General features: G+C 41.5%; 1 protein-coding gene across 1 annotated transcript; it reads left to right on the forward strand.

The window, feature by feature from the left end:
* Window positions 1-53,398: 53,398 nt before the first annotated feature.
* On the forward strand, window positions 53,399-189,325 carry SCARA5 (scavenger receptor class A member 5). The gene is made up of 9 exons (XM_063300374.1): window positions 53,399-53,804; window positions 64,719-64,831; window positions 88,663-88,791; window positions 134,197-134,874; window positions 140,999-141,079; window positions 144,988-145,086; window positions 160,649-160,705; window positions 178,861-179,058; window positions 188,659-189,325. The coding sequence occupies exons 2-9, from the start codon at window positions 64,720-64,722 to the stop codon at window positions 188,793-188,795; spliced, it is 1,491 nt and encodes a 496-aa protein (XP_063156444.1). The 5' UTR covers window positions 53,399-53,804; window position 64,719; the 3' UTR covers window positions 188,796-189,325.
* The last annotated feature ends 25,479 nt before the right edge of the window (window positions 189,326-214,804 follow it).

Raw genomic sequence — 214,804 nt, forward strand, 5'->3', positions numbered from 1 at the left:
TATTTATTTATTTATTAATCAAATTTATCACCGCCCATCTCCCAAAAGGGACTCTGGGTGGTTTACAATAATTATTATTGTTGATTATTATACTGATAATCATTTTTTTTTCCTACTCACATGTTTTTCTTGGTAAAAGACAGGAGTATATTTTACTACTGCCTTCTCCTGTGCAGTTTTGAAATGGTGCTTTTTTGTTGTCACTAAAGTGATAATCTGTCTCCAGCACCTTCCTATATCGCTACTGTTCAATATAGGTACCTACTTACTTTAGCTAGGTAGCTGGGATGACCTTCACACATTGTATACCCTCCTGGGATTTACAATCTTGGCATATACTCCCAAAGTGCTTAATTCATTCCTCCCTGGAACACCCCCCCACCTCCATGATGAAGCAGGCTATCAGCAGTGTGTCTATGTGTGTGTTTGTGTGTGTTCTCCTCATTTAAATATTTTATAAGGTGGTTGTGAGATTGAAATGAATGAGAGAGAAAAGTGCCATTTTGTAAAACTGTTGTGAGACTGAAGTGAATAAGAGAGAAAAGACCTATTTTATAAGGTTGTTACGAGATTGAACAGCAGTGCAAATTAATGGGATGGAACTCCTGAAATATTTTCATTCAGCGTTGACCCAAGCAATAAGCATTGTTTTTTATGAGGTGAATGAAGTGGCTGTGCAAAGAGCTGATAAAAAGTTGCATTCAAGATTATGCCACTGATGAGTGAAGAGCTCATTAGAAAGAAAATCAAATATAAGGAAATAGTGCTGCAGCAATTGTAGGAAGTTGTCTACACCAGGGATACCTAACCTGGGAGTGTCCCCTCCTGGTGAGGATATAAAGAAATTCCAAGGGGGAGAAAAGATGTGAAATGTTTAGGAAAATTATCAGTCTAAAGCAGGATTTTCAAATGAAGATTTAATGGACTGGGAAGATCAAACATGTGGCAGGTAAGTTGAGAATGGATGAGTGAGCTGATCAGAAGATCAGGGCAGATTCAACTTCTGGGGGAGGCATGGTGAACTGAAGACAGCTTTGCGAAAGTGGAGTCGATGACCACGGAAAAGACCAAGGAACCAGTGAGTAGACCGGTTCTTTGGAACCTCTCCAGATAAGGAGAGGTTGGGAGATCACCCACATGTGCTCCGGAAGCTGCCCTTTTCTTTTGAAATCATTTTTGGGAGGTGACAACCATCTATACTGGCTGGCTTCATACAATGTTCTTAAGCTGATTTAACACGTTTTCTGGGATTGCAAAAAATAGCACAGTAAGGACTGCTCAGGGCATATTGTATAGTGACTGGCTGTCAGCCCCATAAGGTATACCAGACTAAGAAACAGATGCCATGTAGACCTAAAGCTACTTTTATTAGAACAGCTATAGTAACAGAATCTTGGAAGTCTAAATGCGCTTCCCTTCCTCCCTCTTTTATCTTCCTGTGAATTGGGGGGTGGGGTGTTTGAGGTGTTTTCATAAACTACTTTTTTGGTCTGGGCTCAGGCCTCATTTGTTTGATCATTGTCTTGGTAACAGATCTTCCCTCTGTCCTTCAAGGCCATCCTCCATACTCATTACACTGTCAGAGAAAACTGGTGGAAGAGAAGCAGGACATCTTAAAAATGAATGGCTATTATCTTAAATAAGAAAACTGCACTGTACTAGAATATTTTGCTGCACATTCCATTTGTGGATTAATACAGCAGCATCGCTTCTAACCCTTCCAAGTTAACAGATGCATTTCCCAAGCTGGCAAAATCCCTCTTGTTGCAGCAAATAGGCCACTAAGTCTTATTTGCTCATGTTTCATCTGAGATAACAATTTCATCATTCTACCACCTAAAGCTTTATATGACTAGCAGGAATAGGATTTATTGTGCTCTTGTGACTAAAGAGACTATTCATCTCAGAGGTAGGAGTGATGCAGTGCACTCCCAAAATTACAAACTCAGTCCCTCATGCTGACACCATAACTGCAGATAGATGTAATGGACATAACTATGAATGTGAGAATGTCATCTTGTAGCCAAGCAAAAAGATGAGAGGAGTTATGGCAGAGTGGTGGAGCACTGCCTTGCATGTACAAGTCCTGGTTCATTACCTGGCTTACTTAGCTAAAGGGATCACAGGAGCAAGGCTGCTGAGAAAAGAACATCCATTATGACCTACCCAAGGTTAGTGTTGTTACAGCTGTCATGGCTGGGAATGATGGTAGTTGACAAGCATATCTACAAAGTGTTTATACTGTGTCCATGTGTTTCATACTAGAACTACTATATCAGATCTACCAAAGTATGGGCTGCAAAACTCCAGGTGGCCACTAGGTGACAGCAAAGAATTTAGATATCCTGTTCCTTTAGTGGTCATAGGAATGTTTGCAGTGCAGACATGGTAACCTAATTTTTATGGGCATTAGCAGGGGGTAGTATAAATTTAAGGGCTACATAGAAATGAGAAGGAAGATGAAAGATCTAACTTAATGGTATTAATATCTGAGAGTAAATCGTACTCTTAATTAAATATACAATCATATTTAATTTTAATTTGCTTGGGAGTAAACAGCCTAAATAATGTAACTAATTCATATTTAATTAATTCAGTGGAATTTATTTATTTAATTTTTATCCCGTTATTATTTCTATAAATAACTCAAGGCAGCAAACATACCTAATACTCCCTCCTTCCTCCTATTTTCCCCACAACAGCAGCCCTGTGAGGTGAGTTGGGCTGAGAGAGAGTGACTGGCCCAAGGTCACCCAGCCGGCTTTCACGCCTAAGGCGGGATTAGAACTCTCAGTCTCCTGGTTTCTAGCCTAGCACCTTAACCACTAGACCAAACTGGCTCTCCAGTTTTAATTTAATTAATTAATTAATTAAATGTATTTAGGTAAAGCAGTTTTCTCTGTTCCTAGCTGTTTGGTAAATCAGTTTTACATATGTAAGGTCACAGGTGAAATCCCTGGCATCTCAGAACAGGTTAAAAAGATAAACATGGGATTCAGTGCCAGCCAAAACAGAGGATTGAGGATGACTTCTGGTGGGGACATGGCGAACTGAACAGCTGTGCCTGCTGGTTTAGTGGGCGGAGCTGAAAATGTGGCAATTTTTTTTGGGCTCGGGCAGGTTTTCCTGAAGCCCAGGAGTGTTCCCTGGATAAATGAAAATACCTGGAATCACCCCATCTGTCCTCCAGATGTCTGCTTGCAGCCAGAAGATCGCAAACAGCATTTTGTGTTCAACTGGTAAGAGCTAGCAGGGAGGCAGGGACGCCATCATTTTCCAAGCTGCCCTGTAGCCTTAAAGGGACATTAAGACTGGCCACCCCATTTCTAAATCACCAAATTTGTATATATATTTTAAGTATGCGTACCCTAAGAGAGGCTTTCTACAGTGAGGAGAATCTGGCTCTCTTGGTGCTTATTGTTATTTTTGGGATACTTTTTAAAAATTCTCCTTTAAGTTTTGGATTTTGTTCTCCTTCCAAATATTAAGGAGGATTGGGAGTAAACAATTGTCTTTCTGTTATTTTTGTACTAAATTTGAAGATACTAGCATTTTCCTACACATTGAATTGGCTGATTTGAACTTTCAGCTTTCTGCTTCTCCTTTGCCTTGGGAACTGTCTGCTTATCTCACTTTCATTTTGTCTAAACACACTCTGGAACTTTTCTGTATCTTCCACTTTCTCTGATTAAGCTCCTAGGGGTGCCATGATCTACTCCTTGAGACATGGAAGATCTTAAACAGATTTTTTCTGACTTCCACCAAGATTTTAAACAGATTCTTTTTGACTCCTGTCAAGCTTTTATGCAAGACATTCAGGACATAATTCTGAATGTCTTGAATTATTCAGGGAATAATTAAATATGTGCTGTCTTTTGAGGGGGGAGTTGTTTAGGAGGTTCATATGAATTTTTTTTCTTTATTTCAATGTAAGGGGAGGGAATAACCATACTTAATGATTCTTATAATGTGCCAAAGTGGAATGATTTATAGAAATAATGTGGTTTTGGTTTAATATAGAGTAAGAGATTGATAATGGAAAATTTTTGTATATCCTTGCTGTTAAAAGTTGGAAGTCACATCTTTCTGTAACTTTGAAAAAAAAATTCCCTTGTTTTTTCACATCTTTTTAGTTTTTCTTCTTTTTTTGTAGTTTTTTTGTTTTTTCGTAGCTTTTATCTTTGTCTTCAAACTCAATAAAATTCTTATAAAAACAACAACAGAGGATTGAGCTAGACCAGGAGTATAAAGAGTTTGGGAGAATAGGGCTATATGCTGTTTGCCAGAATCCCCTTTGAAACCTACAGAGCACCCTCCAGTGGTGTAGGGCCAAAGACTTCAGAATTTATTTATTGTATTTATTATTCAAATTTTATTACCACCCATCTCCCCCAAAAGAGGGACTCTGGGCAAGTCCCAGAGAAGAATGCTTTCTTCTCATTAAATTCCACCCCTCCCATGGACTGGCCTGTTGAATTTGTGGGAAAAGGGATGCATTTTACTGGAAGGTTAGTAAAAACAGAGAAGGTGTTTGGTCTAATCTGAAGGACTATTCCTCAGTATAAACATTTCACCCTTTACTCCCCCCCCATCACAAATACCAAGAGACTTCGTCAGTAGCAGTAACAACAGCAGCAGCAGTTTCTTTGGATGGGCTGCAGCGAAGAGATCCAGATCATTTCCGTGGGCCAAGGACATCTTTAGGAGAAGAAGGCTGTTAGAACTTGGCATCCTTAAATCCTTCAGTAATTATCAAGATGCCTGGTTGGGCTGTTCCAAGACAGAGAACAGTGCCAGAAGCCTTCCAAGGGGAGGGTAAGACAGCATGGAACAGCCTGAGGCAGGCAGGGAAAAACAAGTACAGAGAGCAATAAATAAAATGCTGTCAGATGGGAAAATTTGGGGGGCAGTTGTCAAATGGAGTACAGGGCTTTTATTCTTAACTACATCTGTGGGTGTGGATGTATGTGTGTGAGCATAGTGTCTTCATCTGGCTGACTTGGAGCCAACAAGACCGAAGCATAGTCTGGAGAAGACAACCTTGAATTGGGGCTGTCCAGCAGCAAGCAGCAGAGCATAAGCCAAGCCAAGGGGCTGAGCAAGGTTCTGCAGGACCTTGGAGAGCTTCCATAGAAAGCAGATGTTGCTTTAGCCATCTGCACAACTAAATACTATAAGGGACTATGTAACTTATAGTAAATCTACCTGCCCTGTGAAAACCTCTAGAGAAAGTCTGCTCAAGAAATCATCATGATGTGATCTTAGGGGTGTATGGAGTAGAAAATAAGCTGTCTCTGTTTCAGTACCCGCTTTGTAGACTATTCTGCCCTCAGAGTTATACCTGGACTCCTTTCTTTTTATTATTTTATTTAAAGGGGCTTTTTATGTCTAAGCTACATTGGTGGGCCTTCATGTATTTTTATTGTAACTAGCTTAAATGTCTTTTTAGATTGTTTTCATTGTTGTACACAATGTATCTTAGGATAGGAATACACACACACACACACACAAAGACACACATTATACATAATAATACCCATGCTAACATATGGTGCAGAATTGTGGGGCCTATCAAAGGCCTCCTTACTTGAACAATATCAAGCACGCTTCTTAAGAACTATTCTGGGGACCGACAGGAGTACACCTGCAGCAGCAGTAAGAGCTGAAACAGGCACCCATTCCATTTACAGTCTATCAGTAACCAAAGTCTTCAACTACTGGTGGAGGATTCTCCCAATGGAACATGATAGATGTAATGGTTGCCTAATCCCAAATACTCAATCTCACAAGCTCGGGCTTAAGGATAACTGATTTATTAAAGGAATAGTATGCAAATACAGAGAAAGCTGAGAATGAGCAAAAGCGCGCCAAATACAAACTTAAAAGCATTGCCTGTGAGCAAGTTCCGCCCCCATCCCTCGTCAGTGCGCACCCCCTCCCAGGTGCTAGGAACCGTTAGACGCGCCTGGGAAAGTAACCTTGAGCAGGAGCGCAAACCCAAACATACATTCCAAGCCCTCAAAACAACGGGCGGAGGAATGGAAAAACCCGGGATGGGTGAAGAAACACGGAACAGAAGATGACATGTGAAACGTTACAATGTTAACAGCACATTGAAATGGGTAACATGACATATTGCCCCCTCCCCAAATGAATGTTATGGAGCAGGTTTGTCAGGATAGGCAGAGTGAAATTGGGCTACAAGACGAGGGGAGAGTACGTCGGCAGCAGCGACCCATTCAGGATGAGGGAAATGTCTCCAGCGAACGAGGTACTGCAAAGTGGAGCGCTGGCGGCGAGAGTCCAGGATGGATGTCACCTCGAAATGCTGCTGGTTGTCGATCATGAGCGGAGGTGGTGGAACGGGTTGGGGATGCCAGCGGTCCGACGGTAGGTAGGGCTTGAGTAAACTACAATGGAAAACAGGATGTAAACGTTTGAGGTTGTGAGGCAGAGCAAGTTTAAAAGTAACAGGGTTGATTTGTGCGATAATTGGAAAAGGTCCCACGAACTTAGGGCCAAGTTTTTTGGAGGGTTGTGGGGATTTGAGAAATTTAGTTGATAAGTAGACTCTATCTCCGACAGTAAAAGATGGTTCTGGGGAACGCTTTGCATCGGCATGGCGTTTGTAAGTAGCTTGGGCATGGAGGAGAGCTTGTTGAATGTTAAGCCATGAGTGTTTGAGAGAGTCAGCCCAGTCAGTAAGGGAAGCTGGCAGCGGTTGTGGATGAGGAAGTTCAGGGATAGGAACGAAATCGCATCCAAAAACTGTTTTAAAAGGAACTTGACCAGTGCTTTGATGAACGGCATTGTTATAGGCGACCTCTGCAAACGGGAGTAGGTCGACCCAATTGTCCTGTTGGTAATTAACAAAAGCCCTGAGATACTGTTCCAGTGTAGAGTTAACCGCCTCTGTAGATCCGTCCGTTTCCGGATGCCACGCGGTGGAGAGTGACTGTTTGATGCCCAGAAGTTTTAAAAATGCCCGCCAGAATTGTGACGTAAATTGTGTGCCTCTGTCACTCACCAAACGGGCGGGGATACCGTGGAGGCGGTACACGTGGATGAGGAAGAGGCGGGCCAGCTGTTGTGCGGTGGGGATAGAAGCGCATGGGATGAAGTGAGCTTGCTTCGAGAAAAAATCTTTGACAACCCAAATGACTGTTTTGCGTTGACTAGGGGTAGATCAACGATAAAGTCCATGGATATGTCTTGCCAGGGGACAGATGGGGTGGCGACGGGTTGAAGGAGACCTTGGGGTTTGCCCGTTTTGCGCTTTGTTGCTGCACAAACAGGGCAAGCAGTGACATACGCTTTAAGGTCTTTAAGCAAGGTTGGCCACCAGAATTGCTGGCGAACAAGGTGAAGAGTTTTTAAATAGCCAAAATGTCCAGCCAGCTTGTCATCGTGGCAGCGCTGGAGTATGGTTTTTCGCATAGCATCTGGTACATAGAGACGATCGTTGTGCCAGGCAAGATAGTCAGTGAAAGTTAGACTGTTTCTATTGGTTTGTAACCAAGTATCTGTTTTAAGGTGGAGAAGCAACTGTTGTTGCAAATCGGATGGAATTGACAAGTGTGGCGAGTGGCTGGGAGGCGGAGCGGCTGGAGGTTGCGTTGACTGCGCTCGGGTCTGGCTGCGAGTCACCGCTGCCAAACTTAATTGTTTGTCGGTCCAGACGGTGCCTTGGACCGTTGGCCCTGGGCCAGCATCTTGGGGTCGGCGGGAGAGTGCATCAGCCAAAAAGTTTTTCTTGCCTGGTATGAATTTAAGGGTGAAGTCAAAGCGGCTGAAAAACTCAGCCCAGCGCAGCTGTTTGGGACTGAGTTTGCGACTGGTGCTTAGAGCCTCCAGGTTTTTATGGTCAGTCCAGACTTCAAAAGGGTTGGAAGTGCCTTCCAATAGGTGTCGCCACGTTTCTAAAGCCGTTTTTACAGCAAAAGCCTCTTTTTCCCAAACGTGCCATCTCCTCTCAGTGTCAGTGAATTTGCGAGAGAGGTAAGCACAGGGTTTTAAGGCGCCAGAGTGGTCAGATTGTAGCAAGAGTGCTCCTATGGAAAAATCAGAAGCATCTACTTGTACAACGAATGGTTTAGAGGGGTCTGGGTGCTGTAAAATTGGCTCTGTGGTAAAGATTTGTTTGAGCGCTTCGAACGCCTGCTGACAGGTTGGAGTCCATTTAAGGAGCGCTCCTGGGTTTTTTGAACGTCGTGTATCCCCCTGTCCTTTGGTTTTTAACAGTTCAGTAAGGGGGAGGGCGATTTCAGCAAAATTTTGGGCGAATGCCCGATAAAAATTAGCGAATCCAAGGAAACTTTGTAATTGTCTCCTGGTACGGGGAGGCTCCCATGCCACAATAGCTTCTACTTTTGCAGGGTCCATTTCAATGCCCTTAGCTGAAATTCGATAGCCTAGGTAATCAATTTGTGACTGATGAAAGGCACATTTTGACAGTTTAGCGTACAACTCTGCTTTCTTCAATTTAGCCAGTACCTGACGCACCAAGTGGATATGTTCTGACATGGTTTCAGTATAAATCAATACATCATCCAAATATACCAGTACCCCCTTAAATAGGTGGTCATGCAAGACCTCATTGATTAGTTGCATAAAAACCCCAGGTGCTCCGGACAAACCAAAGGGTAAGACTTTGTATTGGAAAGCCCCGAGAGGACAGTTAAATGCTGTTTTCCACTCATCCCCTTCCCTTATGCGAATACGAAAATAGGCTTCTCTCAAATCCAGTTTAGAGAAGATTTTGCCTCTGGCCAGATGTGATAACATATCTTTGATCAGGGGCAAAGGATATTTATTTAATATTGAGACCGCATTGAGCCCGCGGAAATCGGTACAAAGCCTTAATGACCCATCCTTTTTTGGCCTGAATAGGACAGGGGCTCCTACCGGGGAATTAGCAGGCTCAATGAAAACCCTAGCCAGGTTTTTGTCAATGAACTCCCTTAGCGTAGTAAGCTCTTTGGGAGACATGGGGTATATTTTTGGGTGAGGCAATTTTACGTTTGGTCAGAATTCAATGGCACAGTCCGTTTTTCGGTGGGGTGGCAAGCCATCTGCTTCCTTTTCCCCAAATACCTCAGCAAGATCCTGATACTGATTGGGTAGTCCCTCAAGAGGTTGAAGCGTTTGTACAGTAGTATAGGCTACCCCTCCACCCTCCATGTCTTCCAGTAGGTCTTTTTTGGGTACTTTGTAAAATCCATCAGCAAAAGTCACAGTTCTATGTAGCCAGTTGATAAAAGGATTTTGTTGCACAAACCAGGGCATCCCCAAGATAACCAGAGGACCCCCCACTGGAGCTACAACAAATGGCAGCTTTTCCTGATGGGAGCCCATCTGCAAGGTGACCAGTCCCGTGGAATGATTGACTGCTTTCCCTCCCGCCATAGTTCCATCCAATTGGGTGAAGATCATAGGTCTTGGCAAAGGAAACGTGGGCAGTTCCAGAGCCGCTACGACATCAGGGTGCATAAGGGAACGGGAGCAGCCTGAGTCTAGCATGGCCCAAACTTCCACAGTTTTGGTTTTTGAGCCGAGTTTAACTTTAACAGTCAGTGTAGGGAAGTTTCCACTCACCGAATCGTGGTTACGCCCGGTCTCTTCCACCTGCCCTAGGGCGCCCTTCAGGGCAGGTGGTAGGCTTTTCCCGCCGTCTGCTCAAATTGCAACTCTTCTTCCTCTTCTCCGAAGGGTAGTTCTGGGGGGTCCAGTTCTGCGACGGCAGCTTTCAGTTTCCGCGGTAGAGCAGGAGCAGGCGACTTTACTGCAGGTTTCGTCTGTCGTTCTTCTGGACGGCGTCTGGGGCACGACGTGGCTCGATGCCCTTCTTTCCCACATCTCAGGCACTGACCTTTGGAGAACCGTCGTTCCCTTTCTTCTTCCCAGGTTTTCAGTTTGGGGCGGCTGACAAGTCCAGTTGTGCGCGCTCCTCTAGCCAGTCGGGATTGTCTAAGCTCTTTGGTATGGGCATAGGTTTGCAGGGCATTTTCTGCGCTGCCCGCCAACTGAATCCACCCGTATAGCGTTTTAGGATCGTCTCTTCCTAGTGCCCAACGAAGGATTTCTGGTTCTAGACCCTGCTTAAACATTTCAATTAAAGTTGGCTCAGACCAGTCTTCTACTTTCCCTGATAAAGCTTTAAATTCCAGCGCATAATTAGCAACTGAGAGGGACCCTTGGTAGAGCTTCCTCAGGGTGTTTTTAGCTGTTTCTTGGGCTAGAGGGTCTTCGAAATGCTGTTCAAGTGCCCACAAAAAGTCATCGAAGTCCTCTAACTCAGTTGCCTCGGTCTGGCACAGTTGCACATACCAATCAGCTGCCCTTCCTCTCAGTTTGTTGGCAATGAAATTGATTTTGCCATGTTCTGACCGAAAGTTCTGGCCCCAATCCTCCATATAATGCTTAGCATTAGTGATAAAGAAGGAGAGCGTAGTGGGATCCCCATCAAACTTCACTCCAAATGGTGGGAAGTTTCTTGCCGGCTCAGCTGGCTGTGGCGGTTCCGCGAATGTCAGCGTACGCCGAGCCCCCATGGGTGGCCGATCCCTAGGAGGTCTTGCCTCTCGCCCCCCCACCTGACGGGCTGATCGGGTCTTGCTTCTCCCCCTGGGTGGCAGGGTGCTATGCCTTGGGTACTGTGACGGCTCTTCCTCCCAATCTTCTGGGGTGGGTTCTGCACCTCTGGGGAGATCCTTAAGGATTGTCACTATTAGGTCCATTTTGTCCTCTAATGCTCTCATATGAGCAGGAGTGACCGGCTCTTCCAGGAGTTGGTTGGTTACCACCACCCTCGGCGACAGGGGAATTTCGGGCTCCCAGGATAGTTGTGGAGACCCCCTCCCAGGTGCTCTTTCCATTACAGTTTTGTGTTCACTCCTGAGGCTCTCCTGCATGGATATCAGCAACTCATCTAATTGGACATCCCGCATCTCCCGACGTGCCGCTCTTTGCGCTCTCGAGGTTAGAGCTGGCCGGATCCTTGCCGCCTCCTGCTCTTCCTCGCTCCCTTCACTTGCGCGAAGCTGATGTTCGGTCATCGCTAGCGTTCCCTCTTATCCAACGATTGGATGGGGCTAGCGGAAGATGGTTGAAATGATTCTCAGCTTTATGTAATGGTTGCCTAATCCCAAATACTCAGTCTCACAAGCTCGGGCTTAAGGATAACTGATTTATTAAAGGAATAGTATGCAAATACAGAGAAAGCTGAGAATGAGCAAAAGCGCGCCAAATACAAACTTAAAAGCATTGCCTGTGAGCAAGTTCCGCCCCCATCCCTCGTCAGTGCGCACCCCCTCCCAGGTGCTAGGAACCGTTAGACGCGCCTGGGAAAGTAACCTTGAGCAGGAGCGCAAACCCAAACATACATTCCAAGCCCTCAAAACAACGGGGGGCGGAGGAATGGAAAAACCCGGGATGGGTGAAGAAACACGGAACAGAAGATGACATGTGAAACGTTACAATGTTAACAGCACATTGAAATGGGTAACATGACAATAGACTACCAAAAATGTGCCTTGAAGAACAGATGGGCACACCTCAATCCTCCACATGGATCAACCAACTCCTCCAAACTATCACATTCCTTGGCTTGTCATCACAATACTTACTTTCAGCCGGAGACCAGGCCAAGGCAATATTCAAACAAAGAGTCTTGGATGTTAATGCCCAAAGAGACATTGAGTCACTTGCACCGAATAGGTCATCAAAATGGCTGGCCAAGCATAAACTGTCCTTTCAAATAGAAAAATACCTGACAATGGGTCTAACTCAATACCATAGGATAGCTCTTACTAGAAAAGATTTGAGCAACTAGATTCTATGGTCAAATACGGACGATTCCACCAAGTGCCTTACCTTGAGAGGACATGTGTTTGTGGAGCACCCGAAGTAGAAGACATTGCACATGTCCTACCTAACTGCCAACTATATGCCCCAGCAAGGGCTCAGTACCTTCAGACATTAATTGACAGAACCACATACTGGGACTGTAACAAAAGACTATGTTACTTCCTCCAGGGCACAAATACATATGTGGTCAATAGAACTGTTAAGTTTATGGTTAGGGCCGTACAACTGAGAACACAATTTATAGAATGCATTGGGGTGGCATGTAAAGGTGATGAATTCATTTAAACTCACATTGTTTCTGTATTTTATTACTTGTTTTATTACATCTTGCATTTTTATCTTACAATTTTATCTCTATTTTACCCTACTGTATTTTATCGTATTTTATCTCACCATAGTATATTTTAGTTAATTTTACTGTATTTTAGCTGTTTTATGGTATCATATTTTATATCTTATAGTGGCTGATGCCCAACTTTCTGATATGGTCATTTGACTAATCAATAAAGTTATTCACTTATACATAATAAATAAATGGCCAAAGAGACCTTCCTGATGGGTTCACACAACATGCTAAATGTCAGATTTCTTAATTATGTGTTCACATAAGATCTTGTGTAAATCATATTATGGGTTAAGAGGATGGCCTGGTTCATGCAACATGCTAAGACAATGGCTGAATTCCCACAAAGCTACCCACTTTAACCAAACCTGGGTTGAACTGCTCATCTGTATAAATTCCATTCTCTTCTGATCCTGGGCTAATGTTGTTAGCCCTTCAGACAGACAGGGATTCCAGGAATGCTTCTTTATTGTCAATATAATAACAGAACCTTGAAAGCCTATCCAAGTTTGCCCCATCTTATACTAAATAAAATCAAGGTGGAGTTATTTTGAAATTCTTTCTCATGCTTCTTTCTATCTGTGGACTGTCCAATCTCTTTAATGACTTGCTCCCTCCCTCCCCGCTTTGATGGTTCTCTCATACTTTCCCCAAGGTCAGCTATGAATTCCTTTACACATATTAAGGATCTGACTCATGTAGAAGGCTACACACTTGATCTGGTTTTTTGTCACCAGACAGATGCAATGGGATCTGAGTGGATGAGGCATTAACATCTATTCCTTGTCACAGTCAGATCACTCTCTGATTGCTTTGGAGTCGAACGAGGCCATCAACTTCCATAGGGAGGAGACAACTATGCCACCAGTCTGCCCTAGGCATCTAATAAAACTACTCAGTTTCCAGAGAGCACTTGGGTAATTTCCCAAGGCTCTGGTGGACAGTTCTTCGGAGGTTCTAGTCACCTCTTGGAATGACAGGGTGGCTATAGCCTTGCAGGGAATTGCACCTGAGCAGCTTCTCCCTGCTGGCTAATTCAAGGAAAGCTCCTTAGTTGACTGAAGAGCTCCAGGAAGTGAAGTGGCAGATGAGAACTGTGGAGCACTGCTGGTGGAAAAGGAGGAATGAATCTGACTGAACATGGGTTAGAAGATAGGTTTGAACTCCATGTTCCTGGAAGACTATTTATTTATTTTTTATCCCACCTTTATTATTTTTATAAATAACTCAAGGCGGCAAGCATACCTAATACTCCTTCCTCCTCCTCCTTTCCCCACAGCAACAACCCTGTGAGGTGAGTTGGGCTGAGAGAGAGTGACTGGCCCAAGGTCACCCAGCTGGCTTTTATGCCTAAGGCAGGACTAGAACTCACAGCCTCCTGGTTTCTAGCCCAGCACCTTAACCACTAGGCTAAACTGGCTCTCCCTGCTCAGCACTGCTCCACTTTGTTTGCTTGCTAACAAACATGGAATGGTAAAGTACCTGCTTTGCATGCAGAAGGGCTCATATTTGTCTTAAAGTATCTAAGAAAGCAGGACTGCCCTTGAGTTGGGTAGTTTTCTATGTTCATTTTTCTTTTCCTTCCTATAATCATGAAGGCTAGAACTTGAATCTTTATATTAAAACAAACGTTTCCTACACATTATCTCGTGGTTGTAATTTATTTGATTTTTTCTCATAAGATTTATATGGCCACCCACCTCACATAAGTGACTCTAGGTACAGTAGTATGCAAGGATTAAACACACACACACAAAACCTCCCATGATATATAGCCCCTATCAAATATTACCTGGGGAGGGTAATGGCAACCCACCCCAGTATTCTTGCCGTGAAAACTCAATGGATCAGTACAACCAGAGATATGTCGGTATACCATCAGAAGATGAGACCCCCAGGTCGGAAGATGATCAAAATGCTACTGGGGAGGAACAGAGGATGAGTTCAACTAGCCCCAGACGTGATGACGCAGCTAGCTCAAAGCCGAAAGGACGGCTAGCGGCCAACGGTGCTGGTGGTGAACGGCGAATCCGATGTTCTAAGGATCAACACACCATTGCCACCTGGAATGTAAGATCTATGAGCCAGGGCAAATGGGATGTGGTTATTGGTGAGATGTCAAGATTAAAGATAGACATTTTGGGTGTCAGTGAACTGAAATGGACTGGAATGGGCCACTTCACATCAAATGACCACCAGATCTACTACTGTGGACAAGAGGACCACAGAAGAAATGGAGTAGCCTTCATAATTAATGGTACAGTGGCTAAAGCAGTGCTTGGATACAATCCAAAAAACGATAGAATGATCTCAATTTGAATTCAGGGCAAGCCATCTAACATCACAGTGATCCAAATATACGCCCCAACCACAGATGCTGAAGAAGCTGAAGTAGAGCAGTTCTATGAGGATCTGCAGCACCTACTGGACAACACGCCTAAAAGAGATGTTATTTTCATCATGGGAGACTGGAATGCTAAGGTGGGCAGTCAGATGACACCTGGAATTACAGGTAAGCATGGCCTGGGAGAACAAAATGAAGCAAGACATAGGTTGATAGAATTTTGCCAAGACAACCCAATGTGCATAACAAACACTCTCTTCCAGCAACCTAAGAGATGGCTTTATACATGGACTTCCCCAGATGGACAACACCGAAATCAGATTGACTACATCCTTTGCAGACAAAGGTGGCGGACATCTATACAGTTGGTAAAAACAAGACCTGGAGCTGACTCTAGTTCAGATCACAAACTTCTTATTGCACAATTTAGGATCAGACTAAAGAGATTAGGGAAGACCCACAGATCAGCTAGATATGAGCTCACTAATATTCCTAAGGAATATGCAGTGGAGGTGAAGAATCGATTTAAGGGACTGGACTTAGTAGATAGGGTCCCGGAAGAACTATGGACAGAAGTCCGCAACATTGTTCAGGAGGCGGCAACAAAATACATCCCAAAGAAAGAGAAAACCAAGAAGACAAAATGGCTGTCTGCTGAGACACTAGAAGTAGCCCAAGAAAGAAGGAAAGCAAAAGGCAACAGTGATAGGGGGAGATATGCCCAATTAAATGCAAAATTCCAGAGGTTAGCCAGAAGAGATAAGGAATTATTTTTAAACAAGCAATGCACAGAAGTGGAAGAAGACAATAGAATAGGAAGGACAAGAGACCTCTTCCAGAAAATTAGAAACATTGGAGGTAAATTCCAGGCCAAAATGGGTATGATCAAAAACAAAGATGGCAAGGACCTAACAGAAGAAGAAGAGATCAAGAAAAGGTGGCAAGAATATACAGAAGACCTGTATAGGAAGGATAACAATATCGGGGATAGCTTTGACAGTGTGGTCGGTGAGCTAGAGCCAGACATCCTGAAGAGTGAGGTTGAATGGGCCTTAAGAAGCATTGCTAATAACAAGGCAGCAGGAGGTGACGGCATCCCAGCTGAACTGTTCAAAATCTTGCAAGATGATGCTGTCAAGGTAATGCATGCTATATGCCAGCAAATTTGGAAAATACAAGAATGGCCATCAGATTGGAAAAAATCAACTTATATCCCCATACCAAAAAAGGGAAACACTAAAGGATGTTCAAACTATCGAACAGTGGCACTCATTTCACATGCCAGTAAGGTAATACTCAAGATCCTGCAAGGTAGACTTCAGCAATTCATGGAGCGAGAATTGCCAGATGTACAAGCTGAGTTTAGAAAAGGCAGAGGAACTAGAGACCAAATTGCCAATATCCGCTGGATAATGGAAAAAACCAGGGAGTTTCAGAAAAACATCTATGTCTGTTTTATTGACTATTCTAAAGCCTTTGACTGTGTGGACCATAACAAATTGTGGCAAGTTCTTAATGATATGGGGATACCAAGTCATCTTGTCTGCCTCCTGAAGAATCTGTATAACGACCAAGTAGCAACAGTAAGGGGACGCGGTGGCGCTGCGGGTTAAACCGCTGAGCTGTCGATCGGAAGGTCGGCGGTTCGAAACCGCGCGGCGGGGTGAGCTCCCGTTGCTCGTCCCAGCTCCTGCACACCAAGCAGTTCGAAAACATGCAAATGTGAGTAGATTAATTGGTACCGCTTCGGCGGGAAGGTAACGGCGTTCCGTGAGTCATGCTGGCCACATGACCCGGAAGTGTCCTATGGACAACGCCGGCTCCAAGGCTTTGAAACGGAGATGAGCACCGCCCCCTAGAGTCGGACACGACTGGACTTTACGTCAAGGGAAACCTTTACCTTTACCTAGCAACAGTAAGAACAGACCACGGAACAACGGACTGGTTTAAGATTGGGAAAGGAGTACGGCAGGGCTGTATACTCTCACCCTACCTATTCAACTTGTACGCAGAACACATCATGCGACATGCTGGGCTTGAGGAATCCAAGGCTGGAGTTAAAATCGCTGGAAGAAACATTAACAATCTCAGATATGCAGATGATACCACTTTGATGGCTGAAAGCGAAGAGGAGCTGAGGAGCCTTATGATGAAGGTGAAAGAAGAAAGTGCAAAAGCTGGCTTGCAGCTCAAAAAAACCAGGATTATGGCAACCAGCTTGATTGATAACTGGCAAATAGAGGGAGAAAATGTAGAAGCAGTGAAAGACTTTGTATTTCTAGATGCGAAGGTTACTGCAGATGCTGACTGCAGTCAGGAAATCAGAAGACACTTAATCCTTGGGAGAAGAGCAATGACCAATCTCGATAAAATAGTTAAGAGCAGAGACATCACACTGACAACAAAGGTCCGCATAGTTAAAGCAATGGTGTTCCACGTAGTAACATATGGCTGTGAGAGCTGGACCATAAGGAAGGCTGAGAGAAGGAAGATCAATGCTTTCGAACTGTGGTGTTGGAGGAAAATTCTGAGAGTGCCTTGGACTGCAAGAAGATCAAACCAGTCCATCCTCCAGGAAATCAAGCCAGACTGCTCACTTGAGGGAATGATATTCAAGGCAAAACTGAAATACTTTGGCCACCTAATGAGAAGACAGGACACCCTGGAGAAGATGCTGATGCTAGGGAGAGTGGAAGGCAAAAGGAAGAGGGGCCGACCAAGGGCAAGATGGATGGATGATATTCTAGAGGTGATGGACTCATCCCTGGGGGAGCTGGGGGTGTTGACGACCGACAGGAAGCTCTGGCGTGGGCTGGTCCATGAAGTCATGAAGAGTCGGAAGCAACTAAATGAATAAGCAACAAAATCAAATATGAACACCTGCAGCTCCTTATACCAACTTCAGCTGGCCAAGTGGTGTCTGAATGGCAGAAATACAGTAGATAGGAGTCTTTTCCAATCATCTTACCTGAGAATCTGAATGTCAAAATTCCAGGGCTCTTGAGCAAGCAAAAGACACGCTGAAGCAGAGAATTATGGTCTTGAGCAAGCAAAACACACACAAAACCTCCAAAGAAGAAGGACTAGCTTCACCAGGATGAGCCTGAAGCCTACATCCGGGGCCATTTTTAGTAATATAATGTGCCAATTTTAATTAATTAAATGTTACAGGAGAAACCATATTCACAAATTGGGCTCATTTCCTCTGCCTACCAAATTTCCTATCCCTACCGAAAAGGAAGTAAACTGTAGAAGTATAAGTGCTCTATTTATTTTCTTAATAAACACAGCAGCACCTAGCCCTGCTCAAAACTTTGTGGAGATTCATAAGTGGCAGTGAAGGCTATCTGTTTTAATATGTTACAATTTGGATCTGAAAGTCCTGAATGGACTAGAGCAGTGTTTCTCAACCTTAGCCATGCTGGCTGGGGAATTCTGGGAGTTGAAGTCCAGACATCTTAAAGCTGCTAAGGTTGAGAAATACTGGACTAAAGAGTATTGTATTTAAGAAAAATTAAAAGCTGCAGAAATAAAGATGCACACCATCAGACAGGGGCCGTTTTTTTGTTGTTTTCTCCCAAATAAAGGATGCTAATTCATGCTATAGCATCCTTCCCCAACCTTGTATCCTACAGGTGTTCTTGACTACAACTTCTATCATCTTCTGCCCACATGAGGATGATGATAGCAGAGCAGATGATCTTTTTTAGGGATAGAGGATGCAGTTTCTTTTCTTTTCTATTTTCTTTCTTATTTCCTGGGATCTCCACCTAAGGTTGAAAAAGACTGATGCTGGCCAATGTAATGAAGGTAGCACTAAAGAAGAAAATAGAGTCTTTTGTTGCCTAAGCTGAAAATAGCTAGAATAGGTTTTCTCCATGTTTGTGTTTAGGAAAGAGACTGTATGCTTACCCAAAATGTGGCAAAGGTACCAAGCATCCATGGCCAAAATGGAAATCTAGGCCTAATGGCTGATCTGAGAATGATCTGAACTAGATCAGGAACAGTTTTTGACTGCCAACAATGAACACAACCTAAAAATATTTCCTTCATAATAAGTCTTTTGAAATGGGGAAGACAAAACCTGGAATGATTTTTTTGGTGGAAGGGGTATCTGCTCTATTCCAGTGCCCAAAAGACCTTTCTGGACTGAGCATAAATCCAGGAGAAGCCTGTCTCTTAATGTAAGCCCACATTCATCACACTGAGGTCCTGTCTTGTAGCTGACTCCAGCTGGTAGACCAAGAGGTTCTAGTAACAAAGCAGATGCTACAAATGCTGAACTTTACCCCCCACCCCCCGAAAGGGCTCACCACTCAGATGTGTTTGGTTGCAACCTTGGTTTCCCTCTAGCCATTGTATAACCCAGAATATGCCTGTAGCACAATCTCTTCAGAATTACAGAAAGAGCATGTAATTGAGACCTTGCTCACCTAGGTTAATGGAGCTCCCAAGGCAGGCAGGTCATGTGGAGGGAACTGTGCTAGAGAGATGTCAAAAGTGGCACTTGTGAACAGATGCTCTTGTCGGTTGCCCTGCATGACTGCACTGAGAAGGATGTTCATGTATTATTAGGCAGCAATGAATGATGATTCATACATCTGCCTTTCAGGGCTATCAGTCTATAATTAAAACCAGACTCGTGATAAAATCTTTTATCTGATTTCCCTTGAAACTGAGGGAATGTGGAGCTAATGAAATAAATTCAAATACGTAAATATCTACCCCAAAGCCGTGGTCTTTGTCTCCCTTCTAGTTCAAGATGTGTTGGGGAAATATTCAAAATGGGGGTACAAACATCTATGAGACCTTAAGAGCAAAACAACTGCCCCGAGGAACTTACAGTCAAATTTGATACAGGATGGAATGAAAGAAGAGTGTGGAAGATGAGAAGAGCAATAATTGTGATCAAGTGTGCCAGAATTTAGATACTTGGAGAATTCAACAGAAGAGAAAAAGTGAATGCCATATATCTCAGTAGAACTCTGCCTTCTTTGCTTGTGATCGTTGATGTGGATTGTCACTGGAGTGATCTGCATGTGAATCTCTATTCAGCCTTAGGGGTTGCTCGGAGGACCCTGTCTCTCAGATGAACATAAAAATTAATTAGCAGGATTTTATAATGCCCCAAGCAACTTTGCTCTGGCAATATAAAATCTCACACTGTTGTTGGGCAGATAAAATAATCCAATTCTTAATGAATCCAATAAAATAGCTTCTCAGACCAGTAGCCACCCATCACTGAGAGCTTGTGCTTATGCCTATGGACCCTCCCTGATTTTTTTAAACAATATTTTTATGCATACTTGTGTCACCAAGTATTTAAAAAATACCTCTTCTTTCTGGATAGTTCTGTTTCACCGTAATACTGGGTAGCATTGAGCCATCCATGACAGGGGATAATTTTCTAGCAAGACTATTAATGGTAACGTTTATACATACCATATATATCCAAAAGGAGGTGACCCTGAGTTTAAGACGATCCTCCCCTAGAGGAGGATTAGGCAGAAAAACCACATTTGCCTCCATTACCATCCTCCCCAGCAAATCTAAAAAGATCCTCCCGTTTTGAAATTAAATTATTTATGAAAAGCCCTTATCTTCCTTTCCAAGAGATAGATTCTTCCCATATGGGAATACTGCACTGTATTTATCTTGCTAAGAGGACATAACGCCAAAATAGTATTATCATGGATTTTAAGAAAATCATGTGTACAGTTTTATTACTGTCCTGACAAGCAGGAACCACACCAAGTCAAGGAATAGGTCTCTAGTGTTTTATTACTGCTATAGTAGACAGAAAATCCTAACAAACTGAAGAAGTGTGAGAAAACCCAGACAGATGAACCCCAAAAGTCAAGGCGGGTCTGTTCTGTGGCTCTTTGAATGACAGCTCAAATTCTCACTATTATGCATGTGTTTTCCCCCCTGGATAGGGGCCCCCTCCTGCTCACCATCCGTGCTCATGACAATTACACTTGCTAGGAAAGCTACTGAGAAGTTTTTAAATTGGAACTGTTTTGGCAATATAAGCAAAAAGCAAAGAAACCAAGAAACTGATGAAGAAAGAAATTCTAAATGTTTGAGGCATTTCCAATTCTTAGTATAGTAGCAGATTTTCAGAGAATCTGATCTCTAGCTTGATTAATATATTTGTACCTCCAACTCTCAGCCTGGACAAATGACTTCACTCTCTCAGATGAAGGGTGAGTTCTGGAGGATCACAAAGGTGAATAGTATCAGCTAAAAATATTTGCTGACTGAAGCCAAGTCCCAAAATGCCTCTCTCACTCCTACAGACAGCAGTTCAAAACAGTATAGCCTGAACATCCTGAGTCATTTTCATGTCCCTTACTTCCTGCATCTTGGCTGTAGTCCATACTGAATCCCCAAAAGTTGGAGGACAAAATTATTAAATGAATGGAGACCAGTCATAATAACTGTGTTCCTTTTATTCTTGATTGATTGATTATGTGCCATAAAGTCAGTGTTGACTCTTAACAGCCACACCGATAGATTTTCTCTAGGACACTCTGTCTTCAATCTGGCCTTTCAGATCTTCCAAAGATGTACTCACTGCTGTAACCTGCTGCTGGTAATCTTTTTCTCTTTCCTTCCGTTGTTTTGTTTTATCTCCCTCATAGATGCTAAATCAAATTTAATTTTTATCCTGGGCTCACCTACTTTTTTGTCCTGATTCTGATCGCAGTTGTTTGTGTGTGTGTGTGGTGTCTGTCACCTACCAGCATGCCACACAAAGGCTGTGTGACTCTTCCCCCCACCACATTGCACTGAAACTAATTTAATAGACAAGAAGGAATCCAAGAACCTTTGATAAGCAAACCATACAGCAGAAAAGCTAAAAAGCCATTAGGAAATAATTCCTTCAATGGCAGTGTATCGAAAATATTAGAAGTGATTCTCTGGGCAATGCTGCATTGACGTGGGAGGTGCTTGTTTCTTAAGCCATTTTCAGAAATTCCAGTCAAAATTGCAGTGGGTGGCAATGGAGCTTGGCTGGCTCTCAGTCTAGACTATGGCCACTGCAAGACCTGAGGGGTTCCCCTGCTTCTTGCCCTTCCCATCCATTCAGGAAAGGCAGCCTCACTGGCTGGCTCCACATCTCCAAGTGCCTGCCTTTTCCTTTAGGGATTGTCCCCCTCTCATTCTATGTCTTTCCTTTGTTTTCCTAGACTTTTGTACATATGGATGCCTTCACCACCACCCGCTTTCCTTTGACACTAGAGCAGAAACTTTCTGTTTTTCTATCCCCCCCATCCTCTGAAATCATAGTTGCTCTGCCACTGTAATCAGAGGAATAGGGAACATGTTGTTGTTCCTATGCTCCTCTGAAGATCTATGGAAATTTTTTGCAATGCACTATGAGAGAGAAGAAGATGTTGTGGGTTCCTGTGCTCGGCAGGCCGTGAGTGGTACTGGAGATGGGCTAAGCAGACAGTCCAAATCTGCCCTCTTTGGGGTGGGAAACAGTTTCCATTTTGTTCCTTGTTTTAGTGACAGCCTGATACAGCATTAGGTAATTTACTTTGGACTGTGCGAGAACTAACTTTCACAAGCCTGAGGCCTCTGCTTGGGTGTCTCCTATGCGGAGGGAGAGATGAATAGAAGTGAACAATTGGGGTCACTGGATTTTTATAGTTTACTTTTGATGAGAAATGATTTTGCAGCTAAGAGTACAATGTGTGGCATTTTATGAAATGTACTTTTATTTATTCTGAATGGCAAATGTAGTGTAATCTTTTATGAAAGCTGCCTTCAGGGGACATTTAAACTTTTAGCTAGTTTAAATGAATAAAACAAACATTTTAAACTCTTACTTGTGTCCTGAGCTCACCTCTACCTAGCTTTCTATATGTACTTTGGACCACAGCTCCCATCAAGTCCAGCTACCAAGGCATGCTGGCTTGGGGATTTGGGGAGTGCAGTCCAATGCATTTTGAGGACATTAGGATGGGCCAGGCTGGCCTAGTTGCAGTGAGCTCTAGATTTCAAAGCAGCAGCATCTGGGATCAAAATCTGCAAGTCACTGAGTGCAGTATCACAATTGAAGCCCTACATTTTTGTATGAGCACTGCAGCTACACCATACCCACTAAGTTGCACATTTTGACCCCATTCCCAGCAGATGCTCATGAAATCCAAGGCATTTTTATTATCTGGATGAAATATATCTTAAAAGAAAGCTTAAAAAACAAATGCAATTCTGGGTCATGAAGTGGGGCTCAGTAGCTATTCACCTGTTGCCCACTGCATTCAAATGTTTATCAGGCTGGATGGACTTCATGGGGCTTGCAGTCTCTGCATTTGGAGTGTGCCAGCATTCACAGGGCTATGGAGGTTGCTAAGTCATAAAGAGGAATGATGCTAGAAATCTCCCAGTGCCCACAAACTGAAAACTCTATTTAAAAATAGAGGCAGAACTGGTCAAGTGCAAGTGATCAGAAAATTGGGACAGTTGGAGCTTCTGGAAGACTCATGCTGTCTTCTTTACACAGTGATGTAATGAGCAATAACACATGTGTCAGGCATTCAGTTTGCACCTTTTAAAGCTGGCAATTCACACCAATGTACTTAATGACTCCGCAATCATTTCTAGGTAAATGTGCCTGGTACTGGGTAAAGATCATCATGCAAAAGCATAGTGTTATGATATAATCAAAAGGGCATCTCTTCTGATCTGCCCACCCAAGGCAGAATCAACCATTCTTTACCCACTCCCCTTGCCCACAGCTTCCAGAGGGTGGTGAAAATACATCAGTAATTTTAAAATGGTGCTTTCATTATTCCTTGGCAGCAAAAAAACCCCAGTCAGCATGCTCTTTTTTTTAATAAGAATTTTATTAAGTTTCAAAACAAAGATAAAAGCTACAAAAAAACAAAAAGCTACAAAAAAGAAAAAAGAACTAAAAAGATGTGAAAACCCAAGAGAATTTTTTTTTCAATATTACAGAAAGATTCTTTTAACAGCAACGATATACAAAAATTTTCCATAATCAATCTCTTACTCTATATTAAACCAAAACCACATTATTTCTATAAATCATTCTACTTTGACACATTATAAAAATCATTAAGTACAGTTACTCCCTCCCCTTATATTAAAATAAAGGAAAAAAATCATATATACCTCCTAAATAACTATTCCCCCCCCAAAAGATAACAGTTACTTAATTATTCCCTCCTACTACTATTCTATATATTTCTATCTACTATAATAAAAATCAAATTAAAAAGTCCATAAATTATCTGTCATAGTACTTAACAGTACAACAATTTTAATAATCTTAATCTTAATAAACCCAAAACCAAAGCATTTTTTACCCTAACAATCTTAATCCAAATCCTTAAAGACAAATAACATCAGCCAAACCCTAAAAGTCATCCAGGTAAACATTCTTTAACCCTTATCCCACTTCAAAATAAACCAAAGCATTTACATATCCCCACAATATGCAGAGCTTTTTTCTTTAAAAAAAAATGAACAGCCTTACTGCCCCCCTCAAAAATTCCAACTCTCTTCAGAAAACTTCCCACACGTAATGACCCCTTCTTTTTGATGGTATTCCACCATCAAAAAGAAAATCAATTTCACTTGTTGCTTGCAGATCTTTCTCTCTCCCTTAAATTTCTCCAACTCCATTATCCAATCTTCATCCAGCATCTCAATAGGAATCCTGATCTCACTCTTAGAAAAAACATTTCTATCACTATTAAGTTCCTCAATTTCATCTGCTACATCCCCAACCAGATTAAACATTTTAGACCTCATATTTTCCACAATGTCCTGAATGTCTTGCATAAAAGCTTGATAGGAGTCAGAAATAATCTGTTTGAAATCTTGGTGGAAGTCAGAAAAAAATCTGTCTATGATTTTCCATGTCTCACACAGTAGTATGGCACCCCCTAGGAGCTTAATCAGTGAAAGTGGAAGATATAGAAAAGTTCCGGAGTATGTTTACATAAAGTGAAAATGAGATATGCAGATAGTTCCCAAGGGAAAGTAGAAGCAGAAAGCTGAAAGTTCAATCAGCTGATTCAATGTGTTGGTGAGTCGTTAAGTCATGTCTGACCCTTCATGACCTCATGGACCATAGCGTGCCAGGCCTTCCTGTCCTCCACTGTCTCCTGGAGTTTACTCAAATTCATGTTCATTTCATCGGTAGTTCCATGTTTCAAGATGTAGGAAAGTTCCATGATTCTATGTGTAGGAAAATGCTAATATCTTCAAATTTAGTACAAAAACAGTAACAGGAAGACAATTATTTACTCTCAATCCTCCTTACTATTTGGAAGGAAAATGAAGTCCAAAAGTTAAAAAAAATTTTTTTTAAGTAATTCCAAAAATGATAAGCACCAAGAGAGCCAGTTTCTCCTTGCTGTAGAAAGCCTCTCTTAAGGTATGCATACTTTTAAAAAACCCCATAAATTTGGTGATTTAGAAATGGGGTGGCTGGTCTTAATGTCCCTTTAAGGGTACAGGCTTAAGGCTTGGAAGGCTTGGAAAATGATGGCATCCCTGCCTCCCTGCTAGCTCTTACCAGTCAAATGCGAAATGCTGTTTGTGATCTCCTGGCTGCAGGCAGCTGTCTGGAGGGCAGATGGGGTGATTCCAGGTATTTTCCTTTATCCAGAGAACACTCCTGGGCTTCAGGAAAACCTGCCTGAGCCCGAAAAAATTGCTGTGTTGTCAGCTCTGCCTGCTAAGCCCATGGGCATAGCTGTTCAGTCTCCCATGTCCCTACCGGAAGTTCATTAAAAAAAAAAAAAACAGCCAGCATGCTCTTGACTGGCAATTGGCGATTGCTAGCAGAAAACAAGCCAGCTGGCCTTGCCACCCTGTTTTTGTCCAGCAAGCAAGTAAGATGCATTTGAGGCATCTGAACATGTGCAGTGGCATCACTGCACAAGCCCTTCCCACAGCAGCATCACAGTGCAGGAATATAAGGAAGGAGCTTGCACAGTAACATTGCCAAGAGGTGGGGCTTCCTATAATTTGTTCCAGTTTGCTACAGACACTCCACTTTGTTACGCATGGAACAGAGGTTACTTCCACCGAGAGTGCAACTAAGGAAGATTACTTGGTGCCAGCTTTGAGATTTACAAATGCCACTCCAAACAAAGCAAAAGCAACATTAAAACACACCTCTAGTCAGTTTTAGTCACAAATAATGACTGCAATTGAATGAACTGCAAATGGCAAATATGCCACTAGCATGGCAAAATCAATAGGTCCCCTGTTCAGCAAACCCAGCTATGATGGAGTCGTCTGCTGAGACACACAGAAGCTTGTAGCAAAGAACCAACCACAACCATCCCCAAACTTCACCAGCTGCAGATCCAAATGGCTTCTAAAATGAGAAGTTACTTGACGTTTATTTCCTCTCCCCAAAAGGAGAAAATATCATCTTATATATCTGAGTGATGCTGCTGTAGAACCAAAACAGAAAAATACCTTTAAAAACATAGACTACTACAGCATCTAAAGAACTTGCATCATTTCTGGCATGACCATAGGTCTGGGAAATCTAGGAGAAATAGGTTGATTGCATCTAGAAAGCTCCATATTGCAAAAGGCTGATGGAAGCATTTCTATGGGTTAGCACTAGTAAAGAGCAATAGCTAAGGGTACCCCCACCCCCAGTTAGAGGAGAGGGACTAGCCAAAGCAGTAAAACCAGAGGCAGCACCCAAAACTCTTGTCTGAGGCCGCAAAGTCCCTTCCTAGCCCAATTACCAACTGGTGATACCGTTTCCTGCCATTGTGAGGCAGCAAACACCCATTAACTCTAGTATAATCTCTAAAATAGGGAGCGTTCCCAAAATGGAAAAAGGGACACGGTGGTGCTGCGGGTTAAACTGCTGAGCTGCTGGGCTTGCCGATCAGAAGGTCGGCAGTTCGAATCTGCGTGACGGGGCGAGCTCCTGTTACTAGTCCCAGCTCCTGCCAACCTAGCAGTTCGAAAACATGCAAATGTGAGTAGATTAATAGGTACTGCTTTGGCGGGCAGGTAATGGTGTTCCGTGTAGTCATGCCGGCCACATGACCACAGAAGGGTCTACAGACAAACGCCGGCTCTTCGGCTTTGAAACGGAGATGAGCACCGCCCCCAAGAGTCGGACATGACTGGACTTAATGTCAAGGGAAACCTTACTTCCCAAAATGGAAGGAAATCAAAATCCTGCCCATGAGCATGACATGGCCTCATCCACTCTGAATTACTGACCCAGTGCCTCTTGAGCCCACCCCTCCTGCTCCCCCACAGAAAGGCAGTGTGGCTCCTAGTTACATTTCCCAACTCCAGCAACATTGCGGTTATAGATTACAGTGATCAGAAGTATTGTTGTCATACCATGGTCTTTTGAAGACTACATTGTGGAAGTCTGATTTTCATCATGCCTCTGAAAATCACTGAATCCAGATTTCAGACAAACAGTTCACTCATAATTTTACAGGTAAACCTCATGTGTATGGATGGAAGCATGGAACTGCCCCCCACTGCATCCCTGCATTCTGCAGAACATCAGGAAATTCCACACAAGCTCCACATGGCAAAGTGGGGAGATTGGAGGGGGATACTGCCAGCTGGGCTCTCTGCATTGGATTTTACTGATTTGAGTTAACATGTAGAGCAAACCTGAGCTATCGCAAACTACATTTGACTTGGTGCTTAGGAGATTTGCCCTTCCTTGGGGTTTTTAGGGGGAGGAGCAAAACTTCAGGAAGAATGAATTGAATCAAGTGCGTAGGAAACTTTGAGGAACTCTTGGGAATCTCTTCTATTACTCTGCTTTTCATAGGGACAGTATCTAGACAACTTGAACTGGGCTGAGAAGCTAGACACAATTGAATCGGGTTAGTACTTGGATGGAAGTTCATGGATCTGTCATGAAGTCCTGACATTTGAACTTGACTCAAAGGAAAATACTTTTGGTTTTAAGTGGAGTTGTGTGGCAAATGTCACCCCCCACCCCCGTCAAGGGGTGTAGTACCCAAGGGTGATTACATTATTTTGGCTGCCCTGACAGAATACGCCACAGACTCCTTCTCTCTAGTTGGTTTCCCTTTTACAGAGTTCAAAATCAGCTCTCTGAGAGACTCCCTTATTTAGCTTACTGATAAAGGCTGCTCTGTCCTCCCCATCTTACCCATCCTGCCATGCTGAGGCTCAATCCTGAGGCATAAGACAGCAGACCACTTCCGTACTGGGTATACTAGGCTCCACCCACATCCCACTTAGCCCTGCCCAGGAAATCTGCCTATATGGCTCCTTATTTCTAAGGCCCCACTGGTGGACCCCTAACCATCAGAAGATCCATGTTTTTGCTATGAATCCAAGTATTCGAAACAGTATTAGGAAATTTATTATATTTTTCCACAAAAATCCCTTCCCATCAAATGCTCTTTTTTAAAAAAACAACAGCAACAAAAACTGTATTCTTGAAAATCAGCAAAATACAAGACTATTTGTCATCAAGTGAGACTTGCACACTCAGGAAAGTGAGTCTTCAAATTAGACATATGGATTAACAAAGTTCAAGAATTTTCTGAAACAACATAAAGCAGCTTACCCCACCCTGATACTTTCCAGTTATACTGCACTGCAACTCCCATCACTCAGCCCATGGTCCATGTTGAATGGGTGTGATGGGAATAGTAGTTAAACACATCTGGAGGATGCCAAATTGGAAAGTGTTACACAATCTCTTCTCCTCCTCTTCTACTATCTTCTTTTCCTCCCTTCAACTCTTGTCTGATGCCATTTTATCTGCCAGGCAGATAAAATCATGGAGCTGTGGACCATTTAGGCTGTTCAATTCAAACCCCTGTTCAGTGCAGGGATGTAAATTAAAGCATTTCTGACAGATACCTCTCTAGGCTTCTGCTTAACCACATTCAGTGAAGGGCAGCCCATCACCTAACTGGTTCCATTATCTAATTGCTATTACTATTAAGAAGGGTTTTTTTCCCCTCTCACATTCAATTGGAATCTGTTGTCCTGCAAATTATTCTACATCTTACACTCAGAAATAGAAAAGAACAGGTCTGGATCTTCTTCTGAGACATTTGTAGAAGCTCATGAGATCTTGACTCCCTCTATTTTTGGGCAATGCTGCTATGTGTTTCCTGCCATCACACTCATTTTCCTCTTAATTTATGGGCCTCCCATCACCTTCTTGATCCAACTAATGGTTCACTTCCCTCCCAAGAAATAGTGAACAAAATGCACATTGTAACACAGGTGGATGAAGATCTCCTAAGTCCATAGTTACTATCCTAACATTCTCTGCATCCCTTCTTATGCATAATGAACATATTATAATCCTTACAGATCCTGAAAATATGGCCTGATGATGATGAGGAGGAGGAGGAGGAGGAGATGGGAGGGCTTTGATAGCAGCTTTATAACTGCAGTATCTTCACTGAATAGATGAACATCAAAGGAATGGAGGTGCACTGAACTCTGTGGGATTTAGTTCTGAGCCAGACATGCATAGGATTGTTTTATCATGCTCTTAGCTACTGTGGCATTCTCATTATTATTTTAAGGGTTGCAATTTTTGTGAAATCTCAGAGTACTGGGCAAATAATAAACAATAGGTATCATGTAACAGATTCATAATATCTAGCCTAATAGGAGAATTACTAACTCTTCAAATTAAAAACATATTTTCCATTGCCTTTAGAACTTTGCAGAGAAACATAAGCTGCTCCACCCCCAAGATTTTTTTTAAATCAAAGCCTTGCCCTCTACAGAATGTACAGTCTAAATTGAACATGTACTTCATAAGGCTCTCTAAAGTTAATATGAACACAGAATATTACTAAGAAATCTCAAATAGCAATTCATAAGGATATAAGCAGAAATAATGACTGAACATATTTCAGCTCTGTTTTGGCCTGCAGCAGTCCACCCTCCTTCCCTTTCTCTTCTGCTTACCTGCCATTCTGGAATCTGAGTATCTCTTTTTCCCTGTTGAACTTCAGTCTGACTAGCAGACTTCTGGGGGTCTTGTCAATGCTGAGAGGGCTTTCTGGGAACAAAACCAGGCAAGGGGATGATGTGTCTCTCAGGAAGATCACGGACAGTAAGGACCTGGATTTCTGACTTAGAAGATAGCAGAACTGATGAATACTCCTTCTTCAGGAACACGTTTCAAGATTCACAGCCAGTCTCTCATAAGCAGTTCACACCCATCTGCCACTGAATGTGCTCACATCTTCCAGATCACGTTGCCTGCTCCTGTGTAGCTCCTGCTCTGCTTTCAATAAGGGGTGCTCTCCCAATTTCACCTTATTTGGTGGGTGGATCAGAGGGACATCTCTGGTCTAATTTCCTACACGTTGTCTCTAACATTATCATGATGCCCAAAGTGCTGAAGTCCCTGTGACTCACTCATATCCTGGGTCTGAATGACTGCTAGCCAGCATGCTACGGCTCCAGAGTCTGCAGGAGTGTGATCCTTTGTCAGTCAGATTCCTCCCTCGACTGTCTGCTCCTACCTTCCTTCTGGGCTGCCCAGAACTGTTTCCATGGACACGGGTAGCAGCTGTCCGTGGCAGCAGGGTCTTGAGGACTCAAGGAATCCAGCCATCCAAACAGCAAATCCTCCTCCCAGGGCAGTGACTGGGTGATGCTGAGCCTGCTCCAGAATGGAAACTTTCAGTGGTGATCTCTTGCTTTGTTTAAAGGAAGTGAAGAAAGGAGAGAAATTTGTACATAAACACAGAGTCACTAGAAATGAGAGCAAAATCTTAACATCTCTTGTGGGATAAGCACCCTAAGAAAGTCTAAATTCACCTGAACCTTGATAGTCTCCTCCTTGAAGATAGGCCATAACAGAAATGGACAAGGCAGGCAGAGCTTCCAAGGAGATTGACTGCAGATTTATTATTAGAACAAGGGACATCTAAGAAATGCTGTCAGCTAATGCTGTCCAGTTGTCCCTGGACACTGCAGATGCAGACATTTGAAAGCTGGCAGCAAGGGCAGGAAGTAAATGACAGAGGGACATGTTTTCCTTTCCTCAAAAGGCAACCTCTGAGGCAAACCAATTCACAATGTTAACTTCAGAAAGCTACTCTTATGCTGGATTGGTGGGACCAACAAAGGTAGGGAAGATACCACCTGCTTAATTTGTTCACTGGATTAGTTCATTTCTGAGCAGGGCAGAATTCAAGCTGAGACCATGATCTGGAGATAACAGTAGCATTCCTACACTTGGGCAGACAGGTGAAATCGGGGGTCCAGACCTATAGGGCCTCCAAATTCAGTGTTGCACAATGTTAAGTAGAATTTTCAGCTGAGATCTTGTCCAGCTTCCTCACCACCTCTTCTACCTCCTAGAAGCTACCTGGAGAAATGAAGGCTTGCTCGAGGACCACTAGTGAATTTGTGATTAGGGACTTCTTCATAGCTACTATTGTACAGTTGTAAAGCTGTTCTCATTACTGTTATTTTGCCATGACAATGTTGGATGACCCTAGAAGACATCTAGGTGTAGCCATACTTTCAGTTTACCCCAAGTGTTACCATGAGCCAACTGCTGTTTCTAAAGGGTAAGAATACATGAAATTGTCCTCAATCCACCCCTATCCAGAAGCTAACACTACTGGTGTTTTCTGGCTCTACATCAAAAATGTATTGGTAGAACTGGAGATGAAACAGTGCAAGGATGGACCTGTGTTTGTTTTTGTGTTTTGAACAGGTGAAATTGGCAAGAATTCTGTCATTCCCCTTCTAGCCAAGTGCCAGGGGAAAAAAATGTTAACAGTGCCTCCCTCCCTCCTTCCCTCTTCAGGCAGGGTAAAGAAGAAGTGGAATCCACCTGTCAGGGCTTGTGCTAAATATGACCCAAACAAAACATCAAGCCTGAATCACTGTGGCCAAAGAGAAGAAATGGGTTGAAATCTGGAGAGGGCTTTCTTAAGCTGGCTTCATTTCCTGATGATTTGTGCACAGAAGACAAGCTGCTGAAGGCTGCAGTGTGGAAAAACACTATAAGTCACTCGGGGGAAAATGACATAAATCCTGCCCACTTTTAAAAGTAAAAGTAAAAAAGAAAGAAAGACAGAAAAAGGAAAGTCACAGTGCTGTAGCAATTACTACAAATGTTAAAACATTCCATAAACTGAACAAGCATACTGAGTCATCACATCGTAAAAATAAAGGCTTCCTCAAACTGAGCTTGGCTCCTTGTGACTGCATGGATATCTCCATATAGTATTCTTGGTAGCAATGCAGAATCTGTTTGCCATTGCCTTCTTCCAAGAGGCATTTTCAGCTTCCTAGTCCAGCTTTTAGCTTTGGGGTTTCCTGGTGATCTCCCAACTGAGAACTAATCAGGTCTGACCCTGCTTAGCTTTTTGAGATCAGCTAGGGAATTTTAACAAATGTTTAATTCTTTTTGGAACTGTTACAGTTTAAGCTATTTGAAATAATATAATTTAAATTATTTTAAACTGTCCCAGGAGCCCAATAAACTATTTTAGTGCAGGAGCAGTAGTAACTGAAAACCAGGTAATATTTCAATAAAGGCTTAGAATTAGAAAGAAGAAGAAATAGCTTCAATAAAGCAGGAGCATATCAACTTGCTGAATTAAAAGCCCGGGAAAACAAGAAGATGCTTGATGCCAGAAACATATATTTTATTTCCTGACCCTCACTGACAGTATGCAGCCACCATAGAGAAAGCCTGTTTTCTGCCCTCCCAACTCTCAGCTGGAGGCTGAAAATGCCAGAGGACCTCATTGGATGATCTAGAGTTCTTCTTCAGAGACACTTTAATAAGATCTCCTCCCATCCATCTGACAGCACAAAGGTGCCAGACACTCTGAGCTGCCTTCATTGTGAGTCTTCTTGTGCCTCAGCAACAAGGCTAGTGCCTGGTGCTGTCCCCACAAATTTAATGTGAGACAATTTAAGGAAAGTGATTGGTGGAGTCCTCTGGAGTCACATGCTATTAGGAAAAACTGTTGGTATTTGTTTCTACTTGGAGTAAGACTCAAAGATGCCCTGGTTACCATGGTAACAAATCATTTCTTAAGTGTCAGCAGGGTGAACAGGTCAGGCTTAATTGTTCCCAGGTTGGGGTGTGGACAACGTTAAGTGTTGAATGACCAAATAAGGAAAAAGCTGCCTGCATGCTTAGGGAACTTGCCTGGACTTGTGCCAGTGGGTTTCTGTTTCTGTTTCAGCTCAGCAGCAGCTCTTTCTGCTCAGCACACTTGGATGTGTGCATGTACTTGTAAATATGCTCTTTTGTATTTAAGAAGCTTTTGAGCCCATCCAGGCTCTGGATGAGGAAACTGTTTATGTTCTATGCTTTGTTTGAACACAATTATTTTTGTTGAAATGCCTGGTGTCTTCTTTCTGATCTCTCGGGCCAAACACTTTCCAGTACTCTGCACAAACTCCAACAAAAACCACCACCAATCATTCTTCCTGAGGGAAGAGGTGACAAATGGCTAGATCTTCTGTTAAAACCTGCTCCTGACCTAGCTGATATCTATATGTGTGCATTTATGCATCTCTGTATTTGTATTTCTAACAGGTTGAACTTACCAACCAGAAACTACCACTCCTGTCCACATGGAAGGAGGCTGGTTTACCAAACAAAGCACCCCCATCTCTCCCATAGCAAAGTTACCTGCCTCCTGCAGATCAGGCTCTGGAATGCCTGGCCCTGCAGGTGTATGTGGGGAGGGGGCAGGGAGGATTCATTCTGCCTAGTAAAGCAGGAGATTGCCTACTTTACTAGAAAGAATGCACCCATGCAGTAAAACTACCCACCCATCTCTCTGCATATCAGGTGCTATGGTGGGGAAGTGGGGATGGTTGGTATCTTGATAAAGCAACTTGCTTTATTGGGCAGAATTTATTTATTTATTTATTTATTGATTGATTGATTGATTTGATTTCTATAAGAATGCACTCTTCTCCCCTGTGGATCAGGCACCATGGAGGTGATGGGTGGGTGTGCTTTTTGACATATAGTATATCTAGTGGTCTTCAAGAAATTGCTGGTCATATGTAAAAAAAAGCTGCAAGACAAGAAGGGAGAAGCAGCTTTTCGCTGTCAGTTCTTTAACTCTCCTCACTTTTCCTGCCAGACTAAACAAGAGGTGATTAGGGGGTTACCTTGCTACTCTCTGCTTGTCACCCATTTTTCAGGCCAGCAGGAAAAGTGGGGAGAACAAGATCCACCCTTAAAAATAGCACTTTTCATATCTGCTCCTGGCCTGGAAAATGGGTGACAGGGAGGGTGGAAGAGGGGTTAAATCATGGGTAGGGACCAATTTAACCCCATTGCCCCAGCCTGTTGCCCATTTGGTGGGCTGGCACAAGCAAGGAGTGACCATATCCACCATTTGTGCTGAGAACTCACCAGAACCAGTTTCTTCATGTGGGAATATCATGTTATATAAACACTATTGTTAACGGGTTGAGCAGATATTGCAAACCCAGTCATTGCTCTGATCAGATCAGATTAGCCTTTCCTTAGATTCTGAAATTCATCTGGGCCACCCAGACCAATCTCTCAATAGAAGACTATATGTAGCTCAATGTTTCATTACCCAACTAGGTGGGTAACAATTGATGATGAAACCTAGTTAGGTAATGAAATGTCTGTAAGCAAACAACCAAGCTCAGAGAGCACCAAGGACTCCACAGACCAATTTCTTTCTGAGTTTTTGACTGGCTCATTCATTATAATGATTCATATGTTTGCCATCAATTCTTCTCTGGCAATTTCACTCAAGTTATCTACCTGTACAGAATTCCATACAAGTAATCTCTTCCACTGTTGGAGGAAAATTCTGAGAGTGCCTTGGACTGCCAGAAGATCAAACCAGTCCATCCTCCAGGAAATAAAGCCAGACTGTTCACTTGAGGGAATGATATTCAAGGCAAAACTGAAATACTTTGGCCACATAATGAGAAGACAGGACACCCTGGAGAAGATGCTGATGCTAGGGAGAGTGGAGGGCAAAAGGAAGAGGGGCCGACCAAGGGCGAGGTGGATAGATGATATTCTAGAGGTGACGGACTCATCCCTGGGGGAGCTGGGGGTGTTGACGACTGACAGGAAGCTCTGGCGTGGGCTGGTTCATGAAGTCATGAAGAGTTGGAAGCGACTGAACGAATAAACAACAACAATCTCTTCCACATAAATCATATAGTTTTTGGGGGGTCAGTTATGGCCTTCAGAATAGTTACTAAAAGTACCATGGATTGCAAGAAGAACCAATCCATGAATCCTCGACCAAATGAAGATTGAATGCTGCCTTGAGATGATGATCAGCAAGCAGAACTCATATATTTTGAGCATGTGATTCAAGCAGAGGATGGACTAGAAAAAAAAATACTATGCTCGGCCAGGTTAAGGGAAGTAGAAGGAGACAACAACTGATAAACTGGGTGGATGGAAATCAAGGAGATAATTTGAATGTCCTTTGAAGAACTACTTATAAGATTGAAATTGCAAGCATTTTTCCATATTTCATCAGGGCTTGAGCCTGACTCAGTGACATTTAACATCTCATTCTCACAGCCTGAGTTCTTAACTACAATTTGTTGGGTAAGTCACAATGGCTAAGTAGATCTTTCTCTGGTGCAAGTCAAACCAGTAGGCAGCTGTCTCAACACAGCATGAATCTCTCAGTAGCTGAGCTCTGGAAACTGGCAAAGAATGTTATGCCAGGGTTACAACCTATCCAGGCAGTCTTCATGTCATTAAGCAGGATGTGATTAGAATCCTATGAACCACCAATAGGCAACAAGATTGACTAGGGTATGTTCTACTCTATGAATCCTGCACTGATATAAGTTAAATTCTGCAGATGCTTAGTCTAAGTCTGGGAAAAACAGCTGGCCTTGGAGTGCCACCTCCTGGATATTTTGAGTTCTTGCTCTCCCTCATGACTGCTGGAAAAGAAAAATGCAAGATAGATATGGGTGAATCTGTCAGTTTGGGTTCCTTTATTTTTGCAAATATGTCAAATTCATTTAATCACCCATTATTTTAAGTGCACTGTTTATCATATTCCTGTCTGTCTGTCTGTCTGTCTTTCTTTCTTTCTTGGAGGAGAAAGAATTGCATTTTTTTTGCAATTTTCCCTGAAATATAGCTGTTCTATACATTATTTCCATGAATATATGCAGTTTTGTTCAAACTTTTCATGTATGCCCATTTTTAAATGGACAGTGAGCTGCATTGCAAAATTCAGAAAACACAGAGTTCTGAATGATAATTAAATTGGGTTTGTGTTTTGGTTAGAAAGGGGAAAATGATATTACATTTAAATGCAAATTAAATTAATTTCTCTGCAGTCTCTAATCCATGGGTCTGTGATAACTGATTCTGCTTTCCACTTCCATCTGTTTATCCCAAAAGAGCGTGGCTCATTTGGATGAATTTGTAAACAGTTTATGGTCTTGTGTTCTCCTATATATGTGTTCATTCTGAATAGCTGCTTTCCCTACTGGTGCCTTTCAATATATTAGACAAATAGCAACAAGGAAGTATTGGCTTTCCCTTTTCCTTGGAGTGATCCATAGATGATCTACTGGCTAGAAGGGAAAGTGACAAGGCTAAAAGATTCAGATGTATGTTCTCAATCTTTCCTCTATCTTAACTCCTCTCTTTTTAATTCATTTTTCCCTTATGGGGTAGTTTACGTTCTCCTCCCATCATTAGTCTCTTTAGTTCACAAGACCACGCTATTCTCATTATACAATGCAAATCCAGGAGCTCTAGGATTGTACTAGGCTTTGTGTAGCATTTCTAGGATCATGGTCCCAAAACAGACAGGGCCAGGATCCATTCTGCAGGGCTTCAGGGAGACTAAAGGGTGAACATTTGCCCCTTAGCACTCCCAATTTCCCTAAAGATGCAAAAAAAGTGGAGCTGAAATATTTACACATTCTGGGGGCTGCAAAAGAGATGCTGGTGGGCCATGTGTGTAGCACTGTTGAACCTGCTAACCATAAGCAGTTTGGGATCTTTGTCCCCAATGGGCACACCGATCACAGGTAGTAACAGGATGCATTTCAGTAATGACTGCATGGGTTTATTGGTTCAACATTCCAAAACCATTGCTCCTTAGTTCACTTCTCAGTTCCAGCACAACTATCCAGAGTGTTCCACTATCTTCTCAGGGTAAGCAAGGAGGAATCGAGTCCTAATTAGGTTTACAGAACTGTGTCCTATTATTATTCTCCTGTTCTAGACAGGTTGCATGTTCAGGTTAGTATTAGATAGCAGAGGAGAAGCTAAACATAGAAAGTCAACTCGGAATAACAGGTGAAAAGGTTTATTTAATTGCACTCACCAGTCTTCATCCATTCATTTCCTCCACATAGTGTTCATACTCGCATGATGCTTGGATAAATGTAATTTGCCTTGGAACAATGGGCCACAAGACCACATCTGCCTTTGGATTATTTACTATAGAACCTGGATGGCCAAGCCACCACTGATAATCTGAGCAGGACTGTTAGAGAATTATTTTAAATGAAAAATGGAATGAATGAATGAAATGGAATGGAATGGAATGGAATGAACTAGCCCCTCTTCTTCTCTCTAATTCTTAAAGTACTGAACAGAATGGAGTATTTAACTTAATTTCAGATTCCAACCTTCTGCAAAATGTCCATGCATCAAATTGAGTGGTTTGGCTACTGATTGCTGGGTCACATTTGCCCATCTTTGATACAATAGTGCTGGACTGGAATGGAATGTCTTCATGTTCATTCTGCCATGACTTCTTTCATTAGGCATGTTTTCAAATGAACAGGTCATTCTGACATGACTTTTCCTTAAGCTGATCATTAGCCATGTACTGAGTAAATTCACATAGATTACTTTTTGCTTGAACAAGATGCTCCTAGGTTTAGCCAAAGTATATATGCTTCTGTATTTTGACTCACAGTAGACCAAGTACCATTCCAACACCCCTCGGATTCACACTTTGCACCCATGATCTAATCCTTTAGCATTAGGGCCACCCAAGACAGGAAGGTCATGACAGAGAGGTCAGACTAAATGTGATCCCGGGGGAAGGTAATGGCAACCCACCCTAGTATTCTTGCCATGAAAACTAAATGGATCAGTACAACCAGAGATGAGTCGGTATACCATCGGAAGATGAGACTCCCAGGTCGGAAGATGGTCAAAATGCTACTGGGGAGGAACAGAGGATGAGTTCAACTAGCCCCAGATGTGATGACACAGCTAGCTCAAAGCCGAAAGGATGACTAGCGGCCGATGGTGCTAGTGGTGAACGGCGAATCCAATGTTCTAAGGATCAACACACCACTGGAACCTGGAAGGTAAGATCTATGAGCCAGGGCAAATTGGATGTGGTTATTGGTGAGCTGTCAAGATTAAAGATAGACATTTTGGGCATCAGTGAACTGAAATGGACTGGAATGGGCCACTTCACATCAAATGACCACCAGATCTACTACTGTGGACAAGAGCACCACAGAAGAAATGGAGTAGCCTTCATAATTAATAGTACAGTGGCTAAAGCAGTGCTTGGATGCAATCCAAAAAATGACAGAATGATCTCAATTCGAATTCAGGGCAAGCCATCTAACATCACAATGATCCAAATATGTGTCCCAACCACAGATGCTGAAGAAGCTGAAGTAGAGCAGTTCTATGAGGATCTGCAGCACCTACTGGATGATACACCTAAAAGAGATGTTGTTCTCATCCCTGGAATGCTAAGGTGGGCAGTCAGATGACACCTGGAATTACAGGTAAGCATGGCCTGGGAGAACAAAACGAAGCAGGACATAGGCTGATAGAATTTTGCCAAGACAACTCACTCTGCATAACAAACACTCTCTTCCAACAACCTAAGAGACAGCTTTATACATGGACTTCCCCAGATGGACAACACCGAAATCAGATTGACTACATCCTTTGCAGCCAAAGGTGGCGGACATCTGTACAGTCGGTAAAAACAAGGCCTGGAGCTGACTGTAGTTCAGATCACGAACTACTTCTTGCACAATTTAGGATCAGACTAAAGAGATTAGGGAAGTCCCACAGATCAGCTAGATATGAGCTCACTAATATTCCTAAGGAATATGCAGTGGAGGTGAAGAATCGATTTAAGGGACTGGACTTAGTAGATAGGGTCCCGGAAGAACTACGGACAGAAGTTTGCAACATTGTTCAGGAGGCGGCAACAAAATACATCCCAAAGAAAGAGAAAATCAAGAAGGCAAAATGGCTGTCTGCTGAGACACTAGAAGTAGTCCTCCTGGACTCTGCTCCTGCTGGAAGAGCAGGTGGCAGCTGGGGCCAGGGGCCCTTTGCACACATTCCTCTTGTTTGCCAATTGCGTCTATTTTGTTGGGATTATCAGGGGTCATCTCAGCATTGTCTCATAAGCATAAGGGGGTCTTTCTAGTAAACACATCTCTATTGTGCTTGTGGGATGTCACATGGGTCACCTGATTTCCACTTCCTTCTTCTTCTTGGGTTTGGGGATTAACGATCTCCATTACCTTCTGGCACACCTGCATGCAGGGGGTGCTGCAGAATGCAGCTGTTGTCCTTCCATCTTGCTTGCACGCAGACATTTCTATTTCCAAGGAAATGTCTACAAAGAACCAGTGATGAATAAGTGCTTTCTACTATGAAGCTACTTGTATCCAGATCTACTGAATAAATGTAAGCTACCTTTTTTTTTCCTCTTCATCTAACTACTGTGTGAAGACTGAATTATTTTCTAAACGTAATTAAGCTTAATGTGCAAGTTTTTGGTTCACACTTCTACTTTGCAAGATTGTTGTTAGCTGCTTGGAGTTCTTTTATTAACCTTTAAAAACTCCATCATATTTCTGGACCAGGAGGTCATTCATGCCTTAGTTGCTTCTTGTTTGGATTACTGTAACATGGTCTATGTAGGGCTGCCCTTGAAGACCATCCAGAAGCTGCAAATGGTCCAGAATGCAGTGGCACATGCAGTTTTGGATGCCCCGTGATCCACCTGAGTTACACCACTGCTGCATGAGCTGCACTGGCTCCCAGTTGCTTTCTTGGTGCAATTCAAGGTGCTGGTTATTACCTTTAAAGCTCTACATGGCATAGGGCCAGGTCATTTGTGGGACCACCTCTCCCTGAAGGTATCTGCTCATTCTACTAGGTTAGATAAGGTGGGTGTGCTCCAGGTCCTCTCCCTTAAATGTCACCTGATGTGTCATGAGCACTGATGGTGAGCAGGAGGGGGCCCCTATCCAGGGGGGAAAACACATGCGTAGTAGTGAGGAGTTGAGCAGTCATTCAAAGAGACACAGAACAGACCCGCCTTGACTTTTGGGGTTTATCTGTATGGGTTTTCTCAAGCTTCTTCAGTTTGTTAGGATTTTATGTCTAACGTAGCAGTAATAAAACACTAGAGACCTATTCCTCATCCCAGCATGGTTCCTGACTGTTAGGACATGATGGGACCTTGGAGGCATGCCTTCTCGGTAGCTACCCCAGCCCACTGGAGTAGCCTCCCACCTGAGATCTGACAGATCCCTACCCTGGAAGGCTGTGAAGACCTGGCTCTTCTCCCAAGCATTGGGCTAGGATGGGGGTTGACCTGGGGGGCTGTTTGGTCTGGTGGTAAGGGTATTTTTATTTTTAACTTTGTTTTTATGGATTGTTGTGAGCCTCCTGGAATCATTGTATTATATTAAATAGGTGGCCATATAAGTTCTGTAAGTAAGTAAGGAAGTAAGTAAAACATCTTAATAGCTATTCTTGAGGAACAGATCCTTATTGCATCCATCTCAGTCACAGCCCACTGCAGAGGCAGCCTAGTACTGTTAATTGTTCCTGTGTGAAAGTGGTGTTTTCCCTCTCCATGCAGAGAAGCTAGGACACCTCAGTGATAATGCTGGCAATGGCATAGTCAAGAGCCAGGATCACTACAGTAGATCACTTGAAGCTGCTGCAAGCATGCCCCATTCCATTTGGTTGTTGGGTACTGCCCTCCATGGCCATTTTGGCTTGGGTTGCAAAAGATCCTGGATACCTGGTCTCTCTTTCTTTCTGTCTCTCTTTCTTTTATACACTGGAATATTAGTCTCCAGAGAACAATAGTCCTGTCAGCCAGGAACTTTTTGTTTGTTTGCTTTTTTGACATGGGGATATTGATAATTCAGTGGAGCTTGCTGGACTCTTTTGTACTGCTTTTCGGTGTATGTTATGCATGAGCTAGGAAAGCAGGACACACACACACAATTGTGGAATGTGGAGTGGGAAAGAGAAGAGGCTCTTTGCTTGACCAAAAATGATTCACAGATGACATGGACTTCAGGAGTGAGAAAGGAAAGAAAGTTTCAGAGGCAAAACAGCATTGAGAAAAACCTGGTTTGGGTTTCTTTGCTTTGTACGTCAAGTCAGTTCTTCCATTCATGCAGCTTTGTTTGATATAAATGTGTTGATCTTTTTTGCCAACAGGACAGTCCATCTCCTAGGATACCAATAATCTTGTGGGGACAGGGGAGGCATAGATGGTGCTATCTAGAAGTCATCTGATTGCAGCCCAGACCTTTACTTATGTGAGGGGAAGTCATTTCCGCTCAGAATGGGGGAAAGTATAGAGGACAACCTAAGGAATTAGCATTCAGTAAATGGTGGGGGAAAGGTCATCCTTTTTGGGGAAAGACAGGAAAGAGATTGGCGATGTTCTTTGCAAAAATGCTGGAATGCAACTGCATCTTATGCCTGGCTTCAGGCTATTTTCCACAACTCTCTCTTCCCTACCTCCTCCTATATTTTTCTCCATCTTTCCCTCACGCACAAATACCCACCTCCCTCCTTTCCCTCTACCCTCTTCTCACCCCACTCCCAATCTGCAGCTCAGAAAGTACAAAATAGATGAACGAGAAGGTGGGTTTTCTTGCTAGCTTCCCAGCAAAAAGCAGATGCACAAGCTGGCTTGATTCAAGCAGCAGGGATGGTGGAGATCAATAGTCTTATCAGTGTTTCTCAACCTTGGCAACTTTAAGATGTGTGAACACATCTTAAAGTTGCCAAGGTTGAGAAACACTGGTCTTATAAAAATATCTTTCCTGTCGGATCAGTTGGTGGGTTGTTTGAGATGAGTGGGAGTGAGATGGATTGGGGGCATGTACTTGTGGGTTTGCTTCTTTTCTTCCCCATGGGGACTGCAGAAACAAAACCCAGTAGAAGGAGAAATATCTGGCTGCTCCAGGAGGCCACAGAGGATCCCGTAACCTGTTCCCCACATGTTCTGAAGAGTGACTGGTGAATTCTATTGGTTGGTGATAATGGATGGCAGGGAAAAAGAAGTTGGAGAATCCACCAATCATTGCCGTGAAATTGTCTTTCATTAAAAAAAAATCTGACAAGGGCAACAACATTGCCCAGCCTCATTGCTGAGAAGCAGTAAAACTCTACTGTGAGGGTTGCAGGCATTGGAGTTTCTGTCAATGGGATGAAATACACAGGAATGGCAATGAGGAACAGCCCCTAAGTCAGATCCTTAGTCCATTCTCCTGGGATTGTCTACATCAGCCTTTCTCAACTTTTTGTCCCTGGAGGAACCCTTGAAATATTTTTCAGGCCTCAGGGAACCCCTGCACATTCAGGTTCAAATATAGGCCAGAAGTTACAAAATTGTTATATTCATTTCATGTGTAGGCCTGTATATATGCATTAACAATGTATACGTGCATTAACAAAGTTCTTAAACTAAAAATGAAGAATGAAACTTACCTCTTGCCCAAATTTGAAATAATTTGAAATAAATTGTGATCCCCTAGTGACCCCTCATTGAACCCTAGTGTTCCACAGGACCCTGGTTGAGAACCCCTGGTCTACATTGACTGCCTGTGGGTATCCAAAAAATCAGATATCCTTTGCATCACCACCACTTGATTTCATTTTAACTAGAGATGCCATGGATTGAACCTAGAATCTTCCACACACAAAGCAGATGCCGGTAAGGTACAGCCTCTCCCCTCATGGATTCACATCTTTTGTTAGGACATGGTTTGTTTAAACTTGGTTTATTGAATACACTACAATTGGTTGGCTTTGCACTACCTGCTAAGTCATGAATTATGGTCTTTTAAACATTGTGGCTAGAATTGCATCAAATAAACCACAAACTGGCTGTGTTTGCATAATGCACTGTGTTTCTGAATTTTCCAGATTTACACAATATACTGAACTGAACCATTAGCTAGCCAAATGGGTTGAGGTTACAGAATACACTATACCACAAAAATGTAACCTAGGGTAACAATATCCAAGCTAAACATGTTGTATAAATGAAGCTGCTAGGTCTTTATTTGATTGGGTTGTGTGAATCAGAATAATATATACAAATAGGAATATAAAGCTCTGTCACTGACTGATTTCATCATTTTCTTGGCCTGGCAACAGTTCCAAACTCTTTTTTCCCAGCCCTTCAATCTGACATTTCTTTTCATTGGTCATTCTAAGAATCTGGTCCACTCATCCCAAAAATGAGTCCCACTCATCCCAGCTCTAAGTTGTTTGGGAGACACCATGATGGTCAATTGTGCAATCAGGCTGAGAGAAATTTTGACCTGCAGTTGTTTGTCTCCCATACTGTCCTTGGCCTTTTCTTAAGCCAACTTCAGAAATTCCAGTCCAGATTGTGGTGGGTTGGCAATGCGATAGGAGTGGTGGTAAGTCACTGTATCAACTACATTTAATTTTAATATTAGAAGTCAAAGAAATCACTCTAGTTTTTGGAATGTAGCTCTTGGCGGGCTCCTCAAAGCCCAAGAGAAGCCTTTGAACCAAAACAAAATTGGCATCTCTGTTATAAGGGATACATTGTGTAAAACTAAGTCTAGGTTGTTCATATGCCCAATTTTGCCACTTTTTCTTCTTATTCCTCTGCCTTACAAGAGATCTGTCTTGATAAATAATAAAGCTGCCTTTTTTTAAACCTGGGGCTCTGCCAAGCAGTGCAACACAAATCTTCCAGAAGTATGGTTTAGATGTAGTGAGGAGGCATTGTAACCCAGCTTGCCAAGTCCCATATGCATTTTCATAGTCCTGGCTCACAGCCTAGAAAATACAGTGTTGCCCACCCCCAATGTGCCATCCTGGTTCAAAAGCTCCAAATTTTCTTTGGCTGGGTTCACATTTAGTTCAGTTTAAGGCCTTGTGGCTATTTTTCCACAATATGCTGATTAATTTTAACCTTGATAATTTTTTTTTTTTTTTGGTAATTTAGAGTATGGTAAGAATCCAGCCCATAGGGGGAGGTTATGATTCAGGGTACTGTGCAAACCCAGAGCATGGGTTAATTAGGAACCAAACTATGTTATGCAAACATGATCTTTATGCTCTCTTCCCATCCTTCTTTTTCTGCTCCTAGATCTCACCCAAGCTAAAAAGGAGAGAGGTGGATGTAAAGCAAAGGGAAGAACCTGCAAGAAATATGGTGGAAGTGGCCAAAGCGTCACTGGGCAGTGTGGTCAGAGAAAGGTTTACTGACAAAAATAAGATGGGTTATGGGTTCCTTCAGCCAGGGACTTGCACTTAGGGGGCCCCAGGAGGCAAGCCTTCTCTGCCGTGGCTCCCTCCCTGTGGCACATTCTCCCCCCTGACATTAGGCTTGTGTTATGTTCGCTGTTCCAATGTTGCTGGTACATTGTAACGTTTCGCATGTCATTTCGCTGATACGTGTTTCATCTGGGAAGGGAGGAGGATTCCATCTCATGGGGTTGTTATCTGTTGGCTGCTGGTTTGGAATGTGTTTGGGTTATCTCATGTGTTCAAGGTTACTTTCCCAGGACATCAGTAGAAACGGTTACCAGCACCTGGGGGGGCGGGGAGTTTGCAACGGCAGGGCGAGGGGAGGGATTATGTTTTGAGCCGAGGGTTTTTAGTTTGTATTTGGCGCGCTTTTATTCATTCTCAGCTTTCTCTGTATTTGCATACTATTCTTCTAATAAATCAGATATCATTAAGTACCTGCTTGTGAGTCTGAGTCTATTGGGATAGGCAATCATTACATAAAGCTGAGAATCCAAAAATTTTTTCCATTAGCCCCTTTCCAGATTTATTTTGTGAGGGGAAGTGCTAGCGATGAGCAAACCAAATCCACAAACCATGGAAAGCGAGGAATTGAGCGAGGGGGAACCCGACTCTACAGTAATAAGAACGGAGAGAGTCCCTCCTCGAGAGACTTCCGAAGTTTGGGAGGGGTCAAGCTTCAGCCTAGGAGACGAGGAGGTTGGAGGTAAAAGAGCCCCTGAACCGACTGGTGAGTCACCAGGTGAGTTGCTCACCTGGGATGAAACACAAGGAACCCTACCAGGGATGTCAAGAACTTCTTGGAAGCAGCAATACCTGTTGTCCCCAACCGTGGTGAGGCAGGAGGGAAAGGAGGATTCCCAAACCCCTGATCATATAAAACTGGTGGAGGCTAAATTGGAGTCCTTAGAATTTATGTTTCGGAAAATGTCCATGGACTGGGGTCCACGGGAGAGGAGGAGACCTACTCAAAATCTCCCTTCACAAACTATCAGGGGCATAGAGGCGTTTTTGCTTCCATGCGAAGCCTCTGTCAAATGTAACTTTGACTCTATTCGCTTGCAATCAAGTGTCAGATTTCAGTTCTGAGAGAAACTGTTGTTGCAATTGCGAAGGAATCAACGTCCTTTCCCCAGCCGGTGAAACTGAAGCTGAGGGCAGCTGTGCACGAGTCTGACTGCGAGTGACAGCCTGCAAACCCAACTGGGGTTCTGTCCACAGGGTACCCACAACGTCAGGTGCCTGGACCGAATCTTGAGGCAGGCGGGAAAGCGCATCAGCCAGGAAGTTTTTCTTTCCCGGAATGAACTTCAATTTAAAATCAAAGCGACTGAAAAATTGAGCCCAGCGGATCTGCTTAGGACTGAGCTTACGGGGCGTGCTGAGCGCTTCCAAATTTTTATGGTCAGTCCAAACTTCAAAAGGACATTTAGCCCCCTCTAAGAGGTGGCGCCATGCCTCCAAAGCAGCCTTGACTGCAAAAGCTTCTTTTTCCCAAACATGCCATCGCCTTTCTGTCTCAGAAAATTTCCGGGACAAATACGCACAGGGCTTCAGGCGGCCCGCAGCATCCGCCTGCAACAAGAGCGCTCCAATGGAGAAATCGGAAGCATCCACTTGAACCACAAAGGGTCTAGTGGGAACAGGGTGTTGCAGAATAGGTTCAGCAGTGAACAGGCTTTTGAGTTTGTCGAAAGCCAACTGGCATTCAGGTGTCCAATTGAGCAATGCTCCCGGGTTCTTCACCTTCCGTGTGTCCCCCAGCCCCTTTGTACGTAATAAATCAGTGAGAGGCAATGCAATTTCTGCGAACCTCTGGATGAACTGGCGATAATAGTTGGAAAAGCCAAGAAAACTCTGGAGCTGCCTGCGAGTATGCGGGCGCTCCCACTCCAAAATAGCTTGAATCTTTGCAGGATCCATTTCAATACCCTTGTCCAAAATTCTGTACCCCAAGTAGTCAAGCTGAGTCTTATGAAATTCACACTTAGAAAGTTTAGCATAAAGCTCAGCCTTTCTCAGTTTGCTAAGCACCTGTTTCACCAAGCGCTCATGTTCCTCCACCGTTTCAGTATAAATCAAAACATCATCCAAATAGACTAGTACCACTTTAAACAAATGCTCATGTAACACTTCATTGATCAATTGCATGAACACCCCGGGTGCCCCTGCCAAACCAAACGGCAAAACCTTGTACTGGAAAGAGCCCAGAGGACAATTGAAAGCAGTCTTCCACTCATCCCCCTCCCGTATACGGATACGGAAATATGCTTCCCTCAGATCCAGCTTAGAGAAGATTTTCCCCTTAGCCAGATGTGCTAACATGTCTTTTATTATTGGCAGAGAATATTTGTTTAATATCAAGACCGCATTTAATCTGCGGTAATCTGTACAAAGTCTCAACGTCCCATCCTTCTTCGCTCGAAACAAGACGGGGGCACCCACTGGCGAATTTGCTGGTTCAATAAAACCCCTGGCCAAGTTTTTGTCCACAAACTCCCGCAGCGCCGCCAGTTCCTTTTGTGTCTGGCCTGGGGGTCTTTGGAACTAATAAAGCATGTATTAGTTTTGTGATTGCCTGTGAAAGAGGCAGATGGGCTCTCAAGGCATTACATGCATACATGTATAACTTAACTTTCTTTAACCTGATGGCTACCAGGTACATTGGATTTCAACTCACAGGATTCTAAGCCACCATGACGTTTGGTTACTGGACATTCTGGGTCTTGAAGCCAAAGACCCTTGGAAGACATCAGGTAGGGGAAACCTGCTGTAGCTGTTTTGTAAAGGGTCAAGGTAGATTAACAGGCAATTTTAAAATCTCATTATTATTCGGGTGATTTATTCAGTAAGAATAGGAAAATTATGGAAAATGGCTAAAATGCAAGGAGTTAGTGTTCTGAGGCTGAAAGTGCCTTCTAGGAGCTGATTAACCAACACAGCTCCTAGAAAGTAACCAAGGTTGGCACAACATATATGAGATTTATAAAGGTTGCAGATTGGATGTGCTTTGGGGCCCTCTTTTCAAATATTCAGATCTAATGTAGCAATGGAACATTACTTAAAGGTTTAGTAATGCCCAGGCATTTTCAGACAGATGTGTGGACCCTAACTTGTAGAATTCTTGGCAATGGTCTGCTAGTTGGAAATTCTGGGAGCTGAAGTTTACACATTGGAAGGGCACCCAGGGTGAGGACGGGTTGTATCTTGACATGCAGACCAAACAGAAACAACCTGTTGTTCTTTTGAAAAATGGTGCAGTTTAGGTGATTCTTGTGGTTGAAGGAGTGACAAATTCTCAGAAGCATCTTCAACATGGGTTTCAAGGGTTGACATAAGGCTAGCATATTTCAACCTGCTTTAAAAAAGAATGATTCATCATTGAACAACTGCCTTATTTCTAGATATAAGCAAAACAGCTCCAGTTTTGTTTTTCCTTACTCCCTTGGCAGGAGCTAAACTGGAGGTTGGCAACATCATCTCTCTTTTGAGGAACTGAAGCCATCTGTTTCTCTGGCTGATCTTCAGCACCAGTTCAATGCAGCATGTCTCTGGCTTCTTGTAAACAGCACCAGCAGGACAACCTAGAATTGAATATTATTATGGCAATCCACATTTATTCAAGTGGCAAGACTCCCATTGACGTGCATGCCTTTCTGGATCATGGCTTTAGCTTGTTTATGTTCTATCTGATGCCTTGACATTCTAGTTTTAATAAAGTCAGAACTGTCAAAAAGTTGGAATGGTGGACATAAAATGCAAAAGGGATATAGACTTTTCATAGGGGAAATGATGTTGGATTCAGTTAGCACATAAGGTCCTTCTTCTTTCACTTTCTGGGATGTCAAGAAGCTGGTTCAAGGAAGACCTCAACTGAGAAAGGAAATAAGCTTTCAGAGATCTATATTCACTTGCTAGGTTCATGCATCCCACAGTTTGTTTAAGCATAGTTCATTTGGGGGAAAAACCTCAATTGGCTGGGTTTACATAATAATCTAAGACAGGAGTTCTTAACTGAAATGGTCTGTGGATAGGTTTCAAGTGTTATGTGAACCCAGATTGGAAAAAAAAAATCTAATTTTATTTTCATTTACCTCTAACTGAAATTTAACTTTTCATTCAATAATGTATGTAGGCAACGAAGTAATTTATGGACTCTGGATTCCAAAAATGATTCTTAACTTTGTAGTATGATCTATATCTATGTCTTTTATTCAATACATTTAAATATATTTGTCTGAGAAAGGGTCTGTAGGTTTCACCAGACTTTCAAAAGAGTCCATAGCATAAGTAGGTTAAGAACCCCTGGTCTAAGGTCCTTTCCTCGCCTGTCTCTAACCACAGGACGAATTTTGCTCCAACAATGTACAGTACTTTTTTAGCCATGTCCTTAGAGTTGAACAGAAGGTTCAATATCATTTACCCGAACTTACAAAATTCTTTGATCAAAGATCTGGTAATCACTTTTTGGTGAGAATTTACTCTGTGGTTGCAACCCAGTGTAAATTTAAGCGATGATTATCAACATTAGTTCCAATGAGGTCATACAATGCCCAATTCTATTTTAGCTTATACCTTGCAAGTTAGTAATTTACTTTTCCAAGTGGGTGATCTGCAGATATGGTGGATTATAATTTCCACATTGTCTGCACATGTCAAGAATTATAATCTAACATATCTGGAGTGCACCAGTTTGGAAAAAGCTGTTTTAAAATATTCCATCTCAATGACATATGTAATGAAGGGTGTCTCCCATTGAGGGACACACATTGCTTCAGCACAATAGCCTTTAGGGAACTTCCAGCTCATGGACCAGTTCTGGATCTCTAGGCCTTTACAATACAGGGGAAAACTATCTGGTTACAGATGCCTTTTTGGTGGTTTTTTTGTTTGTTTGTTTGTTTTTTGATGCCTTCAATTCAGTCCTGACAAGTCCATGCAATTTTCTTGGCAGCATTTTCAGAAGTGGATCACCATTGCCTTTTTCCTAGGGCTGAAAGAGAGTGACTTGCCCAAAGTCTCTCAACTGGTTTCCGTGACTAAGGCAGCACTCACAGTGTCCCAGCTTCTAGCCCAGTGCTCTTAACCAGTGGCTCTCTTGTGTTTTATTCCTGGTGCTCATATAAGGAAGAGGAGTAATGCTTTTTGAAACCATCATGCACAGGGGAACAGAACTAAAATATTCATTCTCTAGCTACTTGCTCTTAAAATGTTTCACTCTCCTTGTGTAGGGGTAGGGAAGATTAAAAAGGAAGAAAAAACCCAGTTGACCATGTTCACACAGGACAGGATGTTTAACCCTACATTAAGTTTAAAAAAGCTAATTGCTATGTTCATCTAATGTATTATAGCCAGACAACTAACCAACCAACCAATCAACTAACCCCTATCATGGTCTAACATGTGTAGCATTATATCTTGAGACAAACAGTGAACCTTTGATAAAGACCTATGAATGAATGATATGATAATCTGATCTTATCTGATATGGCAGCTGTAGGACTGCCTTTTTTTGACATTCCAAAGACAGCTAAACACAGAATCCACAATCTTGCTTCATCCTTCTTCAAAGTCTGTGGTGCTGCTGCATTTTGGATTGCAGAAGAGGAAAGTGAGGAGATGACTTCTCTTTTCTTTGACAACCTCTGTTGTCTGCACTGCCCAGACAGCTGGACTTCAAAAGAGAAACTGCAGAGGGAAGAGCCAGCTCAGTTCAGGAAATGTGGAGGGAAAATCTGGGAGGATAGCAATGAGGACACACACAATTCCTTGCCGATGAAAGAACACCCCAAAGGCCGGGAAGGAAACAGACTATCCTGGGATGCTGGACTGGGTTGCAAATATGTTGCTGTAACTCTGAGCATTCAATCTAATAAGTGCTGATGCTCATGCATAACAACTTAAGATGGATGTTCAAAGCTGATGAATTCTAGTATATTTTTATTATTTATTTATTTATTTGATTTCCATAGCCGTCCATCTCAGCAAGTGACTGAGTATAAGTATAAATTCCTTTCTTAGAGGAAAAAAACCCTTTCACATACAAATACTTTCATACCTGTTTCTCAAGGAAAAGAAACGTTTCTAACATTGAGGTCCTCCAGATGTGTTAGAGGACAATTCCTGTTCAACATAAATGGAAGGCACAAGATCACAGAAGGTTGGCTCAGGGTGTACGGCTCAAAATAAAACCAAAGGCACAACTCCAGAATGCAAACTGCAACAACACAACCAACTCTTCTGTTTTTGACCATTGCTGCCTATGTGTAATGGGCTGTGAGAGTAACCTTGGAACAGCTGTAGCCAAAGCAGTGGTCAGATAAGAGAAATCTGAGTCCAAAGCAAGAATGGAATTTGAGAAAGCATCTCAGACTGGACTGTCCCTAGTCCTCTTTATGCTAAAGGCAGGGAAGTGGGAGGCACATTCAGAGTTGCAAGATTCTGTTACTGTAACCCTATAAGAAGTGTAATTTTAGCATTCATGACTGGTGTTGAAGTCTGGTCTACCTTGAAGGATTGACACTATGCTGCAACCTAGGTATCAAATCTCCAGTAATGATCCAAAATGAAGATGTCAGTGGAAAGTTTAAAGTAGTGCCCATCTTGGACTTAATAAAAATCAGGTGATGGAAATGGATTGGTCATGTGTTGAAAATGCCTGACACCTGACTGCCAAAGCTGTCCTTCACCAGCTTCAATTAACCTACATGGACACCCCACCCCCCAAATTTATAGTAGGGGGATTCAAATTACAATGAAAAGACTCATTTGAAAGGAAGCAGAAGCCATTGTACTGAAGCTCCTAATCCTTAGTAGGAAATGTATAGCAGAAAGTATAGGTGAACAGAAAAGTTCACCTAACTTCAATCACTTCTGATTGCATAGAGTGGAAGCAAATTATAAAAGAAATGAATGTACCTCCCACACCATGAGATGCCCAAATCTGAGTGGACAGATAGAGTTGCAACAAGCAAAGTAAGCAACTCCAAAAGTTTTTAAACATTAAACATTAAGAAACTGTGCAAACAAAAGCATATATTTTCTGCTGGGACCCCTGGCCTGCTATTGGCTGCTTCTACTTGCATAATGTTAAATAAACATTATGAAAAATGTGAAGAATTTGGGTGTAATTCACTGCAAAAATCTCCTGTATGACAGCTGTCTCTTGTGATGGAGAGCTGTAAAAGATTTATGCACCAGTGAAGGTCTACTGTCACAGATGCCCTATTTTGTTTTGTCCCCCTAATTATTTACTGTCATAATAGCTGGGATCTGAAAATTCTGTTCCAGCCCATTCTCCTCAGCTGGAAACTTTAACAGATTCTCAAATCTGATTTGGTGGTTAAATATCCCCATTTGTTGTTTAAATGAAAGAAGTAGACCTTCTTTCCCCAGTAGGGCCCAATAGGGAGTACTGCAAAACTCAACCAATAGTAGTTTGGGCTGAGATAAACACAGCTGTGGTCTTGGCCTTGTGAAAATGTCTAGGCTTATAGAGCTGAGCTTCATTCCAAGGCAGAGCAGTAAACAGTGAGTAGAAGACACAAAAGGGGTTCCTGATGATGCTTGTTGGGTCCTCATATTGGAAGGGACCCAAGGATTTTGATTCTAAACAGAGATTTGCCAGGGTTGAGGCATATGCCTCTCTGGAATCTTGGTTGGCAACTGTTTGAAATATATGCAGTACATCTATGCTCAATGATACTTTATCAGTTCTTTAATTTATAATAATTTATCAGATCTTTCAGATCAGTTCTTTCTATGATTGAAGTTTGAATCATGTCAGAGAAAGGCTACATTCACACTTTACCTTATCCTGACATGCATTTAGCTCACTCATGGCCAACTGAAGACCTAAAGAAGCCAAGTATGTGGACACAATAGCACCATCCTGCTCATATTTTTCAGTGTTCAAATATGAACAAATGGAAGAAGTCCCTGAAGATGTCTCTTGCTTGGGGCATCACTGGATCTAAGAAAAAAGTATGTATGAATGTGCATCTTCAGTCCAGGTTTAAGACTAACATCTTTGCCATAAAAGTTTCTGGAGCAAAGGCATGCCTGCTCAATATAGTGGGTATATTTTAAAACATCCAATCATGATTTTTAAGGATCCTGCTTGGAAGAATGATGCAGTATCTTCAGTCACTATGACTACATTCACACAATATACTGAAGCCTAAACCTAGGTTAACAAAATACTGTTGTGTTTCCATATCATACTATCCCCCCATTAACCACATTATGCCTCAATGAGGTAATCTAGTTCACACAACATGACTAGGTTTCTAAAGTATATTCAGCCACAAACTACCCACATCCACTTTAGTTTAGGCTAGTGTGTTGAGTGAATCTACCCTATCTGTCTATGCCAGCCTTCCCCAACTGTGACATTGTCTATGACATTGAACTATGACTCTCAGAATTCCATTGCCTTGTGACCAATAGCCATGCTGGCTTGGCATTTTAGAAGCTATGCCCGTGTATACAGATAATTCAAAATGTATGAAAAGCAGCAAGTAGTTGTACTTGCACTATGAGCAAATTCTGGAAAACAGTAAAATAAAGTGCATGATACCCTGGAAAATTTACCAGTTCAAGTATTCTTTTTCAAAACTCTATGTGTGCATAAAAAGATCTAGGGATTATGCCTATGATGAACATTAGGGCTGCTTTATACCTATCTGTACCAGGGCAATTTGATCTGTTTGATACTGTGCATAGCCAATTCCTAGTGGTTTATAGTTCATTTGAGCCTACTCACTATTGGAGCAGTTGCTAACTATAGTTCTTGCTAACTATGCCAATATACTTTGAGATCATTGGCATGGGACATGGGGTTTGTATTATTCCTTCTACATTTGTATATTCTATAAAGTAAATGTTCTTTGCTTTGATTTCACCTTGTGGGAAGCAAACTACTGCAAATATATGTTCTGATTATTTTTTGTCACTGTGCTACGATTCTGTATAGAAGATTGATAGTATTTTTCATTCCTTCCCTGTACTTTTGTTTTGATCAGCAAAATCCATTACAAAGAGACTGTGTGTTCTGTTTCTAGGATTTGCTGGCACTGGCTGCATTCTCAGATAAGCCAAGGGCTCCCCAGGAGCTTCCAGATTGCAAATAGGGATCTGTGGCTAACTTTTGAAAATAAAAAGCAATTCTAGCTGCCTTTCTTAGTTTGGCCACCAGAGAGTGCATATCTCCACATGAGTTCCAGCCACAAAGGGTCCACCTTCCCAAAAAACTTCTTAAAACTCCAAACAACTGGAACTTTTTGCAAAGCACAACACTCCAGCCCTTGGACCTGCATCTGGTTCAGTGTATTTCTGCTCTGCTTCCCATTCCTCTTGCCTCCTCATCTGTAGTGAACTTTCCAGTCACCAGCTTTGCTGGAGATGCTGAGGGCTGGATTTTGAGAAAGCATCTGAAGTCTTTTGTTGCAAAGAGTGGGGAGGTCTGCAGACGACTCAACAGCACCTCCCCTTCACCTCCAGTTGACTATGGAAGGGGCTGCTATAAATGCCTAACCGGCTTTGTCCCTTTCTTTTGGGTTGGAAGAACCTGACAAGAAAAACACCGTGGTTTTCTTTCCTCTCCTTCATCATGTCATGTGACAGGAACTAAGAGGAGTTAAGGAGTCAAGTGCCTAAGCTGCCAAACAGTCCTCCTTCAGGTGAGTAGCATATCTTACTCTTGTTACTGAATAGACTGAAGTGTTGGTGAGACTGTGGTTTGGTTGGGGAGGCAGGAGAACCTTCTGCTGGAGAACCTTAGGGCCTTTCCCCCCAGTGCCTAATCATGCTACAAAGATGTTCTGGGCCTGGGGATATCATTTTTCTGCCTTGTCCCCCTGACTTTGACCTTGACCTTGAGTTCATCGCAGTGCCAGTTGCTGAATGAGATGAGCTTAAGCCATCCTTACCAGTAAAAGCCATCCCTTTTATCCTGATGCCATCCAAAGACACCCCAAAGGTATATACAATTTGCTAGGTTTTTTCACCCATTACAAAACCAGGTGATTGGCAGTGACTGCAAACAGAGGCAGTAGAGGTAGGCTACAGATAGGCAGTGCAACAGCAAAAGTCATGCCAGTGCACTTTTCTGCCAATTCAAGGTGCAGGTTGAGCCCTTCAGTTCAGCAGCGGAGAAAAGCCCTTAGTCACCTTCTTTCAGCATAGCTCTGGATTGCATTGTTCCCCTTAGCTTCACTTCCCTATCTGTGAAATGGGAATAATGGTGCCTAACTTCATATGGACAAGGCTGAAGTGGGAAGAAAGAGGGGACTTTACATCAATTATGCTGTCTCCCCTCCCCTATCAAGCAACTTCTGCTCCATTTTAATGATCTTTCAGTGGGGCATATGAACAAAGCCTAACCTCATTCTTGGGGAATGGTGAATTAAAAAAGAAGAGGAAAGAAAGACAACATTCTGCCTCTTGAAATGACATTTTTCCTACAACAACAACGACAACAACCAAACAAGAAAACCTCTTAATTCCAATGGAATTTAAACATAGACCAAAATAAATCATGGAAATATTATTGCTTAGCTTCAACATAAGTCCATCTATAGAAACCTCCAATGGGGCAGAAATATGGCTGCAAGGAAGATTAAGTGGAGATGTCTGATTGTGATGGAGATGCTGACAACTGGAACTGGAGATCAGGGGAGAGGGAACAGATTAGGTATGAAAGGAATTGTAGGTCCAAGGACATACTTGGAAGGACCATGGTTTAAGCATTTCTATTCCCTTTTTTGTATCTTAAGCTCCATCAAGCAATTTGTTAGAGAATCTGGATTCCACCTTGATAAGAAGCCCAGAAGGATATGACTATGTCTATAGCAATTCTGATATTATATTTAGAATTTACAGTAAATATTAAAGAATTAATATTTCAATAATTTACGTTGTGTTTGGATAACTTCTGTCTCCCACCTATGGCAAGACCTCATTCTGGGATCAAAAGAGCCAGAAAAGTCTTCACTCATGCTAAATCATGGTTTATTTTAACCATGGTTTGTTAAATACACCATAATGGCTTAGTGTTAGTTACTTATTTGATTTGATTTATATAGCCACCCATCTCACTTTTATGTGACTCTAGGTGGCTTACAGTACAGTAAAATGAATAAAAGACATAAAAAACACAATACAGAAATAGAAAATAAAAATAAAACACATAGCAGCCGGGCATGTAGTAATCTAACCTATTATGCACACAACCAGGAGATGGGCTCCAATCTACTCCCAGGTCCCAGGCTCAGGCACAAAGCCTAGTTTTCAAGGCCTTATGAAAGGCAAGCAGGGACAGGGCCAATCTAATCTCAGGGGGGATGATGTTGCAAAGGGCAGGTGCCGTGGCAGAAAAGGTGGGACCTTCTGGGGCCTACCAGCCAACACTCCCTAGCCAATGCTGCCAGAGCATGCTCTTCATGCCAGATTGGATAGGATGGGCAGAGACAATTTTATTTATTTATTCATTCATTCATTCATTCATTCATTCATTCATTCATTCAATTTATATAGCTGCCCATCTCACATTCATGACTCTGAGTGGCTGCAATTAAAACATAAACAGTACCAAAAAACAAAAACAAAAAACAGCCATACAAACAATACAAACATTAAAAACAATTCAACAATTAAAGACATAAAGTACAATCATCAGGAAAGCACAGCCATTCAAGAACAGTACAGTCATTTTATGGGCTCCACATCACTCTCTGATCCCCAGGCCAGATGGCAAAGCCAAGTTTTCAAGCCCTTCTGGAAGGCCATCAAGGGTTAGGGTTAGGTAGTGTTTGTACATAACACTAGACCACACTATGTTTTACAGACTAGAACAATTGGTCTCACAACTGTGTTAAATAAATGACATTTGCTGACTATCCATATCATGTTGAATCATAATGTGATGTGTTTAGTTATGGCTCAGTGTTTGGTGCTGTCTCAGCTAATGTTGGTCTAAACAAGAGGAAGGGAATGTATTCATGAACAAGTCTACATTTAATTTTTGGAGGGGTGGGGAGAGCAGCAGTGGACAGGCAAAGATGGAATGTGGGTGAAATATAGATAGATGATAAGATATGATAAGATAAGATAAGATAGAAAAACAGGACCAAAGTGTTCCTTGGTTGCTTTCCTTTGCTTTCTTAGGGCTACAAAAATCCATACAACTACTAGATGTCAGCAAAGAATTTCAGTTCTTCTTGATCTCTCTTTGCTATCTAGTGCTTGTCTAGATTTTTTCAGCTTAAATAGGGTTGTCTGTCACCTTCTAAAAGTTGTGTTAAGGCTATTTTAGGATTTATGCTACAGTTTTCCACCTTAATGTGTCTGGAAGCCTTACAGACAATTTTCAGTAATCTCACTTCATGGATCACAAAAAACAGAGGCTGAGACCACTTGTGGCTGTACAATAGCAGTTTGCTCACCCCGAACTAGATGGATTAATTGGAGTAGATTCATCCATATACTGTGTTTAAATAAGCTTGATGTTCCTTTCACCATAGTGGCAAGTCATATGGAACTAACGTCTATGGAGACAGACCATTGGCCACCCAGGTTCAGGGCTATCTGCTGATAGTAGCTCTCCACAATCTGAGGCACAGCTGCTTTTCTCCAGAAAGTCCTTGAATTTGGGAGGAGATGGCCAGATCAACAAGGAATCCAACCATTCTGTCTCCTAGCGTGGGGTGAGCTCATTGTACTGCAGATGAGAGAAATGGTGGCTTATAGAGTTTTGACCAATTTTTAGTATAAGTCACCAAATCCTGCTTCCTAAAGGCAGATCTAAAGTTGGTAGAGCACATGATTGGCATGAGGTGGCATCGAACCACCTCCAACTTTTTCAACGAAAGTGGCATATCTCTCCCTACCAAGGGTCTGGAAAAGATCTGCCATTAGCAAATAACCTTGAGAGGCATAGATGTATAGTTGGTGCTGCATAAAATTTCTAAAGTAATCTGGATCAACGTATTAAACATCCATCAGACAAAGCAGAATGAAAGTGCCCCAGAAATCTTTCATGTGCTTTGAAATTCCAAGTGTGGCTTTTGCAATGCCTGCTATCTTCCCCTTGATCCAAATGACAGGGCTATTTTCCCTTCTAGCTGTTTTTCTCTGGGTGCATTTGTTGCAGAATGCTGGGAAAGCCTTTACCTCAGGAGAGATCAGAAAAGTCACACACCAGGCATTTCTATAAAAATAATTTATTTACAAAAAGCAAAACAAAAGCAAAACATATTTAAAGGACTTAGCTCTCATTGAGAGCTACCTAGCTTGGCTACATATCGGCACAGAGAAAAAAAGAGGAAGTAAGAAACAAGTCCGGGCAAGTTCCTCCCCCCAGGCGATTTGCATGAAGCACGTGAAAGGAGACAATCAAATACAACCTCTTCACCCGGCCAAAATGATTAGGTACAATAGCAGTCTTAATCGTTAGTAGGAAAACCTCAACAGCATTCACACAGCACAATTAATTTGGTTACTGAATGAACCAATTTGCTGGATTTGCATGGTACACTGAACCATAAATTAATCAGAGGCTGGGTTTAATTTAGAGCAGTGTTTCTCAACCTTGGCAACTTTAAGATGTGTGGACTTCAACTCCCAGAATTCTGGGAGTTGAAGTCCACACAACTTAAAGTTGCCAAGGTTGAGAAACACTGATTTAGAGTATTCCACAATTGCCACCCAGGGTCAGGCATGGGTTTTCTGTAACTGGGACAGCACAGGAAAAGAACCCCAATCCCTCCCCCCCTTTTTTTATTTTTAGTAAGAGAAAAAGTGGCAGTGGACTGAACAGAAGCAGCCGAGACTGGGTCAGGGTTAGTTATCATCTGGCTGTTATTAAGCCAACAGGTTGTCAGATTTGAGTGTGGGCTGAAATTAAAAGAAGGTTAGGATTAAAGAAAAGTAGCAAAGGGAGTATGGAATGAACCAAGAGGAAAGGCGCAAGAGACAGATTTGACAGCTCTTTATAAAATATTGCCAGGCAGGGGCAGTTAATTGACAGCCCGATCAACATTAACCCCTTGTGCCAAACTCCATGTATCAAATTGCTAAAGTTCCAAACTGAAGAATTTTCTTGTTGGGTGAGACTAAAAAGTCCGTCTGATTCTGCATTTTCTTTTTCCAACAATAACAGGGAAAAAAGAAACCTCCCAGAAACTAGGCATGGCCAGCATTTAACATTTGCTGGATTGCTTGGTCAGTCTTGATCACAGGGCCCACCTTGAACGTTTTGGGAGGGCCAAGAGCTCACATGGGCATGGCAAAGAGAAAAAAGAGTGCAGGAGATTGACATCAGCATTTCATTCACCTTCTCTGGATTTTAGAGGGCCTTGGAAGTTCTTATTTTTGTTAAAGCTTTCAGGCTTCATCACAGTTTTCACGGGCCTTCTACTTCCATGGAATGGGAATCTAGGCCAATTTCCAGCAATTATGGTTGGGTGTGGCTCTGAGGGCCACTAAAGAGAGGCTTGATGAACTTGTGGAGGCCAGAGCCTTGTCTGCCTACTAGTTTAGGATTAGAGGTATGAATATACCTGGTCAGCTGTGACTTAATCAACAAGCTATAGTTAACGATATTTGCTTGGCAGAATGTGTGAACCCAGCTATTCAGTGATAAACCCCATGGAGGTTTCTCTTCAACTGTAATGGCCAATACATATTGGCAGATTCATGAATGGAAATAGATGTGATTGGGCAGAGTTGGCATGCTTTGGGTTCCACCAATTAAGAAGTGTCATCTGTTGGACCCAGATAGTGGACTTTCTGTGTTGCAGCACCTGGCCTCTAGAGCAGTGTTTCTCAACCTTGGCATCTTTAAGGTGTGTTGACTTCAACTTTGCTGGCTGGGGAATTCTGGGGGTTGAAGTCCTCACACCTTAAAGTTGCTAAGGTTGAGAAACACTGCTCTAGAATGATGTCTCTCCAGAGATTCTTACAGCCTCACCCTGATCTTTTTAAAACGAGCCCTTAAAACCTTCCCCCAGCCTTGGGCAAAGTGGGTGGGGGACCCTTGTAGGATGATTATTCTGGGAAAGTTTATGTCCTTTCCCCCTGGAAGTTTGTATCAATTGTGCATTACATTGTTTGAAATTGTTTTATATTGTATGCTGCCAAGAATTGTGCTGGAGTCAGGCAGCCTGTTAAATAAATAAATAACTTTAATAATAAACAATAGATAACTTTAGATTTAATCCACTGGCTACCAGCACATGACAACAAGTGTGTGAATAAGTGTTTTCTTTTGACAATACTGAACTTATGGCAAAGGAAGCACCATCTCCACAAATCTGGATGAGAACATTGATCAGTCGCTAAGAAACGTTTTTGGCTAACGATGTAGAAGTGATTCTGAGAATATGAGTTGCTAATTTAGTAGAAAGCAACCTGCATTTGTTCCCTTAATTCTGCCCTTGGAGTCTGAGGATACTGACTGCGTCAATGGAACTCAGAACAAAGAAGGAAATAAAATAAGGAGTGTTGGAATCATGAATTCCTTGTTTAATACTTATACATAGGGACACCTCCAGAAAGTGGCAGAAAAGTTGCTAGGCTTTGCAAAGATATTCCATTTCCTGGGACTATGATTTTACCTATGTAAGCTACTTCAGGAATATATACATTGATGAAGACTTTGACAAAAATATTTTACAGTCTGGGAGAAAAGATTACGTTATCTCCGGTTATCTGCTCCTCAGTACCTGTCAAACACAAGATAGATTCAGAATGTATAAGAGGAAATTTTAGGTTGAGGCCATTTCAGCTCTCTGAAATGGACATCTCACTTGCTTTTTACTTGCAGGAAGTTCAGATAGACCTGTTAGGTGTTCAGTTTAACAAGACTAGATATAGAAACGTGTGAATGATTTGATTGGATGAATGCTGTGCTATGTTAAACCCACTCTGTAATCCTTGGGACCTATTTTTGCTTATTTTAGTCTGTGATAGAAATTGTTTTAGGAAAAAGAGAGAAAAACACCTTTTGGGGGGGTGCTTCAAGATGTTCTAAAGGTAAGTATGTGGAAATCGCAGGAAGGCATGTCTTTAAAAGAGTTTGATAGTGTACCTCAAAACCTATGTCCAGTAACTGTTATGATAATGACTGAATTAAAACTGAGATTTATAAAGGGATTTTGAATACTGGCTGGGCATTCAGTTCATTTCTCTCCTGATTATTTCTGATGTCACAGGAAGAAAAATGTGAATTCCCTCTCAGAGAAGGGGTTGTACTTGATGGCCTTATGGAACCATCCAGGGCTGTATGATCCTATTTTATGATATTTATTTATTTATTTAACTATAAAAATATATTACTCTATTTTATAACAAAATGGTGCTTATTTCCATTTAAATATGCTTAGCATTAAGGCAGTTGAAGCAAAGCAGAAAGCCCTTGCTAAGAGCCCCACTTACAATACTGTAAAATGGATGTGTGTTTTCTGTGGGGACTTCCCTCCTGTGGAACAGCCTGCTCCCCAGGGAAAGAATAGCTCCCACTTTTATGGCATTCTGGAAGGGGGTAAAAAAAACCCTGGTTATTCTGGATGGCATTTTGAGATGGCATTCATTCATTCATTCATTCATTCATTCAATTTTAAGGTTGCCTACTCATCAGTGACTCTGGGCACCTTACAACCAGGCTGGGAAGAGCACATTAGAGGTATTGCTGGTGCTTAGCAGGTCCATGCATAACTCTAACTCAGAAGCAGCTGATGGTGGAGCTATTGGCACCAGTATTTTGTTAGAATTGTACTATTTATTGTTATTGTATTATTCATATTATTAATATTGGTCCACTGCCTGGAATCCAATTGGACTGAGGCCAAAGATAAATCTCAAATAAATAATTAGAACTTCCATGAACTCAGAATGGGGAGGCAGAAGGAGTAGAGGCCAACCTGATGCTCCAGGACCATGTAGCCCCTGGTCTAATGCTTAAGGCATGGAACCAGGAGTAGGGAGGACCAAGTTTAGCTAACTGGATGATTTTGGGACATTCTCTCCCATTCCAACCTACTTCATAGGGTTGTAGTGGTGGGAAAGATTGGAGGGATGAGTTCCTGGAATTTTGCAGGTGGGTGTGAGTTGGGGGAGCAAAATGATCTATTATATATGAGCCATAGAACACGCATGATTCTTGCTGTCCCTGGTAAACCCATTAGTCTTCTATCTAAAGTGACTTAACTCCACTTTGTAGCACCATTTTCTTGCTTGCCTCCCTCCCCTGTAATTGGCTCCCCCAATCAAAAATGAAACTGCAAACCCCTTGGATCAGTGATCAATATTTAATTCGGCACCCCCCCCCCCCTTTTAAATTGTGGTATGGCCAACCTTTCATAATTCTGACTCCAGTCTTGCGGAAGGGGTTCCTCCCTCTGCCCTCGCCCCCAGGGTTTAGGAGAAGCTGACCTTTGGGGGCTGATCTCAGATTTATCCAGCTGGTTACATGCTAGGTTTGGCGGTGCTCAGCATCTCCCACCCACTAAACATTTCATCTGTTGTGAAGCACTGCTCAGCTGAGTTAACCACCCAGTGAGTCAGCATGTGTTGGTAAGGCCCTCTAGAGAAGGCTGTCTGGGGTTGATGGCTTTTCTGACTACGTCAAGAAGATTGCATTTGTGCTGTTTTGTTACCCGCGGCACGTAGTGTGCTCTTGCAATTTAGCAAAACATAACACACAAAGAATTTTGATACAGCTGTTTATAAACAGGCTGCAAAGCAAGGTTGCTTTTTTGTTTTGGTAGTGAATTGTAAACTGAATTTGAGTTTGATCAAAATGAGCTCGCAGGAGCCTTTTGGGGGATTTCTCCAACTTGGCGCCCTCCAGATGTGTTAGATTTCATGTGCCATGATTCTCAGCCAACATGGTGATAATGGGGAATAATGGAACATCTGGTGGGGACAAAATCAGGAAGGTTAATGTGAGATTTTGAAAAATGAGCAAAGTTAAATATTGATTCAAAAAGACCTGTCAGTTTGGCTGTCTTGTAGCAATGCCTCCTACGGTCTTGACAACGGGAGCAATCTGACAGCTGGGACTGTGTTATAACTGCCTTAAAAAAGGCATAGACCATTAAGCAAGGAAAGAGAAGAGGAGGAGGAAGGGAAGATGACGAGGATGAAGTCCATTTTTCCTCAATAGTCAATGGCATGGGGGTGTCTGCATATTTAGTAGAAAGTTACGCAGGAATTAGGTCAGGAAAGGAGACACAGCTGTCTTTCCATCTTGCAGAAACCTTATGGAGTTGTGGGAACTGGTAGAAACAGGAGTCTACCATCAATGCAGCAAATCTTCATCTTATACTGAGCTTATATACATGTGTAAAAAAAATAATTCATTGAAAGACTCATGAATCCTGAGTTACTTCTCCCTAAGAGAACTGAACTCTGGTAAGCACCAGAACCCTTGAAAAGTTTACAGTTGAAAGTAAGGTGTTCTTGCATCACACAGAGTTTTTTGTATATACAGATAAGCATTAGCAGAGTAGGGTGGAGTGGGAAAGCACCGATAAACTGAAGCTGAATGGAAAAACAAGGGCATTTCCATACAGCTACCATTTTTGCCCCTCAAACACTCAGTCATCTTAAGTTGCTAATAGTAGAATGCAGAATTTGGTATCCAACCTCAGCAGCTTGGAAAGTGAATCAACTCCTAGAACAGTGTTTCTCAACCTCGGCAACTTTAAGATGTGTGGATTTCAACTCCTAGATTTCCCCAGCCAGCCATGCTGGCTGGGGAATTCTGGGAGTTGAAGTCCACACATCTTAAAGTTGCCGAGGTTGAGAAACACTGTCCTAGAGAATGGCAAAGGGAGGAAGGAGAAGATGAAGCCACCAATGGGAAACTGCCTGCCCCCATGCCACACAACTGTTCTTGCAGTGTTCATCTCTCTCTCTCTCTCTCTCTCTCTCTCTCATCTCTCTATAATTTTTATTAAAACTTTAAAAAAAGAAGATAAAAACTAATACAAACTAATATAAAGAAGAAAAGAGGAAAAGAAAGAAATCAAAGAGAAAACAAAAAGTACAAGAAAAGGAAAAAATTTAAAGAAAAATAGAAAGGAAAGAGTAAAGATACAAAGCAGTGGCTTCTGATGTTCTTCACAGCGGTTATTAAGTACAATTATATTTTAACCTCTCTCTCATTGTAATACTCTTCTTTCTATAATCTATCCTGTCTAATCAACAAAACCATAAATCACAAGTTCATTTTGTTTCATTTTTATACAAAAAGTCCACAAGAGGTTTCCAGTCACCTGTTCTTGCAATGGTGTTCTGAGCGTTGCAGCTCAGCCAGAAGTTAATCAGCTGAGCTGCAGAAGACCTATGGAAGCCCAACAATGCTGTAGGGTTACAGGGGTCTTGTGCTGTGTGTAGAGGGGCCCAGAATTTTCCTAATCTGCCAGTTCTGTTTGGGAAACAAGGCCGGGTGTTTCAAACTTGCAAATTCAGCAAGCCCTTTTAGATGAACATGGAAGCCTTCCTAATCATTATGCTTCTACTCTTCACTCTTCCTCCCTATGTTGGGCCTTATCTTTTCTCTATTCCCTGTTTTTTCATTCCGTATAAACTGCAGAGTGCGGAGACCTGTACTTCTGTATGGTCTGATATGTATAAGTAGTTATATATATCAGCCAGTCAGTCATGCAGTAGTATAGTATCTGTGCCAAATGTCCATCAGCACTGATTATAGATCTTCTTTGAGATGCCAAAACTTTTCTTATGCTCCAGAGCAGCTGCAAATATTCACTGATCTTCTGTTCCCAAGTGGGGGATCCAGATCAAACCCGGAAGGCTCCACAGCAGTAAATGTCATTAAGTTGAAAGCTATAAAACATAAAAATGTAGAAATAGCCCAGCTGCATCCAAGATGTTGTTTCTCATTTTGGCCAGATACTTCTGGGGTACTTTCAAGCAGCAGATGGAGACATACAGCAAGTGGTATTTGGAAGAATGCTACCCCCTTCTGCCCAAGGGTAACACGGGGCCTTCAAGACAGCCCTTGATAGGCCTATTCTCCAAGAATTTATCCAATCACCTCTTAAAATCACCAAATTAGTGGCCATCACCCCATCACCATATCTTTTGACAGTGAATCCCATGAGCTAATTACTTGATGTGTCTGTCTAAATCACTTTCCAGTTAGTTTCACTGGATGCCACTTAATTCTAAAGTTTTGAGAGGGAGAAATAATTCTCCCTGTCTACTTTTTCTGTGCCTTATATGAGTTTATACATCTCAGTCATATTCTCCCCTTGTTAGACTTTTTCCTAAACTCAGGCATCCTAATATTCTAGGCTTTTCTTGTATAGAAAGTATACAAGAAAATTGAATACAGAGGGTTCAGATTGTTTTGGTTGCCCTCTTCATGCTTCTTTAGGTCTATTAATTCCTCCCGCTATCCCCCACATTTGGTAAGCAAGTTAGAGTAAATGTTGAAATCTGGATTTATAAAGCTTCAATAGTCTGCAGTAACATCTCAGAATGTTCAGTGAATGCATAATATATAATTTTTTAAAGACCAATTATTCTTCACCAGTTTCTCAATGGATTCTTCTATGTGCCTTCCCCAGGATGGAGAATAAAGCCATGTATCTGCATACTTTGGGTGAAAGAGAGAATGGATCCATCCTTGAAGAGCCATTTGATGGAAAGAACCTCTCAAAGCTGAACCTCTGTGATGATGGTAAGTCCCAGGGAGCAACTCTGAGATTCAAAAAGCATTACATCAGGGGTCAAAGGAGCATGCATGACATGTAGACCAGGAATGCTCAGTTGTGAAAATTCTCATATGAATTTTCTTTAATTGCACCACTTGAACCAATTGCTGATTAAAGGTTAAATATCCACCACTTCCTCAAATTTCCAGCACTGTCCTCAGCTCAAAAAAATACCCCTCAAAATACAGTGTGCATTTGGGGAGAAAAATCATATTTTTAAATGCATTTTTGTGCAGATTGGAAACATAGGACAAAACAGTGGGTTCTAACTGAACATACATGATTGTGATATAATCCAAAATCAGGCTGAGCAATGTGTGGACCAGTTCTGACATTAAAGTTATGGGCAGACACCTCAGAGCCTTGTCCCCAAGCGTAACATAGCATAGGACCATTTTGGAGCAGTAGTGAAAATGGTGGATGAATGTACTATGGGATCCTGTATTCTGAGCACTAAATCTAGACCAGCCTTCCCCCATGCCTGCTGAGGCAGATGGCACTTGTAGTCCAGCATAACTGGAGGATGCTGGGTCAGTCTGAGTCAGACCATTAGTTCATCTAGTTCAATATTTTCTTCTTCCATACCAGGTCTGAATTTTGACTCACTAAAATTAATTATTTTGGCACCGAGTCAAGAAATTTTTATTTGCCCAAGCATCTTCATTACTGTATTGCTTCTGCTAGTTTGTAGTTTCATTGCTTGCAGCCTCTTGTTTTCATATTTGTTTCTGTTTTTATAGTATGGTACGTGTGATGTTGAATTTGATACCAGTGTATACTATTCTAAATGTCAATAAAAATATATCCAGAAATGCCAGGGACTGAACTGAAGGCCCTTAGCATGCAAATCATGGACTTAATACTGGAGTACAGCCCTTCCTCACACCACGGGTATATCTGCCTCGTATGGTGAGGCTTAAATGGCCATTGCCTTTGACAGAGCAAGCCACCATCTAGTGAGGCCTTTTTAAAATTCCTTCTTAAGCAGCAGTGATACGCATCCTTTTATCAGTGATTGGCACTGATTTTCCTATCAGCACATTTGAGTTTTTAGATTCATAGATGACCTCTTATTCAGGGCAGCAAAAATTCCAAAACAATCTCACCAGGTTTATAAATAGGAAATGAAAGGAAAACAAGGAAAGCATTAAGTGATGAACATTGGAACAACAAGCACACATTGCCAATATGCTAATTCATTTTTGAAAAATCTGGGGGTGGGAGGGCATTTGTGTCACAGAAATGTTGATAATTAAAGGTAGAGAAAATGGGTAAAAGTACATATTAGAAGTTATAACATAAAAGGGCTGTCAGCCTTACAATGTAGACCAGATCAAGAAACAGACACTGCGTAGGCCTAAAACCTCTTTTATTAGATGGCTACAGTGACAGAATCTTGCAAGTTTGAATGTGCTTCGTGTCCTCCCTCTTTTATCTTCATGTGAATTAGGAGGGTGCCTGCCTTAGGCATTTCGAAAATTTCTATATTGGTATGGGCGTAAGCCACATTTATTTGTTTGCAGCCTCTCTCTCCATCAAGGTCATCCTCTCTATTCTCCACAAAGTCTGAAAAGAAGCTAAAAGTATTATGAAGCCGTTTTTAGTGCTGCTGGCAGATTTGAAATATGCATCCAGTTTCGACCATGCCATCTTAACTGTTTGTAGAGACCAAACCATCTCTTTTTCAAGAGCAAAGGGAAGTCAAACAAGGTGCAGCCAAATTCTCAGTCAGTAGGAGCTTTCCCCCATCCCAATCATCAACTTTCAAATTTTCAGTTCACTTGATGGGTTACCTTGGCATCCTAAGGCATAATGGGGTTAGGCAAACTGTAATTTAGCCCCACGCATGAATCTAGTTACCAGTTTGGATGGCTGGAATGGGTCACCCAAAAATCATGGGCTAATTCCTAAAATAAGTGAAACTAATTTCCAAGTGCAGGCGATTTTGAATTTCACGCTCTTTATTCTTCAGGAAATCTGAATAATTAAATGAAATAGTGAATGATGTTGGGACATAGAGATGCTCCCTTTTGACCTTCAAAGGATGTCACTTCTTAGCAATGAAGAGAGCTGAAAATTGTGTGGAGTGTCCTAGAGCAGAGTTTCTCAAGCTTGGCAACTTTAAGATTTGTGGACTTCAACACTTAGAATTCCCCAGCCATCATGCTGGCTGGGAATTTTGGGAGTTGAAGTCCAGACATCTTAAAGTTGTCAAGGTTGAGAAACACTGTCCTAGAGAACTGCAGGTCTTGCATTTGGCAGCCCTGACCTAAAACATCTGGACTTCTTTAGCTTAAGACCAAGATGATTAAGATACTTTTACAACTACAAGAGTGATGTAGTGCCTGTTGGCATACTCTAGTGTGGACTCTGGAAAGTACCCCTTTGGCATGGGCAATTTACCACAGCAGAAATTCCCTACACATGTTAAGGCTTTTTCACACTAATAACGTTGTACTTGTTAAAAACAAATTTTGTAGCTGTGGTTTTCTGAAAAATAAAAGAAACCAGAAACTTGACATTCTTTTTGCATCTTGATTAGAGCTGTTCCATGCTTTGAATTGAGGACATTTTGAGATAGAGAGGAGACTTAACATTTTGAGTGACGTGACAACCCTGAAATTTCCAAGGTTAACTTTTTTCCTATTCTTTCCAGCAAGTGCAACTTTCTTGGCTGCTGTTTTAATGCCCTTTTTTTTACTGAGGGTTTTTGCCATGATGCCAGCCAATTAGGGATCCTACAAACTACACAATGAGATCCCTATGCCATGTGGGCTATCAGATGTGGCTGGGTAGTAACTTTAAGTATAAGGAAAGCCAGTGCTTTGTCAGTGTAAATTAGAGGTGAGGAGAAAATACTGCTGCTGCAAGAGCAGAGAGTTGGCCTCAGCAATAGCGATCCTTCTTCCTTGTGATGCTTTCATTGAAACATATTAACTAATGAAACAGTGATGGTTATCAGAGTGCAGTTCAAAGCCCTATGTGATTCGTGGCCAGGTTACCTTGAAAGCCAACATTCTTTCTTCCATATGAACCAGTGTTTCTCTTTTTTTAAAATAAAGCTTTGTTAATTTTTTCAACATATACATAAAATACATAAAAACTAAAAAGAATGAAACAAAGAATACTACAAGAAAAAAGAAAACTAAAAAAGTGCGAAAATACAGAAAAGACTAGTACATGGTGGCTTCCAACTTTCTACAAAGATACATATAGCTCATTACCAATCTCTTACTCTAATTTAAACTAAGATAAACATTATTTCTATAAAGCATTTCCATCTCTATATGACGTTCTCCTCTAAAATGAACTCTCTCTCCCACTTAAAAAAAATAAAAAACCTTTTCTAACATAATTATTCGCCTAATAAGCAAATACTCAAATATTTTCCTACTTCACTAAAATTTTACTCCTCTCTGCCTACTAAAATAACCAAAGATAAATTATCTACATTTAGTTAATGTCCTTTTAACCAAGGTAAAATCATTATCACCAAAACAAAAACATCAGTCTAAAGCTGTAAGAGACCATCCTGATAAACACATTTAAACAATTATCCAACTTCAAAATAAACTAAGGCATTTACATATCTCAGCATTACACACAAAGCTTTCCCCTTACAAGTCTCAAAGTCAGCAGCCAGCCTTGATTCTTGGTCTCGATTTTCCAGGAACACAGCCAATTGTATCTCTCCCTTTGCACCCAAAACTCTTCTTTCTTCAGAATCACACTTAACTCTCCACTGTCCAATTTTTCTCCCTTCACTTTTTGACTTAGAAACGTTAATCCTCATTTTCTTCTTTAAAGAAGGAGCACTACACTCAAAGTAGTTTCCATTCTTGTCTTCTTTTCCAAGTTGTTGGTAGGCTTTAGACTCCACATGTTCTAGGAGATGATCCAGGCTTGGGTGACATCAAGACAGAGTTCTTTAAAGATCGATTTCATTTCTTCCATGTCTCTCCTCCGTGTTTTATCAGGAGAAAAAAGATGTAAACAAGAACCTTCTCACAGGAAAGCAGAGGCAGATAGCTCAAAACTCAACTCTGCAGATTCAACGAGGTACATAAATCCTTTTTAATCCTCAAAACATTAAGAAAATGGCAAGAAAGCAGCAAAAATCTTTAAACCCCAATATTTGAATTTAAATATTAAAAAAGCCAACTTTCCAAATTAATAAATTCCAAAAATAATGAAAATCACCAAGAGCTTCGCATTTTTTTTTGTTGTGAAAGGCCTCTCTTCAGTAACAAACAAACAAACAAACAAAAAACCCCTTGGTGTTTTAGAAATGGGGTGGCAAGATTTAGTGTCCATTTTACGGCTTCGGTGCAGCCCTGAACCTGATGACATCCGTGTCTCCCAGCATTCTCAATCATGGATTGATCGTAGGGACTCTGTTCTGTGACAGCCCCACCCCACCCCCCAAGAAAATGCTATCCGGAGGACAAAAGGGATGATTTCCTGGATTCTCCGTACCCAGAGAATTCTTCAGGCTGCAGGGACACAGCCTGCGCCCAGAAATGCTACTCCATTGGCACTGCTTCAAAAAGCAGTACTGTTCAGTCTGCCATTCCCCACAGGGAGCCCATGAACCAGTGTTTCTCAAACTCAGTAACTTTAAGATGTTCGGATTTCAACTCCCAATAGGAGTTCCAATTTCCTTCATGCTCCTTAAGGGCCTGATCTAACTATTAATATGAGAAAAAAATGTTGTAACTGTCCTCATTATGAAACCTTAGCTCCATCTGTTTGGCCAGTGACAAGAGGAAGGCCACAAGTTGACAATAAAACTATGCCGGTAATTAAAGACATATTGAATCAGAGAGGAGAGAGGCAAGGATGTATCACAGCTTAATCACTCCTTAAGAAATTCCTCATTTAAAGTGTGTTTTTCTCTTGAGACCCAATTTAGATAGTAAAAAGAATTATCTTCTTCAGCAAAGGATCGTTACATTGTCGTGGTGCTGGAGCTTGAGCACCTCAATGATGCCATGAGCTAAACCATGAAGGGCCACCCAAGACGGGAAGGTCATGACAGAGAGGTCAGACTAAATGCGATCCCTGGGGAAGGTAATGGCAACCCACCCCAGTATTCTTGCCGTGAAAACTAAATGGATCAGTACAACCAGAGATATGTCGGTATACCATCGGAAGATGAGACCCCCAGGTCGGAAGATGGTCAAAATGCTACTGGGGAGGGACAGAGGATGAGCTCAACTAGCCCCAGACGTGATGACGCAGCTAGCTCAAAGCCGAAAGGACGGCAAGCGGCCGACGGTGCTGGTGGTGAACGGCGAATCCGATGTTCTAAGGATCAACACACCATTGGAACCTGGAATGTAAGATCTATGAGCCAGGGCAAATTGGATGTGGTTATTGGTGAGATGTCAAGATTAAAGATAGACATTCTGGGCGTCAGTGAACTGAAATGAACTGGAATGGGTCACTTCACATCAAATGACCACCAGATCTACTACTGTGGACAAGAGGACCACAGAAGAAATGGAGTAGCCTTCATAATTAATAGTACAGTGGCTAAAGCAGTGCTTGGATACAACCCAAAAAACGACAGAATGATCTCAATTCGAATTCAGGGCAAGCCATCTAACATCACAGTGATCCAAATATACGCCCCAACCACAAATGCTGAAGAAGCTGAAGTAGAGCAGTTCTATGAGGATCTGCAGCACCTACTGGACAACACGCCTAAAAGAGATGTTATTTTCATCACAGGAGACTGGAATGCTAAGGTGGGCAGTCAAATGACACCTCGAATTACAGGTAAGTATGGCCTGGGAGAACAAAATGAAGCAGGACATAGGCTGATAGAATTTTGCCAAGACAACTCACTCTGCATAACAAACACTCTCTTCCAACAACCTAAGAGACGGCTTTATACATGGACTTCACCAGATGGACAACACCGAAATCAGATTGATTACATCCTTTGCAGCCAAAGGTGGCGGACATCTGTACAGTCGGTAAAAACAAGGCCTGGAACTGACTGTGGTTCAGATCACGAACTTCTTCTTGCACAATTTAGGAGCAGACTAAAGAGATTAGGGAAGACCCACAGGTCAGCTAGATATGAGCTCACTAATATTCCTAAGGAATATGCAGTGGAGGTGAAGAATCGATTTAAGGGACTGGACTTAGTAGATAGGGTCCCGGAAGAACTCTGGACAGAAGTTGGCAGCATTGTTCAGGAGGTGGCAACAAAATACATCCCAAAGAAAGAGAAAACCAAGAAGGCAAAATGGCTGTCTGCTGAGACACTAGAAGTAGCCCAAGAAAGAAGGAAAGCAAAAGGCAACAGTGATAGGGGGAGATATGCCCAATTAAATGCAAAATTCCAGAGGTTAGCCAGAAGAGATAAGGAATTATTTTTAAACAAGCAACGCGCGGAAGTGGAAGAAGACAATAGAATAGGAAGGACAAGAGACCTCTTCCAGAAAATTAGAAACATTGGAGGTAAATTCCAGGCAAAAATGTGTATGATCAAAAACAAAGATGGCAAGGACCTAACAGAAGAAGAAGAGATCAAGAAAAGGTGGCAAGAATATACAGAAGACCTGTATAGGAAGGATAACAATATCGGGGATAGCTTTGACGGTGTGGTCAGTGAGCTAGAGCCAGACATCCTGAAGAGTGAGGTTGAGTGGGCCTTAAGAAGCATTGCTAATAACAAGGCAGCAGGAGGTGACGGCATCCCAACTGAACTGTTCAAAATCTTGCAAGATGATGCTGTCAAGGTAATGCATGGTATATGCCAGCAAATTTGGAAAACACAAGAATGGCCATCAGATTGGAAAAAATCAACTTATATCCCCATACCAAAAAAGGGAAACACTAAAGAATGTTCAAACTATTGAACAGTGGCACTCATTTCACATGCCAGTAAGGTAATGCTCAAGATCCTGCAAGGTAGATTTCAGCAGTTCATGGAGCGAGAATTGCCAGATGTACAAGCTGGGTTTAGAAAAGGCAGAGGAACTAGAGACCAAATTGCCAATATCTGCTGGATAATGGAAAAAGCCAGGGAGTTTCAGAAAAACATCTATTTCTGTTTGATTGACTATTCTAAAGCCTTTGACTGTGCGGACCATAACAAATTGTGGCAAGTTCTTAGCAGTATGGGGATACCAAGTCATCTTGTCTGCCTCCTGAAGAATCTGTATAACGACCAAGTAACAACAGTAAGAACAGACCACGGAAAAACGGACTGGTTTAAGATTGGGAAAGGAGTACGGCAGGGCTGTATACTCTCACCCTACCTATTCAACTTGTATGCAGAACACATCATGCGACAAGCTGGGCTTGAGGAATCCAAGGCTGGAGTTAAAATCTCTGGAAGAAACATTAACAATCTCAGATATGCAGATGATACCACTTTGATGGCTGAAAGTGAAGAGGAGCTGAGGAGCCTTATTATGAAGGTGAAAGAAGAAAGTGCAAAAGCTGGCTTGCAGCTAAACCTCAAAAAAACCAAGATTATGGCAACCAGCTTGATTGATAACTGGCAAATAGAGGGAGAAAATGTAGAAGCAGTGAAAGACTTTGTATTCCTAGGTGCAAAGATTTCTGCAGATGCTGACTGCAGTCAGGAAATCAGAAGACGCTTAATCCTTGGGAGAAGAGCAATGACCAATCTCGATAAAATAGTTAAGAGCAGAGACATCACACTGACAACAAAGGCCCGCAAAGTTAAAGCAATGGTGTTCCCTGTATGGCTGCGAGAGCTGGACCATAAGGAAGGCTGAGCGAAGGAAGATCGATGCTTTTGAACTGTGGTGTTGGAGGAAAATTCTGAGAGTGCCTTGGACTGCAAGAAGATCCAACCAGTCCATCCTCCAGGAAATAAAGCCAGACTGCTCACTTGAGGGAATGATATTCAAGGCAAAACTGAAATACTTTGGCCACCTAATGAGAAGACAGGACACCCTGGAGAAGATGCTGATGCTAGGGAGAGTGGAAGGCAAAAGGAAGAGGGGCCGACCAAGGGCAAGATGGATGGATGATATTCTAGAGGTGACGGACTCGTCCCTGGGGGAGCTGGGGGTGTTGACGACCGACAGGAAGCTGTGGCGTGGGCTGGTCCATGAAGTCACGAAGAGTCGGAAGTGACTAAACGAATAAACAACAACAACAAGAATTATCTTAGTGATTTATTACAGTATTTTGGAATATACTGTGATTAACTTGTTTTTCATTTAATGGGATGTGCAAGTTAAGTATGTGAATACATGGCTTGGTTCAGGTTAGTAGGTCAGTTTGAAGCTATCATTTACCGTTGTCTTATGAGCTGTAATGATGGCTTAGAATGAAGTAAGGGGCATCTCGGGGGTGTCAAAAAGTCAAGATGGTGGCTGCAAGTGCACAGTTGAAGCCCTGTGCCTTTTTTACAAGTGTCACATCCACAACACACAAAAAAAGGGATAGGGCTTTGATTGTGTGGGCACAGCCATCATCTTTACTTTTTTTTAACAGTAATTTTATTAAACTTTACAATTAAAAAGATAAAAACTAATAGAAACTAAAAAAGAATAAAAAGAAAAAATAGAGAGTGCAGAAAAGAAAAAAATAGAAAAATAGAAAAGAAAGAAAAAAAGAAGAAAATAGTAAAGAAAAAAAGAAATATATAAAAAAATGACTTCCCCCTTCATCACAAGTATAAACAATTTTAGTAATTTATCACCTTCTCTTAAAATACAACAAATAATCTCTCCTTCCCATATCTCATCTCTTATCTATAAACAAATCCTTAAAACGTTGTTGTTCAGTCCTGATCAGCAAAAGTTTATTAAGGGTTACTTGAGATAACATATCTATTTTAACTTTGATCAAATAAACCAAATTTATATTTCTTCCTTTTACTTTTAACAATCTTGACCTTTAATCCCTTCAAATAATGTCCTAGAACTTGATTTCTTTTTATTTTTCCTTTGTCCCTTCTCACAAAATTCTTCAAAACTTTAACAATCCTATTTTGTAAATTCAATTAGGACAGGTATCCAGGTCACTCTTTTGGTTTGTTATTTGTATATCCTTTTTAATTATTAAGACATCAACCAGTTTGATTTGTATGTCCAATGTAGGATCTTTTTCCATATCATTCTTGTAGCCTGACATTTTTTGATCCACTTTCAGATCAGTCTCAGTCTTGTTCAGTAAAACCTGTTCCTCTTCCATAATATCTTTTGAACACAGTCTATCTATAGAGGCAGACACTCCTAAAATTAACTTCTGGGTCTACTGTTCACAAATATCCTTCAACACATCCAGTGTTAAAGTGTTTTGCTCCATTCTGTATTAGTAAGTCAATTTTAAATGTTCTCCTTTAATTATAATCTTTAGTTCCTTCATAGTGTCCAACCTTCATAGTCCCGTCCTATCATTTTTTTTAAGAATTCAAAACAACAGCATTTTCCCACAGGAAGGATTCTTATAATTAATTTCAAAACCTTATCTGAAATCTATATAGACCCTTAGTCCATTTGTAACTTTCCAAAATCAATGTACTAATCACCCTTTTGCTATTTACTCCAAAAAAGGAATTTTTTAAAGTCCTTAAATTTCTATTTAAAACTTCTTTCACTGAGGATTGAAGGAAACTCACCTGGTTCAATAAAACTTATTGTTTCAAAGGTTCCTAATAGCTAAAGCAGTTTCTAAAAGTGATTAGAAAAGGACAATATGTGAACCCACTATTCTTTCAAAGGCACCGACCATGGTTTGAGCAAAGATGGCTTATCCCTTGTTTCCCAGAGCTCTAAACCCACCAGAGACCGCTGTCTTGTGGTCTCCTCACAAGGAGCAGCTGTCTGGAGCACTTGTGGGTGATCCCAAGTCCTCTTCTTGTCCGGAGAGGAATTGCGAAGAGCTGGTCCACTCACTGGCTCTTTATTCTGCTGTGGTTGTTGGCTCCGGTCTCAACACAGCCATCTTCAGTATGCCATTTCTTCCCCAGAAGTCCACCATCTTCATGTTTTGATCTCCTCTGCAGCCATCTGTGATGAGGGTGAATTGAGGGACTTACTTTATTTGCACTTACCTAACTTATTCTGGTATTTGGGGGAGGGGCTGCCCTTCCCAAACTTTTACCAATCCATAAAGACACATGGTAAGAGTCACTAAACATGAGGGGGAAGAAAGGCCATTGGCCAAACAGTCATAAAGACTTTGCTCATTTGCAAAACTGATTCTGGCTTGCTTCCAGATTATTAAACAAACCATTGTTAAAACCAGTTGTGTCTTGGGCCTGTCCCCACCTGCACCTAGCCATGGTACAAACATGCCCTAGTAACTCTTTTTCTTCTTTGTGTCTCCAAAACACTCCCTTCATCTCATTTCTAGCCAATAAGTGAGACTGTCCAAAGTTGTCCTTAGCTGTATTGGTATTACCATAATATTCTCTCCATTATTCCAAAGAGAGACAGTTTGGTGTAGCGGTTAAGGCACCAGGCTAGAAACTGAGAGACTGAAAGTTCTAGTCCCAACTTAGGCCCAAAGCCAGCTTGGTGACCTTGGACCAGGAAGCAGGCAATGGCAAACCAGTTCCACTTCTGAAAACCTTGCCAAGAACACTGCAGGGACTTGTCCAGACAGTTGCCAGGAGTCAAAAACTGACTTGAATGCACAAAAAAAGAGTAATATTACTTGAAAACCAGCTAAGGGCAACCTCAGAATGCAGAAAATCTGTTTGGTTTTGTGTCCATTACCATGGAGGGAAGTCAGATGATCAGCAGGAACTGGGAGCAGAGGCAATAGAGGAAGATGGGGCTGGCCATGGGGACAGCAATAATGCTGGTATTGTTTCTGCCAAGCACCCAAGTGAAGCATGGAAATGCAGAAGAAATGAGGCCTAAAGAGTTTTTGACTTCTCTCTTCCTTCTTCCTTGTGGCTGCAGTGTTCAAACCATCTGCTTTTCTTTAAGAAGAATAACTTCCAAACTGTTATTTAATGCAGTAGGCCAGTTTCATATGCTATGGCTTTAAGTACACTTTATCTAACAAATAATCTGAAATGAGTTCAGATGAAACTTCTGCACTCCTCCACAAGACAGACTGGGGAGGGGTGGAAGCACATGAGCCCACTGCTTGTCTAGACAGATTCTTGTAATGCTGAAATGTGGTGTAGGGTTATTGAACAAGCCAATCATTGTAATGTTGTCATTACAATGTGTGTTGGAGTTGATAGGTAGGTTGGAGTTGATAGGTGGGAATAAGATCTGGTGTACAGTATAAAATTAAAAAATAAAGGAATGCATCCAGTCATCTTTGACAAAATTAATTTAGTTCTGAAGTTTTACATTAATTCACTTTCTTTAGCAAAGTAAGAGGTTGGATAATAAAGATATGAATGATAATGCAAGTTGTACAGACTTATGTAGTGCACAACTGAATATAAAACCAAGCAATCTTCCGGCAGATAATTTACAATTTTATTTATGATGTGAATAAGGGTGCAGAGCATTTATGTATGGCCTGTATATGCTGCATTCAAGACTGTATGCTCATTATATCATGCAGGTCTGAACTGTCACTACGTTCTCCACACCTTTGATTATTTAGCGGGTATTTATACTGCTGTGTTCCACCCAGTTCTGTGAGCAGAGAATGCAGAAGCTTTGCTGACTGCACAGATCAACCTCAGCATATGGAAAGACAAGAAATAATTGTATGTACAAAATAGTCACAAGGATGTTACAAAAACAACAATGCAATAAAATTTAAAAAACATAATGATTCCACAGCTGACAATACAGTTTATTAAAATGCCTTAGCAAATAAAAACATTTTGACCTGGCATTGGAAAAGCAGATTGAGTGGAGCCAGCTATACTGCCTTCAGGCGGAGGGGAGGGGGGGATTTCAGCATTGGGATACCAGAATGAAAGGACCTCCTCCCCTTTTTGTAAATATAATGTCTTTCTCCCAATAATGGAATTCAGAAATAGGTTAGCCTGTGGTGCTTTGAGGGATGCTAGAATTTCTGCAGCATTAAACTAGTTCAGTCTGTGTTTCCACTTTGATACAAATATAAAACCACTGCCATCTTTTGACTTAAAATTGTATGGATTGTGTCCAGTGGTGTCATTCTACTAGATCAGAGAATTGGGAAGTATAAAATCTAACATCCTTTTCTATGGGGGAGGGGAGGTTCAGGAAGTGGCAGGACATTTAGTTTAAGATCTAGAGTTAGTCTTCAACTTACAAACATTCGTTTAAGGAATGAAGTTACGATGGAGCTGGAAAAAGTGACTTACGACCGGTCCTTGCACTTACAACCACAGCAGTGTCCCTGTGGTCACATGATCAAAATTCAGGTGTTTGGCAACCAGCATGTATTTATGATGGTTGCAGTGCTCAGGGTCACATGATCGCCATTTGCAACTTCCAACAAGCAAAGTCAATGGGGGAAGCCAGATTCACTTAATGACTGTGTGATTCACTTAACAACCATGGTGATTCGCTTAATGACCACAGCACAAAGGTTCTAAAATCGGGTGTGACTCACTTAATGACTGCATCGCTTAGCGATGGAAGTTCTGGTCCCAATTGTGGTCGTAAGTCAAGGACTACCTGTATTCCTGATTTATTGAGAAAAAGCATTGAGTTATCAGATCAACTTTTACGATTTATGTAGTTTTGTCACATTTGCCAGTATGAACATACAATTGGCATATGCAGTCAGGAATTCTTGAATGGCCACGTGCTGTTTGTGAATGAATGAATGTTTATTATGACCTTTGCCAATCAGTGAATACATCAAACCTCACAGCTTCTGAATATGTAAGTTTGGAATACTGTATCTAATGGTTGTTTCAAACATAATGCTGTACCAATATCTCTAACTTCTCAAAAGGTTCTTTTTCCCTGTGAAAGATGCTTCTGTTTTTTTTTATTTGTTCTTACGGTGTTTGAGAATTTCTTCCTCAGTTCTCTTGATGGAGGGTGCAAATGCAGTTGTTTTCTGTTACACATCTTTCCTGCCTGGTTGCCCTTCTCCTCATATTTCAGTTTGAACAAGGTGCCATAAAAGGGATCACCTAATTATGTTTTCCTTTGGGATTTAATTGAAACCTACCAGTAACCAACATAATCTCATATAGCAAAAGAAAAACCATGGGTGTACTAGGCCTACCTGTCACACTCACTTCACCACATTCTGGACCAGTTGAAGCTTTTGAGTGGTCTTCAAGGACAGCCGCATGAAGAACATATGAAATAGCCCACATATGAGTTGCCCAGGGCATAGGTGACTGTGAGAAGGACCTCTTGAACAGACAGAATTGACACAAGAGATGAATTTGCACAAAGGCCTTCATGACCATAGCTGCCACCTGCTCTTCAAGCAGAAACTAGTGTCCAAGAAGACCTTCAAATTACACACCACTCCCATCTGGGGAAGTATAATCCTATTCACAATTAAAGATGGAGAGCTCCTGGACCTGAATGCACTTACAGTCCCAGCTTGCTAGGGTCAAGCTTAAGTCTATTCCTCCCCATCTGGACCCCAACAACCTCCAGGCATTTGAACAAGATCTTGACAGCATCACTTGATCAGCCTGAGGATGATATACAGTTGAATTGGTGATGCATGACCCCATCCTGAAGGATGATTTCACCCAGTGGCTTCATGCAGATGTTAGACAGGAAGAGTGACAATGTTGAGCCCTGTGGCACCCCACAAATTAGGGGCTTTAGTGTTTGGTGAATATAGCTTTGTTTCCCACAGTTACACTCATGTGATAATTCTTGAGGTTTAATACTATTCCATTTAAGATTTTGAGCATTTTTAGGCCTGGAGGTTGCTTTCCACAGGAAAATCTTACTGAACACTCCTGGATCCCATCTGTACTAAGCATAATGAGGCCTATCATATATTTCTTTTTGCTTGGTTGCTAGGAAGCCCTTCCGGAGGAGAGAATCCCCACTGTATTGAGCTGTCTCTTAGGCCAGTGTTTCTCAACCCTGGCAACTTTAAAATGTGTAGACTTCATCTTCCAGAATTCCCCAGGCCGCATCTAAAAGTTGCCAAGGTTGAAAAACACAGTCTTAGGTTAAGCCTGGGGATGTCCCCATCACAACACAGATCCACATGATGCTGTGAGAAACAGGTGGAATCTAGGTCAGAAAGAGATCCCAAAGTTGCCAAATGAGGTGAAAACTTGCCCTTGGGGAGCCTTTCCCATCTATTGTCAGAAAGCCAGAGTAGCAGCTGCAATGCTGAATTTATGTGAGGGAACACCCACTTCTGGGATGTAGCCAACAAGCCCCAGCTGATTTTCAACCTAATCGTGATAGTTCAAACCAATGCTCAGTCAAAATTAGGGCATGGAGGAAAATGTGAATGCCTGTGAAAATCTTCAGCAGATTAAAACCTGGCTATTACACTGGCTGGTTTGCCGTCCAGAAATGTGTATTCCAAAATAACATGTCAGCCCAAAGGACAAATGCTGTAGTTCTATTGCTAGGGCTCTGTTCACACAGCACAAATAACCAGGTAAGTTACAATTACACAGATGAATTCGCATAATGTATAAAACTTGGGTAGGGTTACTCTTGGTTTATTTTAATTTATTTTAAAATATATTTGTTTTTGGTTTAGTGTGTTAACTGTTCTTATTCTTTTGTGACATTCTTCCACTGTGCTGCCTTGAAATGGGTAATGGCTTCAGATTGAGAGAGAATGACAGAGAAAGTCTATCTCCCCAAAGAAAAACCTTCATGGGTCCAACAGTATTGATGTCCATGAAGCAACTACAAGTTGTGTGTCTGCTTCAGGGATAGGTGCTGCTGAGGATAACTCAGGAATTACAGTCGCATCTGCAGCCACATCAGATGCAACTTCTTTCTATATGTCATCTCCTTTCTTCTTTCTATATGTCATCTCCAAATGTTACCAGGAGCAACCTTTATAGTATAAGAAAGCTGTCATGTGTCTTATGGCATTCACAACTGCTTGAATATTCTATGCACACTTTTATATGCTTTGGGTGTCACTAGTGTGACTGCAGTGCATGAGACTAGGTTCAAAGGACTCACATTTATTAGGTTGTGGTCAAATGCCATAGTCTGCTAATCTCTGCAATATTACCTTGAGGTTTGGCAGATGCATCTCAGCATTTTCTCTGGTGACAGTGTTGTCATCAAAATAACCCTCAGGGCCTGGACAGCCCTACAGTGCTTGGTCCATGGCTCTGTGCCAAAGCACTGAATTGTTATAATGTTATCATCCTTTATAACAGTATAATGCTTTATAGGTATTTATGACAAGAAACACCTCAAAAACTTCCTCCATTTCCATTTGTAAGTAAGCCTGTCCCAGGACAATTCTGCTGGAATGTTGTCCTCTAGTGAGGTAGCAAAACTGTCCTCAGTCCTAGGCAAGGGATACTGCTCAGCCTGTAACAGTGGATTGAGTATAACTTTAAGATATCACAGACCTGGATAATTCTATTCTATAGCACAGGTGTAGCCTGCTGGCTCCAATCAACATTTAAAAGAATTCCCTCAGCTTCTTTCCAATCCAGTTCAGTTTCTACCTTTTTTGCATATGGTGTATGGAGCTGGATGTTCATTGTGAAAACTGGATGTGGCATTTTCCTGTACCACTATTTTATCTTGAATGTGCCAATGTCTTCTATGAAGACCTTTTTCAAATTACTCTTGGTAGTATCTTTGATAAACGGTGTAGCTCATAGGCTTTGATGAAAATCCAACCCATTGGTTCTTCTTTAGTCAGTGATGTCCCCAGTGATGTCCACCTGTTCTCACAGCATATGAGTCCAACATATCTTGCTGGTTTCCTTATGATACAGTTGCAGGTATCACTCCAATGGGAATGATCTTTTCTCCAGCATAAGTTGTTAACTGCATTTCCGATTGCTTTAGTTCAGCAGCTCTGAAATGTTGCTCAAATTCATGATGTGGTATAACTGATGTAGCAGAACCAGTGTCCAATTGGATTGATATGGTTTGGCCGTTCACTTTTGGTATAAGCCGTATTGCTGGTCTCATTGGATTCTTTTTGCCATAGACTTCTGGGTTATTGTTTATTGTTTATTGTTATTGTTACTTGTTTCACTTTCATTATCAAGTTCTTCAACTATGCAGTTCTTTTAAAGTATTTAGCTGTTTATCTTTAGCAAATAGTTGGCTTTTCCCTCAGTGACAAGGTTTCTTACTGCATTTTCTGTAGGTTTCTCCTTTAAATCAATATGGAACTGGTGTCTGTGAATCTCTGCCACGGTGGTAGCCCTTTTCATTTTGACATTTTACTCTGTATGCTATTGCAAATGTATTCCTATTTGCTTTTACTCCCAACTGCTGTCCTACGGTGTCTCTGGCAGCAGTTCCCACAGAGATAGCAATTTCAAATTCTTTCTTAAAGCTTAAACTGTTATGATGTTTTTAAAAGCTTCAACATTCCAGAGACAAGCTGATCTCTCAGTGCATCGCTTAGACCTTTGCCAAATTCGCAGTGTTGAGATAGCTTTTTAAATTCAGCTCATATGCTGCAATAAGCTCTCCCTCTTTTTGCTTGTCCTTGTGAAACTGTGAAATACTCTTCCATCAATACTGAGTATGGTGACAAATGTTCCTGAATTATTGTTACTAGATCTTCAAAGCTGAATTGCAAGGGATTTGGTGAGCTTTTCAAATAGCTATCTGCTTGGCCTCTATTAATCCTCAACAGGCATCAATTTTCAGCAACTGTTTAATTGCCTCGAACAATTGCTCACGGCTCTTGGTAGTGTCCAGCCATCCGTAACACTATTAAGCACATTCACATTCCTCTAAAGCAGTATTTTTCAAACTTGACAACTTTAAGATGTGTGGACTTCAACTCCCAGAATTCCCCAGCCAGCATGCTGGCTGGGGAATTCTAGGAGTTGAAGTCCACACATCTTAAAGTTGTCAAGTTTGAAAAATACTGCCCTAAAGCTAGCTATTCTGCTGTGTTCTTTTTCTCTGCTCCCTGCAACCAGTTCAGTGTTGTTCTTCCTCTGTTTATTTGCTGCCCTTTCTCCCTATCCAGAGGCAAAGTGCTGCTTCAGAGCCTTTTTCCCCCCCAATAATCCCACTTCATTGTCTCCACTGTGTCTTTTCCATTGATCAAACAAAAGTCAGTAAAGTTGGGAGTATCTCCTTCTGTTGCTTGGTTTACAGAAACATCTAAAAGGGTTGGCAAGAATTCCAATATGTTGGCAGTCCAGAGTAATATAATAACAGTACAAGATTGCAGGCATATTTAATCAATCAATAATAACAATAACCGATGTACTATGCATCCACTGTAGAGGAGCAATGTGGTATGAATTGTCTGGATGGTTAGTTGAATTTGCACTGGCTTATTTTTATCAGGGTCAGTGGATTTTAGGAGGGGTGTCTACTACTGTTTCCTTTTGTGAAAAATTGCTTAGAAATCTGCATTAAAGGTGTTTTCTTTACAAGATACATTAAAATACTGTCTGTGGATTTAGATACCTCTGTGAACTGTTTCAAACCCAGTCTTTTCGTACATCTTTCCCTTCTTTATTTTCTGCCTATTTTGAGGGCAAATGTTGCTTCTATGCAGCATTCTATGGCCAGGCTTGGCTCAAGACTTATGCATGAGATTCCTGCTATTGGCAATAGGTTTGTGAAAAATTTGTCATGCCAGATATATTTTTTAAAAATATGTTTTGCAAGCAGTCTTGTTCAGTGCTACTTTGTGAGCAACTTTTTCCTCCCTTGGCCCTACAGTCTAGATACTAATGATGCTACTAAGCTCCTCTTCGCTGCGCTTACAAGTTGCTGAAGATCACCTGCCGAAGTGGTATCCCCTTCTTTGGCAGAACACAGCTCCAGGTCTCAGTTAGAAAGAAGCAAGCAGGCAAACAAACACACATCCTAGTTGGAAAGCATTTCTGGAAATCCCTTTTCTCTATTTTGTATCAATTCTCTGGCTGTGAAATCCATTTCAGTGAATAACTTATCTTCACAACAATCCTATGACATAGAACCAGCAGGGATATATAACCTGCATGCACATTAGTTTCCCACAAACAATTCTTAAAATTTGTATTCCTGATCCCGGAAATTGTATATGATCCCTGCGTCAGCCTTATGGGGTAGACCAGACAGGAAATATGACCGGGTGAACTAATTCTACTTTATTGTGAGGTTACATTAACAGAATCTTGCAAATCTAAAAGGACAATTCTCGCCCCCCCCCCCCCCGTCTCCTTTACCAACTGAGAAACTAGGGAGGGTCTCTCCTGAGTCTCTTGCTTCTCCCACTATCCAGCTGTGGGCTATGCTATCTCTTATCTGACAGTTCCCTTGGCAGTGCCTCTTGGCCCGGTCTCCCAAGATCTTTCCCCCATTCCATTATACCCCGAATCTGTTTGTTGCACCTTTCTTAGAGCTTCTCTAAACATGATTACTGAAATGTAGTAATGCAGTTTTCTGCCACTATATTAAAGCTGTAGTATTTTAAAAGTAAAAACTCCCTCAAGTTGAGTACAACTGCTGATGATTATGTAGACATGCCCCTCTGATTCCCTTGGCAGCAAGACATAGTGGCTTGTCATTACCTTTTTCCGTGGTGATTTTTTTGATTTCCCAAACTATTGTAAAACCCTGATATTTCCTGATAGTCTCCATCCACGTACTGCTATAGCAAAAACAAAAGCAAATAACCAGCCAACCCAACAAATATATTAAAAAAAAAGTCTTCCCCAAATGCAAGAAAACAAAACAAACAGCCATGCCCATTTGCATCATTATCCCAATTTTTGGGATAGTCTCAAATGTTGAAGAGCCTTTAATCCCAAAAGGCTACTTGGTCCTGTCTTAGAGATTTCAGATATATACTTTTGTGTATTTATGCTCTAGGATTACTTTTACTTATTATTATTTATGTATTTGTTAGATTTATATACTACCTTTCCTCCAGGAGCTCAAGGCAGGATCCACCTTCATTTTAATTCTCTACAGCAACTGGGGAGGTAGGTGGGACTGAGAGAGATTGGCCCAAGTCACCCAGTGAGTCTCCTTGGGTGAAGTTGGACTTGAATTTGGGTCTCCCCTATTCTAGATCAATGCCTTAATCACTCCACCACAAAGGTTTTTACAATAATTTTGGATGTACATAAATAATGCAACATACAAATGTGTGGCATGAACTACTAAGCAGCTAACAACAGTTAGATGCCTTGGGGGAGCCCCCATTTTTGTCTTTTTCCATGGTTGCTCCTCAGCACTTCATATCCAAAAGCAGGTAGAAGTTCCATATAGCCATTGTAAGTTTCCACTGGTGGAAAATGCAAGGTCCACATGAAAGAACAATAGTCCCAGCGGTGATACACTTCTGGATCCAAGTACACTACCCAGAGAGAGGGAGAAGAGCAACAGAACTGGCAGAAGACTAACTGGTAGCCTGTAGAGCAGAGGCTGGCTGACCTAGGAAAGGAAGCCCAGAATGGAGATGGTCTAGTGAAAAGGCTAGAGATGTGAGAGAGAGGTTTAGCAAGACAGGGCCAACCAAGAAAAGTGAGAGACCATGCTAGATAAAGGAAAATCAGGGGTTGGGGCAGACAGGAGGTCTTGCTAGGTGTGTGGGAATCCAGATTATTGGCCTGCTTCTGCCTGAGTAAAACCCAGAAATGCTTGGCATTGGCAAACCTCATCAGTTTTGGGGCAGCATGCCTTAAGTGACCCCAGGCTTCAGCTCAAAAGGTTGTGCAACATGTCACAGTTTGGACTGGTCATGTACTGTTGTTAGGGGTTTGATATAAAGACCATTAAAAGTGCTCATACAATAGGAAAAATTGAGAAGTATTTCTTTATTCCTGTCAGAAGCATCACAATTAAAATAGGCATACTGTAAAACATAGAATTTAAAATATAAGATATAGAAGTTAAAATATATAAAAGTTAAACAGATCTTGCCAGAAACTGGCAACATGAATTGCATTCTGTCGCACTGTCATGAGGTCCTCAAATGTGCATTGATCAGGGCACAGAGGACAAGAGTACATTTGTGTTGTTGTCTGCATGTCTCCACAGTCACAAAGGGCAGAGGCCACCGGATAGCCCCATTTGTTCAGAGTGTCTCTGGATCTTGTTATGCCCGTGTGCAGTCTGTTCAGCAATTTCCATACTTCCCAACTTTGGCCAAACCCAGGTGCCATCTCCTCTGCTGTTTCCATCCAGTGTTGGTTCTTTGTAGCTTTCCATAGGTCCACTCTATTTAAAATTGAGAAGTGGGAGGGCAAGTACTCTTGCTCCTCCCAAGACAAGAATGTAAATTGCAGGGAAGGTGGCAATGGTCACATAGAGTTGAGATCATCAACTCTAATATAGATATGGGCAGGGGAAGAACAAAAATCTACCATGGAAATATGTTAAGAAAATGGGCCAAGGGGATCAGACTGGCATAGTGCCAAAGGCCCAGAGGAAGGCAGACCTGGTGGAGCATGCATATCCCTGCTTCAGTTTAGAACATCTCTGGAATACAAGTAGATCCAGATTTTAGCCCCAAACAGAAACCTGATCATTCAGCAAAGGCCTTATCATATCCCTGAGAGGATGACTGAAAGAAGGTTCAGTCTAAGCATGACTGGACCATCCCAGAGTAAATTATGTTTGCCCATTATACTTGTGACCAAAGCTAGTAGGGAGGCTAGATTTTGCCTAGATCTAAATCTGAATCAGATTACCCAGTGCCAAGAATTGATGACTCACTCACTGGATAAACTAAGAGAGATGGGTACATGTCAAGCCTGAATCTAATGAAGGGCTATTGGCAAGTCCCTTTGGAAATAACTTCAAGGAAAAAGAATGCCTTCAGCATCCCACAGGGACTATTCTATTTTGTGTGGATGCTATTTGGATTTCATGGGGCTTTACAACCTTCTAGAGATTGATGGATTATATCATCTTGGGCCAAGGAAAGTTTTGTAAAGCCTACCTCAACACTTTATTGACTGCAGTTTGACTTAGAAGAAACGTCTGCCCCACCTTAGAACTGTCATAACCAATTTCTAGAATGCCAGTGTCAAGTCCTTAGCAACTGCTTACAACCAAAAAACAATATTCTTACAGTGTCTTTTTTAACTAGATTACCTGAAAGTGAAAAGAGAACTAGGCTACAGAAATCTTGATAAATCAGTATGCTTAGTTAGGCATCCAATTTATCTCAAAGTTCATTCTGCTGGAGCTTTCTCTTGTTAACCATCCATTGAGTCCCTCTGGTGGGAGGAGATGGGCGGTGACAAATTTGATAAATAAAATAAATAAACTGATGCACTAGGGAGATGGTTACCAATTTTCATGATAAAGTTAAAATAACAGATCCACTGTGCTTCCACAATTTTGCAAACTTTCATCATCTTTATTGGCCTCTGAGAAGCCAATTGTATCTGGCTTGACCATTAATTCAGGCAAATGCTACCTTGTCCTCAGTGAACCAAAATTTCTTATATACGGAATGTGTGAGAAATTGGATTCTGTCAGACAATCTGTCAGAAGTCAGAGAGTCCCAGTAGAAACAGATTATCTGATCCCTGCTAGTCAGGATTCAGATCTGGTTATGGGATGGAAACAGCACTGGTTGCTCATTGGGACATGGATGGGGGAATGCGCACCTCCTGGCCCCAGTCAGACACCTCAGCAGCTTTCAATACCATCAACCATGTATCTTGCTGGGTCAGCTGCAAGAGCTGGGATTTGAAGGCACTGTTTTGCAATTGTTCCTCTCCTACCTGACTGGGTGGTTTCAGGTTGTAGTTATGGAGTTATGTGCAGTGCTTGAGCCCTGGGTTACTCCAGCGAGAGGTACCTCAGGGTTTAGTGCTTTTCCACATGCTATTTATCATCTGTATAAACCTGGAGGTCATCTGTCAATTTGGCATAAGATGCACTCAACTGCATTGCCAATCCGGGGCAAGCCGAAGTTGCTGTGAAAAGTTTGGACTGGTATCTTGATGGGGCAAAATAAGCACAAATTAAATCCCTGCAAGACTGAAGACGTTGGTCCTGGTAGTTATTCTGGACAGGATCATGTTCCCCTAAAGGAGTGCCTGCACCACTCTTCCTGGATTTAAACAACAGGTAGAGACTGTGGCCAACGTGGCATTTGTCCACCTTTGGCTGGAACACCAGTTATAACCCCACCTGGATCAGAATCCTCTGGCATTGGTAAATCATGCCTTAATCACCATCTGACTGGATTACTGTAATGCCCACAACAGGGAACAGCCTTTGGAGAAATTACAACTGGTGAGATAATTCATTGGTCAGTCCCACAATGAGATTACTGGTGGATCAGTCCTGCATAACACCTCTCTTGAACTCACTGTACGGGTTACCAATGGGTTTCCAGGCTCAGTTCAAAGTGCAGATAATGACCTATATAGTCTTATATGGCAGAGGACCAGGTTACATTAGACTCTGCCTTGTTTGTTTGTTTAATATAGCTGCCCAGACCAGTGACTCTGGGTGGCTAACAATAAACAGTTGAAACAATACAGAAAATTAAATATAAATACAGCCAAGAGATATTAAAAACTGTTGGTGTCAGCACAACCATGAAACGGGGCCCTTTGCCCAAAGCCAGGTCTTTAAGGCCTTCCAAAAAGCCAAAAGCATCAGGGTCATCCTAATATCAGCAGGGAGGGTGTTCCAGACGGCAGGTGCCACAGCAGAAAAGGCACGTCTCCTGGTCCCCACCAGACGACATTCCTTGGCTGACAGGACATGGAGTATGCCCATCCTGCTGGACCAGTTTGGATGGGTAGAAACAACTGGGAAAAGATGGTCCCTCAGATAACCCAGTCCCAAGCCATGAAGGGCTTTAAAGGTGACAACCAGTACCTTGAATTGCACCCGGAAACATACCGGCAAGCAATGCAGCTCCCGAAGCAATGGTGTCACATGTGCCGAGTCGCCAACACTATTTACAGCCTGGGCAGCTGCATTCTAATACCAGCTGAAGCTTCCAAATTCTCTTCAAGGGCAGCCCCATGTAGATCTAAATGGGAGATCACAAGGGCATGAGCGACAGTGAGTAGAGCCTCCTGGTCCAGTAATGGGTGCAACTGGCGCACAACCCAAAGGTGTGCAAAGGCCCTCTTAACCACGGCTGCCACCTGCTCTGCCAGCAGGAGCCGTGAGTCCAAGAGGACCTCCAGATTGTGCACCGGGTCCGTCTGGGGCAGTGCCACCCCATCCGGGACCAAAGATGGCAAAACCTTGGTACTGGGAGAATTGAGTCGGCAGAACTGAATCTGCCTGTCTAGTGAAAGCATCTCAGAAAGATCTGAGTTCCTTTGAAGTGAAATCACAGTTCTGTTTGATAGAAAACAAAGTTTGTTTTGTACATTTCACCTTTGTAATAAACATTTTCTCGAACTGGAGTTGACCGGTGTCCCATCTGAGTCTGTACCATCCCAGAATCCATGGCAGTCCCCACAGGGAAATCAACGCGTGCAGGTGGAACATCTACTTTGCACGTAGAAAACCCAACTTCAGTTTCTGGCGTGTTCTGAACAAAAGGATCATGTAGCAGCTGAAGGGAAAGACCTCTTACAGTTGGAGAGTTGGCCACTCAGGGGGATGTACTGCACAAGACAGATGAACAAAACTTTCCATAGATCATGCAAAAACTGGGAATTACACAGTTCCTCGGTCCCCATCTTGCCAGTTATGGCTCCAAGAGGTCGCCAGGATGCTAGCTTACTCACAGTGAATATTACAGAAATAGCAAATGTATCATATCCATTCTCATCATTTTTTTTTTCTCACAGGCCCAGGTAGCAGGAAGAAATCTTCAGGACCCTGTGGCCATCTGGGATCCTTGGCTGCTCTCAAATACGCTGTGGTTGGTCTCTACTTGCTTGTGTTCCTGATCTTTGTGGGACTTTTTATCCTAGCAGGTAAGAATCAGACCTGTTGTGGAGAGGGCCTATTGAAAAAGAGAGTTCCAAAACATTTTGCAGAGCAGGAGTGAGTATGTCAGCTGCTAGAGCACTAAGGAACGACTAGACACTCCTTGTCTAGCAAACAGATTGGTTTCAAGTTACAGTTGATTTAGCATATGGGAAATCAAAGAAATGATTGCTGATTCTAATAAATTGTGTAAAAATTGGGTAATTATAGTATTATAATGTCTCTATCTCTGCAGTTTTGGACCTTCTTTGGGGATATGATGTTAGGATTGTCATGATGAGCTCCTTCACTTCAAAATTTACCCAGCACCTCTAGGTACAGACTACATCTGCAATGAGAAAAGCATGTCCTCCAACCTTTCACAGGAACAATTTCATTATGAAATAATACCCATGTTCTCATCCCAAGGATCACTGCCCAGTTCTCCACATCTACTCTGTACTCATGTTTGATGTTTTCTCTTTAAGTCGCCATAGCAGATTATGCTTTGTTTTGAAAGCCAAGAATGTATCTGCTCTTTATATTTATTGTATATGAGAAAGGAATCATTGTGCTCTGGTTTGAGTTACAAGGGGCCCCAACGGCACATAAAACAATATATGGATGTGCAGTATATGATACTTGGAAGTCTATATCCAGATAAATACTTGTCCATTGGGAAGGGACATAGCTCTTCGCATGGAACACACTCAGATGCCTCCTACGTGAATGATCAATGAAAGGCTGTTTTGCTTTATTTCTCCCCTTCCCCCATTAATATAATTAGTAATTATATTTCTTTTTTCATAATTGTATTTTATAATCCATATTTGCCTAATTCTGGTCAATAGACCTGTTTCCCTCCCCCATTTGAAAGAATTACAGAGGTAGAAAGTAGGAGAAACACCCTCTCTGCCTGAAGTTTGGAGAGGTCACGGGGCAAAATGGGCAAACAGACTAGGATCATGCAACACACTGTAACCCATGGTTTGCTCAATCATGGTTAAACCATAAGCCACAGTTTCCAAATCACAAGGTCAGTGTTCACACCTTGCTCTGTGCCAAAAGGAAACAAATCACATTATGACCTGATCTTAGCTTCTGATGAAAACATAAATCTTGAAGAGATTCTTTGAAAGAAATCTGAAATCTGACAAATAACAGCAAAATCAAATCATCCTGCAAACTTTTCAGCTGTCTACAACAGTGGTTCTTAAGTTGTTTGACCCAATTACTCCTTTTCCTGATCTCAAATAATGTCATTACCCCAACAAAAACAAACAGACAAACAAGCAAAAAAACCAGACTCTGCTTTTGGCAGTGGCAGTCCCAAACTGGATCCTCTATTCAGAAACAAGCAATTACAAATTGCTCTATTCCCCCCAGTTTAAGAACCACTGGTTTAAAAGCTTTCCACTAAATGAGAAAAATTAGGACAAAATAGGCAGTGATTTATTAAAGAAGTAAGGAACAGAGAATAAGGTTTGTTGTTTCCAAATATTCCAGGCTGCTTCTATCAAGTCCAGTTTGTCATCATCCTTGTCCCCGTACACTGAAACCTTTCTGCTCTTTGTCACTGCCAAAAAGGATTTGGGGCTGAAGTACAGATAGATACAGCTATAGAGAAATAGCTCAGTGATTATCATCAGACTGGCAAGGATGTGTCAATTCCAATCCTTAGGGCAATTTGTGGGTGGCCACAAACCAGTCCAAAGAGATTTTGGGCTCCATCTCTGGGTTTGTGGGTTGGAAAGCCGCCACTATAGCATGTTTCCAAGATGTCTGGAAAGATGGAAGTCAAATCATTCTATTTCTGCTGAGAATAAGTGCCCTGGCCCCCAAACCTCTGGGAGTCTAAATATTGTATGATGACCCATTGGAAGAATTGTAGTTTTAACTTGTTTATTTCCCCTGTCAAAGAGAATATTTGTAGCTCAGGGTTGAACTATGGAGTCCCTGGTGCTCTCTGAGCCTTGTTGTTTTCTTGCAGATGTTTCATTGCCAGACTAGGCAACATCTTCAGTGCAATCAAAGAACTCCCAAGGAGAGAACAACACCTCCACCAACCCAAGCAGGGCAAGCCACTGTATATAAACTGAGAGCAAGGCCCACTCCCTCTTTGCACTGAAGACGTTGCCTAGTCTGGCAGTGAAACGTCTGCAAGAAAACAACAAGGCTCAGAGAGCGCCAAGGACTTCACGTTTCCCCCGTCCTGAAATCTTATTCCAAAATGCTGTCAGGACACAGAGGCATCTGTTGTTGCCACTGTTGCATCAGAGCATTAATGCCAAATGTTTTGTCAAGCACATCACAGTAAAGCCCAAACAGAATTCAGAGTGTATATTGTGCACATTCAATATATGCTTCCCTCCTCATAGCTTGCTTCAACCTTACTATATTAAGAACAGTCATCAACATAGTGTGGAGGGAAGGAGTGTTGTTGGCCAAACTGTATGCCAAAGCAGATCCCCAAATCAAGAACTGGCATCCATAGGCATGCCCCGAGGCCAATGTACTGGCAGGATTCATGGATGACTGGAGCCCAGAAGCTGAGAGTTGACATTAAATCTGACAATGAAAAGATTGACATTTTAATGCACAATAGTGGGTTGCTGACCTCACCAACAGGTCCTTCCTGCTCTTTCCTTCCTGCCAATATAGGCCACTGATTATCTGCCATTGCAGAAACTGCCCAGTTATGTGAATAAAATGAATAAAGAGGACCAGAGAGGCAAGAGCCAACAGATTATGAGGATGCAGAGAAGCAACCATCTATGACTAAATCCCTTCATGCTAAATCATGGTTTGTGGTTTGCCAAATAAGTCATGCTAATCCATTGATCATGGTTCACAAATGAAAATAGCTGGGTTCACAGAATATGCTATGCCACCATGGTTTTTTGGACCAAACTGAATTGAGGTGCACCCCCAGTCTGCAATGGACTGCAGTCCCATCTCATTCTAGCTGAAGACACCATTTTCTGGCCAGATAAATCATCTATTCACAGCACTATTCCTTTCATTTCTGCCTTTACTTCAAGGTTCTTGACTTTCATTCAGGTCAGGCCCAGCCTGGCACCTGCTGTGTTGGGTTGCAGTTCATAGTATTTCCCATCAGGTTGGAGGATGCCAGGTAGGACAGACTGATTCAGGCTGTTTTTGACTCCAAAAACTCTTAGCCCATCTGACAGAAATGAAGACAATAGCATATCTGGATGTCATTTCCCCTGTGGGTTGGCAATGAGATGCTCAGGAAGGACTGGGGCCAATGCTGGACCTGCCTGGTCATTTCCCCTGCTTCTTGCCCTTCCCATCTGTGCAGGGAAGTTAAGCGTTATTGGATGGCCATGATGTGGCCAGGTTTCCTGGGCTCTCCTTTTCATCTGAGGATTGGCTTCACGTGTTTGCTTTCTCCAATAGAAGCCCTCTCCTTGCCTTCTTGCATTCTGCCACTTTAACTTTATACAATCCTCTTATTTCTCCTCTTATTTCTTTTGTTCTTCTCCACTGTGATGTTTCTTTTGAAATATCATTGAATTGATTTGCCTTATTTGTGAAGATTCTTTATGTTTCTGAGGAACTGGATACTGAGCTGAAAGACAAGATGGGCACCATCTTCCACAGCCAGACTGGCAACCAAATCTTATTTCAGTCCTGGCAATTTTCTTCTATAACATCTGAAAGTGGCAGGACAGATTAAGGGGTATACACAGTTCTTTTCTCTGATACCTTCCAGCTATTGCCTGTTGCTTGCCATCTGCCACCTCAGGCAGGTGCCTCACTCTGCCTAACAGTAGGACCCACTCTAATTCAATACATGTATATTCTTGAAAATACATCTAGTTACTCTTGCTTTGGGGGGAAAGTGACCTGGGAAGGTCTGCTGGCTTAGATGGGAGTAGGACCGACTCTTAAAGGGGGAGAAAGATTTGCTATCCTCTGCTTCCACACTCCTTCTCTGAAGGTGAGGCCCTGCCACTCACTCACCAGTCATGTAGGGGACTGGCAATCCTATACTGTAAGCATTGCCCTAATGCAGTGTTTCTCAACCTTGTCAACTTTAAGATGAGTGGACTTCAACTCCCAGAATTCCCCAGCCAGCATGCTGGCTGGGGAATTCTGGGAGTTGATGCCCATGCATTTTAAAGTTGATGAGGTTGAGAAACACTGCCCTAAAAGGTCTGTTGAGATGGCCACAGCTATTTAATTTTTTTGTTTGTTTTAATCATACCATGGATGTTTTAATTTTTGGCAGTTACATAAACTGCCAAGCGTTGTGAGATTGCAGCAGGGATAGAAATAAAACAACAAACCTTGCAGTGCATCAGGCTGAAGATTTCTTCAGAGCAAAGCATATGAGGCAGCTGGCTAGTTTGGCAAGCTGTTCCCCAGAGCTGTCCATCCAAGGGCCAGGAAGCAGCTGCTCAGAGTTGTGGGTCAGAATGGCACTGGGTGGGGGTTTGGTGTTAATTCATTCCCCATCCTAATCTGCCGCTCAGATTAACAGCTTTATTTTACTTAATGGAGTAATGAGGGAATGAGGGTAAAATGTTCTCTACCTTGTTGTTTCTGCCAAAGGTGGCTTTTTTTTTTTGCAACATCTGATTGTAATCAGAATCAAGACAGGAACTCTTTCCCCCCAAAGAGAGATTATTATGATGCCAAATTATTATTTTTTTGTTTGGTTTTTCTCTTTCCCTCACCCCACTATGATTTTTCCCTTGAGGAAGGTAAATGAAATTAAATATGAAAACATCCGCCCACCCACCTCCCTAAAAATACCTCTTCCAGGGCGGAGGACGAAATTGCAATGTGCTTGGAATAGAAGGGCCCATTTTCCTGAGAGGAGAAACATGAACATGAATCACCAACTAAGTCATTACAGTGGATTTATTTAGACTTACTATTGAAATATGTAGAATTGAAGGAAGAGCTCTTTTATAGCAATAGCTAGACCATACTAGCATTCTTCTCAACCATCATAGGCATATCAGCCGGAACTGATGGGAGTTACAAGCTCACGCATCTGAAGTTTAGAAAAGCTGGCCTAGATGTTTTGGTCCATTTATCTCAGTACTGCATATCTGATATCAGGGTTGCAGAGATTTTCCCACTGCACCTACTGTACACACAGACAGAAGGGAGGGGATCCATGAACACTGGCTCTGAAGAAAAGTTGTTGACTATGTGGCCATTAGCAGTAACTAGCCACACTGGCTCTATGTTCAGAGGTAGCATTTCGGTGAAGAACTGCAGTAGAAGAGAGAGGGGTGTCCTTTGATATTTAGCTTATGTGTTTCTCAAGGCCGTTTGGTAAATTAGCCTCTCTAGCAAGCAAAATATAGGACTTGGTGGAGTTATGGCCATTCTGAAAGGAAAAACCAGATGACCAAAATCCAGGAAACATGAGATTTATTTCAAGGCTGTTCCAAAGTGATTCAGGGACAGCCGGGCTGATTAGAATCATATGGTTTGACCCTCAGAATAGAAACATGCTGTGGAAATTATCCCAGCTGGACAAAAGTCTCACTTGAGACAGCTCATGTTTCAAGAAGCCTTCAACCAAAGCAGAACGAGCCACCTGCCCCAGTAAACAGCCTATAGATCCCAAAGAATGAGAAATCTTCGAAGTGGGTGGCTAATATTGTACACTGAAACAAACCCAAGCTCTGCATTAAGAAATGGGAGATTCCTTGATCAAAAGCAGGTTACAAATATAAAAGATCTGAGTCATCCTTGGCCAACCTCCAGATGTACTGGGACTGCACCTCCCAGATTTCTTATCCACTATGGCTACCAAAAGGCTGGGGAAGGGGACGACTAATGCAGAGCATCTTACTGGGAGCAGAGAAACTATAGCCATCAGCTCTGGCTCATTTGGGCTAGATGGTTAAGTGCATTGCTTCCCCACCTCCAGACAAGAAAGCAGAGAATAGGAAGCAGCTGTTGTTACGGTACTATGCTACATAACTTGGGAAAAACACAATCCTCAGCCTTCCTTCCACGGTTCTGACAAGTTTAACTCTTTCTATTTATGAGTATTCCCTGCCTTCCCCATTTTAAGAAGCCAAATTTCGCAAGATAGCAGCAGCATCTTCTCTCTGTGATTTTAATTAGCCTCTTTCTTCCCACTCCAGCTCAGTGAGATATTTTGGGTGGGTACTTCCAAGAACTAACTCTGGACCTTCTCCATGCAAGGCACTCTTGAGCGAAAAGCCTTTCTGGAACTGAGCATATGAATTTCCTTTGGATTGATTATGAATCTGAAGTTCTGACTACAGTGTGTTTATTAAGGCCCCTGACTGTGGATTTCCTCCTCCTTTACCCCTTTTGGACAAGGGAGAAAAGAAGGAAATTATTTTACCATTTTTTCTATCACTTGGGCTAGAAGGGGAAAGTGGCAGCCCTTTGATCAATGTCACTGCTATCAGTCAATCAGTCAAGGCCTATCCTTTTTTTTTTCAAATTGCATTTACAAATTACAAGAAAAAATTAACAAAACACCTAAGTATACTAAAAAAACCTCCATACACAATTAACAAAACAACCTTTAAACTTTAAACATCCTTTCATTGTTCTGTTGCTCCACTGATGGACTTGTAAAAAATAAAGTGAATCTTTACTGGGAGCAGAGAAAATATAGCTATCAATGAGCTTGTAAAAAAAATTCATCATTCTACTGGCAAACTTGTAAAAACACCCCAAATGACTGTGGAGGGCAGTGACTGGGGGTGGGGGCATAGTAACTAAACAGAGTGGAGGCATTTGCCTACTTGTGCTGGGGTGGGCTGATCAGGCAGATCAGTCATTGGAAAGCAGCAGTGTTCTTCCTAAGTCTCTTCCCTAAGACCCTTCAGCCATTACTATTAATTCTTCAGTCAGTACTATTAACAATATTACCTGGGTCCTTCCAAGCATGCACTTTGCCATTTACTCTATGTCATTCCATTGGGCTCTGCTGGCAGCAGATGATGCTCCCAGTGCATTATCTTGAACAACTCCACTTTGGGAAAGGCTCATGTAGATGATATATCCCTAAATTCCTGAGCGTGATGCTTTTAATTCTGCCTACCCATACCCTATTGTCGGTGGTAAATATAAATTCAAGTGGTACTATTTGTTGAGAAGCAATCATAATAATGGAAACAGAAACCAAGGCAACTTTCCATCGCTCTAGAAACAAGTGTGACATCATATGAACATGAAAACCCAACTTCAGATGCAACCTTGATGGCACAGGAAGTGTTCTGTGGACCCCAACGTTACAAGTCTGTGCTCTTCATAACTTTCGCTGCTCCTTTTATAAGTATTTCTGTTGGAGCCATTCAATATATTTTGGATGGTCCACAAAGGCAAAGGATGCAAATTCTGTTTCCTCCAAAACTGAATAACTTTTAAATAATCTTTGATTAAATGCAGTGTGAAACACAATATTGAGAAGAATAAATGAAATTGTTTCCTAGCAGACATTCCTGGTGTCCCTGCCCACCCTAAAAAGCTGCATGCCAGCAGAACTTGGAGGCAAACCATATTTTGATAGTCTCAGCCTTTTTGTGGAAGGTTTTCATATCTGCCCTAAGCAAAATGGATAGAATTTTCAAGCTTTGTATCAATCCCTATGCAATCCCCCATAATGTTCATCTGACCTAAATTCAGGTCATAATATTTTATGATTTAGGTTACTTCAACACTGCTTGCAATGCTTCAGGGAATGGGACACATCCTATATTCTTAAATGCTTTAAAGCATTAAAGAAAGAAATGCTATAAACTGAGGCACCCAAGGGAGAGGAGGACCCATTGTCAGTCTAACAAAATATTTGAAGAATAATGTTCTTTTCAATAGATTATTTTTGCAGCAGCTGGGGTGGGCCTACCCATAGTTTAAAACAGCTCTTAGAAAAGCAGCTATAAAAATGACTGAAGCCATAAACAATATTAACATCAACGCTTGAATAACATTCGAGAAACTAAAAATACTGTCTTGTCAGCCCTGAATTTTGTTTGAAATTCAAAATTCTGTAGAAGAGGTTGGTCAACAGGCTGTGGGCCACCACACATCAACTTGTCACAATCTACTGTGCCATAATTATGTACAAAAGGTTTTGTGTACCTTTGCATATGGATGTGTATATTCTAATCTATATTACAGTTGTCATCCAAAACTTTTGGATTGGCTGAATAATGTCCAGCTATTCTTGAGAGTTATTCTGTGTTTGTGACCACAGAGCAGAGCTATACCAACCGATGCATGTTCAAAAATAGCTTTCTGAAATACATTAGAATACATTCCATTTTGGTTTTATTAGGAACAATGCTATTTTAGTTGCTGTATGTTCATGTTGTAACTATCTGTATACCAGAGAATAAAGCTTAAACTTAATGTTTAAAGCAAGGAAGGAAGGAAGGAAGGAAGGAAGGAAGGAAGGAAGGAAGGAAGGAAGGAAGGAAGGAAGGAAGGAAGGAAGGAAGGAAGGAAGGAAGGAAGGAAGGAAGGAAGGAAGGAAGGAAGGAAGGAAGGAAGGAAGGAAGGAAGGAAGGAAGGAAGGAAGGAAGGAAGGAAGGAAGGAAGGAAGGAAGGTTTTTATTGTATTAGGAAACTTTCAGGAAATTACCAAATATCATAAGACTCCAAAGCAAGTCATATATAAACAGCTTAAACAGTCACTATTAAATATCCAGCCATGTCATAATCCATTGTTTGGACTGTCTTCTTTTAGTTAAATGCACTTCTTTCCGCTGATTATTATATAAATTCAGAGGACAGATATTTGTGCAACATGTTTGGCTTAGATCCTGATCCCACAAGTTAGTTAAGCCAAGAGGCCTCTAATGATTTTCAGGCCAACTGGATCCCAAGGGTAGATCAAACCACTAAAAAAAAAATCAATGTTATTTCATTATTTTTTTTAAAAAATAAGATCCTTGCCACTTCATAAATCTTCATCTGTACAGTTGGCTAGCTTTTTAAATTTTGTTTATTTTTAAGGGAGCAGTTCCTAAGCAAAATGTGTGATCTCTTATAAACTCAGTTGTAGGGAAGCAGCTAGTCTGAAATTTCTTCTCTGTTTTCTATCCCTTTTGTGCAATTAATAGTACATCTTTTCTACTGGGGTAATTTTTTTTCATTGCTAATGGTGAGAGGGTAAGATGTGTGGAATCATTTCATCCCTGCCTTAATTAAAAATAATACAATTATCAAAATTTGCATCTAGCTGCTAAGCCCAAAATGTTCGTCAAGCTTAACATTGCATAGAAAGCTGGTCCTATTATTAGGGAGAATAAAGGAGCCACTTTATCCTGGGGTGCTTCTACCAGAGCTCTGCTGTTTTCTGATGCCTTTAAAAGTCCTGCATACTAACATTGTTCACTCAACCTTGTAAAAATAAAAAAAAAATCCTCAGCACTGGTTTGTAATATTCTAAGGAACTAGAAGCATGTATAAAAAATCCTGCTCTTCTGTAACTAACACCAAGGATATCTCCACAAGGCATCTGAAGCATATCTTCTGATGACAGTCTTAATGAACATAAAGATCTTGGAACATTCACTTTGACACCTACACCTAAAAAAAAAGGAAACAATAAAGATATTTTTATTACATATGAGAAATCATTATCCTAATTTTATATGTATCATTAAAGCTTGACCACACTTCATCAGGTTTTCCATTATGCTCAGAGCCAATCCATAAACAGAAAGTGAACGCATATCAGCAATCTTTGATTGTAAATCTAGGGATGCATTGTTTTTCCAAGAATAATATTTTTGCTGCCTCCCTGTTTGATAAATCTGTAATTCTTCATATAGCAACAATTTCCAAGTTTGGGGTATATAATTGAAAGGTACATTAACCTCTTTTAACTGTATTGATCTTTGTAAACCATATTAACAAATTTGTGGATATATGGTGGGCTAAGCCCCTATCATATGAGTAAGTGTCTCCACACTCATGTTATTATCTCAACACAGTGAGGTTGAAGCATTCTCTGAGTGTCTGGTAAATATGAAAAAGTAGTTTTTGCTGAATTACTCTGGTCTCTGATCATAAGAAATATACATAATATTCTTTAAGACTCTTAGCCAATGATATGGGATATTCCAACTGTTTGTTCCAGAGTTGTTGCAAATAACTGACATCCACTTAGCAATACTCTTTAACTGTTTATGAAAAAAAAATAATAGAATCATCTAAAACACATTCCAGTACTGATAGTCATTCATGAGTTTTAGGTGCTGCTAAACCATCTGGATCCAATTTCAAAACTTTGGGATGTTTTCATTGAGTATACTGCCATTTCACAATTGTAGGCAATCTTCCTCTTACAATAACTCCAAATGGTTTAAAAACTAGACTGGCAAATCACTGATCTGGAGTATTAATACCTCTACTTGCCCATAACTTTTGCAGTCGTCTCTCCAGCCAACTCAACACCTGCCCTCCTCCTGTGAGATGCTCTCAGAATCTGCATCCTGCCCTCATACTCTCCCTGAAATTATCTGCCTTTCATTTGCCAAACATTAAACTATGGCAATCACCATGCATCTCTCCATTTCCCTTCCTTATATCATCAATTAAATGTTGATAGAGACTATTCAGTTATTGCTCTGCTGACCAGCCAAACATGTACTAGATCCCCTACTAGTATCTTCCCAGCCTTTCCCTCACCACCAATATGAGGTAGCCTCCACATCCCAGCCTTTCTCTTACAAATGCTGCCCTGCACTTACATCACTTATCAATACTGTCTTAGTTTCTCCTTTCTTATTGCACATCATGACTCCATCTTCAGTATATTCTTTCAATAATTTTCCTTCTCTGCCTCAACATTATTCTTCCATATTTTTCTCCTGCATTTTTCCTTCACACAATCCTTCCATGCATATGCTTCCTCTCTCCACACACTCTTTCACTACATCACAACACAAACCCACATGCCCAATTCCTATGCTCCCATCCCAGAATTGAGTAAATTGTCCATAGATGGTTAAAAACAAATTGGTCAAAGGCCAGTCATTCTCTACAATGCCCCTTTCTACTTCAGTGAGAGAAGGATCCAAGAGTTTCTGATGTGATAATACTCTGTTGAAGCCCTGGGCAGTTGCTTTGACTTTACTTTTTGTAGGCTGTTAGGCAGCCTCAGAATAATGGGTAATGAAGAATGGTTAAAGATAAAGATTCTCTTCAGCCAAATCCATATTGGATATATCTACATAGTTTTCTCAGGAACAATATGGAAGCGGAAGTAGTTAGTCATTGCTGACTTCTGAGATTTGTTTTACTTCCCAGTCCAATTCTGGGGCTTCCTGGTGATCTCCCATTCAGGTATTAACCGGTTAGTGACCCTACTTAACCTTTTCCAAGATTAGCCAGTTGGGTAGGTACATCTCCAGTTGGAGATGGAGTTGTGCCACTCAGATGATGAGAGATGAAGTACCAAGGTAAAAGTTGGAAGGACAGAGGGATTTTCAGCAGTAGCAAAAAACAAAAGAATCCTTAGATTCAGTCCTAAAAAGAACCTACTCGATTTGTTCTGGAGACTGACAAATTGATACAGTGTTTTAGTGGTGTGGAAGGCAAGCCTGTTATATACAGTACCTCATGCAGGGCTAAGGCTTGATGTACTTATGTCTGTGCTTATGTGCTTATGGCTTGATGTACTTATGGCTCTCTAGCAGATGACTGACCCAGAAAGATCTCTCCAGCTTATGCTTCTTAAGACAACAGATACCTTGCTCTTGAAAAGAGAGCTCCAGGTTGGCCTTCAAGTTGTGCAGTCCAAACAAACAGCCAAAATGGAGGCTGCCAGTTCCAGTGATTTCATCTGTTTTCACCAGTGTGGAAAAAGTGAGAGCAAAGGTGCTTGGTTGCAAGATGTTAGAGCAGAAAGGAGAAGAGATGGATCTGTTTTGACTCTGGAATAGAAAACAATCAAAGAAGTAAGGACTGGTTCATCTCCACAGCCAGCTGCCCAGAGTCTTGAACAAGTGGGTGGCTATAGAAAACAAAATATAATTCAGTATTTTTCAAACTTGGCAACTTTCAGATGTGTGGACTTCAACTCCCAGAATTCCCTAGCCATCATGCTGGCTGGGAAATTCTGGGAGTTAAAGTCCACACATCTGAAAGTTGCCAGGTTTGGAGAACACTGGTCTAAACAAAGAAACACATTTATCCATAAATACCTTAAATAACCAAGGGGATGTCACATCTCCTTGTCTTACTCCCTGATCAATGTTGTTCATTTGCTAATCATTTCAGTTATTCTCACATGTGATTTATTTCCATTATATACCACGATTATCACATTGTACAATCCACCTTCATCACTGCATCCATGTAAAATACCCATATTTTATCATACTCAAATCAAGAAATGTACAACAAACCTTTTTTCCTGACACTTATACATCTTTCAGTGACCTGCTGAGCAGCAAAAGACTTGTTTTATTGTGTTGTTTTATTCTTGGTTGTAGCTGTCCAGAGTCTGGTTTAAGAGAGGTGGCTATACAAATGTTTTAAATAAATAAATAATCTGGACTACATTATATACTCCTTATCCAGCATAAACCTGCTTTTGGGGGAGGGGGGTGCCTTTGAGGTAATGCAGACTCCTGGTGTCTGCCTGGACAAGTCCTGCAGTTTTCTTGGCAAGTTTTTGGAAGTGGTTTGGCATTGCCTCCTTCCTAGGCCCAAGGTCACCCAGCTGACTTCATGCCTAAGGTGGGACTAGAACTCACAGTCTCCTGGTTTCTAGCCTGGTGCCTTGACCACTACATCAGTTTTGTTCATTGTTGCCTCTTGTACGCTTTCAGTCAGAATTCTGCCAAACACCTTCTCAGACATCCTTAACAGACTTTCCGCCCTCCAGTTTTTGCATTTCCTCTTTCTACCTTTCTCCTTGTGTGGAACAGTAAGTGTCTCCTTCCAGTTGCCAGGCCCAGATGCAGCCTTTGCACTTATCTTAAGCAAGTCACACAGCCTTTCCAAAAACAAAACATACTCATATTGTAACAGTTCTCCATGTTTGCATCCTTTTCAACACTCTCCCAGCATTTATATTTTCCTTTTCATCATCTATTCTTGTACAATAACATTTATAGCATTGTTTCAATACTATTCTTCAACATATCACTATCCTTCCTGGAAAAGAAACCTCTTAAAATACTCCTTCCAGCATTCCTTCATTTTTTATCTGAAATCATTTCATCATTTCTATTCTTAATTCCATTCCCTCTGCTGGGTGGCCCTGTTTAGCCCTTTTTAGCCATTCCCAAAGCAATTATTTATTATTATTATTTCTTCCTGCAGTCATTTTACTTTCACTTTTATGTGTTTCACTTCTTTTCTTCCATCTTCATCTTTTGCCAAGATCCTTTCTGGAGACTATGAAAGAATGGCCTGTCCTGCATTCAGAACCCATTATTACCCCTTTATCCTGCATTAATTTTCTCAGTCTTTCATCATAAACAATGAAATCAATCATGCCTTTCTACTAATTTTTTTTCTGCTTGTATGCATGAATACAGTAATACCTTAATCGCATATTTGAAACAAACAGGCCCTTTCCTAAGCAGATATTCATCAAACAATCATCAGTCTCATTCATTCTTGGGTCTCTGAAAGTCCATTCTTTCTATTTTCTCCTTTTCCCACCCATCCATTCACATCACCGAAGAATGTTTTCCCAACATAGCAGTAATTCAGAATGTTACAATTCTAGTTCTGCCATTATCACTACTCACTGGAGAGTAGTATGCAACTATCATCAATCTATAGATTCTTAGTTTCATACACACCTACAACAGTCTAGATGATACAATGTTTTCTGACATATATTTAATCTTTTCATTCATAGTTAAACCTACATCTTCACTTCTTCCCATATTTTCAGCATTCTGGTCTGAAATCTTGTGTGCTCTCGTGTGTTGACTGCAAAACCACTAGTGTGACCTTCTAAGGACTGTTTAATTATCTTTGGGCTACAACTCTACAATACAGTCGTATTGCAAATCCAGCCTATCCTGAACCTTTCAAAACAACCACGTAGCCAAGTATAATGTCCAACTGGAAAAAATTCATAAAGGGGAAAGTGGTTCCTCCATCTAATTTGGGGAGAAAGGACAAGGGAAGAATTCCGAAATGAACATGTTAATCCAACAAAACATTCCAAACCACAGTGTCGAGGGGAAAGCTCCATAATTTCACTCAGCCATTTCAATATAATTGTCTCTGTCTCACTTCTCCCTGGGCAGGAATTGGCTGTCAGTGTTGGATGCTTTTCCTCTAAGCTGTCAATAGTCTCTGCTGGTCTAGCCAATCTTGAAGACTATTTACATCTAGCCCCACCAACAGTTGATGTATATGTGGATATACACGGTTAATCTTAGCTGCTGCCATACATCATAGCTGATTGCATCAGGCAGAATCTATTCTGTAAGGGAGAGATTAATAATCCGCAGTCCATATACAGGCTTTCAACCCTTTTTTTTCTTCCAAGCCCTTCAAAACTATTTGAAATCATATTACTAAAACTCAGTAGCAAAGCACTAACACAGGGAAGCACAATTCCCAAATTATTTTCAGCAGTGACTTTAAAAACTGTGTAAACTGTATACACCTTAACAAATCTTTTAAGAGAAAATAAAATCCCATTGCCATGAAAAAGTAGCATCCTGGAAACCATGTGCTGCCTGTATGTTCAACATCATCATGTCATTGTACCCACTGCACTCCCAATCCGAAAAACGTTGCCCCCCAGCCCAAAAAAGGTGGCCAATTCTTACAGTAAGGGGCATCATCCAAAATAGGTGTCAGATAATATTTTGAAGGCATGACTTAGAATTTCTTTCTTCAACACACTGTTGGTGAATGACTGTACTAAGGCATGTACAACAGAGGAATTTGATGAGAAGATGCTCTAAAGATAAGAAACTTGGATCAAAACCAAAGAAACAGAGGGGGCAGTTTTCCACTACACCTCAGTTAAATTTTTAAAAATATGACACTGTATTAATGTAGTTTTAAAAGTTATATCTTGTCTTTCATAGTGTTTAAAACATATTAACATTTATACATATAAAAATAAAACTATCCCCATAATAATATGCCTTTCTCAAAAATAATCCATTAAGCCCATATGCATGAGAGAAGGGTACAACAGAAAGCCCTGACAGAATTACTACTGCATCTCTATATTCCTTTTTCTGCTACTTCAAGTTGTAACCTTCTCCATGTTGTGCAATTATGTTTTGTAGCAGCATATTATCTTAATCTGATCTTTTCCCTTTTATATTGGTTTAGTGAATTAAAGGTAAGTATTTTCTTTTGTGGGGCATTGTGGGGCATTACATTGTGAGGCAAGTCTTTCTTGAAAGCATTAACATAGTTTCTAAAAAAGTATTACATTATTAAAGTATTGTCACATTGTGAAAAGATGGTAAAGATGGTATTAACCATATTTAATTAATACAGAAAATAGCAAATGTCCTTGGAATCTAGAATTAAAATTACTGCTAATACATTTGAGATGTACAGATTCATTCTAACTGAAAAGTGATTACCAGCTGAAAAGGCATCAGGTGAAACTGCTATTAGTTATTTGTATAATAACTAATATTGTACAATATTTTTATACAATATTGGCCTCTGGCCTGGCACAATCTTCAGATAATTCTTTGCCTTCTTCCTGACTTAATAGGCATCCAATCATTCTATCTATGGTAAAATTGACTAATTATTGCTTTATTTAGACTGGGCTGTTGGTTTCTACTCTATTTTATTATTGCAGATTTAATTTCATTTGTGGGGAAGAAGTTGAACGGGGCCATTTGTTTTGCTAATGTAATGGAGCTAATGAGTATTTTAACCCACCTTGTGGATTTGATGAAATCTCTGTGAAGATATAAACTCATCTCTCAGTGATGAAAGAAGACCAAGCTAGCAAAACATGGACAAAGACTGTTCTGAGCTGAGTGAGGGAATAGAGCCCAGGAGAAAGTGGCATTTCCAGGGTGACACAAGGTTCTTGCTGATCTTATAAAAAACTAATATTTTCAGTACAGTAAGATACTGAATCTAAGAGCACCTTAATAAGTTACCTGGTATAACTTGGAATAAGGTATTTTTGATGGACTTCAGCTATACATGAAAGTCTGAAGTGATAAGGAAAATGGGAAGGATGTTTGTTTTTTTCTTCACTCCCTGCCAGGCACAATTTCTCCACTCCTCCTCAAACACAACACCAGGTGTGTAGGTCAAGCCTGAGGAATAGAACACCAGATGCCATAGTGTTGGTGTACATTAACTAATCCAGGATTTTTCAAACTGTGTTCTGCAGATCCCTAGGATTCCGCAAGAACTCAGTAGGGTCCTATGAAACAGTAAAGGCAGGCAGGAAGGGAGGGAGGGAGGGAAGGAGGTCACCTGAACATAGCCAGGGACAGCCATAGGAATTTTTCTAAGGGTTAGTGGAAAACCAATTTTCTATCACTGAGCTGATCCTCTTGATCAGGAGTTCTGGAAGGTTTTTTTTTTTTTTTTTTTTAAACACTAATGGATTCTGTGGCCTGAAAAAGTTTGAAAACTCCCAACCCAATCCATTTGTTAACATATTTCTGTTTCAACCTTGCAGGTCCAAAAAATCACTGGAAGCCACCATAAAGGAGATTAAATTGCCTTATACCAGCCCAGTGTTGTCTGCTCTGGCTGGCAGAGGCTGATCTAAATTTCAGATAGAGAAAGGGCTTTCCTATATCTGCAACCAATTTATTTGGCTGGAGCTTGAGCTGGCAAATTCATTTGTGCAAAAGTCTGTTCTTCACCACTAAACCCTATCCTATGTCCTTGCAGACCCAGGAAAACAGGTATTCCTGAGCTGCATCCTTCCCTTAAAATAGACCAAAATGTAAATGCAGAAAATTAAAAAGAATTAAATAGCACCAGTTCAGGTTCAAGCAACAAACCAATCAAATGCTCACCTTTCAGCTGGTGATGATAGACAATGGGCTCACGAAGTGATAATTTTTGCTAAGCATGTTGTGTGAGCTCAGCCATTGTGTTTATAAACCATGGATTATCTTATGTTGTTGTTTATTTGTTTAGTCGCTTCCGACTCTTCGTGACTTCATGGACCAGCCCACGCCAGAGCTTCCTGTCGGTCATCAACATGCCCAGCTCCCCCAGGGACAGGTCCGTCACCTCTAGAATATCATCCATCCACCTTGCCCTTGATCGGCCCCTCTTCCTTTTGCCCTCCACTCTCCCTAGCATCAGCATCTTCTCCAGGGTGTCCTGTCTTCTCATTATGTGGCCAAAATATTTCAGTTTTGCCTTGAATATCATTCCCTCAAGTGAGCAGTCTGGCTTTCTTTCCTGGAGGATGGACTGGTTTGATCTTCTGGCAGTCCAAGGCACTCTCAGAATTTTCCTCCAACACCACAGTTCAAAAGCATCGATCTTCCTTCGCTCAGCCTTCCTTATGGTCCAGCTCTCGCAGCCATATGTTACTACAGGGAACACCATTGCTTTAACTATGCGGACCTTTGTTGTCAGTGTGATGTCTCTGCTCTTAACTATTTTATCGAGATTTGTCATTGCTCTTCTCCCAAGGATTAAGCGTCTTCTGATTTCCTGACTGCAGTCAGCATCTGCAGTAATCTTTGCACCTAGAAATACAAAGTCTTTCTCTGCTTCTACATTTTCTCCCTCTATCTGCCAGTTATCAATCAAGCTGGTTGCCATAATCTTGGTTTTTTTGAGGTTTAGCTGCAAGCCAGCTTTTGCACTTTCTTCTTTCACCTTCATCATAAGGCTCCTCAGTTCCTCTTCGCTTTCAGCCATCAGAGTGGTATCATCTGCATATCTGAGATTGTGAATGTTTCTTCCAGCGATTTAAACTCCAGCCTTGGATTCCTCAAGCCCAGCTTGTCGCATGATGTGTTCTGCATACAAGTTGAATAGGTAGGGTGAGAGTATACAGCCCTGCCGTACTCCTTTCCCAATCTTAAACCAGGATTATCTTATGGATCCAGCTAATTGTGGTTTATTCAATAAATCATTTTTAATCATTCTAAGATGTTTAGGGCTTGAAGTACAATGGTTCCATACTGGGCACAGAGATGGATTTGTAAAGATGAATATTGGGATAATAAACAACCAACACTTCCTCCACATGAACAATGATTTGGTCATGACATGGAATCCATCTATAGATCTACATCAACCTACTGGTCTGCAGGCCCTTCTAATGCCGGAGGGAACCTCCCTTCACAAATTTAAAGTATCTTTCAGCAACCCAGTGCTGTGCGGATGTGCTAGATTACAAACCCATTATGACAGTTTAGAAATAATGGGAGTTGCAATCTAACATTTCTTAAGGGCACTAGGTGGGATGGGATATTTGAGTCATATTCAGAGATACCTTATTAATAGGTTTCTATTTAAAGACAACTTTTTCTCATGCCGCTGCTGAGTCTCTTTCTATATTCCCAGATGCATTCAGACCTGAGTTCCAGAATGTCTCCAGCTGAAAACTGACAGCTGTGAGCTGCAGAGAGAGTTACATTTCTTCTTTAATCCCTTGTTTGATTACTTGATGCTGGATATCAGTGCTGCAGTGCCATATGTTGGAACTTCAAAATGAACCCCCCCCCCTTTTTTTTTCAACAGGATCCCACAACCTTGCTTGGAGCCAGAAAGTTATTTTTATGTTCCTCCTTGAAATAGGCTTCATGTCCAATTAAAAAGAAAAAGAAAAAAAAATAGGAAAGCTTGTTTTCTTTTTGTCTTTTGTCTAGTCCTGTTCCAATAAGGATTCTCAGCTAAACCACCCATAATTCCAAGACTGTAGTTTTGGGCCAAAGAATGTGGAAAGTGTGAGCATTTGGGAGGCTGTATTTGTGGGCCAAAATAAAGGAATGCGTCAAAAAAATATGCTTGTATGTAAGATGTAGACATGTTGTTCTGTCCTCAAATGTTTCCTCTCCTTGCCTGTCCTTTATCTTTGCTTACCACACATGAAAGGAAGGAAGGAAGGAAGGAAGGAAGGAAGGAAGGAAGGAAGGAAGGAAGGAAGGAAGGAAGGAAGGAAGGAAAGGGAAAATGCTATTGTATTTTTGCGTGTGGGCAGAAGTGACAACACAGAAGAGATTAAATGTGATGGATGGATGTGTAAACTTTATAGAGTGCAGCTGGAAGATGAATGGGGTTGGCTTGCTAAGGGATTTGTTTGCTTGTCAGGATGAGGCTAACTGCCCTGGCTCAGATCCAAAGGAAATGCAATTGTATGTTTTTATTCAAATGTGAAGAAGGGTAATGTTTATAATTTTCAAAGGCAAAGGATTTCCATTTGAACATATAAAACTGCTCTGCACTGGCCTGGTTCCCACAACAAACTACACCATAACCCAGTGGCTTATATTTAATGTTTGGTTTTAGCTAAGCATGTTGTGAGAATGCAATCCTTGTCGTTTATAGACTATGGTTTATGATTTAGTGTGCTGTACAAGACCAGCTTTTTCTGCTTTTTCAATATGCCATAGTTAAACAAACCAAGGCTTATGTGGTATGTGAAGCTAGTCCAACCACAATGGCTAGGTTCAGATAATATGCTGGGTTCAAGATAATATCATGGCTTAATATGATGTATCATTCAATTACTGGATTAGATCTTTGGTCTGTATAACCCATTTTTCTGTGCTCAAATCCAAAGCAGCTCCGGCCCTTGAATTCAGAATAGTTGCTGGATGAGAAGTAATTGAAATTTTAACCACAGGAAACAAGAAGCCCTGCCCACCACATCCAGACTGGATTACAGTGGAGGGAAACCCAGCCTGATAACCTTTACTGTCATTCTGTAGAGCAGTGCTTCTGAACCTTGACTTTAAGATTGTGGACTTCAACTCCCAGAATTCTGGCTGGAATATTCTGGGATAGTGGTATTCTGGAATGTTGGCTGGGGTATTCTGGGATTTGAAGTCCACACATCTTAAAATGGCTAAGGTTGAGAAACACTGCTCTAGGCAATATCTGTCAGGGATCTACAACATATAAAGGGTCCAGAGTTGGCATTATTCAAAGCAGTCAAGATCCCCATTCATGTACTGGGATAGGGACCAGTCCAATATACAGTACTGTCTGAATTGAGAAACTCAGATTGAGAAACTCTGCTGTAGAGGACACAGGAATGGTCTTGAAGGACAGGAGGAAGAGAAGTGGGTCTTGAAGGACAGGAGGAAGAGAACTGGGACTTTCTCAAAGTAGTTTCTTACAATGGGCTCAAGCCCTACTTGTCTGACCATTGCCTTGGTAGCGTCTCTTCGTCCTGTCCTTCAAGACCATTGAAGGCTGTCTCGGATAGGTTCCTCCATAATTCATACCAAGATAAAGTGAGGGAGACAGAAGCACAGTTTTCCAAGGTTCTGTTTCTATAGCTATTCCTACAAAAGTAGTTCTGACCTATATGGCATTGGTTTCTTGGTCTGGTCTACCTTGTTGGGCTGACACACTCTCACTTCCTGCAGTTTGCAATCTGCCTAATGGGGAGTCATGATCTCCAACTGGTATACCAAGGGCACATGCATGTTCCTCCTTGAGCAGAGGACCAGCAACCAAAAAGGAAAAAAATAGTATGTGTTAACAGGTTCCAAGCAAGGGACTCATTAAAAAAAATATGTTATGCATTATTTTGGATTGCTACTGGCAACATGTGTTTGACTGGGATGGTGACGTATCTGTTTATGTATCTCAGCAGTGGGATATTCTTCGTGCCTGGTAGACCTTTATATGTCTATCAATGTCTACTTGAACTGGCAATAACAAGGAGTCTTTTTCTCATTAATTACTACTGAATAATGTTAAGTGGTAGTACCAGTACCTGGAACTGGGGCACTACATATTGAGCTTTGGCGCCTCCTTGACTTGCAGTGCTGATGTTGTTGTTCAGTCATTAAGTCGTATCCGACTCTTCATGACCCCAATGGCGGGTGGTTTGCCATTGCCTTCCCCAGTTGTCACCTTCCCCAGCAAGCAGGTAATCATTTTACTGACCTCAGAAGGATGGAAGGCTGAGTCGACCTGAGCCAGCTACCCGAAAGTCCAGCTTCTGCTGGGATCGAACTCAGGTTGTGAGGAGAGCTTTTGGTTGCAATACTGCTGCCTACCACTCTGGCTCCCAACCAAAGTTAGCTCTGACCAAATCCAGCCACCAGGTCTTTATCTGGTGTGAACTATAACCAGCTGGACTGTTGATTCATCTAGGATGCAGCTCTCTCTGATTTCTAGTGGGTTTTCAACCATCACTTCCAGGCTTGCTATTTGAGATTCCTAAACTGAAGATACAGGGAGGAGAACAGTGACTTTGTGTATGCAAGACACAGGCTGGATAGGAAAGTGCTACAAGTAAATAAAGCTACCGTATACTGTACTAATTCTATTGTTCTGTCTAGCTCAAAGCTCTTTGATTGGCAGTCTCCCCCAAAACTTTCCCCAGGTGGCAACTTGAGATTCATTGCTAATTGGAGATGTCAAGGATTGAACCCAAAACCAGAGCTGTAGCTTCTATAGTACCATAGCTGTGCCATAACTGAATAGACACGGTCATTGGTCTAGATGAGTAATCAAGCCCTAGTGCCAGTTTAATAATTCAAGTGTAAAATAGTCACTATTCTGTACTTGATCCTCAGCTAATTTTTGTATTGGCTAGTCAGTGAGCAGATGCTTTCCTTGACTGCTGATGGAGAGGGATCCAAATGTTGGGATCTTCTGAGAGCTGAGCCCCTACAGCCACTGGTCGTTGTTATATATACAAGGCAGAAATAGCTTAACTGATTTTCTTTCCCACCTCTTTTTCTTCCCATCATTACTGAGCGCTACTAAGCTGCTTGAGGAGGTCAGTCTTAATGAACGTCAAGTGACTTCACCTGTCTCATTCTCCTGGAGTACTGTGCATAAGTTGGGAGTTCTGTTTCTTAAAAAAATGTGCATAGATTTCATAGCTCTTAAACATGAGATATTTAATATAAACTTTTCAAATGAAAATATCTTCTGGCATAAGATACATATATGAATGTTAAACATAAATGTCAAGCTTTGTATGACATTTTTCAGACTGTGCAGAATGAAATGGAAGACATCTAGGCAACTTGTGAAACTGACAAATTGCAGAGCATCCATTTCCTTTTTCTATAAACAAGCTCCTTCTTTTCACAAGCTCAATAGTCATGTAGCTTCCAGACTTTCTGTTCTTCTTCTTCTTTTTTTTTCAGAATTCAGGTTTTTTGGCTTCCCCAGTTCTGTCTGTTTCCATTCATAACCTTCTGCTTTCTTGTAGGGATGGAGAAGAAATCAATTTAGTTCTACTTTCACATTTTTGAGTCAATAAATAAATTAAAACGTAGTTGCTTTTGAAAATTACACTTTCCTACATATGCCAATGTAATTCCCTAATAACATAGTAGATTTGAGATAAAAATGAAGTGAAGTGGTGTTAGAAAGAGTATTTTAGGGACGTGTGGGAATGACAGTGATATGTTGAAGAGCAGGAACTGAAACAAATGTTAAATGTTACTGTCCAAGACAAAAAAATTAACAAAGAAGTCATAAATGCTGTGAGAATGTTGAGAAATACTATAGAAAGGTTTTATGGTGTAATTGAGAAATGTGATAATATGGGGTGTGGTTTACTTTTGGGGTGGCTGGCAACTTGTTTAGCTTGAGTGTGAAGATTGAATCTGTGCAAGAATGCTATTACTGTCCCCCTCCAAAAACAGAAAGGTAGAAAGAATGAATTCAAAACTACAGGAGGATTAGTTTCCTAAGTGTATGTCCTATTGGCTGAGCACCCAGAGGAGTTACATGGTATAATGCCACAAGGAGTATGAATCTGAAAATTAATGTATCAAAGACCAAGGTGGTTGTGTGTGACAGGAAGATGGAATGAATGATTGCAACATATTCATAAATGGCGGAAAACCAGAGCTCGTACATGAATTTAGGTATTCTGTAGAATGTTTGCTGAAGATGGGAAAATAGATGGAGAAATTTTAAGCTACTGTATGCAAATGCAGATAGTGGGTAATACTTAGCTTGTTTTGAGGAATGGATGTTTGTTGAAAGAAGCAAATATGGCTGTATATAGGAATGTATTTCCACCAGTGTCTGGGGTGGGGGGTCAAGAGGGGCAGACTGATGATAACAGCATTGCACCATCAGCCTCTCCCCTCATGTACATGTGATGTGTTGTGGCACATATGGCTAAAAAGGCAAAGTCTGCAGCATGACAGTGCAGTGCTGCTTTTATTATTTTGAGGAAATCAGGAAGCTTCTGCAGATGCCCCTGTGTGTGCTTCTATCCACTGTGTAATATGAAGTTTGAGTCGAGTATGTCAGAAGAAACTTAACAGTAACTTGAAACCAGGGGAATTGGCTACTTAAGAAGTATGTATGTAAAATAGAAATAGAAAGAGTCAAGAATAAATGGGTGCTGAATTAAAGCAGTCTGAATACACAAGTGGGTAGCCAGTATGAAAAAGTATGAGTGTATCTGTCATAGAGAGAGAATGAATGTGGATCAGAAGGAATAGTAGATGGGTCAAGAGGAAGAAAGTCATGGTTGGATGAAGTTGATGAGATCTTCAGGAACAAAGATATGAGATATTTAAAAAGCAAAAGACAATTCAAGTAGCTGTATATGGAGATAGTGAAAACAAGGATGCTTTGTAAGGATAGAAAGATATGGAGCGGTATAGTAAAGTGGTATATGTTTCCTTTCCTTTTTTTATTCTTATACATTTCATTTTTGCAGGCAGGCAATTTACTTATTAAATGTTAAGAGAATTAAGAGCTGGAAGCAGTTAGTCTACTGGTTGAAGGAGGTGGCAAGATGGTGGCAGGCAACGGGAAAAAGCTGAACTGCTTAATTCTTATTTTGCATTTGTCTTTTTGAAAAAGGAAAAAGTGGTCCAACCTGTCAGAAGCCACACTGTGGGGGGGGCAGAGGAGAAACGCAAATCAAAATAGATGTAATGGTATGTGAGAATGACCTTGGGAGACAGGAGGAAAAGCCACAGACTAGACAATGGTCAAGTAAGAGGCAGCTTAGCCCACAGAAGCAACGGGGCCATGGCAAATGTCTCAGAAGGGACCCTCCCTAGTTTCTAGGACTATAAAGATGGTGGGGGGAGAGATGTACTTTCAGACTTGCAAGATTTTGTTAATGTAACCTAACAACAGAGTTAGAGCTAGTACTTCTGGGTGTGCTTCTTGTCTGGACTAACTAGCAGGGCAGTAGGTAAGGAAATGGTGAGAGAATGCTATTTAACTGACATTTTACTAACTTCTAATCAGCATGTCATCAGGGAGTTTCTCAAATGCTTTGCTGAAGTCAGGATATATTACAGTTGTACAGTATGCAAAAATTTAGTCATACATGAAGTATGAAACTATTGAGCATGGCAGGTGCAAAAATTTGGCCAGCCTTTCAGACGGTACTTTATAATATCTTCTTTGGCAGAAATAACAGCTTCCAAGCATTTCCTGTAGCCAGCTAAGAATCTTCTTTATTTTTGCCTTTGGAATTTATCTCTGCTCTTTCTTGTAGAAGTCTTGGAGCTCAGAAATATTCTTAGGTCTCCCTGCATGCACTGCATATTTGAGATCTCTTCTCAGATTTTAAATTATATTCAAGTCTGGGGAATTGGAGGTCATTCCAAAAGAAGTTGGATATTTCAGCAACATAAATATCCAAAAGAGCCAGCTTAGTGTTGTGGTTAAGGCATCAGGCTAGAAACTGGGAGACAGGGAGTTCTAGTCCCACCTTGGGCACAAAGCCAGCTGGGTGACCTTGGGCCAGTCTCTCTCAGCCCTAGGCAAAGGCAAGCCACTTCTGAAAAACCTTGCCAAGAAAACTGCGGGGACTTGTCCAGGCAGTCGCCAGGAATCGAGACTGACTTGAAGCCCCCCTCCCAAAAGAAGATCCAAAACATACAGTATCTCCCAGCTGACCATGAAGTACTTACCAGATAGAAATATAAAGGTTTTTCTTATTTTGAATGTGCAGACAACTGCATTTGAATAGTAAGTATGCATTCAAATTTGCAGAACAATGTAGTGTTTAACTCTGCTGAGATTGTGTCAACTTCAATTCACTTAGGGATGCACTGAAACATACACTTTTGTCATGCTCCCAGATCAAACATTCCCAGAACATCTGATTGGATTTGCATGCGTAAACAGAGTTAACACGTGTCATGACTTGCGGGTCAGTGGAAGTTGGAGGGGGACGTGCCAGGAGTGTGAAAGCATCTTGTTCAGACTATCTCTGGCATCCAAGGTTGAACTACCAAGCCGTTGGAGACATCTGCAGGGAACTGGACTGACTGGCATGAAAAGGGGGGCTGCATGCTGAAGAAGGGGAGGGGGTTGAGCTCATTGGACTGTTTAACTTGGGAAAAGTGTGGGAACCTTTATTCACAACTTTTTCACTGTACTGTGTACTACACTCCATTAAAGAGATTTTTAACCTAATCAATTATGAATCGAATTTAATGGCAAGCTGAGTAACACAGTCATTACAGCTCTGATCAGGGTGCCTTAACTTTTGCATCCAACAGTATGTCAACTCTGCCAATAAAGGCTGTCCTTTATACCATAGGAGACAGGGCATAAGAGAAAGGTGAGAACTGTATTTCATAAATGGAGTTGAATCAAGGAGGCAGTAAGGTGCCAAAATTGGTTGGCACCCTATTTTAAAATGGTTCTGATTTGCCTGGGCATCACTGGCTGGGTTCATCCAATATTCTAAGCCAAAAATACATGGTACTGAGTTAGCCCACCACTTGTGGTTTATTCAACAGATCAAGGTTAAATAAAACATGTCTTCATGCTGTGTCTGAACCCAGTTCATAGCTGGGCTCACACATCCTGCTAATATGATTAATTTGGTTTTGGATTAGTCTGCTGTGTAAATTCTACCATTATGGTTTGCAAATTTATTTATTTATTTATTTATTAGGTACATTTATAGAGCCACCCATCTCACATATGCGACTGGGCAGATCGTAGTTTATGACAGGATTGGGCAACCTGTGGCCCCAAACAGCCTTTTGGTTGCTTCCAAAGCACCTTCTGACCATGAAGACTGGGTGGCAAAGTTCACAATCATTTTGAGGTGGGAATATACAAAAATGTACTGTATGCCCCAAATAAGCATCACATTTGGCAGTCTATCAAAACCAGGCTATCTATCAAAACCACAGGAAAAATGGAACATTCCAACACTTATATATATCATATGGTCCCACCATTTTGCATCATCACCCTTCCCATCTCAATTCTAGTCCTCTCCAAATGTTCAGTGCATCCCTCAGCCACCAAAGGTTGCCCACTTCTAATTCATTGACTAATGTATTCTGCAAATCCAACCCACTATAGCTTATTTACATAATTATTCAATTATACAAACCTCTTGCTGAACTAGTTCCAAGTTCTTTTGCAGACATAATGGGAATTGGAGTGACAGAATCAAGAGAAATCTCAGTATTCAATTACTTTGATATTTTGTAAATAATAATAATAATAATAATAATAATGTAATTTTGTAGCATTCTCTAATAGATTATTTTTCCCTTATGATCTTGGGATATATGACTACAACTACTGTTAATAATAATCTTATAGTAGTGGGCAGTTTGAATTGATCCTTAATCAATTCAACTGGCCATCTTGGTGTCTCCATAGAGAAAATAATCTCATTGAGTTCCACCTTGCATCTTTCTTTCTATCAAGTAATTGTCATCTTATTCTTTCCCCTTCCTCTTTGACCTTTTTTCATCTTCAAATCCAGAAATCATCAATTAAGTCTTTTCTTCTTTCAACAAAAAGCCCATGTAAGGTTTCCAGTCTTCCAAAAAAGTCTTAGTCATTTTTTCCCTGACCAAACTGGTTGGCTGTGCCATTTCAGCAACTTCAGTTAATTTTATAATCCACTGTAGGTATTTCATTACTTTTCCATCTTTTTGCATATAATAATCTTGCTGCACCCATTTCTAAGTCTTGTTCTTAAAACCTTATGACCTGTTACCAGGCCCAGTCTTCCAAATCTCATTGCCCAGTCTGTTTAGCACAAAAGCCAACCACAGCCTGAAGGCTTGCATACTGCTGATGCATTGTTTGTGTGTACATGTACATGAACATCCTCTGTGTATGTGCCCTGCTCTCCCCCTAATTTGAACCAAATGTGCTGGGTTAATATCCCCTGCTTTTTCTATAAACAAGCAGTTGCATCACCAGAGGCAAAGAGCCAGGCAGATTCTAATACTATTTTCAGTAATTACTGTTTTATTATTATTTGGTTGAGTTTGGCTTCGATCCACAACTTGCTCTGTTGAATGTACAGTAAATTTAAGATTCCCTAGAAATTACAAAGGTGCTGGTGGGGGATAGTAACTACATTTCTTTCACATTTGGCTCTTTACTATGTATGGTCAAAAAACTGTTTCTGAGTATGGCTTAGTTATGGGCAAGGTGGGAGCTATAAATGGAGAAAATAAAGTTTTATTTCTACTTACATTTAAATTGCAGCCAATTTTGGGTCCAGATCTTCCTGTATCCCAGAGAAAGCTGGAGACCCCAACCATGTCCTTGGCCTCTTCCTTTCCCACCCACCCTTGCTTTTGAAAATCGGTCACTGCATTTCATACACTAGTCCTGACCAGCTGTTGAACACACAAAAATCTAGTTGCCTAGGAACTGCATTAGTTCCTCCCAACTTGAAAAATATAAGAGAGCCCTTAAAATGTTGCCATATTGATTTCCAGATGTCATTTCACTAATTTTGAAATTGGCCTGCTTTTTTTCCAGTGTGTGATTCTTTTTGCATGAATAGTTGGCTTACTAAATTTCCCCTCACCTAAAATTAAATGCTACAACTATATCCTAACTGGACTTTCTTGAGTCTACAGATAAAAACAAACAAAAATGTAGGCCTGAACCAGAAGTAAATATAGCCTAGATAAGCTGGATCAGAGCAAGGAATTGATGAATTGCTGAGGATGGCTAAGGTTGAAGTCCTGCATGGGAGGACAATTTTACCTCTTGCTTACCTGTTCCTGTCCTGTACTCGTGCCAGCTTGACTCTAAGTCAGTTTAAGAAAAAGGTGGAGTTCTTGGTGCTTTCTAAACTTGGTTGTTTGCTTACAGATGTTTCATTATCCAACTAGGTAACATCATCAGTGCACTGATGATCTTACTAGTCAGGTAATGAAACATCTGCAAACAAACAACCAAGTTCAGAGAGCACCAAGGACTCCACAGTTCAACCCAGAGCTACAGATATTCTCTTCTGTTGGTAAGAAAAAGGTGTCCAGACTGAGACACTTTGACAACAACTTGGAAACTATTCACTCTGGACTATAGGCTACTGTGTCCTCCCATCTGGAAAGTAGGAAAGGAAAAGTAAGAAGCTCAGGGAAAGAAAAAAAAGTAACTTAAAAGGTTTTGTCTGGGTTTCAAACCAGCAACCTTCTATTTGCAAGGCAAGAATTATAACCATTTTCAGGAATGTCTGCAGGGGTGAGGGTGGTATCAAAAAAATTAAGTTGGCAGCTGAGACCTGGTTGTGGCCACAATTTTGTTTTTTTTTAATCTACCCCCACCCCAAAGATACCTTTGGCCATTGTGCTATTACTCTAAAAAGATAAAAAGGCAGCTTTAAAGTATATTAGAGAGCATGGTAAATATTGGTTAAACTGAAGGGGGTTTCCTTCCTCTGCAAAATTATGCAAAATGTTTACATCCCCCCAATTGTTCACTACGCTCCAAGGGGTCAAGACCCATAATTTGAGAAGCCCTAGCTTAGAGTAATGTGTGAACTTAGCCAAAATGTGTTTTTCTTATATGTGATTTTGTAGGCTATAAAAAGCCAAGTAGTGTTCATTGTAAACTATAATTCGTGGGTTAGCATATTGTATAAGCCCAGCCAATTGAGGTTTATTCAGTGTCACAGTTAAGCAAATCATGGTACACAAATTGTACAAGCACACCACGCATTGACAATACTAGACTAGATGGACCAGTCTTCTGAGTTGGCATGAGGCTGCTTTCTAAGTTCCTATATTTACTTGGAAGCAGGGATAAAATATGTTTCATATTGCATCTTTGGAATTTTATTTTTCATTAATGGAGACAAAATTCTGTGTTATAACGCCCAAGATAGCCCTCTTTGGGACTGACAATTGCAAGTGTTTCAAACAACATTGTATTTTTTATTCTTGGTGTCGAGTGTCAAGGGACCTTTTACAGTTCAGGATGAATATATTATTATGATACAAGTTTGTGCTATTTTTTTTTTTTACTTACTAAATTTGCCTGGTGAACCATGCAATTTTGTCTTTGTTTTTATTGTGTGCTTTTATTTTTAATTGTATCCCCATTTATTCTTTGCATCCCACATTGACCTAAGTAAGTATTGTTTATGTTTGGGTGGGGAAAGTGAGATATAAATATATACATTAAAATATTTCTGAATTGGTGATTTCAGAGCATATGCTCCAGAATGGGAAATGATACTTTCCAACAGCAATACCTGCTTCTTGGTATTTTAATGGTGCAGTTTTTACTATTTAGATGGTTAAGAGAGATAGCCAACTTAGAGGTTTAGATTGATTGATTATGTGCGATCAAGTCAGTCTTGACTTTTAGCGACCACATAGATAGATTTTCTCCATGACAATTTGTCCCTAACCTGGTCCTTCAGATCTTCCAACGATATACCTATCACCACTGTAACTGAGTCCAACCACCTTGCAGCTGGTTGTCCTCTTCTTATCTTTCCTTCCACCTTTCCCAGCAATAGAGTCTTCTCCAGAGTGCTAGGTCTTCACATAATGTCTCCAAAGTATGATAATTTGAGCCTGGTTATTTGTGCCTTGAGTAGGAACTTTGGGGTGATTTGTTCAATGATCCATTTGTTTGTTTTCTTGGCTGTCCACGGTATTCTCAGGAGTCTTCTCCAACACCAAAGTTCAAAAGTGTCAATACTTTTCCTATCCTGCTTCTTCAAAGTTCAGTTTTTGCTTCCATAGAGTGTCACAGGGAAAACCATTATCTATGTGATTCTGATCTTTGTAGGTCAGAAATCATGGTCTCTGAGTATCTTTTCCAACATCTTCAAGGCTGCTCTACCAAGAGGTAGTCTGCAGTACATTTCTTGACTGCTGGATGATTTACAGTAGATGGTTGATCCTAAAAGGCAGAAGCTATCTACCACTTCAGTATCTTCACTGTCAACAGAAATTTAGACAAGAAACAGTTAATCAATCTATCTACCTAGTTAGTGGGCAGAATCCAATAAAGCCTCAGAAGCTCAAACCCTGAGAAAACATTCAGGAGCAAGAAGTTCTTCCCTCTGTCTCAGGTGGGCTTTTAAAGAGTAAGGGGACATTTCTGTATCTTTCATTATGGGAAGAGACAATCTCTTCTGATTGCCTTCTGGTAGTTAGTAGGAATTAACTTTCCCAGTTCTGTATGAGAATTGGTGAATCAGAATAAATAGCCACCCAGGCCAATATGGGGCTAGATACAAATGAGGAACTTTTAAAATTTATATTATGGATTGTGTATATTCCTGCCTGGAAGATAACTGTGAATTAAAGTGAATTAAAGCCTACAGGATCCATTTCATTTCCACCCTTATCTTCAGTTCTTTCCCCATTGACTTCAGTTCTCAATTAGCTCCTTAACCTACATAATTAGCAACTTGTCTCTTTTTCTGAAATCCATTGGTACATTCTAACAGGGGATTTAGCCTACCACGCATCCTGACCTCTATTAGCTACAAAAGAGGAAAGCAGGAAAGGGGTCCCACTCTACTCCTCCTAGTAGTAAAGGTATAGAGATACTTTTTCTCTATAAAGAGTAATGGGGGCAGCAACCAGAAACAGATTGTGGGAGAATGTATGTCATGCGCTGCCTACCGCTGAGTGAAACACAGACACTGATTCAGGGAAGAGCAGGTTCAGGTTTATTTCAGCGTAGTGCTAGACGAGAAAAAAGCTGAGAGTGAAGGGAGCGCGCCGGTGCGGGGTTTAAATAGCCCGCGCCGGTCAGCGCCCCCCCCACTTTGGGTTGCGTCATCCCCCCCTAGTCCTGCATGCTTCCGTGCCGGTAGGTGAAGGGTTGCAGGGCCCCTGCTGGTGCCCCGGGCTTCGCCCATAATCGGTTTCTTTCTCCGGCCGGTGATTGCTGTCAGCTGGGCGATCTCCGTTGCGCTTTGCTGACAGCTTCAGGTGAGCCTCGTGATCCGCCCTGTCTTTGTCTTTCCTTCTTCCTCTTTTGTGTCCTGATGGCTGGGTCATCCGGCCGGGGTCATTCCCTTCTCCTCGGGGTCTGTGTCTGTTGTTGTGCGTGCTTTGCTTATCTTAAATCCCTTCCTCTGCTTCCTAGGTATTGTCATGTGTGCCGTTGTGCTGATGCCTTCAGCTCAACGGTACTCATGACAATGTACTAGAAGGGAGCATGGAGGAAGGGCTTAAGGACCGCTGTCTGAGGGTGCCATAGTGGCCAACCTATCACACTGCAGGGCATGCACGTGCTAGTGTGCACTCCGTTACAGGCATATACCATAGTCTATGCATTTCCCTGTATTTAAATGGACCTTCCATATTCAGGGTCAGTATGCCTCTGAATGCTAGTTTCTGGGACAAACAGTGAACCTGATGTATGTTACTTTCAATGTCTACCTGAGGGCTTCCTGGAAGACTTGAATTGGCTACTATGGGAAAGGGGATGTTGTATTAGATGGACCTTTGTTCTAAAACTGCAAGCTTCATTTAATATGTCTACTAAAGCCAGCCAAGGAGTTGCACAATGTCTTGGATTAAGTACATAAGCCAGAAATGTGTGCTATAATCAATCCAGATATTTTGGTGCCTCAGGTGCAAGATCAGATAACAAATTCCACCCAACAATTAGCAGAGCAGAAGACTCTGACTCTACTTTTTTTCTGCATTACTGTTTTTAATCTAAATCAAAATTATATTTTAAATACTTATTTTAAAGAAGATGAAAACTGTATTTCAGGTCAACATGCATGACTTTAAATGTATTTTCTGCCAAAATGTTTTGAATGTTTTCCTTCTTGGAGGAGAACTGCTTAGGAACATTCAGGGAAGATGAAATTTGATGGCTAACTAAACTTCAACCTGCATACTTAGACCAAGTGCGGTTCATACTAGAATTTGGTAGCTATTAGATTTCTCAAAGCTTTTCTGCCCATTAACATGTGGTCCAATCCTAGATGTTCTCTTCTGTCTGTAATGGCAACCTCACTGAAATAATCAGGGCTGTCCAAAACACAGCACTAGGTTTGTTTAGCCAATGGTTGACCTGCTTGCTCAGGATTTTAACATAAAGTTAAATCTTGGGGGCAGAGAACCTGAGCTTCTCACAATATCTGTGAGTATAGACCTGCTGCCACAGGGCAGGCTTAACATTAAAGCTGCCGCTACATCGCTGTGATCTGGTTTAAACCTTGGTTCAGACATCACAGTAAGACACTGGCTGTCTTTAGTAGACATATTAAATGAAGATCAGTTTAACCACTGTTTATTAAATAATCAGCTGGGTTTGCATAATATGGTAAGCCTCTTATGGTTCACAATCACAGTGACTCAGTTCATACAACACACTAAGCCAGAACAAAACATTATGGTTTTATGTGATGTATGGCCTCACTGTTTCACTTTTCTTAGAATCATCTAAGAAGCCAGGCATTATAAATGCAAAGAGTGAACCAGTGGCTTCATCGGCCTCTTATTCATAACCTGAAACCCTTTTTTAAAAAAAAAAGTCTGAAGTGTATACCCAATCACAGGGAACATATGCACTCTACCATTCAAGAGAGTTACTAGATGTCAGTATTCTCCTCCGAATCTCCACGACTTCCTTAAACCCAGGCACAAACAAACAAAAAAAGGGGACGGTTACATTCTCTTGTGTCAGTATTTCACCTCACAAATGTTGACACAAATGTTCAAAAGTTCTCTTTTTACTCTTTCTTGTGCTAGCGAAGGCAGCACTTACAGGATTTCTGCCTGCTGCAGTTATTCAAGTCCTGTCAAGAAAAGGTCCATCCTATGACAAATGGCTGTTATTATTTTGTTTAAGCCAACTCTGTGAGTCTTTCTTACTGTTCAGCCCAACCATCCCTGAGTGGGCAGAGAACTATACCAGGGTAAAATTTGTGGCTCTCATTCGAGGCACAAATGACCAGGCTCAAATTATCCTAGTTTGGACACATTATGCAAAGACCCAGCTCTCTGGAAAAGGCTGTAATGCTGGGAAATGTGGAAGGAAAGAAGAGAAAAGAGGATGACCGGCAGTAAGATGGACATACAGTGGTGATGAGTGCACTGTTGGGAGACTTGAAAGAACAGGTTAGGGATAGATCGTCATAGTGGTCTCTAGGAGTCAAAAATGACTTGATGGCACATAAACAATCAACCAATTCCCATCCCTCTCCTGGCTCTCTTGCATCCATTCCTACTCACTGCTATTTCTGTCCTACTTAGATGTGTGCAGCATGTGTTGAGCAAAGTGATTGATTGATTGATTGATTGATTCAGTCAGCTTTGCTGCCATCCCTCTTCAGCAGGTCAATGAGAAAACTATTCCCACCACTGCAGCAGTAATGGGGCAAGTCTGCCTGTGGGACTGTCCAACATTTCTAGGCTTCTTTTGTGCTCCACTTCCTTTACCCAGTTCTGTCGTAACCCAAGTTAAATAAAAAAACCAAAAACAGATCAGGGTCATGAAAGAAGCTGAGTCACAAGCTTTTATTTAGGGTTTCTCTCCCCTTCCTTTCCTTTCTTTGTACAGTCAACAAACGGCAATTTCTCTATTTCAGTTTGGCAGGCATCAGGGTTGGTCTTGCCATTCCATTATTATGCTGTTTCTGCCTTGTGCTAAACTAATAGCCATAAAGTATTTACAGTACTGCCAGCTGAGCAGATTGGTGCTATTGTACAATCTGATTGACCCCCATTTGCATTCTGTGGTGGCCCATTGCTTCCATCTTTCTGTAGAGCAGTGTTGGCAACTTTAAGATGTGTGGACTTCAACTCCCAGAATTCCCCAGCCATAAAGTTGCCAAGGTTGAAAAACAGTGCTGCAGAGGATGTAAAATGGTGATATCCACATGCTATATTGTGATATACAGTAAATGCGTAAGAACTGGCTCTGCTGGCTCCATTATTGCTTTGGTGCATGGTGCTAGCCACAGAATAGTTGATTGGTATGCTAGGCATAGCGGTTCAGCTCTGCTCTCAACCAGCTCACAAAATTCCAGAAAATTTAGCAATCAGCTCCTGCAAGTCAGCTCTAGCACACCACTATATGTAGGCACATGTATTCTCATGGTACAGAATGATCTATGCTAGTGCAGGCTGGCCAATGGAACACAGAGGGGACCTCTGTGCTAAGAAAGACAGTTCTACCGCTCTTGCACAAATCCAAATGCCCAATGTTAGAGCTCTGCTGTCTCCAGATTTGATGGAGACAGTTACAAAATAGTGGCAGGTTGTCCAGGACCTGGATGTGAGGGTGCATAGATGCCTGCATCCTCTGAAATGACCAGTCAGTGCCCTTTGACTTTATCCAATGCTGGTCCTCTGACTTGGCCTTGATGTAATGAATGGTAAAGTGTAACAGGTTTTATCTGACTTGTGTCTGTTGCTGGATGCTGTCAGCATAGTAGGGAAAACACTACTCTAGCAACGGTACAGCTTAGGATGATGTTTCTCATTCACGGGCTGGGGACAAAGGCCATGCCATGGGGATATGGCAGACAAAAAGGTATTACCTGGGGTGTTTTTGCACTATGGTTAGAGGCAAGAGGGGAAATGTTCAAGAAGAAGCTAGGTCCAAAAAAGGAGGAGCTTTTAAGACTGTTTTTGAAAAGCAGCCCCTACAGCCAACCTTTTCTTTTCATTTTGACATCCTTTTAAATATTTGAAAAAGTACAGGGCCTTTAATCCTTTCTTTTAGACTAAACATGCTCCATTCCTTCTTCCTGTCCTTGTATAATTTATGTTCATTTCTCTTAAAACGTAATTTTTGGATTAAAGTTTCTTAGAAGGTTCACAGATGCACAACTCTGCTTGGCAGTTTCAATTTTCCAAGCATAAGGTCTGAGGGTGTCTTCAGCTTATTTTGGGATGTTGCTAAGTCTGGCATTGCCAAATATGTTATGAGGTGAGGACAATAGCAAGGCTATAGCTCAAACACAAGCTAGACACCACACTAAGCCATTATGAGGTTTGTAATAAATTTATGGCTTAGCATTATGTATGAAACAGTCACTAGGATGAAAAAACAAAACATGGTTAAAACAAAGCTAGTTTAATGAATCCAGCCACTGGTACCCTTGCTAGTCTAGCCACCACCATCCTAGCTTGGTATAGTTTAATGAACCTATTTCTCTACTTTTCAGACTCAAACTAATCCTTTCCCTTCATCTGAAAATAAGTACAATTGGAAGATTTATTAACTTATTTGGACTTCTCTGATGCTAAGTCCTGCAGGGTCTAAGTAACTCACAGAACACCAGATACAGAGTTGAAAAAAGTCACATTACTCCAATCAACACCCAATGACAGCATTAAACTTCCAGATCCCCAAAAACTATTCCAAAAGATAACCCAGCATAAATCTCCTGGTTCAATAGTTAGGGCTTTAGATCTCACCAGAAATTTGGAAAGCTTTGCATGTATAGCTACAGGAAATTTGTAAACCCCAACACTTTATTAATGACCTCCATGGAGCAAAACTCAAGCCTATTTCTCTAGGGTCCCATTTTACAGATGCTTCCTCATTCATTCATTCGCCACCCAACTCCCAGTGACTCTGGGTGGCTTACTGTTAAAAAAAGTACAAAAGAGAAAGAAAAATCCACCTGTGGCCTGAAAATAAACATCTAAACAAAAAACTCTACCCAACAGGAGCTCAAGCACCTCTCTGTCCCAAGGCCTGGGAGAATAGCCAGGCCTGTAACAGATTCCTCAATCCCATCAGAGTGGGAGCCCTGATAATGCTGCAGTTACACCTGAGTGGAAGCAATCATGGGTAATGCAGATCATCAGAGCTAAATAGTCTTAGGGTAGCCCAGTTTGGGACTGTCTCTCAAGATTCGTGTGCCCTTTAACCCTTGGCTTAGCTAGTGATTGGCAGCTCTCAGGGTGTCCCTCCCCCAGCAGTCTACCAGCTGGGGTTAATTACAGCAAAGTGAATTAATCTCAGGTCCCAAATTACCAAACAGAAAGCAAAATTGACTATGACACTATTAGAAAGAATAGGCAGGGTGGGCAGGCAATCTACCTGTTGGGTTTTTTTTTCAGAATGTGAGTTGGTTTTTATAGCTAGGCAGTTAAACCTCAAAGAAACGTTCAATTTTCTCTGATCACTTTATATCCAGGTAGCCAGGCCAAACACAGAAATGGGAACATCCCCAAACTTGGATAGAAAATTAAACTGGAGATGAGCAGCTCATGTTTTTTTGGCATGAAAATGATAAATTCAGGAAGAATTGTTGGCCAAGAAAGGCCCGTGACTTGGTGCGGATCACCCAATTAACCACACCAAGGCAGGAAGGTCCAGTATTCTTTTTTATTTCTGTGCACAGAGACAAGAGAGAGAGCAAAAAGCAAACAGCAGCTTTTTATACGTTCTTTCAGCAAGGAAGTAAAGACAGTTGAATTCTCTCATTGGCTAGCTTTTCTTGCACCTGCGTAGAAGATGCACATGCTACATGCTATCCCATAATATCCCTTAGCATTTTGTATGCTCTTCTAAAATCTCCACCCCTGGGTAGGTTCCTTAGTATTATCATGAGTCCTTAGGTTACAACTAGGTCAAATGGTGGTCTTGTTACTATGGTGATTAATGATTCTTGATTACTTAGAAGCTCATATTCCCAATCTCTGAGTAAAGCAGCATCATTGGGACACTTTGGGACTTTCCATCCTGTCAGGGGCAATGTACAATAATGCTGAGGAACATTTTGGCTTTTTTTTCATCAAAGGCACACTCGCCCAGGTGTAATGTTCCTCTCTATATCTGGTTTACCACATCCTCTAGAAGCTTTACTTATAGGCATTATTGCTTGGTTCTACTTAACATTGTCCTTAGCACATTTCTTAAGCTTTTGTGTCCTAAATAATCCTGGACAGGCCATATTATTGCTTTGTTAGTAGATCTAAAAGGCAATTTTGCATTAAAACAATTAGCCTGCTTTCTATATTGATAACACATTGATTTTCCTGTGAGCTGCTGGGACCCTCTATTCAGGGCCCTCAGAATATATAAAGGAAGAGATCAATATTTGCTTCTATCTGCCTGAATTACGTGCATTGAGTGCCAAGTGTGTTGAGTGGCCCCATGCTCCACTTCAGCTGAATACGTTTAGGCTGCAGACATGGAAGTCTCATCCTGCTTCCCACTTCAGAGATCCTCTAAATATGTGAAGAGAAAAGGCTTACCCTAAATTGCTTAAGCCTGGATTTCAGTGAAGATAACTAGAGAGGAGTCTCTCTTCTTGTGGAGTAGCTACTACAAACCCTTCTTGGATGATCTTACTACTGCTGCCATCATTAGCAAGGCACTCTTGGTAGGTAGCAATGTTATGCACAAAATTGTTATGTGTAAAATTAAAGCATAATCCAGTTTATGTGACTTACCACCACTGCCTGCCCTTCCACAGGCCAGAGTATCCAGGGTTGTTACAGTGGGATATTGGATAATCCAAGTATGAGACCTAATACCAAAGTTTAGTACAACTCAGTTCTTTTTTAAACAGATCATTCTTTGTTGGCAAAGTTCCTCAGGGTATGATGGATTTCTTTGGAGGTCAGGGCATGCAGGCCTCAAAAGTGTTTTTTGTTTAATCATCTTAGTTCTCGCTTGGGGGTCGACCAGCTGCTTTTCACATTACTGGTGTTTTAGCAAATTCTTTAGGGTACAGCCTTCAGTATTCCTGTTATCTCCATCCTGACGGGCTGGAATCTGCCCACCATTTCTGATTTTCAGCTTTCCAGCTGAACCCATTTCTCCCCACACTTCATCTCCTTTCAGCTTTTTGACCTTGCTCATACCCATTCTTCTACCTCCTACAATATTTTCCCACTTACCCTCCATTCATTGCCTTAAGTGCTTACAGTGCATTTGGGCTGTAATCAAGGAGTATAGATGTTCCAGTATAATCATAAACAAGTATTTATGGTTACAGCAATTAGAATAAATCAGTTAGGTATACAAATGGTAATAAGTATGAGATTCACCCCACTAGAGATGCAGCGAGATGCATTTAATACAATGCAACAAGAGAAGCAGCCCCCAAGGCAATTTTGGGAGGTTTCAAACAAACGCATCCCCCTTCTATATTTTTCCTTGGCAAACCGCTGTTTTCTCCCCTCAGAACACTGTCTTCCTGCAATATTGCCTTCCTCTTTAGCAAGGTAAAGGTTAAAAGTTACAAAATAGAATGGGTTCAATGCAAAACAGGATGCCAGAGATTAAAATGTAAAAAGAAGCCCAACTGCTTAGACAAAGGAGTCCCTTCTGATTTAATCAGAAACCTTGGAAAACAAAAGGTCGCTCATTCACAGACTTTAGCAGAGCCCATTCAGGTGAACAGCCAACTGAAATCACGAATACCCTTTGTGATCATGGGGTGCCTGACTTACTAAATCGACTGGGTCAAAATGCTATACAAGAACACTAGTAGCTGTGTGCGATGCTCAGCTGGCCTCTCTGACAGTTTTCCGATGACGGCTGGAGTACACCAAGGCTCTGCGCTGTCGCCACTCCTATTTATATTAGTCATGGATACCATCACATGAGACCTGCAGCGAAACGCACCTTGGACCATACTCTACGCTGATGATGTCATGCTTGCTTCTACTACTAGGAATGAACTGCAGTGGCAATTATAGGCATGGAATGACTGCCTCAGCCATTTTGGACTGCGCTTGAACATAAAGAAAACTGAGTACCTAGAGACTGTAACCACCCATGGGATGCTCCAAATAAATAGAGAAAACTTAAAGAAGGTGGATATCTTTTGGTACCTTGGCTCCCATCTCCAAGGTGATGGTGGCATCAGAGGTGATGTGCAAGCGAGGGTGAATGCAGCCTGGTTGTGCTGGCGAGAACTCACCGGTGTGCTTTGTGACAAACAAATACCAACCCGTCTCAAATCTAAGGTCTATAAGATGATCATTCGCCCTGTAGCACTGTATGGAACCGAGTGGTGGGCAGCAACAAAGGATATAGAGAGCCGCCTCCATGTTATGGAAATTCATATCTCTGTTGGATACCGGTCATCTCCCTGCTCGATCACGTCACAAATTATGCCATCCAACAACAACTAGGTGTGTCATTAAGTACAGAGAAGATGAGGGAAAGCCTGCTTCATTGTTATGGACAGGTCCTTAGAGCGGAAACTTCCACTGTCGCCAAAATAGTTTACCATCTTAAAATCAATGGCCGGCGGCCATGTGGGTGACCAAAACAGAGATGGCAAGACACCATCAATAAGGACATGCAAATTGAGGGTCTGCACTCTGAGGATGCAGACGATCAGGCAAAGTGGAATTTCAGGATCTAAAAAGCAGACCATGCGATAGTGGGAAAATGCTAGGAAGAAGAAGATTCAGGTGAACAGCCAAACCGACCTCCATAATCATAACAAAAGATTCCTTCCAAGGTGGACAGCCCAGGCTAGTAGACAAAGCCACAGACCTGCAGGGAACCCAGACTATAAGAGCAGGAAACGCAAACAGCAGGGGGCCTGACCACAGAGTGCCTCCTCTCTGAAATCTGGTAAACTGCACTTTTCTCCAGTTCCTAGAGGGCAGGAACACCTTTGCAAAAAAACAGCCAAGCTCTCCTATATAAAGAGCTTGTGGGGGAAATACAGGTGTGGGAACCATCTTGTGAATTAGGCCATCATGTTAAGCCATAATATGGTTTATTGGGGAATAAGCATCTGCTGTGAACATAGTATTTGTGATTTGTTAGCCCCACTTTAGGATCTAATGCAGCCTTTCTCAACCTCTTGATGCTGGAGGAACCATTGAAAGATTTTTCAGGTCTCGGGGAAGCCCTGAACATTCAGGCTCAAATATATTTTTTATTTTATTAAATTTATATCACCGCCCATCTCACCCCAATGGGGGACTCTGGTTGGTTTACAATAAAATAAAGGTAAAAACATATCCACCTAAGTTATAGTTAAAAATATAAATAGGAAAATAAATATAAAATCCAAGCGGAGATGGAACCATAATCAATAAGGGGTGCTATGGTGCCAGCCATCCCCAGGCGGAACTATCGCTCTCCCCATCCCAAGCAAGGTGGCAGAACCAGGTCTTCAATTTCTTCTGGAAGTCCAGGAGCGAGGAGACCTGTCTCAACTCCGGGGGCAAGATATTCCAAAGGGCAGGCGCTACTGCAGAGAAGGCTCGCCTTCTGGACCCCGCTAGATGAAATTTCTTTGCTGATGGGGTCCGTAGCATGCCCTCCCTGCCTGACCAGGTGGGGCGGGTCGATGTTATGGGGATGAGACGGTCCCTCAGGTACCCTGGTCCCATGCCATGTAGGGCTTTAAAGGTGATAACCAACACCTTGAATTGGACCCGGAAGCAGACTGGTACCCAATGCAAATATAGGCAGAAGTTACAAAATTATTCTTTTCACTTCATGGGTAGGCCTGTATATTGCATTAACAGTGTTCTTAAACTAAAAATAAAGAATGGAACTTATTTATTTATCTATTTATCAAATTTTTATCACCACCCATCTCCCCCAAAGGAGGGACTCTGTTAAAAACGTACCTTTTTAATGTGAACTTGCCTGAATTTGAAATATTTTTTTAAATAAATCATGATCTCTTAGGGAACCCCTAGTGACCTCTTGTGGGACCCTAGGGTTCCATGGAACCCTGGCTGAGAAGCCCTAATCTAATGTGTTGTGTGAATTTAACCTACTGTATACATTAAATAATTGCCATACTTTGGCTCATGAAAATGTTATGGATAGGCTTTTTATGTTCCATTGAAAGCTTTTCAGATGGGATGGGGTGAAAGAGGAATATGGAGGCAAGTTCATGCAAATGAGACAAAACAGTACTCAGGAGGAAAAAAAAGGGAAAATCAACCTGTTCTAGTGATCACTCTTTATTTTTATGGCCCAGTACATTTCAGGCTGCATGTTGTCCTTCAGGAGCATGACAAAAACATAAAATATTGTGATTATTGTATATATTATTAGGAACAGGGATATGTTATGAATTCCATCCACCCCCCAAAGCCTTAGGAATAATGTACTGTAATATTTATTATAGTTAAACATGCAAGATGCTTGAAAAAATCATTTGTAAATAACAATATTAAAAAAGATAATTCACAAAACTTGATTTATTCTAAAAGGAACCCCTAATGCTGCATGTTGCATAAATAAAAAAAAATGACACATCTTTCAATTAAAATCATAAAAATATCTTTTTTTCTCTCTGTAATACAGTACAAACTCAAGTGTTTACAGGCTTCAGAATGAGAAGATTCCCACTGTTATATTTATTTAGCAGCTGTGTTAATCAAAGACTTCTTGCAATAAGAAGTTAAAAGACCGTGACCCTGACTTTACATGAAAGTATGAATCAGCAAAAGAAAACTGACTGTCTCTACATTTTCCCCTCCTAGAAGATATTAACGCTCTTTTATTATGTAAACAGTAGAAGCAAATAAAATGTTCCTAAATTCCCAAACACTGAGGTGGCAGAGATTTGTATCAAGGATAGAAAATCCTTCTCCTTATTAAAATGATAGGGAGATAGTCTCTGTAACTACAAGATCCAGTGTAATTGCCTCCTTTGTTAGGAGGGAGGGAGGGAAGGAAGGAAGGAAAAAAAGAAAAACAATCTTACTTTGCAAAACTATGCTTTCTGTAACCCTGAAAGATAAATCAAATATATTATGTTTGCTGATGGTAAAATGTATTCCAGAAGTGTGCCTGTTCTGCCATTTTAGATCGTTATTTATGTCTCTTCATGGGCCAGGAATTCTGCCATAGGTATAGTTTCTCAAAAGTCCTTAGAATAGTAATTGTCACAGGTAATAAATTATATCTGTATTCTTTATAGTGTCTAGAACTGTGAAAAGTGTTCCTTTTAATGGGATAGTTACAAACCTCACAAGTGAAACAAGCACATGAACAATTGATGTTTGATGAGGGTGTTTAGGTCATAAATGAGGGTTAGAATGGACTATCCTATCCTTTACATGTTTACAAGGCTGTAATGGGCTTTGTTTTACAACTAGGCAGATATTTCAGAGAGTAAATGGCAGTATTTATACATTTTGGCTTACAAGGTTTGTTGAAAGTTAAACTGCATACAGTTTTATTTTGGGTCTCTTTTGATACTATTGTGAAAAAGGTTGGTTCTACCTGATCCCTCATACTAGCTAGAGAAACTACTGTATTTTAGGATACGCTTTCTTGAAAAGGGCTTTTTCCATTTCAGTTTCCTTATCTAAGTCCTTTAAAGGGGATCAGCGTAAGAGGAGGGCTGTGTTAATCTATGGTAGCCAAAAATTAGGAGGACTCTGGTAGCATCTTTTCAGTTTTTAAAGGGCTTAAGCTTTTGTGAGCTACAGCTCACTTCATCAGATGCACTAGTGAAAGTTAAAACTGATGAAAGATTTAAATTTGGATGAGGCGACCAAAAAGGGAGGGGAAGAAAGGGTGGCTATGCAGATTACATCTGAGACAATTACAAGAACCTTATTAATTAACAATTGTAATGTGTTAAAAATCCTTGGGAGAAGAGCAATGACAATCTCGATAAAATAGTTAAGAGCAGAGACATCACATTGACAACAAAGATCCGCATAGTTAAAGCAATGGTGTTCCCTGTAGTAATATATGGCTGCGAGAGCTGGACCATAAGGAAGGCTGAGAGAAGGAAGATAAATGCTTTTGAACTGTGGTGTTGGAGGAAGATTCTGAGAGTGCCTTGGACTGCAAGAAGATCAAGCCAGTCCATCCTCCAGGAAATAAAGCCAGACTGCTCAATTGAGGGAATGATATTCAAGGCAAAACTGAAATACTTTGGCCGCATAATGAGAAGACAGGACACCCTGGAGAAGATGCTGATGCTAGGGAGAGTGGAAGGCAAAAGGAAGAGGGGCCAACCAAGGGCAAGATGGATGGATGATATTCTAGAGGTGACGGACTCGTCCCTGGGGGAGCTGGGGGTGCTGACGACCGACAGGAAGCTCTGGCGTGGGCTGGTCCACAAAGTCACGAAGAGTCGGAAGCGACTGAACGAATAAACAACAAAAAACAATGTGTTAAAAACCCACTTTATTTGCTAAGACCTTCTGAGAGAGCCTAAAGTTTCAAGAGAAGAGAATATCTGTAGCTCAGGGTTGAACTGTGGAGTCCTCGGTACTCCCTGAGCTCCCTGTTCCATGCTCCCTCCCACACTTACTTGCACTGATGATGTTACCTAGTTGGGTAATGAAATGTCTGCAAGCAAATAACCAAGCTGAGAGGGCACCAAGGACTCCATAGCCTGAAGTTTTTGTGATGTATATAAATTCAGCAGTCACTTGCTCAATTGTGTTGGTAAAGATTTTTTGTTCCAAAACAGCTGCTTTGAGATCTGTAATGGAGTGTCCTTGGCTGATAAAATACTCTAATATTATTTTGTCCTTTTTTTGAGTTTTGATGTCAAAGTTGTGTCCATTATTTTTTGGACAGAGTCTGACCTGTTTCTGTCCTACATAGAATCCGGAGAGGCATTATTGGCAGATGGTGGCATACATCTTATTAGACGAACAGCATGTAAGGGTGCCTCTAATCTTGTATGTGAAGTTGTTGGGGCCTGTGTGCTGGTGCTGTTAGTGTAAATGTGGGGGCAACGTAGACACCTGGGTTCATTGCTGTAATGATTGCCTACCCTAACAAAACCAGACTCACAAGTAAAAGCTTAATAATATCTGATTTATTAAAGAATAGTATGCAAATACAAAGAAAGCTGAGAATGAGGAAAAGCGCGCCAAATACAAACTAAAAACCCTCAGCACAAATGTAATCCCTCCCCTCACCCAACCGTTTCAAATTCCCCACCCCAGGTGCTGGTAACAATTTCTGCTGTTGTCCGGGGAAGAAAACCTTGAACACACAAGAAAACCCAAACACATTCCAATCCTGCTGAATACAGATAACATCCCAGGAGACAGAGTCCTCCTCCTCTCCCAACCGAAACACGCATCAGTCAAATGACATGCAAAACGTTACGATGCACTTTAACATTGAAACAATGAACATGACAATTGCAGGGTCTGGTTCCCATTGTTCTGTTTGTTGTTTTGGCTTTGTTTCTTGTTACTTATCAGAATCTCCTTTAGGTCGGGTGGTTGTCTGTAGGGGCCTATGATCCCATCCAGTACCTGAGTAAGTGCAGTGTCATTGTCCAGGAGCCATGGCTGTGTCCATGGCTGTACCACTGATTTGCAGGTATATATGGTTGCTAAAGGTAGAGTAGTTGTGGGTGAGTACAAAGTCACACAGTCTAGTAGCAAGGCATGCTGTGTGGCATTAGTGATGATATTTCTGATGGCTTAAAGTCCATGTTTATGGGGAATGTTGGTGTATCATGCCTCAATATCCATGATAGCTAAAATGGCATTGTTAAGGTGGTTGCTAATGGATATAAGTTTTCTTAAGAAGTCTGTGGTGTCTCAAATGTATATGAGAATGCTGATGGCATAAGGTATGAATCCATGAAATCTGATAATCCAGCTAAAAAGGTTCCAATGCTTGAGACAATTTGATGGTCCAGACTGCCTGGTCTGTGTATTTTGGGATGTAGGTCAGGGCTTCTGAGGGGTGTCAGAAGGTCTTGCATATCTTTAGAAAATTCTTTCATCAAATTGCATAGTTTTTTCTGATATGTGGCTGTGGGATCTGAAGATAGAGATTAGTAGAATCCGCAGTTATGTATTGTTCCAGAATGTGCTGGATTGACAACAGCTATATGTCTGTGTCTTGATTCTTGTCTTGAAAGTATTCCTTAAGTCTCAAGTGGTGAAAAAATTGGAGCAGGTATGCCTCTAAGAAATTGCCCAAAAGGTATGTATCACTGGCTGTATGTGAAGTATGAGCCATAGGATCCCCTGGATTAGTTGGATTACAAATCAAGGTAGTTTGGAAGAACCTTCCTCCATCTTTATAAGAAATTTCTGGAAAATAATCTGCTGATCATGAAAATGTACCTCAAATTATGTCTATTCCATCTCTAGAACATTCACCTCTGTTCTTATCTCTAACTTCTGCTGTCTCCTTCTTTTCTTTTGTAGTTTCCAGGCCTCAGAGCTCTCCTGAAGACCTGAAGGTGCTAATGGGAAACATGAATCAGTTAAATGAAAGTTTTCAGGATCTTCAGCTGAAAACAGGGAAGCAGTTGCCCTTCAAAGGAGACATCCTGGACCACATTTGGAACCTGCAAGACATGCTTCAGAACCACTCTGACTCTCTGCTAATGCTGAGCAACTCACTTCAGAAGTTGGAGGGGGCACTCAGGAGCCTGCAGGCCCAGGCATCTCAGGCAGATCGAGTCCTTTCTGGCCTACGGGATAGCCTGAGCCAGCAAAATGACATGACACAAATGGAAATCTACAAGCTTGCTGTAGAGGGAAACAGTAGCCATTTGCTTTTGAAGCACCATGAAGGCTTACTCTCTGAGCTGGCTTCTCATGTGGAGATCTTGAATGACCAAGTGACAGAGGTAGGTGGGCAGGTGGGCAGCATGAATCGGACTCTGTCTTATGATGTGGGACTCCACCACACCCGCATCCAGGACCTGCAGGTCCTCATTAGCAATGCCTCAGAGGATGCTCGGCAGATGCGCCTTGTCCACATCGCCATGGAGCAGCAGCTCAAGCATGAGCTGGCCATTCTGAACAATGTGACTGAGGATCTGAGGCTCAAGGACTGGGAGCACTCCATTGCCCTGAGGGACATCTCAGTGATAAGAGGTAAGGAATGCAGCAAATGTAATTGCTTATTTGATTCAGGAGTAATTCAAGGTGCTAGCTGTCACCTTGAGGGCTCTTCATGACTCAGGGTCTGGATACCTATGAGAACATCTTCTCTGGATAGAATCTGCCTGCCCAGTGAGATCAGGAAGAGAGGGCTTGCTGAGGGTCTCTTATTTGAGGAGATGCCATCTATAGGGATTATGAGGGTGAGTCTTCTCAGTGATGGTGTCCTTCTTTGGAATAGCTAATCTTTGGATATTTCGTCCTATTCCAGTTGAAGGGCCATGAAGACCTTGCTCTTGAGGAATGCCTTTGGGGCTGTGGAGGTTTAGCCTACCCCCATTGGATGATGCTGTCACGATACATTGGTGGTATTTATGTGTTGGATGTTTTTAACCGTAATTGTGGCATTCTGTAAGCTATTTGGAGCCTATGAGAACCTAGTATGGCATACTAGAAGGGTAGGATATACATTTTTATACTGATAATAAAATACATTTTTGACCATCCCAAATTAATCATGGAGCATATCATAGAGGCTTAAAAATATTTTCTGCCAGAGCTGGTGAAGTCTCATCCTCTGCACAATATGTGCATGATTAATTAATTTAAACTGGAACGATATTCCCCGAGAGATCCAGATGTCTCTCACCCTGATGATGTTCAGGAAGCTATTAAAGACTTGACTATTCTCCCAGGTTTTGGGGTAGAATGAAAATTGAGCCCCTGCTGGATGGGTTTTCTTTGGTTGTATGTTGTTTCTGGGGCTGTTCATGTACCAGATAGGGGATAAACATGATCTCCAAAGTCCCATTCAACTCTTACATTCTATGATTCTATGATTTTCTCTCCCCTTCTGATGATACTTCTGTTTGGAGATTCCAGTTTGAGGAAGATTACTGAAGATGATAGAGCTTTCTGTGTATCTTCTCCATAAGAGTGTCATTCTGTTCTGTTCTGTTCTGTTCTGTTCTGTTCTGTTCTGTTCTGTTCTGTTCTGTTCTGTTCTGTTCTATTCTATTTTTTTGCTTGCATTATTTAAATAATATGCATTTCGTCTATGTCCTGCTAAATTCATTTCATTATTCCTGCGTTATCAGGAAGAATGAAAAATGAGAAGCTCTTCCACGGAAGAGCTGGAATATGTGTCTTCTAATAGAGTTTTCCTCATTCATCTTGAGGAGGGCTCTTAAGACAGAAGATAGAATTATGTTAGCCATGGAGAAGTAAAATGGATTAAGAGACATTTAGGTTGCACTTTTCTATCTGGTGGAAACTTGACCTCTGTTCATCCAGGAGTTTTCTTCTTGGATATTGTGCCCTATCCTCTGGATTTCTTATTTCAAGTTCAGCTCAAAGCTCAAAGTACAACATGTTGCTGGGGATTTGTTTTGGCGGATGGAGAAGATTCATCAAGGCAGGGATCTTGTCTTCTTCCATTCAAAGCTGCTCCCTGGATTTTGAGCAGAATGATTTGCAAAGTAGTAAGAACTTGCATCTACCAGCTGGGTGTTGCATGCAGAAGGAGTGGCCAGGCAAGAGGTCTTGTGAATAAGAAATCTTTTTCATTTGGGATCAGAGCCATTCATGGATCTCCCAGAGCCAAAGTGAGTGGAGCTGTCTGACTGTTGCCACTACTGAGAACTGTACTGTGCAGGAGGTTTTGTGAATGTCCTTTATAAATAGCATTTTGGAGGGCTCCTGGGGACCCCCCGCCCTTCTGTCCATTTGTCCATTTATTTATTTATTTTATTTATTGTATTTTTCCACTGCCCATCTCAAAAACGACTCTTCCTTTGCATCTGTTGGCAGCTGTTGCTTCTCCAACCTTCCTTTTCCCAAAGCAGCCAGACATCTCCACCATACAGTTATAGTGCTTCCCATTGTAAGTAATGATGCAACAGAGAACTTCTTCATAGTGCTGTCCATTTAGATGTGCATCCAAATAAGGAGCTTGTTCCTCTCCATTGCCTCACTCAACCTTCCCCAAATGGACATTATCCAAATGTGTTGGATGCTCATCATAGCTAGCTGGATAGGGTACACTGAGGGCACCATGCAGGGGAAGGCTGGCATTACCACATGAATTTGAATGAGCGCAAGGAAATGTTGCCTGGATTGCTCCTTCACTTCTGTCTAGAATTCATCCTTTTACAAAAGTGTCACTTTTGTCATCTCCTGTGGCAAGAAAAACAGAAAATGAAGTTCTCAACAGAGAAGTCCTGCTTCAGTCCAGATGAATAATTGAAGAGAGAAAAGCTTCTTTTTCTGCCAGCTTCACACTCATGGGAACTTTGCCACCTAGTGGTGAGGCTCCATGTGTTTGTCTTTTTCTTTTAGAGCAAAATATACTTACGGATATTTGACAAAGTAGTTCTAGTATTGTTGCTGTGGTCCATGGATTCAGATGCTGATGAAATTCTAAATCAAAGTATGCTTGAAATACTAGCAATTTGACTGGGTAGTCCAGCAAATCCAGCAAATGCTGAGTTTATTTACCTGTACTTTTTGAGTTATCTGTAATAAGCGGAGGAAGGAAGATTAGGTATGTTCACTGCCTTGGGTTATTTATAAAAATAATGAAGGCGAATTTAAAAAATGTAAAAAAAAAATCTAAAAACTCTAATACATTTTCCTCCTCTCTCTCTTCCTGTTGACCAATGTTGCATAATATGGTTTGACCAAACAGTTGACTTTGGGTTTTGAATTGGCATTAATTACTTAGGGATGATAGAACATTCTGTCAGTTTCACACATGATCATTCATTCTGTCTCCCTCAAATTTACAGGGCTATTTCCAGATGGTGTCAGTTTCACACATGTTACCCATAACTCTGTTTAATCTAATTTCCAGACTTTGTTGTTTATTCGTTTAGTCGCTTCCGACTCTTCGTGACTTCATGGGCCAGTCCACGCCAGAGCTTCCTGTCAGTCGTCAACACCCCCAGCTCCCCCAGGGACTAGTCCGTCACCTCTAGAATATCATCCATCCACCTTGCCCGTGGTCGGCCCCTCTTCCTTTTGCCTTCCACTCTCCCTAGCATCAGCATCTTCTCCAGGGTGTCCTGTCTTCTCAGTATGTGGCCAAAGTATTTCAGTTTTGCCTTTACTATCATTCCCTCGTGAGCAGTCTGGCTTTATTTCCTGGAGGATGGACTGGTTCGATCTTCTTGCAGTCCAAGGCACTCTCAGAATTTTCCTCCAACACCACAGTTCAAAAGCATCGATCTTCCTCCTCTCAGCCTTCCTTATGGTCCAGCTCTCGCAGCCGTATGTTACTACGGGGAACACCATTGCTTTAACTATGCGGGCCTTTGTTGTCAGTGTGATGTCTCTGCTCTTAACTATTTTATCGAGTTTTGTCATTGCTCTTCTCCCAAGGATTAAGCGTCTTCTGATTTCCTGACTGCAGTCAGCATCTGCAGTAATCTTCACACCTAGAAATACAAAGTCTTTCACTGCTTCTACATTTTCTCCATTTGCCAGTTATCAATCAAGCTGGTTGCCATAATCTTGGTTTTTTTGAGGTTTAGCTGCAAGCCAGCTTTTGCACTTTCTTCTTTCACCTTCATCATAAGGCTCCTCAGCTCCTCTTCACTTTCAGCCATCAAAGTGGTATCATCTGCATATCTGAGATTGTTAATGTTTCTTCCAGTGATTTTAGCTCCAGCCTTGGATTCCTCAAGCCCAGCATGTTGCATGATGTGTTCTGCGTACGAATTGAAATTTCCAGACTACTGTGCAATATTTTTTAAATGCACAAAAATATACAAAAATATATGAGAATGGATTTTCTGTCACAATATGTTTTCATAAATGCATTTCATCCAAATCATTCACACATAGGTTATTTTTTCCTCAAATATGGCTTTTAAAATACTTTTTGATAACATTTTGGAGGTGAGAATTGAATCTCCAAATCTAGAGAAGCACGGAATTGGAAGGAAAATTATGTTCCAAATTTTACATTAGTCCAGGACCTAAGGAACAAGTCACTTTTAATCATTAGCTGCAAAGAATTAAAATCTTCAGGCATTCTTAAAATGCCTAGCACAGCCTTCTGTATACTTGCACCCTCTTAGTATGCTAGCCTACAATGCCTAGAATTCCTAACCAATTTGGCTGTTGTCTGACTGGATTTGTGGGAGTTGTAGTTCCTGGTGGATACTAGCTTGGGAAAAGCTATTCTACTTCAAAATTTTCCATCCATTTTTTTTTTTTTTTTTGGAATACATACAGGGGATATTGGATATTTAAAGTAACCAAGTATAAAGTCTAGCCAGGACTTTCCTGAAATATTTGCCTTAATCTTTTCTGGTTGCGTGTGCACACACACACACACACACACACACACATATAGTAAGCAGCTGTTGTTGTGAATACAGTGACTATACAGGATCACGGAGTACGCCTAGACTGTGATCCTGTTTTTTAGGGGAGTGCAGTCCCATCATTTCCCACTTGTGCTGTTGCTAGCTCCCTATTTAGGCTCAAAGAGGGGTAGGTTTCAGACAGATGAATTCAGTAGATCTATAGAAAGCTGCCTGTAATTTTTAGTATACTAAATGCTTAGTGTACTGTCTGGCAACAGTCACCTGGGTTCTCCTCACCTTGTGGATGGATTACAGGATTATGGTAAAGCATACTACTTGGGGCTGCCTATGACTGTGACTTAGAAACTACAATCAGGGAGTGGATCAGACTGTGTTTAAGTGGATGATACTTATTCTTTGGGAGCTGCTCTGGTTTCCTGTAAATTTCCAGGTACCCGTCAATGTGCTAGTGTTTCTCAACCCTGGCAGCTTGAAGATGTGTGGACTTCAGTTCCCAGAATTCCCCAGCCAGCATGCTGGCTAGGGAATTCTGGTAGTTGAAGTCCACACATCTTCAAGCTGCCAAGGTTGAGAAACACTGTGGTAGACATTACCTATAAAGCCCTTTAGAGCTCATGTTCACAGTTCTTGTAGGAAGCTCTGCTCTGAGTAGAATTGTCCTATCTTGTGCACTCTCACTAAGAGAGTGTGCTTCTGATTCCACCTCCCCAGATGGTTTGGGAGACAGGAACACAGAGACAAGACTTTTCCATGTCTGTCATGACTCTATGGAATTAAGGTGGAAGTAAGATCCCTGTCCTTGCTGTCATTGAAGATCCTGGTAACAGACCATCCTCTTCCATTGGTGAAGGGAGTGGTAATGCTATATATGGGGTTCTGAGAACTCTAATATCTGTCTTTTATATTGATTATGCTCTGTGGATTTATGATGCAGTTTTTATGATTTTGTATTGGTTTTTCTTTTCATGATATGTTTTTATTATTGTGAGCTGCCCAGATTGCGGCAGCAAACAAATGCTGTAAAAAGAGAGAGAGAGATAGAATGCTTAAATACAAACAGGAGTTTAGACAGCATCTTGACACCAGAAACAAGGTGCTCTGGCTGAGGATTTTCCAGTTTATGGAACAAAATGATTGGTCCTTGTGACATTGCATGCCACATGGTGCTGTTGGAGTACAGAGATCAGTCTGCCAGTTTTGATCTGCTGCTCTTGGATTTGCCTACCCTCTTTTCCCCCCGAAATGATTAGAACCTGCATCCCACCCCCACCCTGCCCCAGGCTGCTAAATACATAATTCTAAATATGTGATTCTGACACCAGAAACCAAGTGTTGTTTTAACCTCCTAAAATGTGACATCCTCTGTACAGTATATTTATTTACAACACAGTCTGAATTCCAGAGCATCAGAGAAGGATCACAGGGGCTTGGGATAGGAATGTAGACAAAATCATCAGGGAGAGGTCAAGATCTAAGGCTGTAACTAGAAAAAGAGAGCGGGAGCTTAGGTATTAAATGAGGGGAGAGCTCTGGGACTAAAACTTGATAGAACATGATAGAAATTGATTAACTTTGGAGAGGAAATGGACTGGACACTCTGGTTGGTAGAACCATTGGGATATTGGACATGAGCTGATGCCCTGGTACTGAGCTGATAGGACACTCCGCTGTGCATTCATGAACCTGATAGCACCTGAGAATCCCAAATACAATTGATGGTTTCTTCTTTGCTAAACTTTGAAAATTATAACATGAAGCCATTCACCAATTCTTTTTTTACATTCTAGGGCCACCAGGACCAAAAGGGGATCAAGGCAATGAAGGGATGGAAGGCGAACCTGGCCCACCTGGTTTACCTGGACTGCAAGGTAGTGTGTTGTTATTCAAAATGCTTGTGTGAATCCTGTGCTGTTCTTGGGTGGCAGTAGCAGAGGCCCAGAATGCAGGGATAAAGCCCAAGCTATCTTAGTCCTTGAGGTTGCCTTGAGGAAGCCTAAAAGGAAAAATTCCTCTAATTTAACTGGCATGTCTCATAAAAGAGGATAATGAGATGACAGGAAAGCCCCCTCTTTGCTCAAGATCCTGGAGACCTGCTGTTAATCCAGGTAGACATTACAGGGTTCAACAGACAGAGTCTGATCTGATTAAAAAGCTGTTTCCTGGGCAAATAGGTGGCATTAAGATTTGAGCCTTTTTAAAATTCTGCTATTGTAATAGCATGTATCATGTATCATACACATCTGGTGTTCAAGCAAATCTTTCTCTCTGCTCCCTGCTTTCATTTGATTGCATGCAATTCTTGATTGCATTTGATTGCATACAAGTCCTCTTCGTGTTTTAATTTTAACAAACAATAGACATTTAAAAGATTATTGTTGCATTCATAGACCATCCTCAGTTTATATTGGCACTGGATCACTGAGAACTAACTCTAAGATTCGCTTCAACTGCAGTAACAGGGAAGTAAGAGCGATGCTTGGCATTTGGACAAGAGGTGGGGTTAGGAGGGTGGGGTTCATTTTGTGGGTTCTGAGTGAGCCTCTTAAGGTTTCAAGAACCACTTCCCCCCTCTTTCAAAACTACTGTTTGTAAAGGGAAATTAAATTAAAGCCCTGAAGGAAAACATGATTTGCTAGCTGAGTGGAAGCTTATGTTATCTACAATCCTAAAGCTCCAGGCCACTATTAACTACTCACAATTGCCTTGAATTTCTGCCCCAGCCAGGTTATGAGAGAAATGCTGTGGACAATCAGTTGTCCTGAGATGTAAGAGAGCAGCCCTTTGGCCATGTGCAGCATTAAAGAAACAACAGCCATACAGTATATAAATGGTTGACAGTATCACATAGGTACAAAAATAACTTTAAACGGCACTAAACTGTGAACTAGTTGGACCTGTAACCTTTGCCCCACAGAGAAGTTTGCTGTGAGCCTAGCAGTCCACCCTCTCTCTCAACTCATCTGCTGACTGAACAATCTCCTTGGCACAGTATGTGCTACAGGCCCAATGCATATTAAACATACCACCATCCCTCCCTTGGAAAATGCTCCAAGTGTGTAGTATAGCAAGTGTGTAGTAATTTCCTCACTCTTCTCTGCCTACACTGGGTTGGGATCTCTTCCATCCACCTGATCCAGTCTATTCTTCTCTTTCTCACTGCTCCTTTTGACTCTTGCAAGTCTTGATCTTTTCCCCAGTGGGTTCACTTGGTGATCCCCTCCTTGCGGAAGCTGTCAGACTCTCTTCTGTTGGCTGAGCAATGCCCCCTGAGTCTCCTTATTGCTTCACACTGGAAGGTGCCCCTTCCAGGAAGCAGAACAGAGTCCTGTGCCACAAGGAAAAAAGCCTTGTGCTGTCTCCCTTCTATCACTTGCTTACTCATAAGTAGTCTTTCTTTCTCCCTTGTTTACAAAGAGAAAGGCTATCCAGCGTTTATTCCCTTATTTTCTTAGATTGCTACTTGCCTCAAGGTACTTCTCTTCTTTTCCTTTCTCCTAGCCATGACTCCAGGCTAAACTATTTCTCTTCCACTTCTTCCTCCTCTTGGGCATCTAGTTCTCTTGCACTCAGTTCCACTTGGGTATATACTGTACCTTAACTCTTTGGTTTCATTTTTGCCTTTCCACTCCTTAATATAGCCCCTCCTTGTCCAGATGTTGCTAATTCTTTCAGTTTCCAAGCTGTCTAACCCTTTCATCCATAGCATGGGCGTCTGCAGCGAGGGCCACTGGCTTCAAAATAGGTGCTACAATCAGGCAATTGAAGTCACACCCCTTTTTTATGTGTGTGGCAATGTGTGCAACACATGTTGAATAAGGTAGGGCTTTGATTGCCTGATCGTGCCTGCCATTTTGAAGCCAATGACAATCATTGTGGATGTCCCTGGCTGTAGCAACATTTTATCTCCTCTTTCTCTCTCTCTCTCTCTGGAAGTTTCTCTTTCCACTGATTCTCACTTCTTGTTACAGACCTGGATCCTTGTAACCTAGCTTTTAACAACTATCAAACTCCTCCCAGTTGACATCCAATTTCTCCCTTAATTCTCAACTCTAATGCAACCAAGTGGATTGCATATGTTTTTACTGTTTCCCCAAATACTGTCTCTTGATCAGTAAAACTAATGCTGTGTCTCTCTGAAGGTGGTCCTTGAACTTGCATTGATGATTCTTGATGGTTAGCAATGGCAAGCAATGCTAAGGTGGTTAGCCAGCTTGGCTTCCTTATACTTGCCCTCACACTTAAACTTTTGCAATGTATTCTCAGAGTTAGAATCATCAAATTGGAAGGGGATATTTAGACTGTTGAGATAACCCCCTGCTTAGAACAGGAATCCAAATTAAAGGATCTCAGGATACGAAGAGGAGCCCATGACCTATCTGAATAATTGCTTCCACTACCAAATGACTCACACTGTTAGAAAGTTGTTTCTAATATTTAATTGGATGTGCCTCAGGAAGGACTTCCTTTTTTTAACTGGAAACTCTTCGTACTCTGTATCATGCACCAAGAAAATACCTGTCACTGAACCTTACTTAATCTCATTTCTTAAGCTACTATACCAAGCATTCTCATGCGGCATCCTCTTCCAAGCTATCATACAGAATTTTCCACATGCTCTGCAATGAGTTCAGAGGGGTTGCTTGCATGGAGTCAATCAAGAATTTGTTTACTGAGAAACTTCAGTATTGTGGCTATTGAGAGACTATGTCCAGGAGTTTTTGAGGTAAACTTCTGAGATGTCCTTGAATACCTCGGGCCCATGAGATGTGCTAGATATCAAACTCCATGATCTAGGAATTCTGGAAGTTATGGGATCTTGAGGAGAAAAGGTAGAAAAAACTATTTTTGAGGTGGAGGTTTTCCTAGGGCTGACACTTCAAGCTTCCCTCAGTCCTGTCCTTCCACCCATCCTCTCCCTCCCAAATCCTTTCTCTTCATTTCCCTTCTGTCTCTGGAATATAATCTGGGAGGAGGTGCTCTGTGTAACCATGCTTTTATTGGCAGTTCTAATATCCAATCAACATAGCATCAACATCAGTCATTCATGTATCATAAATTTATATCTATTCAGAAAAGAATGTAGCTGTTGTTATACCAACTGAAGATGGTAATGAGCACTACTTTTCAGAGAAGGTGTCTGGTTTTGCAAAGATAATAAAGGGCCTAAGAACATTCCAAATCATAGGAAATATAACTCATTCTAAATGCTGGAATCACTCATCCACAGAAACTTTGGTTTCATTCTGTTGGCCCTCATACAATCCACCTTTGTATCCAAGCAGTTGTCAAGAACAGAAATAGTCCCTTCAATTCAAAAGGGGTTCTGTGTCCTGGGAATTCCATGTCCTAATGATGCTCCCAGTGGTTTCATACTGAGATTAAATGGTATGGAAGACACAATATACTTGGAACTGAATGAGATCTAGTTCTGGGTAGACATGTGTTATCTTTTTAAAGTTCAGGTGTGCTGGGATTTGAAAGCTTACAAGAGAGCCATGGAATAAAATGGACAACCAAACCATGCAAAGCAAGCAGCCACATATTTATCATTGTTCCCTGTGACAACCTGAGACATGGTTTGTGAGCACTGTAATTACTAATCAATCCTATTTAGTGCAGTCTAGTAGTTCAATAATTAGAAGAGCTAGATCTCATGCAGGCTAGCCTGCTAATATTTATTATTCTTTGTAAAGCAATATGAATGCATTTTTTATAAAACAAACTCTACAAATGTTTGAGACTTGTTTTGCTTGGTTTTTTCATCTTCTGAATGCAGGGTTTCCTGGTGAAAGAGGAATCATGGGACAACGAGGGCCAAAGGGGGACCAAGGAGACATTGGCCAACGTGGGCTACCTGGCCTCCGTGGAATGACAGGTATTATTTGCTGTTTGTTGATGCTCTGATAACAAAACTGCATACACAACCACTACACTCTACCATAAGAAGTGCTTGTTCATATTTGGCCTTCCCTGCAAAACTGTAGTTGAAGAAAGCTGTTGATTTCTGATACAGATAGAAACCAGGCATGCATTTCTCCTTTCATTATTTCTGTAACCCAAACTTGTAGAATTTTTGTTGTCCATGCTGAAAAACCTTAAGTGAAGTACTGTTATGAAAATAATCATATTTGGAATTTGAATTCAAATTTGGATTTGGAATTTGAATTCAAATTTGGATTTGGAATTTGATGTTGAAGTCTGGCAGCAAATTGAATTCCCAGTTGGAATTTGATATTGTAAGTGCTTTGATTCCTTAAATTAACATGATCAGTCTGAAAACATTACACTGGATTGCATGTTAGATGTTAGGTACGATACAGTTTGGTTTATTATTAGAAGCTAAATATTAAATACAGGACAAAAATGTACACACAGCAAGCATATCCCAATGTCATCTATCACCTTAATCTACAGAAAACTGGGGCTGGGCTAGCTCTGTTTTAAAGGCTTGCCGCTTCTTATCTCATACTGCATAGGGTATATGTATACCCTATATATATATGTATGTATGTATATGGTATATGGTATATGTATACATACTTCCATGTCCAAATGAACTGCAGCTTTACAAACCTCCTACAGCTAGAATGTAGATTCAGAATAAAAATGTCCTCCTGAAGCTCAGCTATTTTACATCTGAACTGCTGGAAGAGTTTGTCCTGTACCTTCTTATGGATTAAATGTTAGTTTTCCTGATACGTTATTGGAAAAGGGATTGATGCATTCTGTAAATGAAAGATATATAAACGCAGAAGTTAAAGCTCCTCTATTGTTCCTGCTGAGGTTTCCCACCATCCCAGAAGTCTTTCCTTCTTATTGATGAGGCTCCATCCTGATCTAACCTAGCAAAGCATCCTTGTTCTGGATGCCATGACACAAAAACCCTGGATAAAGTGGGGGCGAAAGCAGGAGAATATGGAAAACAGGCAATATTTCTTTAACTTTCTGGCTAACAATCAAGGGTTTGGTGCTTTTATATTCAAGTAAATGGAACTGTGTTGTTATGGTTCAGTCCATGGCTTCCACATCCTTCTGTGGAGGGGATTGCCCCCTTACTTCCCCCTCTCCCCTGCCCATGGGTTGCTGCCAGCAAGCAACTTGATAGGTGACCAGCGCAAAAACACAAGATCAGAGTCAATTTTCTTTTGATATGAGCCAAGTAATTCCCTTTTAACCACACAGTCAATTAAATGCATATTTTAGTTTTCTTTCTTTTTTTTTCTGAGCCCAAGTTTGGATGGGTGGCGTGGCCCACAAAGCACTTTAGAGATTTCAGTGGTGTTGAAGGCCAGACCCTATAAAAATGTAAGGAACAACTTGCTGGATCAGACCAAGATGGCTCCATCCAGCACAACATTCTGCTTCCAACATCAACCTGTCAGAAGCTTCTGAAAAAGCATACAGGCTGGGCACGGTTGTGTCTCTGATTTATTTGGGGGCCTCCAATCCTACTCTGTTTAAGCTAAATCATGGCTCTCTTGTAGCACTTTAAAACAGCAGGGGGAGCTGAAAAGGTAAGATGGATCATCTTTCTAACTCCCTCCCCTATTTTTCAAGCACTTCATTAAGGTGATAGCAACACCGCTTCCTCGGTCCCCTTTGCTCACAGCATCTGGAATCCCATATGTAATCTGGGTACTGCAAGCTGACAGATTTGGGGGATGGAAGAATGAGCAAATGGGCAGAAGGAAAACAACCTGAGAGGGTGTTTTTAAGATTTTTAAGATGGCATGCTAGCAATGAACTCCTAAGCTAGGGAGAAGAAAGACCATCTGGTCTGGCTCCATTCCCAGCTTGTAAATCAGAATTCCCTACTTAAAAATTTCCTCCTAGGCCCCCATTTCAGCCATTAGGTACACAAAACAGCTGAACCTATTCATTATATATGTGTGCACACGTGCCAAATGTTTAAAAATAAAACCAGCCCTTGAAATTCAACTTCTTATCAGCATAATCTCTTGGAAGAGATTATGAGGAAGATTTGCTTGCTCAGGGCTGGCCTTGCAGGTGCTGAATCTAAACTTTGTTGAAACTTCTTGAGGCGGGGGTGGAGGGCATTTTTTAAAAGGCAAACTGCAGCATTCTTGAGCCAGGGTATTGGCATACAAAAGTTCTGTGCATGCCGCCTGTCCTGTTCAGACTATGAGGCGGCCAGACAGAATTATTATCGAAACTCTTTATTTAAAACAACTATTTACAGTAGTAAAGTTCTGGTGAATAAATAAGGCAAAGCAATTTCAATCAAGACCACCCAGGCAATGACGGATGAACAGGCAAGGCTGCAGGATCAGACTGTGGCAGAACAGCAAGGCAGAATTCAGAAGCTGTCAGTCTTGGTGAAGCTGGAGCGTGTGGCAAGGAGAAAGCTGGAGGCAAGGTTCTGTGAGCTGGCACACAGATAGGACCAGACTGGGACGTGGAGGCTAGGCAAGGCTGAACTGGAACCCCTGGGCAAGGCTTGGCTCTGGAGGCTAAGCTGGGCTGGACTGCATATTCTAGGCAAGGCTGAGAACTGGAAGCCAGGCTACACTGGACTGGAGATCCTAGGCAAGGCTGAGAGCTTGAAGCACGACTGGAGTGGACTGGAGATTCTAGGGAAGGCTGTGGGCTTGGAGTGGGACTGGACCGGACTGGAAATCCTAGGCAAGGCTGAGAGCTGAGAGCAAGGCTGGACTGGACTGGAGATTCTAGGCAAGGCTGAGAACTGGAAGCAAGACTGGATGCACACCTGGATTGCTTCAAAATGTGGCGACGAGGTCCAGAGCTAGATGTGACGCTGTGCTCGGCAGGGACGGCAAGAAGAGGATCCACTGGAGCAGCTTGTGCAGAAGGCAATTCTGTGGAGGTAGAAGACGCTGGCGCTGGTTCCACTCTGGCTACAGGCAAGACACCCAATGCAGGTAAGGACTCTTCCGCAACAGCTGTGAGCTTGAAGGATTGGTTGTCTCTGGCAGCTTGCTCTTTGCACATCTGCCTTTTATGCTGATCCTTTCTGCGCCTTTTCTCTCCAGCAGCCAATCGAGCTGCTCAGCTTTCCTGTCTCGTGATTGGAGAGTTCAAATCCCCCACCAGAGTTTGTCCAATCCGCATTTGCAAATCCTCCCGCTCTGCTGAGTCACTTCCTGGTTCAGCTTCTTCAACCCTCTCCTGATCAGTTTCGTTTTCCCCCTGACTCCGAATATGTTTCATTTTTGGAGTCAGAAGTGGGTTGAAACCTCATGCAGCCATTGAAAAAAAAAGTGAGAACTTAAAAGGAATCCGACAGCTGCTTTAGGCCAAAGGTTCACCTGATCAAATACTCTATTTCCATACAGCCAGCCAGATGCCTGTGAGAAGATCCTAGGCAGGATTGGTGGGGTGGGCGAGTGGGGCAAGGCTGTCTCTTGCTGTTCCTCCCTGGCAATTAATATACAGAAGCATGGAAATAACATACAGTCATCATGATGAGTAGCTTTTCGTTGCGCTCCTCCTCCTCTTCTTCCTCTGTGAGTTTGTCTAATCCAGGGATTCTCAACCACGGTTCTGTGGAAGCTCGGGTTCCATGAGAGGTCACTAGGGGTTCCCTGGGAGATCACGATTTATTTAAAAAATTAATTCAAATTTGGGCAACTTTACCTTAAAGAGGTAAGTTACATTCTTTATTTTTCATTTAAGGTCACTGTTAATGCAGATATACAGGCCTACAGGCCTACACATGAAACGAATATAATAATTTTGTTACTTCTGGCCAATATTTGAGCCTGAATGTGCAGGGGCTTCCCGAGGCCTGAAAAGTATTTCAAGGGTTCCTCCAGGGTCAAAAGGTTGAGAAAGGCTGGTCTAATCCCTTTCAGAGTTCAAGCCTATGAGCTGTATCAATTGGCATTTCCTATTACCTCTTTCTTCAGCAAAGGATCGTTACCTTGTCATGGTGCTGGAGCTTGAGCACCTCAATGATGCCATGAGCTAAACCGTGAAGGGCCACCCAAGACGGGAAGGTCATGACAGAGAGGTCAGACTAAATGCGATCCCTGGGGAAGGTAATGGCAAACCACCCCAGTATTCTTGCCGTGAAAACTAAATGGATCAGTACAACCAGAGATATGTCGGTATACCATCGGAAGATGAGACCCCCAGGTCGGAAGATGGTCAAAATGCTACTGGGGAGGAACAGAGGATGAGCTCAACTAGCCCCAGACGTGATGACACAGCTAGCTCAAAGCCGAAAGGACGGCTAGCGGCCGATGGTGCTGGTGGTGAACGGAGAATCCGATGTTCTAAGGATCAACACACCATTGGAACCTGGAATGTAAGATCTATGAGCCAGGGCAAATTGGATGTGGTTATTGGTGAGATGTCAAGATTAAAGATAGACATTTTGGGTGTCAGTGAACTGAAATGGACTGGAATGGGCCACTTCACATCAGATGACCACCAGATCTACTACTGTGGACAAGAGGACCACAGAAGAAATGGAGTAGCCTTCATAATTAATAGTAAAGTGGCTAAAGCAGTGCTTGGATACAATCCAAAAAACGATAGAATGATCTCAATTCGAATTCAGGGCGAGCCATCTAACATCACAGTGATCCAAATATACGCCCCAACCACAGATGCTGAAGAAGCTGAAGTAGAGCAGTTCTATGAGGATCTGCAGCACCTACTGGACGCCTAAAGGAGATGTTATTTTCATCACGGGAGACTGCAATGCTAAGGTAGGCAGTCAAATGACTCCTCGAATTACAGGTAAGCATGGCCTGGGAGAACAAAATGAAGCAGGACATAGGCTGATAGAATTTTGCCAAGACAATTCACTCTGCATAACAAACACTCTCTTCCAACAACCTAAGAGACGGCTTTATACATGGACTTCACCAGATGGACAACACCAAAATCAGATTGACTACATCCTTTGCAGCCAAAGGTGGCGGACATCTATACAGTCGGTAAAAACAAGACCTGGAGCTGACTGTAGTTCAGATCATGAACTTCTTCTTGCACAATTTAGGATCAGACTAAAGAGATTAGGGAAGACCCACAGATCAGCTAGCTATGAGCTCACTAATATTCCTAAGGAATATGCAGTGGAGGTGAAGAATCGATTTAAGGGACTGGACTTAGTAGATAGGGTCCCGGAAGAACTCTGGACAGAAGTCCGCAACATTGTTCAGGAGGCAGCAACAAAATACATCCCAAAGAAAGAGAAAACCAAGAAGGCAAAATGGCTGTCTGCTGAGACACTAGAAGTAGCCCAAGAAAGAAGGAAAGCAAAAGGCAACAGTGATAGGGGGAGATATGCCCAATTAAATGCAAAATTCCAGAGGTTAGCCAGAAGAGATAAGGAATTATTTTTAAACAAGCAATGCGCAGAAGTGGAAGAAGACAATAGAATAGGAAGGACAAGAGACCTCTTCCAGAAAATTAGAACCATTGGAGGTAAATTCCAGGCCAAAATGGTTATGATCAAAAACAAAGATGGCAAGGACCTAACAGAAGAAGAAGAGATCAAGAAAAGGTGGCAAGAATATACAGAAGACCTGTATAGGAAGGATAACAATATTGGGGATAGTTTTGATGATGTGGTCAGTGAGCTAGAGCCAGACATCCTGAAGAGTGAAGTTGAATGGGCCTTGAGAAGCATTGCTAATAACAAGGCAGCAGGAGGCGACGGCATCCCAGCTGAACTGTTCAAAATCTTGCAAGATGGTGCTGTCAAGGTAATGCATGCTATATGCCTGCAAATTTGGAAAACACAAGAATGGCTATCAGACTGGAAAAAATCAACTTATATCCCCATACCAAATAAGGGAAACACTAAAGAATGTTCAAACTATCAAACAGTGGCACTCATTTCACATGCCAGTAAGGTAATGCTCAAGATCCTGCAAGGTAGACTTCAGCAATTCATGGAGCGAGAATTGCCAAATATACAAGCTGGGTTTAGAAAAGGCAGAGGAACTAGAGACCAAATTGCCAATATCCGCTGGATAATGGAAAAAGCCAGGGAGTTTCAGAAAAACATCTATTTCTGTTTTATTGACTATTTTAAACCTTTGACTGTGTGGACCATAACAAATTGTGGCAAGTTCTTAGCGGTATGGGGATACCAAGTCATCTTGTATGCCTCCTGAAGAATCTGTATAACGACCAAGTAGCAACAGTAAGAACAGACCACGGAACAACGGACTGGTTTAAGATTGGGAAAGGAGTACGGCAGGGCTGTATACTCTCACCCTACCTATTCAATTTGTATGCAGAACACATCATGCGACAAGCTGGGCTTGAGGAATCCAAGGCTGGAGTTAAAATCTCTGGAAGAAACATTAACAATCTCAGATATGCAGATGATACCACTTTGATGGCTGAAAGTGAAGAGGAGCTGAGGATCCTTATGATGAAGGTGAAAGAAGAAAGTGCAAAAGCTGGCTTGCAGCTAAACCTCAAAAAAACCAAGATTATGGCAACCAGCTTGATTGATAACTGGCAGATAGAGGGAGAAAATGTAGAAGCAGTGAAAGACTTTGTATTTCTAGGTGCGAAGATTACTGCAGATGCTGACTGCAGTCAGGAAATCAGAAGACGCTTAATCCTTGGGAGAAGAGCAATGACAAATCTCGATAAAATAGTTAAGAGCAGAGACATCACACTGACAACAAAGGTCCACATAGTTAAAGCAATGGTGTTCCCCATAATAACATATGGCTGCGAGAGCTGGACCATAAGGAAGGCTGAGAGAAGGAAGATAGATGCTTTAGAACTGTGGTGTTGGAGGAAAATTCTGAGAGTGCCTTGGACTGCAAGAAGATCCAACCAGTCCATCCTCCAGGAAAGAAAGCCAGACTGCTCACTTGAGGGAATGATATTAAAGGCAAAACTGAAATACTTTGGCCACATAATGAGAAGACAGGACACCCTGGAGAAGATGCTGATGCTAGGGAGAGTGGAGGGCAAAAGGAAGAGGGACTGACCAAGGGCAAGGTGGATGGATGACATTCTAGAGGTGACGGACTCATCCCTGGGGGAGCTGGGGGTGTTGACGACCGACAGGAAGCTCTGGCGTGGGCTGGTCCATGAAGTCACGAAGAGTCGGAAGCGACTAAACGAATAAACAACAACAACTCACTGTCTACCATCAAGACTAAGGGAGAAAAATTGCACAGCTGTTCTTTCCTGGTATATGATTCCATGAAATTACTGCATCCAAGCACATGGTCCATTGAATCCAATATCATCTAATTTGCTTCACAGCTGCTTCCACAGATCTTTGGAGATCTTATCATGCGTTGCTGAAGATTGGCTTCAAATTCTTATATATTGCAAGTGCTAGGACCTTATTTATACCCTGCTTTGCTGTTTAAAAACAGCTATTTATTAAAGTAAAAGCTTTAAATAAACAAGATGACTTTACATCTATTGAAAATAAGCAAGAGAGGTGAATGCCTTCCCTTGAAAAGGTGGTGGTGCCATGCTGTATAGTATCCCACTGGTTCACCTGGATCTGAATCTGCTTAACATAGTTAATCTTTGCAGAATAATGTCCTGAGAATAATCCATACAAACCATAAGACTGAATAGGGCCATTTAGAGTTCAAGTACAATTCTGCACTGCACAAGGATCCCAATTAATGCATCTCATGTAGATGTCTCCAGTAGCACAGATCTGTTATTCCAGGTCTTACTTTCTGGGATGAAACAGAAAAAGCTGTGACTTTCTTCTGTGTGACTTCCTTTCAGGTTCTTGGAGAGTGCTATCAGGCCTCCTGCCTAGTCTTCTCAAGGTGAAACACACCGATTCCAGCAATCTCTCTTCACAAATCTAAGTTTTTGGTGCCCTGAGCATCCTCGTGGCCATTTTCTGAATCTGTTTCATTGTACCTTAACTTGCACTAAGAACATAGTGCAAAGTCAGAAAGCTCTGTGAAAGTAAAAGAATGAGATTTTATATTCCTGTCTCTGACCTGAAGCCACTACATTTGGAAGTGAACCAATGAAACTCTTTGCATTCGGAAGTAAAGTGGGAGTTAAAATTAAGTGAGTTATAAGGGTAAATGCAGATTGAGTAAGTGCTTTCCGGCAGCCAGAAAAGTTCTTTCAATTCTCCTCCTCCCCAACATGATTTTCTAATGATAACACAGGATTATTTTGCTTGTTTTTAGAGCACTCCAGGATAGAAATACAGATAAGTCCTGAACTTTATTGGTAATTTGGGAAGAACGGTCAACTTGGTGTTATTATTTTGCTGCCCAGAGTCATTACATGCAAGATGGGCGGCAGAGAAATTTAATAATAAATAATTTTTATTTATTTTCCAGAGTGTTTTATATACTTAACAATGTTTTCGAAAAAGCAATTACTTTTAAAGGCGCATCCTTGAAAAAACAGCTGTTACTAAGCACTGATTTTTTTAAAAGCCATTTTGATTGTTCTCAACATAATCTGTCTTCAGGGGATGGAAAGAGAGATAAAAGTTTTGGGAAATGAAAGAACCCTGCAGACTGCTGACCCCTTTGCCAATGCAAACAGAGACGGGTAACACCATGAGGCCAAGATAAACTTTAATAGTAACAAAAGAATCCAGCTGGGTTGTCTATAATACTTTTCCCAGACCCAAGGATGTAAAGCTTGACAAATCGGGGCAGGGGCTTGAAGAAGACCTTACCTCTTGGTATTAAACCCAGAGTTCAAACCGTTCATGATATATGCCGGATATTTCCTTTTTTAAAAATCACAGATGACCGTAATTAAGTTGCTTAAGTGTTCTTCTTGTATAAGTAGAGAGATAAGTGCTAGCTTTACTGTGTGTGGCTGTTGTGGGTTATCACTGCTGCTTCTCTCTGTTCCCCAGAGTTGTGTAAACCTTTGTCATGGAAAATACATTTGTGGGCAACTGTGAGGCCTGTGCAGCATCAGGTGCGTGTTCGAGAGAGAGGAAGGCTGTTCGGTCACAAAAATTATTCCACCTCATGTCTATGCAGAGACAGCTTTGGAGCCAACAGTACACCGACTGCTACTGTTATTTTGTGTTTGTGTGTACTGTGTGTGTTTGTGTGTATATGTGTGTGTGTGTGTGTATAATCTTATATGCAGTGTCAGAGCAGAATCAGCAAACGTTCTACAAGCCAAACCAGGAGCATAGTCTATTGTCCTATTATTTTATTAGAAGATATTTCTACATGCACACACACACACATATATACATACCAAAACATTTTAAAAAGTAGAGTGAAAGTGAGAGTACCCTTCTCTTCTATTGACCAAGTGGGTGAAAGTTTGGAGGTTCCAAAGATAAGCTCAGCTTTTCCAACACCATGCTTCCAACTTTTATACTATGTGCAGATCATGGTGTCTATCCTTGCTTTGATGTGCCACTTCTTTTCTCAATGGGAAAAAAAAACTTATTTGCTGGCTATGTTATCATGGTAGGCAAACATTTAGCTTAGTTTGATTCTGTTTATCATCTCTAAATTGGGCCAGTTGATGGTTTAGCCTGTATTCTTCAGCTTTCTTATCTTGTTCTTCCCCCTTTTCCCCTTTTCTGGTCAGCTAGTAATTGACTGATGGATTATATGCTATCAAGTCAATGTTGACTCTTAGCGACCACATAGATAGACCTTTTTCAGATAGATCTGTCCCCCAACCTGGCCCTTCAGGTCCCCCAGTGGGGCACATTTCACCACTGTAATCAAGTCTGTCCACCTTGGTGCTGCTCATCCTTTCCTTTCTGCTTTCTCAGACTTACAGACTTCTCAGGAGAGCTAGGTCTTTGCATAATATGTCCAAAATATGATAATTTGGGCCTCGTCATTTGTGCCTTGACAGCTAGTAATAGAAGGATATACAGTATATAAAGCATGCTATGATTCAGATAGAATGTAATAGTAGGCTATAGAGAAAATGAAGATATTATATATGTAAACTATAAAAATAGTATATAGAAAATGCAAGTATAAATTCCATACCACTATTGTTTTTTAACTTCAATTTTCTGTCGACAAGCTGTAGGGAAAATGCTGAGGTAATCCAGATTGGATTCTTTCTGGTCATTCACTCTGGTTCGTATTTAGCAAAGCATAGCTGTGTGAGTATGTAATGGTATGTGGGAATGACTTTGGGAAACAAGTGGAAGAGCTACAGACTGGATAACCAGCATATAAAAGGTATCTCAGCCCACAAAAGGAGAGGAGGCATGGAAAGAATTTCAGAAGGGACCCTGCCTCATTTTCTGGAGAGCAAAAGGAAAGGAGGGGATAAATACTTTCAATCTGGCAAGATTCTGTCAATGTAACCTTACAGTAAAGATAGAGTTAGTACTCATGGTTGTGCTTGTCTGGACTACCTCAAAGTGCTAATAGAGTAGGATTAAGCCTGTTCATAGCATCTAGAATGAATGCTTAAGGTCCAAAAGAATAAGTATTCTTTTGGACCTTAAGCACTCATTCTAGATGCTATGAACAGGCTTAATTCTACTCTATTAGTTTAAGTACTTTACATGCTTCAATACGAGGCCCACATTTCTGAGCTGTCTAGTCCAGTGCTTCTCAACCTCAGCAACTTTAAGCATGGCTGGCTGGGGAATTCTGGGAGTTTAAGTCCACCCATCTTATAGTTACCAAGGCTGAGAAACACTGGTCTAGTCTTGCTAGAGAAAATGAGAAGGAAGGAAATATTATCTTCTATCTGTAGGAAGCAGACTGAAGGAAAAGCCAAAGGGCATAAATCTCCCAACCAAGGGAAAGTAGAGCAGAGACCAAGAGAGAAAATAGGGAGTTGCTTGCTTGCTAGGTCTACTCCTATGTAGAGTAAATAGTCAGTAAAATAAAAATAGGAAAGAATTGGCACTTTGGAAGTGGCATCTCTAATACAAACATGCATGGGTTCCAGTTATCATTTCTTGGCTTTTGCATATTTAATACAGAGGTTTTTTTAAAAGCAAGAAATCAATTTTTTCTAGACACCTTAGGACATGCAGAGTTGAAGTTTTCTGCCTCCCTTCCAACATTCTTTTGGTGCTTTGCCAGTTCTGTATTAAACTGTACAACCTGATCTAGTCAGAGAACTCCATCTGGTCAATTTCATAATGCTTGAGTTAGTTCCACCATGCCCTAGAAAATGGCTGGATTTCAGTCTCTGTGCTTTTATCAGTAGTGTATATCTTCGTTTAGCAACGTCCCATAAATAAAATAATATAACTGTTATGTGCATTATACCCAGCCATAATCTGTCTTAAAAGCAGACTGCTGAAAACAACACTCCACTCCTGCATTTGAAAGGAAAATAATGCTTTAAAAAAGACTTTTAATTAAAAAAGAGATAAGATGGAAAGTTGGTATGCTACACGATAAAAATGCCTATTGGCCTCTAAACCATAGACCCCATAGGCAGTCTTAGAAAATAGAAATGATGCTTGGATGCAGCCCACCTGCTGAAAAAAAGAAAACCAAACAGAGAACTGGGGGTGGGGAGGGAGGGGTGTGCAACAGTATCAGAGAGCAATTTTATCCATTTTCCTTCTGATAATAGGATCTTTTTTGATTGGCCATAACCACTGTTCTGTGAGATTGTCCACAATATGCAAATCATTCAGGTATGCTCACTGGTCCAACATACTTGCCTACTCATGGCCTAATCATTTTTTGTGCTTATCTGTAGGGGTCCAGCTTGGCATATGTCCTATATAAAAAGGGTTGTTTTAGTTGATTTGAGAGGTTGTATAGTATTAGGATGCTGGTAGTGATGCAATTTCTAGAGCTCTAATTCATTGTGTGTATATGTATGTATGTATGAATGTGTGTCTGTATATCTATCTATCTATCTATCTATCTATCTATCTATCTATCTATCTATCTATCTATCAGTCTAACTTCCTGTATGCAAGCGAACAGTTACATTCAGCATCAGCTAAGGCTGGATTCTCTTATCATCGCTGGATATGAGATTAACTCTGCTCTCTAGTTGTGCTTAACATACAAACAGAACTGAACATAAAAAGCTCTCCCTCATGGCATGAACATCCCAGCTCAAACCCTGCTTTCATGCCGAGTGCGTAAGAGCAGTTTGATATTGGAACCTATTACCAGAAAGGTGGTGGCCTCCAGGCTGTCATCTGTCTAGAGTGCTTTAATTGGATTTCTGCAATGGACAGGGGGCTGGACTCGATGGCTTAAATTGGCCTTTTCAACACTCTGCTTCTATGATTCTCTTGAGTGCCATCTGGTCAACTCTGACTCCTGGTCACATATTCTTGTCATCTCAGTTGTCTCTAGCAATAACCTGCACCATTTTTAAGTATTTTAATTTTTCTATTGTATATTGTATATTTTGTTTTATTATTGCCTCCAATGCTGTTATCATCAAAAAGGGGCAAACATAAATAAACTTTCCCATAATCTCTTGAACCCAAACATTGGCTTCCCTTCTTCTACTTTCCGTATTAAAAGCCTGATTAAATAAACATGTATTTTTCTGCCAATCAAAATAGGAAGCTAACCTGACCTCACTTGACAGCATATTATAAAGCCTGGAAACAGGCTACCAAGAACAGGGCCGCAACTAGGAGGGGGCAAGTGGGGCATGTGCCCCAGGCGCCGCGCTGGGGGGGGCGCAAAAATGAATGCTGGGGGGGCGCCAAAATGGGTGTGGAATCCATGTTTGCCCCGGGTGACCCTAGTTGCGGCCCTGACCATATATCTGATGGAAGGAGAACCAAGAGAAAGGTCTTCCAAGAAGATTGTAAGGTCAGGGCACGTTGTCACAGAATACATGATCCTCTAGATAGCCTGATCCAAAGTCATGGAAAGCTCCCCAGAGCACAACAAACACTTTGGAACAGACAGTAACCAATGAAATTTTTTAAACAAGGGAGTAATATACTCTCTATAATCAGCCTTGGTTCAGATTCATGCTAGACTAGGCTAAAAAGGGATTGGGTAATCTCTGATTCAGGTGTTAAGGGAACCTGCAATTTTCATAACATGTTGAGTGACATTATTTTAATACAGTTTACTTCTTAGGGTGTGTTACATGAACACAACAACTGCAAAGTGTTGAATAGATTTGAGCAAGAATATGCTGTATTGGCCTTATTTCTTTGATATTGGGTGTTGTGTGTTTTATTTTGTTTTCGGTCTGTTTTGCTTTTGTTCTTTTAACTATATGTAAGCCACTCAGAGTTACAGTTGTGAGTTGGACACATGTATAAATCATTTAAATTAATAAACGTGTTGAACTATGTTGGGATGTATTACCTGGAAATTCGGAGAGGTGTCATCCCAACTCATTTGGAAGACATCAGGTTGGAAAAAGCAATGACAGATAACAACTTCATGCAGAGACTTTTAATTTAAAATAAATGATGATATCCCCCCTCCCCCAATCTGTTTGACTCTCACCCTGATGATTTTCTGGAAGTATTTGAAAACTTGGCAGTTTTCCCTGGCCTTGGATTAGGGTGCTTGTAAGTTGTGTTCAGTGTTATAGAGAGTGTGTTTTTCTGGATACATAGGCTTTTCTTTTTATTGTTTTCTATTTTTTTAATGGAAGTCACCCAGGCTTGTTCTGAAGTCAGGTGGCCTCTAAACCTTAGTAATAACAAAACAGCAAAAATATTGTTGGAGGGTGGGAACGGATAAGGAAGAAGCCAGCCTCACACATGCAGCTAACAAGTATATAAAATGCTATTTATTGCTATACAAGCTTAGCGCATAGCGTATTTACAAGAATTATTGTTACGGTTTATACATATCTATCTATGGTAACTGAGCATAAATATGTACGCTAACAAACCAAACTATGCAATATGCTGACAGAACCTAACTAAATGATTTAAATCTCTGCTTTATAATGCAAAATGCTTAGCTCTATCACTCCAACAGCATGTCCTACCAAACCTAGAAGAAGACCCCCCCCCCATCTACCTGCTCTGGCTTCTTTTATCCTCCTCCTTTCTTTCAAAACCTCTGTGCCAGTTTGCAGGTAAATCTAAGGAGTTTAAATTTCTTTTCTTTTGTCTGTAATTGTCCATATGCCTAAGCTGTACACCTGACAATCACACTGCTACAGAGAAAAAAAAAACAGTCACATGTAACATTTTTCTATTTCAGGATAGTTCATCCTAATGTTGCTGTACCGGGTGATGCCAGGATTGAGGAAAAGCAATCCAAAAAATTTATGAAATACCAGACTTGCAGATCGAATTTGAATGCTTATGGAAAAAGAAATCCACTGTTATACCAATTGTGACTGGAGCTCTTGGAGCAATACCTAAAGGACTACCTCAATATTTGAAATTTGAATTTATCAGACTTGAACACCCTAATTTTACAAAAAAAAAAAAACCCTACTTGGGACTGCCTATATCCTCAGATGCTACCTTAATAATTCTTAGGTCTTTGGTTAGGAACTATTAAGCTTTCACCAGTCTTTGACTGTGAATCTAATTGCAGATGATGATGATGATGATGATGATCATCGTCATCATCATCAAATAGGCAATGCCACATTTGGTGCTTTTAAAGGTCAAAATCGGTTCTGTGAATTGGGCATGGAAATTGGGCAAAAATAGTACCAATAGTAATAGGTGCCTTGGGTGCAATCCCAAAACATCTGGACCACCACTTGAACACGATCAGCATTGACAAAATCACCATCAGTCAATTGCAAAAGGCAGCTTTACTTGGAACAGCTTACATTCTGTGATGATACCTTTAATATTATTGAACAACAACATCTGCCTGTCCCAGGTCCTTGGGAAGGACTTGATAGGTGGACAAAAATGCCAAATCCAGCCTAAGCATCTGGCTGACTGTGTGCTCAACCATAATAATAATAAATGAAATGAAATAGGCAATGCCACATTTGGTGCTTTTAAAGGTCAAAATCAGTTCTGTAAATTGGGCATGGATCCGACACAGCATTTCAAAGGAGGCGTACAGCATTCTCCATCATTCACATGCATCAACTGCTTTTGATTGAAGCAATCAGGCTCCAATTAATCAAGTGACGTGTCTTTCACAGGTCGGAGGCAACTGGGCTGATGAATTTGGGGCGCCATTATGGGGAGCATCTAAATAGCTTACTGCTTGTTGCTAAAAAAGCTGTAACTGGGCCCTGCAGGACAGAAAGTTTGACAAAGATTTATTTTTTATCTTTTTATCAGGCTATGTATGTCAAGGATAAATAAATGGATGCAATTAGTATAACAAATGGGTTACTAACTTTGCATTTTTGTTTTCAAGATATCAATAAGGACAGCGGGATAGGGAGGAGACTGACAGGTCTAATTAATATAGCACAGTTCATCTGTACAAGCCTTATTGCAATGAACCTGAGCCAAGTAGAGCACGGTGGTCTTTGTAAATGGTTTGTCATCTGGCATCAAAATGTCTCAGAGCCATGCGGTCCTGAGACTGATTTTTAAACTTATAATTTTCCCCAATATACTTTTTTTCTTCCTTTTTCAGGTGAGCAGGGCCCAAAGGGAGAAAAAGGAGAGAAGGGAGACCAAGGTGGAGAAACAGGTATATTTTAAATTTGATTTTTTTTCCTTGCCTTAGATTTTCCTGGTATTCCTCTGCTTTTAAGTACAGATTTTGCTTGCTACATGCAAATTAATTTTATGTGATTGCTCATTTTTGTCCAAGAATTTGCTTTGTGTGAGGAAAAAAAACCCTCTGCTGTTATACAATTTGTGCTGGCATTGCCAATTTGCACCAAAGGTCTGGAAATGTGCCAGTCCTTCCACCAACCCCCCTTTTTGTCCTCACTCACACTTACCATCATGTTGTGCTGTTCTAGTAGAGTGTCTTGCCTCACAGTTACTTCCATACCTGCAGTAGCTACACTCGTACGATGGGGTCAAGACAGGCATCAACACCTTGCCCAACCCCTTACCCAAAAAGAACAAAGTTGGATATACTGTATTTTGTCACACCAAGCTGGTGAGGGATCCTCAGCCCAGGATCAGCTTTAAACCTCAGCAGATCTACTGTGTGCAACATAATGAAGAATGTGAGTAAAAATGGTAGTGCTGTGATGCATTCTGTGACATTGTAACCATGCATTTTAGAAATCTAGCTGTAGAAAGGATGGAGAAAAACACTTTCACTTTACATAGAACATGAAATAGGGAAGGAGCCATGTTTGAGTAGCAAATGAATGTATTTGTCAATATATCTGGGTTACAGAATTTGACAACAAACCCCGCAAGCCCCTTTTCCCCACTAACTCTTACTTCGTGCAAAGTCACTCTGTGTGCGGTTTGGGGGGAATGGAGTCCTAGCATAAAGTGAGGGAAGCCTGCATTCTAAAAGGCGGCATCCCCATCCAACTGAGCTTAGCTAGTTAATTTATTAAAAGCACATGAGTCTGTTACAGCTCTTATTGCTAGGGGGAAAACATACTGAAGAGGAGGTAACCAATGACCCAGATTCAGCATAATAGATACGGAGATATTAGCATAACTCAAAATCATCCTTCGAGAAAAGATCGGGGGCTTTGTGTCCCTGCCATGTAACTGTCTTACCAAGACATTTGGGGATAGGAGGGGGCACCTGAAAATACCAGCTCTGAAAAATAATGACTTAGGATATGAAACTGAGAGAGTATGAAAGTGGCCCTTTTTACATTCTCCTCAATTACCTATGCATACCCATCATGCAATTTCCCTTTGGAGCAATACTCTGCAAATCATGGAAAAGGAGTAAGAAATTGTGAGCCAAAAAAGATAAGGATAAAGAAACATAGCTAAATCTAGTTCACACCAACACCATTCAATATCCTGTAGCTCTTCATGATTCTCTGTCTTTGCGCACCATTTTTTTCCCTACTAAAAGCATACATTGCCTTTTGTCCTTTAAAAGCTTCGCCTCTCCCTTTCCGAAGATCGCATCTCTTCCATCCAACCGCAACCTTCTCATTCTCCCCCTTCTCTCAACTTATTCACTCTCCTCCTTATATTTATTTTGCCTTCCATGCTTTCTGTATGAGAAAGACATCTCAACATGCTTCCTTCATACTAGTCACTTATTTTAGTAGTCTGTCCTCACTGATTTAGCACCCATTATTTCTAAACTCTATCTCTTCTTGATTTAAACACATTTCTTGAGTACCTCCTTCCCACTCCATTCAACTTTCATGTTTCTCTTGACATGCTCAACAATCACTTCCTTATAACATGGCAGGCAGAAGCACATTCTCACAGCTATTTTCACTTTTTTTTACAACCATCTTTCTTCAAAACAGACCACCCCTTACCTTTCTACCAGCATTTGCACATCTTCAAATCTCTCCGTCCTTTTCCCTATGTTTAGTAAATATTCCACCAAAGCATATTTTGTCATTTATGTATGACTTGCAATCATCCACTCCATTTTTCCTGCCAAACATGACTTCCTTGATTTTTGATACATTAATTTTCAGATCAATACTCCTCATTGCATCATACTATCTATATGACATTCACTACAAAACATCTGAGTTTTCAGCCAACAACAGGGTAGGCATACAGAGTACACACACTTTCACATTCCCACCTAACACATCTCTAGCATCATCACATGCATTTCTTATACATTTATCCAAAAATGCATTAAACAGCCAAGAACATGCCACAGATCTTTTCCCTTGTTCCTTGCGCAACACTGAACTATTTGCTAAGCATTCCACATATTCTTACACATGCTTTATTTTCATCAAACACCACTCTTATCTCATTCAGCAACCAACTTTTATCTCTTCATTTGTGAAAAACATTCCATAACTCAAACCCATTTATTTTGTCAAACGCTTTCACTAAATTAACAATGGTAAATAAATGTTATCACATCCATATATTTCTCAGTGAGCAGCTGAAGAGCAAAATTAGATCCGTTCACTCCCTGCCCAGCATAAAGCTGCACTGCACTTCTGTAATGGTTGCCTATTCTAAAACACCATCAGACTCATGAGCAGGAATTCAAAGATACCTGATTTATTAAAGAATGGTGTGCAGGATCACAGAGAAAGCTGAGAATGATGAAAGTGCGCCAAATTCAAACTAAAAACCCTCGGTGTAGATGAGATCCCTCCCCCAGTAGAATCTTCCCAAGTTCACAATCCCAGGTGCTCCTAACGGTTTCTGATGGTCTGCAGGAAAAGTCCTTGAGCAGAGCACATAACCCAAACACATTCCATTGTCCTGATTTCACATACAGAGCTTGGTACAAGGTCTCACAGCAGCTCCCTCCCAAACAGAAACGCGCGTCAGCGCTGTGGCATGTGAAACGTTACAATGTATACTGTACATTGAAACAGTGAACATGACAACTTCCTAGATTTGATCACTGTTATAACTTATATCCTTCCAAGCTTAATTCTGCCTAATACTTTCCCAGCTAAATTTAACAAAGTAATCTCTGTCTAGTCTTGCATACATTTTTATTACCTTTCTCTGTTACCAGTAATGGCTTTCTTCCAGTAGTCCAGCACTGATGCAGGCTTCACTAAACAAGTTACATAGCCACTTCTTAAGCAAATGACATCCATATTTTAATATTATTCCATTTTTAAGACCTATTTCTGCAGTTTTGCCATTTTTAACATATCCAAAGCATTTATGACTTCCTTTTCAACATATTTTCTTGGATGCTAATATTTATAGCATTCTTTTTAATTATACTCTTTGACATATCATTATCATCACTGTACTAATCTCTAAGACATTCTTTCCAGGACTGCATCACTTCAATTTCATCCCAAATCATTTCATCACTTTTATTTTGAATTCCATTCTTTCTGGTGGATGCTCCTTATTTAGCCTTTTTCACCCACTTCCAGAACAATTATTCTTTTATAATTGTTCTACATTTTCTCTTACTCTTAACCTTGACCTTGCTCTCTTTGATTATGTTCTTTGCAATTATCTTCTCCTCTCTAGACACGTTGTGTATTTGAAACAAATGATTTTCTCTTAAGCACGTATTCAGCAGTCACCATTCTCATTCATTCTTACATCTGTAAATGTCCCAGTCAGTTTTTCTGTCCTCTGTCCTCTCATTCTCATTCATATCATCTATGATATGAATCAGTATTTTCCCCCCTTCATTCCAAACACTGAACAATTTTTCCTTGAAGTTCATCTTTGGTCCTTACATTATTTTTATTGTATTGTATTTTATTCTTATATTAATTTTTTATATTTTATTCTTATATTTATTTTTATTGTACATCACACAGAGTCATGTATGTGAGATGGGTGGCTATATAAATGTGATTAATATAAATAAATAAATAAATAAATAAAACTCACTGGATCACAGCATACAATTAATCCCCAGTCTATGAATTCCTACATTCCTACTCACCCACAGCAACCTGGATGATACCCATTTATACCTTCTGACATACAGTTCAGCCTTTTCATTCATAATTAAAACTACATCTCCACCTTCCTACAAGTTTTCATCAATTCCATACCACATAGATTGGTCCATCTATGATTAAATCTATTATAGACTTCCCCTTTCTCTTTGTTTAATAGAAAGACAATATGTTACTTTTCATTCATTCATAAATTCATTCATAATACTCTTTATCATTTGTTCCTCTTACAATCAAAGTCCAAATATTCCATATGCTATGGTTGTTACTTACTATAAATGCAAGGACTGAAGCTGGTGAAGCAAGAATATCTCATTCTCACACCAGAAAAAGCCATTATGTAAATAAGAAGCAGATGGCACAGAGTTTCAGGGCTGATAAAAGAACAACCAAAGGGGAGGAAAGGACCCAAGATTTGAACTTTGGAGCTAGTGTATATTTTATTTATTAATGTATTAAACTTCTATAATGCCACAATCATAGTGGTACTTGATTGATTGATTATGTGCCATCAAGTCATTTTTGACTCCTAGCAACCACATAGATAGATTTTCTCAATGATAGTGGTATACAAAGATAAATATTAATCATCCATAAATAATAATTAAAATCCAGAGAAAAACCAACATGCAATCTAAAAATAGAGCAACACACAAAAAGAATTTTCACAACATTGTATAATCTTAAGCAAGTTTTTAAAAAGCCCTCTGGAACAGCTCTATCTTAAGTATCTGAACTTCCAGAGGAAGACTGTTCCAAACCATGGGGGCCATGACAGAAAAGCATCTTTAGCCTCACTAACTTCATGAAAGTGAGGGATCACAAGCAACTTTTTCCAGGATGTATGCATTGGATGGGTCAATATAGCTGGAGGAGATGGTCCTGAAGGTACCTCACTGCCAAGCAATAGAGTCATGGGACTCTGCAAGGGAGGGGTCAAAAACGTTAAGATAGAGGGTGGGTGACCACACAACTGAAGTCCCCCTTTTTAATGTGCATGACACAAATATATAAAAAAGGGTTTTGATCATGTGGTTGCTCCCATCATCTTGACTTTTTGACGCTTCCCCACCCACCCATGCACCCACTGCCAACACCCCTGCATATAGTGCTTTAGATGTCAAAATAGCTCATAACTTGCTCCCAGAAACCTACTGGTAACCAATGCAAGGCCCACAGTTGTAATGTGGTCCTGATAGCTAGTGCTAGTAAAGAAGTGGGCCAATGCACTTTGTAGTTTCCTAGTAATCTTTAAAGGCAGCTCCATGGAGAGTGTATTCTGATAATCCAACCACACAGTGCCAAGAGCATGAGTTAGTGCTGTGAGGTCCTCCCACTCCAAGTTGGTAGGGCTGGAGCTGGGCAAACATATACTGTATAGGGCAGGTTTCCTGTGCTGAACTTTTTTGTATATATAACTCCCTATTTTTCTACAATAAAACTACTTATCTAACCTTCTTGTGTCTGTTTAAGATCATGAAGCAGAGAGTTTTTTGTTTTGCTTTTTTGCTATGCCTGGTGTGACAGTAAATATTTAAAATTCCAGGCTGCAGTTGTCAAATAAGCACATGTTTCCATGATGGAATGTGTTAGCATTACAGCATGAGTTTTCCAGTGCTTGACAGTGTAACCCCGATCAATATTGTGGTCTATTCAGCAGGACTTCAACTGACATCTCAGGGAGCACAACTAACAGTGGCCATCAATGGCCCTGAATGCCTTCCCCCCATTCTGATGATGTGACCCATTGAGGGTCATCTTGCCTTTTGCTCCTCAGGTTTGCTAAACTCCTAGAATTTAAATCATTATTTTGAATTCAGTCAACATTCATAAGGGAGGAGGAGACTGTCTCCCCAGTGGAGCATGTTCTGATTAGGGCTCTTACTGGACCTGTTGCAGTTGCTGTCATTCTGTGGCTGGAGCTCCTGGTAATGGTGCAGCAAGATATCAGGACTTGCTTCTCATGAGCCACAGGCTCCCATCACTTAATTTTGCTCGTTTTTCTTCCCCACTGTTTCAGTTGGATCCCAATAGCCACATAAAGCAGTGCAGCAGTAGCATGACCCTTCTGTCCAGCTTTGGTTTTTTCTAGTCAGGTCCACTAAGCCACCAGAAAGGAGCAGCACCCAAAAATTGAAGGGATAGACACATTACTGTATGGCTAAAGTGGGATTGGATAGTTTGGAGTTCAAATTTTTAGTGGACTTGTTTGCTATTACCCAGAGGGCAGGATCATAACCAAGGGGTTAAAACTAGAAGGAAAGAGCTTCAGGCTAGACATCAGGAGGAATATCCTGACTGTACATGCTGTCTGCCAGTGGAACAAGCTGCCACATTATGTGGGGGATTTTGCTTCGCTGGAAGTCTTCAAACATAGGCTGGAGGGTCATCACTGACAGATGGTGCTAGTGGGTCCTCCAATGAGCTGGGGGTTGATAAAGATGACCATGATCGTAGCAGCACAAGAACAGGCACTAAGCCCCAGATCCACAGAAGCAGGGGTCTACCACATTAGACAGGACCTGAGGTGCAGAATGTACAGAGAGACCTCAGAGACAGTCCAACACATAGTGGCAGGGTGTAAGATGCAGGCAGGAACAGCATACACTGAATGGCACAACCAAGTAGCTGGCCTTGTGTACAGGAACATCTGCACAGTGTATGGGCTGGACCCTCCCAAGTCCAGATGGGAGATTCCACAGAAGGTTGTGGAGAATGACAGGGCTAAGATCCTGTGGGACTTCCAGATCCAGGCAGAAAGGCAAGTATTGGCCAATCAACCAGACATTGTGGTAGTAGACAAGGACCAGAAGACAGTGGTGGTGATAGATGCAGCAGTGCCAAGTAACAGCAACATCAGGAAGAAGGAGTATGAGAAGCTGGAGAAGTACCAGGCCCTGAAGGAGGAACTAGAGAGGATGTGGAAAGTGAAGGCCAAAGCGGTCCCAGTGGTGGTAGGGGCACTTGGGGCTGTGACCCCCAAGCTGGGAGAGTGGCTCCAACAGATCCCAGGAACAACATCAGAGCTCTCTGTCCAGAAGAGTACAGTGCTAGGAACAGCTAAGATACTGTGCAGTCCTATCACCATTTTTAAAAACAGTGATAATTATGGCATCCCTAAAATCTGCTGGAATCTCCTCCCTCATCCAGATTTTATCGATGAGCTTGTGAAGTTGTTGTGTAAGTTCAAGACGGTCTTCTTTAAAAACCTCAGCAGGGATCCCATCAGGTCCACTAGCTTTGCTATTTTTCATTTGATTAGTGGCTTTTCTAACTTCCTCCAGACTAGGGGGTACTGCAAGCTTGTCTCTTATTTGTTTTTGCGGAATTTGCAAGAAGACTTCAACAGTCACAGTAGAGTGATGATTTAGGAGATTATAGTAATATTGCAGTGCAATAGACCCTTTGTTCTTTAGAAGTTTGACACCATCTGTTGAATGTAAGGGATTTGTACCATAATTTGTTGGTCCATAGATGGCCTTTGTGGCATTAAAAAACTCCATGCATCATGAACTTCTGCACATTGTTGGATTTCTTGGGCTTTTTTTATCCACCATGTGTTCTTAAGTTTTCTAGTTCTTCTTTGGACTTCTGCCTTTGCACTGGCATAGTTTTTTTTTCTTAATGGCACAGTTAATATCTTTTCGCTATATCTGGAAGGCTTTTCTTTTCTTGTCAATAATGTATTCAATCTCACTATCATTCTTGTCTAATCAGTCCTGATGTTTCTTGGTTTGATATCCTATAGTTTGTTCACAGGCTGAAATAATAGAGGTCTTCAGTTTAATCCAGTGTTCCTCAACATTTTCAGGAAGTTCCAAAGGCAGGTGTTCCTTAAGGGTTGATTGAAAGCAAGCTTGTTTAGTAGAATCTTGAAGGGCTGATATGTTCATTTTATGCCTTGGTTTTCTTCCTTGGAGCCTACAATGAGGGACAATCTTTATGGCCATCGTAGATCGAATTAACCGATAGCCTGTCCAACAGTTATCGGTGCTCGTCATGGCTCTGGTGAGAAGTACTGTACGTCATGGTGACCTTTAGCATGGACAATTACATAATCTAGAAGATGCCAGTGCTTTGACTGTGGGTGCTTCCATGATGTTTTAAATTTATTTTTCTGGCAAAAAAGTGTGTTAGTAATGACAAAGTTATGCTCTGCACATTTGGTCAAAAGTAAGATTCCACTCACATTGCTATTGTCAACTCCTTCTTTCCCAATAATCCCCGGCCACAAATCAAAGTCACGCCCAACTCTTGCATTGAAATCACCCAGGAGGATAATTTTATCTTCCTTTGGTATCTCTGATAAGATGGTGTCCAGCTGGGTATAGAATTTTTCCCTGAGATCCTCATCTGCATCTAGTGTTGGTGCACAAGCACTTAGAATAGTTGCCTGTTGGTTTTTGGCAACTGCTCAGTCGTGGATACAGCTGCTGAACCACTCAACTGCCTCAGACCTTGAGTCAGGATGACTGAGTCCATAATCCACCGCTCATGTGCTGGTCCATGACTAGGGGCTTCTGGATTTCACAGTCCTGCCCCCGTTGCCATTTGCCAATCGCCATAGGGCTTTTAATTAGTTCGGGTTGGTTTTAGGGTAGTTGGTAGTTGGAAGACGCCTGTGTGTGAATTTGTTTTATGTGTGGAGATTGGTGCACAACGATTAGCACACAATCTTCACAGAAAAAGGCACTAATCCAATGGCATGGATACCATGATGATTGGTGACCTTTTATCTGCTGCAGCCTTCATCCGCCTTTGCAGCCGTTGTAACAATAAACCTTGCTATCTTCCACCTGTTCTGCCATCGAGGACTTGCTTGGATCGTTCTTTGTCTGGTTCCTCCCCCTGGACCTTACCGCCATGGGTGACCCTACCAGGAGTACATGGCTCCCGATGGCTTTGCTCACAGAGTTCATTGAAAACATGCAAGCCCACTCACCACAACAAGGTGACGATCCAACAAGTGGGATTTTTTTGGTAGTCCTTGCTTAACAACCATTTGTTTAGTGATGGTTCGGACTTATGATGGTGCTGAAAAAAACTTATGACCGGTCCTCATGTTAATGACCATTGCAGCATCCCCATGGTCATGTGATCACAATTTGGGTGCTTGGCAACTGGTTCACATTTATGACTGTTGCAGCATCCTGTGGTCATGTGATTGCCATATTAAACCTTCCTGGCCAGTTTCTGGCAAGCAAGATCAATGGGGAACCATGTGATTTGTTTAACAACCATTTGGTTTGCTTAATGCCTGCGGTGATTCGCTTAACAATCTCTGCAAAAAAGGTCATAAACCTGGGTTGGATTCACTTAATGATCGCTAAATTTAGCAACTGAAATTCCATTCCCACTTGTGGTCATTAAGCGAGGACTACACACACACACACACACACACATATACATACACAGACAGACAGACACATACAGACACACACACACACATCTCTACTTATACACATAAAAGCGCACATACCTCATTCATATACATTTTTTATTTTGAAAAAAAGCCAAGGTAGAAATTAGCTTTTCTTCATACTAAACACCAAAGGAGGCATATCAACAAATAAACACACAAAGACAGAGACAGTCTCACACACACACACACACAAACACACACACAAACACACACACCGCTCAGGAATTTGGATTCCAGCATTCTAGACCAGGTCCATTTCCTGGGCCTAGCTGACTGGAATGAAAAATGGATTTTTTTCTGGGTGGAGGTGGGGTTGGGAAGATGGAAAGCAGTGCTACTTCTGTGCAGGGATAAATCTTCCACTTCCCTCACAGACACATGGCCCCAATTATCCAAGCCAATGCTATCTTTGTACAGCTGCAGCAGTTTGAGATATTGTTTCTTTAAGCAATGTTTATGTATTTTCCTTATATTTCTCCTACTGGGAAAAGGCTGGGTTGTAATAGGCTTTATGCAAATAAATACATATATAAAAAGTAACAGACTCCATAGGGAATCTCTTGGAACATTTGGAAAGGGGTAGATTAGCGCAGTCACTTGTGCAATAAACTGGCTTCTTTCAGGGGACAATCAGGTAGAATGACAGGAGCAGCACAGTCACTGCTATGCATTCCTAAGTCTCAAAAGGAGTCCAATCTCAGTTTTTAAAAGTACTAAAGAGTTGGCGATATCCAGTCAGTCTGAAAGGGGATTCATCCTTCTCACATCCTCTTTGTGTCCTATTTCAACCTTCCCATGCACCCAGGAGAGATGCAAATACAGGTAGTCCTCTCTTAACAACCACTCGTTCAGCGACTGTTCAAACTTATGAAGGTGCTGAACAAGTACTTATGACCGGTCCTCAAAGTTCTGGCCATTGCAGCATCCCCATGGTCACATGATTGTGATCTGGGCGCTCCGCAATTGGCTTGCAATTATGACGTCTCAGTGCCCTTCAGTCACGTGATTGCCATTTGTGACCCTCACTGAAGGCTTCTGATAAGCAAAGTCAGTGGGGAAGCTGGCAGGAGGTTGCAAATGGTGACCATGTGATGCTGTGCTTAATGACATTGCAGGATTCACTTAACAATGGCAACCAGAAGTGCCAGAACTGCCATTGCTAAACAGATGGTCACATTACTGTCATTAACGGAGGACTAACTGTAAACATAGGTTCTCCTCTCTGTGTTCATTGGCTGGGAGAGTTAAGTCTATATTAGCCCCCTCCTCCATGTTTGCATCATATAGCTAGCTAACTAGGGGAAGGATAAGTTAACCCAATACGACCATGTGGGTTTATAACTGACCCCCTCTTGCCCCTCTGCTGACTGGGCTTCTGTTTTTCTATGACACGTTGACCACAGCTTTGATCCAGTTAAGTCTGTTGTATAAATACAGCCAGTGTGTCTGACTCCCATCTTTCTCAGGCCCTGCAGGTTAGGGAGGATGGGAGTTAGAGCCCAACACATATGGAGACTGGGAAGGCCAAATATGCACCAAGTGGCACATCTGCACATAACCTCCAGGCATTGAGACAACAATGGCTAGTTAGTGGATATCCATTAATTCAGTCTGTCCAACTTGAGGCCCTTTAGACTTGACCAAGGTTTATGAGTGTTGAAGGTCAACTCATACCAGGTTGGGAGAGGATGAATTAGATTTAATCTTAATGTCAAGGAAAGTAACTTTTGTTGTTGTTGTCATTCATTATCCCCTAAATTTTGGTTGTACACCAGATAATATGACTTTTTTTTTGGCCTAGTTTTGGGGGTTTGAGAGTTAATCAAGGTTGGGAGGATGGCACCCAGGCATTTTAAGACTTGTACTTGGAATTAAGCCAAATCTATTAGGATATAATTTGTTTAGTTTAGTTTACAGGTAGTCCTTGTTTAGCTACCACAATTGGGACCAGTAACTCAGTCACTAAGTGATGCAGTCACTAAGTGGAAAATCACATGACCATGATGGTACTTATGACTTTACTTCAGCTTTCCTTTGCTTTAAAGTTAGAAGGATACAACCCCAAACACCTGGGTGAGCCCAAATAGTGGAGAAATCTTCCGGAACCCGACTGACGAGGAAGCCGGGCAAAAGGGCAAATCTTGTAGCCCTTTTCCCCCACTCTCCCACCTTTTGGAATGCTCACCCTTGTACTGGGATAATTAGCAAGCAGAGAATTCATTGGAGAGGAAGGGATTACAAGAGAATAAGCAGGCACACAGTGGGGAATACACATTGAAAGGAATGAGCTAGCACTGGCTGTTTGCCTAGCGTGCTCAGGGCTGAGAACATGCTAGGCAAACAGATGGTGCTAAGGCATTCCTTTCAATGTGTATTCTCCATTGTGTGCCTGCTTACTCTCTTGTACTCCCTTCCTCTCCAATCTCTCTGCTCTGTGGGGTTGGGGAGGAAAAAAAACTGGGTCAGGCACAGGAGAGCTTGCCTAAAGAGATCTCTTGTTTAAGCAATCTCTCTGCAATGCAAGGAAGGGCAGGGAAATGATAATAATAATAATAATAATAAAAAAAACAGGTCAGGCACAGGACAACATGTTCTAACTGACTGTAATGGTGAACACGTGACAGAGAGAGAGACTTTGTGAAGGTCATAAATGTGCTCCTTGGTTGCAAAGTTATTTTCCCAGCACCATCATAACTTTGAACAGTTGCTACACAAGGCAGTTGGTAAACAAGGTCTACTTGTATTACAATCATAGAGTAGAACTGCTTAAAAAAGTAAAACAATTGTAATAAAAATACGTCAACATGAAATGTGATCTAGCTAAAATAGTATACTAAAACACATGAAAAATTATTTTAACTTGAATAAAGTAGCTAAATCAGGCTCATCCCAAGTGAAGTGGTCCTTTGCATTCCATCATAGCCAATATACAAAATCAGGCCATGTGACCTGAGATCTCCCCTTCCTGATCAGCAAGTAGGAGGAGGGTGAGGTAGTCATTGGCCATTGTGTTATAAATGGGGAAATACAGAAATTCTGCATGTCTCTATAAAAGAGGCAGCGCAGCAATATGACTCATGATTTTGATCTCCCCCTTTCTACGTGGGATGTAATTTGATTATAACTAATCCTGAATGTTTTGAAGGGTGTGTGTGAAAAGAGATAAGAAATATATGAAAATGGATTATCCTCCCCACACACTTCAAATTTTAAATAGCTAACATATTGCTCACAGTTGCTTGAATCCACCTGTGCAAAATGTAAGATAGTGGATACATTTTTCAGATCTACGGCCATACGCATCCTTGTATTTAACTTTTTGAGATACTTTAAAATTGGTGGTCTGTATTCCAAACTAAAAAGGTTCTTCCACTTCCATTTCTTTAAATAAACTTTTATATGGCCCTGGGGTGTCATCAAAAAAGTCAAGATGGCCACTGCAGCATATATGATGTGCATTAAAAAAAAAAACCTAGGCAGGGCTTCAATCACACCATCATGGCCACCGTCCTGATTTTTTTTACCATACCCTGTGGACACCCGTGATATGGCCCGCAGCCATCATAAAATATCTGCAATTGCACCGTTTTTACTTAGGTATTTTGTATATTCTCTCCTGTGTACATACTGAACATTTTTTAAAATGTAACTTTTATATGTGTATAGCAATAGATCATTAGGTCTTTGGAGCCAAGCTAAGCGTGATGTAACTGCAAGGCCTCCTGGGACTGGGTTGTGGGCTTATAGGTGTAACTGCAGAGGACCGGCAGGCAAAGACATCCATGAGCAAAGAGAGGCCTTCAGGCATCTGTTAACAATCGACAGTTCGTGCCTCCACTTAACTAGCACTTGAGCAACACTTCTAAGAAAGTCAGGGAGAGAGGCCAAGCAGGATACTTCTAAACCTGAAATCCTGGTTTTGGTCCTAAATTAAATCCATTTGTTATTAGGCCAAACACGAAAAAAGTGTATTTCCTCCCAGAAGATTCTGCAAGACTCATTTTACATACATACATACATAGTATGAAAACACAATCTGTAGTCCCTGTTCCTGGTTAATATTCAGTTATGGGAAGTCTCCATTGTATACATTATCGTGGAGATAAAACTGCATAAAACTGCTGTTCTGGCCAGTGAAATATCCCACCAGTAGTGGATTTGTCTACACTGCACAGCTAAAGCATGTGAATATGACTCTGGAGTACAGAGCAGCCATTGCCAGAGCCTGCAACTCCTTCGTCTCTTCAAGACTGTAAGATGTTGTTTCAGTATGTCTCCCAACTAAGTGCTACCATTTAGAAGGAAGCAGTTGGCAGGAACAGTCAGTGGTGATGGCTTATTGGGCAGAATCTGGAGGAAATGTGGGAAGGATTGGCTATTTTAGTTGCCCCTGCAGTGGAAGTTACAAGAAGTGGAGGCTAGAAGGAGGTGCCCTTTGTCCATCAGTTGGTGCCATCCGAGCTATTGGTCCCACTTAACTTGAGGGAATGATGACATTTTTTCCTGGTTTTGTGCTGAAAGCAGTTTAATCTCTTGTCCAGCTTTGGACAACACATCTGCTTTCTTGAGAAGAGGAGAATTACTCTGTGAGTTGTTTATTTGCATCTAGAAAATGTCCTCTGTTATAACTTCAATATAGTGCTCTTCTGCACGGCCCTGTAAAAATGCTGTTCTCTAGTGCAATGTTTCCCAACCTTAGCAACTTTAAGAATTCTGGGAGTTGAAGTCCACACCTCTTAAAGTTGCTAAGGTTGAGAAACACTGTTCTGGTGTGCAAGCTAACAGAAAAGTATGCTGGTGTAAAATTTACTGCCCACACTTCCAATCCTCTTGGTTTCTGAGAAAGAATATGGTTCTGTTGGCAAGTGAAGTAGAGGGAGGAGAGTGGTGGGGTGGAAAACACCTCTTTTGGTGTCAGTAACTGGTGTCAGAAGACCCACAGGACTTTGGCTGTCAGTCCTCCAATCCCTCATCAGATACAGGTCCAATGGTCTTCTGAAGACATGGGTAAAATTGCCCTCCTTCTGCAAGGTAGGCACTCCTGTGCCTAAGTGTAAAGGAATTTAGAGATGACTTTGCGAAAGTTACAAAAGAACCATTAGGGCATGACCTGCAAATACAAAAAATACACAGTCCAGAGATTGAAGCAAGTATGCGAAAGAATCTCAAAATAACCCCCCTTTGATTTTGTTTAGTGTAAGATGGGACAAAGAAGAATTTAGATGACCTTCAAGATCCTGTTGGTGTAACCTAAAACAATAAAGTAGCATTTCTGGAATCTCTGTGGTGTCTGTTTCTTGACCTGGCCTCCCTTGAAGTGCTGACACTAATCTTTGGGTGGGTAGGGGGAAAGCAACTTTAGCATGGGGCATGCTGGTAAAGCATGGAGGAAAGCAGGTCTTTTAGAAGACTGATACCCAAAAGCCCTGTGTTTTGGATCTTTGGCACCAATCCTCTGATCCCATGAAGCTGGACATCACATGGTCTGCTCCATCTCTCAGAAAAAGCTGCCTCCCCAATTAGGTGCTGCAGCACCACTTCCACAGATGGAAGTGTGGTTTTGACACATGTCCAGTGGTCTTCTGGAAGTCCACAGGTCACATCTCAAAAGGTACACCCACCCAACCCCGCAGATCAGGCAGTCCCCCACATTTTCTCTTGCCCTGTAGTTCTCAAATCCCACAACACACTACCATGGGATAGGGAAACTGCTAGACTCCTGCATCACCTGATTCTTCCCTTTTAAAATATATCCATTTTATAAATGGAAAGCTAGCATGCAAAGCAAAGCAATCACTTCTAGTATAATCTTGATGCCCTTAGGAATCATTTTTGGAAACAGAAGATGTTTGAGGCTGATTTTTTTTTGCTTTGCAGGATGCCAATTTCCCATTTTTCAAGCTATGTTTCATGACAAAAGTCAAGTGGGGCAGGGGGTGTGGCAGGACTCAAGAGAGGCACATCCCACAGACACCTCCATTAGGGACCCCAGTGCCATTTTGGACTGCAGAAGTAGCGTTACATTTTGTAATGTTTCCCTACACAAGAAACAGCCTGCAAACAGAAAAGCACAATAGCAATCAGGGGGATAAAGATTTTTCTCCCTACGATCCAGATTTGTTGCAAGGGACATTTTAGCTAGGGAAACACTTAAAAAAAATTTTCTTCCCACCTATAAAAGTTGTTAGCTGAGAAAGTTGTTTCTCAGGATCTGGTTTAGTTTCTTTTAACATTTTAAATATATATTTATTGATTGCGTTTTGGAGCTTGTACTACAGAAACCCAAGAGGACGTAAGACAGATAATCAGGCCACAAATCAGAAGGACTTGGAGACAGAACCGACTGAAAGCAGAGGACAGAGCAGCCCCCAAACACCTAAAGATGGACCAAACTATCATCCTCCTCCCAGCAGACAAAGGTTGCACCACCATCATTATGGACAGATCCCAATATATACAAAAGGCCAAATAATTACTTGCGGACAAAGAAACCTACACCCCAGTAGACACCAATCCCATACAGAAACTGGACAACCAGGTCAAAAGAACTCTCAACAACCTCACCAAGAAATGCCAAATCACAAAAGAAGAACAGAGGTGGATGAAAAGCGGTGGACCCCTCCTCCCATGCTTCTACGGACTCCCCAAAATACACAAGCCAGGCATACCACTTCAGCCAGTTGTATCATTACCAGAGACTCCCACATACAACATAGCGAAAGAGCTCACAAAGAAACTTGGACATCTCACAGAGGAGAGTGAACACTATCAACTCCCCACTACAGTGCCTCCAGAAAATCAAAGACCTAGAAATAGAAGAAGATGAAATTATGGGGTCATTCTATGTTACAGCTCTCTTCACATCCATAGACCCGGCACTAGCGAAAGAATCCATGGCAGCAGCTCTACGCAACACACCCGACCTAGCCAAATACACCAAAACAGAAATACCCAGAATAATGGACCTCATCGACCTCTGCCTTATGACCTACTTTCAGTTTGATGGACAAATATACCAACAGATCAAAGGAACACCCATGGGATCACCATCTCAGGACTCATAGCGGAGACTGTAATAGCGCTCCCATGTGTACAACCCAAAGTATGGATCCAATACGGAGATGACACTTTTGTCATAATAAAAAAAGGAACAACTGGAGGAAACACATGAAACCATCAACAACATCTTCAGTGGAATAAAATTCACAAGGGAAGAAGAAAACGACAACACACTGCCCTTCCTGGACATCCTCATCAGCAGAAGAAATGATGGCAAATTAGAAACACAAGTCTACAGGAAAGTTACCCACACCAACCAAATGCTCCATTACCAAAGCAACAACCCAACCTCCCACAAGAGATGCTGTGTAAGAACATCAGATGAGCAGAAACACACTGCAACAACCCAGAACACAGAAAAAGGAAACAGATCATCTATACAGCATCTTCCAGCAAAATGGATATCCCCTCAACTTTATGAAAAAATGCCTCACCACTCAACACCACAACTCAACCAACAGAAGCTAGGAAAAGGATAACTCTGCCATACATCAGAAACATCTCAGAAACTACCAACAGACTGTTACAACCACACAGCATCACTGTAGCACATAAACCAACTAAAACTCTTCAAAACATCCTAAGTAACCCAAAAGACCCAGTAGCCCAAGAAAGAAAAACAAGAGTGATCTACAACATACAGTGTAAGGACTGTAGCAACCACTATGTAGGACAGACAAGCAAGAGACTAGCAGAGCACATCCACAGCCACCAACTGGCAGTCAGAAGACACAATGAGAACTCCTTAATCTCAGAACACATGGACAGACTCAGCCATAGTTTCAACTGGGAAACTGTCAGCATCCTAAACCAAGCCAAATCCAAAAACACCAGAGAATTCCTGGAAGCCTGGCACTCAGACAAAGCAGCCATCAACAGACACATAGAGGTAAACAACATTTACATACCATTCAAAAGAGACAATAGAAAAGCCAAAAGACCAGAACACCACCTCACCAGCAATCAACACCCAGATATGCAAAAATCAACACTAGGATTAACACTAGATGAACAATCAAACAGCACAATACATCCTAATCAAGGAAATATTAACTCAGTCAATCAACCAAGCAGCAAACAACAGCCCAATCTAAGAACTCGCAAGGAGAGAACAACACCGCCGCCAACACAAGCTGGACAAACTATGGTATATAAACCCAGAGCAAGGCCCACTCCCTCTTTGTACTGAAGATGTTGCCTAGTCTGGCAATGAAACGTCTGCAAGAAAACAACAAGGCTTAGAGAGTACCAAGGACTCCGCTTTGTACTCTGCCACAATCAAAAAGACTGCCTTTTTGATATTTACATACATCAATAGATGAAGCCAGTGACCAGTGGTCAAATTTAGTTTTATTTAGTTTCCTAAATTTTAGTTAGTTTCCTAATGTCATGGATCAAGTGTTGGCTTTAGACTAGGGACACCCTGCCCTATTCAACCATGGACTCACTGGATGACTTTGAACCAGTTACACACTTTCTCAGCTGAACCACCTCAGAGGGTTGTTGTTGGGAAAGTGTAATAAGGGTTGATTCTCATATATACCACCTTCAGATCTCAAAGAAAAGGTGGTTTTGAATGTAAGGCACAGTGAAATTGATTACAAATTGTGCTAAGAATCACTTGGATTAATTGCATTAAACCACTGAACATATTTTTGACTCCTTTAAGGTAGTACCTGACATTTTTCTCTATAGTATATGACCAGAACAGTTATTTGGTCTTTACACTTCCCACTAAGATCAGTAAGAATAGGCAGAACAGCTCATAGTGGAAAGTCGTTTTTAATCCCATGTATATATTTTTTTATTTACTTCCCCTGACTCGTGACTGTGCAGCTCCTACCTTGGAAGAGGGAATTATCCGCTTGATGAATGGTTCCGGTCCTCATGAAGGGCGAGTGGAAGTCTTTCATGATCGACACTGGGGGACTGTGTGTGACGATGGATGGGACAAGAAAGACGGTGATGTGGTGTGTCGGATGCTGGGTTTCCAAGGCGCTGAAGAGATTTACAGAATGGCTTTATTTGGACAAGGTAAGAAAATAAATACATACATGAGATCAAATGAGTTGCATTGGTGGCAGAATTCACCTCAGAAACAAATCTAAACAGTTTAGCACAAGGCTGTTAACACAAATATAACATATAATATATGGTGCCTCTATTGTAGGATTTTTTCAAACTGGGCTCTGTGAGAACTCGAATGGGTTTCACTGGACTCGGGGGGGAAAAAATGCTTTCCGTAAGGGACTAAGGGAAAAAAACCTAATGAACTCGGCCATCCGCTCCTGTCTCAATGCTGTTTTTCAGAAGCCTCCATAGCAGTTTCTCTAAGGTCCAGTGGAAAGGGTGGGGCTTGTCAGCTGATGTCCAGAAGCTCCAGTCCTCTTGGTCAGGGGTTCTGGGAATGTGTTGTTGTTGTTTAATGATTGGGTGTGCAGCCTGAAAAGTTTCACACTTCCCTTAATTCTCTTGGAGAAATTTTTCCAAGCATATGATACCTGAGGCCTACCAGGTAGGGTTGTTGAAAATATTTAATCCAGGATCCTAAAAAGGTGAAGTCTTGGTGATTTTATAGAAATGTCCATGTAGGGTTTTTGGTGGTGGTGGGGTTTTTTTTGGCAGCAATACAGGGTTTCCTATTGTCTTCTGAGATGTTTTTTCAACTTCTCAGTCCCTGAGAGTTCATAGAAGACCTATCCAAGTACTAACTAGGTCTGACCCTGCTTAGTTTTTTGAGCTCAGACAGAGTTGTCAAGTTGCTGGCACCTTCCTGGCACCAAAACAGAACAGTCTGCAAAGTGGTCTGAACACTTCGGAGTGTATAAAAGATACCATCGGTTGTGGGTAAGCCAATTCAATCTCCAGTTAAAGGGAATTCATCAGGACTAGAAAGAACCTCCATGACTGAGTCTATTCAACACATTGAACACACTGGGTTAACAAAACTAGGGCTATCAGCTCTGGGCCGCACAAATCTGGAGGACCACCAGAGGACAATAGAGAGGCAGAAAACTCAGCCCCTTGACTGACATCAACTGACTGCCTGGGTTTTTCCAGCCCAGATCTGGTAGCCCTAACAAAATGCAGGTGCTGTACTGGCCTTTTCCCTGCCGCCCATTCCTTGCCCTCAACTTCACAAAATCTCACCACTACAGCTATCAAATCTGGGCTGGAAAATTCCAGATGAAGTTTTTTTTCCCAGTCCAGATATGATGACAGCTAAGATTTAGAGCACTGTTTCTCAACCTTGGCAGCTTGAAGATAGGTGGACTTCAGCTCTCAGAATTCCCCAGCCAAGGTTGAGAAACACCGATTTAGAGTTAGCGTTTTTTATATCTCTTTGCTACCGTGTCTAGTGGTCATCCAGATTTTTGCAGCCCCAACCTGGTAGTCCAAGTGTGGGGGCAAAAGGAGTCAATGATGGAATAACAGTACAGAATGAAGGACGAAGCAAGGAAGGGAAGAGCTGTTTTGCTGCTACCACCTCTGCTATTCAGGAGTCAGTTGTTGCCTTAGCAGCAGCAGCAGCAGCAGCAGCCTACACTACAAGATGAGCTCTTATAGCCTCTGGTGGCTTTCTTGGTGATCGCTCTTAACTGCTGTCTCCCTCTTTTCCTTCCTGAGTGAAGAAATGAGAGGGGAGAGAATAAGTGTACCATATATGGGCTGCAAAAATCTCATGACCACTAGATGGCAGCAAAGAGATACAGGACATATGCACTCTGCTGCCATCTAGCTATCATTTGGTGTGCTTAGCTAAGTTGAGAGGTTTGCTTTGGGTCCCAGAGAGCTTTAATTCCTCGACTTACAGCCATTTGTTTAGCGACCATTCGAAGTTACGATGGCACTAAAAAAAGTGACTTATGACTGATCCTCATACTTATGCCCATCATGGCATTCCCATGGTCACGTGATCAAAATTCATGTGCTTGGCAACTGGCATGTATTTACGAAGGTTGCAGCATCCCGGGGTCACGTGATTGCCATTTGTGACCTTCCCAGCTGGCTTCCGACAAGCAAAACCAATGGCGAACCGTGTCATTCACTTAATGGCCATGTGATTCGCTTAACAACCACACGATTTACTTAACGACTGCAGTTATTCACCTAATGATCACCGCAAGAAATGTCATAAAAGTGAGCCATGTGATGACTCACATGAGTCGTTAAATGGTGCTTAACGACCACACAACTTAACGACAAATTTTCCGGTCCCTATTGTGGCCGTGAGTCAAGAACTACCTGTATGCCCCTGCTATAAAGACTTCCTGTTAATCTAAATTTCACTCCAAACCTGGCACATTTAAAGCATTCACAAATTGCTTTATTTTTGTAAGCTAAGAAAAACATGACATTTGAGATTGCAAGCCAATGACACAATTCGAAACGTCAGTGTAGTCATGCTCCAATATTGCTCATGTTTTTACAAATGTCCCAGGCTATGAGAAATGGGAATTGGGGAAAATTTTATGAGTTCCCAGAGTTAGATGAAGGTCTCCATAAATGTTTAGCTTCACGCAGAGGTTTTCCCTGCGGTGCCATTCTAACTGATGGGCTGATACTGTGGGTGCATTTGTGGGCATTAAGGGGCTACCCAGGCACTCCTTCCTGGGAGAGAGGAGCACAAGAGGTGTTGGAGGGGAACTGTTCCACACAGACCCTACTGAGCAACAGCAACAGCCACAGCAACAGCAGGATGAATCCCATATGACGGAAAAGAAGGTGCCCGGGTTGGATCCAAACCACAAAGCAGTGTTTGCACCATTTCGGTGTTTTCTTACCACTTTTTTTTTCAGAGGAGGGAAAAGTTGCTATTCACATACTTCGATATTTGCATGACCAGCTTGTAGAAATATCTCTATGGATGTGACCCATCTCCAGTCACTTTACTGTTTTCGACCAATCCTTTCATGTGTGTGTCTGCACAAGCAAGCACACCACCTTCCCCATGGCTGTGTTCACAAAACATGCTTAATCAGTCCAGAGAAAGATCTGGCATTTGCATCACCTGCTAAACTTGGTTCATTTTGACTTTGCTTAGGCTTTGTGTGGCTTAATCTGTTGTTTAAACCCAACCTTTTTTAGTTGGTTTATAGTTCAATGGATTGTGCAAGCCATGAAAATTAAATAGGTTGTTGATAACCAGGTTATATGTATTACCTAAATGTCAATACAGAGATCCCAGTTTTATTGATAAGAAGCCTTTCATCTTAGCAATGCCAAAGCCTAATTGAGGTATCAGTGCCCTCCCCCTGTTTAGACTACTAGGGACTGTGGCTGGATTGTTAAGATCACAAGAAAGCTGTTATTAGCTGTTGCTAGTAAACACATGAACCATGATTCATGTGTTTTTACATAATCTTGATTCCCTCCTGAGGGATAGCTATGCTAGTTTGCTGTAGCACAGACAAGGAACAATCATACAGCAACAGCTTTCCTGAACTGAAGGCTAATTCTAGCATCTGATGATGTCGACTGTGGTCCAGAAAAAATTGTTGATCTTTAAAGCAACTTAGAACAGAGAAGGGCTGCAGGGTGAAGTACTGGCTGTCCTCCAGCTGTTTTTGGACAGAAGTTTCCCAATCTTACAGAACTCTGGTGGAAAAAAACTATTTTTTCCAGTTTCTTGGGCTAGAAGTGGAAACTGGCAGAACCCTTTCCTGTTTCACCCAATTTCCCAATCAGTAAGTGTCACATGTGGCTGCAACAGAATTCCATAGGTTATACAAAATGGCCCTGCTTCACTCTATGTCCATGGGATATTTCTCTTCTGAGGACATGCCAGGCAAAGAGAAGCAGGTAAAAGCTGCTGCCACATTACCTGCTCACACCAGCTGAAACTATTGAACTATTGACGGACCAGTCTCCCAGAACACCAATGACTTTAGGTATATAAGGAATCCTTGCAAAGCTTGAGACGTATCTCTCAGAGCAAAGCTCAGCAGTCAGGCTTTATATGGGAAAGTTCTTTATTATAAACCTGCCAAAATCTCCCCTTGGAGAGTATATCTCAAAACAGTCAACACTTTTTATTTTGCAGAACAAGGAGAGTGTTATGCATGTTGAGCTTTACTTTCTATAACTGTAGCAGGGAGAAAGATGACAGAGTTCCACCCAGGCTGGTAGTTCAGCACCACAGTCTGTTCTTGGATGGGGAGATGCCCAGAATCTACAGTAGACAGGCAGAGAAAGAAACCCCTCTTTCCAAGGGACAAACTTTTAACTGAATGGTTCTAGTTCTCCCTTCTTATCCAGGGTTACCTGTCCAAATCGTTTTGAAATCTGCAGTGACAGCCTGTAAACCCAATGCAAGAACCATCAAGGAAATGGATTTTCATTTTCCTAAAGGCAGCAAAGTACAGATTTGAGAATAGTTGAACTGTAATGTTACATAAAACTGCATGCCCATGCTAGCCATCTGAGCAAAAGTAATAAACAGAGAACAGGATCAGATATAAAACTACCCCAAACTGAGCTAGCAGTGCTTAAAAGAAATGAAGGATCACTCCGATGACTAATTAATATTCTCTTCCAACCTTTACCTTGCTGGTTCCAATTCTCCCGTAGCATTCTAGGTTTTGGAACTGGATTCTTAGGCCCAGTTACATGATACCGGTTTTCTCTAGATTCTTGCTTCCTGCAGGGGCTTCCAGCCAATACTCAACTGGGAACAAAGACATCATAGGAGGGGAGCCATGTTAATCTATGACAGCCCAAAATCAGGAGGAGTTTGGGAGCAGCTTTCAGACTAACTCAGTATTTCTCAACCTTGGCAACTTTCAGATGTGTGGACTTCAGCTCCCAGAATTCTCCAGCTAGCCATGCTGGCTGGGGAATTCTGGGAGTTGAAGTCCACACATCTGAAAGTTGCCAAGGTTGAGAAACACCAGACTAACATATTTAATTAACAGGCATACGTTTTTGTGAGCTGTACTTCACTTCACTGGACGCATGGAGTGGTTAAACTGATACCTCATCCCAGGTGAAATCCTGTATCAGTGTAGCCATTCTCATTCTTCTAATGAAAGGAGCTGTAGTTCATAAAGCTTGTGCCTTTTAATAAAATGAGTTAGCCTGAAAATCTGCTCTCAGACTCCTCCTGATTTGGGGGAATTAAGAAACTCTTTATTTCTTCTCCCCTTGAATCTCTCCACCCTGCCCATCTCTCATTGGAAAGGACAGTGGCTGTGTTTTGACAATCCTGGAACGTCCCCCCAGATATCCCACTGGCCACTCAAAACAAAGAATCCCATTAATCCGCTGTAGTAAACATTGGTTTTCCACCCATGGTAATCTGTCATATCAGACAGCCTTTGAAATCTAGCATGAAACATGCTGGATAAATAATTGTGCCTGGTCCAGCTGTAGTTCCAGACTTTGCTTGGTGTTCCTGTGGTTGTTCCATACAATCTTTCCAGCTCTACTCTCCTTTGGTGCTTAGAAACTTGTTCCTTTTGGACCCACTAGAGCCAAACTGTGCTTTTCCTGGCTGGGATTTTATTCCCATTATCCACTTTCCCCAGAGAGCTTTCTGCAGAACCCTGAGCTGGGTGTAGAATCTCCTTTATAGCTAGTGAGTCAGAGGCTGGAAAAGGGAGAATCCTGACTCATGTCTTCCAGCAGGGAATTTGAAGGACTGGCATTAGCCTGGGGAAAGATTGTTCTGCTAGGAAATGAGGCTGTCCTGTCCTAGAAACCTTTGAGGGACATTCGGGGATGACTTTTAGCATCCCAGTGACAGATGTTTGAACATCTCCTGTGGTTTGGCCTGGGTCCTATTTATACAGCAAAATGACACAAGCCATGTGTGGTCTGAAGCCAAAGCTGTTTGGACTTGAGGGATCTGCTGGAAACCAGTTGGTGAAGCAATGGTGCTGTTTACTTAGAATTATCTCAGAAAAGTACACAAGTTTAGTCATTTTTAAAAATGGATATTGAAGATCATTTATTTTTCAGCATTCCAAGACAGCAACCTTCATACTATTTATACATTATTTGCCTATGCAGCCTTGCTGTGCTGCATCTAGAATGGGACTGTGCTTTTAGATTCACCCCTGCCATGGCTGGTCTATTATTTTATATCAGTGTGTTGGAAGTGCTTGTTTGCAAAAATAAGTTAACTTACAGCAGCTATTTGCATAGAGAAGGCCCATATTGTCTATGGAATGCCCTCTCAAGGAAACCTTTGGCTTCATTACTCACTCTAAAGCAAGTAATCAAGTAATAAAAGTCTTTTTGGTTTTGCTGTGTTTTATGCTAAAAGAGCTAGTTTGGATTGTTATTGTTCGCACAATGACAGACTTTTAAAAATACTTCCAAATTGTATCTTTGGGTTTATGTGGCTGGGCTAATAAATTTTGTTTATAGAGTTGTGAATCCTGACTATATGTCACCACACTGCTTGTAACTCCAAGCTGGTAGGATGTATAGAACAGCATGCTGACTTGCAAGACAGTCCCTAGATTAGATACATAGCTTGCATAGAATGGTGTAAGTATGCCTGGGGTCAAATGGCAGACTGACCAAAATGTGCCAAACTTGTCCTTACCATAAGCAAGGAATGCTGCATTTGGTATAGATATAATTAAGCTTGGTAATTTAGTTTAATCCTCCCCTATCTTAGTTAAAACAAAAGTGAATTTGGAAGATTGTAACTAAAAGGAATAAAGGGAATAAAACAACAAATGAAAGGAAGGACAATGTTTTTACACCACCCAGCTCAGATAAGCCTAGGCAATTTACAATAGGTTTTAAAATTAAAACCAGAATAAAATAAACTGCCCAAACCATCCAATTAAATATAAAAGTAGCTGCCCAATCATGAAACACCCCAGAACACTTGAACTCTGAATGTCCAGTCAAATAAATAAATACGTTGTATGTCTTCATTCTCCCGACAGAATAGAATAGAGGACATAAGGTGAGCGAATGTGGAAGCTGCTTGGACAGAGTGAAAAGAATTATGTTACTGAGTCCTGCAGATTTGTGTGAGTTACACTAATGGGAAGGAAGAGAAAGGAAGCTTTTGTGGAATGATAAAAGTGAGAATAGCTGTGGCTGAGAAAAAAAATGCTTATAAGAGAATGATTGCTGCTGCAAAAAATTAGGATTAAAAAAAAAGATACTGTATCATGTATATATTGAAGAAAAAGTAGTTGCAAAGAATGTACTCCAAAAGACCAAAGAATGGTTAAGATGAAGGGCAGAGAAAACACGGAGTGATTTTTATGAAAGTAAAAAACACCTTTTGGAAATAGGTGAAAGAGAAAGAAGGGGCCTCCAGCAGAGTGAATGGAAATAAAAGGGAAAGTGGTGAAATGATTTGGGATGAAACTGAAATGCATTCATCACTTTTATTTTTAATTCCATTCATTCTGCTGGAGGCTCTTTTTCTGTTAAAAAAAAGTGATGAAAAAGAAGTCATAAATGCCATGAGAATATTGAAAAATGGTTAAGAATGCAGGTGTATGTAGAAATGTTAGAACAGATGCAGTTTGCTAATGGAATGGGTGTGCAACTAGTTTAAAGTGGGTGAAGGTTGCATCTGTGTCTGATGACTGGAGTAATGCCATTATTGTTCCTCCTTTTGAAGAAAAAGGTAGCAAGAGTGAATGCCAAAATGTAGGGGGATTGATTTGTTAAGTGTGCTTGGGAAGGTGTGTGGCAAAATGCTGATCAAAAGGGTACAAGAGGTGAAAATGATCAAAGTTTGGGAAATAGAGTGCGGCTTTATGCCCGGCAGGGGACAGACAGATTAGATTTTTGCTCTTCATCAGGTAATTGAGAAAGTATGAGTTGACTCTTAGGGACTTTTTGTGTAAAAATAAAATAAAATAAATGAAAGTGTGATTTATGGCTCTGATGATTAGACAGTATAGATTATAGAAAGAAGAGAATCATAATGTAACTTTAGAGAGAGAGGTTAAAATGTAGTTCTACTTACAACTGCTGTGAAGAATATTGAAAGCCATTTCTTTGTATCTTTTTTCTTTGTCTATTTTTCTTTTACTTTTTTCTTTTCTTGCACTTTTAGCTTTCTTTTTGATTTGTTTTTCTTTTTTCTTCCTTACTATATATTAGTTTGTATTCGTTTTTATCTTCGTTTTTGAATGAATGAATGAATGAATGAATGAATGAATGATGTCAGTTTGGTGTAGTGGTCAAGGCATCAGGCTAGAAATTGGGAGACTGTGAGTTCTAGTCCCACCTTAGGCACAAAGCCAGCTGGGTGACCTTGGGCCAGTCACTCCCTCTCAGCCCTAGGAAGCAGGCAATGGCAAACCACTTTTAAAAATCCTTGCCAAGAAAACTGCAGGGATTTGTCCAGGCAGTCTCCAAGAATTGGACACAATTGATGTATGTATATACATATATACTTTGTGTGTGTGTGTGTGAGAAATGTATGAGTTGAGAAAGTTTATTATATGTTTCTTGATTTAGAGAAAATGGATGATAGAAATGAATAGACTTGAATTATGGACTATTTTGTGAGAGCATAGAGTTGAAGATTGGTTGCTGAATGCAACAAGAACAGTGTATGATGAAAGTACAGTATGTGTGAGAAATAAATTTTATAATAAATAAAATTAATTAGAATAAATGCAGTGCTTAGCAAATGATTCAACACTGAACACAGAGGCAAAGATGTATGATGTTTTCTTGGTGGTTTAATGTATTTACAGATAAATGTATCAGGAATGCTGGTGGTGACATAGAAGTGTATTTCTTCCTCCCCTTTTTGCCTTGCAAAATAGTTCTTATTCTCAAAGGGAGCAGAATATTGAACATATATGTTTATGGATTTGTCATTTTACTATATATATAAGGACATAATAATCAGATATCTGAAATGAATTAATTCATATTTGAACGACTTAGGTCTTTTTCCTTAAAATATGGCATATAGAGAGAGTAGGTGGGGTTTTTTTGCCATTGTTTCTTTGATTTAATTAAACTGCTTTATTGGCATTTGTAGCATGTCCTGATTTTTGCTTTATGTAAAACATGAGATTCCACTTAGCAATTCTCTTTTCACCCTCTGCACTTTTCTTCTGGTATATAGCTAGCTAAGTGGGAGCTACCAGTTCAAATGGAATTTGTGCAAAAATTTGGTGGTCTTCTTCTCTTGGAGCAGGCTGACCGTGAACATGATTCTGACATTTCTGTGAGCTGGGCAACATTACAAGCTCCCTAAGATCCAGAGGTATATTATCTGAATTCCCCCACTCCTGCAAAACCTTGAAAACAGTTCCTACACAGCTCCTACAGAAGTTATTATCCAGTTGTAATTTCTCATGTGAAAGAGGGGAAAATGTGTTAAATACATACAGAGTGATCATATTGATTGTATTTACATTAAATCCATTGATGTTTTTTCCTGGATCCCTCTTTATTCTCTGCTCTGGCCCCGGTTACTTTGGAAAAACATGTCACTCAGGCATGAAATGTAGTCCCTGGTCCAAAAACAATGTGCATCCCTGGCCATATTCATAAGGGTATGCACTGCTATGATCTAGGTTTTGCAAATGGTGAATATTCCCATAGTGATTGCAGTATGATGCAAAGATGGAAGATGGTTAATTGTTGTAACCATGAATTCCAGCTAATGATTCTATTCACTTCTTCTCCCAGGGAGAGGACGGATTTGGATGGATGATGTGGCCTGCAAGGGAACAGAAGATAGTCTGCTCCAATGTAGCTTTTCCAGCTGGGGAAAAACAAACTGTGGGCATGCTGAGGATGCTGGAGTGAAGTGCTTGAGGCAGTGATAGGACAAATTTGGCAACCAAAGAGTGAACAGAGGACCTGCTGAAGAAGAAACGATGAGACGTCAGAGGTTTGCCAGGACTAGCAGATACTGTGCTTTCTTACTGCCAATGCTATCAGAAAGGAGCCACCATACTTCTGCCTTTATATGTCTCAGGAGCTACAGGAGAAATTACTGTAATTTTTCCATCCAGCCTGTAACCAAACCAGGGGGAGGCTCCATTTCATCTTTTTCCAACTTACATCCTCCACCTTTCCTAATATATACAATGAAGTTATGGTAAGCCAAGCCATTTAAGTCTTCCATTTGCGGTAGAACTGCTATCATTACATAGATTTTGAATATCAAAGGTTGCTGATATTATTATGGCAAGCTATGTATGATGCAGCCATCAAACCAGCACGACCGCTCCCCAGCTGAAGATGTGCTTGGCAGGGAGAAGCTGAGCAGCTACAGATGTAATAACCTGTTTGCTTAGCAAGCTGATGGTGGTTGCTTTCTTAATAATAAAGATATTTGTGTTGTTCTGTATTTCTCTGTGTTGTACAACAAAAAAACTTCTCTTCTTCCTTTTATAAATCTATCCTGGATAAGAGGGGCCTGCATGTGAAACAGTGCAGTACTTAACACAACAGATAGTAAGAGCTGTAAGTAAAGGTAAAGGTTTCCCTCGACGTAAAGTCCAGTCGTGTCCGACTCTAGGGGCAGTGCTCATCTCTGTTTCTAAGCCTTAGAGCCGGCGTTGTCCGTAGACACTTCCGGGTCATGTGGCCAGCATGACGACACGGAATGCCGTTACCTTCCCGCCGAAGCGGTACCTATTGATCTACTCACATTTGCATGTTTTCGAACTGCTAGGTGAGCAGGAGCTGGGACTAGCAACGGGAGCTCACCCCGCCGCGTGGATTCGAACCGCTGACCTTCCGATCGGCAAGCTCAGCAGCTCAGTGGTTTAACCCACAGAGCCACCGTGTCCCTCTAGTAAGAGCTGTACTGTAACATAAAAGACTGGGATAGAATCCTTGGGTTTTATGTAGATGCTGAAATGTACAATTCTTTCACCAAGGGAAAAAAGAAGGCAGATCATGCTGGTAGGGCATATATCCGGAGTTGCACGGTATTTTTGATACAATGGCAGTGTATGTGGGCTCAGAATGGTGTCAGTGGCCAGTGGAAATGGGCCCCCAGAAGTCATTTTCCATAGTTTGCACAATTGTACAGAACCAAGAGTAGGGATCAACCCATCACATTTAATAACACTTTCCCCCTTGCCCTTAAGCCATTAATTTTTTCCCCCCGCGTTTGCCTTCATTCAACTAATCTCAGAACTGGTTCAACATTGGCTCCTCAGACACGGTCTCATGCAACCCTTCTTCCCAAATCTCTCGAAATAGGTTATAAAGCAGAAAGTGATGATTAGACCATTTGAAGTTTTGAAACAGAAAGGCCTGTTCAACCCTTGCAAAATATTTGCAGAGGTCAACCTTAGACACGTGTGGCTAACAGAGAGTTATTCTACTGTTACAGAATATACAGTTATTCCACTGTTCCCTTTTTCAAAATGTTGAAGCTTAGTTGTTTTTAACTCTCTGCTGCATTGTTTAAGATCTTGCTGTACTATGAAATCTGTAACTGCTGCCAACAGTGCCCTCCGTAGCAGTGTTTCTCAACCTTGGCGGCTTGAAGATGGGTGGACTTCAACTCCCAGAATTCCCCAGCCAGCATGGCTGGCTGGGGGATTCTGGGAGTTGAAGTCCACCCATCTTCAGGCTGCCAAGGCTGAGAAACAGGGCTCTGTAGAAACTCAACGGCTTGGTTCCTGTGGCCTAAGCCTCAGACTAACATTACTATTTGATACAAAGTTATGAATGGAAGAGGTTTATTAGGCAAACTGCTTAATTCAATGAATAAAGTATTTCTTTTCAAATTGAAGGAGATTGTTTTAAAAATACAATTCTGGATTTAACTGTGTGTTGCACTTCCAGAAATAACTGAAGCTCTCGGTGACTTTTCATGTTCACGCCAGCAATCCCTTAGAGCAAATAATGCACAATACTTGTGCTTTACCTCAAGGGTCTCCTAGTGCTTCTGAATGTTTCAAATGTTTAAGAACTCCTTGCTTATGTTCCTTCTATTCATATTTTGCCTGAACCTTTCTAACGCTGGGCTCTGTTACCTGTTTTCGCCAGCGATCTGCTCTTTTCAAGATGTTTCCCAGTAGAGTTCCATGAACTGGAAGTGTCAGTTTTTCCTTGACCTTCAGTTTTGTTTGGCCACCGGCTCTGGTCTTCCTCCAAATGATCTGTATTTTTATCAACTCGAACCTTTCTTGCAACAGGTTAGGAAAGCACTTTAAAGCAGAGTAATATGTGGAGAAGGTATAACGTGTCTCTGCCTATACTTTTCCCCTAACCCAGTGCTTCTCAACCTTAGCAACATTAAGATGTGTGGACTTCAGTTCCCAGAATTCACCAGCCAGCATGGTTGGTTGGGGAATTCTGGGAATTGAAGTCCACACATCTTAATATTGCCAAGGTTGAGAAACACTGCCCTAACCTTTCCTCCCATAGTACAACCAAGGTGTCCAGGGAATGGAGTTTGTACAGGAAAAGAAGCAGGAGAAGAGACACCATTTCTCTGATGCAGCTTCTTCTCCTCCACTGCTCTGTAGCTGTTTGCTAGTGACTGAAGTTGCAAGGCCTAGTTCTGCATTCAAAATATTTTCCTCCTGAACATTCCCACCCACTTAAATGGGTTTCAAAATGTAATGTTTCATTCTCTCCCCCTTCAGGTCTAGAAGCAGAAGCCTCAACCAAATAATTGCTGCAGGCATTGGCACAAGCAAAGAGCACCCAACTCCTGAAGCACAAACTAAGAACTGAATTAATGTTTTAAGAAAACGTCTTGATTAGAGAGAGGGACTGAGCACTTTTTGGCTGGGGGATATGGCCTTTTGTTCAGATAAACAACTGATGTTTTATGAAACGCAGAGCAAAACATGTTAGCAGAGTGCTAGAAAGCATTTGGCCCAGGAGAGATCAGAAAAGTCACACACCAGGCGTTTCTATAAAAATAATTTTATTTACAGAAAACAAACAGATTTAAAGGCTGTTTGCTGAGAGGAGAGATTTCTCTCAGCTGCATACTCTCTGCAAGCCTACACAGAAGGGAAACTGAAACTAAAAACAAGTCCAGGCAAGTTCTTCCTTTAGGCAATGCAACCATTAACACGTAAAAAGGGGACAATTAAATTCAACCTCTTCACCCTGCCAAAATGATTAGTTACCATAGTAACCTTAATCTGTAGTAGAAAACATATTAACACTCCCCTTTTTATACTACATAATAAGATGCAAACCAATTTGCTTTGTTAACTCTTTGTGTCTTGGTACAGCAAGAGGTTTGGTTAAAATATCAGCAATCATGTCTTTTGATTCACAATATTTCAACATTATTTCTTCTTTGCTTATCATATCTTTGATATATTGATATCTAATATCGATATGTTTTGTCCTATTTTTGCAGGCTTCAAAATCAAACCTTTGTTTTTCTGTTGGTGTGAACAGCAGCAAATCATCAACATAAATGCACAGATACATACAGCCTTGCTTGTCTTTCTTCATATATACACATGGATCTGCTTTTCCTTTTTCAAAACCAAAATTCTGCGGTTTTTCATCTAATTTTTGGTCCAGGATCTAGCAGCTTGTTTTAACCCATAGATTGACTTCTGCAGTTCACAGACTAGATTCTCCACTTTTTCATAGCCAGGGGGTTGCTGCATATATAATTTGTGGTCTAAATCACCATAGAGAAATGCAGTCTTTCTGCAAATGTCCAGCTGAACCACAAGTGAAGCATCTCTGGCTGGCTAGCGCTGTGGCCTCAGCTTCCTTTCCCTTGTTTTCTGGTACTGCAGCTTTCCAGAAGAGATGGGGGGGATCTTTCCTCTCTCTTCTCCCATTCAGCGAGTAAGCGCTGTGTAACATACGATGGGGTGAGGTCTGCTTCAGGCATAACCTCCAGGGTACAAATCAGCATGTCCCACGTTTCATTCAGTGAGGACAGGAGGATATAGGATTTTGTGAGAGGTGTAAATTCCATTCTCCTTTCCTGCAACTCAACAAACAGCTGCTGAATATAATGCAGGTGCTCAGGAAGGCTATCTCCTTCTGCAAGATAGGCTTTGTACAGGTTTTTTTGTCAGGGTAACTTTACTCCCTGCTGTTGCCTTTACATACAAGTCTCTCAAAGCGTTCCAAAGTTGCTTGGCAGACTGCATACCTCGCACGTGGACTAGCTGATTGTCCTCAACTCCCAGGATAATGGTGGCTCTAGCCTGCTCATCCTGTCTAAGTCATTCAGCACTGGGATTTTGGGGGATTTGCTCACCAATCGGCAGCCAAAGATTCTCTCTGCAAAGATACATCTCCATCTTCAGGGCCCAATTCAAATAGTTGGTCTCTGATAGGCGCTCCAGAGGCATCGCTGAGGGCTGGGAGGTAGCCATGGCTTCTTCCTTCTTTTGCAAGTCACCTCAGCTGGCTTCTTTGTCCTGTAGACCGGCAGTTGCTGGAAAATCTCCAGGTGGCTCCAAAGAAAATCTTCACAGGTCTTTGTTACCTGCCTTTAAATTGTGCATGAGGTGTGGAGCTGATCTCTCTATTCTCTCTGGGGTTTTACTGGGCTTCTTAGGTTTACTGGGCTGCTTACTGGGCCCATAACCTGTTAGCAGATTGCTAGGAAAGCATTTGGCCCAGGAGAGATCAGAAAAGTCACACACCAGGCATTTCTATAAAAATAATTTTATTTACAGAAAACAAACAGATTTAAAGGCTGTTTGCTGAGAGGAGAGATTTCTCTCAGCTGCATACTCTCTGCAAGCCTACACAGAAGGGAAACTGAAACTAAAAACAAGTCCAGGCAAGTTCTTCCCTTAGGCAATGCAACCATTAACACGTAAAAAGGGGACAATTAAATTCAACCTCTTCACCCAGCCAAAATGATTAGTTACCATAGTAACCTTAATCTGTAGTAGAAAACATATTAACAAAACAGGGCCTGGGGATTTATAAGCACTTTTGCACCCTTTGTTCCCTAGGGAGGGTAAAAGCTTGGAAATATTCACAGGATAAGTTTTGCATTAAGATAGTTTTGGGTTGCAATGCAGAATTGCAGATTTTTACAGTCTCAGTGTATGTTCCAAACTATAGTCTAGAAGTTTTGAACAGCTTTCTTAAAGCTTTAAATCCTGAATTATTTAAAAAAATTATTTACATTATTATTTTTTAAAAAAATTGAGAGTGGGCTGGTGAAAAATCAAGTCATTCCATATAGTCCACTGGAGTTGGGTGGCCAATAAATTTAAATTAATAATAATAAATAATAATAATATAGACATACATACATATTTATAAAAACCATTACATACTTACATACATGGGGAGGGAGCATGACTGCTTGATCTCTACACGTTCATTATAAAATCTGAAAAATGAAGCTCCATTTAGTACAACAATATATAGGGAGGCATGTAATCCTGCTGCCATGCATTCAGTAGGTCAGAACAGGGCTTATAAGAATGCTGAAAGTATAGGGAAGGGATGCAATGGTACACAGGTAGTCATCGACTTACGACCATTCATTTAGTGACCGTTCAAAGTTACGACAGCACTGGAAAAAGTGTCTTACAACTGGTCCTTGCACTTATGACTGTCACAGCATCCCTGTGGTCACATGATCAAAATTCAGGTGCTTGGCAACTGGCATGCATTTACAATGGTTGCAGTGTCCTGGGGTCACATGATTGCCATTTGCAACTTTCCCAGCCGGCTTCTGACAAGCAAAGTCAATGGGGAAAGCTGCATTCACTTAATGACCATGTGATTCACTTAGCAACCGTGGTGATTCACTTAATGATTGTGGCAAAAAAGGTCATAAAATTGGGGATGACTCACTTAATGACCACCTCGCTTAGCGATGGAAGTTCTGGTCCCAATTGTGGTCATAAGTCGAGGACTACTTGTAACAACAGTGTACTGCAGAAGGAGAGTCTCTGCCAGCCAGAAAGCACTAATGCAGACTGTGTGAAGTGGGGAAGGACTACAGGATAAAATGAATCAGTTGTCCATGGTTCAAACAAAAATTTTAATTCTGCATGCTTCCTCAAATGACATTAACTATCAAGCCACCCCACCCAGCCCTGCTTTCTTCCTGCCTTCTTTATCGGGCGCTGCTCAGAGTCTCTGGTTCAGAGTGGATGAGATCACTTTGGGTCTCAAAATCACTCTGGCGCTCATGGTGGCCATGATGGTGGTGGTGGTGGTGGTGACACCGGCATTCCCCATGACTCCGATGGCTTCGATGATGCTTCTCCTTATGGTTCCGGCGAACTCTGCCATCAGTGAAGGCAGCCACTTGGATGGCCTCTGCCACTGCTATGGCTTTCCGAGCCTGGGCACAGTCGTATTCTGCCTCTGCAGCTTGCTGGTAGGCCAAACCGGCAATTTTGGAGACATAGGACAGCAGGTTGTCCTCCCGAGCCTGGGCCGCTTCTGCTGATTCTTTAGCTTCTTCAGCTTTCCTCTGAGCTTCTAAGGTTTCTTTCTTAGCCTCTGCAGCCTCTATTTTAGCATGGGCCACTTCCAGTTTTGCCTGGATGGTTTCAGTAAGGGCCTTAGTAGTTTCTTTCCTGGATTCAGGGTCCTTAAACTTCTGAGAAGAAACACAAGAGCAAACAACTCAGGAGAAGCCATTTTGTTCACAAGGTCTTCCACCCCCTTGTTTGTGCAGAAACAACTCCTGTCACAACTAAGGGTGGTGCTTTCTTCCCTTTCAAGTCTAAAACAAATGTATTACGCAAATAAAGGGAGCTTATGCCGGACACTTTCAAGACAGGTGAGAAACACTTAGCTTCATGGCAGACAGCTTTCAGTTATGCCTACATAACCATGCTGAATCCACTTGATCACCACCATGCTGAATCCACTTTATTTTCCTCCTCCACATTGACTCTGCCCTGTGTTTCACCTAGGTTTGGGTTGAATATATGAACTAATCTAATAACTGAAATTTATGGGGATTAAACCGCCCCCTCCAAGATGAAGGTGATTGTTGGGGTGGGGGTGTAATCAAATAACTGCATTGGAGAAGGGAGGGATTTGGGGAGTGGATTCTTTTTAAATTATGAACTTTCTGGTCAAAACCAGCAGAGTCCATTTTACACCTACCCAAATCTGACACACAGTGGTGTACCTGGCTGGTATTGATCTTCTGTCTGCTAATCCTTGCCACACATCACCCCTTTCGTGCTGCCCTGGAGAATTCCACTAGTGAATTAATAGTACTTAAATTGAGCACCAGGATCAGGGATTTAGGGGAGAAACTGCAGATACCACCAAGCAATATGGAATACAGTGGGGAGATGGTGAAAAATGGACCCTGGGATTCAAAAGAGAGCAAATAGTGCCATGTGGGGTGAGGACTAAAAATGGGACAGGTGGGCTGCAGGGAAAGTGGGACTTCCTGTAATTTCTTTCTCTCTGGGCTAGGTGTGTATGGGTGTGTGTGTGTCCATCCCTCTGGGTCTTTCTGTTTTACTGAACCCTTCCACTCTACAAACACCACTGAGCACATTCCCCACCCCCACCCCCACCATTCCTCCAGGTTGGACCCAATCCACTGAGACGGAGGCTGGGATATGGCAGGAAATCAGCTACTGCTCTCAAAAAGGAAAGGACAAGAGAGACAGATGTGCTTGTGTGTCCATCCTGAAGCAGAGATGTGAAGACCAAAAAAAAAAAATTCCTGTGTTTGCAGAACACCCTGAGGGGTAGAGAGGGAGGGTGATGTGTGTGCCAAGCTGCACTACTATGATTTATTTACATGAGGTAGGCCTCAGTGTCTATGCTCCCTTCTTTGGGTTTGTATAATGTGCTCTGGGACAAAGAAAGAAAATGGAGCAGTTGTGTTAAGTGGGAGACAAAGAAAGTTTGATTTATGTGAGCCACATCACTTACTGAAGCAGGAAACTGGGTGAAGTTAATGGTTTTGAGCATCTGCCTTGGAATCAGATCCTTTAGCAAGTTATTTGCTTCTCAGCCTCACAAACTGGGTTTCTGTGACATGCTCACAGGCGAGCCAAGATTATGTCATAACGATGACATGTAGATGGTCACATCATACAGCAAACCCAGCCCTTACGTACTTGCATCCTGGCATCTATCCCAAGTACTAAGTCACAGTTTTGGGGCCAGGATATCATGACACATGTTTTGTTCCATGGTGGCTCTTGCCTCCCTCCTCTCAGATGGATGCCTATGGACACAGTGTTTTGAGAATGGTCATGATTACCTCAAAAGCTATTTTTGAATGGGTAGATTCAATCATTTTGCAATGTCATTTAGCATATTTTCTCAAAACTGCCTATGGACCTCAAAAGTTTTGCCTATTTATTTATTTATTTATTTATTTATTTATTTATATTTCAAATTTTCATCACCGCCCATCCCCCCTGAAAAGGGGACTGGGCGGTTTACAATCAAAGGTAAAACACATAAATTACAATATAAATACTCTATAAAATAAAATAAATATACAGTAGAAAATATAAAATCCAGCAGCGAAGATCTTGTTTGTTGGGGAGAGATCTATAATAGCCACCCCCCAAGATGAACTGGTACCCCTCCCACCCCAAGCGAGGTGGCAGAACCAGGTTTTTAGGTACTTCCGGAAGTCCAGGAGCGAATGGGCCTGTCTTAGCTCTGGGGGCAGAATGTCCCAAAGGGCGGGTGCCACTGCAAAGAAGGCCCGCCTCCTAGACCCCGCCAGGTGGAATTCCTTTATCGGCAGGGTTCATAGCATGCCCCCTCTGCATGACCGGGTGAGGCAGGTCGATGTTAAGGGGATGAGGCAGTCCCTCAGGTAACCTGGCCCCATGCCATGTAGGGCTTTGAAGATCATAACCAACACCTTGAATTGAACCCGGAAGCAAACTGGTACCCAGTGCAGCTCACGCAGCAGTGGTGTTACATGTGCTGATCTTGGGGCACCAATATCTGCTTGCACGGCTGCATTCTGGATCAGTTGAAGCTTCCAGATACTCTTCAAGGGTAGCCCCATGTAGAGCACATTGCAATAGTCTATGTGGGAGATGACCAGGGCATGAGTGACTGTTCGGAGGGCCTCTTGATCCAGGAAAGGGCTTAACTGGCGCACAACACAAAGTTGCGCAAAGGCCCTTCTGGCCACAACTGCCACCTGCTCTTTGAGCAGGAGTTGTGAGTCCAAGAGGACCCCCAAATTACGCACCGGGTCTGAATGGGGCAGTGCAACCCCATCCAGAACTAAAGATGATAACTTCCCGGATACAGATGAACCATCAACCCACAGCCACTCTGTCTTACCAGGGTTCAGTTGAAGCCTGTTGTTCCCCATCCAGACCCCCACAGCCCCCAGGCACTTGGAGAGGGCAGCTACCGCATCAGTTACCTCACCCAGATATATAGCTGAGTATCATCGGCATATAGATGATACCCCATCCCGTGGTGACGGATGATCTCACCCAGCAGTTTCATGTAGATGTTGAATAGGAGAGGAGAGAGAACCGAGCCCTGCGGCAACCTGCAGTGGAGGGGTCAAGGGGCAGATCTCTCCTCTCCTATCACCACTGATTGGGACCGGCCCTGGAGGAAGGAAGTGAACCAGCGCAAAACTACGCCACCCACCCCCAACTCCCTGAGCTGCCCCAAAAGGATACCACGGTTGATGGTATCGAAAGCTGCTGAGAGGTCAAGAAGAGCTAGGATGGATGCACTCCCTCCATCCCGCTCTCGCCAGAGATCATCCATAAGTGCGACCAATGCAGTCTCTGTCCCATATCCTGGCCTGAAACCTGACTGAAAGGGGTCCAGATAATCCGTTTCCTCCAGAATCCTCTGGAGCTGTAACACAATCACTTTCTCAACCACCTTTCCCAAAAAGGGAAGGTGGGAGACAGGGCGAAAATTGCCCAGTATAGTAGAACTTCAAAATAATGACTCATGGGTAGGTTCAGCCCCTAGAACATAGACTTTCAGATCATTGTCTTTTCAGAGACAATACAGATGGGGTTAGTGGGCATAATCATGTCATCCCAAGATTCTCCCAATAGATATTCTACAAACATGAGGCATAAATGAACAATACAAGGCATAAATTCAAGACCTGTGGGCACCTTGATTAAAAAAAACTCACCAGTTGTTCTCGCACTTCCTTCAGAAATGCAATTTCAGTCAAGAGAGTTCCAATTTCAGACAGAAGTTTTTCCTTAGACCTTAAAAAAGAGAAAAGGGAGAAAGAATACTTGGTGGCTGCTGTTTCTCAGGGATTCTCCTCTTGAGGGGGAGGTTTGCTACAGTCACTGACCTCCTGCAGTCATCCACATTGTTATCTTTTTCTGGAAAGGAAAAGGGCTCCATCAGTCAAAACTCTTGGCTTTGAGTAAACTGTATTGCCTTTGAGTTTTCATCAAAGCAAGTGAAAAAGAAGGTAACTGATTTCCCTAAATCAGGTTTCCCCAGTGTTTCTTTGGGGGGTGGGGTGGGGGTTCATAAATTGGCTGCCATAATGGGTGAAGCCAAACACAAAACACCAGTTTATCTGAAAGTAGACTGGTGAGGATGATCCCTACCACCCTACTGGGTACCTCTGTGATATTCACTATCTTACCTCTCTTTTATTTCTGGCGAAGGCATCTGTCTCTCTTTACCACAGCACCAGGTTGCAGCAACCTATTATTTTTTATTTTCTAAAAAGTAATGGTTCTTGGTCCTCAAATTATGAAAATAAAATTGATTGTGAAGAGGGTGGTGCTGTGCAGTGTGCCAGATTCTTTTCTAATATTTTTCTTTGCAAGCAAAATGATACTTTAAAATAATAATAAAAAAAATAGAGTGTGGAAAGGACTTGTGGGATGCCAAAGGGTGGTGGTGGTAGGGGAAGTTCATAAACATATTGTTGCTGATGGTTGCCACATTGAAGAGTCCCAACACTGAGTGGACAATTACTAAATTCGTCAGGCCATGAAGACCTGGCTATGTGCCTGGGCCTGGGCCCCCGAGTGTGTGAATGGTCCTGTTTCTTGGTTATTTTAACATCCATGCATTGCTTGCTTGGTAGCCATGTATATTTATTTTGTATAGAAATCAAATAGCTAGCTAGCTAGCTAGCTAGCTAGCTAGCTAGATAGCTAGCTAGCTAGCTAGCTAGATAGATAGATAGATAGTAACATAGTGGATGGTCAACCTGATTTGCTAAAATTCCCAGAAAGTAAGTCTAAATACTTGGCCCAGTAATATCTGGAACTAATTTCTGGGTTATCCAATAGTCAGTGGGTCACTGCAGTAACTATGTTACAATACAATTGCATATAAAATATTTAGCTGATTATGGGGTTGGCTGTTCTACGAACGCTTGAGAACATTGATTTATTATTGAGGGTGCCTTTTTTATGGGATTAAAATAAGAAAAGGGAAGCTTTACCTTTGTTCTGCTGCTTCAGGATGACGACCTGCAAGAGAGAGACAAAAGTTTCATCCAGATGGCTTTTCCTGTTACACTGCAGTGACAGTTGGAAAAGGAAATGTGGCCCTTTGTAACTCTGAAGATAGACCAACTAGTAACCCTGTATACAACTTACCCAGCCACACTACTCAGTTTGGACCTTGGCTTGCCAAACTGAGAGAGTAAAATAAACAAAAGCAATAGCTTCCATTCTTGGTAGTCTATTGCCTTATTGTCTCTCACATATGTGTTTTATGGACAGTATGTATGTATGTATGTATGCATGTAATAGTACAATTATATCCTGCTTTTTCTGTAGGAGCTCAAAGTGATGAACATGGGGTTTCCCCCCACTATCTTTAAACAGTCCTGTGAGCTAGGCTGGTACCCAGCTCTGTAGGATGATGGGGGATTTCCTCCTCCTCCTCCTCCTTTTAAATTGACAAAAGTTCTGCCAGCTTCCTCTACTAACCTAAGAGAAGGGAATAATAATAAATTTCCCTCCCCACCTTCCTCTTTTTGCCCATTGGTAGACATATCAGATGAGGGCCAGCTTGGTCTAGTGGTTAAGGAATCGGGCTAGAAACTGGGGTGAGTTTTAGTCCTGCCTTAGGACCAAAGCCAGCTGGGTGACCTTGGGCCAGTCACTTTCTCTCAGCCCTAGGAAGGAGGCAGTGACAAACCACTTCCAAAAACCTTGCCAAGAAAACTGCAGAGATTTGTCCAAGCAGACTCCAAGAATCAGACATGATTGATTGGATAAAATAAAGACATATCAGATAGGAAAGTCTGAAGTATTGGGGGGGTCAGTTTGAAGGGTCTCTGAGTGGATACCACATGTCCTCAGAGATCCACCCGCAGAAAGGAAAGGAACTGCAACTGCTTTCATAGCATGGGTGGCAAGTGTAAAGAAGCAGGGGTCATGGTAAGCATAGTTTGGACAAAATGCCAGGCCATTACCATGAGCAGAGTAGAAAAAAAGGTTGAAATCGAGAAAGGAAGTTAGCTTCATTTCCAGAAAGGAAATTAGCTTCATTTCCAGCCAGTTTTAGTATAAGAGACAAGAGTTTAAAGGGAAGTCCTTACTGAGGTAAGTACTAGTTCATTTATTCCTTCGATTAGCAATAAAGACCTGATCAGTCCTGCTTGATCCAGAGGACAAACAGATGTATATGTTTTTGAAGGAATTCTTTCCATTGGGCCTGTGAGTTTGTCCTTGGGGGACCATCAAAGAAAATAGAAACACAAAGAAATGGAAACAATAAAGCTTACGAGTTAAATGTATTACATTCTATTTTAGCTGCACCGCTGTATTTTTATAATGTATGCAGATTGTACATTCTTATATCCTCACCCCCCACCCCAATCATTTTATATCTTATAAAGCAACAAAAGAAAGCAAAGGATGGGAATAATAGAAGATAGGGAGAGTGTTGTATGCCTTCTGATGTACGTATGTATGCCTCAGTTCAGTTATACAGGTTTAGTTTCAATAAGAGAACACAAGCATACAGAAGAACAATACTTACAGCATTTTTCAAATGTTGGTTTTCTACTAGCACCTTCTTCAACTGAAAGACAACAGAGAAAACACAGAGTGACCCAACTCTGGACGCCTCTTCCTCTCTTTTCCTGCCACCTTCTCTTAGAGCTGTGAGAACCCTACCAGCTGAACTGTGCAGAAAGAGCTTGTCAGAGCTGCAGCCAAGGCTGCAACTGACTGCTGCTTTCTAGATGGATTTACTCACCCACACAAGTTAGCCTGTTTTTACCAGAGCCAGACTGATACCCTAAGCACAGTCCAACAATGGTGCCCTTCCATTGCTTAACTGACAAGACACTAAGACTCAATAAGCGCTGAAGGAGAAATAAGAGATTAAAAATTCACAGCTATATTGAATATAAGCTTTTTTTTTTTTTTTTAAAGATTTGTTTAACACTAAACAGCAGTAAGCAGTATAAGCAAGTTAATTGCCTATAATTAGGGCAATAGAGAAAAATGCAAATTTTCAACATTTTAATGCATTTTTAATAAAACTGTTATGAGGGAAAATTGCAAATACCAAAATTTAAAGTGCACTTTAAAGGGGATGATAGTGAGAGAAAAAAGCCCTGTGGTGCCCCCCTTTCCTTCGTACCCTAAGCAAATGCTTATTTTGCTTAATGGTTACTCCAGGGCTGGTTCTGACCCATCCACATTGTCTCCCCTTCCCATTTATAGGAACACAGATCAACAGTCAAATAACCCTGTTCTATCTTTCCCAAGTAACTAAGCTCTTACTTCATGAGATGCTTCAATCTAACTTTGGGTACTACTATGGCTTTCAAATGTGGATCAGGAATTCAGAACTTTCATTGGCTTGAAAGCTGCTTCAGGCTTTACGTGACATGTCAAGAAACCAACTCATTGTGTGGCAGGGTCAGGACCCATTTTAAGGGAGCTTTAAATGGGTGCCTTAAGCTTCTAAAACGCTGATGTCTTTGATTTGCCTTTTAATTCCACTCCAGAACTATTACTACTACTACTACTAATAATAATAATAATAATAAAGTCCCATCATAATGTGGGGAACAGGATGCTGGAGACCACAAATAAGATGCCGGTGAATTGCATGTTGTCCCAGAACAGCCACACTGGATACTGCAAACACCCTGCTGAGCTTAGCTGGAACTATGGTCTGATTTAGCAGAAGGCAGCCAGATGCACCCAGAGAACTGCACCCTAAAAGGCTTGAAGAAATTATCATTAACGATTGAACTCCACACTTACCAAACACTCCATCTTCATTGCTTTTTCCCTGGGGGGGCGGAATATTAAGGCTATTAAAACAGGGTGTAAATCATCAGGATAAAACTTCCTCTACCTTTACTTTCTCCTCTTCTGCTAAGATTTGAATGTGGAGTTTTGTTCATTTTGCTGCTAATGCCCACTGCCCTTCTGCAAAATGCATACTACACAATAGCAGGTTAAAAAAATAAACATATTAAATAAACCTGTTAAAAAGCAATATACAGAGATTACTAGGGATGGTCAAATAAGTTTAATTTCTTTCAGTGTCTCATTTTTACAAAACTACTGGTTTTGGTTTCTCTTTGTCTCTCATGTTTTCATTCATTAGTTTGCCCCAGACCTTGGTAAACCTTAATTTACAAAGGCCTAGTACTGTTCTGTCCCTTGTTACATTTTCAAAATTAAGATTCCTACTGGAAAATCCTCTATTCTTGCTGCAGCTAAAATTATTTACTTGTTTGCTTGTTACATTTATATCCCACCTTTCCTTCAGGAGATCAAGGCAGCATGCATAGCACTCCTTCCGGCAACAGCTGTCCAGTAAGGTAAGTTGGCTGAAACAGAGTTGCTGGCCCCAAGTCAAATTAGTATGAAATTTATTTTCTGCTTTTCTCTCCCCACCCATAATTGAATTTGTACTCCTTTTGGGGGAAAAAAGTTGAACTTTGACCATCCCTTTTCGATACCCCTATATATAGACATGATGTCACACGAAAGACACATGCAGCGTGGCTCCAAACTAACCTATGGAAGATATCCCAGATTCAGTGGCTATGTTCTCATATCATAGATAATCTGGTTGCTCAATTCACCCATTTACTGAGTTGCCCAATACACTGAATCATAAAATAACAAAACTAGCTGGGTTTGCACAACACATTAACCTGTACATAAGGTCACCAAGGTTAACACTACAACCAGACTTGCACATTGTGAGAGTAAGTCTTTGTCTTAGTGAAATACATTGAGTGAACACACCCAATGAATCTTCTTCATTTAGCACCACATCCTTACCTCTCAGAGCTCTTATCACTACCACTGTAGCTTTCTTGATCTTTGCTTACATAGTCCATCTCTGGCTTTGGCCTCCCCTCCATCCTCTATGGAGAAAAATAATTATCAACCATGTAAGAAGATTGTCTCTGGATCTACTTCCTCAAGATCTTTTTTAATAGTGTGTGTGTGGAGGGGGGGATGCATCTATGGACTGCTGAAGCAAGGGGCAGTGCTTCTCAACCTTAGCAACTTGAAGATGTGTGGATTTAAGATGCTGGCTGGGGAATTCTGGAAGTTGAAGTCCATCTTAAAGTTGCTAAGGTTGAGATACACTGTAGTAGAGCAAGAATATTGTGTGGGAAACAATGCCACCAGACTAAAAGATCTTCATTTTATTAAATAAATGGTGTTTATTAAATAAATGGTGTTCATCAACCAAGCTACATCAGCAAGGTCAGTATGAAATATGTTCCCTGCTGAACCTCTGTGTTTTGATCCAACTGCAAACCACACATCTTGTTTGGCTTACTTCTACACACAGCACAGTTTTTAAGGCTTGTAACTCTTGCTTCTCCGCAAAGGATCGTTACCTTGTCGTGGTGCTGGAGCTTGAGCACCTCAATGATGCCATGAGCTAAACCGTGAAGGGCCACCCAAGACGGGAAGGTCATGACAGAGAGGTCAGACTAAATGCGATCCCTGGGGAAGGTAATGGCAACCCACCCCAGTATTCTTGCCGTGAAAACTAAATGGATCAGTACAACCAGAGATATGTCGGTATACCATCGGAAGATGAGACCCCCAGGTCGGAAGATGGTCAAAATGCTACTGGGGAGGAACAGAGGATGAGCTCAACTAGCCCCAGTCGTGATGACGCAGCTAGCTCAAAGCCGAAAGGACGGTTAGCGGCCGACGGTGCTGGTGGTGAACGGCGAATCCGATGTTCTAAGGATCAACACACCATTGGAACCTGGAATGTAAGATCTATGAGCCGGGGCAAATTGGATGTGGTTATTGGTGAGATGTCAAGATTAAAGATAGACATTCTGGGCGTCAGTGAACTGAAATGGACTGGAATGGGCCACTTCACATCAAATGACCACCAGATCTACTACTGTGGACAAGAGGACCACAGAAGAAATGGAGTAGCCTTCATAATTAATAGTAAAGTGGCTAAAGCAGTGCTTGGATACAACCCCAAAAATGACAGAATGATCTCAATTCGAATTCAGGGCAAGCCATCTAACATCACAGTGATCCAAATATACGCCCCAACCACAAATGCTGAAGAAGCTGAAGTAGAGCAGTTCTATGAGGATCTGCAGCACCTACTGGACAACACGCCTAAAAGAGATGTTATTTTCATCGCAGGAGACTGGAATGCTAAGGTGGGCAGTCAAATGACACCTCGAATTACAGGTAAGTATGGCCTGGGAGAACAAAACGAAGCAGGACATAGGCTGATAGAATTTTGCCAAGACAATTCACTCTGCATAACAAACACTCTCTTCCAACAACCTAAGAGACGGCTTTACACATGGACTTCACCAGATGGACAACACCGAAATCAGATTGATTACATCCTTTGCAGCCAAAGGTGGCGGACATCTGTACAGTCGGTAAAAACTAGGCCTGGAGCTGACTGTAGTTCAGACCATGAACTTCTTATTGCACAATTTAGGATCAGACTCAAGAGATTAGGGAAGACCCACAGATCAGCTAGATATGAGCTCACTAATATTCCTCAGGAATATGCAGTGGAGGTGAAGAATAGATTTAAGGGACTGGACTTAGTAGATAGGGTCCCGGAAGAACTCTGGACAGAAGTTGGCAGCATTGTTCAGGAGGCGGCAACAAAATACATCCCAAAGAAAGAGAAAACCAAGAAGGCAAAATGGCTGTCTGCTGAGACACTAGAAGTAGCCCAAGAAAGAAGGAAAGCAAAAGGCAACAGCGATAGGGGGAGATATGCCCAATTAAATGCAAAATTCCAGAGGTTAGCCAGAAGAGATAAGGAATTATTTTTAAACAAGCAATGCGCGGAAGTGGAAGAAGACAATAGAATAGGAAGGACAAGAGACCTCTTCCAGAAAATTAGAAACATTGGAGGTAAATTCCAGGCAAAAATGGGTATGATCAAAAACAAAGATGGCAAGGACCTAACAGAAGAAGAAGAGATCAAGAAAAGGTGGCAAGAATATACAGAAGACCTGTATAGGAAGGATAACAATATCGGGGATAGCTTTGACGATGTGGTCAGTGAGCTAGAGCCAGACATCCTGAAGAGTGAGGTTGAGTGGGCCTTAAGAAGCATTGCTAATAACAAGGCAGCAGGAGAAGACGGCATCCCAGCTGAACTGTTCAAAATCTTGCAAGATGATGCTGTCAAGGTAATGCATGCTATATGCCAGCAAATTTGGAAAACACAAGAATGGCCATCAGATTGGAAAAAATCAACTTATATCCCCATACCAAAAAAGGGAAACACTAAAGAATGTTCAAACTATCGAACAGTGGCACTCATTTCACATGCCAGTAAGGTAATGCTCAAGATCCTGCAAGGTAGACTTCAGCAGTTCATGGAGCGAGAATTGCCAGATGTACAGGCTGGGTTTAGAAAAGGCAGAGGAACTAGGGACCAAATTGCCAATATCCGCTGGATAATGGAAAAAGCCAGGGAGTTTCAGAAAAACATCTATTTCTGTTTTATTGACTATTCTAAAGCCTTTGACTGTGTGGACCATAACAAATTGTGGCAAGTTCTTAGTGGTATGGGGATACCAAGTCATCTTGTATGCCTCCTGAAGAATCTGTATAACGACCAAGTAGCAACAGTAAGAACAGACCACGGAACAACGGGCTGGTTTAAGATTGGGAAAGGAGTACGGCAAGGCTGTATCCTCTCACCCTACCTATTCAACTTGTATGCAGAACACATCATGCGACAAGCTGGTCTTGAGGAATCCAAGGCTGGAGTTAAAATCTCTGGAAGAAACATTAACAATCTCAGATATGCAGATGATACCACTTTGATGGCTGAAAGTGAAGAGGAACTGAGGAGCCTTATGATGAAGGTGAAAGAAGAAAGTGCAAAAGCTGGCTTGCAGCTAAACCTCAAAAAAACCAAGATTATGGCAACCAGCTTGATTGATAACTGGCAAATAGAGGGAGAAAATGTAGAAGCAGTGAAAGACTTTGTATTTCTAGGTGCAAAGATTACTGCAGATGCTGACTGCAGTCAGGAAATCAGAAGACGCTTAATCCTTGGGAGAAGAGCAATGACAAATCTCGATAAAATAGTTAAGAGCAGAGACATCACACTGACAACAAAGGCCCGCATAGTTAAAGCAATGGTGTTCCCTGTAGTAACATATGGCTGCGAGAGCTGGACCATAAGGAAGGCTGAGCGAAGGAAGATCGATGCTTTTGAACTGTGGTGTTGGAGGAAAATTCTGAGAGTGCCTTGGACTGCCAGAAGATCCAACCAGTCCATCCTCCAGGAAATAAAGCCAGACTGCTCACTGGAGGGAATGATATTAAAGGCAAAACTGAAATACTTTGGCCACATAATGAGAAGACAGGACACCCTGGAGAAGATGCTGATGCTAGGGAGAGTGGAAGGCAAAAGGAAGAGGGGCCGACCAAGGGCAAGATGGATGGATGATATTCTAGAGGTGACGGACTCGTCCCTGGGGGAGCTGGGGATGTTGACGACCGACAGGAAGCTCTGGCGTGGGCTGGTCCATGAAGTCACGAAGAGTCGGAAGCGACTAAACGAATAAACAACAACAAACTCTTGCTTTGTCCTACTTTGATATTCCAGAAAAATATTAAAGACCAATTCATGCAATTTGTAGAATCAAGTTTTGCTTGGATTATGTTTAGTTACAGGCAGGAGAATTAGTCGCTTAGATTGATGCTCTTTTGGCTATATTTCAGGCACAGTGCAAGTCTCCTCCACTTCTGCAGCCCAGGACATCATCAGCTGGAGACAGGGAATCAATCTGGTTGTTTATCTACTGGAAGGCTGCAAAAAGTATGGCCCAGGGACCACATGTAACTCACTGGCATCCCTTTGATGGTGGGCTTCGTGCATTTACTATATACTAGCATCTTCAGTATAGTCCAACCTCAAACCTTTCCTATTTCTTTTTCCTGACATAGAAGACTAGGAGAAAATTTAGGCAAGCCTTCTTAGGAGCTCTGCCAATCCCCCCCCCCCCAAATTTCATCCTTGGGAACACAAGCAGATGGGAACTGCCCCAGCCATCCTGTGCATTGTTGCTAGTACAACACTGTTGCTAGTGTCAAGACGACCTTCACAGATGTTGAAAAAAGTTACACGAGGTTGATTCTCGTTATACATGATGGAGTGCGCTCAAAGCAATCCCAGGGTTGTAGACTTAAGCAGGAAGTTTTTAAAAAATTGTGGAATGGCAATGGAAAACTGTTTTGTTTTGTTGCCAAGGGTACTACATATAGGCCCTGTGAATTTGCTTTGACTTTAGGGAGTTTGACCTTTTCATAGTATTTATAGAGGGTGTGAAACCAATGTTTTAGTGAGGATTCTGTCATTGACACCCATCTTAGAATACATTGTTCAGTCCTTTCCAGATGTTAAGTCTGAATAACTTGTCTTGGGGCACATGCCAGAGAAGGTAGTTCAAAAGTAGGCAAAGCAATTAGGCACGAAAATGGATGAATGGAAAATGGAATGAACATGAAATTAAATACACTGAATGTATTTACATGACTTATCTTCCATAGTTTCCTTTTATCATATTCAAAATTACAATTCATCAGCAACTTTCAGAGGTACTCTCAGAAAGTGTACCTTTGTTTTAAGAGCACCACCACTGATGCTTCATTCTCACCGTCAGGCTTTTCCTCTACATATCTTTTACTTTGCCTTCTACATGTTATAATATCAGATTTGGATTATTTCTCTGGGTACACATTCCAAGCAGGACTTTGCCAATTGCCATCTTACTTATTGCTCTCTCAGTGATAGCCTCAACAGTCTTGTTTTCACATGCAGAAGATATGTCAGTGGTAATGAGGAGAGACTGGATATATATAATGCTGTCTACTGTCTGTTTCCCCATCCTCCACCTACCCACCCATCCATCTCTGCATCTATCTAATTACACATTGGTTTAAATTATACTTCCTCCAGATATATGGATTTCAATTCCCAGAATTCTCAACAAAGCCATGCTGGCTGGAGAATTCTGGGAGTTTTCCACCCATCTGGAGAGTGCCAGTATCAAGGAAGGCTAGATTTTACAAAAATGATGCTGAATGTTCTCAACCACAGAGATTTATTATATGTGAAAGCTTTTCCCCCCGACTCTCAGTGTGCTTGCCTGGTTCAGGATAACATAAAAATCTGCAGTTTATTATGTATCTCATATCTTGCCTGACTGTAACATTAGTACTGACAGATGTTGGTAAATTATCTGGATTCTGAGACTTGTTTAAGTTTGGTTTCTAGGGTGACCAGTTTTTCTCGCTTCAGCTTTCTCCCAACATGCTGTGTAGCAAATGGTAACTCCTTTTAAATATTCTTTACTGTTCCCCAAAGGAGTGACCAAGATATGATTTCAGTGGTATTAGGTTTTGTTTTCTAGAATTCAGCAATATAAAATTTCATAGTTTGGATGATAGCTTCCTTTCTCAAGATGAAGACATTTCATCTCCATGGAAATAGTGTAGTTGGATCTTACAGTGTGAAGTTATCTAACAGAATTGGACTGGGGCCTAAAAGTGTGGGCAGATTAGCTTCACACTGAGAAGTTAAGGAAAAACAAAAACATAGCTTTCAAAAAGTAGAACAATTTCCATGGGTCTTTGCTATGGGAAAAATAGTATATATTCTCGGTCACTTGGGTTGAATAAACTCTAAAAGTCCTAGCATTATGTTTTCTAAGTATTTGTGGGCGTTGACTACCCTTAGTGCTTTAGTTCAGTAAATTAAATTAAATCTCCTCTTACAACCATGGCATAAGCCAAATCTTTTTAAGGCTTAGATTCTCAACTGTAAAAAAGTAAGCCAAGAACAAGCCAGTGTTATTGCTATGAGAGTAATATAAGCTGATGCCAACAGAGTTCTTCTGCTCTTGCCCTACTAGAGAGGAAAACGTCAATCATCAATTTGATAATTTTGTGCAGGATGAGGATTGCTGAAATTTCTTGTGCAGAATTGACTGCTACTCTTTAACCAGCCGTTCCTGTTCTTCATGGATATGTGTTTCCTGTAACACGTCATGAGAAGCCTGTTGCATTCTCAATATGTTGGACCTTAGCAACTGACATCCCAAATTATTATTTAAAAAGCCTTGCTACAATCTGAAGTTATATTCTTCAAAGAGGTTTGTAGTGGCAAGATATGTAATAAAGCATGAGATAATCTACATATAGGAAGAAAGTGCTCCAGATAATCTTTCTGGAGAGGTAGTTTGGAAGTTTACAGCCTATTTAAATGCTGTGCCCATGTTATTTGTCAGGTATTCCTCATAAGGAAGATGAAATTATGAAAGAAATTGACATTATTAAACACAACCTTATATAACTTGTGTAGCAAATGGTAACTCCTTTTAAATATTTGTTACTGTTCCCCAGTGTTGGAGGAAAATTCTGAGAGTGCCTTGGACTGCCAGAAGATCAAACCAGTCCATCCTCCAGGAAATAAAGCCAGACTGCTCACTTGAGGGAAAGATATTCAAGGCAAAACTGAAATACTTTGGCCACATAATGAGAAGACAGGACACCCTGGAGAAGATGCTGATGCTAGGGAGAGTGGAGGGCAAAAGGAAGAGGGGCCAACCAAGGGCAAGGTGGATGGATGATATTCTAGAGGTACTGGACTCGTCCCTGGGGGAGCTGGGGGTGTTGACGACCGACAGAAAGCTCTGGCGTGGGCTGGTCCATGAAGTCATGAAGAGTCGGAAGCGACTAAACGAATAAACAACAAACTGTTCCCCAGAGGGGGGGAACAGTTTTATTGTAAACTGCCCAGAGTCCCCCATTGGGGGAGATGGGTGGTGATACAAATTTAAATAAAAAAAAACAAAACACAAAAATAACTTAATATTATGGTATTAAGAATACTAAGAATAACTACTAAGGCTGATTTATTTATTTAAGTGTTGCTATGCCAACAGGTTCCTTGTGGAAAGATTCTTGCAAGATTCCATCAAGATCCAACACCTACTGGTATATACTTATGAGATTATATGAAATAATTCAACCAATTCTAAGCATTTACTTATCATTTACTAAGCATGTCCTTAGAACATAGTCCTGTTATGTTCCGTGGGGTTTATTTAATTTTAGTTAGCTATATTGAGAAATGGAGCTTTGATACTCTCTTTGAAATATGAAAATCATAGATAGAGGTAGGGATTGTTTCTGGAAGAGGAGACATATTTGGAACTTTGATATCATGCTGTGAGTGCACTCACAAAAGGCTACTATGGGAGACATGCCTATTCTCAAAGTACATGCCATGGGAGCTGCCCAGTTCCAAAACACCTCCTTAACAGAATGTAAAAATAAATATGTTAGAGGCCGGTATTTTGCTTTGCAGCATATCATCTTCTTCCCTCCCTTCCTCCCTCCCTTCCTTCCATGATACAGACGTTGGAGAGACAAGTGGCTAGGAGGTAAACATTCCTGGAATTCCTGTGCTTTTTATTATTTACTTATAGGCTTTTATTGATTTAATTTAATAGAACAAAGGAAAAAAGAAAACAATAGGGAAAAAGGAAAAAAGAAAGCAAAACAAGAAAAATAAAATGGTATGTATAAATCTCATATATGTGTATACACTTTTACACAACAGTTTCAATAAAGGATGACCACATTTCATTGTAATATCCATATGTAATTTGATGTCAATAAACTTGTTCTTAAACCACAAGCAACATTAGCCCTTCAATATTGGAAAAATGAATTTATGGCCCCCCCTCATTCAGTGGACTGAAGGTCTGATGTTACGTGCAGCTTATGAACAATTTTTCTTTTTACTTATGACTTACAGTACTCTGTTTTGGGTCTTCAGAAGGATTCCTGAGGAAATTTATGTCCATTAACTAAAACCATGCAAAACCTCTGATACAACCACGGAAGAGCATTAAAACAGAGCTGTAAACACATTCCAGCAGCAAAGCCACCCCTCCCTCCCTCCCTCCCTCCCTCCCTCCCTCTTTCAACTCACCTTGAATCTTAATTTGTTTCCATCTGCTGAAAGTGGTAAACAAATTGGAGTGACGAATGTGCAAGAGACAAAGCATGGTTGTGAGTTGGAGTTTCGGAGAGGGCGGCGGTGGCGGGATGCCGAAGGACAGCGGGAAAAGTCTTCATAGCTCTTGTACGGGATCATCTGGAAGGGACATCTTCACTCCAAAGTGATTTTTCTTTGAAGAATCCAGGTGACAGTTAGTCTCCATAGCAACATCTTAGGGATGACTGATCCCTATCATTCTATTACTGGAGAGGGAAGGATCGCTTGATAGCCCCTAAATATAAATGGACTGGTTGATTAATTCTAAAATCAAAGATGAATGGAGAATGGAGAACTGGAATGTAGCTATGAAAGCTTCAAGGCATACGTTCGGTACCTCTCCACTCTTCCAACTTGCTCAGCATTGAGAGATGTTAAATTACATTTTTCATTTTTGGTTTCAAAACCTTGTACCTCTTCTGGTGATCTTTGAGTTAGATTAATAAAAAGGTGGCCTTACAATGGATTTTCAATTTCATCAAGTGTGCTATTACTCAATTTTTTTTTGTATCACATTGATGCATTTACTTGCCAGTCTTCAAATGTTCCCAATTTCATGCTCTTCAACAGCAAAATTAATCCACTGAAAGTAGGTTTAGAAAAATAAGTTTCGAAAGAATCAGAAGATGATATGGGTTCTTTGGTTTATCACCAGTGATGTGTCAATAAAAGGATTAAGCTGCCTCAGATACATTTTCTTGGTTTCTTTAGCTGCCATCCTCTAACACAGAAAATTATATTAATGGCTGGCTTCAAGAAATGCCACTAATCTCTCTGTAGTTTTAAAAATACTGCAAACCTGTGGATAGAACCAATGAGTGCCTGCTTGAAAAAATATGTGATTATTTTCCCACAAGATTATCAGTTCTTGACATAAATCAAGATAAATTTGTGATGAGGATATTATGCCACTTCTAGGATGGTGAATCACTACCAAAATATTATTATGCTGGATACAGTTTCTGAAAGATTCCTAAATCTGTTCATGCACATATGCTTTTGCCATCATTTTCATTTTAACTGCTGATTTCTGCCTACACGCATCTTCTTTTGGGAAGCTATTACAGAGGTAAAATGGTTGGAATCCAACTGAAGCAGGTCTGCCTCCCTTGCCCCTTGTTGGCTTGCAGAGTTTTGGAGCTGGATTCAGATTCCCTGGCATGTAAAGTGTCATCTGCAGTCAATTTCTAAGCAATTATTTCCACCAAGATTTTTCCTTGGATTATAAGAATCTGCTTGTACTTGATTTTGGCTGATCTTGAAAAACTAAACAGGGTCACACCTGGATAGAACTTGCTTGGGAATCTACCAGGAAACCCCAGGGCTGTAAGATAGATTGGGAAGACAGGGGGGGAAATCCTGAAACAATGCAATAGCAAACTACTTCTATGCTTTGCCAGCAAAGTCTGTGAAGTCTCCAAATGAGCTCAGCCTGAAGGAAATTTACCTTTACTTCTAGGCTGACCATATTTCCTTGAGACAAAAACGGGACATTGGGATGGCAAAACGGGGCAGGGCTCAGCGACGGGTTGGATTGGCAGGCAGGAACTTCTCCGGTTTTCTTGGGCTGGGATCTTCGGATTCCTTCATTTGTGAGAGGCAAGGCTGGGCTGGAGAGTCTAGTGAATGGTTGTCCCCAACAAGCTGTTCCTCCTCTGGCTGTGCTTTTATGTTCTTTTCTTCCCGCCGTTTCAAGGCAGGAGCCAATCAGCTCACCCTTTGATCACCGCCTATCAGCTGATCCTATTTTTTCTTCTTTAGGTTTCCCACCAGGTTGAGCTCGGCAGCTTTTTTCCCGCCATTTCTGCTGAGCTCCCCCTCCTTCCACTCAAAGTCAGACTGCATTCTGACAGGTTCGCAGGAACTTTCAAATTTTTAAGTAAGGTTTTTAAGAAAACGGGACAAAAAAGACATTTATATTAAAACAACGAGATGGTCTGGAAATGTTAAAAAAACGGGACTATCCCATTCAAAATGGGATGTATGGTCAGCCTATTTACTTCCCTCTTTAATGTCCACTAATATAAATTTATTCCTTTGGTTGCTTTCTTCTTAAACTGTCAGCCTTTCCTTAAAGTCTATATAATCTCAACTTGCATTTTCTTCAAAGCAGAGGGTTGTTTTTTAGAATTGGATCCTAGAAATTCTGGTTTCTACTCTGGACTCACAGATAGCGCACTATAAGTACCATTTGTTAAGAAATTCAGAGGAATAATGTTATCATCTTTCTGTCCACGTGTATGAGGTTCCCAAAGAATATTGAACTAAATGGCCCTTGATCAGATCCAGCAAGCCTTTTTAAAAATATTCTTACAATTTTTGACTGCTCAGTTATCTGGATCAGAGAACTTTTATGTGTCAGCCACTTAAGTCTGGAAGTTGAACAAAGCCTGTCTTT

The sequence above is a fragment of the Candoia aspera genome, chromosome 1, assembly GCF_035149785.1.
Source record: "Candoia aspera isolate rCanAsp1 chromosome 1, rCanAsp1.hap2, whole genome shotgun sequence".
NCBI lineage: Eukaryota > Metazoa > Chordata > Lepidosauria > Squamata > Boidae > Candoia > Candoia aspera.

Coding starts and splice junctions, on each gene's coding strand:
- SCARA5 (XM_063300374.1), top strand. CDS start 64,720: ATGGAGAATAAAGCCATGTATCTGCATACTTTGGGTGAAAGAGAGAAT. Junction 141,080..144,987: donor TGGTTTACCTGGACTGCAAG/GTAGTGTGTTGT, acceptor TTCTGAATGCAG/GGTTTCCTGGTGAAAGAGGA. Junction 160,706..178,860: donor AGACCAAGGTGGAGAAACAG/GTATATTTTAAA, acceptor GTGACTGTGCAG/CTCCTACCTTGGAAGAGGGA.